Raw genomic sequence first — 288,358 nt, 5'->3', positions numbered from 1 at the left:
AAGAAGCTGCTAGACGCCATCAGGTTTTTTTCTACGAGTGAATCAGGGGGCTGTCAATATAAATCTCAAACTATAAAGAACGAATCTGGAAATCATTCCAAGTTGGTGCTTGAAGAAAGTGCCATCAGGTTGATCATAAGATCTATAAATAATCTGTTCAAATGCTGCCACCTCATCCATGTACAGATATCATAACAATAGGACGTGGGAGAACTTCTCCCCACCACAGTTATAATAATTTTTCCCCCCCACACACAATACTGCAATTATGAAACCCTTTTGAAGGGGTTCTAACTTAGTGGATTGTCATTATTTCAAAGTGCGAGAACAAAATGACCTCCTTTTGCCTACAAAGTCTTTATCACCATCTGGCATCAGAGAGCAGCAGCAATTGTCTGCCTGGGTCACAGACAATGTGACCAACCTCAGTGCCACAGAGAAGGCCCTGCTTCCAGCTGAAGATGACTTCCGCTCCCTTAATGAGAGAAAACGGAACAGCATGGATCTTCAGAATGAGGCCAACAAAATGCCAAGTGAGAAACTTGCCTTACCATGCTGTGCAAAAACAGTGCCTCATTCCACAGCCAGCAGGGCCCAGGACTCTGACACTGAAGTGTCTGGCTTTACTTTTAACCCAGCCAGATAATGAAAAGAGCTGCTTGAGACATTATCTCTTCCACCCAGGAAAGCCCTCCCTTTTCCTGGATCCCTAATTGCCATGTACTTTACCTGGCTTACTGGCTCTGCCTGGATCTTCTAATTACAAGAAACATCTTAATCACTGTGCAGCAGCAAAGCGAGTGTAATATTGTGACAACACCTACCAGTACAATGAATTGCAGATGAACAGCATCACTGTTACTCGGGAACAAACTTTGCTCCTTCTGCTCTCTCTCTCTCACACACACCCTCTTTCTCGCTCTCTCTCCTTTTAAAACATCACTCTCCCGCAGTCCCGTCTCGTCTGTTATAAAGCAATCCTATTGTGGGCCTTGAGGACATTCAAAGCACTCAAAGAGCTCATTAATTTCCGTCTGATGTGGTTTCAGGCCACATGCAAGGAGGAAGCGAGAGGTCTTGGTGGTATTGACACATGGTAATTTGGACCGGATTTCCTCTCTCCCAATGTGTGTGCAAATATCCTTACATAAATCCTTAGATAAATAAATCAAGGCATGGCCAGAAGGGCTTTCAGAAGAAATAAAGCAAAACAAACAATTTATAACGTGGAGGGTGAAATACTGCAGTCCAAGTGGGAGGAAGCGGATTGCCCTATATCTTGTGCTCAGTAAGTTCTGCCCTGTGATCTGGCCTCATAGACTAGAGCACCAAGCCCCCTAAAATTCATATTTGTAGTTCTCATTGTAGTTGTATATTTGGGGCTGATAGCAGGCATTGCCTGATGAGGCTGCTTTCCAGTCTGGGAGAGTTGTGTCCCTGCTGTAACTGCTGACCCTTACTTCAGCAGCTCAGTTTATATGTAATGCAAAGCCATGGTTTGGAACTATATGAGGTAGCCTCAGGCTCAGATGCTCTCCTCTTTCCTAGTGCACTGAGATCAGTTCCTTCCCAGTGAATTAGCTCCTTCCTGGTTTGTGGCAAGTCAATCTGAAGTTACATCCACACCAACAAACTATAGTATTCGCTAGAACCGTGAAGCGGATCTGGACAAATCTCAGATCTCAAATCACACTTTCCAGAACAATATGCAAACTGAAACAAAGCCATCCCTCAAAATTTGCATTTTTCTGAATTTTGCATTGCAGTTCTTCGCTCAGGTCAGCTCACAAGACTGAAGATGCAGTTCAGTTGTTCGCCACCTGGGGTTGCTGTGCACAGATGCAGAAACTCACGGCACATTTTCCACTTAGGAAGCATGCCAAACTCTAGCCCTGGTGGGCTCACCACAAGAAAGCCGGCTGCGGCTCTGTGGTTTCCTGGTTCTAGCCACAACAGCTTCTGCTGACAAGCCTTCTGCATCTATTATGGTGTGAAAGAGGCAGGCCCAGTTTGCCAAGCCGCAGTGAGGAAGGTGGCTCCACTCTAAGGAGTCAGAGCTGTCCAGCTGCAACTCTCTGAAGCTGTTTATGAGAAGGTCTGAGCTTGGAAACCAACAAAGCTGAGCAGATCCCCCTGTGTGTGGTCCCATGCATTACTCAAGCAATGCAGGGCACTTACCTAACTTCCAGCACTGTGCAGCAGCCTGCAGCCCAGTGCCGGAAGGCAATTAGGGGCACAGAAAGTTGCCTGACAGCCAGCTGACACTCTTTTGTATACTCTTGTCTATACTGACAGGCAGTTGTGTCTCTCCAGGGGTCTTTCCTGTCACTTGCCCCTTGGAATCCTTGAACCACCAGTACCGGAGATTGACCCTGCTGCCTTCTGCATCCAAACCACATGTTCTGCCATTGAGATACAGCTTTGTAGGATCTTGCAGAAACATAGGAAGCTGCCATAACTGACTCCTGTCTCTCTGGTAAACACCAAACGAGGGAGCAACATCAATGAAGACCAACCGAAGCTAACCCCGGGGTTCCTGTGGTCCTGGCATGGACCTAGCCCCTCAAGCGGACTTCGGATGAGATCCAGGACCCACAGATGCCTTTACCGGAATACCTTTATTCATGGAAGGGCAGGTGATGGCCGCACCTCCCCTCCCACACACTTCAATAAGCCAAACCTTACAAAGTTGTGATGATTGCTAAGGGGGTAGGCGAAAACCAAGTGACTACATCCAATCTGCAAAATGGAAAAAAATCCTACCCAGCCCCTGCTCCAAAGCAGGCGACCCAATGCAAAGCAAGGCCAAAGCAGCAGCACCTAAAATTAGGGAGGGAGGGCGGGTGTTCGGGAGCGTGATGCAAGTTCCCCCAGTTACATCATGCTGCCACTTTTATAGGCCCTAGGAATCGCGCCAACCGCCCTGATTGGCCAAAACAGCCTGGCGTGACCCTGGGGCCCAATGGTTAAGGCTTGGGCCACGCCCGGCAACAACTCTCCCAGCGGGGGTGCCTTACGGGCCCATGCGCAACCAGGACCCTCATTAAGGAGGATCCCATTTGTCATAGACTGGCAACCGCTGTCCAGGATTTCAGGCAGGGATCTCTCACAATTCTATGTGGAAATGGTGAAAATCAAACCTGGGACCTTCTTCATGCAAACAAATGCTCTGCCACTGAGCTGGAATGGTTAACTCAAAAGTCTTGCCGTTGCTGGAGTTTTCCTGCCTATGCATACTAGTTCATCACTGGAAACTTCCTGCACGATGCTATGTCATCCACTGACTTGCTTCTTCTGTGACTGCAGGTTTTGAGGAAGGCTTGGGGGCGTTTTGAGCCCCGCAACCCCTCAATTCATCATTGGCAGTCTCTCTCCCCCCCCCCCTTACAGGCACACAGAAATAGTTCTGGCCTCCACTAGATGGTGCTAACCTTGTGCAACGCTCCTTTTGCAGCAATCGCTATCAATAAAGCACAGCTTTGCTACACTGGAGATAATTATTTTTCAAATCTGGCAGAACTAGCCACTGCTCCATAATTCATGCTCTGCACACTGCATGACAGCATTAAAGGCATACTGGCTTAGATTCTCCCCACCCCTTAATTAGGGGCTCGGAGAATTTAGTCATAGATAATCTGCATTCCGTCAGTCACCCATGGGCACAACAACAGGGTAGTCCACGCATTTTATAGAACACTGATCTCTTAATTAGATACAAAGTGGGATGACTTCTTACAACCGGGGAATTGGAAGCGTTTGGTCTAATAAACGCTTCCTTCCAAATAGGAGATCCATACATGGATCTCTGGCTGTAAACAGAACGGCAGCGTTTACTGCAGGCAATCCAAATGCTGCTCTGCCTTCAGGTTGGTTCACCTTAGAGGGAATTGGCAGTGCAAAGTTGTTTGTGCGCTCATTTATTTTTATAAATACATCCGTGGCATTCAGTCATTAGCAGAACAAGTGCCTGAAGTGCAGCAGCAGCAGCAACAAAAGTGTAAAAACGGTGTTGCGACTTGGGTTGGGCCTTAAGGAAATAAGAAGAGCCTGCTGGGTCAGGCCAGGGGCCCACCTAGTCCAGCATCCAGTGTGGTGTAGTGGTTAAGAGCGGTGGACTCGTAATCTGGTGAACCGGGTTTGATTCCCCGCTCCTCCACATGCAGCTGCTGGGTGACCTTGGGCCAGTCACACTTCTCTGAAGTCTCTCAGCCCCACTCACCTCACAGAGTGTTTGCTGTGGGGGAGGAAGGGAAAGGAGAATGTTAGCCGCTTTGAGATAGTGATAAAGCGGGATATCGAATCCAAACTCCTCCTCCTCCTCCTCCTCCTCCTCCTCCTCCTCCTCCTCCTCCTCTTCTTCTTCTTCTTCTTCTCCTCCTCCTCCTCCTCCTCACAGTGACCATCAGTTGTCCATGGAAACCCACAAGCAGGACTCAAGCACAAGAGCATTCTGCACTCCTGTGGTTCCCAGCAACTGGAATTCTGCTGCATTCCTGCCTCTGACCATGGAGGCAAAGTTGCCATTGGCTAGTTGCTGCTGAGAGCCTTCTCCTCTGCGAATTTGCCCAAACCTCTTTTTAAACCACCCAAGTTGGTGGTCATCGCTGCCTGAAGAAATATTGCCCTTTGCCTCTCCTGAAGCTTCCAGCTTCACTGGATTTCCATGAGTTCTGGTGCCATGAGGGAGGGAGAAAAATATTTCCTCTATCTGCTCTCTCCATGGCATACATCATTTTAGAAACTTCTATCAGGTCACATCTTACTTTCTTTTTCTCTAAGCTAAAAGTCCCAAATGTTGCAACATTTCCTCATTTTTGGAAGGGGTTGCCGGATTTGTGTGTGTCAGTTCTTCACATGCCAACCAACATCAGTTTACATTTAAAAAAGAAGTCCTCATTAAAATTCACAATTATTTTTCATGAATTCCCCTTGATATACGTACATGTTTTTGTATGCTTTTTGGGGGGGAGGCAATGTACCAATTTTTGGTACATTTTTTGCAATTTCCCCTAATACAATGCAATTTTTTTTTTGTATGTTATTTTCACTAACAGGCATTTTTATGCTTACTTTTACCCTGATATATGCATTCTAATTAGTTGACTTGACCAGGGAACCGCATAGCAAAATTCAGAAAACTGCAAATTTCAAAGGATGTCTGTGTCTCATTTTGTGTTTTTGTTTTGGAATGCATGGATTAGGAAGCTTTAGATGTGAACTTGATCAAATTTCTCCCCATCCCTAGGCAGCAGCAAACAGGCTCCACGTCTGAATCTGAGCTGGTATCCCAGGGAGTTCTACGTCTGGTACGACTGCACCGGTCACGCTCCTCCAGATCTGCCTTTGAAGGAACTACGAGGGCCATCTTGTCCAACTCCCTGCAAAGCACAAAAAATTTGCCCAACATGGTCCTTGAACCCATGACTGTGATCTTAAGAGTCTTGTGCTCTATCGACTGAGCTATTCCAGCTCAGCTGTGCATCTTTTCTCTCTTCCTATTTTAAATTACATTTTATAGTCAGGGGGCAGCTGGCCAAGCATGAGCATGGCTACAGATATACATTTTATTATTTTTACTTTAAAATACATCTTATCCCTTTCTACAAGAGAATTGTGAATAAGATGTTGTGTTTTCCATCCAAGCAGCAGAAGTAAATTCCATTTGATTCCTGCAGTCCTGGTGGCAGTATGATTTTCAGGTGAGTTTAAAATTCAAAGCTATAGAAGCTGAGGATATTTTGTGTGTGTGTGTGTGTTCTGGGCTGGCAAACTACCTTTTGCTGCAAAGTATCTGGGAAGCAGAAGCGGCTATAAAGAATGGAATGGCAGTGTAAGGGGGAGAAGAGAAATGTTTACTGTGTGCTTCATTGCTGAAGCAAAACATAAGGATGGCTAACGGGGGGTGGGGATAGGATCAATGCCTAGCTGAACCGCTGCATGGAAATCACATAATAAATTATAACACAAATCATAAATATACCATCAAACATATCATAAAGTGGAGAGGGTATATTCTGAAATGACAAGCCCATTCCTAGACTCAGCAGCGGGGAAGTAGTAAAACATCAGCCAGAGAATGCTATTAAATATATATAAATATATATATTTTTACTTGCCAGCAAAATGAAAATGGGATAAATTGATGAGTGTCTTTTGAGAGGGCTCAGATTAATTGCAAATTCATTTTTCACTCAAACTTGCAACAGATTTTAAGCCATTTGAATGACACCTTCAAATGTGCTGCAACAGTCAGTGGCCCTTGACGTGTTTTCCACTAGCAATAACCTCACTTTGATTTAACCTTATAGGTTATGACGCTGTCACTATGCAGTGAAAGCGGAAAGTCGCTCTGCAGTGAAAGTAGAGGCATTAGTGGTGGAAACTAATTTTTTTTAAGAGACAATTCCTATCAGGGGTTTGCAGAGATGAGAGGGTTTCTCCCATTGGATTGCCCTTGTTTCTCCTGCCTTATGTTTTATTCTAGAACAGAGCCAAAATGCATTACCACCAACTTTACCATTCCACTCATATGTGGAGAAATTGGGGTTCGAGGAGGCATAGTGGCAAGAGTGTGGGTGTCAAGAGTGGCTTGAGTGAATCAACAACACTGTAAAAAAAGGCAGGACTTTGAACAATTAGTTATATATTTAGTTCCATAGCCCTGAAACAAGTGCACTATATGTGTTTTTCTCTCATTCTGTCTTCTAATTACACTGTAAAAATACCCCCCGCCCCGTACCATCCCTGTAGGCTGCTTCCTGCTGTGTTTACTTCTGAATCTGTTTACAGCTCTTTACAAGTCTTTAAAATAAGCTCCCATTAAGTCCTTTGCCAGTTTCCTTTCTTTGGCTTTTCAAGCAGTTTCATAAAACTTGTTTAAAAGCATCATCAAGCAAATTAATCAAACGGGAAGTAAAACTCCCTAGTAAACAAAGGACTGCAGAGTTGGAAGTACTGTTATTTTCGCCGCCAACACCACCTGCTTCAACACGTCACTGCTCTGCTGACCTGTGGAAGGAGCTCCCAGAGAATCCGACTGATTTGATATCAGATTCAGGTACACCAAGATTAGCCCAATCCGTGCTCTCAAACCCAGATAACAAACCCAGACTGGAGATCATAGCATTATAGAATTGTTCAGTTGGAAGGGACTCAGGTCACCTAGCCCAACTCCTTGCAATGCAGGAATTTCAACTAAAGCATCCATGATGGATGGCCATCCAAGTTCTACTTAAAAACCGCCAATGAAAGAGAGTCTACCAGCTCCCAAGGGAGTCTGCTCCAGTGTCAAACAACTCTTACCATCAGAAAGTTATTCTTGATGTTTAGTTGGAATCTCCACTCTTGTAACTTGAAACTATTGGTTCAGGGACTACCTTCTAGAACAGGAGAAAAGGAGCTTGTTCCATCTTACATGTGAGAGCCCTTAAGACATGGGTAGGCAAACTAAGGACTGAGAGCCGGATCCGGCCCAATCGCCTTCTCAATCCGGCCAGCGGATGGTCCGGGAATCAGCATGTTTTTAGATGAATAGAATGTGTCCTTTTATTTAAAATGCATCTCTGGGTCATTTGTGGGGCCTGCCTAGTGTTTTTACATGAGTAGAATGTGTCCTTTTATTTAAAATGCATCTCTGGGTTATTTGTGGGGCATAGGAAATCATTCTTTTTCTTCCCAAAAATATAGTCCGGCTCCCCACAAGGTCTGAGGGACAGTGGACCGGCCCCCTGCTGAAAACATTTGCTGACCCCTGTCTTAAGATGTTTGAAGATGCCTATCATATCTTCTCTCAGTCTTTTCTTCTCCAGACTAAACATAGTCTGCTCCCTCAACTAGTCCTCATAACATTTGGTTTCCAGTCCCTTGATCATCTTGGTTGCCCTCCTCAGCACACACTCTAGCTTGTCAATATCCTTCTTAAATTGTGCTCTGAGATTGATGCAGAAAAACCTGCTCATGAATCAGGTATGGCCCATGGGGCAGTGGTCTGAAACAGGGCTTTCTTGGTGGCAGCACCCCAGTTGTGGAACTCCTCCCCAGGTAAGTGCAGTTATGTACAACAATCTTAATATATAGATGCCAATTTAAAACCATATTTTATTGCTTTGGTATTTGGAGCAGAATCTGGTTCTAATATTCAACAGTTTTGTTATTATCCTGCTTTGTTACACAAGTGTTTGGTTTTTTTAGTGTTGCAAGTTTTAGATATTTTTACTCAAATTTTTGTGTTGTGCTCCTTTAAAGGGGAGAGCAGTATGAAAATGAAATAATCAATACATAAATATGGTGATGCTGCTACTACTAGCTAAGTATGCAGTTGGACAAATTAAAAAAATAGAGTCTGCAATCCAATGCTCTTGTTGTCAAGGAGAAAGTCCTGTTGAACTCAATATGAGCAGACACATATAGGACTAAGATGTAAGTTGTTACAATGCTAAAGGCTTTCTGCCTTTAGGTAGACTGCTTTAATCTCAACTAAATATCCATTTCATTAGGCCCAGCTGTATATCTAACTAACTTGGATTCAAATCTTGTGTTACTTGCTTAATTATCCTGCGCTGTCTTTGCTCATCAGTGCCTATTATGGGAACGCATTTACCTGTGTATAAATAGCTCCATGTTCCCCCTTTTAATCAGCACATCTCCTGATTAATCCATTGATGTCATCATAGTCCAGCGGGTGACATCACAGCTTATCATTATCGCCCCTGGTGCACTGATTCTTTCAGGAAGTAGGAGGGAGGTGATGAGAAAGGGAAGTGAGTTTTTGTCTTGCACAAATATCCTGCTAATGACAGGGAGGGGGAAAGCAGCTCTAAGGGAAGGCTGTACTTTAACTACCAGGTTGTTCTTTGGAAATGTGATGTACCACAAGAGCTTTGCTCTTTACTTGTGCAGATTGAAGTTTGGCTTTAAAAAGAACATCTAACTTCTAGAGGTGGAAAAAATTCCCATTGGAAGGAACTCAAAGATAATCTTCTCAGCTTCCTGCCCAAAGAAGGAGAGCAGCAGCAATGGAGAACAGTTTTAATCAGCACAGATGGGCCTCCTTCTCTAGGACAGAACCACCCAGTGAGGGAGACCAGTGGCCACTAATAGCCATGGCTTCATCTCTGCAAATTAGCCCCACACAGGGGTGGAAGGATTTATTTTTGTAAACCACTTAGAGGTTTGTTTGGTTATGTTTTGCAGCCAGGCAATATGCACAATTTGTTTAATAAAATAAGTAAGGAGTTGTCAGTTTTGCATTTCTCCATTTCTCATTTTTTCAGTCTTTCTTCTTCCTCTTCAAACTTCTATACCACCCTTCGTCCGAAGATCACAGGGCAGTTTGAAATATAACCCCGAAATACAAAAATTCTTAAATCAGCAACTGCATTTTTTTTAAAAAAAAAAATCCTCATGAAAATTCATCGGCAATTTAATGCAAATTTCTACTAATAGATTTTTTTGGATGCAGTTTGTACCATTCTTTTTTGCAAGCAGTTTCCCCTAATGCAATGCATTTTTGTATGTTATTTTCACTAATAAATACTCATTTTCACGCACACATTCCCCTGATATACACATTTTTGTAACCATTACTTCATTGGAGAACTGCATCACAAAATTTGAATAGCAGCAGCTTTTGAAGGATGGCTATGGTTTGAGTCACAACCCCATATGAATAAAAGAAGCTTCCATATCTTGAATTAAATTGTTTTTGAGCTAGATTGGTCAATCTGCTTTTGCTACCTAAGATCCTGGATATATCAAGGATTGAATCTGTGACTTCATGTATACAGAAGATGTGCTCTACCCATTGACCTATGGACCTTTTCCAGCTGTTTTGATTTCTAGGAAATGTACATAGATGTATTCAACATAGTTTTCATTACAACTCAAATTAATTTCACCCCAACAGTTCTTCTCTACAAATGTTGACTTTCCATATCCTTTGAATAGTCAAATATTTGCCAAGGATTCACCAAATATTCAATATCAGTATTTGTCATTAGTATTCATTTCATTTACTCAGTATTCATCATATCAGGATTTGTTATAATTTGTTCTTATAATTGATTTCAGTACTTGATAGTAGAGTAGGAACGGAGTTTCATATGTTGACATTATTGGATTGCATCTGTATAGGCGAAACAATTTCAAAATAATAGCAATTCAATAACAAATACAAGAAAGGTAGCCCCTCTAAAAATAATAAAACAAAAACTAGTGTTGCTGCTGCTACTCTAAATCTTACATTTGGTACACCACCATTGCATAGGTTCTCTCACTGGTCATCAACTCCCTGCCTTTAAAGACACTTTACAAGGAGATTCCAGCACAAAACTATTGAATTACAACATATCAAGTAATTCAGTTGTATTACTTGTTGCCTGAATTGAGATCATTCCACTTCAGTTGTTAATTAATTTAATGATCCCAGGATGTTTATGTTATTATCAACATTGCTTTGTGGGTGGTTGCTGTAATTATTTTACATATATTAAGCTTTAGTGCAATTTTCACAGTCTATACTATTTTCATGCCATTTCCCTATGAATTCACTCCAACAGTCTTCTCATGTGTAATATACTATATGTGTAACATGCAATATGCAGGATAACATTCCATGCATCTAATGAAGTAGATTCTGGTCCACGAAAGCTTATGCCATTGTAAATTTGTCAGTCTTTAAGATGCTACAATAATCTTTGTTGTTTTCTTTCTCATGACTCTGTATTGTTCTCCTCTATTCGTTGCTGTCTTAATAAAGTGACGGCCTTAGCTGTAGTTTTAAGGAGGCTACAGGAGGCATGATTTGGCTAATACTGGTGGTAGTGAGTTGGTGGGGCTTGGCAATTTCATATAGAGCCTCTTGATGTGTGCATGATACAAGATACTTCTCATTCCTGCTCCAGTGAAATGGAGAACTTTTTTCAGCCTGAGGGCCACATTCCATTGTGGGCAGCCATCTAGGGGCCACATGCAAAAGTGGACAGGGCCCAAGTTATCCTCCATCCAGGCAAGGAAGAGGCACATTCAAACCTCACAAAATGCAGGTGCACTGTAGGCCCAGTGAGCATATAGCCAGTAATAGAATCCCAAGGGGCAGACAGAGAGGCTTAGAGACTGCATTTGGCCCTCAGGCCTAAGGTTCCCTACCCTTGTACCTAAGGGTTTAACTGAAGTGTCCTCATAATATCCCTATATAACACAAATGGGATAAAACAAAGACATTTACTAGTGACAGGTAGTAAAAATGAGACTTCCTATGGTAGAGACATTCTGGGAATGGAGAGGAGGAGGAAGAAACCACAAAATTACTTAGGTCAGCAAGCATGTCTTATCATTATACTTTTCTAGGGTTCAAGGTATGCCATCTGACCTGCTTGAGCTTAGCTATGGCGAAGATGGTCTGATGGCACATGAAAACACTACCTTGCTGAAGCCAAGCAGGACTGGGTCTGTTCATTGCCTCGATAGGTGGTCTCCTGGGAGCCACATCCATCTCACCTTTAGTTCCGTGATGGAAGAAGTGTGGAAGATAAATGTAAGAGTATTAAATTTAACTGGTGATGTTCTACCTGTCTACCTGTCAGAGGTAGCATGCCTCCAAACACCAGTTGCTGTGAATTTCAGCAGTTAGACTTGGGTCCTGCTTGTGAGTTTCCCATGGGCATCTGATTGGTCAGTGTGAGAACAGCATGGTGGACTAGATGGGCCTTTGGTCTGATCCAGCAGGCTCTTCTTACATCAAATTAAATTAATTTAGGAAGACTGAATCCCCACCAGATGTGCTGAAGGTCACCTTAAGCTTGAGTTCTGGCTGATCACAACATGGGCTGCATTCAGATGGGAGGGGGGGTTCATCAAGGAGAGAAGGCGGACAAGTTTCAGAGGTGGACTTGGGAATGCCCTTAACACTGAGGGGATCAAGCCTCCCTGATCCGAACCTTCAAATGGGATACTTGAGATTAAATGAAGCTTTCACAGAACATCGAGTTTTCGTTTCCCTGGGCTACAGCACCGAGCAGCGCTAATCACCATAATATGCTAATTTGTTAATATGAATAAAATGTTATGAGCTTGGATGTTACGACATAAGTGATAAAAATAAGTTCTACAAAAGAAAGTGAGATTAATCTCTGAGCAATTGATGGTAATTCAGGCAGCCGGCAAAGGAAGGATGAGAATTCTCAATCGGCGTTGCCCTTGCTCTTCTCTAGGGTTCTTGGACTTTAACCAAGTGATTATGATATATAATTAATGGGGCTGGGGAAATGGGGGGGGGATTTCACTTACAGAATATCCAGGCTCCTTATTTTCACTGGAGATGCAATTGCTCCCCAGACAGAGAGAGAGAGAGGCAAAGAAGTAATTTCAAGTTTAACGTTTTCTTTTGATATGTATATCACTCCCCCCCCCCATCTCAACTTAATTGGCTTAAAGGGTAGTTCTTCCCAGAAAATTGAATCTGGCTTCACAGGGCACCATGTTTATTGTCTCTCCATGACTTCCGGAACAAATTGGATGCCTTTACAAGCTAGCAGAAGATTACAGATATTTCACACACACCCCTGCCCCTGTGTGTCAGCATCACAAACTCACCCTGGGATCATCAAATCAAGCTGTGTTCTTTCCTGCTAATTCTTCTCCTTGTCTTTCTTTCTTTCTTTCTTTCTTTCTTTCTTTCTTTCTTTCTTTCTTTCTTTCTTTTAGCTTTCTTTGTTGTTATTTTTGTTAAATGCCAACACTGCATGCAAGCTTAGTGTGGCAGACAAAGGGAAAGGCAGGGCACAATCTTCAAACTGCTTACTTTGAAAGACAGGCTTGGAAGTTAATTCTGCTTTTCAGTTCTGTTAATCACATTTCAGGATGGTAGACCTTGGCATCATAGCTGTTTGTCTCAAGGTTTGGGGGCTGATTCATGCAGTCATTTGCATGATTGATAACAGCACCGTCAGCTGATGGACTTGCATGTGTGAATGGTCAGCCACTAACACAGTTTGGTCCAGTGTTCCTCTTGAAGGGCTTGAGTGTTCATTTTGCATCTTGGTTTCCTTGAAGCTTGCATTGAGGTATAATCTTGATAGCCATCGTGGAAAATATTAGTCGATGATCTGTCCAGCAGTTGTTGGCACTCGTCATAGCTCTGGTAAGGAGCACATCACGGCGATCTTTAGCACAGACAATAACATAGTCTAAGAGGTGCCAGTGGTTTGACCGAGGATGCCTCCATGAAGTTTTAAATTTATTTTTCTGTCGAAAGAGTATGTTAGTAATAACAAGGTTGTGCGCTGCAGATATTGTCAAAAGTAACAGCCTTTACAAAAGGTGTCATGGACTTTGAAGAAACTCGAACTTAGGATGCAAGGGAGAAATGTGCTAAGAGAACAGCACACCTAGCAAATCCACACCGTGATCAACTTCCGCCGGGAAACCAATGTCCCCACTGTGGAAGGACATGTGGATCCAGAATTGGCCTCCACAGTCACTTACAGACTCATTGTTAAAACTGTGTTTATGGAAGACAATCTTACTTGGCCACGAGTGATCGCCAAAGAAGAAGAAGACTAACACAGTGATCTCCTTCAAGATCTCCTTCCAACACCTCAAAGCCAGTGGCTTTCAGTAGAGAGAAAGCCACAGCAAGGTGTTAGGAGTTGTGTACAGCACACAGGAGCCCTGCACTGCCTAAGCTAGCCTGATGGCATAAAGTGTGGTGGAAGATAGTTTTCCATCACCAGTCCCATTGTCTTCTGTACATGGAATGTAGAGAGGGCACCATTTAGCTTCCTCAGGCAGAAAAATGCCTGGGGTCAGTCCTGTATTACAAATATGTACCTTTCTGAACAGGAAACTTGCCTAAAGGCTTTGAACTCTTGATACAGTACCAAAGTGGATATAAATACTGTATGCTCATACTGGTGTTTTTTTTGGGGGGGGGCGGTTTGTGTAATGGACATGTAGAAGAGCATATTTAAAGCCAGAGTCAACATTTCAGCACAAATCAAAGCCTCTCACTAGTGACTTCATCAAGTGAATTGAATGGCCAAGAACTGAGAATTACTGGATTTTCAGGAGTGCAAGTCCTGTAATCTCCCAAGATGAAAGATGCATCAAACGATTCTACATACAGCAAGGTAGAAGCAAGCAAAGGCCCAGGAAGCTTTTAGATTGTGGCTGTGAACCTTTTTTTCAGTCACAGCTACCAAGAATTGATAGCCAGGTTTTTTTGATCTGGAATTCTTTTTGAACTGGAAGTTTGCAAAGAGCAGAATTTTCCCATCTTCATGTGCTTTAAGGGTAGGAAATAGAAAATGGAGCCAAGATGACAGGACCATTCAAAGCTAGGTCACTAGCTGTTGTTTGTCATCGTTACAACTACAGCAACATGCCCACCACAGGAACATCCTTCCTTAGGCCACATCCGTGCCATACATTTTAAAAACATGTAAAGCACATGCCTCCCCAGGACTCCTGGAAACTTCAATTTTATTAAGGGTGCTGGAAGTTGTAGCTCTATAAAATAGTTCCCATGATACTTTGGGGGAAGGCACGTGCTATAAATACGCTTACTCTCAGTATAACAATGCAGCATATAGCTATGAAATTCAAAGTATGTATATTGGGAAGGATGACTTCAAGTTTCTATGAAACATTTGCATTCCCATTTCTTTCACAGAAAGAGCTGAAAAGGTAGCAATTCTGAAGAACTTGACAAGACCAAAGACCCATCTAGGCCACATTCACACCATACATTTAAAGCACTATGATATGACTTTAAATAGTCATGGCTTCCCCCAAAGACTTATAGGAGCTGTAGTTTGTTGTTAGGAGACTCCCTTTCCCCCTTACAATTTTCAGAGTGGTCTACCAATTTCTTTCTCTTCACTGGGAACTCTGTGCAGGGAGGATGGGGCACAACCTTAGTTGTGGAAGCATATCCCAGTGCTGGCCAAGTTTTTTTCTCCACAATGTCTCAGAAGTTGAGTTGACTTCTTGGGCATTGTGTGGGTGGAAAAATATGGTTGCCACCATAAAAACATGACAGCTGCTATATTCCACTCACCCAATGCCTGACAAGTCAGCTCAGTTTTTGAGGAGTCATTGGAACGGGAAAGGGAAAGGGAAAGGGAAAGGGAAAGAGTGAGTGAACACATTTAGGGCAGGCATCCACAGTGAGTCTGTCTGATTCTTCAGCATGGTGGCTCCATATCTGTGCCCTTCTGCTTTCTTTTCCCACCAAACCCATCTTTCAATTTTGCTAAATGAGGAGTAATAGTCCTTGCACATGGGATGCTTAATACAACTCTGCTTGGCCTGCAAACACTTTCTCAGACTACATGAAACCAAGTCAAGTTGTCTTCCTAGAGTCCTCTAGCGAGACCAACCCTACAAAGTCTCACAGCAGCAGCACATTCTGACATCTATTTATTTTATTTATTTCTCAAATTTATATTCCGCCCTATACCCAGGGGGTCTCACAGAATAAAATGTAGGAATGTATTTAATGTAGGAATCTGATGGTGTAGTTCTCCTAGTAATACTTGATGGATATGAACTTATATACGGGGAAAAGTTACAAATTCAAATCTTGCTGCATATAGCCCAAAGACTAAAGCTATAAATGTTACTGGAAGTAGTGCTGTCCTGGAAAAGTGATCATGGAGATTAAACCTTGCATCCAAGACTAATTTCTAGACCATGTTGAAGCAAGTAGCCATTTATACCCCTTCCACAGGGCACCAACAGCTGGCATATGCCACTACAGCTTCACTGTCAATTGAGTTAAGCTGAAATTGCACCATTTAAGGATCTGGTCCTAAAAATCTCTCAGTGGGTAGGATATAAGGTTATTTTGCAATCTATAATAAAAGATTCTGATGTATTTTCCATAGATTTTTTTAAGCCTGGAAGGGACATTGAGCTCCTAAATCATGGAAAGTGGAAAGATCAGTATTTTAGAAGACTTCCCAACTCCACCAGCACCCAATGGCTAAAAAGGCATTAGACAGACTCCATCTGACCTACTAAACCGCACCAGAGAGTATGCCTGTAGCATAAACTATAAGGCTAGACCTTTCATTATTCTCATTAAAATTGCTCATGTTGCAGCCTGGTTATAGAAATAATAAGATTTATTGATGTGTGTTTATTTCCCACTGGTCCTGCATTATGATAGCTTTGCCGTCTCAATGCTCCAGTTATGGATGAAGAGACGATGCACTTTCATTATGAGCCCTCGTTTCAGAAAGGCTTATAACTTTCTGGAAGAAGTAATAATCCCTTGTTATATCACTTCTTTGGTTCATAATGGTCAAAAAGGTGTTGATTTTCCTTTGCACCATGTTCACAACTTGTTTTTTTATATATATAAAAAAATGGTTCAGGATTTCAAGCTTTCTTCAAAGGCAAATGCATTTGCCTCCTAACTTCTGGAGTTTAGAATTACATAACAGGTGGGGGGTAGGGGAGGAACATCGAACTTCTTCAGCAAATAAAATCTCCCTCTCCTCCTTCTGTCCTTCTGTTAAACACATCCAGTTTTAAAATTTACTGTTACAAAAAAGGGGCATAGCTCAGCACTAGAGCATCTCCTTTGCATGCATAAGGCCCCAGGTTCAAGCCTCAACATCTCCAGGTCTGGCTAGGATAGACCTCTGCCTAAAATCCCTGGAGAGCTGCTGCCAATCAATGTAAGCTGGGTGGATCAATGGCCTCAGTCAGTACAAGGCGGCTTCCTCTGTTTTGTTATTAAAATTATTTATCCCACCTTTTAACCATACACTGCTCAAGTAGTTCACATAAGTTAAAGCAATACAACGATCACAAAATTCAAGTGGGAAGTCCAATATCATAGAGTTGGAAGGGGCCTTGGAGGCTGCCAGTCTAACTTTCTGCTGACTCCAGAAAATTCATAGCAGGAGCACCCCTAGGAGATTAGCATCCAGCCTCTCCTCGGAAGATCTCTAAGAAGGGGTAAAAGGTAAAGGTAAAGGGACCCCTGACCATTAGGTCCAGTCGTGACCGACTCTGGGGTTGTGGCGCTCATCTTGCTTTATTGGCCGAGGGAGCTGGCGTACAGCTTCCAGGTCATGTGGCCAGCAGGACTAAGTCACTGCTGGCAAACCAGAGCAGCACACGGAAATGCTGTTTACCTTCTGCCGGAGTGGTACCTATTTATCTACTTGCACTTTGACATGCTTTCAAACTGCTAGGTTGGCAGGAGCAGGGACCGAGCAACTCCATCGTGGGGATTCGAATTGCTGACCCTCAAACCTTCCGGGCCATTGGTTCCATGGTCAAACTGCTCTTACCGCCAAGACAACTGACATGGCAAGTAAAGGATTATAGCCAACAAAGTCCTACTCAGAGTAAACCAACTAAATTAATAAAACTAAGTTAGCCTTGCCCTTTCGTTTCAAAGGTACATTGATAAGAAGGACTAGCATTAGCTACAACCCAATGGATTTGTCACCAAGATTGAAATTATGTTTATTCTTCTTTGCGGTATGATCTAGCCATTGTTTGAATCGTCAGATCCTCCATTGCCCGCTGTAAGATCATATCCAGACATCCAAATAAGGCCTTTTTTTTTTACTTTACTAGTCCTATTTTCAATACACATTACAGTGTGAAGAACTTCAAAGGAACTTACAATACCAGTGGACACAACATGTAATAAATAGCCGATTAAGGAGAAGCGGGTGAGAGAAGTCTGTTATCCTAAGCCATGACAAACTAATTCTTGCCAAGATGGCCTGTTGAACTGGATCTGTAGCAGAGTTGCAAGCAGAGTTTTTGACACCAAGCCAGTTGTCATTCCCCAGTCCCAGATGATTATCTAAGCACTCTAATGCCTTTCATATCCTCTTTTGGTCTGATGGCCGTAGAAGTTGCTCTACAATGCTTTGTGGTTTTGTTAATGCACTTATGCACTCTATAGTGGTGGGAAATGTAATCTGCTTATTGGGGCTTATACCCTACCCTATTCCAGGAGCCCTTGACGGGTAATGATTCAGTGAATTAAAAACAAAGCACATAGATGCCAGTGAGGTATAGTGATTGGACTGAGTATTGGACTGCAGAGATCTGGGTAGGAATCCTCACTTGATGCAGTACTCACTGGCTGGTTACTTTCTCTCCGTTTAACGTACCTCACAGGGGTTAAGTACAAGTCTGGAATACAAAATGAAAAAAGGGGGAGAAGCACCACACACTGGTGACCAAAATGGTATGTGTCTAGGATGCACACTTATAATTTATTTCTTGAACTCAGTTTGGCTCAAGAATTTTGGAAACCTATGGTCAAGGCATTCTTAAGGAAATCAGCTCTGAGTGCTCACTGGAAGGACAGATCCTGAAGCTGAGACTCCAATACTTTGGCCACCTCATGAGAAGAGAAGACTCCCTGGAAAAGACCCTGATGTTGGGAAAGATGGAGGGCACAAGGAGAAGGGGACGACAGAGGACGAGATGGTTGGATAGTGTGTTGGTGTTCTCGAAGCTACCAGCATGAGTCTGACCAAACTGCGGGAGGCAGTGGAAGACAGGAGTGCCTGGCGTGCTCTGGTCCATGGGGTCACGAAGAGTCGGACACGACTAAACAACTAAACAACAACAACAACAACAGTCAAGGCACCAGCAGATAGGCCTGTATAACCCAGAAAAGCCTAATCAAGAATATTAATGCACTAACTCTGACTTTCTCCAGAGCTTCATACAGTGTTAGAATGGTTGCGCGGTTGGAGAGGTGGGGCCTTTGCTGACTCCTGTCATATTCCTGTTCAAACCTGAATTTCTATACGCTGTACACAGTTTATTCTCACTGTTAGAGTCAGTTTTTCCAAGATGGAAATATCAGCACATAATGGTTCTGGGGTAAAAATTTTGATGGTTGTATTAGTTTTGCTATTGTTAAATGATTGCCCAAGTACGTATTGATTTCTGATCTTCTTGACTTACGTATCGAGACTGTGAGGCAAGGCTCAGTATAAATAAATTGATTTCTGTAGTGAGGCATGCACCTACCTTGTAATTGTATCCAATTACTACTGCTCTAGTCTGTCCATTCTTCATGCTTTAGTCTCATTCTGTGTTTTCCCTCTAAATTCTGTATTCTTTACAGTTAGCCCGCCATATTATACTTCTGTAACCTTCTGTAGCTGTTAATATGAACATAACAGATTAGATTTAATTGTAGAGAAGGCTCTAAACCAAGGGTGAGGAAACTGATGCACCAGGGCTGAATCCAGCCCTCTATGCCTCTCTAGGTGGCCCCTTTGCATGTTCCTGAGACCACACCCATTTTTTCCAGGCCACACCTCTCTCTGGCTCAGCTTTATAACCTACTATGGTCACCAGCCACCTCTGATGCCCTTTTCAGCTCAACAACAGGGCTGCCCATGTCCCTAAGCCTAGGATTGCATTTTACACTCTAGCATCCTGCAGTTCTAGCCAATCCATGGGATCAGGAAAGCAAAATAAATGGAAAAAACATATTGCTCTAGGTTGTCTCCAAAGAGACTTAACGTTATTTATGCACTAGTTTAACTTTAGGCAACAATCAGAATGCCAAACAGAATATTATACCAGCAATCCATCTGAGTGATAATTATCCTTTAATCTCATCCTCCCCTAATACTTTAAACCCACAATTTAGTTCTGAAGGCTTATTTAGAAGTTTGCCAGTCTTCTGAGGCTGAAATTGGACGAGGAGAAAATCAATATGTAGCTTTTCCACAATACGCTTGTTGCACTCCTTCTTTTTAAACAACTTGATGATAAGATCTCCATGTCTGAGAGATTGTGGTAGATGAAAATCTTACTGTAATCTAATAAACAGTTTAAGATTGTATTTCACCTGTAGCAACTTCCACACAGCAGCCTCTGGGCGAAAAAAGGAAGTGGTAGCCAAAACTGAACTGGAAGTTGAGGCCAGAGAAGGAGAGAGAAGACCAGCAGCTAGAGGAGCAAACCTTTGCATGACAGCACCACCTGTGCATTGGGAGTCAGATCTACTCCTCTGTGGATCAGGCAGATCCTGCTGCCCAAGGTGGTTGCTTAAAGTGGCCTCATGGGCAGGATGCCCTGATGCTAAGAAGGAGGAACCATCCCCTGCTTGTTCATGGTTGGACTCCAGCTCCCATTATGCCCAATAGGGCTGATGGGACCCATAGTCCAGTAACATCTGAGGGACACTTTCTGCAGACCTTCCCCTTGAAACCGAGCAGCCTTCAGTATCAATATATGACATCTCAACATTCTCCACCCTATATGTACACAATGAAATTTGGTATGCAAGCCAAATACTCTCCATAGTGGAGCGGAATTAATTCCCCAACAGTTCTCAGAGGGTCAAACAAAAACCCTCCGAAAAATTATTTGGAAAATGTGTTTTGAGAAATTTCAGCTCAGTTAATGCTGAACGAAACTGTATTGTAAGTTTATATTGGCATTGAAGGAAGCAATGGATTAAGAGAGGAAGATGGAAGGAGTAGAGGTCAAGCCATTGCCTCCTTCAGCACAGTTATACAATCCATATGAAACTGGACCCACAGTTCTAAAAATTCTCATCCTTTATGATGAGGAGGCCAATTTGATGAATATTCAGTAGTTCAAGCGGAGCTTGGAAAAAGAAAATTACTAGAAAATTTATCAAATTATTTTTGGGGGGGTGTGTGAGAGAGAAATGTCAGCCTAGCTCTGCTGAATGTATTGTCTGCCAAGTTGTTGTAGGCATTCGAAAAATCCATGGGAGTTTTCATTTCATTTAGAAACACTACCGATCTTGTCTTTTCCCAGCATCAAATGGCTCACAAAACTCCCAACACCTAATTAATTCAGACATGCAAAGACACTCTATTTTTAACCAAAATATTTAATCTTTCTGCTTCATGAAACGTCTACTACCATTTTGCCAGCATCATGATTAAACCTTGATTAAACTTCTTTCTACACAGAGGGAGAAAAATATTGTTGTAATGTGTCACTTGTATAAGTATGAGTACTGATGGCTATAATCTCAATGATGGCAGATGCTTCGCAGCATAACTAAATATTTGGGACAAGGTTGGAGTGCAACATGTGTCTAGAATAATGCTAGATTTGGAAAAAAGTGATTTGAAAACAAGAATGGAGAACCCGCAGCTCTCTAAAATGCGTTGGACATCCCTGTCAACAATAATGGAAGCTGTGGTCCAACAATGTTATGAGGGCCATGGGTTCATCAACCTTACTTTACAAGATGGAGGTACTACTAAAAGCAAAGGGTCTGGCTTCCCTCCTCACCTGGGACAGAAAAGGTATGGAGGGTGGAAGCCAGAGTCCAAATTGCATCCCTCTTTCCTGATGCTACCGTGTCTGTAGCCTCACAGGCAGAAATCTTTTTAAAATAAAAAAATTCCCTGCTATTACCTGTTGACTGTGTGCCCACTGCAAAGTCATGCCCTAACAGATTAGGGAACAGATTATATTTGCTCAGTTGCAATGGCTGGTTCATCATAGAGCATCACTGTTGAAAAAAGGGGTAATTGCCGGGAAGCACAGAGAAATGCTCTCAAATGCCCTTTCAAATGACTGTTCACTCAGGTAGTCACAGACAGATCAAAATATATTTACAGGAGGGCCTTGCATTCCTTTTGATCTCAGGGGGTCTTGATAGCAAAGAGAACCTCTGCAAAGACAGATTGTAGCATTTCTTCAATGGTGCTTATGTCCAAATACACCATTAAATATAATGGGAACATTCTTCTTACTGAAAGGCTTAATTGTGGACACCATTAAAGCACCACGCACCAAATTAAAGAGCTTTCCAGGTGCATTTGCTGAAAACCTTTAAGGTTATAAATTTGCCTTGAGCCATCACTGAATGACTGATATATCAATTAAATGGCAGAACACCTGAGCTTTCTGTCAGTATCTTTCCACCTCTTGCTGGTCAATTTGTTTATGAGGGGCTTCATAAAGCAACAGGATTTAGAGCCAAGCTGAGCATTCTGAAAAGATTTTTTTTCTGCAAAATTTCTAAGCATTTACCTTGATAAAGGAAGCAATTTTGCAAAATTGTCTCCTGATGTTTTCTAAGGATGGGGGAGAAATTCAGTTTTGTTGCATTTCAGTCACAAACTACCAAATTTGCACTTCTCTAGCCAATATGCAAAGTGAAACACAATCATCCTGCCAAATTCTCACTTCTGTGAATATTGTAATGCAGTTCTCCAACAAAATAATGTGTGGAAGAATACATCTGTTAGAGGAAAGTGTGCATATGTTAGTGAAAATAGCATTACACTGCTATTCACACAATATCATACAAAAATGTAAGCATAATGGGTTAGATTGCATGTAAAAATGTATCTGTTCAGAGAAATTAATACTAAAAGGCTGCTGAATTTTCCTGAGGATTTTAAAAAAATGCAAACTGCTTCAGAAATGTGGCAACATAATTTAAGATTGGAAAATGAGAAACTGAAATTGGCAGATTCATCCTTAACACCAACCAAGGAGTTTGTTATATTAACCAAAGGTCACAACAATTCCATCACCATCACCACAAACCATAATATACACCATACAGCAATTATATAATACAAGGCATCAATGACTTAAAGAAAGGAAGTCATCATTTATAAGTATCATTTGTGAGCTCATACCTAGCTTAACTTCTATTACACCTCCGAATCTTCAGCACAATTTGTTACAATATTGTCTGGCTCTCTCTTTCTAATTCTTCTTGCAGTCAGAGCATAAAGCACCTCTTTATGTGTCACAAATCTGTTAGCATCACACAAAAGAAAGCGAACTGTTTCTGTCATAGTAAGCCTGCTTCCGGGAGTTAGCAAAGGTTTCAGGAATCAATCTCTTGGCTCCCCGTATAAATAGCAGATTAACAAGTAATGTATGATGCCACCCACCTGAGGTTGGTCACATATGCAGAGTCTGTTATCATATGGAACCTTGTTGTAGTGGCCAGCCAAGAATGTTGTGGGCATCTGAGCTCCATAAAAGCATTTCTTAAGGCAGCAAGCATGAGTTTGGTCAAATAACATGCCCTGAAATGCTCTGTTTTTAGAAATGGGAACCATGGCAAGACTCTAGAAATTCCAATTAGAGGGTATAATCCCTTCTGGATTCTACCCTGAAGAGCCAATCCGAAAGTTATCTCTTATTCATGGGCAGAAAAGAATTCAGTTCTGAGAAGTAAGGACTATCTATAAGGTTCTGACATATAGTCCTCCAATGTTCCTCTCAGCTGGGGTGACAGTAAGTGTCACACTTTTTGACCAAAGAGAGAGAGGTGCTGGTACTCACCATGAAGTTGTCACATGTTTCCACACTTCTTAACAACAACAAAAAGAGATGTCAGTACTATTTACACTTGAGTAGCCCCTGGAAAAAATCCCTGGTCTGACTACATTTAGATTCATTGGATGGGCCTGAATTCTAGTTTTATAAGAGGGGCAGAGAAACCTCTCCCAATCCACTTTTTCCAACACTCCACACATAATTTTATTCACATCTACCATATCACCTTTTCACTTTCTTCTAAACACAAAAGCCCCCAAAGCCCCTAGCTGGACTACTTTGCATTACAGACCCCAGTATCCAGATTTAAAACAGGAGATCTATGAAACTGGTCATTCCCCTCCATGCCTGATGCAACAGCTCCTGGTCACTTTCCACCTTTCTTGCCTTCCAAGGCCTTCTCCTCTTGCTTAACGCATGACCTTGGGGAGGTCTATTAACTTCTCTGTTCCTTTTTAAAATGCAGACACAATCAAACTTGCTTTGTTTGCAGCGATGGCAGAGGCTTAATTAATGTCTGCACAGTACTTTCAGATGAGATCCAAGGATAAAAGGCACCATGCAAGTGTGGATCATTGCTATTATTTTTTATTATAGCTTACAGCTATATCGTTGATAAAATGTTCCCGGCTTAATCCCACACAGGCTCTCTCATGTGCTATAAAGCCATGGTCATCTTCATGTAAGAGCTGTGAATGCATTCAAACAACCCAGAAGACTATAGAGGAAGGAAATGCCCTGAGAGCTGGAATCAGCTCCTTCAATTGGTGGTTCTCTCCAAGCTTGAGAAACTGACCTTTGTGCCCATTATCTGGTTAGGCTTAGCGATTCCTTGGACGGTTTTGATGGAAGTAAAACATGAATCTGCTGGTTTGATTTAGGTGTAGGATACCCTGTTTTAAGGGAAGTTGCCCTATTGATCCTTCAGTGCATCTAGAATGTATCCCACCACAAATAAGGGACAAGCAGTCATTGGTTCAATGTGGCTTAGTGACAGTGACATGCCATTTGTGTGTCACTTGAAATATAGCTTGCTTTAATATCACCAAAGTTTGTCCTTAATGGCTGCCTCATTGTGCCTCAAGCCTAATGAATGCCAGCATTTGTTATTAAAAGTTAACTACTACAGCAAAGTGGTCAAATAATTGATGTCTGTTACTGTTACCAAATGTTGTTATACAAATGCACATGGGGTTTTTCAGCTCAATATTAAGTGAATATTCACAGATCTGGAGATTATCCATCATGCAAAATTCACAAACGTTTTGGGAGAAAACGTATTCTAAGAATTCTAATTATTGTTGTTACTGATTTATTTTTCTAGCCTTAACTTCAGTTCCCCACATCACTTTCTGATTGTTATTTTTTAAGGGTCCTCATGAAAATTCATCAGCATCTAATGACAAAGTCCTCCCAATATACACACTTCACATTGCACTTTTGTCCAACATACAATTTCCTCTAACATAATGCATTTGGGTGTGCTATTTTTAAAATGTTATTTCCATAATTATGCACACTTAACCCCAGCATATGCATTTTTGTACACATTGCCTGGCTGCAGAACTACATTGCAAACTTCAGAGAAGTGTGACTTTTGAAGGGTGGCTGTGTTTCAGTTCATGTATTGTTTCAGAAAAGGCAAATTAGCTTTAAATGTGAAATTGGTTTTAAATGCAAACTTATTTTAACACACACACCCAATCCCCCATTAAGACATCAGCACAACATAACACTATGATTCACCCTTAGAACATCAAACCCCAAAGGAGCAAATGAGAGAACCTCAACAATGAAATGTCTGGGAGTTAAAATATTATATAAAAAAATCTTTGTCTGGTGCTGAACTTCCTTGCACTCCCTTCTGGAGAGATTTACTGAACTAATAACAGAAATAGTGTGATTAATGTCTGAGTGGGGTCTGTAGAACAACCTGTACCATGTAAATATGCAGCGACATGGTTTCCTTTGTTGTGTGGCTCTTATTTTGCACAAGAAAATATAAATCTATAAAGTTCTGGTGCTTCTTTAAGTGCTATGTCTCATTACATAGCATCCTTCCCATTGGGACAACATTTCTTTATTTCTTTTTCCAATTTGTATTTATAGAGTAATAGTTTATAAGAACCTTCATGGGAATAATTACAATAATATCCTCATGACAAAAGTTGACATAAATGTATGTAATCACTTGTATGACCACCCTGTAACTTCACAGACTCTAAAAGAGAAAGGAAGAACAGCTAGCAGCACTCTAGATAATGGCTGGATGCAACCTCATTAAAATACTATGCCATTACACTGAAATAAAAGAACTGACTAGGGATCACGAGGAAATTAGTGGGACATAATTTCTAAGGAATGCTGTTGTTCTGCTGAGAGACTTCAAATCACCAGTAGAAGTGGCAGCAGGAAGAGATTCTTCCCCACCTCCAACTACCTCCTAGAGGCAAGGCTTGCCTCACATTTTAATGCAAGCTTACCTGATTTGCACACCCCCTGTGAAATGCAGCTATCCTTCAGAATTCATATTTCTATGAATCTTGCAGTGCAGTTCCTTCAACCAAGTCATGTGTAAAAAAGAAAAGAAAAAGTGAATATCAGGATGAAAAAAGACACTAAAATGCTGGTGAATTTTCACAGGGATGTTTTCCCCTAGAACTGATGCAGACTGGGAAACTGGGAACTGGAGAGAAACAGAAATGTATAGGTTTCTCCATTGCTACAATCCCCCTGGTAGTTTCAGCATTGGTTGAATGGTTCAGGAAAGCTTGGGAATATGCTCTAATGATCAAAATGAGCAATTAATCAAAAATTATACCCCCCTTTTTAATGCTTTATTAGCCATAATTACATCCATACATCCAAGACATATCATTATCTATGTATCAAAATTATCTAAATAAAATTCAAGCAGAAAAATAAAAGTCTTCAGATCATAGGTTTGGTACATAGTTTTGACTTTTCAACATCTTCTCACTCTAGTAAACCTATTGCTTTAAGTTATCAACTTATTGATAACAAACTAATAAAATACATCTCTATTTTTACCCTTATATCCTTAATTATTTACAGAGATTACTCAAACGCTGCAACTGAATTCAAATTGCAACATTATAATTTTTTAAAGAGCTCTTTAGAGGTTCCCAGTTATCAATAAACTCATGTTTTGGCTTATCTTTGATCTTTTCCGAGAGACTATCTAATTCAGCATATACTACCAATTTTAATAACCATTCAGATGTGGAGGTGATTTTGTCACTCTTCCAATGTTTTGCTATAAGTACTCTCATGGCAGTGGTGGCATACAGAAAGATTTTTCTTATATTCCTGGGTATATCTGGTCCTGTGATACGCAATAAAAAAAGATTCTGGGGTTTTTTGTTTTTTTGAAAAGAGGCATTTAGCATTATTTGAAGCTGGATATTAATGTCATTCCAAAAGGTTTTATTTTTTTTACATGCCCACCACATACTTACCTGACAGGTGAGATACCATGATCACAATATGGGTCCTTTTTATCGACCCATATTTTTGATTAATTGGTCCCCAATAACTTGTAGTCTTCACCCAAAAGCATGCTTATTGCTTCTGAGTCGAAAAGACTCATTGAATTTAGCAGAGCACCATCATATTTGAACATATAAGAACAGGTTATATTAATATATGTTCAAATATGATGGTGCTCTGCTAAATTCAATGAGTCTTTTCGACTCAGAAGCAATATATAGGTATCTAAATGATACTGTCAGTTGAAACGTTACTGGACCTGAATACCTCAGCCCAGCACTAGCTGGGAGATGGCATAAATATTCCATCCAGGCATTTCTTTCTAATGATTGTTTGATCATCACTTTTCTATTGCAGGAAGAAAAAGAAATTAGCAGAAAAGTTTAGAAAAGAGCCCCTTCTGGTATATTGTCCATTCAGATCAATTTTCCAGTGTTTGTGGGTTCATTTTTTTAAAGAAAGAAATTACCCACATTTCAAGAGAATACAACAAACATTAACTAAAGAATATACTGAGTCTGTACCTAGAAGGATACTTCTCCTTATATCTAAATATCTATATCTATATCTATCTATCTATCTATCTATCTATCTATCTATCTATCTATCATCTATCTATCTATCTATCTATTGGAAGGTCATGGGAGTAAGGGAGGGTAATGAACCATTGGTTTCCACAGCAACGTATTTGGAGATCTATATCTTGCCGACACCCTTGCTAAGAACAGTGCATTAATAAGGCAATACACCGAGTTTAAGGTAATGGCTCTTGAAGCAATCCAGGCTGAGGAGATTGTCTCCTCTTTCCCCACCCGCTCTGAGTCTCCTTTCTCGCTTTAGAAAGCGCTGATCCCCTGCCAATCTCACAGAGGCTCAATTATTTCAAAGTTAACAAGATGCTGGAAAGGCCACAAATGAGGACGGGATATCTTCCAGTCAGAAAGCGGGAGGCTTAAGTTGCTCATGATAAATCTTTTGGCACTCCGTATCCCCTTCCAGACAATGGGATTTAAAATGGGCTGTGCTGAGCTCCCCCTTTTGTTTCATGAGCATGGGGGGGGGGCAAACGCCTAATCTTCAGTACGTAATTATCTCAATATTGCCCCACCCACTCTCGCTCAAAGATATCTCGTTCCTCCGAATAGCTGGGGAATGCTTATGTTCCCCCAATATTCCTTTGTAGGATTTCATTTCAATGATTTATTAAAACATGTGAAGTCCCGCCTTTTCATCAGAGGCCTTCAGGGCAGTTTGCAATTTAAAAGTGAAGAATAGCTCTGGAGCAGAATGGGAATGCATAACCCCAGGACTTGTTTTCAGAGCAACACTTAACTACATCATGTGCTGGAGCACCAGGGGGACTCTAAAGGTAAAGGGACCCCTGGTCAAGTCGCGGACAACTCTGGGTGTGATGGCCTGGGAATCTGATTCAGAGGCTGAACCTGAGGAATCCCAGCCAGCACAGGAGTCCCCGCCTCCAGAGCCAGCTGAGCCAGGGCAGGGGCTTGAATCTAAAGGGCCCTCACCTATGCCGGATCCTCAGGAGCAGACACCAGATGAATCCACTCTGGCTCCGGAGGTGATTGAGGACCCATTGCCTGCAGGTGCTCCTCTCCCAGCCCTGTCAGGGGAAGATGAGGTTGCCTCTGGGTCCTCTAACCCTCCAGCCTCCCCTGAGCTGCAGAGGCTCAGGGCAGAGAGGCGGAAGGAACTAAGTTCTCTCAGGAGGAGTGCTTGCCTCCAGGCCAGGGGAGGCGAATCACCTGTGGACCGGGGCCGCCCTATGCCTCGGAGGAGATAAAGGCCAGCCTGCCCAGTCCCAGGTTGCGGGAGCAACATCGTTGGTAACCTGTTCCTGCCGGCACCCTGACCTGCTGTCCTGAGTTCCTGACCACGCCCGACTCCTCGCTTTGGACCTCGCTTCGCCCCTGACAGACAGCCTCCTTACCCTCGACCTAGGACCGGACTTAGACCATGCCGCACAGTAACCCCCCCCCCCCGGACCAGCACACTGGGGTTACGGCGCTCATCTTGCTTTATTGGCCGAGGGAGCTGGCATACAGCTTCTGGGTCATTTGGCCAGCATGACTAAGCCACTTCTGGCGAACCAGAGCAGCACATGGAAATGCTGTTTACCTTCTCACTGGAGTGGTACCTATTTATCTACTTGTACTTTGACGTGCTTTCAAACTGCTAGGTAGGAAGGAGCAGGGACCGAGCAACAGGAGCTCACCCCGTCACGGGGATTCGAACCGCCGACCTTCTGATCAGCAAGCCCTAGGCTCTGTGGTTTAACCCACAGCACCACCTGTGCAGGACTCTACTCGCAAGCAAATGAAGTGATACTGAGACTTTACCATGCAGGCTGGGCTGATAGGTGTTAATACTTTTATTATTTATACCCTGCCCATCTGGCTGGGTTCCCAGTTGTAGTCCAGAGTATCAGGAGACCAGATTGGAAAAAGCTAGCACAGAGTAAGTCAGAAGATGAGGGGAAAGAATCAACCAAAGGCTAGATTCATCTTTCCTTTCCTTTCCTTTCCTTTGATGGGGTGCCAATGCCACTCTAGCAGTTTTAACGCTAACACTTCTTTGCAAACTTGTTTGGATTTCAGATTAAGAGCTGAAGGTTGTGCTTCAGTCGGCTGAAGACCTTTGTTAAAGCTCAGTGTCTTTTGCATGCCATACTTATTCTGGAAATATTTCTTCTGTTACTGTCAGCCGATCCTCGTAAATTGGGTATTATGCTACATACTACAGCAATTGGTGGGCTGATGGTGTGTGCACAGGTATCTAGAAATAGATCAACACAGATGTCTGTGTTTTCAAACTCACCTTGAGGCTCACACACCCATCACTTGGCTACCACCCTCAGAAGCCACAAATTCTGGGGTAGTGCAAAGTGGGACCACATACATTCAAGTTCACAAACACAGGACTCCCAGATGTATGGCCACAGTGGGAAGTGTGAGAAGGTATGGTTAGTGGATGTGATCTTGAAGCTGCCCCCTGCCCCATGTTTGGTGTGAGTGGGCTGATGTCAGGCTTCAGGGAATCGACTTCCTCCCTCCATGACAGTAGAAGATTCAGGAACAGGAGGAGGGGGAGGGGTGGCTCCCACCATTCCTCCTCAGTGCATCTCTCTCCTCAGCATGATTCCTGACATCTGAGGAGAAGGCTATACCTTTTTCTGAACATGTGGAGGTCAGCAGTGAGACCACTAGTATAATTCTGGTCCCCCATCTAGCTCAGAGCTGGTGAACCTGTGGTGCTGTTGGACTCAAACTCTCATCAGCCCCAGTCCATATGGCCTATGGTCAGGGATGATGGCAGTTCTAGTCCATCAACATATGGAGGACCTGAGGTTTCCCAGCTCTGGGCTAGAATACTTTATGATAGCTACTTTTTTCTGGGCTGCAAATTTAACCCCACCTTTCCTTTTACCTGCCCTGCTCTTGTCATGTTGGGGAAATAGCAGGGCAGGTAAAAGGAAAGGTGGGGTTAAATTTGCAAATACATACATTCCATTTGTTTTTTGAACCACTCTGAGATCTTTGGATGAAGGGAGGTCTATACATTTTATTAATAATAATAATACTAAGGGCCAACTCTCCTAGAAAATAATAGGGGGTTTTTTGTGTGTTTTTTTTAAAAGGAACCAGTCTCAAGAATCGTTCTGTGCACTAATGAACACATAAAGCTTCCCCAGACGGGGAAAAATAAAATCAAGAAAAGAAACAAAAAGACCCATCAAATTACAAAGTGGCATATTAAAAGAAAACAAGATCAGAATATATTAGAGGATCAGTTTGACCGTAATAATTTCATTTCTGCTCCTGATTGCAAAGGTTTTCAGAGACTGGCAAGAGCTCCATCTCTAAAACTGGTACTCATAACCCTGTGTTTTTAAAAATCCAATAATACCTGAGGTTATAGTTTGATAACTGCTATCTAGTTCCCCCTTTAAAAAAAAGTCAATAAAGTGATGAAGCATGTGAACTATTGAATTCAGGAACATGAAGAAGAAGTTTGGGCTCCAGCAAACGGATAGAATCTTTAATGCATCTTCAAAACCAAAGCGCTGTACAAAAGCAGAATAAATAATAAATATGCCTTGTGGCTATGCAGAAGATCACTGCTTTCAAGCCTTGTTTGTTTGCATCAGAAACAGATTTCACACTATGTACTTAGGACATTAAAAGATTTTTAGACAGAGAGATGGCTCTGTTTGTACTTCAAAATGTGACGTCTCCCTTGTAAATAAGTCATAGAAGAATCATGCTCTTCACACCATCCGGGGAACATGAATTGTTCATTGGATTTTCCCCTCCCTCCTCAACACAAAGGCTTATTATTAGCATGAGTGTCATAGTCACATCTGATTTTTGACAGCTGTCATCTGAAACTGGCACTGTTCAAAGTCATCTCAAAAGAAAACCCACATCCAGAAGAGTTTAAGGGCTTTTAATATAGCCTTCCCCAACCAGGCTCTCTCCAGATGTTGCTGGTACTTCAACCCCCATCAGGTCCAACCAATGTGGCTAATCGTCAAAGATTATGGGAGCTGCAGTCCAGTAACATCAGGAGAGCACCAGTTTGTGGGGAGGGGTGTGTGTTAAAATACCTTGAAGCCAATCGCACAACTGCAATCACCTCCGAGGGTTTGAACGCATGCAGAGTTTGGCACCAAATCGCCATACCACTGTATTGGTGCATGTGTTGGTATGTGCCCAAATCACCTTGGATTTGCTAATCTCTTCTAGGACATGCTAGCTGTTGTCATTTACAAGCAACCTTATGCACAGAGACTAAGAGGTGATCATGTTTATTGTCCTGCTGTGAAAAGCTTTGGCCGCTGAGCTCTGTACAATGAACAGCTCTTAAAAGGAACATAAGCTTAGCTAATCCCACCCACCACCCGTCACTGGATGACAACATTCATGAGCCAACTCACATTTGTTAGCTCACCTTCCAAACTATAGGAAGGGACTACTAATGAGGGTTGCCAGGGTACGGGGTTGACCCAAAACTTCATGGCTTTATCTTTCATTTTTGGGTCTCCAGGGAGAGAAGTTAAGTCTCATATTAAAAGCAAGGGGGGAAGATATTTGCCACAGGATACATCCCCAGGCATCTCCTCAATCAGAGGTTTAAGCTACCTCACCCACTTTCCCACACGTTCTTTCAGTCTCAGAGTCCATCATGTTCTCGTCTGGTTCTGGAGCCCACAGGCAAGGCAGGATATGAGTTGAAGGACCACAGATAGCTCCAAGTGAACAACTTTCTCCAGCAAAGGTTGAGCACAGCCTGAATCTTTAGAAGCCTCTGTCCCCAAGACTACCTTTCCTAAGCTCCATCACTTCGTGGATAACTTAAAGAATTTTAAGGTGTCCTGTCTCTAGCCCTACAAGCCCTGGTGGTACAGGAAGTTCTTCTGGGAGCTGTTCTCTGTCAATCTCAGTGAATTCCTTTTCTACGGCAGTGGGGGCCAAGCCCGGAACCTAGTCTCTCTCCTTGTTCAGCTACATAAAGGGAGATCCTGTAGCCCCCACTCAAAGGCTTGGACCCCATCAGTATCATCTATTGAAAGCAGTGCCATGCCATTTTAAATAGTCCCAGTCCCCGTCCCCCCCGAATCATGGGGATTGTACTTCATTTAAAGGTGCTGAGAGTTGTTAGGAGATACTTGCCCCTCTCACAGAGCTACATTTCCAGAGTGGTTTAACAATCCAGCCCTCTGCCCAGGAAACTCTGAGAATTTTAATAGAGGTCCCCTCAAAACTCTCAGCATTCTTCACAAACTTCCCAGTATTCTCTGGGGGAGCCAAGGATATTTAAAGTAGTATGATACTGCTTTTAATGTGTAGTGTAGATGGGTCCTTGATTGCTGCTAGACTCAGGGGACATAGCAGTGTCCTACCCCCCACCCCAAAGCATCAGTTGGTAGGGCATGGAAAGGCATGTTTATCCATTCTAATCCTTTTGTTTTATTTTAAAGGCTCAACACTGAGAAAGCGCAACTGAGATCGCTAATGTGGTGAGTAGGGGTGTTCATCCTTTCCTTCACTGACTGTTTCCCATTTCTACACACCCAAGGACTCTTGGCCCTTCAACTCTCTAAGAAAAAATTGGATGCAGTCCCTTATGCCTCCTGAATGGGCAGGCCAGGCAGAAGGCCCACCAATGGTTTCTGTACCAGCAGAGCCCATCAGAAAGTCCCAAAATGTTGAAGGTGGGACTGAACTGACCTAAGATCCATTGGATCGTGAGTCAGTCTCACAGCCAGTATTGGGCCCAATCTATCTGCCCCTCCCTTTCCACCGTTGCCACCGTGAGTGGCCAGGCAGCAGGGATTTGGGGTGACTTTGTTAGATGTTAATCAACACATCCATCAGAAACTTTTCTGTGCTGTGTTGACAAAATACCTGTTGAAGTGCTGGCGCAGCAGCAGTTTATGTAAGCCACCCTAAGTCATCATCTGCTGGCAGGTTAGGAGCAGACCATAAACATGTTACCCAATGCAAGGGACAGTTATGAAAGCTGACTGTAATGGGGCAAGAGAGAGGGTGGAGGTGAGAGAAGGTTATTGTTTTTCCTCCCATCTCATCTAGATAGAAACTTTTCTTGCTAAATGTGAAGGGAGTAGGGAGAATTGATCTCCAAGAGGAATTCCAGCACAAAAATATACTGCTGTACTCTGGAGGTGTGCAGCAATATGTGCAACCATCCAGTATATGAAAACAGGGGGGTGTTGTATGCTTTTGGAGCTCAGGAAAGATCTATTAAACTGGGGGAAGCTGTGCTCTGCATAAATCAGTCCAATCTGCAAAGAGGCTTCATGCTTTATAAACAAGAGCAGCTCTTGGCAGTCACCCTAACTTTTTTTTCTTAAAACTGTCAGGATACACTGTTTTGTTTCATTCCCCCCCCCCCTGCAACTGTTCCAACATATACAGTCATTTAATTCTAAGATGCAAACATTCTTGAAGCCTGGGTGGTGTTAAAAGATGTGGTTGGAAGAAATAATAAGAAAATGTGGAGAGCCTTAAATGGGAAAAGGGAACATGACTCTCAAAACTTCATATATTCCAGTGGTGAAAGTGCCTTGGCCAACAAGTTAGCTGCTATTCATTTACAGTCCAATTAAGTTTTGGCTGAATGTAGGATATTCTCAGGAAGAGTTGTCTCCATCCTTTACTTCCTCACACAGAGCGTATGGGATTTGCTCCACTTGATGTTGTGATGGCTGACTTGGGTGACTTTAAAAGAGAATTAGACAAATCCAGGGAGAACAAGGTTTTCCATGGCTACTAGTAGCACCCTGCAGGATTGCACTCTCCACTCACCAGCTGGGGAGCAGAATATTCAGTCCTGCTCTCTACAGTGTGGTCAAAGGTGGGAGGATACACAATATCTCCTTCTCCCTCCCTTTCAACATATGAGGTTCAAACCCCTAATTATACACTAGACCTTCACCTATTAGGAAAGAAAGTTCATGGACAAATGATGAGCCTGCTGGATCAGGTCAATGACCTATCTAGTCTAGCATCCTGTTCTCACAGTGGCCTATGGGAAATCTGCAAGATTGTGACCCACCAAAACTGGTATTCAGAGGCATAATGCCTCTGACAGTGAAGGTAGAATATAGTCATTATAGCTAGAAGAAGAGGCGCCACCATGGTTTGAAACTCCCATTGTTCTAGAATAGGCATAGGCAAACTCGGCCCTCCAGATGTTTTGGGACTACAACTCCCATCATCCCTAGGACCAGTGGTCAGGGTTGACGGGAATTGTAGTCTCAAAACATCTGGAGGGCCGAGTTTGCCTATGCCTGTTCTAGGCACATTTTGCAACAGGGAATTTCATTAGTGCGAGCAGTTTCTGAGCTCTGGGCACAGTGCTACGCCTAAGATTTCAGATTAAAACTGCAGAATGGAAGGAAAGGACAAGCTTTTTTTCTGCCTCCCCACTTTCAGCTATTCTCTGAAGATCAGAGAAGAGACCCTCTTAAGAATATTAGGGGGGTGGGCAGGGGAAGGACTAGACAAAGTGAAAAATGAACATAATATTTTAGCTGCAGTTCATTCATTTTCAGCTTTGTATTCTTGTTATAAAAAAGTGTGCCTAGACATTCCCTGTTGCGCCCATAACCTAGGTGTAAGGTGCCATTTAGCTCCCAGCTTTCCTATCTGTTTCTAACACTGAGCACCACACTCTTCAGTTTTTTGTTCCTGTAAGAAGAACTTTCCATGTAAGCTCTCCTTTGTATTGATGCAACACAACTCAACTCATCATGGCAAATATAAAATTATTTCAAGCTGTCCTGGAAAACGCCTGTTATGTTTACCATCCATCAGTGTTCGTCATAATAGATAGCGCTGAAACTTCAAATGCACATTAACTCTCATGCAGACATTCTAATCGAAAGGGAATCAAATTGGTGTTAGGGAGACAAAGAGGAGATGTTGGCATAGAAGCTGCAGCTGGAATTTCTGACACTACACAGAAGCAGAAGCTTCTTCCCGGAAGGTGGTTTCCAGTAGCTCTGAAACTGAGTGGAGTCTGAATGGTTCTTTCCAGTCAATAACATTAAAAAGAAAATTATATCTGGGCATGTGTTTGTTTGTTTCCCCCCGTTAATGTGACACAGAATAAAACTTTGATCTTGTCCAGGGAGAATGGAGGAACGGAATGAGAGCCAGAATGGCTCCAATGTGGATGGAGGGAGCAGGGCAAATAAATATCTCATTCTTTTTTATGATTTGTTTTCAGCACTGTGTGAGCCCAGTTAAGGGTGGAGAAGAAAATCAATTTGCATTTAAAGGTGAATCTACTTAACTGGAGATTGTTTTGCAAAAATGTGCACGTTAAGCAAAATTGCATATAAAAATGCACACGGTAGGAGAAATTTGCACAAAAATGCTGACAAATTTCTGTAGGAACTGCTTTAAAAATTGCACACTGTTGAGGAAATGTGGAGAACTGAAGAATGGGAAAAAATGGGAAATGGAGAAAAAACCAAAATTGACATATTTACACATCCCTGGCCAGAATATAAAATAATTAATATAAACATGCATTAGTAGCTGCATGCTTAACTTTTCAGTTGAAATCCACGGCACTTAAAAATGCCTTAGCTGGATCCATGGTCTGTAAAGATATTTAGCACGACTGGGTTTATTGAATAAATCATTTTACCGTGGATTATTCTTTTAGATCTTAATAGTTACACACGATAACAGCAGCAACAAAAAGAAGGGCATAATCATAACGGGTTTTAAGAATGACAAAGAAAAGGAAAGGCTTTGTGGCTCTGTATTATCTGGAGTATTATCTCAAAGAAATGTAATAAGCTCATTAGGCAGCAAATTGCTGTGGTTTAAGGATACCATAATGAAAATATTAAAACACAGTAATCAGCCACAGCAATTAAACCTGAACATTTTGCTGCGGCTAACTCAGCAGATGCTTAGCTTTTGTGAGTCTCTGTGTCCTCTGTTTTTGCAGCCCAGTGAAGGTAATCCAGTGGCAATGATGTGCTATAATAGCTACTTGCTTTACTTGTGTTTCTGTCCTGTGGTTCTGATGTGCTCTAATGTGGCGTTTAAGACTGCAGGTGAATCCAGTGTATGCTTGCCTGGGACTCACTACCAAGTTAATATGCATGGGGTAGGGCGGTAAGGTTTGTATTCATAGAGAGGCTTTGGAGGGAAGGGACACAGATCATGGCAAAGCAGAAACTGCATACAGAAGGTCCCAGACTCCAGGATCTGAAGCCCTGGAGAGCCACTGCCTGTATGACTTGACATAGTGGCAGACCTGGTGGTCTCAAATTTCTGTGGTGCCCTGTGTGACACCAAAACCCAGCACCCCTGCCTCTCACCTTCCATTCTACAAAATAGCTACGGCGCCCCTGAGGCGCCACATCCAGCGCGACCAAACCAGTCACATTCCCCTAAATCCACCTCTGCTTGATGTATGGCAATTTGCTATATGTTTCCTAGCTTTGAGCAAAGTACAAAATTACTAGCTTGGCCTGCAAGTATCCAGAACATATGGCTGTGAATCAAAGTGGTAGTGATGAATTTTGAAGCTTGGGAGCTCAACATGACAACCCACCATGGGCACATCACCAATGACAGTCCACAGCTAAGCCCTCAAGGAAAGTCCAAACATGCAGGCAGCTTCTGTGATCCCTTATGCTGTGCCCTGAACACCCAAAGAGATCCATCCATCCATACCAGTTTTTAGGATCAACACCATAGCATCCCCATGCAGAGTTTGCCAGCTTTATCTTCAGCCAGCTGAATTGCAACCTTTAGCTTTCAATTAGAAATGCAGACAATCTTGTAAGGAAGTGTTAGTTGAATTGCCAGTGTGAAGAAGTGATCCCATTAAAGAAGGAGAAAGAATTACCTGCCTTCTGCTTCATTATTTTCTCTGAATTCCTCTATCCCAATCGGTCATGAGCAAACTTGAGAGCCTTGTTATTGCCTCATTCACTTGGCAGGGCATTCATCCATTATCTGGGAGAGAAGGATTCAAATTCCCACTAAGGCATGAAAGGCACCTTGGGCAAGTCACTGTCTCCCAGCCTCACCTACCTCACAAGATTGTTGTGATGATCCAATGTGGAGGAGGAGGGGGAGGACCATGTATGACAAACTGAGCTCCTTGGAAGAGAGATGTGAAATAAATTAAATAAATAAATCTAGCTGGTGACATCATCACTCCTGCTCTGAAAAAACACACAACAAAACATCCTGGAGCCACACTCCTCTGAGTTCCCCTAGTACACCACTGGTAGCAGTATAAGAAACTAGGCAAGGAAAGAAAGGAGAGGCGAGAGTAGGATCTATAGAAGCAGATCACTGACTGCATTGGTATTGTTGTAAGAAAGCCTCTCATTAAAACTCAGCATAGGCTAGAACTTTCTGGAGTAGAAAACCACATTCCTCTGACAAATCTCAGCTGCTCCTGCAGCAACAAATTTTGGAAATAACACGATTTTATAATTTACCTTGTTTCCCCCCTTCTTTTAATACAAAGGCCAATGTTCGAGGGTCACAATCATTATCACCCTCCCACTTGTAAAACTGTCAAGAAATGAAATATCCTGCATTAAAGGAGTAGCCTTCTTGGCCTGCATTTTTATTATGAAGCATGAATTTAAAAAGAAGTGATTTGGAGCATACTGGAAAGCCAAATCGATGGTGCCCATTATTTAATTTCACAACTGCTTGCTTGCATGGGGGATGTTGTTCGAAGCATTATGAAACAGGACGGCTTGCAATACTCTTAGAATTAAGTCCTTGCCGGGAAGGCTTCCTGTGAGGTATGCTGTAAGATAATCCTCTTATTAAATGGATGTAGGAGGACATTTTTACAGCCAAAACAAAAAAGTAAATTAAAACAGAACTCGGAGTCATTTGTTGAAACAGGGCTCTTTCAATAGCTCAGAATGGCCCGTTGCCATCCCATCTCCTAGTCACTTGCTGTCGTTCCCTTTTAACAAATGGGCTGTTTATAAGGGAACCACTTGCACATTACCAAAGTGGGCAGAGGAAGGCATAGATTTGCATAAAAATTGCACCTGCTCATTTACATGTATAGGTGCAAATATAAAGACGTTTACTATGATTTAAATACAAATGCAATACGTCTCACCACAATGGGGAAGAAGACTGCACAGTCGTACCTTGGTTTTCAAACAGCTTAGTTTCCGGACGTTTTGGCTCCCGAATGCCGAAAACCTGGAAGTGACTGTTCTGGTTTGCGAACTAGTTTTGGAAACCGAACGTCTGATGGGGCTTCCATGGCTTTCGATTGGCTGCAGGAGCTTCCTGCAGCTAATCAGAAGCCACGTTTTGGTTTCTGAACGTTTTGGAAGTCGAACGGACTTCCGGAACGGATTCCATTTGACTTCCAAGGTATGACTGTACTACAGTAAATTGTCCCAGGAGCATAGCATGGAGGGGAGCCAGGGGGTCAAAGCCCCAGATACATGATTTTTAGGGAGTAGAAGCCAAGCACCCCAATCTAGGGGTCCCCAGAGCTGGCCTGGTGCAGTGGGTTCTGTTGGCTCGCCCCACCCTGCCCCCACCCTTTGTGCTAGAAAAGGACACAATACCACTGACTTGTCCAGTGGTATATTCTCCTTAAGTTTCGCATGCAGTACATAGTACACAATCATTATGTTTATTTCTGTATTATCAATTCAAGTCGCTTTTCCATGGAGATTCTAGCATTGGGGATGGAACAAAAGGTATCATCCACCTCATTTATAAGGCAAAAGAAAGGAAGTCAAGTGTCTATCCTTGAAGTGCCTTTCATTGCCCTTCTGTGGCAAGTAAGGCATTCTGATGGAACCACATTCCAAATATTATTTGATCAGATTTCAATGGAGGGATCTTTGCCTTTAAACTGCCATTGTTCATGGGATGGAGAGAGCGGATGGAGAAAGGTTTCTCTCCCTCCCTCATAACACTAGATGGACCTCCAATGAAGCTGAAAGTTAAGAGATTCAGGACAAATAAAAGGAAGTGCTTCTTCATGCAGAACATAGTTCAACCATGGAATTGTCAGGAGCTCGTCCTACACTTGAGTAGGACCCTGGCAGAGACAAATGCCCAACTGGCATCTTCTCTTCCTCCTGGCTGATTGTTTGGGAGCTTCAAAAGCTTTCTTCAGCCCAAACATCACAGCGACCGATGCCAACAGACATCGGCACACTTAGGGATCCACAGAGTCTTCACACCTTGTGGAACAGACCTCAGCAACTCAGCATTTTGGCTAATCTACTTTATTTACATATAAACACACACGGAGCACTGCAACATGGCTCCCTCTCTCTAGCATCAGACAGCAAAGAGAAAGAACAAAGGGCAATTGTCCCACTTCACGGAACACAGTAACACAAACATCCTGTCTCCATCACTTCCCACTCTGTGCAGTCAAAACATACACCGACATGTGGAAGACAACAATCCCATGACTGCAATCATGGAGCAGGCATTCTAACAGGAATCCACTTCCATGGGAGGTAATGATGGCCAAAAGCTTGGAGGGTACCTGCATAGTTAAATGACGGAAGTTTTTTTCACAGGTTGGCCATCAACCTGGACGGGTATTGGGCAGATTCATGGAGGAGAAGGCTAGCAATGACTACTAGTCAGAATGGCTGCGTTCTACCTCCTCTGTCAGAAGTATTATGGGAAATTCAGGGGCAAAACTAGACTTTATTTCACCCAGGTCAAAGACCCAGTTTGACACACACCCCTCCACGTGCATTTGCATACAGACACACAGAGCCTGGGAGCCTCAATGGCACCCTTCTGGAGATGGCAAAAGAGCTGGCTAGCCCCCACCCGCCCAGCAGCTATGCCACTTTTGAGAATTGCAGGTGAACTAAGTGCTCTTATGCTCAGGTTCTGCTTGCGGACTTCCTGCAGGCATCTGGTCGGCCACTTTGAAAACAGGATGCTGGACTAGTCAGGACAGCCCTGTCTGCTCCAAAGCAGTAAATGTAAAGAAGAGGCTGCTGGATCAGACCAATACTCTACCACTGGATCAAGCCAATGCCCCGTCTAGTCCAGAATTCTGTTCTCACAGTGGCTGTGAGTGTGCTGTGGGTACAGTCTTCCTCTCCACTGTAATGAGCTGCATGGTGTAATTCATTTCTATTTAAATCCCAGTAATCATTTTTATATATGCATCTGTACATGTAATTGGAAGATGCAATTTTAACGGGTGTCTATGCTGCCATGATGGTGGAATAACTGGCCCACTTGATACCTCCATGTGTGCATGACAGGGTTGCCTCATTTATTTTTTATTTAACGATATTTTGTCACTACAAAACAAAGAAACAAAACAACAACAGCAACAACCACCACCACCCAGATTTTAAAAAGTTTAAAAAACAGCATTTGTGTTTTCACTGTGGCATTTTAGGGTATAAATGGTAGAGAATGACTGATTTAACCATTAAAAGAGATGTTGAAACCTGGAGTTGCAAACACTATACAGTGGTACCTTGGGTTACATACGCTTCAGGTTACATATGCTTCAGGTTACAGACTCTGCTAACCCAGAAATAGTACCTCGGGTTAAGAACTTTGCTTCAGGATGAGAACAGAAATCGTGCTCCAGCGGCACGGCAGCAGCAGGAGGCCCCATTAACTAAAGTGGTGCTTCAGGTTAAGAACAGTTTCAGGTTAAGAACGGACCTCCGGAACGAATTAAGCACTTAACCCAAGGTACCACTGTACATATTTTCCCCTTGTTCCTTTGTTTCAGCATCAGTTCTAAGGAGGGCTGTTGTCATGAGAGAATGCATGCTTTCTGGGGCTTTCATATATGTATATATGTATATGTATATGTGTATGTGTGTATGTGTATACTCTCTCTCTCTCTCTCTCTCTCTCTCTCTCTCTCTCTCTCTCTCTCTCTCTGCCTGCTGTGCTGGGACAGCTGTCTGTCCCTTACTTTTTCCCTCCTAGATGCTCTCCTATTTATTTATTGATTGATTGATTTAAAAAGGGACATGGTAACGCAACATAAGGCTTGGCATCATCAAAGGAAAAAAAGCCTTTCTCCCCTGGTTTGGACAAATCCACGAGCTCCCTGGCCATTTGATGGAGGATGCATCATTGTGAAAGGTTTTGCAAACATCCACTAATCCTTCCCCAATTCTAGGCCCACTGTAAGGTGGAATGAGAAGGCAGCGAAGCAAAGAGACACCATCTGCAGCTACATGACTGCATAGCAATAATCTCTACACATCAAACGTTCGCTAGGGGAAATTGGAAAGAAATCCAGTTCTCTGAATGAAGCTCTTGACAAAATCTCCATATTTGGCATGGCAATTGGCTCTTGCAGTTTCCCCACCCCCACCCCTTTGTTCCTGATGAGTGACAATAGCTTGTTCTCCATTCTGTGCAAACAATTGCAAGACTCATCCGCATGGTTAATGTCGCTCCCAACTTTTCACCTAACTATGTTCTTGGAGTTAATCCCAAGCCAAAAGAGATCCAAAAGATCTCTCAGGCCCACCGTTACATTTTGTCTGACTACTATTCATACCTCCTACTGCCCTCGCCAAGTAGAATATGTTTCTCTGACTGATGGCAACTTATTTTTTCTCTCCTGTTACTGCCTAGGAGCGTAACAAGAGGCTCCAGCAAATTCCACATCTCGGAAGGGTTTGTGACCCACAGCAGTGGTGCAATGGCTCCGAAGTCTAACAAGCTTTGCATGGGAACAGATGGTGCTGCAACTGAGGCTTGTCAAAGTGAGTGTGTCACCAGGAAAGGCAGGTTGTTGCAACATGGTAGTGCAGAGGAGCATAACTTCAGGGTTCAATAGGGCCAGCTTTGCCTGCTCTGTTGCACCTCCTTCAAGAGTGGTTTTTTGTCTGTGTAGAACTTCCACTTATGGGGAATACCCGAGGGGCAATGATATGTGGTACCCTGAAAGGGAAACACCCAATGCTGCAACATTTTGCTGCAGCTCCCACTTGCATTTGTTTGTTTGCTTGCTTGCTTATATGAAAACAAGAGGGTTTTTTGTTACTTCTTACGGAGTCAGAGAGCACCATAAAGACAAATTGCTTCATCCCATCTCCAATGATGTCTCCTCACTAAAGGAAACCTTGACTCAATTAAAGATAGCACAGTGACTCTCAAAAAGAAACAGGTATCCAGTTTGGTTATACTCGGAGCATACCCACTGAAATCAACAGACGCAAGGTAGTTATCTAAGTTCACTCATTTCCATGGGCCTACGCTGAGTATGTCTAACATTCTACATCACCCAGTCTGTTCTTGCATCCTTCTATGTAAATTTGCAGCCACAGGGAGGTTATGGAAGTACACAACACTGCTGAGCACAAATAAGGTGGAGGCAGTTTTATATCCCATAATAATCACTCCTAAGGAGGGTAAGATAAGGGTGATCGAGGCACAAGTCTCATGCTGCTCCCTGCAGGAGATTTTAAACATCACATGGCAAGAACTGCGGTTAAGAATTGAGGATGTGCACTTTATTTGTTTTCTTTCCTTTGCTTTCACTTGGAAGTTGAAGCACCACCCACAGCTAGAGCCATGACGCCCAGTTTTATCAAGCGGAGGCCTCACTCAGCACAGCAAAGGGTGGAATGTGCTGAGTTTGACCTTTGGAAATGTTTCAGGTGGTGTGATGAGACAATAAGAACATCAGCATCCCCAGAAAAGGAAGGCTACACAAATGACGACCATAAAACATTGCCTGTCCACCTTCTGAATTAGAGCCAATCTAGAGGTGATGTTCACAGAGGGCTGTTATCTTCTAATAAATATATAGCAGGAACCAGGAGCTGTGTGTACGCCAAACCAGATCATGAAGTATAATGTCAGGATCAAGGGAAGTCATAGTACCACTCTATTCTGCCCTGGTTAGACCCCACCTGGAGTACTGTGTCCAGTTCTGGGCACCACAGTTTAGAAAAGATATCGACAAGCTTGAACGTGTGCACGGGAGAGCAACCAAGATGATAAAGGGTCTGGAACCAAGCCTTGTGAAGAACAGTTGAGGGAGTTGGGTATGCTTAGCCTGGAGAAGAGGAGACTAAGAGGTGATGTGATAGAAATTGGATGGCCATCTGCCAGGGCTTCTTTAGCTGTGATTCCTGCATTGCAGGGATTGGACTAATTGACTCTTGTGGTCCCTTCCAACTTTGTGATTGTATAATTCCCTGAAATCAGGTTTATTTGAGGCTGCAGGCTTTAGCGTCTGTGGTTTAGAAAATGAGGATGCTTTTTCTGTGCTGTAAATATTGTTTTCTGTCACTAGGTGTCACTATAGTGCTGCTTGCATAGCAAACTGCACTGTAGCAGCAGCAGGTGGTGAATAAGATTAATAAAAACACATTTCCTTGAAAACAATTGCTCATTTATTCTCTGTGGTTTTAATGAGAATCCACTTTCATTCCATGTTCTCCTCCTCACAAATAACCTCCACAGGTTAAGCTACAGCCAATCAACAACATGTCAGAACTCTTACTAAAATGGAATATTTAGTGAGATGGGAAACATTTTAGTCACATATCTTACCTGTGGTATGCAGGTAAGCATACAGACCCTCAAACAGGCTTCCACACTTCTATCACATGTTGGATTGGAACTAGGGGTATAAGGAGGCAGATATTTCTAACCCATCCTGTGCTTGTTGCAACTGGAGCAGTTGTCAGAAGCAAGGCAACTTTTGTAGCTGGAGTCAGTCAGGGCCCTGCCCTCCCAGACCAGGTGGAAAAAGTCTGCAAGGCAGGGAACAGGTCTTCTAGGACCCACAGCCAAGATGTACCATGAATCTGCATTCAGGAATGGATGTTGTCTACCTAACACCACTTTTTCCAAGGAATGTCCATCCCTTTCCAAACTTTGACACAACGAGTCAAGTGTAACACACTGAACACATGATCAGAGCTGGACTGGGTTGCTCACAAGCAAATTCACAAAGGAACCTGTTCCAGGCTAGGAATGTGGTGAAGCTTGGCCAGAAGGTAAACCTAGATGCCAGAAATCAGGACCTTGGTCAGCTCTTTGAGATCAAGGATAGACCAACAGTCTGTGTTCAACTGAGTGCTTTAATGATTCCACAGGCTGGATGTTCTCGCTACCTTTGCCACCTCAAAGGGAAGCTGTTGGGTTTTCCCCAGATGTGGCTCCAGCAGGGCTGCTGCCTACTTCTGGTGGGTGGTAGTGATAGCAGGCCCTCCTAAACCACAGAAGATTTTGATGTTGATGAGTTCTCAAGATCGGATGCTGGTAGAGGTGGCTCAATGGTCTCCACTCACAGAGCTTCCAGCAAGACAGGTGTTTCTAGAGATTTCTGGCAAGTCTTCCCTGTCTTCTGAGTCAAGAGTAGCCAATATGGTGCCTCTAGATGCTGCTGGTTTCCAACTCCCATGAGCCCCAGCTGGCATGGTCAGTGATGATGGGAGCAATAGTCCTGGGGTGGGGAACCTATTAGCACCAGCAACCATGGCCAATGGTCAGGAATGATAGCAACTGGAGTCCAGCAACATCTGGAGGAGCCTGTTGTAGTTCAACAATTTCTGGAGGACACCATACTGGCTACCACTTCTCTGAATCATTATGGCCCAATTCCAGGTCCATAACATTTGGCCCTTGGCTATGTAAATTTTCCTTTACAAAGAACAGATGACAAGGCTTTAGCAACAAGAAAATTTGAATTAAATAAAGCCATAGAGGGAGTTGTTCTGAGCATGGTATTTTATCTTTGATCACACAGATCAGAGTGTTCCACTGAATATCTGCAAAGGGCCTGAAATATTTATCTGAAGGACTTTAAGCTTCTTTTAAAACACCCTCTTTTAACAGATATTTTTAACTACACTTCTTTTAAAACAACAGATATTTGCTAAACACTAATGCCAAGCAAATTCTTTAATTCAAACCTAGCCATTCCTTAGAAGAAGAAAATTAGACAAAGCTTCTAAATGGGTTTTTTTCAAAGTGGAATTTAAATAAGAAAGATTACTCATAGATCAGAACAGATATAGAGAGAATAATTAAATGGATCCAAGGTCTGTCTTCAACATCTAAAATGGATTTGCTTTTTGTGTGTCTATGTTGTGAGGGGATTCAGTATATGAATCCCATGTGGGTGAGTGTACAACAAAAGAACTGACTGGGTGCCTAGATTCAAAATGTGGAGCTACCACACAGAAAGACCCAACAGAGTTTAAATTCACAAAAGTCAAGTGTTAGGAATATATGTTGTTAGACCTTTCTTATCCTGTTTACAACACTCCCCTCTTTCTACCACTTTTGCAAGGAACAGACCACACACTTCTAAGTAAATTTAAAACGATTTACTTATAGGTTCAAAGGTCTGATACATGCATTGTCCCATACAGCTGCAAGGAGAACGCAGGCAAAATACACTTGGGTAGATAATACAGAATATAGTTCCAAGCACATGCTCTAAGCTTCGGAGGAAGCTTACACAAGTCCTCCTACGTCGGTTACATGGTGTATACAGAGTGTGTGAGTGAGGGAAAGGAAGAAAAGGTTTCACTTTCTCCCTCTTCAGATGAGAGAGGGCATGACCTAGCTCAACTTAGGAATCTAACCCTGTGCTCTTAACCCCTTCATGCACTAACTAGTCTAATAATAATAATAATAATAATAATTTATTTATACCCTGCCCATCTGGCTGGGCTTCCCCAATCACTCTGGGCAGCTACCAACAAAATATTAAAAACATGATAAAACATCATGTTATGCTTGATGCAATTTCCCACATATATAACATTATGCATAAGTTTGAATGTGCGTGGGGAGGATTGAGCAAAGAGATGAGGGGTCTGTGAGCATCCATTATCCACATAGTTAGGCATCCCTGCTTAAACTGAATGCTTGCCTTCTTCTTAGCACAGAGGTTGCAAGCAGAGCCAGTGGGTGTGATCCTGCTCCACTGCATGCACTCAATCTATTGAAGATCTATAATGGCTGCTTAGAGCTGTAGGATACTGATTTAAATGTATATAGTGCAGACAAGACCTCAGTTGCAAATCTTTTTTTGTTTTGTTATTTAAGTAGGTCGTTAATATTTCCTGCCCCCCACAGCATCTAAGAAGCATCCAGCTGTTTAAAGCCTTTAATTGATTAATCTGTACTTTGCGTACCTCCTGCGGTTGAAAAACAAATAATTGTGATGTTTTCAAAAGCAGAAGATGAGGTCTGAGGAAAGAATCCTCAAGGCAGGCTTTCCCAGCTACAGAGAGTGTTGCACATATGTTGAATGGTTCATCATCTGACTATTAGTCTGGGTTGGGGATAGAAATCTAATGGAGTTTCATGACCCAATGTTCAGATTGAGGTGGTATTATATTAGTAGGACATGACTAAGCTTTTATATGTATGTATTTTCAGCATTCCCATCCAGCGTTTCAATAAAAATGAACCCAACAAACAAAATTATATAGATAACCAAAATCAATCAAATTAAAAGTACAGTAATATAAATATTATAACACAGTCAAAACAAAAACATTATCAGTCAGAATTTAAGAGCCACATTATAATCACATTATAACACATTAAAATGTGTGGAACATCTTTCTATCAGATGAGATGTCAAAGAGATAAATAATTGTATGACCTTATGTAGACATCTGAAGACAGCCCTGTTTCAGGAAGCTTTTAATGTGTGATGTTTTGTTGTGTTTGTGTAAATTCTGTGTGAAGCTGCCCAGAGTGTCTGGGGCAACCCAGTCAGATGGTCAGGTTACAATTATTATTATTATTATTATTATTATTATTACTAAAACTACTACTACTCTACATTTCTATTATTCTATTATTATTATTTTGAGTAGGAGACCACATTGTCCTGCCCTTAAGTATGGATGGTAACCAACATGGTGCCCTCTAAATGCTGATGGACTACAAATCCCATCAGCCTCAGTCATCATGGCCAGTGGTCCATTATGGTTGGAGCTGTGGTCCATCAACATTTGGGCATCGCCTCTTGGCTATTCCTCATGTAGCAGAGCCCACAGTGTCCTTCTCCAAACAGCCAGGGGAAGAAGGGCAACTGGACGGTTCTCCATATGCCCTCCATTTCAGGGGCATCAGCTGGGTGCAGTAACAGGCAACAGAAGACTCTCCTGGGGATGATAGATGCTCTGTGAGGCTTCTCATTGCTTGCAGATGAAATGCAAGACTCATGAGGCATGAGGAAATTGACCAGAGAGAATCCAGAAAAGTTTTCTTAAGGAATGATCTTACTACCATCTTCTTTAGACTGAATCAGCCTGGGGGCCATCCTCCTGGCCTAGCCAGCCATCCCCAAGTCACCCATGCAGGTCAAGGGCCATAAACACAATTTCCACCATCCTCATCTGGGTCTGACAAGAGTTGTAGTCCAAAATATAAGGAAGGCATCCCATTAGCTACATCTTGTTTAGATTATTGTGAGTTCACCCCCTAAGGTATTGAAACCCTTGCCAGTGCAACAATGATTCCATGCCTGAGAGTTAGGGCGAAAGCTTGCATTCCATTCAATGAACTGAAAGCAATTTAGGCACATTAATGAATCTATCCTTCCCATAATCTTGTATGGTAGGATAAATGTCTGTTTTGTGGCCTTTTGAATTACAGAGGCAAACACTTAGGTTTTCAAAGCAGTATGGCGAATTTAGTTAGACATATCTTAAGCTCTTCTAACTAGCATATAGCCTCCAGCTTTGCATTTCCCAGATCTCCACATATCCAAAACACTTCAGCTGTCCTTATCTAGCTTCCATAGGCACTTTCCGCAGCACAGCTTCTGTTCATGCACAGATCAACAGCACATAATTTTAGACTGCACATCACAGAAGCTACAATATATTTTGTTATTCATTTTTATTTCCTGTGTTTACAGTCAGGTTCATTTTTAATCTTAGCAAGGGAATGGCCACTGCCAATCAATGCCAGCAATCCATCACCGGCAGTGGGTAGAACATAGAGACCACAAAACAGGCAGTGGTACATAGTGATGCAGGAAGCTGCCTTTGTCCTTCCAACTTAGTTTTGTCTACACTGACCGCCAGCGGCTCTCCAGGGTTCCAAGCAGAGGACACTCTCAGCTCTGCCTGGAGATACTGGGGATTAAACCTGGGATCTTCTGCAAGCAAGGCAAATGTTCTACCACTGATCCAAAGCCTTTCCTCGACAGTTTTAGGAGCTAGTGTGGTGTAGTGGTTAAGAGCGGTAGTCTCGTAATCTGGGGAACCGGGTTCGCGTCTCCGCTCCTCCACATGCAGCTGCTGGGTGACCTTGGGCTAGTCACGCTTCTCTGAAGTCTCTCAGCCCCACTCACCTCACAGAGTGTTTGTTGTGGGGGAGGAAGGGAAAGGAGAATGTTAGCTGCTTTGAGACTCCTTCGGGTAGTGATAAAGCGGGATATCAAATCCAAACTCTTCTATTCTTCTTCTTTTCGGCCCTCAAACTTCAATGCAAGAGTTCACAACAAATAACTTTTAGTGCCAATGTTCTCCATTCCCACATTTGACCCTAGTTGTGACTGATCAGCTGTGAGACATGGGTACTCTGCACAAGTTCTGAAACAATGTCTTTCAATTCCCACTTCACACATTCTTGGAGTGCAGATCACAGGCCCGAGCTCCTATTTCAAATAAAGAATGTAATAATTGTACACTGGTGGGTGTTTTGTTCTTTTTTTAAACAAACAAACCAAAATAGTAGCAAAATTATTGTTCACTTTGCATGTGTTCCTTTACGAAACACTGTTCAATTTGGAGCTGCCATTTCTGCAATTTTGCTTCTCCGACTTTGGAATATCAAGCTGCATTCTTTCTACATCAACTTTTCATCATGAAGATCCTGCGTTCAAAACTGGCCTGACAAATTAATTAGCGATGTGTGGAATAAAATCAAAGCCAGCTCAGTCATCCATAAATCTACTGATCCTGAAGTAGCATACGCACACTCTCTTTCACACACACAAGCACTTTCTCTCCAACTGACACTGTGTACATTTTGTAAGCATAGATATTATGCTCCTAAAGACTACTGGAATCCTTTCAAGGCTGATTCAAAGCTGTGAAGGGCAAGAGAGCCATCATAGCTCAATGTACTTTTCTGTGTGTGCTTTGCTCTTCCCTGTGTGTAGAATGCTACCTTATGCTGAGGGTATATGATTCTGAAATTCTCCACAAGCACCTTACAAATTTTCAGGGAGATTGTAACTATTGCTTACAGTTTGACACCAATGTGGACTGATTCAGCTTGGGCTTGGGCTATGTCTGGTGCACAGCTCTAGTAGACATTCATTATTACTATTTTCCATCCTATTTCCACCTTTGATGAATAACAAATCTTCCTTTCCAGTATCCACACCAGTCATGAAGTTAGGCATGGACTTTATTGTCTCTCTCCAACAGGAAGAGAACAGACAGAAGACACTTCTGACTCCACCCAGACACAACTAAGTCTACTGCCATCTAGTGATAAAAACAAGGTAATAACGCTGTCTGCACAGGCACAGAATTGGGGAAACAGTGATCTCAGCAATGACTATTCAGATACAAATGCTTAAAAATTCACCTATAGACTCCTGCACTCAGATTTGCCATGTGGTGAGAAGGGCAGAGGCTGTTAAATGGCTGGTTTTAATCTCAAAAAAAGCATGTAGCCACAAGGTAGTTCTGAGGTTCAATGGAAAAAAGAGATTTCTCCTGCAGTTGTTCTAAGTATGGAGTGGGCCTTTCAGGCTAGCATTAGGTGGCTGTTCATGCATTCCATTCCTCTCTGAAGAAAATGTGTGCAGTAAAAGAAATTGAAGTGCACGCTTTGATGACAGTGGGTCCCAACAGTTGGAAGATATCATTCGGAAAGGAACGGTTGTGAGATATGTGAACGGAATTTCACAAAGCTCATTTTGCAGATCCTTAATACTGACTTACCAAGATTTACACTACTCCATGTTCCCTCTATCAATGAAAAGATTCATCTGTAGCTTGTAAAATATGGAAAGTTTTGGGTATTTTTTGAATAGCAGCACACAGTATATTTCCTCTGTGGATACATGGGCTGAGAAATACACAGATTGTACCAAGGTTGCCTAGTTCACTCATTCTATAATTTATGCTTTAGTCCTGTGATTAAAAAACTCTCCAGGTGGGTTCTCATGATACCATAAAAATGTTACAAGTTCATACTTGTTGAATGCAGAAGTCGCTGGGAGAGATCATCAGGGGGTTTGGGCTGGGGGTTTGGGCAGTATGCAGATGACACCCAGCTCTACCTCTCTTTTAAATCAGAACCAGTGAAGGCGGTGAAAGTCCTGTGTGAGTGCCTGGAGGCGGTTGGAGGATGGATGGTGGCTAACAGATTGAGGGTGAATCCTGACAAGACAGAAGTACTGTTTTGGGGGGACAGGGTGCAGGCGGGTGTGGGGGACTCCCTGGTCCTGAATGGGGGAACTGTGCCCCTGAAGGACTAGGTGCGCATCCTGGGAGTCATTTTGGCTCACAGCTGTCCATGGAGGTGCAGGTTAATTCTGTGTCCAGGGCGGCTGTCAACCAGCTCCATCTGGTATGCAGGCTGAGACCCTACCTGCCTGCGGACTGTCTCGCCAGAGTGGTGCATGTTCTAGTTATCTCCCGCTTGGACTACTGCAATGCACTCTACGTGGGGCTACATTTGAAGGTGACCCAGAAACTGCAAATAATCCAGAAAGTGGCAGCTAGACTGGTGACTGGGAGTGGCCGCCGGGACCACATGACACCAGTCCTGAAAGATCTTCATTGGCTCCCAGTACGCTTCCGAGCACAATTCAAAGTGCTGGTGCTGACCTTTAAAGCCCTAAACGGCCTCGGTCCTGTATACCTGAAGGAGCGTCTCCACCCCCATTAGTCAGCCCGGAAACTGAGATCCAGTGCCGAGGGCCTTCTGGCGGTAGTGGTGTAGTGGTTAAGAGTGGTGGACTCGTAATCTGGTGAATCGGGTTCAATTCCCCGCTCCTCCACATGCAGCTGCTGGGTGACCTTGGGCCAGTCACACTTCTTTGAAGTCTCTCAGCCCCACTCACCTCACAGAGTGTTTGTTGTGGGGGAGGAAGGGAAAGGAGAATGTTAGCCACTTTGAGACTCCTTCGGGTAGTGATAAAGAGGGATATCAAATCCAAACTCTTCTTTTCATTGCGAGGAGTTTACAGGGAACCAGACAGAGGGCCTTCTTGGTAGTGGTGCCTGCCCTGTGGAACACCCTCCCATCAGATATCAAGGAAGTAAGCAGCTATCCTATTTTTAAAAAACATCTGAGGACAGCCCTGTTTAGGGAAGTTTTTAATATTTAATGCTGTATTGTTTTTAACACTCGATTGGGAGCCACCCAGAGTGGTTGGGGAAACTCAGCCAGATGGGTGGGGTATAAATAAATTATTATTATTATTATTATTGTTGTTGTTGTTGTTGTTATTTCTGTGTGAGAAAAAGCAGCATGTGAAGCAATTTCTTAGAGGAATAGAAATAGCTGTATTCAGGCATTTAGGGTTTGAAGCAGAAGTGGGGAACATTCACTCCAGATGTTGTTGAACTCCTGCTCCTATCATCCCAGCCATGGGCCATGCTTGCTCGAGTTGATTGGATCTGTAGCTATCATTTCTTATTACTATTTCTTAAATTACACTACAATGCAAACATTATTTGCTTGTTTGGCTGAAATCATTTCATTTTTTAAAAAAATTAAATTTGCTCATCACTTTATCTTGCCCAATGCAGCCCAAAACGACTTACAACCAACCAACCAAACCTTTGGTACCACTGCAATCTGGATCCTTTAGGCACTGCCTCGTAATCCTGGAAGTATGTGGTTATGTGGGAGGAGCATATGAGGGTATTTGAGTGAACCATTACCACTGCCTACCTTATCAGAAATCATGTGTCCGTGAGCCCACGTCACGAATCCAAGTCAACCCATGATGTGCCATTTTGTCCTACTCCTGGATGCAGATAGTTTGGCCTCCGTTGCTGAATTATTTCCCCACCAACAGCAACCCAAATGAAAGCTCTGTATTGCCTTTGATTGCTCCGTTGGCTCATCAATGCACTTGTCCCCGTTGTTCCAAAGAACAAAACATGAATAGCTGACTGGTTGCAGAGGGCTGATTATCCTCAGTGTGGTGGCTTAAAAATGCACCACTTGGGAGACCCTGCCAAGCCCCAAAGCATGAGTATGTCATGGAAACCATAGAGCAGGTTTGCTTTAAAATGCATTGCTAGTGAAGGGTGAAGGGGTCAGTCAATTTACCACTGTCCCTTCGAAGAACAAGAGACGTGCCAATCATGCGGTAAATACTTTCTCTGAGTTAACCTGCATTTCTAACCCTAAAGGATCCCTGCAGAAATCTCTCGCCACTGCTCTTATACTCCTGGCAGATGAACAAGGTGGCTGGCACAATCAGTAGGGCATAAACTCTGCAGATTTAAATTGGTTTAATGTTCAGCTAACCATGAGTGGTGGTTATGGGGAGGAGGGATCGAACAGAAAGCTCACAGTAATGTCACCAAAATACAACCCACAGGTTACTTTGTGGGAAGCCAAGGGAACTAAGTTAGTATAAAATTGATGCAAGCTTTTTTTTTTGGGGGGGAATCACTGTTCTGCACACTGAATTGAATGGAGCTCACTCTCATGTGTACATAGGGCCGGATTTAGGTTTGATGAGGCCCTAAGCTACTGAAGGTAATGGGGCCCTTTATATGTCCAGCTTTCCTTTGTCAACAACAAATTGTCACTGGTTTTTTTTGTGTGTGTTGAATATATAAAGGTAAAGGGACCCCTGACTGTTAGGTCCAGTTGTGGATGACTCTGGGGTTGCAGCGCTCATCTCGCTTTACTGGCCAAGGGAGCCGGCGTACAGCTTCCGGGTCATGTGGCCAGCATGACTAAGCCACTTCTGGCAAACCAGAGCAGCACACGGAAACACCATTTACCTTCCTGTCGGAGCGGTACCTATTTATCTACTTGCACTTTGATGTGCTTTCGAACTGCTAGGTGGGCAGGAGCAGGGACCGAGCAACGGGAGCTTACCCCGTCGCAGGGATTCAAACCACCGACTTTCTAATAGGTAAGCCATTTGCACATAACAAAATATGTATTTTATCAAAGTAATTGTTGAACTGAAATACGATTAAGAAGTATATTAATAATGAAATACTTTTTTAAAAAATTGGGCCACAAGAGAGTCGGGCCCTACGCTATAGCTTGTTTAGCTTATACGTAAATCCGGCATTGGGTATATAGCAGGAGTGGGGAATTTTTTCCAGCTCAAGGGGCACATTCCCTTCTGGAAAACTTTCTGGAGGCCACATGCAAGTGGCAGAGGGGGCCAGAGGCAAAAGTAAGCAGAACAATGAATGCAAATTTTACCTTTGTGCAATCACTAATTTCTATACACACATACACACATCCCTCTCCAGCCAATCAAGTGAGAGGCATTATCAGAGTTCAATGGCACATTCCAGCCAGACAAAAACACCCAAGGAGAGTGCAAAGGAAGGCTGGTGAGGGATGTGACCTGGGCAGAGTCTGGAGGGCCAGATAGACAGGCCTGGAGCCAAATTTGGTCCCCCAGCCCTAAGGCTTCTGACCTCCGCTGAATAGAATTGTGGTTTATACATTTGTATGGGAAGAGGTCCCATTCAACTCAAAGGTGATTATTTCTAAGAAGTCACATATCAAACTATTATTATGACTCTTGTTCATGGATACTAATGCTTGTACATGGCCGGTGATCATAATATATTGCCCTATTTCACTGCCATAAACAATTATGGCATGAAGATCGATGGCCACCTTCTACTGACTTCTACTGTTTGTCCAAAGCCTGACTTTGCTCGACAATATTCTTGCTCCAAATGTGATGGCTGTATATAGCGGATAGCTCTACACCAGTATTCGATGTAGGGACTCTCTAGCAAAATATTGCTAATACGAGAGGGGTTTGCATTATGGTTGTGAAAGGAACATGCTTTTGTAAGAAAATCAGGAATAGGACCTCTGAAAAGTGATTCTAGGATTTTACTTGTATAAATTCAATTAAAAAATAAAGTTACTTTGGACCCAGAGGTGGTTTGTGGCCCATTGCTTGGCCATTTATGGTCTGGATCTAGCCTGTGAAACCTGTCCCTCTTGGAGCCTTGGTTGATTTTAAGCAATAAGTGCTTGCTTTATTCCCTACCTCCCTGCTTCACTTTTAAGGAAAATAGCAGTGAGGCTATTTGATGCTTTAATACCTTTCAGATGCCTTTATAGTATGGATAGGAAACATGTGGCCCTCCAGAGGTTGCTGCAACTCCTATAAGCCCAGTCAAAGTCCCACAAAATCTTCAGGGAGTCATTTTGGGTATCCCTGTTTTAATGCATCATCCCCATCTGGATTTTGCATGCAATGGCCATAGTTAAGATAACCCAACTGAGCCCCAATGCACACCTTCTCTGATGGAAGCCAGTTATATCATCCTACTATTCTAACATGATGACATAAGTTGCAAAGTTGGGCTTTTGCAACGGCATTGCCCTTCATCCTAGTTATTGAAAACCCAGCCACTCATATCAGGCTATTGAGAAGGTACTGGTGCCTTGTAATAGAGTGCTCCACAGGATAATCCCAAAGGGGGGGAAAGCTATTTGTTTTGATCACACATGCATTATAGCTCCAAAAATGGCCACGAGAAGGGGATTAACTGTCTTCATCCTTTTATGTTAGCAAATGAGCTTTGAATGCATTTCTCTTGGATATATTGTGTGGTCTAACCATTTTAATACAGGCATTGTTTTGTTAATGCTCACTAATGCCTAAGGAAATGTGCAGTGATGCACAAGTGTCCCCTGTCATTCCCTCTGCACCCCTGGCTGCTCTCTGCTAGATTATCAGACAGCCTACCCAAAGTGATGATTACACCTTGAAAAAGTTTATTGCAGTGCTTGTCCTCAGGCCTATGAGATGCCCACCTTTACACATAAATATTTTGCCGCTTTCCTTGTGTCTTGGCATAAATACTTTTGCAAGCAGAGAATTGATAGTATGAAAACAGCAGGGTTTGTCACTGCTCTCCTAGTTTCAAATGCCTGGATTCAGCTGTGATCAAATCACAGAATTTTATCCTGTTGACACTGACTCTTCTCCAGCTTAAAGCAACTGATCACTGCCTATCTTTCCAGGAATCAAGGACTATCCTACTGAGTAAGGCAGAAGGGAAAAAAACCAATCACGGTGTGTGTGGTGGGGCAGAGCTGTGGAAGTGAACCAAATTAATCTACTCTCCCTGAAACAATATGAAACCAACAAAATGGCCACACTTCTCCAACTTATATGACGTGGTTCTCCAACTGTACAAAATGTGTACATTAGTGCAAAGCATGCATATGAGTTTACGAAAACAAAGTACAAAGTGTGTTATATCAAGGGAAATTGCTTGCAAAAATAAAAATGTGTCGATTAGGCAGAAATCAAAATTGATGGATTCATCAATCCCTGCCTTCAGCTCAGCAGAAAGGAGGCTGCAGCTCCTTCCTCCAGCAAGCTGCCATGATGGTGCAGTGAATAAGGCACCTCAGTTGTGGTGCCTGCCACAAAGGCCCTCCAGTTTAAGACTTTTGGTATGCAACTAGCTGGTGCACCTCAGCCCCTTCCAGTCTATGCCCTGACAATCTTCTGAATTCCAGAGAGAAACTAAATGCAGCCTTGAAGTTATGAGGCAGCAACAGGGGCCCAATCAACAATGGCATAATGCATTGGGCATGTCACTCCATGCGCCTCTTTATATATGCAAGAATCTATACAGCAAACAAGCTCCGATCTAATCGGGGACACAAAGATAACGGTATCGGACAGGGCTCTTAATCCAGTTTGTTTGCTGGCTGAGGCTTTGTCAACTTTTCCATTCAGGAATTGGATTAATGCCTGTTAAGCACTAGCCCACTGACACCTTCACTTTATTAAAACGCAAGGGCATTTTAGGAAAGATTTCCATTTGCAGCAAGGAACTCAGCTTTATGGGTTGCAGGAGGAGGCTCAGGATGTGACTATTGATTCCGTTAGAATAAAGAGCAGACTTTAGTCACTATTAGACTATCGAACCATTCTGTCCTTAAGGCTAAATGTTGTATGGTTGTTGGGAAGCTCTATATTTCCCTAGGAAAGAAAGACAATGTGGGGAACTTTTTCTGGAATCATTCCAGCACAGTTTTTTGAAGGAGCAAAAGATAAAAAGCGCATGTCCACAGATGGCATGAGATTAGCTGCACACAAAGAGCAGGACTGTGACAGACCTATGTCTGCCAGGTCCACAGACTAATCACCCACTTGCCAGATACCCCCTTGCTATCCATGTGTCAAGGACTGCTGGGTCTGTGTGCAGCTTTCCATTACAGTAGTGTAATTCTGAACTGCAAGTGACTAGTTCTGAAGTACCTTCAGACCCTGGATAGACTTTGTCCTCCTAGGCTGGACATTCTATCCTCTCAGGCAGGAAGGAGTAGCCTGTCAGGGTTCAGACTTGCCAAGACGTAGAATATGAGGTCTTCTTAGAGGAGGGGCATGGGGAACAGGGCCTTTGCAGTAGATCACCATGCTACCAGCAACCCTGATGAGCCAATGGCTTCAGATATCCTTGGTCTAGGATTGGAGGTCCCTACACAAGTTGCCTGGGTTGCAGGCTGGCTCATGGTTACTCCTCATATTCCCCAATGAGCAGAAGAGACAAAGAGCCGGACAAGAGCTTCAGAACACCCAGGAGCTTCAGAGAAGCCAGACAGGAGCACTGCAGCTGAAATACCCAGTTAGTGGAGCGGGAAGAACATGGAAGGCTGGATCAGGGCCTGGGTGAGAGCCAGGAAGGGGTGGAACCACCAGCTGCTACATAAGCTTCCAGTATGACCTGTCTCGTTGCTGAAGAAACAACTCTGTCCCAACTTCCAGCATTCCTGGCTGGGGAAATGGAACAGTTCCTTTTCCGATTTAGTTTCCAATTGCAGCACAATGTCTCCCTGAGATCTGGTGGGTTCCCCTATTCATGGTTTTTCTTGACTTCTGGCTTGCTCCACAGTTTTGCCTGCTGGTTTATCCGCTGGCTCTGACTTGCTCTTTGGCCCTTTCTGCCAGAACAAGATCAGCCCTGGAATGTAGCATTGATGACAAACCTCACATATTATGAAATAGATATTGAAGGACATGCATCAGACACATTTTTTTTTTCTTTTACTGAAGAAAAGGAGTCTGTTATTGGGCTTTAAAATTCCAAGATGAGGAGCAACCTTGTATTTTATTTTCACATTTGACATTCTATTTTAAATAGAATTGTAACCAAGGACACCCAATAAGTGGGTGCAATCTTCCTTAAGTCATAACTGACTTTTTGCATATAGATGCATGATATGAAATTATATTTATATTTCACAAGACTTTATGTATTGTACTATATAATTTAAAGCAGAGGTAAGTCCTAAGCATGCATATATTGTACAGTTGTACAACAAGAATGCTGGATGCAACACGATGGCAGGAGCGAATTCAACAATTCAGGATTCCCTTTTCTTTTTAGTAAATGCAGAGTTGCAGAATGTTTCTCTGAAAGGAAGGCAAGAGCATATCCGATGAGCAACTTTAGCACTGCTTTGAATTGGCAGTTGAGAAGTACTGATTTGATTCCAATAGAGAGTTTACATCATGAGTACATGATATGCAGAGTTGTTGAGCACAGGATGTCAAGTGGCTCTTCCCATTAGATAGGATGACACCAAGAGGTAAGGAAGGCAGTTTGTAGGATGAATATAATGATTAGGTACAGGCAGCTTCTGATTTAAGAGGAGTTTGAGGAGATAGAATATTGCTGAAGAAAGAGAAAGAAACCTATTAACATAATCTCAACCTTAAATGGAGAAGAAGGGGCTGTTGAGACCCTCATTTAATCAATGGTCGCAGACCATCCCAGGTCTCCAGTGGATCCCTGGGAAAGAATTTTGTGCATTTGTTAACAAGACGTCAGCTTCTAGTTCTTATTTTAGGGACAAATTTCTCAATATTTTTGAAGGGTTGTGTAGGACCATCACCGCCCCCAAGAAATGTTGCCAAACATCAAAAGGCTCTTGGCTTTCCCTGAAAGCCTCCAGTGTCTTCCTAAGGAGTAACATCAAAATCCGCTTGAAATTTCACACTGGCTCCATACCATCTGCAATCCCCTAGGTACTGCAAAATGCAGACACATGACAGACCAAACTGTCATGAAAATGGGTTATATTTCTTCACAATATAACAATAGACAGGATCTCCAAACCAACAAATCAAAAGAATTAACTGAATAAAAAACAAAGTACAATTGCTATGCATACATATATATATGGGGGGAGGGAATGCTGGAGATCCCAAATACTCTCTCATGACTTCATTCTGGTGGAAAGTGAGAATTCCTAACACATGATTTTCAACAGAAAGAAAATCAGGTAATTCTGAACTTCAGGATCTTGGAAGATATTTGAATGAGAATTTTGGAAGCACTCCTGAGAAAGAGGGCATGGAAGATGAGGCTATGAGTTAACCATCGTTCCTCCAACTTCTTGTATTAAATTTTTAATGAAAAATACTTCAGGTGCCTGGGATAAGGATTGTATATTGATGATGTGTCAACACTGCGGTGATGGTAATGATGGCGACAGCGCTGTAGGACTCATATTGATAAGACAGAAAGCCTAGTATTTCCCCAGGAAAGCGTTGGTCACAGAATGTAAGAAAAAGATAATGAAATGCTTCTGGTCGGAGCAGCTATCTTACCTGAGCTGAATGCTTGAAATAAAAAACCCTATCTATCTGCAGATGGAGATCTATTCACTGGAATGCGTTCCACCAATAATTATGAGGAACAAATTAATTCCGAGAAAGCCATAAGGTCTTGGGTAGAAAGAGAGAGAGAGAGAGAGAGAGAGAGAGAGAGAGAGAGAGAGACTCATACAATGTGTTATTTGCTGTGGCTTATTTGCTCAGCTTTACTTCATAAGCTTCAAACTGAACTCCGAATGCATGGCAGTGTTGACTCTTGCTTGCATCCATGGAACAGCAAAGCCCAAGTTCATTTTCTGAAAGGGCATGGGGATAATTATGATTTCACATGAGATAGTTGAAATGTTCTTTCACTGGGGGAGTTGGTGAACGAAGGGCTGGTTTGCTAAAACATGCTGGCCTGCTTGCTCAGTCCAGCTCCTCAGCGTGAAAAGTCTCTCACATCTCATCAAAGGAGAGGGTTCACACATTGCATCCCACAAGTGTACAGTCGGCGTACCTGCATGCCGTAGAAATGAACAAGTGTATTCTCCTGCGCACAAACACTTGTCCATGTGTAGAGACAGCATGTGTAATGTGTAGATGCGGCTAAAATGAAGAGGTCAGAGGAAAGGGCACTTTTGAAGACTAGGGTTGTGAAGGAATTCAAGGTATTGAAAGTGGGGGGGGGAATGAAAGGGATTCTGGGTTGTGGGTGATAGGAAGGGGACAGAGTGATGGCAGATGCGATGAAAAGTGAGTCAAGTTGGAGGCTGTGGGGTGATGTAAGCAAGACAGGTGGGAAGGCAGGAATCATTTCCTGAGGTGAGGAACTTTTTTCTTCCATCTCACACATTTCAGAAGATTTCCACTCGTTTTCTTTAACGACAAGTCTAATTCTGAACATATATTCAGGTAGGGTTCATTACATTGTGCCACACAGTAACCTTACACAGAATACCTATTTTTAAAAAGGAAATGTGAAACATGCAGACCAAGTCAGTGCCAATTACTTTTCCCCTATTAGCTTTTTTTTTAACAGTACGACTCAGCAAGTGAGAATTTGCTGAACACTATGCAGTGAATATTCACGAAATCAATAGACAATTCTTCTCATTGCTGAGTCCAAAAGGAAAATGACCCAGCAGAAAATAAAAGATGCTTGGCTAAATCCTTACTAAGTTGTTCTTGTCTTTGCTCAAGCATGACTCTAAATCAGCGATGTGCCACTGTGACTTTTATTTTCCTTTTCTAGCAGGCGCAGGTAGGTCTATTTTTCTTCCTGATTGCATTATATGATGAGCCACTCTGCTGAGAAAGTGCATTTGAGGATGGGGCTCTAAGGTCGCAGCGATCAGGATGGTTTATTAAATTCCTATTCTGCTGTTCCTCCCAAAAGAGTCCAGGAAGACAACGGAGCAGTAAAGGCAACACCATTAAAAATAAAATAAAAATAGATTCAAAACAATTAAAAATAACTAAGAATGTCTAAAGACATTTTAAAACTGGCACATACCTTCGCGACAAATAATTTCAACATTTCTAGGAACAGTATCTTCCAGCCATCAAATGCTTGGGTAAAAAGGAATGCTTTTAAAGTCTCCCTGAATGTTGATAATGAATGAGACCGATGCATCTCAGCAGGGAGGACATTCCACAAGTGGGAACCACCACTGAGAAGGCCCTGTCATGACCTGCGATGGCATAAAGGGGTGGGGAAGTTGCAGTCCATGGACTAATTTCAGGTGGGTGGCAAGGAGAGGGAAAGATGACAGAAATAGCAGAATATTGCTTCATCTAGCTCAATATTGTCTGCATTGACTGGCTATGGCCCTCCAGGATTTCATACAGGGGTTACCCATAGCCCTACTTGCAGATGCTTTTTAAGCTGAAACCTCTCAAAAGTTAAAAAAAGAAACCATACATAAAAGTATGAACAACAAATCATTTTAAGTTCTACCCCCAAATGAACTTAATTCACATTCAGGTAAGCTGGCAGTTATGGGATCTACTTGTCAGGAGCTTGTCCTACAATCAAGAAGGACCTTGGCAGAGACACATGACCAACTGGCATGTTCTCTCCCTCCTGGTCAATCGTTCAGGAGCTTCATTAGCTTTCTTCAGCCTGAACATCACAGCGACTGATGCCAACAGACATCAGCACACTCAGGGATTCGCAGAGCCTTCGCAGCTTGCGTAACAGAACCCCAGCAACTCAGCATTTTGGCTAATCTACTTTATTTACATATAAATACACACGGAGCACTGCAACATGGCTCCCTCTCTCTCTAGCATCAGATAGCAGAGAGAAAAAGAACAAAAGACAATAGTCCCACTTCATGGAACTCAGTAACCCAAACATCCTGTCTCCGTCACTTCCCACTCTGTGGAGTCAAAACATATACCGTCATGTGATAGACAACAATCCCATAACTGCAATCATGGAGCAGGAATTTTAACACTACTTTCATGTGTGGTTCAGAGATTTTTGAATAAATTCAGTGAACTTTGTTGAACTGAACTAATTCATTCCAAGTACTTACTGTAATACAGTTATTCTAACACTGCGGAAATGAGCTTTAGTATCCACTGAATTCCTTAAGAGCCCACCAAATCTGTTCTGGAAAAACACGAAAACTTCCTCAGCCAACAATATTTTGTTCTTTCCCCTTAAGACCAAAAAATGGAAATGAAACCATTTTTTGAATGCAGAGGATTTCCATCCTGATCAACCAGGGCTTGGGACAGAAGGGTCTAAACCCGCAGCCTCTTTCCCCCAAAATTATCAGCCTCTTAAAACCAGCTTTTGGGAGCTTTCCACTTGGTTTCTCTTAGGCTTAGGAAAGCTTTCTCACCAAAAGAAATGTCTAAAAACCTCTCTTGGCAGGGATTGAACTGGCAATGAGATCATTCCTTAAGTCCTCTTACCACAAGACTTTATCAGCAGAAAAAAATTAATCAAGACTTAGACATTTCATTGCACTGTTTTTAAGGGTTGGGGTGCTGCTGCTGTAAATATATAGGGGGGTTTCTCTAAGAGTTTTATTAAAACAGTCTGGAAACCTCAATTGAAGCTAGCTACTAGATGCACTACTTGCTATCTTTTCCTGCAGTGCCTTTCAAGAAGCCCTCGAAAATCTCAGGTCATTCACAGAAAACATCTTTTGCTTTGCTGTGATAGAAGAAGAATTCAGAACAGAGTGGCATGGAAGTAAAATATTGTCACAGTTCTTTCTTCCCTTGTTAGGTCTACTCTTAAGGTCTAAGCAGGACCATAGTTGTTTGAGGTGCTGCTCTGGCTCCCTTGGGAAAGTACAGCTAGCGAAAAAAGATCAATCCACAGCTTCAGGCTAAATAGTACGAGTCATATAGGACCTTGTGTTCCATAGAAATAAGGCCATAGCCTCATTTTCAGAGAAAACATGACCCACGCTGGCAGTACCACCCAGGAGAAGTACACAAACTCTGGGAAGGATCAGGCATCAATTTCTGCTCAGTGACAGCATCATTATATCTTAAATAACATGTTCTGTTGGCCACTGAAATAACTCAAAGAATGCTGTTTCCTCTCATGAATGCAAAAGACTGTACTTCAAGAGCCCTTCTGAGATATTTCAAAAAGCACAGGGCTCACCAAGCCTTTTTGACCCCTGGGCATATTTGTAAAGGGGAGAAACTGTCCTGGGCAACATATACCTCAATTAAGCACAACTACATGCTTCTCCTAAGCCCAGTTTCCCAGACACTGACCAGACCCAAATCTGCTTAGCTTCAGCATGGTTGTGGTTCCCATGTACTTCGACTGGGGCTTCCCATTGGACTTCCAATGCCCCTTTGAAACCAGAAGAAAAGGACAGATAGAACTGGATATTATCAGCCCACTGAAAGCCTCCCCCATCAGGCTTATATAGATCAGACATCAGGAACCTTTTTCAGCCTGAGGGCCACAATTCTTTCTGGGCAACCTTCTGAGGGCCACATGCCAGAGTTGGGCGTGGAGAGAGACAGAAGTGGGCGGAGCAGCTTTTGTACAGTAGGCCCACTTCTATTCATGCTCACGCACCCCTCTCTATCCTCCACCCTGATAAGGAAGAGTCATGAGCCTCGGCCCAGTATACCTGAAGGAGTGTCTCCACCCCCATCATTTAGCCTGGACACTGAGGTCCAGCTTCTGGCGGTTCCCTCCCTGTGAGAAGTGAGGTTACAGGGAACCAGGCAGAGGGCCTTCTTGGTAGTGGCACCCGCCCTGTGGAACACCCTCCCATCAGATGTCAAAGAGATAACAACTGTCTGACATTTAGAAGACATCTGAAGGCAGGGAAGTTTTTAATGTGTGACATTTTGGTGTATTTTTAAACTTTGTTGAAAGCTGCCCAGAGTGGCTGGGGAAACCCAGCCAGATGGGTGGGGTACAAATAAATAATAATAATAATAATAATAATAATAATAATAATAATAATAAATAAATAAATAAATAAATAAATAAATAAATAAAGCATACAGGCAAGTGGAAGCACTTGGATGTGAAGCCTAGCCAGGGAGGTTTGTGGCTTGGGGAGAGTTCCCAGGGCTATCTACAGAGGCTTCAAGAGCCACATTTGGCCCCAGTCCTGACATTCCCCACCCCTGATGCAGACAAGACAGGAACCCAACATCACCTTTGGCTCCTGTCCTCAAATAAGAGCAGAAACTACACACACAAACCTATTTCCCAGATGCATCCTAACCAGTCTCATTGAAACACTTCCCGCATCCCTTGAAATTCCTCAGATGTCTTATCTGAGCTGGAAGCTGTAAATGTGCCTCGAGATTTTGCTTTAGGCAACATGCAGTGGGAATTCTACCTGTTGTAAATGAAAAGACAGAGAGTTTATTTTGAGACAGGGATGCTGGCAGAGTTTTGACGAGGGTAAAGTGAGATAAAGTGATAGTGGTGACCTTACGTTGGGAGTGGGGAAGAAAGAGATCTAGAAATATTGTATAGCCAAGTCTAACAGTGCAATCTTGTGTGTGTTTGTTCAGAAGTAAACTCTCTTCAGCTGGGCTTCCTCCCGAGTAAATAGACCTAAGATTGCAGATTGACAGTGCAATCCTATGCACGCTGAAAGTAAACCCCACTGAACACAGTGTGCCTTGCTTCTGAGTAGACCTTGCATAGTCTTACAGCACAAGTCACCATCATGAATCTGCTGAAAGAATTTCACGGGCTTTCAATTAGCTACCCTTTTTTTTACCAGGATATCCCATCTGCATGATGTTAGGATCAGGCCTTTAGTGTGGCGCTTTGTCTCATTACCTATCAGACAGGTGCTTTTTGTTGCCTATTGAAACCTTTTAAGCTGACATCTTTATCCAAGTTTTAAAAATAATTTAATAATAATAATTTATTATTTGTACCCCATCCATCCGACTGTGTTGCCCCAGCCACTCTGTATCTATCTTGGATTCCAAATTGTGTTTTTTAAAAGGAATTATTTTGGTTGTTTATATATGAAATTGTTTTATAAATGTTTTCAGTTGTTGATGTTTTCATTGTTAAAGATATCTCATAGGAAGCAATTCATGAATGGAATCAAAGAAGCGACTCTTTTATTGGAAACATGCAAATCATGTTTTTTGTTTTTAAAGTCTGCTTTCGCATTTCTAGTTTGGCTCCAGCTCAGCTCTCTGACTCCTATTTTGAAATCTATATGGCTGATATTTTATCTCAGGACTGATTCACGTGACACTACCTTCCATCTGCCCAGCTTTGAAATTGTCCCCTAATGCCAAATAACATCTATCAACGTCAACAGGAGCTGACCTTTTCAGTAGATTTGCACATGTCACCCTGGTGTTTAGATCACTGCAGATAGCATTGTGGAAAGTCACTGGAAATTGAGTTGAACCAGGAAGATGTGCTGAGTTTCAGATGGGACATGCATTAAATCAACTGCTAGATTGCTTTGAGGTTTGACAGTACACTGCAAAAGGAACCCCCATGACGATTTCAGCACATTTAAAGGAGTATACTGTTTTCTCCCGTATGATTTTCACCTCTTTCCTGAGATTACTGCATCAATGGCATGCGTATTTTCTCTTCCTCTTTCAAAGAGGTGAGGTTTGCTTTAAATATTTAACTATGTAGGCATGCACACATGCACACATTTGGATGAGCTTGCACAGGAACACTATTTGGTGAATTAATACACACCAGATTACCTGAAAAATGTCCAAGCTTGCCTCAAACTCAATTAATCTGTAAGCCATTAAATAAACGAAAGAGAAAAATGTTTCCTTGTTGTGCCAAACTATCAATACATTAATGCTGTTTGCTCCAGCTCCAGGCCATTAAAATGACAAAGCTAGACTAGCTGTACACTCATCATTTTCAGGGAAACGAGACTCATGTCCTAATCTTCTCATTAGTCTGAAGGCACAGCACAGTTACCCTTTTGGGGTCCATCTTCTGGAAGTCTTTCCCCTACAGACAGTGCTTTCCATCTCTTCAGCTCTGAGACTGCCCTCTATCAGTTCACTTATGCTGGAATTAGAGAAGACACAGGACAAACTTTGCAAGGCCTAAGGTGCTGTTGTCACCTCCTTCTCCTCTGAAACTATAGAACAGTTCCCTAGTTAACAAACAGGACTGACATGAACTGCCCTCATGTGTTGAGGGAGGCGTGATGTTGTTTTCCTATTGGCCATGCATCCTATTGACCATACCCTCTTATGGCGGCGAGTATCAGAAGGGGCCCTACTCATGTACCCAGGAAGAGCTCATGAAGATGATCCTGCCCTGGCATAATTCCTCTTTCCCAGCATGTATAAAGGAGCTCTATGTCCATGAGAAGAGTCTCACACTCACTAAATGTGCAGCTGGTGGATAGGGATGGGTGAGTCTCCCAAATCTGCGTGCTCCTTTCTCCAAGCATAAGTTCAATTCTCCACATTTCCGCATTTAGTTTGCGGATTTGGCTGTGATTCCTGCATTGCAGGGGCCTGGAATAGATTAGGTCCCTTTCAACTCTGTGATTCTACTTTAAAAAATAATAATAATATTAATATTAATGGAGATTCATCAACATCTTGATGCAAATTTAACCTAATGTACTCATGCTTCTGTACATTTTTGCATAATGTACACATTTATTCAGAGCACTTTCCCCCAACATAGTCCATTTGTGTGTATTTTTATTTTGTGTGCTTATTAGTTTTCACTAATATGTGTATTTTATGATGTACCCCAGGATATGCATTTTTTGTGCACATAACTTGGCTGGAGAACTGCATTCTCAGACCCTCCAAATGTCCCTATTTTCCAGGGATCTCCCTGATTTAGAGTAGCTGTCCCAGTTCCTGATTTGATCCTGGAGTGTCCCACTTTTCCTTAGGATATGCCTATTTTCATTGGAGAAATGTTGGAGGGTATGGGGTTATCTGACCCCCGAGCTGTCTGAAGGCAAACCTATATAGAGAGGTTTTTTAAAAATGTTTGTTTTTTTATTATGTTTTTATATGTGTTGAAAGAGGCCCAGAGTGGGTGGGGCAACCCAGTGAGATGTGTGGGGTATAAATAGTAAAATTATCATTATGGAATGGGATGCCTCTATTATCATCGGAGAAATGTTGGAGGGTATTCAATTCATTCTAAAATTCAGAGGATTGCACGTTTCGAAGGATGGCTGCATTTTGGTCCTTGTATCGCTTTGGAAAGTGTGAATTAGGTCAGTTCACCTTTAAATGTGAACAGAAGTAAATTTATCTCCCCCCCGCCCCCAGTCCTTAACCACTACAGTGGTACCTCAGGTTACAGACACTTCAGGTTACAGACTCTGCTAACCCAGAAATACTACCTTGGGTTATGAACTTTGCTTCAGGATGAGAACAGAACAGAAATCGCACAGCAGCAGCAGCAATGGGAGGCCCCATTAGCTAAAGTAGTACCTCAGGTTAAGAACAGTTTCAGGTTAAGAACGGACCTCCAGAACAAATTAAGTTCTTAACCTGAGGTAACACTGTTTATGCAATGGACGTGTAGTGAAAGCAATGCTTGAGTAATTCCATATTGATCCTACTGGTTTAATGGGCATAATGTGTTTTGGCTGAATGGGTGAAAAAGGCTACGATCACACAGGAAACAGGAAGTCAGGTGCCCAAGCAGAACATAGGACACCACAGAGCCCTGTTTCAGCTCAGCTCTATTTATTTCCAATCTATCATAACACAAAAACACCTACATCTCTTTTTACTGGGTTTTATGTCATGACAGAGAGATAATCAGATAGAGAGAGATAGCGCCGAGCTATGTGGCTTTGTCCTTGATAAGCAGGAAGAAAAGGAGCTCTCAAGAGACAAGAAGGTGGGGTCAGATGTGCAATCTATTATCAATCCACAATGATCTTCCTTTTCCTTCCTTTGAAATTTGCCGAAGCAGGTATCACAGTGCAGGGTGCCAGCGAGCCCCTAAACAAAAGCTAATTCTTCTCTTTTCTCTTTTGAGGGAAACCTTAGAACCTATTGTTACGGCTCATTACAGCCCTGGGAAACCACCATGGCAATTTTCAGTTCCATTTACATACATATGTGTTGGGGGTGTTGGGTGGAATGAATGAATTGAACATTTAATCTGCTCTGCTGAGGGATTTCACCCCCCCTTCCCTTTAGTGCTTATGTTTAACTAGCTTTGTATTATAAGCCAATTGAGGATTTAATGGGTTCCTGTTTTGTCACTTGCCTTTCTCTCAGGATGACATGTTTGTATCATTGCCACACACAGACCTTGGGGATAGCAGTTAGCTCTGTTAAAAGTAGTTACCGTGCACTACTATTTCCACTATCTGGTAAATTTAGAGAGCTACAGAGGTAGCTCCAAAATAAGGCACCTGTGTATTAAGCATTCATCCTGATTTGCTTGCAGAAACATACAGAGGTGAGACTATGGGCTCTTCCAAACTACAGCTTGTCCCTTTCCTAGTCAGAGTGGTTTTCTACTTGACCCACATGTCTACGTATATTTGTGAATGGTTTCCCCCTTGTCCCACTCCTTTCTCAAGGAAAACACACTCTTTGGTGCTAAATCAGAGCAAACATCAATCCGGAGAAAACATGAATTCCTCTTTGTTTTGACTGAGTGCTAAAGAAAGGTTTCCCCTAGGGAAAGCAAGACAAGAGGAAATGTGGATAAGCCCTATGTCTAGCCTTTATTGAGCATTCATTTTGTTTGTGGGGTGGTTATGCCACCACAAGGATTTATCCTGATTTGCTTTCAGGATAATAATAATAATAATAATAATAATAATAATAATAATAATTTATTAATACCCCATCCACTCTGGGCAGCTTCCAACAAAATATTAAAATACAATAGTCTGTCAAACATTAACAGGGAAGCTGCCCCAACCCACCCTGTGGCCCTGATCCAGAGGGCATCAGGCTGATCTATCTTGGGTCAACCTGTGGAATACTAGCCCCCCCTGGATCTGGTCCCAAAAAATTCCAGGGACAGGGCTAATTTTGAATGACAATGATCTCCACCAACAATTCGTAGACCATCTGTTTCCCAACATGGAAACCAGAGACAGAGGTTATATGCTTCTTATTACAGGGGAGAGACCAGGAGCTCACCAAGACAGTAGCCAAGTTCCTCTATTTGATTTTCTGCCGCCGAAGTACGCTACAAGACCCTGCCCTTGCTGGAGTCCCACAGAGGTGAAATAGATTGCTTGCGTCTTCTTCCCTTTCGCAAATGACTGTACTGTTGAAATGGCGACGAGATCACATTGGCCTATTTATTCTGAATGTTTGTAAGTGATGCCAATAAAGGTTTGATGATGACGACGACAATGTGGAACCATCAGGATTCTGGTATATGCTACACCAGGTTTTGAGATTCTCTTCTCAGATTGCTAAGATCTGACGGATTTTGCTTATTCTTTTTTCCTTCAGTGCTTCCTGCATTTTCCTTGCTAAATGCAGCAGTGCGGAGAGCTGCGGGAGCCCATTGTGTATAACTATGATGAATGCTAAATAGGTAGCACTCAGGACTCCAAGTAAAATAGTAACAACAGGAAGCATGGGAGCTATTGTCCCTTGAGCCATGCTGTGTGCAGCCTCCATTCATTTCAATGAAGATCACACTGATTTCACTTCTATGTGTATTTTTAAAAAAACAACAACCCCACAAAGTGTTGGAATAAACCAAGAGGTCATTGATTCTAACCAAGCAGGAATAAATAATAATAATAATAATAATAATAATAATAATAATAATAATAATTCCCACCCATCTGACTGCATTGTCCCAGTCACTCTGGGCATATATAACATATATAAAAAAGATAATAAAGCAATAACTGCTTTGTAGTTAAGGGCATTAGCTATGAGCTGGCAGTACTTGCTTTGAATCCCCTCTACAGTCTCAGGAATTCAGGATGATTACATGGCTCCAGAATTGGAAGGAGAACAAGAAATTCGTGAAAAAAGAGAGAAGGTACTTCATAGGACCAATATTTTGCACCAGAGAGGGCATGTCATCTGTGTTGGGTGTAGCCCATTTTGCCTGGGAGTTAGCAAAGTTCCCATGTGGATTGTGACTATCAGGCACACTGATTCAGCATACTAGTACATGCAAATGCTTCTGCCTGGAAGGGCATTTTAACATGATGCATGGCATGGATGTGGGTAGAGATACGTTTTTATCCCTCTCTCACTAAAACTAGGAGATATCGATTGAAGCTGAATGTTGGAAGGTTTAGGACTTCTTCTCATAGGAGGCAGTGATGGCTACGAACTTGGGTGGCTTTAAAAGAAGATTAGACAAATTCATAGAATCAAACCTATTACCCGCAATTGTCATGACAGCTGAACAAGCTGCAGCCAGGATCATCTGTGTGGTGAAATGTCAATTCCTAATTTTCAGTCATAGATGGAGATCTTGTGACAACTCCAGTAGTGGTGAACCTTGGGGAAGTGGTGAAACTATGCTTTATTTCACCCAGGTTAAAAAAAAAACCTGGCTAGTTCCCCTGTAGCTGCGGCTCTGCTTTGGGGTCTCGAATTTCAGTGGTGCCCTGGCAATGCAACAGTTCAGTGGCCCCCTCACACACCATTCTAAATCATAGTTGCAGTGCCCCCAAGGCTCTGTGCCCAGTGGGACCACTCCCCTAAATCTGCCTCTGACTCCGGATGTTAAAAGGTAAAGGTAAAGGGACCCCTGACCATTAGGTCCAGTTGTGACCTACTCTGGGGTTGCAGCACTCATCTCGCTTTATTGGCTGAGGGAGCAGGCGTACAGCTTCCAGGTCATGTGGCCAGCATGACTAAGCTGCTTCTGGCGAACCAGAGCGGAGCGGTACCTATTTATCTACTAGCACTTTGACGTGCTTTCGAACTGCTAGGTTGGCAGGAGCAGGGACCGAGCAACGGGAGCTCACCCCGTCGCAGGGATTCGAACCGCCGACCTTCTGATCGGCAAGTCCTAGGCTCTGTGGTTTATCCCACAGCGCCACCTGCATCCCGACTCTGGGTATTGTTGGCTTACAATTCCCATCACCCCTGACCATTGATTGGCCATGCTGGCTGAGGGTCATGGGAATTAGAGTCCAGCAACATTTGGGGGTGGGCGGGCAGAGATTTTCTCCTCTTTTTAAATTATGCCTGCTTTTGCATTGTTGTTACCGAGAAGCATGGTGAGGGCTAAGTAACTTTTATTGTACCACCTGGCCCCTTAAATGTTCTGATACTTCAGGCATAAGTATTCAGAGCAAAAGCAAGTTTATTGGATGTTCTTATACTTTGTCATTTTACAGCTGTTCTGATCAAGCGCAAAATCATATAAAATTGTCAATTCCACCTCCAGCCCATCTTTGCTTCAAACCCTCATAACTTTTAAACAATCAGTGAGTCCAATAAAGAAGCATCGTTTCAGCTGTTCTGTTTCTCTGCTGATGTGGGCTGAATGCAGTGACTGGCAAATGAATACCCTGGTCTCCACAGTCCCTTTTCCTGGCAGATGTTGGATTCATGCAGGTAGCTTATACTCAGTCAGCAAGCTGACCCATTTACTTTGATTGGCACAGGCTTTCTGAGGTTCCAGTTAGAGGTCTTTTCCCCAATCAGCCCTGTAACCTGTCTGTGGTCCTTGTAAGCGGAGATGCTATGCAAACTCTGCACTCTAACCCTGACCTATGGCTCATCCCCGAAAATTACACGAACTTCCTTTTTTAAACAACAACAACACTTTTTGTGTAACATACAAAGTAAGATATGCAAGTTCTAGTCATGTGGTCAACACACACATTTTAGCATGGGGAAGAATACGTGAGTGGCCACTCCAGAAGCTCTACTGGAAGTTCAGAAAAATGGATGTAATTCATAGACCTTCTGTTGCTGCTTCCTCTTAACATTCAAAACTGTATACACTCGAACGGACTCCCCCAGAAGGTGGTAGAGATTTTTAAGCAGAGGTTGGATGGTCATTTGTCATGGATCCCTTCTAACTCTACAATTCCATGATTCTAGGAACGGAGGAGCCACAAAGAGTCTGTTGCCCCTTAAAAACCTGAAAACGACATTGTAGTATAAGCTTTCGTGGACTAGAGTCCACTGTTGTCACATATATGGTGTGGTTGGCTTGGTAGGTGGACTATGGTGGGTCTAATTTGGTGCTTGATGTCTTTATAATGGATCACAGGATATGGTTTGAAGGCTTGTGAGGTCACCACCTTGCTGAAGCTAAGCAGGTCTGGGTTTGATCAGTTCCTGGGTGGGAGACATTCTGGGTTCCATGATGGAAAAAAATTGGGGTGTATGAGGAATAACATAAAATAAAAGACTGTATCCAATTTGGTTAAGGTATACTCAGAGTAGACTCACTGGGCTGTATTCAACTAAGTCCTAATTAAAGGTAAGGTAAAGGGGCCCCTGACCATTAGGTCCAGTCGTGACGGACTCTGGGGTTGCGGCGCTCATCTCGCTTTATTGGCCGAGGGAGCTGGCGTACAGCTTCCGGGTCATGTGGCCAGCATGACTAAGCCGCTTCTGGCGAACCAGAGCAGCGCACGGAAATGCCATTTACCTTCCTGCTGGAGCGGTACCTATTTATCTACTTGCACTTTGACATGCTTTCAAACTGCTAGGTTGGCAGGAGCTGGGACCGAGCAACGGGAGCTCACCCCGTCACAGGGATTCGAACCACTGACCTTCTGATCAGCAAGCCCTAGGCTCTGTGGTTTAACCCACAGCGCCACCTGCGTCCCAAGTCCTAATTAGAGTAGAGCTATTGAAATCTATGTGCATAAGTTAGTTGTGTCCATTGACTTCAATGGGTTTACTGAGTAGGGCCAATGTTGAATACCACTGATTGAAATCAGTGAACCTAAGGTGGTCATATTTATTCATTTCAATGCCTCTGCTGAGGGTAGGATTAGCAATGGATACCCCCCAAATAGAATAGGTCAAGCAGGCTGCTGATCTTGGGTTCCCCATCCCCATTAGTTTCATCTGACTAGATCCTAAGCACCTTCAAATCTCTACTTCAGCTTCAGTCCTAATGCCTAGCTGTTCAAGTGATACCAAAAATAGAAGGACAGATCCTATGAGATATTTTGAAAAGGGCACATGTGACAATGCAATCTGTCTCCTGTTCTTAATAAGACAAAGAACTCATGCAGGGGCTTGGCTACTTTGAAAGCTGGTATTATTACTGGAGGCAAGACTACGCACATAGTGATCTACTTCCAGCCTTTAATATTGTATATAAGAGGGACTAGGTCTGAGAAACAAAGAAACATTGGCGATGATGTGAACAACACACACATCATGCAGTGATGATTAGAATAAACTGCAAGTGTGGGGTGCATTTGCTTAACATTACTAACTTGCATGTTTTACTGTGTTTCATGTGGGCTGCAGCATGGAGGGAAACATTGTGGTGAAGTTGAGCCTTCCATGAAAATGAGCTAAGGAAGGAAGCTGGAGCATTTTTGAAAGATTGAGAGTAGTTCTGTAGGGTGATTGTTAGGAATTTTATCTCACCAGCTGCTCAGCAAGTAGCACTATGGTTGTTTATATCATGTGAGTGTCTGAGAGCGTGAGACAGGAAGTCTCAATACTGTTGGAGTACTGTGAGAAGTTACTTTCACTTCTGATTGTGATGTTGTTCTGTACTGCTGCTGAGAGAGAGCAGACATGCTGGTGGATTCTCTGCATATAGACCGTTGAATAAAGTAGTTTTAAAGCTACTGATTGTCTTTTCCTCTGCAATGAGATGCCAGAAGACCAACATGCTCCTCTCAGGAGGGAGGGGTCACTTATCACAGGTCTCTCTGGACTGAGGAAGATTAACAGCCAGAGGGTGACCACCGGAGAGATGCCCCAGTGTCTTGGGAAGGTGACATCAGAATATATGAGGGACCTGCTGGAGCAGACCATTCGCTCATCTAGTCCAGCATCCTGTTTTCACAGTGCCCAACTAGATGCCTGTAGGAAACACGTAAGCATCACCTGAGCACAAGGACTGGCTGATCACTCAGCCTGTCCCAATAACACTGTGTGTGGTGCTTTGGAAATCATAGAAGCATAGAATTGTAGAGTTGGAAGGGACCCCAAGGGTCATTTCGTCCAACCCTCTGGAATGCAGGAGTTTGCAGATGAATCGAACCCACAACCTTGAAATTGTCAGCACCGCATTCTAGACAACTTAGCTAAGAAAGTGACTAAGTAAAACATCCGGCAAGCTCAGGTCAGCAACAAGCAACCAGTGGCCTGTCAGGTATATTTAGACTTCAGCTCTCATCAGACAAAGTCTAAATGGTCAATAGTCAGGGACGATGGGAGTTGTAGTCCAAAAACGCCTGGAAGGCATCAAGTTGAGGAGCTGAGGGAGAACTGTGTTCATACTCACTGGTCCTCCCCATATCGCTTGCTTGCGCTGACCTAATGTGCCTTGCCTCTTGGAGCTCAGCACAGACAGGCCACCTGCTTTCCATCACTGTCACTCAAGATGTTGCTTGCAGATTTTAGGGTGTTTGTGCCAGTAATTAAACTGTGCCAGCAAAGCACTATTAGATTTAGTTATTGCAGAAAGGAGCAAAAGTAATTGATTGGGTCTGACTGGCTCATCAATCCCCCCCCTCCACCTGAACACAATAAAACTGGGGAGGGGGGAAGGGAGGAGTTGGAAGGAAGGGGGCACATCAATTAAAAAGAACATGCCAGCGTCTCAGAAGACATTAACATTGATTTCATTCTAGGGGACTGGCTCTAGCAGCATGGCAAAAAGCTGGGGAGAGTCAATTAAAGAGGCACACACCCCAGTATATATGGTATTTCTAGTGGCAGAATACAAAAACACTGCAAGCCCACAAGGAGTGGAAATGAAAGGGAAGCACTCCAGAGAGCTATAAAGGCTGATGGGCAGCTGTTGTGCTGGTTGCTGTTGTTGTTTGTTGTGTCTTTGTCACAACCTCTAAGCTTTGGTCCTTCTGTTGAATATTTTGCTTTTTGTTGTTTTGGATCAGGACTGGCCTGACAGCCCAAATGACCTGAGCAGCAGATTGAACATGAGAACACATTCACCAGGTATGCCAGCTGTGGCTGAATCCGAATCAGGATAACCTGGCCACTGTAGTCCATGCATTGGCAACCTCAAGGCTGGATTACTGCAATGTGTTCTACATGGGGCTGCCCTTTGGCCTGGTCTGGAAGCTCTAGCTGGTGGAAGATGCAGTGGCGAGACTGCTGATTGACACCAGGCAGCTGCCATCGCTCTATTCTTTTTTATGCCAGCTTAAAACATTTTTGTTTAGGCAAGCCTATCCGGACAGGTTGACATTTTTTCTTTTTATCTGCTGTTGATGTTAATCACCTTTTGAATATTTTAAAATACCCGGGGTTTTTTACCAAGAATTTTAATGTTTTATTCATGATATGTTGTGAACCTCTTAGAGGTTGCCGCTTTTACAGTCAAGCGGTATATAAATGGAGTTATTCAATTAAATCATTAAACTTGTATTGTCCTTGCAGAGTTGTGGGCCACCAAGGAGACATGGGGAGGAAGGCCTCCCCCAGACTTGTGGGGGTTTGGAGAAGGTGAGACACAGCTACCCCTTACCTTTAGCAATGGGGTCAGCTTGCCCACATTATCAGGCTTAGATTACACCCACATTTAAAGCGCATGGCTTCTCCCAAGAATCCTGGGAACTGTGTTTATCCCTCACAGAGCTTCGATTACCAGCACCCTCAGCAAACTACAGTTCCCAAGATTCTTTGGGAGAATTCATGTGCTTTAAATGTATGGTGTGAATGTGACCTTAGGAGCTACTTACAGATTTGATTCACAAATATTTTCCTTACACACAGATCTGTTCTGTATTAATAAAAGGGGCCCTTTATGGCTATCTCCCATTGAAGCAATTACAATTAAGAGAGTTAATATGGGCAGACAATGGTCAACCTACAGGGAACTGCTGGATTTTGTGTGTGTGTGTGTGTGTGTGTGTGTGTGTGTGTGTGTGTCCCAAACTGAAATCAATGGAAAACTTAAGGAGCCATGTTACAGATGGTTTACACTATCACCAGTTATATGACTTGCTTAAATTAGATAGAAAGAATGGATTTCTAGACCAAAGCTCACAATTTGAAAAAAGAACTTTTACAAAATAAGGATAAACTTTTGTCAAAAATGTATAATTTTCTGCTAGAATGGGAAACAAAAGACAAACTTGTTAAATATTCAGTGACACACTTGGCAATAGATATAGGACACAATATAGATCTCAATCTCTGGGAGAAACTCTGGAAAAGCGACTTGAAATTTATTGCATGTTATTCATTGAAAGAGAACTATTTGAAAATGATTCATAGATGGTATTTAACTCTGAGTAGGTTGGCTAAGATTTATAAAACAGAATCAGATATTGGAAGTCTAAAGAAGCGGAGGGAATGATTTTTCATATGTGGTGGGCATATAAAAAGGTAAAAGTATATTGGGAAATGATTTATAATGAATTGGGAAAAAAAATGTTTAAAACTATTTTCCCTTAAAAAACCAGAGTCCTTTTTGTTGGAAATAACCCAGAAAGAAATTCCTAGGTGTCAGGAAAGCTTATTTATGTATGCAACAACTGTGGCCCGTGTTTTGTTAGCCCCAAAATGGAAAATGAGCAAGGTCGCAACCAAAGAAGATTAGCAACTTAAGTTGACAGAATATGCAGAACTTGCAGATTTAACATATAGAATAAGAGAGCAAGAAGAATATACATTTAAAGAAGTGTGGAAAACATTTATTGACTGTATGGAAAATAACTGTATACAGCTGAAAACGCTGGCAGCATTAAGATAAATTCAACAGAGTAAATTTATTTTTGATGGATGTAAAAGTGTAAAACTAGAATCATAGAATCATAGAATCATAGAATCATAGAATCATAGAGTTGGAAGAGACCACAAGGGCCATCGAGTCCAACCCCCTGCTAAGCAGGAAACACCATCAGAGCACTCCTTACATATGGTTGTCAAGCCTCTGCTTAAAGACCTCCAAAGAAGGAGACTCCACCACACTCCTTGGCAGCAAATTCCACTGTCGAACAGCTCTTACTGTCAGGAAGTTCTTCCTAATGTTTAGGTGGAATCTTCTTTCTTGTAGTTTGGAACCATTGCTCCGTGTCCGCTTCTCTGGAGCAGCAGAAAACAACCTTTCTCCCTCCTCTATGTGACATCCTTTTATATATTTGAACATGGCTATCATATCACCCCTTAACCTCTTCTTCTCCAGGCTAAACATGCCCAGCTCCCTTAGCCGTTCCTCATAAGGCATCGTTTCCAGGCCTTTGACCATTTTGGTTGCCCTCCTCTGGACACGTTCCAGTTTGTCAGTGTCCTTCTTGAACTGTGGTGCCCAGAACTGGACACAGTACTCCAGGTGAGGTCTGACCAGAGCAGAATACAGTGGCACTATTACTTCCCGTGATCTAGATGCTATACTCCTATTGATGCAGCCCAGAATTGCATTGGCTTTTTTAGCTGCCGCGTCACACTGTTGGCTCATGTCAATAGTTATATACTAATTTGAATAGTTATAGTAAAATATGCAGGGATGTGTGATAAGTAAAATGAACCATGGAAAGAGAAGAAGGGAAGTCGCTGGATATTTTAAAGTTTATTTGGAATTGCAAAATTGAGAATTTAATAAAAATTACCAACAAAAAGGGGAGGGTCCTAGTTCTCCCATGTTATTCTTGCCTTGCCACTTACTTCCATTCTTCCACTTGCAAAAACAAGTGCTCCAAGGGATCAAAAGCCTGAGAAACACAGACCTAATTGAAACACCAGTGCAAGTGGAAATCCATGTAACTCATTAGGTCAGTTAAAGGCAATTTGTGTTGATCTGACCAAATGACACTGACCTTTCTCAACCTGACAGTGGGAGGGAGGAATCTATCTAATCTATGCCACATCTGACTGTTGGGGAATGTAGGAAGTGACCTTATATTGGATCAGATTGATTTCCCATCAATCCCAGCATTATCTACTCCAGTCCCCCCCAAATAGGTACCCTACAGGTGTCTTGGTGGCCAAATAAATGTTTAAAAAGAGGACTAGAGGATTCCTGGAGGATCAGTAGCTTCTATGCTTTATCTCCAGTGCTGAAGGCAATGTGCTCCATGTTGCTGGGAATCTCAAGTAGGGAGAGTGCTGTTGTTGTCAGGTCCTGTTGGCAGGTTTCCCCATGGGCATCTGGTTGACCACTTTGAGAACAGGTGACCTGGTCTAGCAGGCTCTTCTTAAGTTCCTAGGAAGGGCATTTATAAGAAATGGAAGAAATGGGAAAGTAGGAAGGAAGAATATGCACTAGAAGTCAACAGGTGCAGGGAGAAGGTCAGGTGGGCCAAAGCTCAGAATATGCTCAGGCTTGCAAGAGATGTTACAAATTATTTTAAAAGGTTTCTTCAGCTGTGTTCAAAGCAAAAGGAAGAACAAGCAAATGGTAGGTGGAGAAGATGGAGAAATGCTATTGGGTGACAGAGAGAGGATGGAACTGCTCAACACCTACTTCATCTCTGTCTTCACCCAGAAGGAAAGCAATGCCCAACAGAATAAACGATGTAAGGAGGGAGCTGCAGCCCAAGACAGGAAGAGGTGGTAAGGGACCACCTAGCTACTCTAAATGAGTTCAAATCTCCAGGGCCTGATGAGCTGCACCCAAGGGTACTAAAAGAGCTTGCAGATGTAGGCTCAGAGCTTCTATAATCACTGAGAATTCTTGGAGAAGAGGAGAGGTCCCTGCAGACTGGGGGTGGCCAGTGTTGTCCCCCTCTTCAAAAGGAAGAAAAAAGAAGACCCAGGTAACTTCCTTCTGCCATAGGAAAACATTCCTTCACTCTTCAGCCCTCACCTCTTCATTTGACTCTTATTAGTTTTTGTTGGCTGCCTGAGCTTAATATATTCTCCATGCTGCGTTTGTGAGCCGCTTGACTCATTTTCCCCACCTTCCTGCAATTTACACCATCTAACATCAGCCAGCATGCATTGTTTAATTTTGCGAGGCATTTTGGGCTGCAGATGTGTATGAAAGGAGCTATGAAAATAAATATGTTTTGTATTCTTAATAGCCCGCTAAGCTGGGCTGGTTCTGGTACCCATCAGAGCTCCAAGAAATCCTTTCCCAGTGCACACTTAATCTATTTCTCTCTCTTTTTCTGGACTCTTACTTTACTGATAAAGACCTCCAGACCTGAAAATCAAATCCTCCAGCCCAGCCCAGCAACAGGCTTCTCCTCGATCTATTGTGGGGAAGGGCAGGGGGAGAAGGAAATGGAACGAAGAGACGTCACCCAAGTTCATCATTATCTGCTTTGGAATACAAATGTGTCTGGCTCAGAATGCTTCCCCCTTCCCCTGAATGTCTTCTATAGCTCAGGATGTAAAACGTGATTCCTTTCTGCACATGCACAGTGAACACTTGGGCTGATTTCTAGGTGTATGTCAGCAAATGTTCTAATGTCAACCCTTTGTTGTCAATTAAACTCTGGTTGATCTCTGTGAAAAACTACAAATCCAGTTGTGTAGTAGGGGGAGATATTTATTGTCTTTTTATCTCACCTTTCTTGCAAGGAGCTCAGGGTGGCATCCACAGTTCTCCTCCTCCCCGTTTTATCCTCACAACACCCCTGCGAGGTCAGTTAGTCTGAGAGAGAATGACACAGAAGGGGTTTTTGTTGTTATTAAGGTAAAATCTTTTATTGTTTGCTGTGGGTGGCACAACCAGACCACCCAACAAATCAGTCTTTTCATTGGTGAGTATGGGAGTAGCCAGTCACCCAATCAGGACAGAGTTCTTTGACCCTGGGTCCCCATGTGTTACTGCACTACAGTTCCCATCATCCCCAGCCATCTTAGCCAATGGTTGGGGATGATGGGAGTTGCAGTCCAAGAACATCTGGAAACTCAAGATTGAAGACATTCTGGGGGCTCTGCATTAGGAGACTGAGTAGAATTGGGAGTGGTATTTCCCATAATTTACAGAGGGAAATGTCTTTTCTAACCTGTTCCATACTGTCTCGAATCATGGATATGGTGGGTTCATTTGGTTGATTTACATTCTGATTGCAATGGCTAGGCAGTGTGGGCAGAGTTTGCTACCCTGATAGTCACCTTGAGGCACCAACATGGTGAAAAGATGCTGGCTACCCCATCTCTCTTTTTCTGTTGGCTAAAGGGGGTGAAAGGAGAGCATTCTTGTGGACCTGGAGGCTTCATCCTTCTGAACAGAGGGAAGGGAGATGAATCAGCTGCTTCTTCATGTTCCCTTTTGGTGAGCAGGCAAGAAAGGGCAAGAGTCAGCCCATCTTCTGATCCAGTGCTCAGAGAGGAGACAGAGCAAACTTCTCCCATCTGTCCAAGGAAAGGGCAACATTAAGGAAAGTGCTTTGCATTCAGAAGGTCCCTGATTCAATCCCTGGCATCTCCAGGTAGGGTTTGCTGGATTGGCCAATGACTTGACTCAGAAGAAGGCTCCAACATCCCTCCTAGGTAAGGATGTCCACATGGATTGAATTAATCAGTCCTGCCTCACTGCAGATCCTCGTGCAGGTTGTTAATAAAGTTGTCATCTTATGCCCTTATTTCAGATTGTGGGGGTCAATCCAAAGCATGGTTGTGTAGATGCAAGTCTACATAATGGTTTACTCCAGCCTTGCAATGCAATCCCATGAATGCCTATGTGGAGATAAGCCCCAGTGAGCTCAAGGAAGCTCTACAGGCGCAGCCCTAATTGTGTTTATTCAGAAGTAAGCCCCCCTGAATTCAGTGGTGCTTACTCACAGGTAAGTGGGGCTAGGATTACAGCCCAAGTCTGAAAGCCTTATATCGAGGAGAAAGAAGGCAGAGAAGGTCATTTGGTAACAAGCAGTTCTTTTGACCAGCCGAACAAAAGAAACAGGACCCATCAGTGAAGCAAACTAATTTTTGTCTCATCAGGTTAAGTGTGTCTTTGTGTGCATATGTGTTTAATCTTAAATATATGCCTTTCAATTCCCACCGTCCCTTGCCCCATGTCAATTCCTTATCCATGAATGCATAACTCTGAATAGAATTCATCAATTAAGACAGAAGATTCTTCAAAGTCTTTCATCAAATTCTCATTTAGCTCTCTCTTTTCGTCTCCGCTTTCTGTTTCACTCCTTTTCATTTCGCTTGCAATTACCAGCACGAACCTTATTTATATGTTTAATTCACTTTATGATTACAGGTACCTTCTTGCACTCTCTGGCAATTATCAGCAGGGTGGGATGTGATTGGCATGGGTAATGAGGGCCGCTCTCCATCTCAACAACCAGGTGTCTGATCCTCTGCTTCCCTGAATGAAAAGGCTGTTTTCTTTCTATGAAGGTGTAGTGAGTGTCTATGTGCTTAGGTCAACCCACATGAACAGGGGCTTTCAAATGCCACAGCCACCACCTGCTGCACCCATTGTGGGGGAGCAAGTTTCTGGAGAGGGCTGAAACATTTGAGCCAATTCTGAGGGTGCAGGAAAACAGATGGAACATATGAAAGAGCCTTCAATACAAAAATGGTTTATACTAACTTAAACCATTGGTCCATCTAAGACTGTGTACACACCATACATTTAAAGCACAATTTTTTGCCCCCAAAAATTCTGGGAACTGTGACTTATTAAGGGTGTTGGGAATTGTAGGTCTTTGTAGTGGAGAACTATAGAGCCCAGTAATCTTGCCTGTGTGTGTGCTTTAAAAGCATGAGGCGTACACAACCTAAACACCAGCTGTTAGTGGCTCTTCAGAGTTCGAGCCGAATCCTGACACCTCTCAGTCCTCCCTGGAGATGCCAGGATCTGATACAGAGACCTTTTGTTTGTAAGGCATGAACTCTACTACTGAGCTATGGCCCTTCCTCTAATTACAATCCCTTCTGAGATACAGTTCAGCTCAGCTACAAGTCTACATGGCCACTTTTTAGAAGTAGCTCCAGATCCAAGTACATAAAAGAGATCCTCCCCCGATATCAGCCATCTAAGGCCCTATGGTTGACAGAGATGACCCTCTGGCTGCTGCCCATTTGGTGATGACCCATTGCAGGGCCTTCTTGGTGGGGGTTCCCTGTTTGAGGAACAGCTTCTCTGATGAGCTGTGTCTGTTTCTGTCATCTGTCACCTCTGTTTCAGGAGGAATTTTTAAAAGTTACTCAGCCATTTGATGCCTGAGAGATAGCAGCCCTGACATTAATAACTGTGAGGATATGTGATTGCTTTTAAATGCTCATCTAAAAACTATTTGCCTTAAATGTTTTTAGATGGTGTTACATTGTTTTTAGAAGTGTTGGAAAATGTTTTTTGTTTTGTTTTAAATTGAACTGTTTTTATGTTTTGGTGTTTGCCACCCCGAGCTCCCTTGGGTGGATGGGAAGAGTACAAAATTCAACAAGTAAATAAGTAAGTAAAGCAGCATAGAATCACTCTGCAAAATGTTAATGTTACTACTTTTCACAAACTAAGGGAGCAGTCCCTGTAACAAACCCGTCCCCCACAGGACAAAATGGGCCAGTCCCTGCATAAAAGAATAAACACACACTAATCTGTCAGTATTCAGAAACCAGGAGTCAAACATTTCAGCCTAAAAGGCCACTCTGTGACTAATCTTGACCATGGCCATTTAAAGGAACTTCAGATGGAAACTCTACTGAGAAACTACTGGAGTGCAGATGGTCAAAGATTTCAGTTCTAATCATTTGGGTCTGAAGAGGGACAATGATTCCAGTCCTGCTGCAGGTATTAATTTACTCAGCAGCGCGAAGATTATTCTGCTATCACCTTTTCTCTTATCACCTGCTGAACCTGAGTGTCACTGGGCTCAGTTTGCATACATCCAAGCTCTAATTATATTGTCACTTTTCTTAGCAGTGCTATGATGACTGGGTCATAGCCAGTTCCTGCCGACATGAAAGGTAATTTTGCATACATGCAAGCTCTGGCTGAAATAAAGCAAATACTTGTTATGTTTGCTGCAACAGTCTAACAGGTTTTCCCTCTGGAAAGCATTAATTAGTATTGCTGTGATTATAAACGGCCTCAGCCCAGTATACCTAAAGGAGTGTCACTACCCCCATTGTTCTGCCCGGGCACTGAGGTCCAGCGCCAAGGGCCTTCTCAGTAGTGTTGCCCGCCCTGTGGAACGCCCTCCCATCAGATGTCAAAGAGATAAACAACTACCTGACATTTAGATGACATCTGAAGGCAGCCCTTTTTAGATAAGTTTTTAATGTGTGACATTTTAATGTATTTTTAATCTTTGTTGGAAGCCGCACAGAGTGGCTACGGAAGCCCAGCCAGATGGGCAGGGTACAAATAATAAATTATTATTATTATTATTATTATTATTATTATTATTATTATTAATTGACCGGTTTTAATTCAGCAGTATATGTGCATGTGTTTTGACTTAAAGGTAAAGGTAAAGGACCCCTGACATTTAAGTCCAGTTGCGGACAACTCTGGGGTTGCAGTGCTCATCTCGCTTTACAGGCCGAGTGAGCCGACGTTTGTCCGCAGACAGTTTTTCCGGGTCATGTGGCCTGCATAACTAAGCCACTTCTGGTGAAACCAGAGCAGCACACAGAAATGCCGTTTGCCTTCCCATCAGAGTGGTACCTATTTATCTGCTGCACTTTTTGCTGTTCTCTCGAACTGCTAGGCTGGCAGGAGCTGGGACTGAGAAACGGGAGCTCACCCCATTGCGGGGATTCAAAGTGCTGACCTTCTGATCGGTAAGCCCAAGAGGCTCAGTGATTTAGACCACAGGGCCACCCGCGTCCCTGGGTTTTGACTTAGATCTCATCAAATTTGGCAGCATTTTTATGGTGAAGGGTATCTCTCTCTCTCTCTTGAAGACATTTCAGTTTCAGTATTTGGTTGATGAATGGGTGAATATGTGTAAGTTCATATCTCCAAGATCCCACCTGGCATAATCTGTCCTTTCTTGGAATCACTTCCCTTTATAATGGCCAAGCCTGTGGCATCTCATTTCTGCAGAACAACTTGCATACATAAGTCTTACAGAATGCTTATTTTCTCCCTTATCTGATAGGTGCGTTCCTTGGGGACAAGCAGTCCGTCTTGTAGACGCAGGCAGGAGCAAAAATAAAAATATGGTTTATGTAAAATATGAATAGATACTATAGCAACTGGGGTGAAATACTTAAAGATCAAATCAAATGGCAATTCCTGTGTAAACATAGGCAGGGCCTGGGCATAATTGGTTAGTGATGATTGTTTTATTGCAAATGCGGTTACATACCAACCAGATGAAATAAAACTGGGTTTTAAATATATATATTTAATTGAAAAAGCTAAAAAAAGCCTCTTTTAATAAAGTTCCCACTGAATGTTACCTAAAGTGACATTTGAAGGTGAAATGTTGGAGCAATTTTGAGGGAAAGAAAAAGGGCTTCGCAGCATAAGTTCACAGAGTGGCTGAACATCTCTTATTGTTGGAGAGAACACAGAAATTCTAATGAATCTGTGAGATGACTGAGCCTGGTTTAAATGAATGGGGCAGACTTAAATTGGTCAGAATCAAGAACCTTTTGTCATTGCACAGAACCTTGTAAAAAAGAATGGGTATGATGCACGTGTACAATCCAGTATACACTATTAAACAGTAACAGGGAATGGTTATCAGTTACATGTTATTCATCAAGGAAATATTGTTGGAGGTATGTTTTTTGGGGGGGATATCATGTTAATCTTAGAACACTTTTGAGTGTTAAGAGGGTTGTCAAATGGAGGATGGAGCAAGCTTGCTTTCTCCTGCTCTGAGGCTAGGACCTGAGCCAATGGATTTGGGTTGCAGGATGGGAGATTCCAGCTGAACATCAGGAAGAATTTTCTGACACTGTTCAACAGTGGAATAGACTCCCATGAGAGATGGTGGACTTTCCTTCCTTGGAGGTTTTTAAGCAAAGCCTGGGTGGCCATCGGTCATGGATGATTCCATAGTTGAGATTCCTGCATTGCAGGAAGTTGGACTAGACGATTCTTAGGGTCACTTCCAACTCTACAATTCCACAATTCTATGATAAGCAAATGCTGCAGATTGTCACAATAAAGTGTAATCCTATACATTCCTATTAAGTTCAATGGGACTTTATCCCAAACAAGTGGCATTGTAGTCTTACTATTTAAATTACAGTTGTGTTTGAAATTCCTGTACAGTGGTACCTCGGGTTACAGACACTTCAGGTTACAGACTCTGCTAACCCAGAAATAGTGCCTCAGGTTAAGAACTTTGCTTCAGGATGAGAACAGAAATCGTGTGGCGGCAGAGGGAAGCCCCATTAGCTAAAGTGGTACCTCAGGTTAAGAACAGTTTCATGTTAAGAACGGACCTCCAGAACGAATTAAGTTCTTAACCTGAGGTACTACTGTAATATGAATTTTCCCCTGGAATTGGGATCTTCCAAATTATGAGAACTTGTTGCCAAAGTAGAATCAATAGGGAATATCCAATGTTAATCACATTCAGAGTAGACCCACTGAAATCAATGACATTAACTTTAGTTGATTGTGTACAACTAAATCCTACTCAGAGTAGACCCATTAAAATTAATGGTCCTAAATTAGTCGTGTTGATTGATTCCAAAGGCTCAGCTCTGAGTCTGACTAATATTAGATACAACCCAATGAGTCAGCTCTGAATATCGCTTAGCCAGATGTCACCCAAAGTTTGGAATCCTCTTCCTTGTTATTTCCAAACTTTGTACATGCAGAGTTTACCACAAATTTTGGTTCCTTCAGTTCACTGGTGCTGTTCTGCTCTCTCTCTCTCTCTCTCTCCCACACCCCCCCACACCCCCACACCTGTACATCTATGTGTACACTAAGGGTGGGAAAGCAGACTTGATATGATCATATTATCCAAGTGCATTTAGATTCTTTTTATGTAGTGTTTCACCAGTACTTATGTAGAAATGCTAATCATTAAGCGGTATATAAATGTATTGAATACATACATATAATGTGGATTGCTCAGAGTTTAGGAACATAGGAAACTACCTTAAGCTGAGTCAGACTATTGGTCCATCTAGCTCAGTATCATCTGATTGGCACCGGCTTTCCAGAGTTTTAGAAAGAGGGCCAGCTCCACCAGGAGATGCTCAGAATGGAACTTGGAACCCCTCTGCATGCAAAGCAGAGAATCTACCACTGAGCTTCTTTTTAGGGAAAACATGTTCCTGGCAGATGCAGAGAAGTGGACATTTTCAATCAATTACCATGTCCTAATTACTCATACCCAACCATGCCCTGAAATTGTTGCAGTCATCCATTACAGACTGGATGACTGCACTTCAGCATAATTTCCATTTGGGTGTTCAAAACAGAAGGACAATAGTCCAATGCTAACATTTGACCCAAACATTTTGATATCCCGCAAACTGTTTTGCTTCAACATTAGAGGAGATTTTTGCTCCACTTTCTAGTTAAGTGTCCGATGGGTGTCCTAATTCGCCTCCATCTTGTAAACATGCGCTACCATGAAATGCCACATTGCATGAGGGAGCATCAGAATGTAAGAGGAGCCTGCTGGATCAGGCCAGTGGCCCAACTTAGTCCAGCATCCTGTTCTCACAGTGGCCAACCAGATGCCCGTGGGAAACTGGCAAGCAGGACCCTCTTGTGGCTTCTGGTAAAATGTAGAGTGAAATACAGGCTGGTTGATAATGAAGGGCCAACCGCAAAAGAGAGGAAGCTCCCCCATGTTTCCCCCATGCCTCTCCTGCTGCCGGCATCTCCATTTATTACCTTGCAAAAATAACAATTCTCAGTTTTAATTATTTGCTCCTCTACATTCACCCTCCAACTCCGTTAGTCAAGGACCTGCATGTCAACTTCCCCGAGGCACGCATTTAATTGTTTGCAAACTTTTCTTCTATGGACTTCTTGGTGCTGTTTGTATGTCGGAGGAAAGCGTGGCATTATTAATCTGCCCTGTTTTCATAGAAAAAAGTTGTTTCTAAAACAAACAAACAAACAGAAGACGCAGACCTAACTCTGCAAATGCCTGCCGCCGTATATATTTATTTATTTGTTGTTGCCGTAGACACGCTGTCAGGTGCTTTCTAATATAGGAGAGTGCCTGGTTTTTAATTTTTTTTCCTTAAAAAAACTCAATTAATTCAGGCTGAAAATAAAACTGTGTGTGGAGCAAGAAACTGCAAGGCAGAGATAAGCCTGCCAGGATGTCGAGAAATAGCTAGCTACCAATACCTTAAGTGGAGAATGGGCAAGGGCCCTTCTGGATGTGAAATCCCACCTCCAACTACATGGTATCTGTATGTGGTGGATATGCTTCCACCCATACTGGGCTCATCAATATCTCCGTATAAAGTTAGGCAGAGTTTGAAATATGCCAGAGTCGAAAGCACTAATTGCTTGGAGGAATGGAAAAATAATGAAAAACCTCTCTATAATCAAACTCAGCCACATGAGAGATGCTCTCCCACAGTGCTGTCTTACAGAATTTCAAAAAGTGTGTGAACATAAGACAAACCTGATGAGTCAGACCAATGGCCCATCTAGTCTAGCATCCTCTTCTCAGTGTGGTGAGAAGAGAGCTGGTGTGGTGTGGTTAAGAGCGGTGGACTCTGGTGAACCAGGTTCGCGTCTCCACTCCTCTGCATGCAGCTCCTGGGTAACCTTGGGCTAGTCACACTTCTTTGAAGTCTCTCAGCCCCACTCACCTCACAGAGTGTTTGTTGTGGTGGAGGAATGGAAAGGAGATTGTTAGCCGCTTTGAGACTCCTTCGGGAAGTGATGAAGCAGGATATCAAATCCAAACACCACTACTACTACTTCTTCTTCTTCTTCTTCTTCTTCTTCTTCTTCTTCTTCTTCTTCTTCTTCTTCTTCTTCACAGTGGCCAACCAGATGCCTGTGGAAAACCTCCAAGCAGGATTTGAGCACAAGAGCACTCTCTTCTCCTGTGGTTCCCAGCAACTAGGAAAGAAGGTCTGGGTTTCCTTCTCTCTCTTTCTTTCTCTCTCCCCAGAGGAAATTGACCCATTAGGGAAAATGGGACACTGCTCCACCAACTTCAGCTTCTCCACAGCATGCTGTCACACATCTGCCCTCTGGTAAGTAGACCTGTTCATCAGTGACCTCCTCCTTCCTCCCAGTGTTACCCTTGTAGGGGGATTGGGACAAAGTTAGAATATGTTGGCTCTGCCTGTCGTTGGCTATGTCTCCACCTAGTCTTGGGTTCCCTGCCTTCTGCCCTACCAGTTCCAATGGGCCTTAGTCACCACTGTTTGTAGACCACAAGAATCTGAAGCAGAGGTGGGGCACTCATGGTCCTTCATACATCGGTGCACTAAAATTCCCTTCACATGTCTTCCACCATTTTAGGAGGGCAGATTGGGACACACACACCACACTATCCTGACCACCCAATCTCTTTTCTTGCTCCACACCCTTTCTCCCACCCACTTGCCTGATCTCAGCACTCTTTCTCTGGGCTCCTTCTCCCTTCTACCCACTCAATCTCCACACCCCTTTGGAAAGACTAGACCTTGTATCATTGCTCCTAATAATGTGTGTGCATTTACAAAAGCTTTAAAATATTTTTTTCAAATATGGAGTTGAAGGAAGAGAATTCTCAGATTAAAGCTGTGATCTGTTGCACACTTCCTGGGGAGTATGTCCCTTTAATCTCTCTTGAATTTGCTTCTGAATAATCATGCACAGTATCTGGCTGTAAAGGGTTGTAATAATAATAATAATAATAATAATAATAATAATAATAATAATACCTGTAATTCAAGCATTTTTCTTCTTCTTTTTTGAGCAGCATGTAATAGTTGGAAGTGTTTTATTCCTGGGAATGTACTCTGGTTCTCCAGAAAGATCTGAAAAAACATCCTGAACAAATACAGAATTTAAGGAACTATATGTGTGACACAGTTAAGAAAATCATTTCAGGCTTAATCCCATTACCTGGGGGAATATTTGCTATATTCCAAGCAGTGACAATTTCTGAAGTGAGCAATCAAGAGAATAATTATGTACTATTACTGAACAGCTCAGAAGGGGAATGGAAATTATTTGTTTTGAGGGTATGGAAACAACATGATTTATTTTTGCTCTGCTGCTGAGGATCATTTTCAAAATATTAGTAAAGCTACAAGCCCCCTTTACTCAGATTTCTCTCTCCCATTGCCATACTTCCTGACACCCCAGAGCACAGATGCTGACAATGCCATGTTGGCTATATCTGTGCTAGATGACAGGTAAATCACCATCTTTCGACCTTGTCCTTCACCACCTTACCTTTAAAACCCTTTATGGCTTAGTACCAAGCTGTCCAAAGGGGTTGTCCCCTCCCATGTGAATCTGACCATCCATTCAGATGAATTTACACAGTCCTCTGGCATATATTGTTGCCATTGGGTCGATGGTTGGTGGGAATGAGTGAAAGGGTTTAATCTATGGTCCACCCCATTTATGGAACTCGCTGCTCCAAGAGTTTAGAGCAGCCTCTTCACTTGTGTTCTTTCCCTCTCTTTTCCAACAATTGTTGGTTCTGTTGCAGTTTAAGATACAGCCTGCTCTGTGTTATTTTTGCTGCTTTCCGTTTATGTGGTTGTAATACTCGATGGCTTTAAAAGGGGGTTAGAACACATGAACCTGTAATTAAAGAGATTTCAAGATACCAGTATAAATAATTCTAGTCCTACATTGTGTGGACTTTCATTGCCGCGATTTCTATGTTCTGCAAATACCCTTACAATAAATAAATTACTCACGGGGGGAGGGGATGAATAAAACAGGAAACGAATCCTTTCAAATAATCTTTTCAAAGAGAGGTTCAGGAATATGTCTAAATAGCTGAATATAAACATTTTTTACAGTAATTACCCACCATTAATTATAATAATCTTTTGATCTAATAACAGAACACTCTAAACTTTTTTTTCTAATTCATTTTTTTTCCCAGTCCATAGAGCCGTTCTTGTGTAATGCTAAAGATGGGAAACTGGACCTTCTGCTTCTGAGTTTCTCAGAAGTTAATCCAATTAATGACAGTGTCTGCTTTTCATTTCAAGTTTTTGTTCTCAAGGCTAGACAGAAAATACTAAGCATCTTTCAAAGAGCTGCTAAATAGAGAACAGTGGTACAATTACGGCTGCAGTCCTAGGCTCACTTACTTGGGAGCAAGCCCTCTGAACTCAGTTGGGCTTCCAAAGAAACATGCATACGAATGGGCCACCCAGGTACGTTTCTTTTTTAACAAGCATGGGCATAATCCATCTGTCATGAGAATCCATTCAAGCGGTTCATTTCCCAGGTAGGAATCTTGAATAAAAGACAAGACCAAGGAATCTAAAGCAAAGCACCTGGCAAGCACCCTAATTTATTTTAGACTGCACAGTAAGACTGTAGCAAGTCTGAAGGGAACTGCACTGAGCAAAGGGTCTCCATAACTTTTATATATCTCTATACTTTTATATGTTAAAGCGATGGTGTTCCCTGTAGTGATGTATGGAAGTGAGAGCTGGACCATAAAGAAGGCTGATCGCCTTTTGAATTATGGTGCTGGAGGAGACTCTTGAGAGTCCCATGGACTGCAAGAAGATCAAACCTATCCTTTTTTAAGGAAATCAGACCTGAGTGCTCACTGGAAGGACAGATCCTGTAGCTGAGGCTCCAATACTTTGGCCACCTCATGAGAAGACCCTGATGTTGGGAAAGATTGAGGGCACAAGGAGAAGGGGACGACAGAGGACAAGATGGTTGGACAGTGTTCTCGAAGCTACCAGCATGAGTTTGACCAAACTGCGGGAGGCAGTGGAAGACAGGAGTGCCTGGCGTGCTCTGGTCCATGGGGTCACAAGGAGTTGGACACAACTAAACAACAACAACAACATACTTTTATGCATCTCTATAACTTGCCTGCATTGCAGGCAATTGGACTATATGACCCTTGAGATCCCTTCCAATTCTATGATCCTAACCAACAAACCAATCAAAATAAGGTACATGCGCCCCTCGATTCTCTTTGTATTTGACAACTGGCACCAACGGTACACGTGGCACAAAGTCCAATCTAACAATCTTTGTTCCAATGCAAGGTTTCCAACTGCACACATGGCACAATGCCCTTGATTGCTTGCAAGACAAGCTAGCAACCTTTACTCTGATGTTACATAGAAAGTTAAACTTTAAACAGACAATTACAAAGCACTCCCCCCCCATAATTTCCTTCGCACATTCAAAACTAAGCCCTTTAAAATCTCATCAGTTTCACTTAGAAAGTTAAGTATGTGCTCCCTTCCCCCCCCCATTTAATGGGCAACTGTGCAGCCTTAGGTGGAGCATATCCTATGTTGCTTTGATAAGATAAGACATCTAACCACCACTGATTTACAGCAGCTGGCCTGATGCCAGACTTTTGGTTGCCTTTGGGAGATTAAAGGGGCAGGTTTTAGATTGCTATGAATGGTATTGGGCTAGGGAGGAGTGGAGGTTTTGTTTATCTGCTAATTAGTGGGCAGGAGTGTTAATGCTGTGAGCCCTTCCATCTTATGCTCAGGTTGCATACATGTGTAAATAAAATCATATATCCTAAAGACATCACAGTCTCCAATGACATTTATTTCCATGAAACCGACCCTTGGATAAGTGCTGGCACCCCCGGGATCTCTCAGTGCATGGAGATTGGGGTGTGCGCAACACTATGAATTGCAGCCTAAACCAAGCACACTTTTTTAAATAAATAAATAAATAAATAAAATGGAAAATCTGACTTAATTTCTATGGAATTTTAATCCATTTCCTCTTTTAGAAAATATGAATTAGATCCTTGAGAACAAAGGTACACATTTCTTGTTTCTATTCGTGGATACGCTCACATCAGCACAATGAGACCCTCTTTGTCTCCAAAGCCTATATTTCACTTTAGCCCTGAGCCAACCTGAAAAAGATGACTTAGTAATTGTAGCATTTCTTCCTTTGCTTTTGTCTGTGGGAGCTGCATTGCCTTCAGATCCATAGATATGGCATAAAGAGAACGTTTTTAAGAGGAGTACAGGTTAAAGGAATCAAACAGGTTTCACTGAATCCCAAAGTTATATAGCAATTATGATACAAAGGGGAGGGGACCAAAACCTCTGCGCTTTCTTGCACCCAATCTGAGAGCTTCCGCAGTACGTGGAGAGACTTAAGAGTTGTTGTTTTTCGTGTCAGTTGAAGCAGATCTTGACATTTCATTCCTACAGACATCTTCTACACATGGATGGTCAACAACATCTGAAAATAATCCCTATAAACAAGACAGTATTTTGAATCTCTCATGCCTTCTGAAGTGCATTTGCTATTTCATAATGAATACATTGGAGGTGGGGCATGCAAGTAGGAATCAGCTGAGTGATAGGGAACCTGGGGCAATAAGACATTGTCTACTGAGACAGTGGTCTGCTTCAGTAGGGACAATATCAGTTTTTCAGAACATCCCTGGCTCTATCCACTACTTATTCTGACTCTTTATGAATGGCATTTTGAACACCTGACAACCCTTTACAGGATTTTGTCCCAAAGGTGCACAAGAAGCTTCCTTATCCTAGGTCAGACAATATGCCCCTCCAGCCCAGTATTGCCTGCTCTGACTGGCAGCTCTCCAGGTTGCCAGGATTCTAAGGACAATCTGAACTTCTTTGGCTTGCCATGGGAGATCCATATTCTTTGGAATCAATCTATATTGCCATGGTTCACCCAATTGAATACAGTGAACGGGAAAGACTATGGACAAAAATATAAATTTTACAGCATGTTACATAATAAGAGAGAACTATATGAAAATGTATCACAGGTGGTACCTGGCACCAGAAAGGCTTGCAAAAATGAATAAAACATATAATAATAAGTGCTGGAGATGCAAGATACAAAAAGGAACCTTCTACCATATGTGGTGGACATGCCCCGAAATGGGGGAATTTTGGAGCATGATCCATGAAGAAAGAAAGAAAGAAAATATTAAGAACATCATATAGTAAAAGGCCAGAGGCATTCCTTTTAGGAATTTTAAATGACGATATTCCAAAAGACAAAAATATTTTTTTCTTATACGCAACGTCTGCAGCAAGAATCCTGGTGGCTAAGTACTGGAAAGGGAATCAGTTACCCACTAGGGGAGAGTGAATTGTAAGCTCTCGGAATACTTAGAATTAGCCAAATTGACAGATATAATAAGACAAAAACCAAAAAGTGAAGTAAAAAAAGAATGGGAGTGCCTAAATGAATACCTCAAAAGTCAAGGTTTGAGGGCAGAAATCTGGCTGACTCTGGAATAACCTTGTGAAGTGAAAGGATACGAAAGAAGGATTTATATTTAGATGTTAGGATAGAGAGGATAAAGAAAACAGGAAGACAGAATGAGAGATAAAGGAGGTGCTGTGGGGTTGGTGGAAGTCAATGTTTTGTTGTTGTTTTAGTGTTTATAATATTAACTTGTAAGATATGGATTTGTTCGTTTTGTTTTTGTTGTCTTTTTTAGTTTTTGAATGTTGATTTTTGTGTGTTGTGTATTGTTATCTTTTGATATCTTTTGTGTTGTTGTGTGGAAAATACTAATAAAATTATATACGGTATATATATATATATATATATATATATATATATATATATATATATATTGCCATGGTTCAGCACAGAGCTGATGTGCTACAGTCTGGATTGGAGAACCCATTTCTCTCCTTTTGTACTTTTCTCCTACTAAGTTTCCCTAATGTGTCTGCAGCCCCCGATAAAGGCAACATTTCCGAGAACAGTCTAGCACGGCTTTTACAGGGCTTTAGATTTCTGTCGGCATTAGTTCTTTCAGCAGCTGTTGGCTAATATGATGTTGGATGGCCTTTCAGCTACCTGCCTGAGCAGCCAGTTGGTTGCCTAGTGGAACGACCCTTTAACTAAACATTAAACAGGAGTGTCACAGAAACCTTAGCAATCTGTTAGCGTGATCTGTTTAGGTGAAAGGTTTTCTGGTGGAAGAGGGCCTTTAATGGAGATTCAGCACTATGTGTAGCTAACTGTTATCTGGCAAGAAAATGGGGACTAATGTGCAAGTCAGGATGCCTTAGTTAACATATTTTATCTGTTTTCCCCTGTTATCTACAAAGTAGGATAAAATAAAGCATACCAGCTTGCTAAAGACTTTACTTAATCCCAATGAAAGATTAATTAGTAAATATTAGTACAGAGTTGTTTTTGTAAAAAGAAAAGAAGCTGATGCTTACAACTTTTAGAGTTGCAAACTGACTTGTTGCTGGAGGAGGCAGGAGCAAAGCTCCAAAGTAAATAGGGTTGCCAACTGATGAGAAAACTAACGAGTCTGTCCTGCTCTTGTGCTTTGAGCAGCAGTGTTTCCTGGCATAGAAACACTGTTAATGTCTGCAGATCAAACATACGTTAAAAGAACAGTTTCAGGTGCCAGTTCAAAAGCCAGCAATCCTAGAGGCAAATAGCATATAAGCCCTGTTCATGCATTACTCATGTGTAGAAGGCTGAACACTTAGCCCTGCCCCCAAAGTCACAAAGCTCCTCCTCCAGGCCTCATCTCTATGACCATGATGTTTTGGTTAATGCATTCAATGGGGAACCTTCTCTAAGCATGAATTAGAATTAGGATTCGGGCCCTGGACACTGCTGCAGGCATGGATAGCAGTGTCAGAAGTCATACTATTGCTCCAACCTCTCTCTTCTCCTCTGAACATTTAGGAAGGGGGTATAGCAGAGAGAGCTTTCAGTGGACAAAAGGCAAAGAGTGGCTTTTGGGTATAACAGCTGATGAGGTCATCAGCAGTACAACAAGACCTAGAGGACCTAACAAGTCAGAATGTGTTTGATTTCAGATTGGATTAACTCTGAATGGCCACTGACCATCACCAAATTTTCATTAGATCAACCCAAATTCACGTTTCCAACTTTAGTCTGGTCATCCCCCCCACACACATAATTTGAGATGCCTTTGGTTCAGGCACTGAAGGGTGAAATGTTTAAGGAAACACTCTAGTGGATTTGGATTTCATATCCCGCTTTATCACTACCTGAAGGAGCCCCAAAGCGGCTAACATTCTCCTTTCCCTTCCTCCCTCACAACAAACACTCTGAGGTGAGTGGGGCTGAGAGACTTCAAAGAAGTGTGACTGGCCCAAGGTCACCCAGCAGCTGCATGTGGAGGAGCGGAGACGCGAACCCAGTTCCCAAGATTACGGGTCTACTGCTCTTAACCACTACACCACACTGGCCACACCCACCACACTAGTGCTCTGAAGTCCTTGTCTATTGAGAGTCAGAGGGCCAGCATTCACATCTCTGGAAGCCTTACATACAGTATAGAATCAGCTCCTATAGGAAGTTGCCTTATCAGACCCACTGGTCCATCTAGCTCAGAACTGTCTACACTGACAGTTGCTCTCCAGGGTTTCAGGCAGGAAGTCTCTCCCAGCCCTACCTGGGCTACAACATAGTTGAGGGAGATCAGGTTTCAAATCCCCACTCAGCTGTGAAGCTCACTGTTCACCCTAGGCTATTCACTGCCTTTCAGCCTAACCTAGTTTACAGGGCTGCTATTCTGATAAATTTGGGGGAGAATCCTGTATACCACCTTGAGTTCATTGGAGGAAAGGTAAACGGCATAATAAATGCATAAAACCAAGTAAGTAATTCTGGGAACATCAGCTGTAGAAAACACCCACTTCAGATTTCTTCTGGACACTGGAGGAGTCTGGATATCATCCAATGTGGCTGGGGAGAATCTAATGGCTGAATGCCTCCACCCCATTTTCTGGATCCACTCGCCACCACCCAAACCAGATCCAGAACCAGATTCACTGATTTCTTTCTCCCGGTAATAAACATTACATAAATAGCAGTGATTCATCACTCTCCTTTTCTTGGCATGAATTGAGAGGAGCCTGGGAGTGATTAAACAAAGTTAGTGAGGTCTTATTCTGTGCTAATGGCTCTGAAATCTCTGTGTGGCCAATAAAGCACTCATGCAGCTGATGGCGCTGGAATGGTTTCCAGTGGCAAGGGAGAGTTGTTTTACAGTTAGAGCCCTAAAGCAAATGCAATTCAGTCAGCTGGCTCAGCTCACAGGGAGATTGGAGCAGGTAGGCATGGAGAAGTCTCCTTCTGTCGCAAGCTGGATTCTGATCTCCCCATCTACATTTGGAGCCATGAAATGCCTTGCTGCACCTGCGCATCCTCACACTCAAAGGGGCTTTATTAACTGGGCAATGGCACGGTAACCAGTGGGACCACTCTCAGCATAATCAAGGATGGTGATGATACAAACACCTTCATCAGGAAGAGCTGAAGGCTACTACTAATGAGAAAAAAACAACCCAAACCTCTCATTAATTTTCAAATGGAATACATTTTATGATGAATATTCACTGCCTCGTTTTAATGCGATGAATTCAATAGCTTCTTCACAAGCCATTTTTTGTGCCCATGTTCTTGTAGACCTATGCTATACATGTTTTTTGGGGGACAGATATGGATGCCTGTGTTAATCTGGCGAGCAACGTTAGTCCATGCCATGCTGAAAAACCTGCCCAATGTACCAGCACTTATCAGATTCCAGTGAAAGGTTTGATTTTGCTCAGTAGCAACCCGGTGGAACTTAGTGTAGGCGTTTTGTTTTTTCACTGTGTAAGCTTTACTCCTTATTCCACTGCCAGTCCATGTAGGCAATACTGAGAGAGATGGACCAATGATGTGACTCAGTATAAGGTAATTTCCTATGTTACTATTCAATGGGTATATGTCGCTATGCAATTGTGGGTGGGGAAACCTCTGTGATTCCAAGCAGCTTCTGGATCTGCTTCTTTGTTGTCTTCCTGTTGCCCTCCACATCTGCCTCCTGACTGATTTCCTGGCCCACTGTTTTTCCTTCCCACCCCCAAGAACTGTGGCTCTGAGGTGGCCTTTTCTCAGGGCTACAGATGTTAGTCCAACTAGTCTTTCCTATTTCCTGCAGCTTCTCTAGCTGCTAAGAACCTAACCCTGCCAGCATTCTAAACTGGGCTTCTGAGAGTCCTGTGCCTTCTCATCTGAGGCACACATGATCTCCTGATAGTTCTTACAGCTTCCTGCACCCTCAAAACAATCTGCTTATATCTTGTGTCTGGATATATGTCAGAACTGAAAAAAAGCCTGCTAGATCAGTTCAATGGCGTATCTAGTCCAGCATCCTGTTCTCCCTGTAACCAACCAGATGTATCCACACAGAGAAAGTAGCATGAGAACCATTCTGCCAAAGAACTAGGGCAGGCAGGTTTTGTTTCCATGTTTACAGTCTAATAAATCTTATATTTGTATGTAGGCACTGAAGTAACCCAGAGAACCCCTTGCTTGCATGGAGGTATTAGGACCTCATGTGTGGATGTAGAAGCCATTTGTTTTGGAACATCCTACAGCAGGAGGCTATGGTTTTCCCAGTAGTGATGTATGGAAGTGAGAGCTGGACCATAAAGAAGGCTGATCACCAAAGAATTGATGCTTTTGAATTATAGTGCTGGAGGAGACTCTTGAGAGTCCCATGGACTGCAAGAAGATCAAACCTTTCCATTCTGAAGGAAATCAGCCCTGAGTGCTCACTGGAAGGACAGATCCTGAAGCTGAGGCTCCAGTACTTTGGCCACCTCATGAGAAGAGAAGACTCCCTGGAAAAGACCCTGATGTTGGGAAAGATGGAGGGCACAAGGAGAAGGGGACGACAGAGGACGAGATGGTTGGATAGTGTTCTCGAAGCTACCAGCATGAGTTTGACCAAACTGCGGGAGGCAGTGGAGTACAGAAGTGCCTGGCGTGCTCTGGTCCACGGGGTCACGAAGAGTCGGACACGACTAAACGACTAAACAACAACACAGCAGGAGGCAACAGATTTAGGATGGCATTCAGCTAAGCTTCAACAGTTGAAATTAATGAAGAAAGCTAACTTAGGACTATTTATTTCTGAGTAAAACCTAGTTGAATAGCACCCTTAACCTTTTGCTCTGTCACACTGATGTTTCCCCCCACTGGCATGGTTATGAAAAAAGCTTGAAAAATTACCTGGGACTAGTAATTGGACTTCCTCTCCCCACCCCACCTCCAGGGATTACTTCTTATTGCTTAGGGCTTGTCAGAATCTTTTCAAATATCTTCCTTTAATGTCAATAAGAAGCTGAAGGGCCTGTCATCAATGAAGCCTTGAGTATAATATACAAAGTTTGGAAAGATGCTCAAGCTCAGGAACAAATTAATTGGAGTGAAAGATGTGTGTATAAAATATGTACAAAGGAAGCATTTCTGTGGGGGAAATACCCACTGACAAGAGTGGAACAAAGGCACCGGCTACACTTCTTGCTCAATTATCTATGTTCTCAGTTATTGCTTCAGTATTCTGAAGCTGAATAAAAAGTGTAGAGCCCAGCGCTGTGAAAAAGGCCAGCAAAGCAAAGCAAATTAAGAATGGTCCCAGGGCATGGTCTCAAGGCACATAATTCAGCAATCTCCCCTAAGCTAAGCAGGTCTGGGGCCGGTCAGTTCTTGGATGGGAGACCACCTGGGAATCCTGCCTTGAGTCTGATGGAACAAAGGTAAGGATATGAATATAATAAATAAAAAGAATTGGCTGTATAGAAGAACTCTGTGCCTGTAGAGTTGCTTTAAACATTGCTGCAACCAGATGTAAGCTTGAGAGAGGGGGGAGGGGGGTTACATAGCACATAATTAGACTTCAGTCTTGCCTCCCACAAAATGTAGTAATAGCCGCCAACTTATCCAAGGAGGATAAAGCCACCAACCATAAGAGCCATCTCTCTCTGGTGTCATGCCAGGTAGCATGCTAGGAATCTCAAGTGGGGGGAATGCAGTCAGGTCCTGTTAGACTGGCCTTTACTAGCTTGATCTCACCAACTGACCTGCAAGAGGTCCTTCTGCCATGGGATCTCTGTAAATACTAGTATAGGTATTGTTGCTAAAGCTAACATTGGAATTCTGTCTTTACATCTAGGCTACCTCCTTAAGACATTTGGTAACATTTATTCAATCAAGGGCCACATTATCTCCTGAGTAAGCTCAGGAAAATATTTAAAATGACCTTTTTGTATTGGTGTTAAACACAGGGCAGAAAGCTTCACATATTCAATATATGAAATATGGGTCAACAACCCAACAACACAAATTAAAAAGACAATAATTTTTCTAAAAGCCACTCATGACCTTTCCTTCTAACAATGAGCAAGGTTCCCGTCCCCTTATCATCAATAAATGCTGGCCTGCCCTAAATTTGAAGACCCCCCCAATACACTTACAAAGGAGGTTTACTAATATGCACAAATCTACATTTAATTAGTAAGCTTATTATCAAGTGATACCTAGTTAAAAGGTTTTTAACTGTAATTTTTTCTCACTTCCTCTGCAACGTCAAAAGGGAATTAGGATGAAACGATGCACAGGCTGTGGTTTCCAGATGTTGCTGGACAGCCCTGGCAGGATGGCAAATGGTCAGAAGTGATGGGGTTTGCATCCCCCCCACCCACTGGCCATTTTACATAGACACAAGTCCCTCTCTGAATTTTGCAGCAGCGTGGACAACGGAAACTTCCTTTCCCTCATTGGGAATGTCCAAATCCTATCTCTGGTTCATGGCATGTTGCACAGTATGACTTGTTCTGATAACTTGGCAGGATGGAGAAAGGCTTGACTGGGTCTATGTCTCAGGCTGCAGCCCTGTGCCTCCTTACCTTACCTGGGAGTGAGCTGAACGAAATCAATTAGGATTTATGCTACTGAAATCAGGTAGACATGTATAACAGTGTTTCTCAACCTGTGGGTCCCCGATGTTGTTGGACTACAACTCCCATCATTCCTAGCCAGCATGACCAGTGGTCAGGGATGATGGGAGTTGTAGTCCAACAACATCTGGGGACCCACAGGTTGAGAATGGCTGATGTATGGGGTTTCACTTTCATTATCTTTCTACAATATAATGAAAAATGTGCCATAAGCATGCTTGAGTCCGAATGGCTTTTCAGTGACAATCACTCAATATCCTGTCTGCACATAATTAGGCAACCCAGGGTCATTGTTATTGTCACGTTTCACATTATGCTTCAGTGATCTTCTGGTGGCGTTTATTTTACAGTATTTATATACAGATCGCCATGAGAACCCATTCCCAGGTTGAAATATAGAGTATAAACAAGGCTAGCTCTATGACTTTTTGTGAATGCTCAGGTCTGGCGTCAGAGGTTGATTGGGTTCTTTGTTTTGTATATTTGTATCCTGCCTCTTAATCATAATAATTAACAAAACAGCTAATAAATATATAATCATTTCAATAAAAGCCCCAAATTGCCTATAAATTAAAAAACAACAACAACCATTAAATACAGTAGACCATCACGACCACCACCCCATATTAAAGACTGGCACATGCATGTCCACCACATTGGCATATTCAAGCCATTTGGTGTTTAAGTGTTCCATAGCTTATTTCTGTTTACCAATTCCCTTCAGAGTTCCCTTACCCAATTTTGGAGCCTGTAAGCTGTTGCCAGCCTCTTCAAGGGAGGCCCTTCCTAGCTTTGTAAAGTAATTCAGGTGATGTATTGCTGGAGGGGGAGTTCAGAATTTAGGTAGCATTTTAGAGACAGTTTCATCAAGCAATACCAGAAAGGTTGCATATATCTTATGCCTGAAGGGTTACCTGCATCAGCAATGTACTTTTAATGCAACCTAATTACACAAAACTGTGGATAGCGAAAAGGAGATAGGGGGGAAATGAGTTGTGAAACTCCTGTTTGAGATAGATTTCTGCTCTTCTGGAAAGAAACAGGCTGGATTTCAATAAAGGTGGGGAATTTGCAAAGCCATTAGATCTCTTCAGGGCATTTCAAATCATTTCTGTAATAATCATATTAAAGAAGATTGATTTTTTTAAAAAAGAATGTGTGTGAAATGCTATTTTTCAAACTGAAAAGAAAAAAAATAGACTTGGATTCAGATGGAGACATAAAATTGCTCAAGATATGATAAGCTTCGTTCAAAGTAGTCCATGTGGGCTGTTCATTTTATTTAGAAAAATTTAGCAGTTGCTTAATTGCAAAACTTTCTAAGCAGTGTGTGTGTGTGTGTGTGTGTGTGTGTGCGCATGCTGTAATGAAAAATATGGATAAAACACAGTTTTATCAGCAATGCAAGCAATGCTTACAACCATATAAGGTAAGCTAATATCAACAGTAGCATTTATGGACTGGATGAAAAGGGGTTACAGATTGCATTTCCCAGATTGGTCTTTCTAGTTTTCCTCCTTTTGTCAGTGGAGAGGAGGGCAGGATTTATAGGTGAAACTTGGTCAGAAAAACAAGCAGCCCTACTTTTACTTCCAAGATATGGTCACTAAACAGATGAACAGGGAGCAGGGGAATTGTTATTTGCTGGATCTGCTCACTGAATCTGGATCTGTCCTGGTAGTCAATAGAAACAGTGAATGGCGCTGTATGCTTAGACAGCTATGAACTTCCCCGTGTTACTGTCCTCAGCTTCAAAAAGGTTGCCCACCCCTGATGCATAGGTTCCTCAATGAAACTGAGAAACCTGTACAATATGCCCTGTCCTTAATGATTCTCTCTGAGCTCTGCGGAGCAGAACATCCAGTGGATTAGCATAACTTCCCACCCCCCCCCCCAAAAGATGAATTTTATTGTTTTATGCAATTGAGCTCTCTTTTTAATTTTACAGTGATAGCTAGCCTGTTTCCCTAAATCATGTATTGCACTGACATTTTCCTTGACTGTCAAATGGTAGCTCCATAGCATTGTGGGGAATTAAAATGGCTGACGGGTGCCCAGAACCATTCACTGTGGTCAGAGGCTACAGTACACTTGATATCAGTCCTATTAGTGGCTCCATTGATCAGTACCATAGCTGCCTCCTCCTGTACACTACTGCATCTGCTGACTTCTGCTGGCTCTGACAGGTGAAATATAACAGAGCACCCCAGAGTGAGAGGAGGAGGCAGTAGTAGTAAACAATGGACCCAGCATGGATGGTAAAGACTTAGAGCTGCAACCATCTACTTACCTGGGATTAAGTCCCATGGAACTGAATGGGATTGGCTTCTAAGTAGCTATGTCTTGTATTGGACTGTGAATGTGTTTTCACTTCTCAGCTATCTCCAGCTACAGCTGTTATCTAAAACACACATCTGTCCACAGGCTATAGGATTCCTGTCCTGATACACTATTCCATGCATTTGAAAACAATATACACCATGTCCAAGGAGAGCTCTGTAAATTGATATGAAAGAAAGCAGACTGTTACACTGAAAAATGCTATCTTGAAAACATTCTAGAAAATGATACTCACCAGTTTAGACACTTTGTTGAAAACAGAAACAAATAAATTCTCTTGAACACTCTATTATACAGGAATCTCTCCATTATGAGAGCAGTTTATATAATGATCGTCACACTTCCCAGACATTTGTCTGAACAGTATTGACCTATATCAAACTTGATGATGTATTTTGTACTCTGTAGGGATCCTCTCCCTTTGGAGGGACAAAATAAATAAATAAAGGAGTATTGCTTGCTCATGATCAGCTATTAAACTGTCATGCTGCTTTGGGTTTGTTTGTTTTTTTACATTATGATTTCTACTTGATGAACATGAATTCTGTTCAGCATGTGTCTTGTTCTCATTTCCATAATGAATCTGATTTCTTTTGCAATGCCACCCCGTTCTATTCAGTCAAGGCTTTTGCCGGTACACACTTTGGTGTGGATGTCTCCCTACTTTACATTGGCCATTTCCCAGACTTTTTAAATAGTCTTGCTTTTCGTATGTAAGTTACCTTCATTTCCACAGCTGATGATAAAGTATCTGTCATTTTATCTCCACTCTAGTCATTTCCACCAGAAGTGACATTTCCCACATACTTGGGTACTCTGGAAAATCCATGCAATGTTGCTGCCAAAACAATGGCATTCTAGTGCTTTCTCTGGTATCCTTCCATCTATTTTGAAAGGCATATTTTATTCCATTTCTTTGGACTTTCAATGCAATTCCAGTGCCAGCCATTTAAATGAGAACTGGCAAAGCACTACTGATTCACCCAGCATGGTGGGGTGGTCTGTGATGCAATGGATGATAAGATGGGAGGAATGTGTTGCCGGTATGACATGTTTTACACCAGTGAAGATTCTTTTGCAGCAGAGTTGGTTGTGTCTGAGAGTAGGGATACATGGGGGGTGGGGTGATTATATTCAGTTTGCATTTCAAGGTGGATCTACCAAATTTGCACTTTTGGAAACAAAAATGCAAACAGTGAAATGAAACACAAGCACCGATCGAAATTTGCACTTCTTCAAATTTTGCCGTGCAGTTCTCCAGCCAATCAATGTGTACACAAATGCATATGTCAGGATAAATTGTGCATAAAATGCATTTATTGTTGAAAATAACATTCAAAAACACATTACAGTCATACCTCGGGTTACAGACACTTCAGGTTGTGCGTTTTCGGGTTGTGCACCACACCAAACCCGGAAGTACTGGAACAGGTTTCTTCTGGTTTTGGCGCTTTGCGTGTGCGCAGACGCAGCGCTGCGGGTTGCGAACGTGCCTCCCGCACAGATCATGTTCGCAACCTGAGCGTCCAGTGTATATTGGGGGGAATTGCTTGCATGAATGTGTAAATTAGGCAAAACTGCATACAAAAATGTGTTCATTCAGATAAAGTTGCACCAAAATGCTGGCAAATTTTCATGAGGAAAATTGCAAGCTGATTTGAAAATGTGGGCAACTGAATTAGGGACTGGGGAAAAATGAGAAACAGCAATTGACAGATTTGTCCATTCCTATCTGAGAATGCACTTGAAGAATGTATTAGGCTTGAGAAATTTATTTCTGTGCACCTAGAAGCTCCCCCATCTTATATCTGATATCTTCCCACCCCACTCCAGCACATGGTATACCCACTTACTAATAGGAGAGGTGAGTGACCAATATTCTGCTGACCAACATTCTACTATTCCACCAGACCCAGTGCAATTCATCTGTAATTAGCATCAACCTTCCACACTGGGCTTTCAGTAAGTCTGACATCTCCAAGTGATATAACCATAGAGTTGAAAGAGACCCTGAGGATCATCTAGTCCAACCCCCTGCAGTGCAGGAATATGCAGTTGTACTATACAAGGATCGAACCTGCAGCCTTGGCATTGTCAGCACCATGCTTCAACCAACTGAGCCATGCATGCTCTATAAATCAACATTGCCCCTTCCTTGAAAGGGATCAACAAGCATGGGCAGGTAAGCCTTTTTAATCCTTGCACTGTGCAAACAAACAGTATTCTAGGAGCAGAGCAGAGCCTTTATTTCAGTAAGAAGAAACATTTAAAAAGAAACAGTACTGATTTTTCATTAAAGGCTATATGCAGCTGTGTCCAAAGAGAAAAAGGCTAGAGGTATGAATGTAAAGGGAAATATTCATTGTTAGTGCTTCAAAGTTGTCAGTGGATCTTCCCATTTAAGTTATTATACACCCCCCCCAGCTGACCCGCAGGCTATATTTGGTTTATGAGGTGAGGTTTTGGAGGCTAAGTATCCTTGATACTTCCTCTTTCAGTCTTAACTATGTTTTCCCAGGTTATTAGGGTCTAGAACACACCTCTCCCCATGCAATAAGAGAGCATTCTTCTTCAACAACAACAAAAATCTGATTTAATAACCACCATAATTACTGCCCATTTAAGTGCTCTGCTTTGTGGAAAATAAAGGAGAAATTGTATATGGTAACAGAGATGGAAAGCAAAGAAAGAAATAAGAATAAAGGAAATGTAATGGTACTTCAAGAAAAAGAATAGCATTTCCAGTGAAAGTCCACAGTACCAATTTTCCAATCATGACTAATTGGTGTGTGTGTGTGTATGTATGTATGTACACACACACATACACAGCTATAAATATGCCGAGAGAGTGGAAGGGGAAAGGAATGCTAAGCATCACAATCATGATATTTGAAATTACTGGTTATCTCAAATTACTAGTGCACTCCTATAACCCTACAACCATCAAAGCAATTCTTAACTATTCTGGCACCCAGTGCCACACACCAAATGATCTGAGTATCCAGTATGAAGTTATCTAGATGAACTACCATCCTCTCTCCAGTTCTAATAAAACCATTAATGCAGAGTAGAATCCTCATTCCCTTTATGCCAACTCCCCTGTGAGTGTCTGAGGGCCCTGCTCTTGCCACTTACCATCTGGCCTGGGGCGGGGCCTGCAGCCTCAAAGGACTGCTCTGCTGCCCAGGAGGACTCCCCTGTGAGTGTCTGAGGGTCCTGCTCCTTCCTGCCACTTACCATCTGGCCTGGGGTGGGGCCTGAAGCCTCAAAGGACTGCCCTGCTGCCCAGGAGGACTCCCCTGTGAGTGTCTGAGGGTCCTGCTCCTTCCTGCCACTTACCATCTGGCCTGGGGTGGGGCCTGAAGCCTCAAAGGACTGCCCTGCTGCCCAGGAGGACTCCCCTGTGAGTGTCTGAGGGTCCTGCTCCTTCCTGCCACCTACCATCTGGCCTGGGGTGGGGCCTGAAGCCTCAAAGGACTGCTCTGCTGCCCAGGAGGACTCCCCTGTGAGTGTCTGAGGGTCCTGCTCCTTCCTGCCACCTACCATCTGGCCTGGGGTGGGGCCTGAAGCCTCAAAGGACTGCTCTGCTGCCCAGGAGGACTCCCCTGTGAGTGTCTGAGGGTCCTGCTCCTTCCTGCCACCTACCATCTGGCCTGGGGTGGGGCCTGAAGCCTCAAAGGACTGCTCTGCTGCCCAGGAGGACTCCCCTGTGAGTGTCTGAGGGTCCTGCTCTTGCCACTTACCATCTGGCCTGGGGTGGGGCCTGAAGCCTCAAAGGACTGCTCTGCTGCCCAGGAGGACTCCCCTGTGAGTGTCTGAGGGCCCTGCTCTTGCCACTTACCATCTGGCCTGGGGCGGGGCCTGCAGCCTCAAAGGACTGCTCTGCTGCCCAGGAGGACTCCCCTGTGAGTGTCTGAGGGTCCTGCTCCTTCCTGCCACTTACCATCTGGCCTGGGGCGGGGCCTGAAGCCTCAAAGGTCTGCTCTGCTGCCCAGGAGGACTCCCCTGTGAGTGTCTGAGGGTCCTGCTCCTTCCTGCCACTTACCATCTGGCCTGGGGTGGGGCCTGAAGCCTCAAAGGACTGCTCTGCTGCCCAGGAGGACTCCCCTGTGAGTGTCTGAGGGCCCTGCTCTTGCCACTTACCATCTGGCCTGGGGCGGGGCCTGAAGCCTCAAAAGGACTGCTCGGCTGCCCAGGAGGACTCCCCTGTGAGTGTCTGAGGGTCCTGCTCCTTCCTGCCTCTTACCATCTGGCCTGGGGTGGGGCCTGAAGCCTCAAAAGGACTGCTCTGCTGCCCAGGAGGATTCCCCTGTGAATGTCTGAGGGTCCTGCTCTTGCCACTTACCATCTGGCCTGGGCGGGGCCTAAAGCCTCACAAGGACTGCTCCTGCCACTATCTGGCCCAGGTGGGGCCTCACAGGGACGGTTGTTGCCACTGATGCTGCTACTGCCCAGGAGGACCCGGAGGGGCGCAGAGTTCTTTTTAACATGTTTTAAAATGTTCCTTTCCCTTTAGATTTTATATATGGGGGTGGGATGGATGTTTGGGTGGGCTTGGGAATGCGTTAGATTTTGATGAATTTGTAATTTTTGCAGTTTTTATTTGTATTGTTTTATTGTTTTCTGGGTTGTTTTGTTTTTTGTTTTTATTGTTTTAAGGTTTTATTGTTTTAGGCTGCGAAAGAATAACATTAATTGCCATCAATGGAGGCTACTATGAGGCTTGGGATTGCTACCGTGGAGGGGCGAGGGAGGTATGGCGGTGGGGGCAGATGTTATAGGCGAAGGGGATCGAGATATGGATATGCTCGTACCCCTTCCAATCTGCGCCTCATCCCGAGGGACGAGGGTAGGGCGAGCAAGGACTACTCACCTCCGTCACTGGTGCTGTGCAATGCCAGGTCTATAGGCAACAAAACCGCCACCCTGCGAGATTTCTTTATCTCGCAGGGGGTCGACCTGGCTTGTGTGACGGAGACCTGGGTGCGCGAAGGGGCAACAGCTACCTTAAGAGAGATGGCGCCCCCGGGTTTCTCCGTCCTCCACCAGTCACGGACTGTGGGCCGGGGGGGAGGGGTGGCATTATTAATCCGGGAAGATTGTTCTTTCAGGGCTCTACCATCACCATCGATCCCCGGCATTGAATGTGTTGGCCTAGTGTGGGGCTCCGAGGAGAGCTTGGCTGTCTGGCTGGTGTACCGGCCACCTAGCGCACCAGCAGCCACCCTGTCAGGCCTATTGGAGGCGGTGGCCGGCTGGGCCTTGGAGTTCCCTAACCTATTGGTATTGGGGGACTTCAACATCCATGCTGATGCCACTCCCTCCTCACAGGCTCTGGACCTGGTGTCTTCCATGGCGACACTAGGGCTCTCCCAGTTTGTTTCGGGCCCCACACATCAAGCAGGCCACACGCTGGATTTGATCTTTGGTGTAGGTATAGATGTGATCATGTCTCCTTCGATGAAGGTGCCATGGTCTGATCACTACGCTCTGAAAGCCAGGATTGACTTTCCACCCCCACCCTGCTTAGGTGCCGAGCCGATTTGGGCTCGCCCGCAGAGGCTGATGGACCCTGATAGATTCCGCCAAGCCTTGCGGGACCTTGCTCCCCCTGGCGACTCATTGACTGAGCTTGTTGAGGGCTGGAATATCCAGCTCCTGGCAGCCATCGATGAGATCGCACCGAAGCGCCCTCTGCGACCCCGCAGAAACCGGGCTCCCTGGTTTACCGAGGAGCTCCGGAAAATGAAGCGGGACCTCAGACGGCTAGAGCGAGTATGGCGGGGTGCCCGTGACGGAGCCTCAAGAACATCTTATAGGGCTTTTATGAAAACCTACGAGATGGCGGTGAAGGCTGCTAAGAAGTCTTACTTCTCGGCCTCCATTGCATCCGCTAGCTCTCGCCCGGCGCAATTATTTAGTATAATCAGGTCTTTAACGTCCCTTGAAGGACAGCCAAATTTAAATAACAATTTGACACTCGGCTGTGAGGCATTTGCGAGCTTTTTTGCGGAGAAGGTCTTGTTGCTCCGCCATGACCTCCCTGCCAATTTGGATACAATAAAGGAACTGGAGGCCCCTCGACTGTCCTCGGGTCCAGTATTGGACCACTTTGACCGGATATCCCCAGCCGATGTGGACAGACTCCTCCGAGCTGGAAAGCCCACCACCTGTCCTCTCGACCCGTGCCCGTCTTGGCTGATTAGAGCGTGTCCAGACGAGGTGCGGGCCCTCCTGGGGGATATCATCAATTTGTCCCTTGGCACGGGGACATTCCCAGGGGAACTGAAGGAGGCAGTGGTGCGCCCGCTCTTAAAGAAAACATCATTAGATCCTTTAGATCTATCCAATTACCGCCCGGTTTCGAATCTTCCGTTCCTGGGTAAGGTGATTGAGAGAGCGGTTGCTGAACAGCTTGGTGGGTTTCTGGATGAAACATCGGCTCTGGATCCATTCCAGTCTGGCTTCCGCGCTGGTCATGGGACCGAGACAGCTCTGGTTGCCCTAACAGATGATCTTCGTAGACAGCTGGATCGAGGCGGGTCGGGGCTGCTGATTCTTCTAGATCTGTCAGCAGCTTTCGACATGGTCGATCATGAACTTCTGGACCACCGCCTTGCCGACGTGGGGATCCAGGGCACAGTCCTTCAATGGCTGCGCTCGTTTCTCTCTGGTCGGGGACAGAGGGTGGCGCTTGGGGGGGAATTGTCATCGCGCCACTCCTTGGTGTGTGGAGTACCTCAGGGTGCGATACTCTCCCCAATGCTTTTCAACATCTTTATGCGCCCCCTCGCCCAGCTTGTCCGGAGTTTTGGGCTGGGTTGCCATCAGTATGCCGATGACACCCAACTCTATCTGTTGATGGATGGCCATCCTGACTCGGCCCCAGACACACTGACCAGATGTCTGGAAGCTGTGGCTGGATGGTTACGTGGGAGCCGGTTGAAGCTAAATCCTTCGAAGACAGAGGTCCTGTGGCTGGGACGGGACGATATGGGATTGGGGGGGCAACTCCCATCTCTTGCGGGGGCGCAGTTAGTGCCAGCACCGTCCGTTAAGAGTTTGGGTGTAATCTTCGACACCTCCCTTTCCATGGAGGCGCAGATTGCAGCTATAACAAAGGCGGCATTTTTCCATCTCCGCCAAGCTAAGCAGTTGGCTCCTTACCTCTCTCGCCCTGACCTAGCCACTGTGATCCACGCGACGGTCACCTCCAGACTGGATTATTGTAACTCGCTCTACGTGGGGCTGCCCTTAAGACTGACCCAGAAACTCCAGCGGGTGCAGAATGCTGCAGCGAGACTCCTTACGGGGTCTTCGCTGCGAGATCACATTCATCCGGTGCTATATCAACTGCACTGGCTCCCGGTGGAGTACAGGATCAGGTTTAAGGTGCTGGTTTTAACCTTTAAAGCCCTATACGGCCTTGGACCCTCGTACCTACGGGACCGCCTCTCCTGGTATGCCCCACAGAGAAACTTACGGTCTTCAAATAAAAATATCTTGAAGGTCCCAGGCCACAGAGAAGTTAGGCTGGCCTCAACTAGAGCCAGGGCTCTTTCGGCTGTGGCTCCGACCTGGTGGAACACTCTGTCACAAGAGACTAGGGCCCTGCGGGACTTGACATCTTTCCGCAGGGCCTGCAAGACAGAGCTGTTCCGCCAGGCCTTTGGCCAGGGCACAGCCTGACTCCCTCCCTCGGCAATCTTCGCGGAGCTCTGGCCCAATAGTGGCCAGTGGCTTGAATTTAATTAATTTTATAATGAATGATTTTAGAGTGTTGTTTGTGTTGTACTTTTGTATTGTTTATTGTTGTTAGCCGCCCTGAGCCCAGCTTCGGCTGGGGAGGGCGGGATATAAATAAAATTTATTATTATTATTATTATTATTATTATTAACATTGAAAGGATGGGAAATGGCTGCTCTGATTTTGAGCACAATGGGACAAAATTGGTGAGTAATTTCTCTTAAAGTATCTCAAGCATGTACACCAGGTACTTAGATGATTCCTGGGGATGCTGAAATGACTGTTCCTGTTGATTACCTCTCTCTCTCACTCTCTCTCCACACACACACACACACATGTCCTGAGAGGGTAAAGTGCAAACACTGCCTGATCCTTAATTCAGCATGTCTGACCAAATTAACTTATTTATCCTTTTCCCATAGACAAATATTTATAGATAGAGCTTCTGAAGTTAAGAAGGGTTTGGAGAATTTGAAAAGGAGTATGTTTTCCAGAACTAGTACTGATCTGATGAAGTGGCCTCTAAACGACAAATGCTTATGCTATAATAAAATTTGCTAGTCTTTAAGGCGCTACAAGACTCACAGTTTTGAGGATCACAAACTAATAGGACTACTCCCCCCACCTTTGGATATAGATGGTGCGAGGGAGGAGAAAAGGGAGATGGGATCCAAGTTTATCAACCCTAAAGAAAAAAAATAAGCTCATATTTATGTAGAAACAACTCACAGGGAAACCACAGTTTGTCCCCTATAAACAATAATGACGAGCAAGATAAAGACTTCGAAAGGTACATCCTGCTAAAAACCTTGAGGAACTGTCTTTTGGGGGCACCTTCCAAGCTAGAAGGTAAGGGAGAGAGGCATGGAGCTGTCCAGCGTGCTGAAATTGCTCCTTGAAAGTTGTCCCGATCCCGGGGGCGATAGGAAGACGTTTTACGTTCATTGCCTCTGACTTTGAGCCTTGGCATTCACATTCGCCGGAGTTTAGGTCATATGCGGCTGCGCTTCTACACGCAGTAACCTGCTCAATAAATCCGGTAATTATTACACTGTTAAACTGCTGGCCCCTTTCCAAAAGCAAGGCATTTAGGTGCAACTGGAGTTACAACAACCGCGGGAAACTGATTATGTATTAAACTCTTGCAAATGCATGTCGTAAATGTGTTCCTTGGCCACCCCCCCTTCCCCCAGCTGTATATTCATCGGAGGATTTTGGAGAGGGCATAGCCTCTTGCTAATAGAACTTCCAACCCCGCTCACAGTAAATCCATGGAAAATTCTGTTTATCGAAAGGGCTGTTATCTCAGCCTCTGTAAATATGCTTTGCGGCTAAATCGGTAAGGGTCCTCGGGGTCATTCTCAGCGTATGCGACCCTTCGCGCTCACTTAAGTCCCCGTGATGTTTGAGTATGTCATCAAATACCGAGTGTACCGAGGCAGCCGGCCACGATCTGTCAGGCTGCACAAACACCTTGCTTGCTCACAGAGCTATGTCTAACCAAAACCTTCACGCCCCACTCTCGAGTGACCTGTGAAGGGGAAACCTCTTCCCCTGGGATTCCAACCCACCTGCCTACTCCCCCCCATGCCTATTTTGCTTTGGGGGGGGGAGAACTGCATGCATGTTAATAACCAGATCCACAATTTAAGAGAACGTGTGCATGCATAACACGGAAATCAGACTCGCTTAGTCCATTTGGTCTAGTCACTCCTACCATGTAAATGGAGATGGGGTGGCAGTTGTGCAAAACCCCGTCTCGGGCACGTTTATTCGGAATCAAGTCCCCACTGCATTCCGCGGTGCTTACTCGTAGGTAAACGTGCATAGGATTGCAGCCTAGCGGACTTCCCCTATGGCCAGATCGCTTGACCACATTGGAATGGTCTCGTTTTACACTATGGGGCGATCTCACCCAGAGCTATTGTTTTTATGTCACCCCTGATCCGCGTGTGTGTGTTTGCTTATGTTTGGGTTCTGCAAAGCAAAAGATTTCCCAAAGAAATCCGAGACATTCGCGCAGTCTTCCTCACCGAAAGCTGTGACCGGCTTGTCACTTGCATCACTAACAATCTGGTTGCGATCGTTCTGCTGGCGCGTTGGGGGCTGCTAGGCACTCAAGGGTCTCGCCAACAGCCGTCATCGGGGTGGGGGTGGAGTAGGGGGTGTGGAGAAGAGCGCCTGGCTCTCGAGTACTAATGCCGCGTTGAACGCCTCTGGAAAGATTTGGAGGAAAACAACGCCGCGTCTCCACCAGCGAGGAGCAGGTTTGGGGGGCGCCCTGAGCGGCTCTCGGCTGGGCAGCGAAAGAGGCTGGTGGGGCGCTTTTCTGAACAGCGGCTTGACTGAACGCAGCCCCTGATTGAGCGCACCTCACTTCCCCCTCCGACGATGGTCTAGGGCCCCTTCCAGGTTGGAGGTCGGGCACTTTCTGCTTCTGCAACGGACAGCCCGATATGGACCCGCAGCTAGCCCAGCGCGCGCCTCTGTCTTTCCAAGGTAGGGCATTTCGCCGTTTCACCCGCTGCTTTTCAAGGAACGTCTGGCTCGCTCGTCTTTTGTTCCTATCCGCGTTAATGTAGATTATTTTCATTGCGCACATTGCACGACGAATCTCGTCTCTGCCCCGAACTTGACATTCGCTCACACTTCGGTAGTGCAGGCTCTGGATGGCCACGCATTGACCTGGGGTGGGAGAAGAGGACGGGGGTCCTACACCTTAAGTCGTCTCCTAGGGAAAGAGGGGAGTTCCCACGGATGGCTTGTCCCGCCGGTGAAAGACCCTCTTCTGCGACACGGCTACTGAAGGTGTAGAAGCTCTTCTGCATCTGCCTACCTTCCATGTAAATCGCTTAATTCCATTGTAGCTGGTTGCCAGTTTCCATCAGCCCAGAGAGCCAGCATGGCCAATGGTCAGGGAACATGGGAGGTATGCAACATCAAGGGGGCCACTCCTCTTGGGTCCCTAACCCTGACTTAATTTTCCAGTCAATTGATGCACTCAGTACTGGAGGCAGCCAGACGTGTGAGTTAGCTAGGCTGCAGGGACGCAAGGGGGGTTATTTTGTAGTATTTCTAATGGCTCTATTTTCTGATTAATTTACATTCTCTCTCTTTATCTTTCTGTCAGCCGTTTGGGACATATAGTGAAAAGCAGAGTACGCATTCTTTAAATAAGTAGGTAGATGCGGTAAATAAATGTGGAAAGTCTCTCCATCCAGATGTGTACTCTGAGAAGGCTCTTTCACACATGCTGAACTTGTTGAAGTGCATGTGTGGAGGAGCCCACAGAAGCATCTTTCCCAAGAAGGGTTGGTGCTGGGAGAGCGAGAGGCAGTGGAGGTACTGAGATGCATGAAGATTGGAAGGCGGTGAAGGTAGAGAGGAGAATGGATGGCAAAGAAGTTTGTCATTGCTGATGTTTATTCATGAAGGGGAGTACAATAAAATAGATGCAGAAGTTTAAATCAAAGTGGGAGTTTGGTGCTTCAAATGAGTTATGTATAGTAAAGGAAGGAAAAGGGAGTGCTAGATTCCAAAGCCAGTATCAAGGACTGGATCAAAATTTACAGGGCAACCTTAAACATTTCTACTCAGAAGTAATCCCTGTTGAATGCAATGATACTTACTCCCAAGTACATTGAAATCTTAGCTGTGTTTTAAATTGGTAATGTCTACACAGCCTAAGTCATTCTTTTTCTCCATTTGGATTGAAGCTGTCTACACAGCTTCAATGCATCAGAATGCAGTATTTCATAAGAAACAACAGGATAGGTGTAGCCACCATCCTGTCCTATGTGCACACACAACTTCCTAAACCATCGTTGGGAGTGTACTGGGTGTGCAGTAAACAGCAGTGTGTACATAGCCTTAGTTCTGTTTATAGTAGACCCATTGAAATCAATGGGACTTTAAGATAGTCATGAATAACCTAGGCTGCAATACCCATTTATCTGAGAGCAAATCCCATTGAATTCAGTGGGAATTCTGAAATTCTGGGGAAACAAGTCTGTTAAGTCCACACTGATTTTGATGGGTCTATTCTAAGCATTGAGTATGGATCCAGATGCAAAGCAAGTGCAACACAGGTGCAAAAAGCACCACAGTTGATGTAAGGAAGATGTTTATGGACAATGCAATCCTTTCCACATTTACTCGGAAGTAAATTTCACTGTGTTCAGTGAAGATTATTCCCAGTTAAGTGTGCATAGGATTGCAGCCTTCAATGCAGTGATAGAAAAAATGCAAAAAATAGCTTAGTTAACTTCTATATAGCTTTTTTTTTTCAGCCTTGCAGGAGGGGATTATTATGCATAGGAGGAGTGGAGTAAAGTGCAGCCAAAGCATGAAAGATGGAAACCGGCAGGGGCTGGAATTAGATGCAACAAATAAGTTAAAACCAATGCTGGGGTTCTGTGTACTGATGGGATCAGGCATTGAGATTTTGTTACAGCTATAAAGTAAAATTGGGAGGGTGGGACTGGACAGGGGAGACAGAAACGTGGCAGAGTTGATGTGGGCAGACAAAATATGAACCAACAAGCTCCAGCCCCCCCACCATAACATAGGAAAATGTTTTCTGAACAGCCTCCCTGGTGCAGCAATGCTCCAGAAACGCATCTCTGTGCCCCTGTGGGTGCCTATCAGGGATGCCTTCAGAACAGTTATTGCAGAGGTCTTGAGAAAACACTTCTGGGAAGGTCAGATGGGACAGCTCTTGGGGGGGAAGAGAGATGGTGACTGTCATTCCCTGGCTAAGCTCTAGTCAGAAACTCTATTAAATATCTCTCCCTCCAATAGATCGTGCTTACGTTCCGGTTAGATAGCCTTAATAGTGCTGCCTTGGCTGCTCTGGGGTTTTGCAGTCAAGAGCTCCAGGCATTCAGTTTGAGGGACCATTTCCAGAGTTTTATGGTCATTCGGATGCCCTTGAATCAGCTACATTTTTGCCCCTGCTGTGCTTCCCTTTTTATACATACCTCTAATTTTCTTTGGTAGCAAAGTTGTTGTTTTTTAAGGAAATCTCAGGTCGCATTTATAAACGGATTGGTTTGATTTCTAAGATGGGGGGAAATGGAATCAGCCAGCATTGCTAATTCAAAATCAGCAGCTATTTCTTTCCTTGGATAGACACAGAGGTTTATCAAGGCTATGCACACACATGAGCATATGAAGTTACCTTATACTGAGTCAGATCTTTGGTTGTGTCTAATTGAAGGGACGATGGCTCTCCCTCCAGGGTCTCCCAAGCCTGTAACCAAACCGGAGGAGCCAGTCTGACTATTGCTGCTTAAGTGGGTCAGAACCATTACGAATCTACTAGGCTCAAGTCCTGAACACATTTACCTGTGAGTAAGTCCCATTGAATTGGAACAGCTGGGTATTCCTGCATATGAAGCATGCTGTGGTATCATCCAAGTAGAAGTTTAGGGCAGATGCCCAGGTCCTGCTAAGCAGGAAGGTTCCCAGATGCAGTAAGGTTAGCTTTCAATATGTTCCTAGAATCATAGAATTGTAGAGTTGGAAGGGACCCTGAGGATCATCTGGTCCAACCCCTGCAATGCAGGAATCTCAGCTAAAGCACCCATGGCAGATGACCATCCAAACTCTGCTTAAAAACTTCCAAGGAAGCAGAGCCCACCATCAGAAAGATCTTCCTGATGTTTACTTGGGAGTCTCGTTTCTTGTAACTTGAAACCATTGGATCAGGTCCTACCATCCAGAGCAGGGGGAAACAAGCTTGCTCCATCTTACATTTGACAGCCCTTTAGATACTCGGCTATCACATCTCCCCTTAGTCTCCTCTTTACCAGGCTAAACATACCCATTCCCCCTCAACTGTTCCTCATAAACCTTGGTTTCCAGACCCTTTGTCATCTTGGTTGCCCTCCTCTGCACACATTCCACTCTGTCAATATCATTCTTAAATTGTGGCACCCAGATCTGGACACAGTACTCCAGGTGTGTTCTGATCAAGGAAGAATAGACCGGGACTATTACTTCCATTGATCAGAACACTATACTTCTCTTGATGCAGCCTAGAATAGCACCAGCTTTTTCTTTTGCTGCTGCATCAGAATGTTGACTCATGTTAAGCTTGTGGTCTGCTAAGACCCCTAGATCCTTTTCTGCACCAATGAAAGCATGCTATGTACTACTGACCTGCGATCCATGACAATAGCTCAGCAGTTCCACTTCTTTTACCCAGATCCACTTCCCAACAGCCCCGAGGCAAGTTGCAGTGTCATAGTTTCTGTGGTAGGTACTCCTACAACAAAGGCAAGACCCACTATGGAAGAGGATTTTTTTCAGTACCATCCTAGTCACGTTCCAAATCTCTCCAAATCCACCAGACCTTTTCACTGAACTCTCATGTTTTTCTAGGGAATATAGGAATGACATATCTGCACTTCAAAAGTGCACATACCACACACACATATATTAGCATCTCACTAAAGACTTTTTGGACTAGTCATTTGGTAAGAACATCCATAATTCTCTGCAGGAGAGCTCAGCTCCTTCTAAAACAGAGGAATAGGGACCAGTGGTCCTTCATATTTTACTGGATTTCATCAGCATCAACCGGATAACCAATGGAAGTTTTAGCTTAGCAAAATCTGGAGAGCTATAGGTTTCCTCTCCATGCCCTAACAGTATTACAGTTCACCAAGTTCCCTAGTCAAAAGGGGTAACTGTTAAATTAGTTTAAGTCCACACCATGGATAAGCCTTCAAATGCTGTGGCTACTACCTTTCAGGCGAGAAATTCGGTGGTCTGAAGCTCCTGATGTGTTTCTAAACGAGACTAAGTTGCTTTGCTGCTGTTGAAGATACTGCCACAAAATAGTGTTTAAATGGTAATACACTGCAGAAATTGCCCAGTTATCCAAACGTCTCTTGCCTGGAACTTTCAGGCCATTCCCACAAATGATGCTTACATTGGCTTTTTTCATTTCCTGCATCGGGGATTCAAATGAAAATCTTCAGGCAGCCTAGAATGTGCATTCAGTTTGAAATTGGCTTCTATACTGCATGAAAAGACATTCACGAGTTACAGTTGCCGGTCTAAAAACTGCTCTTATAATTGAACTAGCACTGTGCAAAAGTGTCCATAATTTTTTGGGTGCAGGGTTATTAAAATCCATCTTGAACTCTCCATGCTTTAGACTAAGGGCCAATGCATGTGTAAGGAAAAGAACCTTCCTCATTTAACTGAGCATTCAATTATCTGAGTGTCTTGGATGTCCCCTGGAGCATTCCGATGAATGGTGCTGTGCTATTATACTAATAATGATGATAACAGCACTGAAAACAATTCTGTAACGATGATCCTCACATGAATTAACGTCACCTACGGGCCCATCGTCTAACATTTTGTCACTGCTGTTTCTTTATTTGATCAGTTCCTTAACAGGGAACGGAGAGGCATCCTTTAAGGCTAGTCTTAAAATACACAATGCACAATTTGGTACCCAGCAAAGTCTGAACATCCACCAAATATTATGACCTGCCTGTCTGAGACAGCAGCCAAACAAATAGGCTTATTGTGCCCCTTATGTGTCACCATAAAAAAATGTCTCTTGGTGGGTGGCATCCTTATGTCTAATGGTCCACAAGCTGCGTATACCTGCAAAAGAACTTTCTTCTAAGTAAGGGGTTTAGGACTAGTAAGGGGTTTAGTCATGCTGCACGATCCAATACATTTTTTCTTGGGAGTGACTCCAATTGAGTTCTGTTGACAGGGAAACTAAAACCCCAGTAAGCATGTCTAGACAACAGTTCTGTGTTCTATTGGAGTCAGTGAAAATTACTCCTGAGCAGATATGCATAGGCTCAGCGGACAAGTGTTTCAGCATAATGCATTACTGCCCAACCATAACCATGTTTACTCAGAAGCAAATCCCACTTTGTTCATGACAGCTTATCTCCAAGCAAGTGTGCCCAAGATTGTGTGCTTCCATGCTCCATGTTCAAATGTGGGCTTTGCCTTCTGACTGTTTGTGTGCTGGTCATATATTTCTAAATCTGAGTTCTCACCCACATACCATAATACCCCATTCCCATTTCAGTGTTCTAGCACAAGCTCTGGATTTTTAAACTAGCAGAGTCAAGTGGTTTGAGCCAAAGGTATAAATAATAATAATAATAATAATAATAATAATAATAATAATAGTAATTCTGCTGCATGCAGAAGGCAGAGTGGTGTTGCTAGGTAATTCTAGACCCTGGACTTAAGAGTCTTACAAGGGATTTAGATTTCCATGTGTATTATTGCAATTGAAAAGCACACAACTGATATTTCTCTTCCCCTCATACCCCCTCATTCCATGCTGTACAGCTACTTCCGTAATCCTGATACGCAAGACAAAAACACAGCTTGCCAACCCTAATCATATACTGAACATGTGTGGTTTGGCATTTTAAGTTCACTTAAGTTTCGAAGAGGGGTGAAGAAGCTCAAGTCTTGGGGCTGAATGTGGCTCTCTAAGCCTCTCCGTCTGGCCCTTGGGATTCACCCCACAAACATTGATTTGGGCGGACAAATCAGGATAAATGCTGAGTAAACAGGATGTCTGGAAGCAGCGTAGGCTACAGAAGAATGAAACCAGATCCAGAAATGTTCTTCTACCTTGTGCAACTACCTGTGCCCACAGAAACATCAGATTCTAGATAATTTTATAGCAATGCTTGAAATTACTCTGGTGTAAGTTCTGGTGCAAGAACTTGTGGAACACCGCTGACAATTATTTTCCTTCCACTCATAGCTCCTTGGATCCAAACCATCCCTTTCCTTCACCTTCTTTGGCTTACATAACACAGAATCATTGACATTTATGCAGAAGAATGTCCTGCGGTGTATACACTCAATCAATTGTCTATAGCAGGCATCCCCAAACTCAGCCCTCCAGATGTTCCCATCACCCCTGACCACTGGAGTTGTAGTCCCAAAACATCTGGAGGGCTGAGTTTGGGGGTGCCTGGTCTATAGAAAGGTAACCTTACACCAGGAGCCACCAATCTTGTGGAACACATTTGGATATTTTGAGAGTGAGGTGGGCACCACAGATTATTTGCTTTCCCATAGGGTCTGGATAAAAGTGGGGTCCAGTGTAATTAAAACAGATCCTTTTGCATTTGAATAAATTTACTTAGCCCCCCCTCCCCCCCGGCAGAAGGTCATCAAATTAAACCTTACATTGCACCATAAAAAGTCCCAGATCTTATGCTTGCCAACATCTTGTAGTTTTTATGGTTCAGTAAATGGAGACCAATGTAATCTATAATTTGGTGGACTTTGTAAGAGTGGACAACCCTAGGGGGAAAAATATATGAAATTTCAAGAGGCTCCATTTTACTGGATCCAACCTGTGTTGGATCCATGAATGCATGTTCCTTCCACTCCACCTTCTCTCCCTATCCCTAAAGGTAAAGGTAAAGGGACCCCTGACCATTAGGTCCAGTCGTGACCAGTGACTCTGGGGTTGCGGCGCTCATCTCGCTTTATTGGCCGAGGGAGCCGGCGTACAGCTTCCAGGTCATGTGGCCAGCATGACTAAGCCGCTTCTGGCAAACCAGAGCAGCACACAGAAACGCCGTTTACCTTCCTGCTGGAGCGGTACCTATTTATCTACTTGTAGTTTTTTGGGGCGTGCTTTCAAAGTGCTAGGTTGGCAGGAGCAAGGACCGAGCAACGGGAGCTTACCCCGTTGCGGGGATTCGAACCGCTGAGCTTCTGATCGGCAAGTCCTAGGCTCTGTGGTTTAACCCACTCCATTTACCTCCCCCACTCTCCCAAATTGCTCCCTTTCCCCTCCCACCCCTACTTCCCTCTCAGTCATTTTGCTTTCTGCCCAGCTACTCAGGTGCCGAACTGAGTCTTCAAAAGGACATAGAGTTGAAAGATGTGAGAAAGCGTGTCACTCTTTCAACTTCCTTATTCTGCTCTATGTGCTTTCCAGAAGCAGAGGGGGGGGGCATAGCTAGTTTTGCCATCTCATGATAAAGGGAGCAGTGAGTGGAGATGAGGTTCAGAAGCTGTGAGGGCCCCAGGGAAAGCTCTCACGGGTGCCATTGGGCCCATGGTCCCAGGTGACCCTAGGGTTGCACTTTCCTGGGAATTTCTCCAGAACAAGCATCACCAGAATCTAGGAATGCTGTGCAAGGATAATATCACACATGCACTCTGTGCATGTGAACTACAGTTCCCAAAATTCATTGAGGGAAGGCATGTGCTTTAACTGCGATTTAAATGTATGGCGTGTATGCTGCGATTATCTCCTTATTGCAGATAGAAAACTGAGGTTAAGAAAGAGTAGCTTGCCTAAAGCCTCTTAATGCATGCAGGGGTGCACAAAAACCAGGCATTACCTGATCTATAGATCAGACTGTTGTAGTGCAATCCTCATGCCTGTATATTCAGAAGTGAGTTCAGTGGGATTTACTCCCAAATTAGCATACATAGGATTGCAGCTTTAGCTACTCCTTTGTATCAGCTCCAGAAGAGCTTTCAAGAATCCTGCGCACTTTCTGTTCTAAAAAAAATAAAATAGAGTTTGATGATGACAGATGTTATACCAGATTTAAAAGAACGTTGTTTACCAGAGAGCCACAGGATGCCAGAGAAAGAAAAAGAGGGAGAGAGAGAGATCTGCAGAAATGGCTTACTAATACAACATAATTCCTAATTGCTTCTGATATGAATGCTGCAGCAAAGAAGGCAGCAAAGGAGCTCATGTGTGTTCTAATTTAAAACAAACAAAAGTACTGCAAAGTCCAGAAATTGGACTATGAAGTCAAGAGTTAGATGGCTTTAAAAGTCTGTGGTCTCATATTTCTTCTTTTTAAAACTAGAATCTTTAAGGTCTATCAATATGTTTCAAGCTAGATGCAATGCTAAATGTAGCTCTAGGAAGCACATTAAGAATCCCCCCCCCCCAAAAAAATGGCAATTTCCTTAGGACTACAGCATGAATCTTTTTGCATGTCTCATTTTTCACTCCAGCCAGGACACCACAATTGTTTTCTTCCGATTTCAGCTCTGATGCTTCAGTTATACCAACCGTGTCTCTCCTCTCTCTCTCTCTCTCTCTCTCTCTCTCTCTCTCTCTCTCTCTATATATATATATATATAAACACATAAATACATGTCACAGTAGCAAACAAAATCAATACTCTGCCACACACACAATCTAGGGGCTAGCTTATTTAATTAACCAAAGACCTGGGAGTAGATATATCTTTAGGCACCAGGCAAAGGCATTTAACAAAGGTACCAGGCGAGCCTCCCTTGGGAAGGCATTCCACAAGTGGAGAGTCACTGCAGAAAAGGCCTTTTCTCATGTTGCCAACCTCTGGAGCTCTCACAGAAGAAGCCCATGAAGAGCCTCAGGTGATGAATGCAGGGTCCAGGTTGGTTCGAAGCTTTATAGGTCAAAACCAGCATATTGAATTGGGGCCAGAAACTAATTGGCAGTGCAGCTGGGCCAGGATTGGCATTATATGCTCAAACCAATTTGTACTGGTGAGCAACCTGGTTGCTGAATTCTGAACCAGCTGAAGTTTCCAAACTGTCTTCGGAGGCAGTCTCACATATAATGTTTAGCAGAATTCTAACCTCGCGGTTACCAAAACAGACAACAGGTTAGAATTCTGCTGCACTATCCCTGTCCAGATAGTGGCACAGCTGATGGAAGGCACTCCACACCAACAAGGCCACTCAAGCCTCAGCTGACAGCAATGGATCCAGATGCATCCCCACGACAGTTTTTCCAGGTCATGTGGCTGGCATGACTAAGAGCAGTGCACGGAAATGCCATTTACCTTCCCGCCGGAGTGGTACCTATTTATCTACTTCCACTTTGATGTGCTTTCGAACTGCTAGGTTGGCAGGAGCAGGGACTGAGCAACGGGAGCTCACCCTGTCGTGGGGATTCGAACCGCCAACCTTCTGATAGGCAAGCCCAAGAGGCTCTGTGGTTTAGATCACAGCACCACAGCACCAGTGGCGTAGCGTGGGGGGTGCAGGGGGGGCCGGCCGCACCGGGCGTGACATCTGGGGGTTAGGGGGCGCAAATCCACAGGTTAGGGGGCGCAAATCCACGGGTTAGGGGGGCGCAAATTACTTGCCTTGCCCCGGGTGCTGACAACCCACGCTACGCCACTGCACAGCACCACCCAGTCTTACCTGGATTGAACTTCAGATATTGGCTCTCATTACCAGGGCAAGACAATGGTTCAGCACATCCACTGCCTCACGTGCCAATGCGAAGGAGAAGTAGAGCTGTGTGTCATCAGCAAATTTCTGACAATGTACTCCAGACCTCCAGATGACCCCACTCAGCAGTTTCATGTAGATGTTAAACAGCATGGGGGGGGGATAAAATCAAAACTCCATGGGGCTGAAGAGAACACGCCAAACATCACCTTCTGTAAATGACCATCCAAGTAGGACAAAGTAGTGCCAGCCATCCCTAACAGCTGCTCCATAAGAATACCATGGCTCATTTGACCCACTTGCTAGCAAGGACTGTGGTTCTGTTAACTTCTAGATAGCTGAGAACCTATCCCTGAACGATTGCTAGAGTGGTGACTCTTCCAGGAGGAAGACTGCAGTCTATTGCTGGGAGATGGTAGCGGAACAAGAGCTGGACTGTCAGGTACAGAGACACCACAAAGTATCAACTCTGTGTCCGCAAGGTCTACTCCAGCCTTTGCCAACCTGGTGCCCTCCAGATGTTGCTGGATTGCAACTGCCATAAGATATGCTGGCTGTGCCTGATGGGAGTTGTAGTCCAACATCATCTGAGGGGCTTCACACTGGTGAAATGTGGTCTACTCTTTACTCACACTGACCGGCCAGTCTCTCCCAAAGGATGACAGAGCAGCAAACATTTATTCCTTCTCTGCTAAATTTCAAAATCTGAGACCTCAACTGCATGGGGAAGCAAAGCTTATGGAGGGTTTTGTTTCATTTTTATTATGTTACACATTCTGTGTTTTTATGTTGTAAACCTCCCTGTGTTCATTGGGTGAAGGGCAGTATATAAATTTGAGAAATCATCATCGCTATCATCATGGAGCACAGTGAGATTTCCTTCTAAATTAGCATGTATGGGATCCTACTCTAAAGCTGTTGTCTGTGAAGGTAACACACTTGTTAGTGAGTAAGCACCATTGAACACAGAGAAACTTGCTTCTAAGTAAACACACATAGGATTACAAGGCTAGAAAATGTTTACCTAGGAGTGAAACATGTGTAGGATTGCAGTATATGACTGACCATAAACAGATTTACTTGGGAGGATGAATGAGTACTCCTGTTACTTTCAGATTCTCATGTCCCCAGTCTTTAATCCAGTTCTCCACATCAGATTGCAATTTATTTATTTTTAAAACGAGTCTTAATGGAAATCTATCAGCATTTTGGTGCAGATTTCTCCTAATATACATAATGTATTTTTGCCTAATATACACTTTTTGCAATTCTATTTGCCCTATCATCATCCTTTTTTAAAAAAAGGTCATTTTCACAAATATATACATTTATATGCACACTTTGCCCCAAGAGGCAAATTTTTGGACACATTACTTAGCTGAAGAACTTCACTGCAACATCTGGAAAAATGCAAATTTTGAAGAAGGCTGTGTTTCAGTTCACATATTGTTTCAGACAGTGTGAATTAGTAAAAACATATTTTTTTTTAAAAAAATAAAGTGTGAATTTGGTTTGTGTTCCAATGCTAACTGAGTTGAATTTCTGCCCCATCCCTATTTGAGAGTAAACCCCATTTCATGATGTGGTCCAGCTCCGAGGGCCTTCTGGCAGTTCCCTCAATGCGAGGTTACAGGAAACCAGGCAGAGGGCCTTCTAGGCAGTGGCGCCTGCCCTGTGGAACGCCTTCCCACCAGATGTCAAGGAAATAAATAACTATCTGACTTTTAGAAGACATCTGAAAGCAGCCCTGAAGGCAACTTAGGGAAGTTTTTAATATTTGATGTTTTATTCTGTTTTTAATCCGTTGGGAGCCACCCAGAGTGGCTGGGGAAACCCAGCCGGATGGGCAGGGTATAAAATTTAATTGATTGATTTAGTATTTTAACTCTTGGGTGTTTTAAAGTAGGGTTGTAAATCTTTCTTAATTTCACTGTTTGCTTTTTCAAACTGCTTTGAGGAGTTTTTGTGTTTTTTTACAGTCAAGATATGTACTTTACTAAATAGGCGTGCTCTGGATTTTGCCACATTTTTTAAGGTGCTACCAGACTTTTGCTATGTTGTGCTTTCTCTATTTTGTATGGACAGGAGGACTTCTGCAGAGAGGTCAGTCCCCCTCAAGAAAAGACGCAGGGGCATCGGAGAGAAAGTGAAGCTGAGCACATAGACAGAGTAGGCCTGCTGTAGCTCTTAATCCACCTTGCAGTTGAAAACACTGATTTGCGCATCTGATTATTAAGGCATGATTAATTCTACAGGAATCAAGGTGCATAATCAAATATTCACAGTGCTCACCGGAGAGAGCAGAAGTGTGAGTGTGGTTTTCCCCACTGCTGCCCCCTTAGCAACTTAATGATGACCTTGAATAAAGAGCTTTGACAAGAGGAGGAACGATTGAAACATATATAAATCAACTTGTCGCCATCTAGCCTGTCCATCGGACCAGCTGTGATAGCACAAATGTATAGGTGTTTTCAGAGCTCTACCAGGAAAAGAAAATACTTAGAGCCTGATCCTCTCCTCTGTTTTAGATGGAGTCTTACATAACCAAACACAGCAACCTGTTTTTCATTGGCATATGGGGAAGAGCTACCCACGTCTACCCCTCTTTTCTCTCATATTTTGTCTCTGCAAAAGCTGCTTATTTTTTTGCAGCTTTTGGCCACTGGGGAAGGACTGTAGTTCAGCATTAAGACACATGCATTGCCTGTTGACCAGGGTCCAGTGTTGTTGGACCACAACTCCCATCAGCACCAAGCATCATGGCCAGAATTACTCCAACAAAATCTGGAGGGCACCACATCAGCTACCTCTGGTGTAAAAAGCACCAAGATAGATGGATCAGTGGTCTCAGACCTGGCTCAGAGCTCCCTCTGTTTCAATATAATTAGAACTGTTATAGCGGACATACTAAAATAAATGAACTGTCATTGCTTTCTTCCAAAAGGCCACCAGTATACAATGGCTCTCCCAATGGCCACTGGAATGCATTAAACACAAAGTACAGTAATTGATTGCTTCTAGTTACAGGTAGGTAGCCGTGTTGGTCTGCTGTAGTCGAAACAAAATAAAATATTTCCTTCCAGTAGCACCTTAGAGGCCAACTAAGTTATTCATTGGTATGAGCTTTCGTGTGCATGCACACTTCTTCAGATACTTGAAATTGCTTCTATCATGTTTCTTCAGGACTCTACAAAAGACAAGACACACACAGAGACATCTAAATGGCCATTGGAATGCATTGGTTTGGGGAGGAAGCCTGTGCACTCATTCATTCATTCATTCATTCAGTCAGTCATTCATATCCTATCCCCCCTTCTTTCCAAGGAGTTCAGTGTCGCATACATAGCTTTTCCCTTCACAACAATCTGGTGAGGGAGGTTAGGCTGAGAGTCATTGACCCACCCAAGTTAGTTTCATGGCTGAGTGGAGATTTGAACCCTGGTCTCCCATTTCCTAGTCCATCACTTTAACCACTACACCATACTGGCACCTAGTCTCAGGGTTGTAAAAGGGGAGTGTGGGATAAGAGTACACCAACCCTCTTGCAAGACCAGACCAATGTCTAGTTAAGTCCACCATTCCAGTCTCCAGCAAGGAGGTTTGCCTGAGAAGCTTACAAGCTGGAATAAATATGCCGATCATGGCCTCTTCACCCAGAGCTTCTTGACACAGCTAAAAGCATCACAGCCACTCCCCTCCACCTCCTCTCCATCCTCAACCTTTTATGCTACTCCAGAAGCACCACTGGCAACTGGTACCTAGCTATAGTTGGCTTCCAGTGCCAGAGTGAGTGGGAAGCTAGCAAGACATCTTAGGCAGTGTGCCTACGGCACAGTGGAGCATAAGATTGGGCTGTCTAGTCTTATTGATCACATCCTTGTGTCTCCTTACACAAAACACTACAGCTGCCAATGTACATTTGGAGTTGTCCTTCTCATTCTGCCTGCCTGCTACAGTTCTGGACGTCCCATCTAAAAAATAATAATATAAAGTGGGGGGGGAGGATATAATATCACAGATCTGGAAAAGATACAGGAAAGGGCAAGTCTTCCGCTATTTGGATGAATTGCAGTGCCGTTCTGAATGTTCTAAAGCATATATTTTTTTAAAAAAATATGTTTGAAGGTTCGAGAGGGAAATAGAGTTAGCTTCCATTGTGAACATATTGTGCTTTACATGTCACCTGTGAACAGATGTACTGTACTGAAAAGTGTGCTATTATTACCGTAGAACTTTTCCCGAAGCATCCCAGCTAGACAGGTGTGTGTGCTTTATTATGTATTTCTAATTGCGTTTATATCCTACTCCCCCCCCCAAGGAATTCAAAATGGCACAACTTTTTATTTTCCTCCAATTCGCAACAACCCTCTGAGGTAGGTTAGGTAGAGAGGCTGGGACTGGCCCAAGGGCACCCCTTTGCACATCATGGCTGAGTGAGAATTTGAACTGTGGCCTCACAGGTCCTAGTCTGATACTCTAACCATGATTACATTATGCTGGCTGTGTGGAGACAGCTTGAGTCAGGAAAAACTTGAGAACATTGGAAGCTGCCATATACTGCACCAGATCAGACTATTGGTCAATGTGGCTCAGTATTAACTACACCAGCAGTGAACAAAAGGTAGATAGGGATCCACAAAAGACATACAGTTCAAATTAAATAACAGGGTGGCTCTTCCGGCTTATTGAGCCTAGGAACTTTTGTGTACCAGAACTGAAATTTCACACAAATGTCTACTCCTGGTTAATCCAAGCTTTCTTCATTTCAGCAGCCCAACTAAAGGGGAGAAATGTCCTTTATTTTGATGTTGGCATTGGGAACCAGAATCCCTTACTAATCTATTGCCAGCCAGCCATACCCTGTTCTTTCATTTTAACTGTACCTGGTTCCAGCTGGTAGACCTCAGAGTTCTAGTGAAAAATCTAGCTAAATCCAACAAACCTGAAGTCAGCCCACCCCTGGTCTACACTGACTGCCCTTGGCTCTCCAGGGTTTCAGGCTGGTTCCCAGCTCTAACTGGTAATGCTGGATTTGCACCTCCGGCATGCAAAGCAGGTGCTTTGCCACTGAGCTACGGCAAACAAAAATACTGCAAGTAATCAAACTATTCCAGATCATCACTGAAGTGTTTTTATGATTCATGTGTGAAAATGCTCTGCAGCGATGAGCATAATTAAATTCAAAGTGGTTGTTGCTTTGTACCTACACAGTAACACGGCACAGGCAAAAGTCTGGAATTTGGTGCAGATGAGGGATGATGTGGCATTTTGGCAACGGATGGCAGCTCAGCAGTGCAGTACATCTTTTGCATGAGGAAGGCCCTGGGTCAGTCCCTGGCATCTCCAGTTAGGGCAAGGAAAGACCCCCATCTGAAAACCTAGAAAGGTGCTGCCACTCAGTGCAGGGAATGCTGAGCTAGATGGACCAGTGAGAGAAGGCAGTTTCCTATATTCCTGCATTGTTGGAAGGCTGTGCCTTAAAGATGACAGCATCTCAGTACTGCATCTCAGCCCTAGAAGAGTTTGTATCTGAGCCCATACAAAATATTCTTCCTCGAGTCCCAAGTTGTCCTGAACCCCTGGCCTATCTTGCAGCAAGTCAGTAGTATGCCAAGTCCAATGGTCAATGGTCAATGGTCAATCCACTCAAGCAAAGTCCAAAATCCAAAGGTCAGGAAACGCAGTCCAAGGTAAAGCCAAGTCTTAAGTCTAGCAGCCATGAAACACAGTCAAACCCATCTACAACCAGTAGAGGTCCTGGAGAATCCAAGCAGAGGTCCATCAACATGGGCTGTTGAGCAGACCGCACCTCAGCTCTGCTTCCCTTTTGTACTTTGCATGCTGATTGCCACATCTGGGCTTGATGAAGCATGTGATCCTCACCTGTTCCAAGCCTACTGCAGCTGAGGAATCACACACCTCCTCCCAGAGCTAGTGAGCTTCACCTGGCCATCTAGGGAGCTGGGCTATGGGCCCTTCCTTGCCTCAGTCTCCCGCTGCTCCCTATGCTTCAGAGCCCACCGTATTCAAGGATACCAGGACCCCTCAGCTCTGGTGATGGGTCCTGCTGCTCTGGTTCCTGTGCCCTGACCCCCATTCCTTTGCCACCCTCCGTCACCCTGTGAGTACTTCCTTCCCCACCCCTGCTTGACCCGGTGTGTCCCAGTCCCGGCTACACCCCTCGCCAGGATCCTCTTCCTCCTCCCCATCCTCCTGCCAGTTCATGATACAAGTTTCCACTGCTTGTATCTGGGTCAGGATAGCTTTCCAAAGGAATAAACTGTGCAGCTTCATGGGTTGGGAGAGGCAATGTCTTAGGACACCTCTCATTTGAGACATCTGCATTGCAATCTTATGTGTGGGTGCTCAGAAGTAAGCCTAACAAGTGAAACAAGCTTATCTCCCTGGAGGGAAAAAAGATCTATATAGCATTATTTCCAGGTACAATTAATTAACTAGATTAAAATAAATCTGCAGCTCCTCTAGCAAGTTTACTTGGGCTATTGCCATCCAGCTTGAGAAGACTTGCTTCAGGGAAGGTAAGTTTTGGGTGGGATTGTTGGTGTGCAATATGCTGATTCCCTTTTCAAAGATCTAAGATGAGGGTGGGTCACCATTTGCAGCTCAAGGGATGCCTTCCCTCTGAGGCAACCTTACAAGAGACGGGTGGGGCAAGAGACAAAAGAAGGCAGGGCAATGAATGTATTTTTTTTTAACCTTTGTACAGTAGGCTATTTTCCACACATAGTCACACACACCCCTTTATGCAGACAAGCAATAAGCATTATCAGAGTTTAAGGACATGGGGTGGGTAGGTGTGAAAGTGAGGGATGTGACCTGGGGACAGAGTGGAGGTGGTCTGGTGACAATTCTGAGGAAACTCAGAAGAGGACCACATTTGAGCCAGCATTTCGCCATCCCTGATCTAACACATTGGACAAACTAAATTCATTTTATCCCATCTGTGATATAGATATATTGCATTGCCACCATAGTGGTGGTCTACTCAAGAGTAGCATGTCCCACCACCACCAGGTACCCTTTCGCTGATGTAAGGTGGTGATTTCTGTCAAAAGACGGAGGCAAGAAGTTCACGGGCCACTTGCTGGCCATCTCCGATTCAAATAAAGGTTACTATTTCTTTATCTAGCTGCATGCCTCCTCATGTTTCCCCTTCAAACGGAGGCTTCATTCAAGCTGTGAAGCTATGCAGGGTCTCCACAGCCCCTGTGAGCTCTAAATAAATGCCATTCAATGGAGGGGATTCTTGGGAGTCAGTTTTATTTCAAATAACATGCCATAAAAAAGGGAGAGTAGACCAAACCAACACAACAAATGCTTTATGTTTATATCTAGCTCACTCCTCCGCCAAAATGGCCAATTCCCTAAAGCCAAGTAAAAGCTTCTTTCAGTCTAATGACTATTAATTAAAATGGAATGGTTTTCACCCAAGGAGAATTAACTGTTGTTTGCCAAAATGGATCTCCTCACCCTAATTCGTTTGTCGGGGTGCCAAGAAGGCAGGCTTCATGAATATTTCAGCACGAGGAAGAGTTTTCAGAAAAGCCTCTACTGGATTAAGGAGCAATAACATATTATTCCCCACACTTCTCTCTACCCAGAGGGGTCAAATATTCTATAGGAAAAACCCTGCTGAATCAGACCAAAGGTCTAGGTCCAAAACCCACATGGGGGGCACATCTGACCCCCCTCCATATCACTCTTTCTCCCATCACTGTGGTGATAGTAGTAAGTACATCAGTCGACTCATGATGGGGGGCTATTAAGGGCATCTAGCCCAATGTCCCCTCCCATGAAGCCATTGCTTATCTAGCAACCCATGGCCCTCCAGATGTTGTTGGACCCCATCATCCTTGACCATCCTTGGTCATGCTGGCTGCAGCTGATGGAACATGGTGTTCGATAGCAGCTAGAGGGCCACAGGGTCCTCAGTCCTGGTCTAGTTCTTGGCTTATTCACACATTGCAATGAACACACGTACAAGTGCTTGTGTGGAAAAGTGGACACTGATTGATTTAGACACCCCAGCTATTTGTGCATACAGGTTCACAGATTATATATGCATTGAAGGTAACATGGGAGCACCTTCAATGTTAAGTTCCCCTCTTCCATCACCACCACACTAGGTACTAATGAACTCAGAGTTACCTTTGAGCAAGCATTTTTAGGATTGGTTTCCAGGCAAAGCTAAGACCCATCATGTCTAAAAATGTCACTTGGCATCTGCTCTTTGAATTTGCATTTTTTAATCAAAACAGGTATTTCCTGTCAAATTAGGAAGATGTTCTTGTTTTTAGATTCATTTTTCTGCCTCAAATTCATCCTTATAGCTCACACTTTCCAAGGCCAAATGACTGGCAAGGGCAAAGGTTCACCAGACTTGTGGGCACTAGAGACACAGGCTCTTTTCAGTGGTGGCCCCATATCTCTGGCACTCATTCCAAAGTGAAATATGTAAGACCTCTCTTTTAGCTTTTAAAATAATATTACAAACTTTTGTGTGTGTTTCAGTCCATTGTTAAGTGTGTGTGCTGGGTTTTTAAACTGTAGCTGCTTTTGGTTTTGTAATTGGGTTTTTTAAGTGTTATATTGCTTTAATTATGCTTGCAAGCTGCTATGAGAAAGCATTGTTTAATAGAAATGTCTTAAGTAAATGAATAAAATTGATTGGGAGATGATTCAGGATAGACTGAAAAGAGAACGATTTTCCACATAATATACTCAGTGGAAACCACAGACACAAGAAAAAACTGCCTCGGCCCAGTATACCTGAAGGAGTGTCTCCACCCCCATCATTTAGCCTGGACACTGAGGTCCAGCTCCGAAGGCCTTCTGGCAGTTCCCTCCCTGTGAGAAGTGAGGTTACAGGGAACCAGGCAGAGGGCCTTCTCGGTAGTGGCGCCCACCCTGTGGAATGCCCTCCCATCAGATGTCAAAGAAATAAACAACTATCTGACTTTTAGAAGACATCAGAAGGCAGCCCTGTTTAGGGAAGTTTTTTATGTTTCATGTTTTATTGTGTTTTTAATATTCTGTTGGGAGTTGCCCAGAGTGGCTTGGGAAACCCAGCCAGATGTGTGAGGTATAAATAATATTTATTTATTTAAGCCACCAGCTTAGATGGCTTTGAAAGGGGACTAGACAAAGACTTAGAGGACAGGTGTGTCAGTGGAGCATGGTAGTGATAATGGTCAGCAATATATTTTTGGAGGTTTGTGCTTCTGAAGGGTAGGGGAGAAATTATGGGAGTGGGCTACTGTTAGAGGCAGAAGGGGTGTTCACATGTTACCCGTGTACACAAAGAGTTGAACTGTACACTCATACAGCCATTCACATGCACTGTTCAGCAAATGTACAATCTGTGTACAAAAACTGAGCTGTATAAATCAAGAAGTGTACCGTCTTTCACATGAATACTTATATATCTTGTACATCTCAATACACCCCCAGATATTTTGATCAGGGAGATAATAGCATGTCCCAAGGAGCTAATTACTCATGAGGACCAGTATCGCCACTCAAAATAATTCTGTGGAGGATCCTGCCCCTTTTGGAATTTCTAACTTGATGAACTCATTTTTTTTTCATGCTGCCTTCAACATGGTCTCCACTAAACTCAACCACTTATGCACAAGTTTGTGATGGACAATATGGAGAAGAAATTGACAATAGGTTTATTGAAAATACCAGCAGCAGCCCATTCATTTGGCTGGCCCTTTGTTGTTGTCGTTTAGTCGTGTCCGACTCTTCGTGACCCCATGCATCAGAGCACGCCAGGCACTCCTGTCTTCCACTGCCTCCTGCAGTTTGGTCAAACTCATGCTGGTAGCTTCGAGAACACTGTCCACACATCTCGTCCTCTGTCGTCCCCTTCTCCTCGTGCCCTCAGTCTTTCCCGACATCAGGGTCTTTTCCAGGGAGTCTTCTAGGTAAAGTGAACCACACACACATGGATAAGATCAGGCAACATAATTTCCCATGGGTAAATATAACAAATTGAGACGGAAGGATCTTTGAGTTTGAGTTCTCCCAGTTTCTCATTTTTTCCAATCTTAAACTCAGTTTTCCGCAGTTCTACAACAATTTGCGATTTGTTTATTTTTAATCTTTATGAAAATTCTCCAGCGTTTTAGTGCAAATTTCTTCCAACAAACACATTTTTGTATGCAGTTTTGACATACATTTTGCAAGCAGTGGTATATTTTGTATGTCATTTCCTCTAATATATTTATTTTACGCCCACTTTTACCTCATATATGATTATTATTTTTAGAACATTGGTTGGAGAACTGCATCATAAAATTCAGATAACTGCAAATTTTGAAGGATGGTTGTGTTGTAGTTTTCATATTATTTCAGAAAGTATGGATATGATAGACTTGCCTTTAAATATGAAGTGAAGTGAATTTCTCCCCCACCCCTAGTAACCAAGAGGGGGGCAAAGCATTACAAGCCCATGGAACATACTGTCATCCAAGAAAATATTTATCTCTGGCTTCACCTAAATTATTTGAGATTATGGAGGGGGCAGGATATCTTCAGCCCTATGAGAAAAGCAGGCATAGTAATATGGATTGCGTTTGTTCTGCTTAATGATCTTAAGTTAAATGCTGCTTCAAAACTAATTCTGTGCATGTTCAGGGCAGAGGAACCAGCAAAAATTATTTGGTCAATGACCTGTGGCTCTGGGTACCCACAAACAATGCATGATCTTTGATTGTTGGACATCACCAGCTACGATTCAAAGAAATGTTGACTCTGTACATATTCCTTGGAATTTAATTAATCATTGTTCAGAATCTCCACATTGTGCCATCCTGCAGCAACAAAATTCAAAGGATTCTGTATGTGAATAGATTTCCTGATTAAAAGAAACAAAAGAGAATTGCAAAGGGGCAGACCATCAGTTTCATTTGTATGTTGAAATGTGATTGTTATATATAATATGTAAAGAGGTGTTAAATTGCTTGGAACTGGAAAGTCCAACGCTTTCATTTCCCCAAAGCAGATTTACGCCTACAGTCTACCATGATTTTCTGGCAAAGTTTGCCAACTTGATCAATTAAATAAAGACATTACATTTGCCCACTATGTAAATATTCTAAGTTTAATATGCAAGGTTAAAAACTCATCATCAGAACCATCATAGGTTACGTGAGGGTAGTTCACCCATTACTACAAACTTTCCTGTTTTGGATGCATCATTGATTTCATTCTTAATCTCAAGATCTCTGAGCATTTAAGATTAGGGGAAAGATAGCACATCCATCTTGGGTCCTGGTATCACCACCCACAACAATTCTATGGAGAAGTCTACCCCTTTGGGGATTTCTAGCTTGCTGGGCTCAGTGTCCTCTGTGACATGCAGTGACACCACCTCCAGGACACCCTGCCCTGCCCCTCCTATAGAGTTTCTATCCAGAGATAACGCTGTTCCACTGGCTCTCTCTATTCCACCATTATTAGTATTTTTTGTTACCGTCTTTACTCAAATCTAATGCTGACCTTATTTGGCCAAATTATGTTGCGAAAATTAAGGTGTACATTAGATTCAATGGCACATTTACATTCTCCAGCAAATACTTTTTTGTTGTTTCATTGTACACAGGTTGTACAATGACAATAAAGGTATTATTATTTATTATGTTTCAAGGTTCTGAAAATCAAGGTGTGCATTAGATTTGGTGGTGCATTAAACTCGAATAAATATGGTATGCCCACTACCTCAATGCAATCCTCCGAGACCAAGAATTCCAGTTCACCTACCGTATTTTTCCATGTATAAGACTAGGTTCCCCCCTAAAAAATAATGTCCAAAATTTGGGGGCGTCTTATACACGGATAGATCTCTCCCCATTTTCTTAAACCAGAGTCCCCCCAAAATAGGGGGCGTCATACATGGAGGCATCTTATAGACAGAAAAATACGGTATATTGGCTCAGAGGCTTCTAGCATTAACATATGGACAAATATACAATGTCTCTTTCCAAGTGTTTCTGGAGCTTGTGTTTTGACCTGCAGTACTTTGGCCTCTCTAAGTTGCTGAACTCACAGTGCTTAGTTCTGTACCCACCTCCCGCATTTAATTCTTCACTCCACCCCCCCCCATCTTCATCCCAGGGGGAAGATTTGTTCTGAACCTTACTCAGCTCCTCTCAGCTCCCCCTTCCCCCCTGTAATCAGTTTAAAAGCTTCTCTGTCACTTAAAAGAAAAAAATAATAATTTTAAGCACCAGCAGTCTGGTTCTATCACAGTTCAACTAGAGCCTGCCCAGGTCCAGCTTGTTCCCAAATGTTCCTCAGTGCCAGCAAATCCAAATCCCTCCTGACACTGTCTTCTCATCCACCCACTAAGACCTCAAAGCTGCACTGTTTAGCTTGCCTTGTAGGTGGAACTGGTAGCATATCAGAGAAAGCTCCCTTGGAAGCCCTGGCTTTAAGCATCCTATGCAGCAACCTACATTTTGCTTCCAGGACATCACAACTATATTTCCCCATGACGTTGATGCCAACATGCATCATGACCACCGAGTCCTCCACTATCAGGCTATCTATTCACTGGACGACACAACATCCATAACTTTTGCACCAGATAGGCAATTCACCCTGCAGTCTGCATGGCCATCACGCACCCATCTATGTTCCTACTGATCAAATCTCCTGCCACCAGGATTCCTTCACACGCTGGAGAAGAATCCTCAGCACAAGATGATGGCTGCTCATCCCTCATGGAATGAGTCCCTTCTAAGGAACCATTTCCCTCTACCTGAGAGTGACACCCTCCTTCTCTGAGTCTCCTCTTCTCCCTGACAACAGGGAAGCCATCACTGTAGAAGTGGGACACTGCTATGTCTCTGAAGGTCTCACCCACCAACCTCTTCACCTCTCTCAGCTTCTACAGGTCTGCCCTCTGGCCCCCAGGGAACACATTTGTTCCTGTAGAGTCTTTGCGCTGAGGACAGACCTACAACTTCTGTCCAACATGCAGATAGTCACAGATGTGACGTATACTGCTGGCTTTCTACTTGCATAACTGTTGTGTGGGTTTTTTGTAGCTTATTGAATAACTTAGGTTTGGTTTAGGTCAAGGAACGGAGGGTTGCAATAGTGTGCCTTGGTCTCTTACGCTGCTGCTGCTGCTGCTGCTGCTGCTGCTGCTGCACTAGCTTGGTACTTAACTCACCCGGATACTTTGTAGGGTAGGGCAGAGACACTTTGGGCTCCCTGTAGCTGAAGGAGTTGAGGAAGGTACCAACCAGAGCATTTGTGTGAAAGGTACAGTAAGAATGTTTGTTGTGCACAGGGTTGCATCTATCTATCTATCATCTATCTATCTAATCTATCTATCTATCTATCATCTATCTATCTACCATCTATCTTTCTGAACGGCATAGGTGGCTGGGACACAATTCAAGCTCTCCTTTAATCCTCAAATAGTTTGGGACCCAAATACCTGATGGGAAAAGCAGCCTGTCCATGCCTTAAGAACCCCAGAGGGGGCCTTTTCCAAGTTTCCATCATCTAAGGCAGACTTCCCCAACCACACTGGCAGAGGCTGATGGGAGCTGAAGCCCCCCAAGTCAGTAGAACACCAGGCTGCAGAAGGTTTAATCTACTGGAGCGAGCCTTCTCTATAGCACTATTTGGGTTGTGGAATGCTCTATACCCACCTCACCACCCCAAATGACACTGTAGTCATTTTGGCACCAGGTTTGTTTGCCAGGATACTTTTTTTAGAGTTTTGGTGGTGAATTCTGAACCTCATCTGCTTGTTGTTTTCCTCTGCCTCAGTTTCTGCTTCTGTTGCTGCTGCATTAGTGTTTTATTTCTAACACCCCATCCTTGTATCTGCATGCATGAAGGGCCAGTTTATAAATATTTTTAAAGAAATGAATAAGAACACTGCACATGCCCCGAATGTAAGAACATAAGAAGAGCCCTGCTGGATCAGGCCCAAGGTCCATCTGGTCCAGCATCCTGTTCTCACTGATGCCTATGGGAAGCCCTCAAGGAGGACTTGAGTGAAACTGCCCCCCTCCATTCATTTCTCCAATCCTCTGTTTAAGCCACCCAAGTCCGTGGCCATCACTGCTCCTGCGGGAGTGAGTTCCATAGTTTAACTACCTTAGGGTGAATAATTCCTTTTCCCTGCTCTGAATCTTCCCACATTCAGCTACACGGGATGTCCAGGAGATCTGGCGTTCTGAGAGAGGGAGAACAACTTCTCTCTATCCACTTTCTCCCCAAACTCTACAAAATTTCATACACCTCTATCATGCACCCCTTGAAGCCAAGGTGTCTGGAAATCTGGAGAAGGAGCACTTTCTTGGGGAGGCGGTGAACAGGTCCAAAGAAACAAAGAGAAACAAAATGGATCTCCCATGTGAAAATCTGAGATTCTTCCCCACCCGCCCGCGCGCGCTTCCCCTGTTTTTGTTTGGGTGTTTAAATGGGGGTGGGGGTGCGGCTGGAAAGCCAACCTACCCCCCCCCTCTTCCCTTCGGAAGTGGCGCCGAATCAGCGAGCAGCGCCACGGCCATTGGAGGAGCCGCGTCTAATCCCGTCCGCGGGAGAGAAAAGCGCCCCGCACGCCAGCGCCTGCCGGCTGCTTGCTCGCTCCCCGTCTCCGTCCCCTTCCCCTTCGCACTCCGCCTCCGAGCGTCGCGACTGGCGCGCAGTCGAAAACAGCCAAGCCCGGGCGAAGCTGGCCAGCCGGCAGCCGCCGCTCCGGAGCTCCGCCCGCAACTCCCATGCCGAGGAGGCGAGATCCTCGACGGGGTCACCGCCTGGGCGCTCGCTCTCCTGCCAAGGTGGAAGCGCGTCTCCTGCTCGTGGGGAACTTTGGGGGGAGGGAAGGGGAGGAATCCGGGAGACAAGCATCATAATAGCCATTTATTATTTATTTGTCATTTGTCATTTGTCATCTTCATCATCATCATCATCATTTCTGCATAAGGGACTCCTGCTATTTGGGTTGATCATGCCTGAATTTTCTAAGTCTCTCCTAGCTAGGGGTGGTGGTGGTGTTTATGTGGCTTGTGTGCCTTTGGAAAGCGGTTTCAATTCGGAGTGGGGCTGCAACGAGCGGCGCCAATTCGAGAGCGGGGTGCGTGGGTAGCTGCTGCCCCGCGGCCGACGGGGTTTTTTTTTTGGCTGATGGCAAGGCGAGATGCCTCGGGTTTGAGGAAGACAGGACCTCGGGTGGCTTGCCTTGGCGCGCGCACACACAGCGCGATCCACAAGCCTGGTGTAAAGGCGAGGGCTTCTCTTGGAATCGATCGGGACTGGGAGCAGAGTCTTCGGGCGAAACTGGCGTGTGCATCGAGCTGTGAGTTCGAGTTCGTGAAGCCGGGTGGGAATCCGAGACCGCTGCTTAAACTAAGACGAGGGATCCGAGGGCGAGTCCTATATAGATGCTTATTGGAGACAGGCTTCCAGCGTTTGTGGGGGTTTAAATATTGGCTCAGGTAAGCTGAGGATCGAGCGGTGGTTGTTGTCTGTGGCATGGTGAGCTAGCGGCTTTCCTCGCTTTCTGGCTGTGCAGCAAGATCCTGTGCACGGCTTACTCTCAGGGAAAGAGCCACTGAGTTCATTTAGGTTTACTCACGCAAGCCGGCATGCCTAGGACTGCAGCCAGCGCTCGTCTCTCTCCACCTCCTCTCCAGCCCCAACTAATGTGTTTTTCATCCTCCTCCTCCCCCCACCCCACCTTTTTGGAAAGATATGGAAGAACAAGATACTGAGGCTACCGCTGGAGTCTGACTCTTCCGCCGTCGCCTTCCTTCACCATCTCGCTCCCAGCTTTCTGTGGACTTCCCGATTTGCTGAAAATCTGCAACAGTGTGGAAAAGGAATGAAACTTCTTGAAACTGGATTACAGGTACGTAGGAGGAGATTCCCACCCGAAAAAAAGTTCTCGCGATTTATCTACTGTTTATCTTGCATTTATCTCCTAAACCCTTTGCTCCCCACCCTCTTCCTGTTTCCAAATTCATGAGGACTGGAGGCTTGACTTTAGAAATCTTTCCAGGTTCAATCGTCTGGTGAACAGGGCTATTTCTACATGAAACAAGAGCAAATCTCCTCAAAATAATGCATTCCTACTCCAGGTAGGCTGGAGTAGCTCCAAAATAGGTAGGGTGGCGGTAAATAGTTGTAGCATTTTAAAGACCAGCAGATTTATTATGGTATAAGCTTTGCGGATTAGAGTTTGCGTCATCTCCGCCAAGTTCTTTTGGCTTGTGGGACCAACGTTGCAATCCTGTATCTACTTACTCAGGAGTCAGTGTCAGTTAACTCAAGGGGCTTGCTCCGTTGAGTCCTGTCTCACAGACGCAGGCAGGAAGGCCAAGGAATATGCTTTGCGTATTTTATTTCAAAAAATGGATTGCTGAAAGAGCAAAGTTTGGGATCAGGGTGGTCTGAAAAAAGGAGGGGTGATGCCTTATCAGGACTGGAGATGGGGAAGAACAGGATGATGGAATGGGGACAGTGCAGCCTGGCTGGTATTAAACACTTTTAAACTTCCTTGATCCCATTGCTAAGACTGTTCAGCCAGAACCAATTTGAGAATATTTGGAAGTAAATACAGGAGTTTGCTTCCTACTAGCAAGTTTAGTTCGTACATTTTAGGACCACTGCATTAAAAGCACTTCATGTCAGAAAAATTGTACTCATAGTTTGCTTGGCATTCTAAGCAAGGGCTCTTGAGTTCTAGATGAGCACAATTGAGGATGTATGAGAGACTAAGCCTCACCAAAGTCAGCTTCACTTGCTTCTGAGTAGACCTATTTAGGATTGTAGTATTTGTAGGAAAGGTCCATGCTAGAGTACATATTTTGCATGCAGAAGATCCCGGGTCCAGTTCTTAGTACCATCAATTACAGAAGGGCTGAAAAAGGCCTCAGTCCCAGTTCCCGAACAGCCACCTCCCGTTCAAGTAGACAGCACCAGGGTAGGTGAACCAATGGTTAGAGTCACTCTAAGGCAGCTTCAGATGTTCCCAGTAAGAAAATCAGGTGCAGAATTCAGTGGAGTGGAGGAAGAGTAGCCAACCACAGGAGATTGTGCTATCACTGCATTTTCAGAAAAATATAATTTGTGTAGTAGTGGGTTTCCCCCTTTCCCACCTTTGATCACTTTTTAAGCAAGCCAATTTTCCGTCCGGGTTGAATTTGCCCATGTAAGTAGTCTTGCTTGCGAAAGAAATAGGTAGAAGCCTAGGTTGAAGGGACCTCAGAGGTCATCTACTCCAACCCCTGCTCAATGCAGGATCTGCAATGCAGGGTGTTACTACAGCATCCCTGACAGATGACCACCCAGCCTTTGCTTAGATAAGCAAAGGAGAGACCCGCCACCTTTTAAGGCAGCTTTAGCGCTTCCTAATATTTAGCAGAAAGATTGTACAGGAAGAGATTCACATGCCACTAATGGAGTTTAAGAGAAGATACCTCTCTGCGGGGGGCGGTGTGTGACAGTCAATAGGACCAGAGATGTATCATTGGAAGGAAGGAAGGGGCAAAGTCTCTGGACCACTCTACAGGCTACAACCAAAATGTCCTCTTGTATGGATGACATTTATGTATGCCAAGTATACTTCTAAAGGGTGGATTGGCAAAGGCTTAGAGAAACATAAGGACAGCGGCATAGTGGTAAATTCTGAAGTGTAGCAATCCCCGTGACTGAGCTCCTGCACCCATGTCCCTTCTAAGATATTAGGACAAAAACAAACTTTTTCCTAAATGCTGACATGATGGTTTCAATGCTAAGGCAGTTTTTTTATTCTTCCCCTGCTCCCACTTTGCCTAACATTCAGCCTGACGAAGAGTTGCAAGAAGCTCAAAAGGTTGCTTACTATTTTGTGACACTTTTAGTTGGTCCTCATAAAGAGATCTTGGAATCTTTCAAAGCAACAGTGGTGGTTTAAACATGTAGCCATGCATGCTAGCGTAATCTACGTTTCCCTCTGTTTGGTGCATTTCACTTGGGGGGGGGCGACTTTCTTTGGCATACAGGGAGTTGGTGATTAGCAGCCCAAGAGACTTTGTCATTGTCTCTGCTCTTAAAGAAGTGGTGGCGCTTAGTCCCTGCCTGTCCGTAATCTACTGAACCCACTGTGTAGTTTGGTGGGGGGAGCTTCTCAGGTTCTAAGAACAGGTATCTGGGGAAATTGCAGGCGGGAGACTGGAAAGAGATGGAATTCTGTGTCTAGAGGAAACTTGACTCCTTTCTCCCATCCTACCTCATCTGCCTTTGTAATGCTCATTCCGTAGGATACTGCCCAGTATCCACTAAGACTGCTGGACCACCTAGCACAATATTATCTACACTGGCTGGCAGTGGTTTCCCAGGGGTCTTTCCCCAGACCTTTCTGGAGCTGCCAGGGTTTGGACCAGGGACCTTCTGCATGCAAAGCTGATATTCTGATACTGGGCTATGGCCCTTACCCACCCCAATATACAGTAGATCACCCGCCAGGGCTTCCTCAAGCATAAGGTGCATGTGTATTGCTCCGTTCAGGTGAACAGCACTAGCTTGCAAGCATCCCACTTGCATACCAATTTTAAAGGCGCTTGCTCTGGGATAATAGGCTTGAGGACTGTAATCATGTGCTTCCTCTTATGATGCACCATCAGCACAGAGCTGAGGAGAGGGGGCAAAGGACTAGAGTGTCTTCCAGAGCAATAAGGCATAGGCCAGGTCTCCCTCCTTGTGTTTGATTTCAGATTTAATTCAGCCAAGGAAATTATTTATATTTCTTTTTTGGTTCCTTGCCAGTGAAGCATTGGTTAATGTTGAGCAGCTATGTCATTTGCAGGTTTCTCCCATATTTCCTTAAGAATGATTTCTTAGAGAGAGTCTTCTTGCCTAGAGTACATTTCCTCTGCCCCAGTGTGCATGCAGTTTTGAAGGCATGTATCGTTTAAATGTGGTAGATGAAAATCCTTTAATCCTTTAATCCATGCCCATTCCGAGACCATGGGTGATCCAGTCCATTTCTCCTGATGCAAAGAGTTTTGTTTTTAAAAATTATCTTTGGTGAAATTTTGGGGTGTTGATGGAAAATGGCAAATGTTCCAACCAGGAGTGTACTGTTCTGCTTGTCCACTCATGAGTAGCAGTACAGAGCTCACAGAAAGTTCACTCCTGGTTTTCCGCATCACAAGATTCCTTAATCTCATCAGCCTAGTATAGGGGTGTGTGGGTGTGTGTGGGTGTGTTGTTGTTGTTGTTGTTGCATATCTACTGCAAACTAATCTTAGGTCCACCAATAGATCCCAATCTATCATCCTTGAAGCTCCCACTGCAAACCACTCAGAGATCTCCCAGTAGATCTCCTACTACCCCCTTGCAGATCTACTGCTGACCATTTGAAGACCTACCAATAGGTCCCAGTTTCTACCATTTGGCCACTCCCACACTTAGGGAATTCTGCTATGGGGCAGTGTGGCTGCCACCGGTTAGTATTTCATCCCCTGTCCCCTTTGTGTTAGAGAAATCCTCCCACTTTTTCCACGCTGCAGCTGCTGTTGCACAAACTGAAAACCTTCAGCACATTTGCAAGACGGGGGAGAAAAAAATAGTCCATTTGTTCCAAATGCCAAAGCAGCCCTCAGCCCAGGAAGCTGTTGTATGTGTTGGAAGAAGGAGTGGCTGGTTCCTAAAATAATAATGGGGGGGAATGCTGCTCATCGCTGCAAAGAAGTTTTATTTATCCTCTGTTCGTCATCAGAAAGCTGGTTCCCTCTGAAGATGTCTTGAGGTCTGGGGGTGGGGGTAGCCCTCAAATTAAATGTCGCTGTGGAGCTTCCATCCCCCTCTCCCTGCTTAATGGGGAACCTGGTTGCAGTAAATCAAAGATTCACTCATTTGGAGCCTAATTAATCAGCATCCCACTGTAGTGAAACAACGCTTTCTTCCTAATGGAACCTTTGAAACTAGCATGTGGATCACAGCGAGGTCTCCAAGAGACATCAGGAGGGGAAAGCTCTTCAGTGTGAAACACATATTATTTATGTTTGGCTACTGTGGCTTTCAGCTTTATTCTGAAATGTTTCTGTTTGTCTCTCCCTTGGTCGTCTTCTTCCTTTTTTGCTGCTGAAATGCACAAAACTCCAAGCCCGTGGTCACAGTTCCTTTAATGTGCACTCACAGTGCTGTTTTTTTAAATCTGCATTCATGTGGCAGTTATCCAAAATGCATATGGCTCCTGCGTTACATTATAAAATACCGTTTGATGCATTGTTTCTCAAACCAGTTTCACGCCAGCTGGAGTCCTCGAGCCACTCCTAATTCTTCACTAGCCAAGGTGTGGACACCTTAGTATAGGGTCAAGACATGCCACCCTGTCAATGTCCCTGGTCTGCACACCAACAGAAATGAATCTGACACTAATGAAGCTATGCTGATGTGAACTGCTAGGGGAGAAAGGGCTGTGAAATGCACCGAAAACAAAAACTTTGATGTCTCAAAAGCAGTAATGTGAACACACCCTAGGACACTGGGGTGTCTATGTATTTTGGGGCAGAATTCAATCACTTTCTGAGTCCCTCAATAATAAGCAGGTGGAAAAGAAAGAGAAGTTTGGTATGTGAGTGAGTATTTACTGGCCAATGTGACTGCAGATTTGCATCAGAAATAGTTTTTTTTGTTTGTTTACAGCTTGGCATGCCAAAACTGCAGGCAGCTTAAAATCCCCCTCTCTCTTTCTCTCTGCATGCATAGTAAAACTGTATCCAACCCCTCTCTCAAATAATAAGAGGCCTTTTAAGGGGGGAAAAATACAATTGGTTTCCTTTTTAATTTCACTCTTTGAGGAGATGCAACAGAAGCATCTGAGACTTTTGGAGACACTCGTCCTCATCTGGGTAAAGGAGGTTTTCCAAATAAAACTTGCTGCTGCTGTGCAACGCTCAATGTACCGAGGCAGCTCAAAGACACAGAATAAGACAGAAATCCAGATAGCAGATAAGAAGGGTGTCATTTTGGCTGCTAAACACACCTTGATGGTTGCATAGGGAGAAATGGGCAGCCGTTCTGTTTCTCCAGCTTTCCTACGGGATAACACTCAAAACTGCAAGTGAAACATGGCACCGCTGCAATGGACAGCCAGAGCCTCATGCTAGAGAAATATAACAAAGTGGGACCCGCAACAAAATGTGGCAGAAAATCTTTGCCCACTCATAGGAGTGGTCCTGTTCAGGGTTGTGACCAGCCACCAATGCCTTCAGTGTGGTGTGGTGGTTAGAGGGATGGACTAGGGCCTGGGAGACCAGGGTTCAAATACCCACATGGCCATAGTGAAGCTCACTGGGCCAGTCACTGCCTCTCAGTCTAACCAGCCTCGTAGGGTTGTTGCAGGGATTAAATGAGGAGGGACAGAACCATGTACACCATCTTGAGCTCTTTGGAGAAAAGGTGGGGGTATAAATGAAAGAAAGCAATCTTATAAGCAACCCCACCAACCTTAGTTTGCACCCACCTGCTTGACTTCTTGCTTTACTGCCAGTTGAGGTGGGAGATCTGTCTGCCGTTGGCTCTGGCTCCACCTACTGTGGGCCTGTCTGTTAAAGTTGCTGCAAGTGGATTCCTTGATTTGGACCTTGTGTAGAGTACAAAATGAATTTGCTTTCCACCACAATAAAGATTTTCAAAGCTTTACTGGAAACAGTCTCAAGATGGTTACAAATAAACTTTGCAAAATACAAAATAGCTCATTGCTCTTAAACAAGCAATGTGGTCCCATCTTCTTTTTAGTCCTTGGTGCAGTTCAATAAACTTTCCTCTTTCTGGTCCCAGAGGGAGACGCTATGCTTGTTCATCACTCTGGTTTCACTTTCCTGAAGAGAGATTGCAGCTCCGGTTTCCGGTGATGAGTCATCAATTAGTCTAAAGACTAAAATGGAAATATTCAGCCGCATTTGCCAGAGACAAACCTCTTGCCGGATGGACACCTCTCTGCATAGCATTTTAAATTCGAACATTGAAACAATTACATTTTATGCATATTAAACTAATACCTTTGGCACTCCCACCCTACCAGTCCCAAAAGGAACCAGCCAGCACTGATTATAAGCTGTTAAGGGTTCAGACAGGCCAAATCCTTTCCCGCCCCCACTCCCTCCTTCAGTTTTACATCATTCATTTGCAATGGACATAGCGTTCCATTGCTTCTGGACCAAATATGCTTAATCTTCACTGGGCTGCTCTGTGGTGAGTGGAGGATTCCTCCTTGTTTTTTGTTTGTTTGCTTTGTTTTTGTGTGTGTTTTTTACTGTACTGCTTCAAAAAAGCCAGCATTCCCTCAACATGCTGATTTCTCCTTATTAGTTCTCAGTGGCCCCGTTTAATCTCCAGTCCTGTCGGCACTGAGTCTGCTATCAGTGGGGAGAGTGATGTAACGATGCAGGTCCCTTGCTCTTCTTTTATGGAGCTACGTATCCCACGATCTCTTCCTCCTTAAGTACCTGAATGCCTCCATCTCATGGTTTATGGCGACATCGCTCCCCTTCCTTTCAATGACACATCTACAACCTTTGGGCTTGCTGTTCCGAGAACATCAGCTTCACTATCCTTTCGGTTACGATGACTGCATTCTGGCTTTTAGTGCTCTTGCTCCTAAGTGCCCCATGGGATTTAGCAGCCCGGTGAGATTGGATTACCTAGGCCACTCGGCAAGTGTCATTTCAGGGAAGCGACTTCTGTTCTGCAGTGTGGGCAGGGCTAATGGGAATGTCTGCTTTGCAGTCCCCGAGGGTACCGGATGCTCTACAAATGCCAGTTCTAGGTTCTGGGGTTCTCTTGTACAAGATGCTTTCTGCCCTCCCTATGTGTGCTCACATTCTCCTCCTTGCCACTCTTGTGACTTCCACTCCACTTGCCTTCCCTTTTGGACCCCATTCCAAGAGCGACCCAATGGGATGTTTATTGCTGTTAAGGGCCCCAAATCAAGGGTTGCTCACCTTTGCAGGCCCAGTGGCTCATCTGGATTTTTGAGAGAGTGCCATGGGTCACTTTTTACCATTGCCCCCTCTTTTCTTAGGGGCTGAAGGAAGGGACCAAAGCTCAGTGGAAGAGCACTTAGAATGCCCCATGGAGGACATTAAGGTCCATAAATAGCAACACCCTAGAGGTCCCAGGCCCAAAGGAAGTTAGATTAGCCTCAACCAGAGCCAGGGCTTTTTCAACACTGGCTCCAGCCTGGTGGAACGCTCTGCCTCATGAGACCAGGGCCCTGCAGGATCTGATTTCTTTCTGCAGGGCCTGTAAGACAGAGTTGTTCCGCCTGGCCTTTGGCTTGGAGTCAATTTGATTCCCTCCCCCTTTTTCTTTTTTCCTTTCTCCTCTGTGATGAGGCTGCATTTTAATGTTTTAATTTAATCTTGTTTTTAAGTTGTATTCATTCAACTTGTTTTTATTATTGGTTGTTAGCTGCCCTGAGCCCGGCCTTGGCTGGGGAGGGCGGGGTATAAATAAAATTTATTATTATTATTATTATTAATCATAGAATCATAGATTGTAGAGTTAGAGGGTCCCTGAGTATCATCTAGTCCAACCCCCTGCAATGCAGGAATATGCAGCTGACCCATACAGGGATCGAACCTGCAACCTTGGCTTTATCAGCATCACGCTCTAACCAACTGAGCTATTTTGCATGCGGAACACGTTCCAGGTTCAATCCCTGGCATCTCCAGATAGAGCTAGGACTGATCCCGGCCTGAAATCCTGGAGTCGATGATGGCAATAAATGCACTAGTGGTCTGACTCGGTATTACTGCCTGTGCTCCTCTGTTGACGCTGATTTTTTAGTCCTTGCTTGGATTTGGGAATCGATTTAACATTGGAATTGCTGTGATTTTCACAATTTCGTCTATATTTTTCAGCTGCTTTGAGTGAATCCTTTGGAGGGCATAATGCACACACACACACACACACTTGTACCACCTCTCCAAGGGTAGAGGACTAAGCTTGTGGGAGGCTACAGCTCCTCCCGTCGCTCACCTGGAGAGAGCAAGTGAACAGGCAGCAACAAGGAGGAGAAGCAGGAGGCTCTGGATGCTAGTATTGGACCTTCTACCAAGTAGCAGTTCTTGGCAGGGGCCCAACAATGCTGACTTCTGATGCCGGTTCCGATTCTTCCATTTAGAGATGTGCTGCTTTGCATCCGGTCCTTTGTCCAAGTGAGGTTGGTGAGGACAAGCACCGCCGCTTTCTCAGAGCTAGTGCCCACGTTACAGAATGTGAATCCTGGCCATATCTGCTTGGCTTCTTCCCTTGCTGTTTTCTCTTTGACAGGTGAAAAATGTCTCTTGGGATGACATGGGACCAGGCCATGTTTTTAGCTCATCACAGATGTATTTATGGTCGCTTTAGTCCAGCTGGATCTTTCTGCTTCTAGGATTGTTTATGTGTGGAGGTTTTTTAAATACGAATAAAATAAAATTATGCTGTTTAATGTTGCGTGCCTCTCCGGGTGCCATTTGGCAGAGAGATAGGTCTATAAATATCTGAAATAAATTAGTGGCTGGCGTGTAATTGCAAAGAGCATTGAGTTGCGAGTGATCCAGGAAGCCCATATTTCAAACTTCACCCAGTCCTTGAACTCCGTAGTCTGCCTTAGATAAGCCAACAGCTCAGAACTCTTTACTCATTAACTCCATTTGCAGGACATAAACACTGGCCTGCTGCACAAAGTTGTTGTAAGGAATCCTGAGATGTGGAACATTTTAACTATGAATCTAGCTATATATTTATAAATCACCTTTTGCTAACAATTACACACGCCAATGATACCCTGATATGGCAATAAGTAAAAACAACAACAAGGAACTGATGGGTTGTATCCACAGTTCTTCTAGACCAGGCTTCCTCAACCTCGGCCCTCCAGATCTTTTGAGACTACAATTCCCATCATCCCTGACCACTGGTCCTGCTAGCTAGGGATCATGGGAGTTGTAGGCCAAAAACATCTAGAGGGCCGAGGTTGAGGAAGCCTGTTCTAGACCCATTGAAGCTAGTGGATATGGCTCTAACTTAGTTTTATTAAATTAAATGAAGGTCTACTCTGAGTAAGGCCAGCATTGGAAACAATCCTATTTTTTTATGTAGTAAAAGGTAAAGGTACCCCTGCCCGTACGGGCCAGTCCTGACAGACTCTGGAGTTGTGCGCCCATCTCACTCAAGAGGCCGGGGGCCAGCGCTGTCCAGAGACACTTCCGGGTCACGTGGCCAGCGTGACAAAGCTGCATCTGGCAAGCCAGAGCTGCACACGGAAATGCCGTTTACCTTCCCGCCAGTAAGCGGTCCCTATTTATCTACTTGCGCCCGGGGGTGCTTTCGAACTGCTAGGTTGGCAGGCGCTGGGACCGAGCAGTGGGAGCGCACCCCGCCACAGGGATTCGACCTTTCGATCGGCAAGCCCTAGGCGCTGAGGCTTTTACCCACAGCGCCACCCGCGTCCCAGATTTTTTTATGTAGCAACACCCAAAGTTGTTATAGAATTTAAGGCTGTTGCCCACTGAATGACACTTCACACTATTGATTATATGACTTTTAGTTGATGGATTTAAACAGATAGTTCAATTGACATACATTACTATTTGGGTAAAAGCAATATTTCTGAAACAGGAAGTGTTCAAGGCTGCTGCCCTATTCATACTTATATAGGAATAAGTCCCATTGAACTCCATGATGCTTATTTCTGAGCATACATGTATAGGATAGGACTGTAAATGATATATTCATGAGTCAGGAAGGTATACTTTAGAAGAAATATTCCTCCTTCTTTGTCAGAAAAAGTGCTGGGGGAGATCACTATCTGCAGTTTTAAAAAGCACTTTCACCAAAAGTGTGTGTGTGTATTCAAACCTGCTGCCCAATTAGCAAGGGACACCACTGTCAATTAAAATTTTTGAAACTGATTGATCTGATCGATCAGTTGATCGAACATTGCAGCCCTAATGTAATTATTTAATACATAGATAACAAATTATACTCCAATTAGCAAGTGGATAAGGTTGCAGTTGGACTGTAAGACTGCAATCCTATATGCACTGACTAGAGAACAAAGGGGATTTACTCTCAAGTCAAATTGAGTAAAATCTCAGTTGGATTTTCTTCCGAGCAGATATGTGTAGGATTTATTTGTTTTTATTGACCTGTAGAAGTCTTTATATACTGTCCTCTCATAAAATATCGGGTAAGTGTCTAGCAACACAAAAACATTTTTCAAAAAACCATTAAAAACAGTACCAAAAAAATCATTAAAATGACTGGCTCCTCAAGAAAAAATTAAACAACTGCATAAGTCTGCCACCATAAAGTCTTCAAGAGACGCCTGGAAGTCTAAAGCAAGGATGCCTGCTGAATCTCTGACAGGAGAGTCGTCCACAGTATGGTACCAGTGACACTAAATAGCAGACTTCTGGTTGAGGCCAGTTGACTCGGCTGGGATATAAGGGTTCAGGCAGGTAATCTGGGCCCAAGTTGTTCAGGGTTTTGCATATCAATGCAAGGGCTTCAAATGTGGCCTAGTAGTCTATGGGCAGCCAGTGCAGATGTTTTAACAGGGCTGCTGAACATCTGTCCCCATCAACTAGCTACTGAATTCTGCTGGTGCCTCCAGGCCATGTCCAAGGGCAGCCTCACATAGAGTGCATTACAGTAATTCAGCCACAAGGTTAGCACTGTGTGGACTACAGAGCCCAGGTTCTCATGATTCCTATAAGGCCATTCCTAGCCACAGAGGTCACTTGGGCCTCTAATGACAGATGGGTCCAGGAGTACACACCAGCTATGTGCATGCTTTTTAGAGGGAGTGTAACCCCACTGAGAAAAGTCAACTGGCCTATCTTCTGGACACAACAACCACCTACCCAGAGAGCCCTCATCTTCCCAGGATTAAAGCTCAGTTTATTGGCCCTCACTCATTCCCCAGCATTAGAGCTTCGGCTCAACAGCCTCTGTTGATCATGCTTGTCGTGTTGCACTCAGAGCAGGAACACACTACTGCTGAAAAAGATAAGCCAATGCAAGACCATTTAAAAATCTGGGTCTAAATTGCCATAAGCACACCACTGATTTCAGTGTGTGTGTTTGTGTGAGTGTGTGAGAGAGATTTGCAAGGAAGTCAGTCATTTTTTGAGACAATAGGAGGGATAACCTACCCATTTTGCCAGACCATACATTTTGAGTGTCACTATTTCATAACCGGGACGCGGGTGGCGCTGTGGGTTAAAGCCTCAGCGCCTAGGACTTGCTGATCGAAAGGTCGGCGGTTCGAATCCCCGCGGCGGGGTGCGCTCCCGTTGCTTGGTCTCAGCGCCTGCCAACCTAGCAGTTCGAAAGCACCCCCGGGTGCAAGTAGATAAATAGGGACCGCTTACTAGCGGGAAGGTAAACGGCGTTCCGTGTGCTGCGCTGGCTCGCCAGATGCAGCTTGTCACGCTGGCCACGTGAACCGGAAGTGTCTGCGGACAGCGCTGGCCCCCCGGCCTATAGAGTGAGATGGGCGCACAACCCTAGAGTCTGGCAAGACTGGCCCGTACGGGCAGGGGTACCTTTACCTTTATTTCATAACCAGATAGCCACATTCTGTGCACATAGCACACATGGGTTGTTAAGCTGTCAAAAACAGGGAAGTCCAGATGTACTTTCCAAAATTTCTCTGGAACTGTAAGCATTAATCAGGTGTTGTGATTTTTGTACCTGATGTTTTCTGGGCAAATTTGTAACCACCCTAACCATAAATACCTATGCACATAACAGCTCATTCTATAGTGCACAGGGATAATGGGAATGACAGCTCAAAACATCTGGAGGCATCAGGTTGGGGAAGGCTTGCTTGATGACACCTAGGTTGTCCAGGTGTGCTGTATTGGTAGATCTCTTGCAACTAATTGGTTTCCTAGAATAAATGTACCTCAAACCCCTTTGATTGGTACAAGTAATAGAATCATAGAATTGCAGAGCTGGAAAGGTTCATTCTAGTCCAGTCCCCTGCAATGCAGGAATCTCAACTGAGGCATCCATGAAAGATGGCTGTCTAACATCTGTTTTAAAACCTCCAAAAAAGTAGAAATCTGCAAGCATAACTACTGCTCATCAGAATTTGTAATTATGGGAATGCATTTACTACCCTTGGATAAATCACCTTATATTCCATAAGAGCTTTTCAAGAACATCAACCTCCTTTGGCAACTGCTGTTCATTCTTGCACATCCGTTCTCTTTCAATGAACTTGACCACTGAGTTCTTTTTTTATCCCTCTGACTCATTTTTTTTCCAGCTTTGTGTTTCCTTTGCCTTTTTTCCCCCTTTAAAAATGCCTGATGGGAACCTCTTAATGCTATTGATTAATCCCAAGTACGTTAGCTTGACTGAAGTCACCCACCAAAACATTTTTATCTTCCTTTATATGATGACCTACATATGCAGTATTCATATGTGTGTGTGTGTGTGTGTGTGTGTGTGTGTGAGAGAGAGAGAGAGAGAGAGAGAGAGAGAGAGAGAGAGAGAGAGAGAACGCACACACATGTGCACTGTTACCAAAAAGCTCAGTTACAAAAGATATGAAAGCTGGGTCTTAAGATCCCCTCACTTCCCCCTGCATGTATACACCTGCTAGGAATGTTTACTTTTGATTGTGAGATGGAGAAAAAAGTAGACTCCAAATGGACAATGGTTTCCAGTAGGGGTGAGTGGCTTTTCTCAAAGAATTCTGGGAGCTGTAGTTTGTTAAGGCTGCTGAGAGTTGTTTGGCTGCCATATGTCTGGATTTTCCCAGATGTTACTGGGATTCCAAAGGCAGAAATGCTCAACAACTTTAGGGGTTTCCTTAAAAAAAAAGTTCAACAACTTTCGGGGCATCCTGATTTATACTTTCAGAAATATGGCAACCCTACCTTATTCTCCTCCCAGAGCTACAGTTCTCAGAGTTCCCTGTGAAGAAGGCTTGACTGTTAAACCGCTCAAAGTTCTGTAGCTCTGAGAGGGGATCTGAGGTGGTCTAACAACTCTCAGCGCCCTAACCACAGCTCCCATAATTCTTTGGGGTGAGCCATGACTGTTCAAAGTGGCATGACACTACTTTAAATGTATGGCTTGAATGTAGCCAGAGACAACCCTAATCTAGATAATCCTATGGTCTGACACAATGTAAATCAGATACTTACCTCCTTATGACATCCCTCGTCTGATATTTAATTGTTCTGTGGGTTTCCACTTCTTGAAATTCTACTCTTCCCCAATTTCAGTTTAACTACATAGGAAATGTTTTACCATTCAGTACCTCCTATCGGAAAACCACACAGAATACCTGACTATTCTCAAGCAGAAAATATCTCTGAAAGCACAGCATGAGATATAATGATATAATATCAATCCCACATTCCACATTTTCACAGATGGAATTATTATATCTCACTCCATATTTCCTTAGATTTATTTTGCTTGAGATTACTAAAATATCAGTTTTGCATCTGAAATGGTTTCCCACTTTGGCTTCTTTTTACATTCAATCCAGAATTACAGCATATACATTTTGTCCTTTTACTGATGCGCCCATGTCCTGCTTCCCATTGTGAGGTAAAATACCTCACGAAAGCAATCTCAGCATAAGTATATCAGAATCTCATTGAGATAATCTCTCTTTTTGGGGGGGGGCTGGCGGCAGGGGGGTGTATTATCAATGCACATAACTACAAATATATGTTTGTAATAGGAAAATACGTGAATTGAAATCTGTGGCAAACAGTGGGCCCAGCACTCTATATGCCATTATGTGTGACTCTATTTTTTAAAAAGAATTGGTTACTTTATAATTGGTTACTAGAAGCAATTTCAGCAAGTATCCCAATAAAGAAAAAATGAACACACACAACCAAGTAATTTGGAAACCCGTAATCCAGAGAGCAATTCATAGGAGGAGAATTCAGGAAGCATCCAGGAAGTCTGATCCAGCAACAAATCATCAAAGTATAGTGTTGTAAGGGACCCCAAGGGTCATCTATTCCACCCCCCTGTAATGCAGGAATCTGCACCCAAATGGGGTTCAAACCATAACCTTGGCATTGTTATAAGAAAAAAACCCTGCCCTTTTCCCCTTATGGGGTATTCAAGAGCCTGTATAGAGTGGGTCCCCTATTGGTAGGAGAAGATAACAGAGGCCAGCCAGAGTATATTGAGAAGCAAAGCGGCTAGTAAGCCTATCTTTATTAACTGTTGCAACAGGGTCCCCACATGCAGAAGGGAGGAGGAACCCAGAACCATGGTGTGCAAGCCCTTTATATAACTTTTTAAGTTGTCCACCCTGTAGCCCAAAACCACCACCCCCAAAAACATCATGCATACATCACAGAAGGAGATGGTCTGCATTAGAAGAGGCGGTCTACAGCAGAAATCCTGTTTGCCAGGATACCTGATAATGGTCACTGACTGCATTATCTGGGCAGCCTGGCCATTCTTTTGTGTTGGTTAATACTTTAGTTCCTGAATGCAGGTCACAGGCTCACCCTATTCATACACAAATATGCCCTTAAGAGAGGCTTTGTAAGCAAAAGGACAAAGGGAAGGCTTTCCCCATTTCCACCCTCCTTTCAGAGAAATATATTGAGGTCAATTTGGGAGAGTCAAAATGGCTTCAGGATTGCTCTCCTGTACTATTTCAGATATGTGGTTTATATACTTACATAGGTGTTTGCCTTGTACATTTATGAACATTTATTTTATATTTGAGACCTTAGAATTCTTATAACAGCATTATCAGTACCACACTATCCAACTGAGCTAACCGGTGCTATTCTTACATTCTTAGATGTGGCTTAGGAAAGGGTGTGGCCTGAGGAGATTTCTGAGGGCCGGAGATGGAGAGAGAGAGGTGTCTCTTGCTACAGAAGAATAAGTTGACTGAAGCAAAATGAATTGGGTAGCAGAACTGAGTAATGAGAAATGTGTTGGTTAATGTCTGCCTCACTTACCTCCCGGTCATGACTGAGAGAACTAGGAATCACCTGAGCTCTTTACTAATTCTGCAAGGAGTTCAAAGGGTGAGACCCTACCATGGAAACAAACATAAAAAGAGATTCCAAAAATTGCTGGCTGGTTGCTTCACAATTGGAGCCAGTGCAGGATCATTCTGCTTCTATTCACAACTGGGTTAGGCAAGAGCAGGATTAGTCGTTCTTAGGACTTCGAAACGTGTAAAAGGACAGTGTAAAACATTTAAAGAATCCCACAGAACAAGTTTATTGCCGTGTTATTTGCAGCACAATAACTCATTTTAATTACAAGACCTTCGGAGTATTAAAAAAAAAGTCAATATATTGGTATGCTTCCTGAATCTCAAGTTTTCCCACCATTGTTAGCTAGCATGAAATATTAGTTCTTCCTTCTTCTTTGTTATTCATTTGTTTTGACAGGTCTTAAGGGCCAATCTATTAAAGTCTGAATCACCAAAACATAGGGGTGGGGGGAATGAAATAGCTGTGATAACCCTGGCCCCCATATTTTGGGGGCCACCATGTCTAGCAATGACAGCCATAAGCAGCCATAAACAGCATCTCCCATCGACTTTGCAAGCAGGATCCCATCTCCTCCCTTCCTAGAAAATGTCAAGGAGCGAGGAGAAATCGGAGGGCTTCACACTGCCAGTATCACAGAGAGAGGAAGGAGATACAGGCTGCTGCCACTAAAATGACGGCAAAGCAACAACAGAAAGTAAATCACTGTCACCATCATCACCACAAAGAGGAGGAGGAGAGTCAGGGGAAACATCAAGGCAAAAGGCTGTGATTTGCCCCCAACCCCTCCTCCTAGGAAGGGTGCTGCCCATTCACACACTAATCCTGATTTTGGGGTGTATCACCTGTGACTTAGAATGGCATCTTCTTTTTTGGCGATCACTTATAGATGAATAAGATTGTCTTCCATAAACATGGTTTTAAAAGTGAGACTGTGAGTGATTGTGGAGGCTAATTCTGGATCCACACATCTTTCCACAGTGGGGACATAGGTTTCTGGGTGGGAGTTGAGCACGGTGTGGATTTGCCAAATGTGTCTTCCTCTTAGCGCATTTCTCCCTTTCATCTTGAGTTTGAGTGTCTTCAAAACCCATGATACCTTTGGGTTTCCCTGCGAATGGCCTGGTCCTCAAACACTCTGCACTTCAATCGGGAGAAAGCTGCACTCGCAGAGCTCAGGTGATGCTGGAGTTCGGCATCACTGTCGGCCCTTATGGAAAGATAACTGCCCAGGTAGGAGAAGTGATCAACATTTTCCAATGTTCAACCATTGATTGGATTTGTGGTGCTGCAGAGGGGTTGTTTTGTGCTTGAATGGCATCACAAGCTGGTCCATGGCATCATGTCGGTAGTGAGATGGCTGTCTGCAGATGCAGGGGAGCATCATTGTGCAAAGCTGTCTCACAGCACATAGTGCGGTCCAGAAGTTTCATGGCAAGACTGCATTGAGGGGCTGCTCATATCTGTTGAAACTTGAGAGACTGTTTGCTTCAGGAGGCTGGAGTCAGTCCTGTTATTTTGTTCTATCCCAGACCATGATTATTTCCTGGGAGCTATTATGACTCCCACCTGTTCACTGCTTCTACGGGCTGAACGTCTAATGTTGCAAACAATTAAGTAGACCTCTGTAGTAGTTTGCATCCCAAAGTCACTAATTCCATTGAAGTGTGTCTTTTTATAATGTTGCTGCAATTAATCTAGCAGTTTTGCTTTGTTGTCCCTGGGAGTTTAAGGTGAAGGGTGGACAATAAATAAATAATAGTTGCAATTCAACATAACTAGAATAAGTTAGCTCCTAAGGCACCACACAAACACTCCAAGGTGGCTTTAACTCTTGTCAAAATTCTTGTCACCATGCTGAAAACTGAGATGACACCCTTTCTGGTATCGGAAAGGTGATCCCTGAAGGGCCAATCTAAACCCATCCTTGCAGACTTTTCAAATAAAGTGTACAACTTTTATTTACCCAGACTTTTAATTAGTTCTCCTGCTTTAATATCTTTGTCCTTCCCATATTGCAAGTTTTATTGCTTCCCCATTGTGATAACAATTATCTTCTCCCCCTTTTGTTGGTGTTGCTGTAACGTCCTCTAATGTTGTTAATTGTTTTTTTTTATTGTGCGTTTAAAATTTTATGTGGTTATATTGGGCTATGTGCCTTTCGGCAGATGGGTAGAAGATACATGATTGAAAGAAATAGATAAGGCTGCAATGCCAATGTCACTCGCCTAGGAGTAAAACCCGCTGAATCTCAAGGCTGGGAAAATAAGAAACCGAGAGAATTAAAATTGACAGACTTGGCCATCCCTTGTATTGCTTTATTGGAGATTCTGCAACCCACAAGTCTGCTCACATTTTATTTCCATGAGGGTGCGTTCTCTTTCCCCTCCACATACCTTCAGTGCCTTTCATCTTTTTTGTCACACATTCTTGAACTATCCCCCCAATAATGTGACCATGTGGTCCCCAACTTTTTTGGCCCAGAGGTGCATTTGGGAATTTGAGAAATCCCTGTAGGCACCACAGAATACCCATCTCACACAAGAAAACCTGGTGATGCTCATCATGCCCCCCCCTAAAACAATAGACATAACACCAACCCCCCCCAAAAAAGTGAAGAATGGACAAAATTAGGCAATTCTCCCCCCAATGGGTAAAACACCCCCAATCAAAGACTAAATATGTAAATGGCCTCCAAAAGCTGCCCCCCCCAAAAGATTGGAAATGAAAATGAAAATAATGATTCCAAATGAATAATTCCAATGAATGGATAAAATGAATAATTCCAAATGAAAATAAACAAGCAAAAGACAATGCTTTTTAAAAATCCAAAATGTAGACAAGATACACACGCCAAACAAAGAAATAAAAAAAAGCTAGGAAAGCAGGCTCATGAGGGGCCCACAGGTATTCTGGGAGAGGCAAGAAGTTGGGGTATCTGGAAATGTCACTTTCCAGCCAGGTGAGCACCTTCCCTCAGCATTTTCCATGCTTCCTGGAGTTGACAGGATCTGGAACCCAACAACATCTAGAACACACATAGGGAAACTCCAGCCCTCCAGATGTTTGGGACTAAAATTCCCATCATCCCTAGCTAACAGGTCCAGTGGTCAGGGATGATGGGAATTGTAGTCCCAAACATCTGGAGGGCTGGAGTTTGCCTATGCCTGATCTAGAAGGCCAGAGGTGCCCTTACTCCTGAGAGAAGAGGATGCTTGAAAAGTTCCCGGTTGAGATCCTTCCTACTTCAGAACCTAATTATGGGACAACAACTGCTCAAATGGTTGTTTAAGGCTGTTATCCTAAACCTTGAGAGTAAGCTCCATTACATTTAGCAGGATTTAAGCAGACATAGTTAAGATTGTGCTGTAAAGTCTCCAGTTATTGGGGCAGAGGTAGGGACCACTTAATGAAACTCAGTAACCTTGCCTTCTGCTTGCACCCCCCGCCCCAATTTAGTCAAATCATAACTTCTAAATCAACCAGTATGAGGACCATCACAATAAGCGCAGGAGGAATCTCCCTCCTGCATATTTTACACCAAGTTCAGGTAAATCAAAGCCCCAAAATCAGAGAGATATTTGGAAGGTGAGAATTCCATAAGCACCTTTAGAAATGACAAGTGTACCAGTGCAATGAATAAACACATTAAATTGACTCTTCTCGCATTCTTCGCTATATCAGCCACTTTAGGTAGGCAGGTCTTCAACAATGATATTCTGTATTCTATGAGCTCTTTCTCTGTTTGCTGAGCTTTATGTAGTGGAAGTGACACCATTGATGCACAAGCAGAAGGTATAAGCTGGCTTCGGGGAAGCTCAACAATAGCAGAACAACAACAAAAATCCCACTTTGGTCTCCTGAAAGAATATGCGGCTGGTTGAACCCGTGAACCAGAGCATAGCTCAGTGGTAGAACAGCTGCTTTGCATGCAGAAGGTTCCAGGTGCAAACCTTAGCATCTCCAGATAGGGCTGGGAAAAGTCTCCTGCCCTGAATCCTGGACAGTTGCTGCTGGTCAGTGGGGGCTGTACTGACCTAGATGGACCAATTGATCTGGCTTTGTATAAGGCAGCTTCATTTATATTTTGATGCAGGTTCTGCCTGGCAATTCCTCAAGCTAAATAGCTGATGGCTTTTTCTTTTCTTTTTGAAAACTACCCGGTCTCTGCCATCCAAGTCTGTTCCAAATGATCTAGACAGCACAGCTTTCTTATCAGGACTGGCCACTTCATTTCTGAATTCCTTTGGCATTCTTGGCTGTCCCATCTAGGACTTGTGACATGGTTGCTTGTTTAGTTTCCCAGATTTTTCCATCACCTTCTCTTGAACACCTCAACAGCTATCAGTGAGTGTATTTTTAAAAGAAGGCAGAAGGGTATAGATAGCCCTTCCACATCCTCTGCTCTGTGCCAAGATGCAAATAATCCTTAGTTTTCTTTCTGTTTCTGTACCTCCTTAAGCATGCTCATCATTTTTTTATTTTGTTTTTTCCTTCCTTCCTTCTATGCATTATTACTATGGCCAATCAACCCTAGACAGCTTAGGCCCAGCCTATCTGAAAGATCATATTATCCCATGCAAACCTGCCCAGGCTCTGGGATCTTCAGGGAAGGAATTTCTCTCTCTCTCTGACCACCCTTAGAGGCAGGCTTGGTGGGGAAGCAGAGGAGAGGGCCTTCTTGGTGGCTGCTCCCAGACTTTGTTATTCTCTCCCTAGAGAAGCTAGATGGGCTGCTTCCTTGTCCTTCCACTGGCAGGTGAAGAGTCTTCTTTTCTGACAGGCCTTTTTTTTTTTTTTAAAGGAAAGTATAGTGCTGTGCTGCTTTTATTATCTGTATTTTAATAGATTTCTTTGTTATATTGTCTTAATTCTATTTGCTTTTTAACGATGACCTTCTGTATGCTACCAGCTTTTTGTATGTTATCTGCATTGCTTTAATTGGTGCAATCTGCTTTGAGTTCCAGTCTGGAGGGAAAGGCAGGATATAAATAATAGAATCATAGAATCTTAGAGTTGGAAGGAACCCAAGGGTCATCTAGCTTTAGCAGGAATCTCAGCTAAAGCATCCATGACAGATAGCAAAAACCTCCAAGGAAGGAGAGCCAGTGTGGTGTAGTGGTTAAGAGCGGTAGACTCATAATCTGGTGAACCGGGTTCGCGTCTCCGCTCCTCCACATGCAGCTGCTGGGTGACCTTGGGCCAGTCACACTTCTTTGAAGTCTCTCAGCCCCACTCACCTCACAGAGTATTTGTTGTGGGGGAGGGAAAGGAGAATGTTAGCCGCTTTGAGACTCCTTCGGGTAGTGATAAAGCGGGATATCAAATCCAAACTCTTCTTCACCACCTCTCGTGGGAGTCTGTTCCACTGCCAAACAGCTCTTACTGTCAGAAAGTGCCCCCCCCAAAAAAATGTTAAGTCGGAATCTCTTTTCTTGAAGCTTGAAGCCACTGCCTCAAGTCCTACCCTCAAGAACAGGAGAAATCAAGCATGCCCCTTCTTCCATGTGATAGCCCTTAAGATATTTGAAGATGGCTATCATATCTCCTCTCAGTCTCCTCTTTTCCAGGCTAAACATACCCAGTTCCTTCAAGCACTCCTCATAAAGCTCAGTTTCCAGACCCTTGATCATCTTGGTTGCCCTCCTCTGCACTAGTTCCAGCTTGTCAATATCCTTCTTATAAAAAAAAAAATAATAAAATAAAATAAAGAAGAAATGCAGCAACATATTGATGGTCTCAGTTGTCCTGGAAGTACTAATGTTATGCAATATGTTGAGGTGATGTCAGCGTAGGAACCTGGGCAGTTGCCTTAGGCATTGCCCAAGGCCAAGCTCATCATACCAGCTTAATTTATCACAGATCCACTTTTGATCCTGATTATCCACTCCATCTCCCCCCACCAGTTTAACCTTAGAACAACCCTGTGAGGTAAGGTAGGCTGACGAGAGAGTATGGCTGGCCCCAGTGGGTATGAATTTTGGGGCAGGCTTTTGAAAGAGAAAGGAAATAACAAACTGATGCAGAGACACCTAAGGTTGGGAAAATGAAAACCTGAAATGGACAGATTCCTTCACACCTATCTGACCCTCTCTTTCACCCTCTTAGAGAGATGTGGGTGATATAATAATGAATGAATTGTAGAACAGTTTACATCATTTGATAGGCTCGCCATCACCCTCCAAGATGTACATTCACATTTGCTTTGAATTGGAACTCTGTGTGTATGTTGTTGAACTCCCCTTCCTCAAAAGCAGCCATATGAACAACCTGAGCCTCTTATTCTGCTTTGACATCTTCTCTGGCTCCGTGAACTTAAATATAGAGTAGAAATCACCATCTCCCATTTATTAGACTTATGTTTGCTTTCCGTGAGCACAAGGTACTTGACATATCATGCTTCTCACTGGGTACCAGGGAATTAGAAGTATGTTCCCCCCCCCCCCATGATGTCTGCTAGCATCCTTTCCAAGCATCTACTTTTCATCCAAGGTTTCAGAGTTAATAAGAATAATGATTATATCCTGTGCTTTCTTAATGTCCTTGGGAGAAGGCAAGGCATATGGCAATTTGCTTTACAGCCTGTTAAACTGGAGGTCGAATAACTTTGTAATTCTGTGACTAGACCTCCAAAAGACTATTTTGTACAGACTTGAGCATCCTTGACATGACTATTTTGGCCCTGACAGCTAAATGGAACCTCCATATTCAGAGGCAGTATATAATGTGTGAGGTGGTGGGCGCACAACAGAGCTCATGCCTTCATTGCCTAGAAACTAGAGTGTTGGGCTAGCTAGATCTTTGGTCTGATTCCGTAGGGCTTCATCTTGTGTTATGAGACTCCCAGAGGTGTTTAAATCAACCACCACAAAATTTCTATTGCTTATGGTTGCAAACGTTTGCTTGAATCTATGTAGATAATGTCTGGTGAAATTTCCAAAGCTGGGGGAAACTGAGCTTAGTGGACCTGTGTGTGTGTGTGTGTGTGTGTGTGTGTGTGTGTGTGTGTGTGAGAGAGAGAGAGAGAGAGAGAGAGAGAATGCTCTCCATATCTACTTGCCCTTTGCTGTAGCTAGAAGGAGAATTAATAATGCACAATTAAGAGGGTATTTAGGGACGTGGGTGGCACTGTGGGTTAAACCACAGAGCCTAGGACTTGCCAATCAGAAAGTCGGCGGTTCGAATCCCTGCAACAGGGTGAGCTCCCGTTGCTCAGTCCCTGCTCCTGCCCACCTAGCAGTTTGAAAGGACATCAAAGTGCAAGTAGATAAATAGGTACCGCTCTGGCGGGAAGGTAAATGGCGTTTCCGTGTGCTGCTCTGGTTTGCCAGAAGCGGCTTAGTCATGCTGGCCCCATGACCCGGAAGCTGTACGCCGGCTCCCTTGGCCAATAAAGCGAGATGAGCGCCGCAACCCCAGAGTCGGTCACGAGTGGACCTAATGGTCAGGGGTCCCTTTACCTTTACCGTTAAAAGGTTATTTGCACATGGGTTCTATGTGTACAACTGATCAGACTGAAGAAGTATTCTTGGTTTATAATTTAGGGTGCAGAATTCAAAAGGGTTTTATCATAGAGTGGAAGCCCTGCCTTGCTTGTTTACCAGTCATGCTTGGAAACCTGTACTGCTTCTCCTCCAAAACAGACAAAGCCCAATTCAAAGCTGCATAAGACTCAGTTGCACGTCAGATGATGGATATTGGGGATGCAGCAGTGTCTAATCCTTCCCTCTACCAAGTTTCCGAACCTCTGTCTCCTCTCCCTCTCACCCACCTGCCTGCAAGGGCTCTCTCTCGCACTTCCTCATGTAGTCCTTGAGATTCTTATTTCAAATAAAAGCCCAAGATGGGAGGAGAGAGAAGCATCTCTTCTGCCTCCACACCATCCTGTTACTTCTCCAGCACTAAGGAAAGTAATTGAGATGGGGTGGGAAAGGTTTGGAGGCAGACTGGAGGGAGAACCAGTAGCGGCTGATGCTTGTTGGGAATGATGGGCTGGAAGGCAGGGAAGTCAGCAGTAGGTAGGGCTAACAGAGGTGGAGCCAATAGAATCTAATAGCAGGTGGAGCTGGAGTGAATCAAAGTGGAGCCAGGGCCAATGACAGGCAGAGGTACAGCCAATGACAGGTAGTGTCAGCTGATTCTAGTTTTGTCCCCACCTTTCTCCTCTACAAAGGCCAATCCTGAAACTATGGAGGAGGAAATTAGCAAGCAGTGCCACTCTCTATAATTTTAGGTAAATAAAAAGGCAGGCAATTGGGGGCTTGGTGAGGGAAGACAGAGGTTGCTGGGGCAGTGTCATATCTGCCATATTGGGCCAGCCTCCACTGGGGAGGAAATGACGTCTTCTTTGGGTTGGGTTGAAATCTAAGCCGGAGAAGAACTTCCAGGGTTGTGATGCTTGCCTTTTATTTGGGGCAAGCTTCATGAAGCCATCGAGACACCTTATTTCTGATCCAGGAAAGACAGCATTTGGTGACATCGCTAGCCTATACTTCAATCAAATGGGGCTGGGGGCAGGAAGTATTTGGGGGCAGGGATGCAAAAAAGGGGGTCTGAGGTTTTTTTTGCTCTCCCACTTCCCTTACTCATTGCCTGGCAATTCTCTGTCTCTGTCCCAGCGGCATCCTTTGCTACCAGTATGTCCGCTTTTATGGCTTTAATGATGCATTCAGAGCTGGCAAAAGCTGTCAGAGTGACATTAAAGGGGAGGCCGAAGTCAATCTGTGCGCTATATTTAACCTGACACTGTCAGCTGAGGGCCGGCACTTGAGCCTCTGTGGCAAGAAAATAAACCGGGCACCTCACTTGTGATCATCCTCCCTATCTTCACAAACACTTAGTAGTCCTTTTCTCTTCTTTTCACATGGGAACAGGGAAGACAGAGGGGAGAAGCTTATAGGTAACACCAGAGCTGGGCGTACAGTGTGCTTCTGACATTAATGATAACTGACCTGTTTAGCTGTCATTAGGGAGGGAGAGAACTGGAAGGGCTCTCCGTTCAGTTCTCATTAAAACAAACGTAATTTGCCAAGGCTCATCCACTGGGAGGGAACTTAGAGGACTCTAGCAGAGAAGTCATAGCATAAGAGAAGAAAGCTCCTTCAAGAAGAACGTCCAAATGTTTTATCTGCCCTGTGACCTCAAATCCATCAACATGCAGCAAGAGGTGGCGATGTCATATTGAAGCAACCAGGAGAAAAACAGAATAGAGAAATGATATATCACCACTTTTGAAAACAGAAAGGACATTTCTCATGGAGATAATTAATAGAACCATCGGTCTCTGGTTAATGTCATGTGTTTGTGCTTAAGCCTGTTCTGTCTCATTTCCATATTCATCTGTTTTTGAAAGAAACCTGTACAAGAAGCTGTGTCCAATCCCTTACATCTCTAGTTGGGATTGGGGAGACTCCTGTAGGAAATCCCAGAGAACTACAGTCAGTGTAGACAATACTGAACTAGATGGACCAATGGTCTGACTTGGGATAAGGCAGCTTCTGTGTTCAACACACACACACACACACACACACACACACACACACACAGGGCCATCTTACCCATAGAGACTAGTGGCACGGGGCGCCATGGCGCCAAGTTCTGGAGGGCACCAGGTGAGAGACCAGGGAACACCGAACGAGTGCGCTGATTGAGAGAGGGTGCGTGCGCTGCTCCCGCCGAACATCAGCTGGGTTTTTTCCCTTTTAGCCTGCAGGCGCCAAATTCTGTGGGATGCCAGAAGGCTAAAAGGGAAAAAACCAAGCCAACTCTCAGCGGGAGCGGCGCACGCACCATCGCTCACTGAGCACACTCATTCAGTGTTCCCAGGACTCTCGTCTGGTGCCCTCCAGAACTTGGCTGCCCGCCTCCTCCAGCCCTAAAAAAAGGTTGAAAACTCTGGGGGGGAGGGCACCGGAGGGATCTTTGCACCATGGCACTGGATATGCTTAAGACAGCCCTGCACACACACAATTGCTACGAGGCAGTGGGCCATTGTCACACAGCTCTGACCAAAAGGAAGTTCTCCTAATGTTTAAATGGAATCCGTTTTCTTACCATTTCCATCCATCAGCTTTAGTTCTGGCCTTTGGCCAAAGGCTTCACAGGGGAAAAAAGGATTTTCAGGAGGGTTTGGGAGGAAGAGAGAAGTGGTACTGTGTGGGTGTTGGGTTGGGAGTCTCAAGAAGAAGCTCAGCAGTAGAGCACCTGCTTTGTATGTCAATTCAATCCATGGAAAGTCCAGGTAGGACTGAGGGAAAACCTGCCTGAAACGCTGGAGAGCCTCTGCCAGTCAGTGTAAGTTATATTGAGCTAGATGGACCATTCGGTCTGATTTAGTGTAACCCAGTTTTTTATGTTCTCAGCAAGGAAAACTTGATTTTTTTAAGGTAGCAAGACGGTCTGCATCTCATGTGTAGGCTCCACATGAATCAGGTCTTGTATCCTAACCCTTGAATTTGACTGAGTTTGCATTGAAAGGCAATCTTCCTAATTCACACTTTACAAAAATAAAATAAAATACAGGAACCAAAACACAGTCATTCTTTGCAATGTTCGTTCCTGTGAATTATTGCAATGCAGTAGTCCAGCCAAGTAATGAGTGTGAAGATGTAGCCATTCTTTGAAGCATTGATTAAAATGCACACATGCAAATGTGCACCACAGCAAGGAAAACAGGTTTGCAAAGAGGTGCAGATTAGGGAAAACTACTTAGTAAATGATGAATGTTAGGCGAAAATTGCACTGAAATGCTGCTGAATTTGATGAACTGAATTTAAGACTAGGGAAATGAGAAAGGGAGGGTGAAATTCACTTATCCCTATTATTGGAACAACATGGCAGGGCTTGGACCTTAGAAACCTGGTGCCAGTCAGAATAGACAAGGAGACGATACTGAGCTAGACAGACCAATGTTCTGACTCAACAGAAGGCAGCCTCTTGTGTAGGAGACCTACAGGCAGCTGGTGGTGGCAGAGTTGCTAAGAGAGAGCAGATTTTGTGAAACTGATGAAGCTTCCCCCTACCCCCACCCCCCAAAATACCCCATAAATGTCCAGAAGAGGTGTGCATTGCACAATCACAGAGGGGAAATACAGCCTTTCAAATAAAATAATAGGAAAGAAAAATGGTTCACGGCATGATGGGGACATTGTCAGAAGAAGTAAGGACACATTTTTGTTGCTAATGCTCAATTTTCTTGCTATCAGTTGGAAGGTCAAGAGATCAGGGCAACCGCTGCCAAATGAACACAACAGGAGGATACTTGCAGGAAGAGGATGTAGTGTGAAATGCAGCTTCAGATTTTTATATACAGTGGTACCTCGGGTTACATACGCTTCAGGTTACATATGCTTCAGGTTACAGACTTCGCTAACCCAGAAATAGTGCTTCAGGTTAAGAACTTTGCTTCAGGATGAGAACAGAAATCGTGCTCCAGCGGCGCGGCAGTAGCAGGAGACCCAATTAGCTAAAGTGGTGCTTCAGGTTAAGAACAATTTCAGGTTATTTTTTTTTTTATAATATTTTTATTAAACAATTTTTATATTCATACAAACAAAACATACATAAACAAACAGAAGACAAAAAACAAAACAAGAAACAAGTACCGTTTCATGTCCTAATTTCTTAAACCTTTCTTCCTCGACTTCCTCATGCCTCCCGTTTCTGTATTCCAAATTCTAATCAATTGTTCAGCAAATCTTCCCTTATTTTACTATAAATTTAAGCTAATCATCCTTATTCTCCTTGTCTTAACCATTACTAATAGTAACCATTTACTTTAATCCAACATCATTCTAACTGTCATTAATTTTGTAATATTTCTTTAAGTAGTCCTTAAACTTTTTCCATTCTTCTTCCGCCGCTTCTTTTCCCTGGTTTCGGATTCTGCTCGTCATTTCTGCCAAGCCCATGTAGTCCATCACCTTCATCTGCCATTCTTCCAGTGTGGGTAGATCCTGTGTCTTCCAGTACTTTGCAATGAGTATTCTAGCTGCTGTTGTAGCATACATAAAAAAAGTTATATCTGTCTTTAACACCCCCTGGCCGACAATACCCAAGAGGAAGGCCTCTGGTTTCTTGGGGAAAGTATATTTAAATACCTTTTTCAGTTCATTATAGATCATTTCCCAGAATGCCTTAATCTTCGGGCACGTGCACCAGAGGTGAAAAATGTACCTTCCTTTTCCTTACATTTCCAACATTTATTGTCAGGCAAATGGTAAATCTTGGCAAGCTTGACTGGGGTTATGTACCACCTATAAATCATTTTCATTATATTTTCTCTTAAGGCATTACATGCCGTAAATTTCATCCCGGTGGTCCACAACTTTTCCCAGTCAGCGAACAAAATATTATGACCAATGTCCTGAGCCCATTTAATCATAGTTGATTTAACCGTTTCATCTTGTGTATTCCATTTCAGCAGCAAGTTATACATTTTTGACAAATTCTTAGTACTGGATTCTAACAGTTCAGTCTCTAATTTTGATTTTTCCACCTGGAAGCCAATTTTACTGTCCAATTTAAACACTTCATTTATTTGATGATAATGCAACCAATCTCTCACCTTCCCTTTTAATTTTTCAAAGCTCTGCAATCTCAATTTGTCCCCTTCCTTTTCCAGAATTTCCCAATATCTTGGCCATTTCGACTCCATATTTAACTTTTTAACTGCCTTAGCTTCCATTGGCGACAACCACCTTGGAGTTTTGTTTTCCAGCAAATCTTTATATCTGACCCAGACATTTAATAGTGCTTTTCTGACAATATGGTTTTTAAAACTTTTGTGCGCTTTAACCTTGTCATACCACAGATATGCATGCCACCCAAAAATATTGTTAAAACCTTCCAAATCCAAAATGTCTGTGTTTTCAAGAAGCAGCCAATCTTTTAGCCAGCAGAAAGCTGCCGCTTCATAGTACAGTTTAAAGTCTGGCAGGGCAAACCCCCCTCTTTCCTTTGAATCCGTTAATATCTTAAATTTTATTCTGGGCTTCTTGCCCTGCCAGACAAATTTAGATATATCTTTCTGCCACTTCTTGAAACAGTCCATTTTATCCATTATTTGTAATGCTTGAAACAAAAACAACATTATTGGCAATACATTCATTTTTATAACTGCAATTCGGCCTAACAAGGAAAGCTTCAAGTTTGTCCAAATCTCCAGATCTTTTTTCACTTCTGTCCAAGTTTTTTCATAATTGTCTTTAAATAAATTCACATTCTTAGCTGTCATATTCACACCCAGGTATTTCACTTTTTTAACCACAGTCAACCCCATCTCATTCTGAAACCTTTCTTTTTCAATCTGTGTTAAATTTTTCTCCAATACCTTAGTTTTTAACTTATTCAATTTAAATCCTGCCATTTGACCAAACTCTTGAATTATTTCCAAAACTCTTTTCGTACTAGCTTCTGGCTCTTGTAAAGTAAGTACTAGGTCATCTGCAAATGCTCTCAATTTGTATTGTTTAGCTCCGACCTGAACCCCTTTAACCAACTGGTCCTTCCTAATCATATTAAGCAAAACCTCCAGGACCGATATTAAAAAGTAATGGGGAGATAGGGCACCCCTGACGTGTCCCTTTTTCAATCTTGAACTCTTCTGTTACCACATTATTTACAATTAATTTTGCTTTCTGTTCAGAGTATATTGCACCTATACCATTTTCAAACCCTTGGCCTACCCCCATCCCCCGGAGGTTCTTCAACATGAAACTCCAAGATATATTGTCAAAGGCTTTCTCGGCGTCCACAAATATCAAAACAGCCTTAGTATTTATATTCACTTCCAGCTTCTCCAAAATGTCAATTATATTCCTTACATTATCCGACAAATGCCTTTTCGGGAGAAAGCCCGCTTGGTCCCCATGAATCTCCTCCATCAAAACTCTTTTCAGTCTCTTTGCTAAAACATCAGCAAAGATTTTGTAATCCACATTTAGTAACGAGATGGGTCGGTAGTTCTTAAGTTGAGTCTTTTCAGTCTCTGTCTTTGGTATAAGTGTAATGTAGGCCTCCCTCCACGTGTCTGGTGCCCTTCTCCCCTCAATGATTTCATTGCAGACTTCCTTCAAAGGTTGTATAAGCCCTTCCTTCAAAACTTTGTAATATTTGGAAGTCAATTCATCCGGTCCAGGTGATTTGCCCAACGTCGTGTTTTGAATGGCATCTTCTATTCAATTTCAGGTTAAGAACAGACCTCGGAACGAATTAAGTACTTAAAAAAAAAATTCTTTTTTTAATGTGTTTTTATGCACCTTTCCCACTACTATACACAGTTTAATGCATTTCTAGGGGGTTGAGAACTGCATCTCAAAATGTGGAGAAGTACAAATTTCTAAGGTTTGCTACACAGAATCAAATTTCTAACGTTTGCTACACAGAATCAGGTGGTATGCCTTGAGTCCCATTTAATCATCAGAGCTGATGAAGCAAATTTGTTTTCTATTGCTCTAGAGCAGCGGTTCTCAACCTGTGGGTCCCCAGATGCTGTTGGACTACAACTCCCATCACACCTAGCTAGCAAAGCCAGAGCTCAGGGATGATGGGAGTTGTAGTCCAACAACATCTGAGAACTGCTGCATTAGAAGCAACCGTCTGGAAAGACTCTTCATTGGTTCAACAGCAACATGCAGATTAGAAGGTTGCAATTCACCTTGGGAGATTTAATCCCTTCTCCTCCTTGTCCCCCTGCCTGTTTATGCTGCGTGTTTGAGTCAACAAATGTCTTTTCTTCTGCTGCCATGTGTCACCCCTTCATGCAGATTGTGGGAATGTGTACACCCAGCAATCCCATTTGTGTGGGAGAGACCGTGTGTTCCTCTGGAACAGTTTCTCGGTGTCATTTCTTTGCTTTTTGGCAGTTGCTCAGCTTTTTGTTCTCACCTTTGGATTGAAGGCCATGTAACTCAGCGCCTGAAGCCTGATTAACAGTGCATAATTAAAAAATGGGGTGGGGGGATGCCAAAGCCAATATATACAATCTGTATAGATGCTCTGTATTATGCTGTTTATTTGCCAGTATTTATAGTGGGGCAGTGCACTTTGCAGAATGGGAGAATGATGCTGACTTAAGTTATTTCTTCACAGAGCAGTCTTTATTTATTACTTTTATATCACACCTTTCTTCCAAGAAGCTCAGGGTGGCATACAGAGTTCTTCCCTCTCCCCTACCATTTTATCTTTATAAGAACCCTGTGAGGTAGGTTAGGCTAAGAGACAGCAAGATCACCATGTGAACATCATGGCTGAAAAGGGATTCAAACCCTGGGTTCCCAGATCCTAGTCCAATGTTCTAAGTGCTACACCACAATGGGAACCACCCCTGTTCAGTGTTCAATTGGCCCTAACAGATGGGAAATTTAGGAATCAATTTAAAATTACTGGGGGGTTGGGAATCAGAGCTTGTTTGGCAGTGGGAGGTTTATTTTTATTTTTTAATGTAAAAATATTCCTGAGCTGCTTCCAAATGAAACTGATGAGACTTTGCATATCCCTCCTTTTGGGGGGGGGTTAGCTCTGTTTCATCCTCAAAATGTGGAATATGGTCCAGGATCAGGGCCACCATGCTTAGGTCAATATAATATCCCCCCTTGTAATGGTTTGGGTGGGTTTCACGGACAAGTCAGAGATTTCCCAGAAGGTCGGCAAAAATGCCATCACAGGCCATTGCGAAGTAGAATAGAAACAAACTGTTCTTTTGGAAGGTCTTGGCAGTTTTCTCAAAACTATATTGAGAAGCTGAAATGGAGCGTTGGAGAGGGGACGAAAAGTTGAGCTGTGTGATTTATTCATTATTTCCTAAAACAAGTTTCTCCGTTTTCCATCTTGAGCAAATTGAAGAGCTGAACCCAGGAGTGAAAAATGGTGTGATTTTTCAAATCGCCCTGTGGAGACGAATGGATGTATAACTTACGGGACTGCACTTCAGCGGCTGGCAAAGGTTAACATCTTCCTCCTTAGGGGGTGGGGGAGGAAAGGAACAAGACCTTGTTTTACCATAACTTGGGTATGATTCATACAGCATTGGAATGAACAAAAGCGAATAGCAGTGCAGCCAAAGAGTCATGTTGCTGGCTTGTAAAAATGATATAATAGTTCTTCTCGGTGAATGTGAAATATTTTAATTGGGAAACTTGTCGAGCATTCTTTTGCCGGGTTTGGTAACCTTTGCCAGCTGAAGGGCCAGAGTTCCTCCTGGACAACTTTCTGGGGGCCACATGCCAGTGGTGAGTGGAATCAGAGGCAAAAGTGGGCAGATCAACATATGTAGATGTAACCTTTGCACGGTATGCTAGTTTCTACACTCTTCCCTCTTTATCTTTCGTCCAGGTGAGCAAGAGGCATTAACAGAGTTCACTAACATATTCCAGCCAGGCAAAAACTCTCTGAGGTGCTGCCAAGGGGCACCTGGGCAGAGGGTCTGTGGGTAGGGTGAGGGGAGAGCCCTATGGGTCAGACAGAGAGGCAAAAGTTGTGGAGTGGACATTCCCAGTTGGTGCATGAACCATAGCTACCTGTTGAATCTCTGTAATTTTTATATGACAAATATATGTGTGCATTGTCCCGGGGGTGGTCTAGTCCATGTTCAGGCAGGAATCTCAATTGAAGCATCCATGAACAGCTGGATAGTTCAGTCCGTAGAGCATGAGCCTCTTAGGTGGAATGTACACATATATAAAAAGCGCTATGAAAATATATATTTTTTTAAAAAGTTTTGAAAAATACATTGATTATTGCATAGCTCACTGTTGCCATCTAGTGTCACGTTTGCATATTGCACTTTGCAACACATTTAAAATATTTTATTTGCAGCTGTATAGCTGAGTCCTTAATCTCAGGGTCGTGGGTTTGAGCCCGACATTGGGCAAAAAGGTTCCTATTCTGCAGGGGGTTGGACTAAATTACCTTTGTGGATCATTTAGTCCTTTGCAGTTCTATGATTCTATGACAGGTGGCCATGCAACCTTTGCTTAAAAACCTCCAACTCTGTCCTCACTGATAATGGGCCTAACAGGAAATCCACGATGGTGGCCATCACTACCTTTTCTGAGAGCAAGTTCCATCGTTCGGCTATGCACTGTGTGAAGAAGTATTTTATTTTGTCTGTCCTGAATCTTCATCTATTTGGCTTCATTGGATGTCCCCAAATTCTTGTCTAATGAGAGAGGGAGGGGGAAAATATCTGCCCACTTTTTCCATGCCACACATAATTTAATAAACTTCTACTATGTCATCCATCTCTTCCTTGCCTTTTCTCTAAACTAAAAAGCCTCGAATTATTGCATCAATGGCATGTTGCAGAATACCCACACACAAACATAATCCATCTGGAGGGAATCTTAGATTCTACATTTCCCGCCTTTGCTACAGGTGATGGCATCAGGAGAACAGGCGATGCAGCATTGCAGGAGAGCAGCATTCCCTTCATGCCTCCGGTTGGCTTAGAAGAGGCCAATGATACGCCTGACAAGCGGCTAGAGCACTGAACATTGAACCCAAGTCTCCAAAGGTAAAGGAAGGTTTCAGTTCTTCTTTGATTCTAACTAGGCAAGTGGGATGAATAAAGATGAAACGCTTCCCCATTCGCTTGAATTCTTGCTGCCCTTCTTTGAGGGCTGGCTGGCTTGGTGTGTTGTTATGGGGGAGGGGTTAGTACAAGGTGGCAGCAAATGTAACTGGGATATCCCAGGAGTGCGTTCCTGGCTTTTAAAAGAACATTTCACTGCAGCAGTCTCGGGGACAGCATTTTCTCTCATTATGTCACATTTCTTTCCCATAGCCAAGGAAGGAAGGAAGGAGAATGGATGATTAAGTAGCAATGGAAGGTGATGAGAGTAAATAAGGCAAAAATCAATTACTTATTTTGATGGCTCATTTCCTCCCCCCCCCCCTCACAGGTTGCCCCATATATTTGTTTTTGGTTGTTTTGCTAATTAATGAGCTTTCTTCCTCCCACTGAGCACTGCTGCAAAGTGCCATCGCTGTGCTGCAATATTAAGAGATTACATTTTTAAAGAATCATCTAATGATTTAGCTAACTTCCTATACTGGACAACATAGATTTGGCCCTTGTGGGGAAACCCCACTTCCTCATCTCTTTTCAAGGCATCAGTTCTGCCACTCCAAGCATGGCTCTTTCCCCTCTCTGAGCTAGTGCTTCAAACCTGTTCCTTTCTCAACATCCATGTGCCTGAGAACATAGAATTCCAACATAGCGTTGGAAGGGACCACAAGGCTCATCTAGTCCAACGTTCTGGAAGTGCAAGAACGTGACAGGACTTGGTGCAGTCAGGCAGAGGCAAGGCTGAAAGAAGGTGAGATGGGGAACAGTAGCAGAGTCACCTTGTTGTTCAGATTAAGACAGCAGCTCTAACCCAGAAGTTTTGCTGTGGATTGCTTTAACGTACAATTAATCTACTCTGGCCTATTGATCAAGTTCAAGAGACTTTCTTTATTGCCGGGCTAGTTACCCTGTAGTACCCTTTTTTGGCCAGAGCTTGTGGTGGCGCTCTATGTAACATCCCATGCATAGGCCTTGTGGGTCTGAGTCCAGACCAATTGGTTAGCTTTCTTCTGGTAGAGTATCTTGGTTAAATTGCAAATGTAAATTGAGGAAGATAACTGTGTTTCGGGGGCTTTCTCCACCCCCAAAAAAATATGTTTAAGGTTATGGTCACTCCCTTGCTCTTCAGCCAAGTTGGCCATTCATTAAGCTTTATTCTCTCAAAATATTGGTGGGTATCTTCTGTAACCATTCATGTTTGTCTTCCATTTCTGTGTCGACTTCTTTGAAAAATTCAGTGACAAAGCAGCCTAGGTATTCCCTGCTCATTCTCAATGTGTGTGTACATCTAGGATACCACGCATTCTTTATACCTCACTTGTTCGCCCGCCATGAAGTGTTTCTAACACATCAAGGCAGTTTTCCCCAAGCTGGTGCCCTCCAAATATTATTGGACTACAAATTCCATCAGTCCAAGCATAACCAATGGTCAGGGATGATGGGAGTTGTAGTCCAAAGCATCTTGAGGGCATCAGGTTTGGGAAGGCCAGATAAAGGTTTCAGTCAGGACAGGATGTTATGCCATGCTGCAATGTAAACACAAATAAATGTCTATACCTAGTCTGAAAGCTGAGCAATTTGTCTATCTCATACTTCCCACTGCTACAGTACCTTAAAAGTTTTATGCTGAAGAAGTACAAAGTTTGATCAGAGTTACAAAGGAGGTCAACAGCAGAGATCTGATTAGCTCACCCATTCCCTGTCCTAAGTTACTATCCAGTTAATAACTCACAATATCTCCATATCTGTATGTCAGCCAGACTGACCTATAAGCCACCATTGGACTTTAATCTTTCCTTTATGGACTCAGAAATCAGAAGCTAATACTTCTCCCACCTAAAGAGAGAGAGGAAGGGATATTTAACAACAGAAAACTCAATGAAAGCCTCTGTGTTATGGAAAGCCTATGTAATGGCATTAGGGGTTGCTTGTGCGTAAGTTACCTCCGCTCTGGGCTAGGTTGCCTGGTTAAACCATTTCTCGCCGGACAACCATCCACTCCGTGGCTGTTCAGTCGCTGGCAGAATCCGTCAGTGGGTGTTTCTTGAACTTCTTCCAGCAAAGAAGTTCTTTGACGCCAAGTCTATGCCTACTTTCCCTGCGCGGAAGTCTTCTGCGCAGGGTGGGTGTGGGTAGCGGAGGACCTGTGCTCTCCCCGCTGGTCTCCAGCAAAGAGTCCTGGAGCCCTCTCTCTGATTCCCCCCTCCGCCCCCCTTTATCCCTGGTGTTACGCTGATTTCCTTCCCCAGCTGATGAGTCCCCTCTCTCCCTGCTTGGCCCTTCTCTGGCATCGCTTGGGAGACCTGCCTCCACTTCTGGCTCCGATGTCAGTTCCCTGACAGCCTATTAAGTAAAAAATGTATTTTAGCCAATTAGCAAGGGTCAATGAGTTATCCTCACAAATCTGGTAGTGGGGGAGTGGAGGTGGGGGGGGTGAGTTTAAAAGTAGTCAAAAAATTATTTAGCAATGTATTTTATATCCAGATCTGAGCAAATAATGGATCCTTGCAGCCAGATCATGTGACGTTAACTTCAGAGGTTGCCAACCTTTCTTAGCAGACAGACACATTTGCAAAGTGGAGAAACTTCTGTGGCTAGCAGACACCCACCCACACACCAAGTCAGACACACCAGAACCTTTTCTACTGGCTACAAAAGAATGAATGCTTCTTGCATGCCTAATTTCCGTGAGAGGAGCAGCAGAAGGGACTACAGCTGTGGGCACTGGCCAATACCCTTGTGGGTGCATGTGTACCTACAGGTTTGATGCTGCTGACTCCTTGACCTAATTTATGGCTTGGAGCTCCTTTCCTTCCGCATATTCTTCCATTCTTCCCTAGCAAACTGATCCATGGCTGGAGACATTAATGCATCTGGATACCAGTAGCAGCAAACCATGGGGTGGGGTGGGGGGCTGCTCTTGTGCTTGGGTTTCCTAAAGATATCTCCATCTCCTCAGAGTATTGCGAAAGAACAATGTCAATCAACATTTGATGATCTCCTTCTACCGGTCCACAATAGAAAGTGTCCTTTCATACTGCATCACAGTGCTGTATGCTGGTTTGACATCAACTGGTAGGAAGTGCCTACAGAGGGTGATGAATACAGCACAAGATATTATGGGCTGTCCCGTGAATCTGCTGGATGAACTAGCGGAAGAACTTTACCTCAGGAGAGTGAGGAAAATTCTCAGGGATGATTCACACCCTGGCGGGCACTTTCTTGATCTCCTGTCCTCAGGCAGAAGATATAGAAGCATGATTAGTTGCACCAACAGGGTAAAGAACAGCTTCTATCCATGGGCTGTTAGGCTGCTGAATGAAAAGATAACAACAGGGCAACTGACTTTCGGGTTTGGTGGGTGTGCGTCAGTAAACAAGGGGAATTAAGACCAAGAGAGCTGAGTGGGGGGTGCTTGTGTAATCTCACTGTATACATGTTGTACAAGTGACAATAAAGTATTTCAATGTATCTGGAAGGCCACTGTGAGATCAGGAATGCTAGCCTGGGTGGGCCTTTGTCCTGATCCAACAAGCTCCGATTATGTTCTTAACATACCCCACCTATTTTCTTAGGCTCCAACAGGATTCAGATACTCTGCATCATGTACAATCCTCTCTTGCTTTCTATCGCTTTTTGGTCTAGCAGGGGAGAATGCTTTTGTAAGCCCTCCATGCACATGTGATGGTGGGTGGGTGGGTGTTGCTGTTACCACTTCACATGGGTGGGCTGACTCACACAATTTATATAAAGAGAGGCTTCCTGAACTTTTGATTTGGAGGTTTGGGGAGTGGCTCTGATAGCCTTTGGGGGCTATCTCAGGGGCTTAATTACTTTCCCTGGAGACTTGGGAGCTTACAAAATTGTGACGCCACCCCTCCTTTGCAGTGCGTCGTGTCTAGGACAGAGGGTTTCACATAATAATTTTTCACATAATTTTCATACTTCTTGGACCTCTCATTGAAAATGAAAAATTCAACAGGAAAAACTTCAAACTCAGCCCGTGATTGCATGTATTAGTTTGTTTGGTACTTAATTATATGCAAAGTGCGGTGCCAGTAAACCTGCATGAAATAACATTACATTTTTCTGGTTGCCACTAGTTTTGATTTATGCTAGACCAGAAGTGGGGAAACCTCTGGACCAAAGGCTGATTGAAGCCCGCCAGGTGCCCTTATTTGACCCATGTAGTTGTTTTGGCTAAGCCACAGCCCTCATATAAAAGGTCAGGTGTGAAGCAGGTAAAGATGTAGCTTGGTCAAAAGAGACTTGCAAGTCCTGACAATCAGCTGATTGTGTGGGGAAAACCAAGTTGCCTGATGTTATTGTGAAGTCAGGCTGCTGACAAGGGACTTAATTTGTTCTGGACTTAAGTACTTAATTTGTTCTGGAGGTCTGTTCTTAACCCGAAACTGTTCTTAACCTGAAGCACCACTTTAGCTAATGGGGCCTCCCGCTGCCGTCGCGCGGCCAGAGCACAATTTCTGTTCTCATCCTGAAGCAAAGTTCTTAACCTGAGGTACTATTTCTGGGTTAGCGGAGTCTGTAACCTGAAGCATCTGTAACCTGAAGTGTATGTAACCCAAGGTACGACTGTAATATTGTAGGTGAACCAGTTGCACTGGAATGAGTAGGATTTCATTTCACTTTGCCTGACAAGCAGACCAGTGTGACTTTTCCCTGGGTGTCTACATTGTCGCTTAATAGGGGCTTGTAACTGGTTGTGAGTGCTGTGTTGAGGGCATCTAAACAGCTTTAGGTTGGCCACCACATGTGTGTGTGTGTGTGTGTGTGTGTGTGTGTGTGTAAGACAGTTAGATAGGGATGTGGTGATCACTCACAGGCACTTTTAAGGTGATGGGGAGGGCCTTAGGTTTGTTGCTCAGGGTGGTGGGACCTATAGGATTCCTTCCAAGGCCAACTATTCCATTTACCAGAATCTGGGGGCCTGGAGGTGGGCTCTCAAATGGTTAAACAGTCATGCCCTCTTCCCAAGGAATTGTATCTCTGCGAGGGGAATGGGGTTCTCTCAGTGTAACCTTGAGTTACAAATGCCTCAGTTTACAAACGCCTCAGGTTACAAACTCCGCTAACCTAGAAGAGTTTTTTCAAGTTGAGAACTTTGCCCCAGGATGAGAATGGAAATTGTGTGCTGGCGGCGCAGTGGCAGCAAGAGGCCCCATTAGCGAAAGCACACCTCTAGTTAAGAACAGTTTCAGGTTAAGAACGGACCTCCGGAATGAATTAAGTTCATAACTAGAGGTACCACTGTACTTTCAATAAACAACAGTTCCCAGGATTTTTTTGTGGGGAGCCATGACCGTCAATTGCAATCAACTGACTACGCTTGTAGGATTACAAGAAGTTTTGTAAGGAGAACTATATGAAATATTGCAGGGAAAATTTATGAGAATGGATTTTAAGTTATGGGCTGTTGAAAGTAATAGTGGAAATAATGAAATGCATGGCTAAGTGATGAAGGTTGAAAATCATTAGATGTGGTTGATGGAAGTCCTAGGCTTATAGCCAAAATGTTGTATAAGATGAGAGGAGATGTTATGTTTTGTTTGGAAAATATATATAAAAACTAATATATAGATAGATGATAGATGATAGATGATAGATGATAGATAGATAGATAGATAGATAGATAGAGGCACGATACTGCTTTTAAGGCATAGTGAAGATGAGGCCCATATTGTAAGCAAGCCATGGGAGACTATGGAACACGTTTACTGCTTATATCAGGGATGCGGAACCTGTGGACCTCCCTCCAAGCGTCTTTTCATCTCTGACCACTGACCATGCTAACTGGGTCTGATACGAGTTGCAGTCAAGCAACATCTGTTGTTTTTTAAAAAATAATATTTTATTAAGTTTAACAATAGAAAAATAGGACGATAAAAACACACACAAAAAATAAAACACAACAATACAAACTTTCACAATACATAAAATACAAACATTTAACAAGAGAAAAAAAGAACAATCAACACACAAAAAATAGAATAAGAAAAACACAAATCACTCTTTTCTAATTATTGATCTTCAATTAACTTATTTTCCTGACTTCCTCACGCCTCCCTTTTTTATATCCCTTTTTAACAATTAGTTCAGCAAATTCGTATCCTACTGCTTTATCCTTATATCTTTTACCTCCCAAATTTCAAATTTTTATCTCTTATTACTAGAACCCCTTCATTTTATTTCAATGTCATCAGCATTCATACATTTTACAATACTTCTGTAAATAAATTTTAAATTTCCTCCAATCTTCTTCCACCAACTCTTCTCCCTGGTCTCGGATTCTGCCAGTCATCTCAGCCATTTCCATATAGTCAATTACTTGCATCTGCCATTCTTCCAAGGTGGGTAATTCTTGTGTCTTCCAATACTTTGCAATGAGTATTCTTGCTGCTGCTGTAGCGTACATAAAAAAAGTTCTATCCTTCTTTAACACCAATTGGCCAACTATGCCCAGGAGAAAGGCCTCTGGTTTCTTCACGAAAGTATACTTAAATACCTTTTTCATTTCATTATAAATCATCTCCCAGAAAGCCTTAATCCTCGGGCATGTAGTCAAGCAACATCTGAAGCACCACCACTGGTCCACATACCTGGCTTACATTAAGACAGCCGTGTTAACTTGTGCTTTCCATTCTTTCTGGTGCATGAATAAATGTGTATGCACTTTCACTCTTCTGTCAAACAAAAGGCTTTTCTTTTAATCCTAAGGGGGAGGAATATAATAAACCCGGCTTCAATAAGCTCATATGCTTGATAGGCTTAATCCTGTGCAAGGTATTTGGTTATATCATTATCATTAATTTTATCCCTTGCTTACATTTACATAAGCTGAAATACTTAAAGCGTTATCAGTTTTGTTTCAGAGGTCTTTTAAAAATGATGTTTTGTAACGAACTATGTAGCTATGTAGTTAGTTTGAAGATTTGTAAATTTGATGGAATGTGTGTCTGTGTGTGTGTGTGTGTGTGTGTGTGTGTGTGTATATATATATATATATATATATATATATATATATATATATATAAATGTCTACTACAGATATAAAATGTAGAATATAGAACAGCATTATTATTCAACTCAAATATTCAAAATTAATATTTGTTCTAAGATCTATGAGCTTTCTGAGATCTGATAAGGTAGATGCTTGCCTCTGACACTTGATGTATTTTTTAAAAGTGCTGTAAGACTCTGTTGTCTGAGGGCTGCAGAATAACACATCTACTCTGCTAGAATAAAATAAGCAATGGTTATAGCTTTTTACCAGCCTAACTTAGTTGTTTGAAGTGTTGAAATACACAAAGCTTTCTCTGTGGCCCAGGTGTTTGGTACAGAAATCAGATAAAATCGATTTACCTTCCTGAACATCCAGACTTCTTGGCTTGTCAACTGATTGTTCTGAGAACAAAAAGAGGGTGTGTGATGTCCCCAAGTTGCAGTTTTCATTTGCTGTACCATTTCTGGGAATTAAAAAGAAAAAAGAAAAGTGCTGCACAGAAAGATTGTTTTCAAAATGTCTACCTGAAAACTGAACAATGGTGTGTTGAGAATCTTGGCATATCTCTGCCTGATTAATGAAAATACACATGGCTTTTTTTCTTTTTTCTTTTAAGAATCTCTTGTCCAAGCTATGATGGGAGGAGGGTGTCTTAGTGGATCATTTTCATGGGCGAGCGCAAAATCACATAGTCCACTGTTGCTTCTTCTAAGAGGTTTCAGAATAATACAATATTGCAATGTACATCAATATTGCCCCATTTCGAAGGTTCATGGGTTGATTCACACAAGTGTGCGCAAGACCCAGGGGGCACATTTTCAAGACTCATAATGCCAACTTGCGCATGCCTACTCAGAAGTCTCGTTCCGTTCAGTGAGACTTACTCCCATGTAAGTTTGGATATGGATTGCAACGTCAGTGGCTCATTCAGCTTACTGCGATGTGTCTGACCTATCTCTGTGGACAAAATATGCTTGAAGTCTTTGTGGGGGGCCGAAAAGAGGCCATTTTTGCAACTGGCACAAGTAACTTGTTGCTTTTGATGGCTGCTGCACCAAAGTCTGGCTGGTGTTTATTCCAAGGTGTCCTCCTTCTTTCAGGGTTGCCCATGTGTGAGTCAAAGCTTGACTTAGGTTGGCTGTGTGTCTTACTTTACGCAGGAGAGTCTTCTGTTTGAAGGAGTCCTCTATTTGAAGGGCTGTCCCATCCAAGTCAACTCTCATGTAGGGTTGCCATGTTTAGAAAAACGAAGTTTTTGAGCTATTTTTAAGGACATTTGTCAAAATATACACTTCTGACATTGGTTGCCATACGTCCAGATTTTCCCGGACATTTCAGTGATTTTCGCCCGGATGCTGTTTACAGCGGCCAAATCCTGGCTGTGTCTGGGAAATGGCAAACCTATCTAATGATGAGGTTCCCCTAGAAGGGAGAGCCAAAGGGAGACTTGAAATTGCCATGACTCACCTGATCACAGCCTTGGCCACTATGGGGAGATGTATTATATTTATTTTGAAAATTATAGTGATTCTACTAGAGCAAGGACTTTTGGCTGCGCAATGAACCTTCCCCACTCTCTCCTCTCTCCACATGCCTCCTAAATCTGCTCTGAGTGGCCCACCACCCCAGAGCAGATTTGGGAAAAGCAAGGGGGCATACATGGGGGGGAAAGGAGGGGACGTTATGGTGAACAAACAGAAATTCTTGCACTGGGGAAGCACTTTGCTGGATCCTGCCTGTAGTAATGATTCCTAAATTTGTCACTCTGTGTCTAAATTGTTGTGTGCACCTTTCCTGCAAATCAATGTCAGTTTTTGTCCTCTTTCCCCCCAACAATGCTTAAATGGCCACCCTGATTTGACTCCTCGTCTAGAAAACACACACACACAAAAGCTTCAGGAGCATAACTCCCTGCTCAGGAACAAGAGATCTACAATAGATTGGAAGTGTCAGTTTCTCAGAGAAGAGAAGAAAGACGTGAGACCACGAGAGATCTGAAGAGTGATTGTGGCTTCATTACAATGGCTGCTTTGCTGCTGAAACAGGTTATTGCCTGTCACAAGTTGTTTTTATTTTCTAGCTGCTGGCTGGTGCAGGTCTTGTCCTGAAAATAAAAGCAATCCATCCTTCCCCCCACCATCTTTTTAGGTTTTTTATTTAAAAAATCTCATCACTCTTCCTCTGCTCAGGGTTGATAGAGTCTTGTGCATTTCCCCACCCCAGTTCAGCTTCTCTCCCTGTCTCTCTGTTATACAAAAGAAGATGGGGTGAGCTAGAAGATTGTGACTGTTTCCTCCAGGTCTGCCTACTGTGCTGCATTAGCATTGTGTTCTAAGCTATGCAGACAGTATAAGGCAGTGGTCACCAACATGGTGCCCATGGGCACATGTGTACCCACTGTGGCCTTCCCGGGTGCCTGCAGGGTCCCTGCTGCCCACTCCTGCAATCCTTGCAAGAAATATTCTGTTTTGGCCCATGGAATAGGTTGTGGCATGCATATGGCTACAAGGTTTGCGTGGGGTCTGTGTCTGTTTATCCACTTTGCAAATGTGCTCATGGATCCAAAAAGGTGGGTGACTTCATGGGTACAGCACTGTACTCTTCAGCCAAAGCATGAGCAATCCTGAACAGATCAAATTCCAAAGTAGCAGGTACAAAAGCAATTTTAGATTAGCTGTTCATTAGATATGCTTATACCCTGTCTCTCCTCCCAGGGCAGGTAATGACTGTCTTTAAAATTCAATCTAAAAAAATAACTCAACTTCAAAAATGCAGCATCAAGCAAAGCAACATGTTTCCTTCGTAGCAGTATGCCACTAACAACTGGGTGCCTGATGAAATGAGAATGTTTTAAGGTGGTTGTGGGGACAATCTGATCTCGGCTGGGAGTTCCATAAAAGGGGAGCCAGCAATATGAAGTTCCTGCACCACCATTCCACTAGGAAAGTGTCTAACCTGCATTCTTGAATTGGTGTTCTCTTTCTCCTTCTTCCCCCTCTTTCAAGATGGGAGTGATTGCATCAAGGTTATTGTACCGTTTGCACATGTGCTTCTATTTGGTGGTAAAGCATCAAACACCAAGAGAAATTTGCTTTAGCTATATCACATCAACACTGGGGTGGCGGCGGCACATGTTTTATACATGCCCATTTGTGTGCCAGTAATGTGGAAGAGGGAGATAGGAAAGAACTGGGAACCAGAGAAGGGGGACTTGTGACCTTCAAGATGTAGTCGGGCTGAAATTCCTATTATCCTTGGCCATTGGCCATGCTGGATGGGGATGGTGGGAACTGGAGTCCAAAAACATACCCAGGGCCACAGGTTCCCCATCTTTGCTGTAAACTGCCTGCAGTTCCTGTGTACATACAAAATTCAGAAATTAAAAAAGAAAGAAAGAATAGAGGATTCCAAAAGCATCATTGTGCTCCGGAAGCAATTCATAACTCTGAATTCAGATGAGAAGAAGTTCAGAAGCAGCCATAATCTGAAGGAAGTCCCAGAGTGAGCGTGCCAGAGGCTTCTGGCTGTCCATTGTTTGAAACAGAATATTGGCTAAATGGGCCTACATTAGGTTCAGAAAAGGCAATTTCTTATGTTCTCATAATTATACTGGGATTTAGATTTGCTCTCCAGGCTATTGGCTTGGGGCCAATTCAGATGTTACATTATGAGCAAAAAGAGCAGAAATAAGAATTTTCTTCAGGGCTCTAGTGCCTTTTCCACTAATGAGCTAATATGTGAATCACAGAAATACAAAATTCACTCATGGTACTTCTGAGCTGTGAATATTCCGGTTCACACACCTAAATGCATACAGCCTTGATGACTTACCTAAGGATACATGAGCGGCTCTTCTTTCTCTGAAAGGGGTTGAGCCTTTGTGAGTTTGACTGGCCCTACCATTAGGGAGAGTGAGGTGACTGCCTGGGGCAACAGCAATCTATGGTGATTCCTCTTGAACCTCCCATCCATTTCCATCTGTTGCTACATGGCCTATAATGCCCCCTCCCCCATCCTGCCTCAGGGTCAGTGAGGGGTGGCAGTGTTAGCTTCAACTGCCAGTTCCACTGTGGTACCACCTTGTCCTTTGCATCCAACAGCAACATTTCTGGGGCCGGCCCAGTGGCTATTAGCAACACTGGCTATGTTCTCCCTCTACTGTTGAAGGCAATATGCCTCTGTAAACCAGTGGCTGGGTATCACTAATGGGGAGAATGTGCTAGGACTCAGGTCCTGCCCGTGGACTTCCTGTAGGCATCTGGTTGGCCACTGTGAAGACAGGGTGGTGGACTAGATGGCCCATTGGCCTGATCCACCTGGGTTCTGTTCTCAAGTGCCTGGTGAAGCCCCACCGGAAATGTACCTGGGGTCAAGTGGAAGGTGGAGGTGGAAACTCTGGATGCTCACTGCTGGAAAGAACTCAGTGCATTATTGCTTTCACCACTTAATATCTTGTATCCAAAAGGTGAACTGTTTCCACGGAAAGCCCATTGTGCTGGAGGAGCTATGACCATTCTATCCCTAGGTTAGATTTATGATGGCTCATTCACATGTACAAGCCACCATTGGGTACTGCACTTATCACAGGATAGACATGAAGTTTGCGATTCTGACCCCGGGGTAGCTCTGGTGGTAGGGGTTTCGTTCCCACATTCCCACTTCAGCCCCCACTGAGGACCAGAGGTCTGCTACTACACTCTGCCAACTCCCTGCTTTACCTCTGGTTCTTAGCATATCACTCGCCACCTTGTCTCTTTGAACCATAGTCATTTCTTGTGCACGGCATGGTGGGAGCATGGAGAGAGTGCCAGTAGTAGCAGAATGTATAACAGGCAGAGGACAGGCCTGTTCAATCATGCGGGATAACTTGTGAGGGCTACCGTGTAGAGGCACCAGAGCTTGTATGCAGACCCTTGTCCTTAATGTCCCCAGATGTACTGCCTCTCATTCTCTCCTACATATTTGTACATTGAGCATGAAGGTCTGCAGGGACAGTCTGACCTTGTTTAGCTGAATGTGACCACAATCTTTCCTTTGACTATTTTCAGGTGCATTGCACGATTTGAACCTCTACACATGTTTTTGAACACCTGAGTGGATTTTGTTTTTGGGGGGAGGGGGGAGAAGGATTGCATGGTTTCTCGAATCTGATTTGTGAAGGATCCAGGATTTAGATCTAAGATCCAAGTCATCCCAGTGTGGACTGATTCAGTTCTTACCGAAAGCCATCAAGATATCAGAAGCATATTTCTCCTCCCCACTTCTCCCTTATAGTAATGAGTAAGCTTTGTTTATTTCTTTTCCCACTTTCTCTGTAAAGTCAGGGCGCACCCATGATTGCATTCCCATTTAACAAATCAGGCAGTCTTCGTAAACAGTTGGTTTTCTTCAGGTCGTCGTCTAGAAATAATGAGTACAACCGTTTGTTCTTCAATCTGTCTTGCTGTTCTGTTGCTATCCTCCCAGCAGTCCCTAATTCTTTTATAACAGGGTGTGTGTGTGCCTGTATTTTATCACTTGCAAAGATCCTCTGGTTTCAATTTCAGGTGTGAGACAGAAGAGGGAGAGAGAGGCAAAGTCAACATAAACAAGGTTTATCAAGTGAGCAGAAGTGGTCCAACCCCCCCATATGTCCCACCTCATACCTCAAGACCCAGAAGCAATGATATCTGCATAAAATAAGAAAACAGACAGATAGTGGTATCTGTGCATGCATGATATCACTGCAGATACAGGTAGCTAGTCTCCATGGCTGCCGAGGGCTAGTGCCTTTGGGTGGATACTGGAGGGAAAAGGGCATTTTAGGGGGGGTCTTGTGCAGGATCTGGGTCAGAGTCCTGGAGCCTTGGACCTGCAGAGGATAGCAAGAGAAACAGCAACTCTTATTGCACTTCACATGTTTTGTATTGGATATGTAATACAGTGTTTTATATTGCAATCAGTATTTTATATAGCTGTTGTGTATTGGATTTTTGTTTTGTGCTGTAAGCCACATTGAGTCTTATTTTAATAGAAAAGTGAGCTCTCTCTCTCTCTCGATATAAAAAATCTAAATTGATACAATATATTTGCTTCCCTGTCAAAGGCCTCAATCTGCTTGACATTCTATAATGATGACTTATAGTCTAAAGAACATGATATAAAATGAAGAAAAGCATGTGTGAGAGGAGGAAGAAAAGAACAGAATCAAAGGAGCATACAACCGTAGAACTGTAGAGCTGAAAGGGACTCCAAGGGTCATCTAGTCTAACCCCCTTGCAATGCAGGAATCACAGCTAAGCAAATCAGTGACCAGCATTTTCATCATTCTTCATAATGGCTAGAGAATGATCAGGTGACATGACTGCTGATGGAGGCATTTCTGGCAGAGGAGAAGCCAAATATCAGTTGATTCTAGGTAGGAAGGGGAATCATTTTCTAAGGCATACACTAATTTAACGAGGGAGGAAGAAAAAATAACCAGAGAAGAAAGAACGCCACTTATTGATTTATTTGCATTCATATTTTGTGATGATCAGCCGGAGATTCTCTTAAATATGGATGTCATTTTTCACAGACCAGCAGTTGATGTGTTCAGTGAGTAGGAACAAATAGTATAATCTCCTACAGGTTGTGATTGTCTTTGCCAGGGTTGTACCACAGGTTGCAATGCAGCTAATGTTACTTAATGAGTGTCAGCTGGAGTGCACAAGCAGGATGAGATCAGCTAGGTCTCACACTTAAAAAATATATAGCAATGGTGAGCTTTTAGGATGTATATTGTACCATTTTAATTGCCTCTAAAATGGGGCCCCTCTGCCAAACTGTCGCAAATTTGGCCGTCCTGACCTTATGAAGGAATACTAGAATGCCTGGGAATGTCGTGCCATTTGGATGGCAACACTTATAGGCAGCAGAAGATGGTCTGAGTCTCACCTTGAAAGCCAAGGGAAATAATGAATGAATGGAAGTCATGAAAAAGGAACGACTGAATTCCAAATCTGTTTTGAAAACGAATGCGATGCAAAGCGAAGAAATGACTAACGAACCTTACAATGATGAAAATGAATGGCATAACTAAATGCGGGGAGGAGGTGGAATCTGGCACACCCCTACTAGAGGGGAGATAAAGTTCTGAGAAGAATGCCTTGCTTCTCAAAGCAGCAGCTTATTCTTGCAGTCTATTTTTCTGGGATCAGCTGAAGGGAAATCATTATAGGGTCTCTGGGAGGATGCATTACACACACACACACACACACACACCATGGCTTACACTCCTACACAAGCAATCTTCTTTACTCTGTTTTTCCTTTTGGGTTCAGGCCAGCTCAATATGCCTGCCAAAAACCCACTCGGTGATACAAAGAGCAGCCACGAGCCTCTTGATTGTTGCCCTTTTCCTGTAATTTTAAAACATCTCCAGCTATCCTCTCACTGTACCACCTTGGCCGTAGCGAAGAGAACAACGGGCATGATTGGAAAAGAGAGATCTAAATGAGACATACCACCTGTGAAGCTCCTCTTGCCCTACTGCCCATGCATAGGAGGGAGCTGAGGAATTGGCACCCAACACTGGGAGTACAAAAGGAGGATATCAGGATGTGCCAAGAGACTTGATCACCCCCCAGTGTTTCCACAGTTATAACCTTTCCCACAATCTCCTACCTTGAGTTGCAGGAAGTACTTAGGTGGCATTTTATGGCTAAAAAGGTAAAGGTACCCCTGCCCGTACGGGCCAGTCGTGTCCGACTCTAGGGTTGTGCGCCCATCTCACTTAAGAGGCCAGGGGCCAGTGCTGTCCGGAGACACTTCCGGGTCACGTGGCCAGCGTGACAAAGCTGCTCTGGCGAGCCAGCACCAGCGCAGCACACGGAAACGCCATCTACCTTCCCGCTATAAAGCGGTACCTATTTATCTACTTGCACTTAGGGGTGCTTTCGAACTGCTAGGTGGGCAGGAGCTGGGACCGAAAGACGGGAGCTCACCCCGCCGCGGGGATTCGAACCGCCGACCATGTGATCGGCAAGCCCTAGGCGCTGAGGTTTTACCCACAGTGCCACATGGACAAATCTGTCAATCTGGTTTCTCAGTTCTTTCTAATCTTCAATATAAAGGTAAAGGACCCCTGACCATTAGGTCCAGTCGTGGACGACTCTGGGGTTGCGGCGCTCTTCTCGCTTTGTTGGCCGAGGGAGCCAGCGTACAGCTTCCGGGTCATGTGGCCAGCATGACCAAGCCGCTTCTGGCGAACCAGAGCAGCTCACAGAAACGCCGTTTACCTTCCCGCCGGAGCGGTACCTATTTATCTACTTGCACTTTGACGTGCTTTCGAACTGCTAGGTTGGCAGGAGGCTCTTCAATATAGTTCTCTACATTTTGTCAACGATTTGCATTTAAAAAATATATCAAAAAATAATCAGTATTTCCTCCTAATGTATACATTTTGTAATGCAGTTTTATGCCATTTTGATTAATTTTGCAAGCAATTCTCATTACCACAATGCATTTTTGTACCTTATTGTTATACATGCATGCCTTTTTATGCACAATCTTCTCTAATATATCCATTTTTGATTGGACAACTGCATTACAAAATTTGGGGAAGCGGGAATTTCGAAGAATGGCTGCATTTAGGTTCACATATTGCTATTAGTTACATTTGCCTTTAATTGTGAACTGAATCAAATTTCTTCCCTACCTTTAAAAATAAATAAATCTTAAAAATGACTTAATTTTGTGTTGGGAAAATTACAGACAAGAACAAAAATCTGGCAGCTCACTCAAGATGGACTGGTGCTGTATTGAGCAGTCATTTTTATATTTATACATGTCGTTTAGTTGGAGGTCTCTTTCACAAAAGTGTGGGCTTTGAAGCATAATCATTTTTTTTGCTTTGTGTGTTAGAGAAGTGTGGATTATGTAGTTTCTCATTAAAATGTAAAGAAAAACAGATTTCTCCCACTGATTTCTCCCTGACCACTGATCTTGCTAGCTAGGGATGATGGGAACTGTAGTCCAAAAACAGCTGGATACTCAAGTTTGAGAAACACTGGCTAGATGGATCAATGTTCTGGCTTGGTATAGAAAAGCTTCTTTGCTCCACTGAACTGTTGCACAGAATGATTGCGCCAAATGAGGAGACCCACTGTTCTGGCTGCCACCGAGGAGTACAGTCATACCTTGGAAGTTGAACGGAATCCATTCCAGAAGTCCTTTCGACTTCCAAAACATTCGGAAACCAAAGCGTGGCTTCTGATTGGCTGCAGGAAGCTCCTGCAGCCAATTGGAAGCCACAGAAGCCCCGTCGGACATTCGGGTTCCAAAACAGTTTGCAAACCGGAACACTCACTTCCAGGTTTGTGATGTTCAGGAGCCAAAATGTCCGAGTACCAAGGTGTTTGGGATCCAAGGTATGACTGTATGTTGAAAGGGAAGTGAAAATGGACTGAGGGGTTGGATGAGTGATCGAAGAGGCTCTGTTCGGCTCAGAAAATGAGCCAAATTATTTCCCCGTGGTTTCTTTTTTAATACTTTCTCTTTTCTGAGTTAATCTGAGAAAATGGAGTACAGTGGTACCTCAGGTTACATACGCTTCAGGTTACAGGCTTCGCTAACCCAGAAATAGTGCTTCTGGTTAAGAACTTTGCTTCAGGATGAGAACAGAAATCATGCTCCAGCAGCACAGCAGCAGCAGGAGGCCCCATTAGCTAAAGTGGTGCTTCAGCTTAAGAACAGTTTCAGGTTAAGAACGGACCTCCGGAACGAATTAAGTACTTAACCCGAGGTACCACTGTACTGGATTTGTGGACACTACAAACAGCTTAGTGTCAGGAGACAGGAGTCCAGATCCACAAACCATATTCACACCAGCATTTCAATTGGAGTGGACCCAGAAGCCCCTGTTAGGTCCTGGGTCCATTCTGGAAATGGCCCAGGACTAGAGTTCCCTGGGATGTCCATGCTCTGCAGTTGCCACTTCCATAACATTTCAGAAGCCACAAATCATAAGATGGTGGAGGTCTTGTCAAGCTGCTTTGGGCTGTATACTGAGTCTAGGCCCCTCAACATACATGAGGATGCTATTCTGAATGCCAGCATTGTCTTTGGAGTTTTAGTGGAGCAGACTCATTTATTTCCCTCTCTATCAAAACTTTTTTTGTGGGAGTGGAATATGGCTCTTGGGCTCATCCACCCACCCTCTCCACCAAAGAAGGCCACTGTCCTCCTGTTCACTGCTTGTTTCCATCTCTGTGATTTCATGCCTCTCGGATCATGTCTCTCTCTCTCTCTGTACTTCTTTGAGCAGTCCCTATAAAGGCTAGAGGTTATCTTTGTTCTCCTGTTTGCTACAATTGACTAATCTTTACCATGTAAATGTTGACAGTTCCCTTCGTTCCCTTTTTTTGTTCACCAGAAGCCGTGGCTTTTTGCATGCACACTTTCCTCTTTCTTCTGCTTCCCCTTTCCATTTTTGGTGCTGTCATTTGAGCTTTTTGCAACCTGATCACCAGGGACATATTGACACTGATCGCTATTTAAAAGAGTGTAGGCACTACTATTTCAATGCTCAGGTCTTCAGTGCCTATCCTTGGAAAATAAGACCTCTATTTACAGTGGGTGCTACCTTCCCAGTTAAGATATTGAGCATCAGGAGGACCCAAAGCTTTTTTTCTTTATTTTTTTTACTTCTCCACTGTTCAAATCCTCAGAGGTCTAAACACCCCTGAGCAAAACCCTGAGCCTAAGGCAAGCCTAGAGCCAGCTCTGTCAATGTTTATTTTGTTTTCCTCTCCATTACAGATTTGTCTGTCCCTATATTTAGAAAACAAGACTCGGTTCCAATTGTATTCATTGTCAAGCATTCCTTCCACCTCGCTTCTCTTCTCCCGGGCTTAGTTTTGCCTCCTGCACAGAGAGAATTCATCATCATCATCATCAGTCTATTTGTTTGCCACTTTCCCACAAAATTGAGCCGAAAGTGGCTCACAAGTAGGGATGGTCAAATATGTCATTTTTCGGTTCTCCAGATTTTAATATCAGTTTGTGTGTGGGGTTTTAAGAACGAGTTCTCATGAAATTTCACCAGCATTTTGGTATCAAATTCTCCTACTATATATATATATATTTCAATGCAATTTCTTCCAATATACACATTTTCGCAAAACTATTCTCCCTAATAGAATGCATTTGGTATGCTGTTTCCACTAAGCTATGCGTTTTATGCAAACTCACCCCCCCAATAGATTTTTGAGGTTTTTTGTATGCATTATTTGGCTAGGTAAAGGTAAAGGTACCCCTGCCCATACGGGCCAGTCTTGACAGACTCTGGGATTGTGCGCCCATCTCACTTAAGAGGCCAGGGGCCAGCGCTGTCCAGAGACACTTCCGAGTCACGTGGCCAGCGTGACAAAGCTGCATCTGGCGAGCCAGCGCAGCACACAGAACGCCGTTTACCTTCCCGCCAGTAAGCGGTTCCTATTTATCTACTTGCACCTGGGGGTGCTTTCGAACTGCTAGGTTGGCAGGCGCTGGGACCGAGCAACGGGAGCGCACCCCGCCGCGGGGATTCGAACCGCCAACCTTTCAATCAGCAAGCCCTAGGCGCTGAGGCTTTTACCCACAGCGCCACCCGCGTCCTGCATTATTTGGCTAGAGATCTGCATTATGCAAGTGTGAATTTTGAAGGATGGCTGTATTTCACATCTGGTTTCAGAAAGTGCAAATTAAAGTAGGTTCTCTTTTGCCCAGGCAGACACATTATGTGACTCATGAGAGCAGCAAAATAGCCAGACTGTACAATGGTGATGGGAAAAATCAGGCCAAATCTTTATTGACAGCAGCAGTCAGGGCCAGGGTTGGCATGGCATTGGGTCCCAGGATCAGTCCATTATTCCACAAGCCCCATGTTGATGGAATGGATCCCCTGGGTTTGGATTGCTCCAAACCTATTCGACAGGAGTCAGCAGTGTTGAACCTTGCTGTGGTGCAAGCCAGATTCCAACAAGGCAGATACTGAACCCACGCTTGAGTTTGCCATAGTCAATCCTCCCCTCAGGCCCCTTATAGGGGCCCTCTGTACTGTGTGGATCCTGACCAATGCCATTTCCGCCCTCATACAAACAATGTTCTTCCACCTAACAGAGGAAAGCCATAATTTCACTGAGGGAAAGGCAGGGAAAAAACCCCAACCTAGTGTCAATCATTTTTGAGAGAGAGAAAAAAATCCTTTCTGGCTCTGTCAACCAATGATCCAAAATTGCTCAGTGAAGGCTCTAACCTAAGTATGGATGGGTGGGCAGCTCTCAAAGCAAAATGGCTGTGAGTTCCAGGGGATGCAGTCTTGTATAGGCTTTCCCCTCCCCTCTTCAGCAAGGGCTCATGGGACAGCTTTTTCCCATGAGCCCATCACACAGAGAAGATACTGGGCAAAACCTTGCCCAGTATTTTGCTGCAATCTATGGGCTACAGCACCACCAGGCAAAGGCGTCCTGTGCTTATTGGGCACAGAATGGGTCTTAGATGCAAACTGAATTGAATCTCTTCCCCCATCCCTACTCATAATATACCAATTGAACAGTGATAAATGTAACAATTTGGGGTTGGGAACCACACTGAGAACAATTAAAATAATCATAATTCCAATAAATGCAGACAATAAATCCATACAAGGTTATAGGGAACATTATACTAAACAATACAAACAAGGCAACTGAATTTAACACATGGTAGAGAGAGCAATGTCCATCACAGAAATAAAACAGTACTATACAAAACTAAGGGGGAGAGGAAAGCACCCAACTTATTTTTGCTCAGTGTAGACCTAGTTAACTTAATGGAATGAAGTTCTCCAGGGCCATTAATTTCAACGAGTCTACTCTGAGTAGGGCTAGCTTTGAATGCAACCCATTGTTCCCAAAGGACATCCCACTGAAGCTTGCCACAATTAATTAATTCCTGGACAGAGCGAAATGGAGCTGCCTGGAAAGATTCATGTCTAGTAATCAAGCTGGGCTATTCTTGCGCTGTAGAAATTTACAACTGCCCAGCCAGCCCAAGAGTTATCAATACTACAGCTAATAACTCATAGGTATTAATCTCCTGACTAGGGGCCTACAGCCAAAGGCTTGCTAGTTAATTCAGATCAATATGTGAACTTCACTTCTTCTCTCTTCTGCAGCTCCTGGCAATTTGCCTCTCTTTCCTCTGCTCATTCTCACTACCAGTTTTTTTGATAGCTGACAGATGTCTCTTCTGGCCTTCTGTTTCCTACGTTCTGGTCCAGCAGGGAGCCTCTGCCCTTTGATATCTTTCCAGGTACCAGTGTAGTTCCAACCACCCAGATTCCCCTTATTGGATGATAAATGGGGATCAAGTCAAGAAACCTCAGAAACTGCCTTGAACTGAATCAGACCATTTGTCCATCCAACTCAAACTGGCAGCAGTTCTCCAGGCTTCCAGGCAGGATCATTCTCAAGCCCTATATAGAGATGCCAGTGTGGGATGCTGCCACAACAGGGTCAGGCATCAAGGTCAGAAAGGGAGGTACCACTTATTTATGAGAGATAAGGCTAACAGTGGCTATCTGCCCTGGTGACTGCACCAGACCCTCCAAGTCTTCCTATTTTCCAGGGACGTCCCTGATCTAGAGAAGCTGTTCTGGTTTCAATCCTGGAATATCCCACTTGTCCTTAGGATGTCCCTATTTTCATTGGAGAAATGTTGGACGGTATGGTGAAGCATATGTGTTGCATGCAAAAGGCCCCAAGTAATATCCTTGGCATTTACAGTTAAGTCTGGAATATATTCCCACCTGAAATTCTGGAGAGCAGCTGCTAGTTAGTATCCACTGACGATGCTAATGTGTCCCCAGGTTTTTTTGAATACCAAATCTTAGTGTGACCAGCGTAATTTTTTTGCAGTCTGGTAATAGTTCCATATTTTGTGACACTGACCTTTTTAGTATGTGACTACATCTGAAAATACACTGCTATTAAACTAGCTTTCCCCAGCCTGGTGGTTGTTCTTTTTATTTTGATTATGTATTTTGTGGTTTTAAATTTTGATTTTATTCTGTGAGCTGCCCTGAGACCCCCGGGAATAGGGCCGGTATATATATTCAAGCAGGGAATGATATGGAGTTATCCAACCCCCGAGCCATCTGAAGGCAATTCTGTATAGGGGTTTTTAAAAATGTTTAATGTTTTATTGTGTTTTTATATACATTGGAAGCTGCCCACAGTGACTGGGGCCACCCAGTCAGATGTGTGGGGTATAAATAATAAAATTATCATTACAGAATGGGACATTCCTATTTTTATTGGAGAAATGTTGGAGGGCATGCTGTGCTGATGGAGACAGCATACTTCAGAAGAGAATCCACAAGAGTGGAGGGGAAATACCTTCCAACATGACACGGTCCAAATCTGGGACACCGTTTTCTGGGTCCGCACTCCCACATGAGTCACATGACCCACACAAAATAATGCCCTCCCTCCCCCAAACTCACTTTTTCATTTTTTCTTCTTTTTTTGCATGCCAAGCTCAGGGGAAAAAATGCAGCCTGAAATCACACAAGATCATGGCAGCCATTTTCTCTCACAAGAGAAAACGGGATGTCCTTTGTTTTCCAGGGTGGCTGGGTGTGAGAGTGCTGTTGTGCGCTTTCTCATAGGTATCTCCTTGGCAAATGTGAGAGCAAGGTGCTGGACTAGATGGGCCTTTGGCCTGATCCATCACACACACAGCACATATATTAGGCATAGCTGAATAGAACCAGACAGCTGGACAAGACCTCAGAGGTCACCTAATCCAAGCACCTACTGATGCAGGAAATCTGCTGCTATAGCATCCCTGATGGGTGGTCATTATATTAAAAAAGCATCCTCTCTAGCTCTACCAGACCCCGTGGGATCTAATTCTGTGTAAGCATGGACCAGATGGCACTGTTAGCTACCTTTCCTTCAGGCCCCACCTGTTTTGCAGAAGAGCAGCCCGAGGACAGTAAATCACTTTGCAAACTAATCCACATTTGGCATTCATTACAATTGCTGATGGTGGATGGCAGCAATAAATTGCAGGGGAGTTTCTGCAAGTCAGTACTGACGCCATCAGCTGTGCGTGGGCAAGAAAAGCCTCTCCACGTTAACAGTAGTAAGAACTGCTATTCTGCATTCTCAAGCTGTCCCCCCTCCTTCTTTTCTTTTTAGAGCAGGGAAATGAAAGCTGAGAAACGCAGCCCAGATCCAAAATATATATGTTTCAGTCCGATAAGTTATTGCAGTTGCCACCTATAAAAAATGCTATTCTTTTCCCCGATGTGAAATGCACAAAACCTTCTCTCTGTATCTTTTCTTTCCCTGCCTCCTTTCACGTCTTCTTCCCCTCTCAAATGAATATGCAAAGTTTCATTGAGATGTCGCTAAATAAGCTGCTGGAATCAGGGCAACATCCATCCACCCCTCTAGGGTTAGTGTTTGATTAGTTTTCAAAATAGCTCAACGCTTCTCCAGAAGCAGTCTTTCCCCCAGGAAATTTGAAGTCACAATCCTGCATGCTTACCTGGGAGTATTTAGTTATATTTTATACTTAACTGAATGGCCCCGAGGTGAGATACAAAAATGTTACAATCAAACCAAACACAATTTACATTCAAATTGTGAAATAAAACCTTGGGGGTGGGGTGGGCAAATTAACACACACACACACACACACACACACAAAGGCAATAAAGAACAGCATTGCAGGAGGAGGGAAGACAACTCATTCAACCTAAGGCAAAGCAATGAGAACCATACAGTGGTGATGGAAGACACACCTCAGAGGGGTGGTCATTCCACAACCTGGGAGCCACCACAAATAAAGCTCTGAGTGAGATTTACTTCTGTGCAGAGGTGCATAGGCATCAAACTTCTGAGCAGAAATGCATTGCATTGCAATCTGCGTTACAGGTTTACCTCTTTCACTAATTAGGTAGAGAAAGGGTAATGTCAGTTGCCCACGCTGATTGGTTTGTTATAATTGCACTTTTTCAATCTAAAGAATGTCCAAACTGGCTCACAACATCAGAATGATGTATGAGAAGAAAACAATGCTTAATAAAATGTAACAGTGTTCCAAGGCAGTTCATTAACAAGGCAGTTCAGGTCAGCAAAACTTAAATCAAGGAGGAATCATTATTTTCATTGTCCCATCAACACATCCCATATTAACACATTTGGTCAAGTCAAGACTACACTAAGGTGATAATTCCCTGCATGCACTTAACTGGAAGTGTGTTCATTAAATTTGGTGAGACTTACTTCTGAGTAGACATCATCAGACCGGACAATCCATCATATTAAAGCATAGCAACAGAAATAACATGACAAAATCTAAATTACTAGTAAAGTTAGATATCACCGAAGAGAGGGGTAGGCAAAATGTAAATCTGGATATACTGATAGTCCTCTAGCTGATTTCTGACTTTTGACTGTTTAACAACAGCAACAACAGAATGAAAATGTGGAAGGAGAATGGATAACAAGGAATGGATTTGTGCATGGAGCGGATGCAAATTCAGTTCAGTTCTGACACTCAAGAAATATTCCTGGGTTCAGAATTTTTTATTTCTATGTCTCTGATACCATTATCTGGTTGGTGGATCGTTGGGCTCCAGTAAAAACCAAAGTGGAACGCGGGTGACACTGTGGTCTAAACCACTGAGCCTCTTGGGCTTGTTGATCAGAAGGTCGGCAGTTCAAATCCCTGCGACGGGGTGAGCTCCCGTTGCTCGGTCCCTTCTCCTGCCAACCTAGCAGTTCAAAAGCATGCCAAAAAAGTGCAAGTAGATAAATAGGTACCACTCTGGTGGGAAGGTAAACTACATTTCTGTCTGCAGCTCTGGTTTTGCCAGAAGTGGCTTAGTCATGCTGGCCACATGACCCGGAAAAACTGTCTGGACAAACACTGGCTCCCTCGGCCTGTAAAGCGAGATGAGTGCCCCAACCCCAGAGATGTCTGCAACTGGATTTAACTGTTTTTTTACCTTTAAAAACCAAAGTAGATCCCACAAGCTTGAAATCTGTACACACTCTTGAACTAAGGATTCATTAATCAGTCTGTTGATGTTCTTGATAATTTTGAATATGTATGCTAAGGCCATTCTGCTCTGCTTCCACATTAATTTGTGTTTTGTTCTGTTGTTTAAAGAATAGCGCTGTACAGATTTTCATACCAATTTCTAAAAGTATTTTATTTCAAAATACACATTTTCCCATCATTTCCAACATTTCTGAATAGTCAAGCACTGCATCACAGCATTCAAAGGAGTGTAACATCCAGGGAACAGCTAAATCCCAATCCACAGACTAAATTGAGAGGTGCAGATCAGGTCCACAAGCATATTTAATATTGACCCAGACTCAACAACAAGGTAATAAATGGCATGAAGCACAATGTAAGATCTCTTTTATAACCATTCATTTCAACACAAATCAAGAAAACCCAAGTAAGCTTACAATCAATGCACCAGCCAATGAATCAAAATCAACTTGTACATATATATCCAAGGCAGGGACGCAGAAGCTGTTTGCTAAGCCTCTTCGGGTACATCATTAAGATGTGACGTTAATTTCCCACTGAGCCTAGTGATTTGGGAAGACAAATGTGATAAAGCGAAAGAGACTTGCAATCCAATAAATCCATTGGGGACACACCAGAAAATGCCTAATTTGTTAAGGGTTCTGAGAGTGGTTAGGAGACCCTTATTCCCCTAACAGCGCTACAATTCCCAGAGTGGTTTAACAGTCAATCCTTCCCCCCCCCCCAGGGAACTATAAATTGTAGCTCTGGGAGCAGAAAAGGGCTCTCCTAACAAACTCTCAGCACCCTTTACAAACTGCAGTCCCCCTGACTCTTTAGGGGAAGCTGTGACTGTTGTGATAGTGCTTCAAATGAGTAATGCAAGTGGATAATATTCTACATCATGTAGAATGTATATTGAGTTTCTCTTTAACATTCTGTCTCACATGAACAATATTCATACATGGTACAAGTACCAGAAGAGCAGCTCAATTCTATGTTGTTGTTTTTTCATCTACACCTCTGAAAAAAAGGCCCCAAATATATCTTTTGCAAACCTTTTCTGCAAAACGTGGGGTTCCCCTAAGCCTGCTGATATTTTCCTTTTGTGTGCAGTACTTTTAAATAGCAGTAACCGCCAGACTTTAAAAGCCTTTGAAGAAACGTCTTCCAACCATCGGTGGCCACTGAGGAAACATCTTTAGCTGTTTGCTTGTAAAAAGATGAGAGAAAAGGTCATCTCTTCCCTTGGTGAGCAAGGGTGGGGGGAGCAATGTGAAATCGAGTTGCATCTGAATCCCATCCAAAGCTAATTTGGAAGGAATTGCTCCAGTGAAACATCAGTGAGAGCTTCGGAGGAAGTTAATAAAATAATTTCAGTGTGATTGGCAAAATTTCTCAGGGGTATAGATGCGTTTCTAACTTGCTCTTGGATTTTTGCCCAGGATGAAATTCCAAGGGAATTTGAAGGACCAGGTAAAACATCTGGAGGGGTGTTAAGGGAAGGATTTTCAATAAAACTTCTTCTGAGGAAGTGTTGTACATCTATGTTCTGAGAGGTGCACATGTTCATGACTGTCTCACGGTGGCAAGAGTAATTTTGGATAATTTCCGAGCTCAGTGCACATATTTATACTGGCAGAGGGGACTAATGGGAAGAAGTACAGAGAAATAACAACAGTTCCAACTACAGACCAAGCAATTATGTTTTAATGAAAACACATAGTGGCCTGGTTTGCACATAATGCTAAATCGTGGTTTAGCATTACGTTTGAACCCATGGTTTAGTATTATGTAGGATTTATTAACTTTAGTTAAAGGTTGCTCATAAGCCAAGGTTTCCAGTTGGTTTCCAAACATTAGTTAATATTAACCATCGCTTAGTATACACGCAGGTCAAACCTACTTCTTAAGCGGGGTTAAAGAGCTGTCACTGCTGCAGAGCTACAGAGCCATGAGGGGAGAGCAGCAACAATCCCAGCTGCTCTCAATGTTCTGTTGCTTTGAGTGCTGCTTTTAATTATTTGTGACATCATAAACCAAGGTTCAGGTGATCATTTGCCAGATGCTACAGTTTAAACTATGGTATATTAAGCTCCATTGAAAAGAATGGAGTTTATTTCCAAGTCAATGTCTGTGTAGAAGCAGCTAGATGATGTCATCATAGAGGAAGCCAATGCTGTATCTTGATGCTACAAGAAGTATCCAGTGTGACATAATAATAATATTTCATTTATATGCCTCAGCTAACAACAGTAAAAATACAGTGGTACCTCGGGTTACATACGCTTCAGGTTACAGACTCCGCTAACCCATAAATAGTACCTCAGGTTAAGAACTTTGCTTCAGGATGAGAACAGAAATCGTGCAGCGGCAGCAGGAGGCCCCCATTAGCTAAAGTGGTGCTTCAGGTTAAGAACAGTTTCAGGTTAAGAAAGGACCTCTGGAACGAATTAAGTACTTAATCCGAGGTACCATTATAGCACAGTTTACATAAAATCACAGTCAATTAATTGAAATACATTCTAAAACCAGTTCAAAATCAAATTAATGGCAACCATTGGGCTAGAGTTCTATGAAAATTACAGAAGGAAAGAGGGGGTCAGACTGTGCCTTGGCCAGAGGCCTGGTGGAACAGCTCTGTCTTGCAGGCCCTGCAGAAAGATGTCAAGTCCTGCCGAGCCCTAGTCTCTTGTGACAGACCATTACACCAGATCGGGGCCACGGCCGAAGCTTCCTCATGCTATGTCAGATCGTTGGTCCATCTAGTTGAATATTGTCTGCATTGACAAGCGGGGTTTCACAGAGAGGTGTTTCCTAGTCCTACTTGGAGATGCCAGGGTGGTTCCAGGGGAACCCTCTGCATGCAATGCATGTCTCTGCCACTGACCTATAGCCTCCCCCCTGACATATTATGGGAATCGTGACTGCATTTCATTGGGAAGTAAAGCATGGAGAGTATGACATGTGCAGTATCTTGGCTCCTCCATGGTAGACCCCTTGCTGAACATGTTCCATGTACTGAGGTTCCTGCTAAGTTTCTCATTCCACTGGAATCTCTGCAATGCAGCACTCCAAGAGAACACAGTATTAGACTAACACTAGCTGAGGCTGATATGATGCTTTTGGAATTATGCGGCTGTGAGGTTGGTACGGTTGTCTTTCTGGTAACTTGACGCAGTGCTCAGTTGCGGATCGTGATTAAGGAAGCCTATGCAAATCTGTTTCCTTGCATCTGCCTTCAGATAAATCTTTTCATGTGACTTGTCCTCTGAACATCTTCCAGGCGCGCCAAAATATGTTGCAGAAGATTCTGTGGAACATTCTCCAGGCAGTAGTGGCTGCTGCCCATTGGGGTGGGTGAGGCAGAAAGGCAGAGAAGCCAATCATAAGTGGAGCCTGAGGCAATGAAAAGCAGAGCCAACTGATTCTAGATCGGTCTCCAACTTCCCCTCTGCTGAGTTCCAGATGTGAAACACTGGGACCAGTGCTATTTTTCTAGAAAAAGAGGTGCTGGAACTCACCATGAACACCTCCCTCATTCTCTTAGAATGGCAATGGCGCCCACCTGAGAGGTGCCAGAACTGAGTTCCTGTGAGTTTCCTCTGAAAAGAAGCCTTTACTGAGACAGAGGAATAAGCTGAGTACCAACTGAGGTTGATGGGGCAATGACCTCTTTCTTCTAATGGACCAGCCCCCACTTGTTCTTCAGCACTTACTCAGCTCTGTAGGACACTGACTAAGCCTATTGGGATTCACTCTCACTTTCACCTCCCCACTGCCTCCTACAAGACATCCCACATTCCACTGCAAGTGTAGCCTGAGATGGGGGCAGAGGATGCTTCTGGAACTCCTGAGAAGTTTGCAAGGGTTAGTTAGAAAACCCACGACTTAGGGTTAGCTATTCCATATAGCATACCACTGCAGCCGTCTTGTGAATTTGCTTGCTGCTCTACTGTCTTCAGCGTCTTTACAGCTACATTTTTTTCTCAGCATATGATACAGCCAAGTGTGAAGATAAGCTAGCATTAACACCTGCTTAAAATAGAAAAAAAAACACTCCTTCATAAAATATGAACTGGGGAGTGCATAATAATTTATGTGTGACACTACAGATAGTAAGCTATTTCTGTAGGTTTGCAGAGGTGTTGAAGAAAGATACGCAATCCAATCCTAACCACATTTTTTTAAAAATAGAAGTGCATCCCATTGATATCATTGCCATTTGTATTCATATAAATGTGCTTAAGTCTGCAGTCTCTTTAGGTTGCTTAGGTTTTTAATATAGCTTGAGAATGGTAATTGCACAGCACAGATTAAAAAATGAGAGTATTTTTTCAACACTTTCCATAGCGATGTATATCTTCAATTATATATGTTGCAGCGTATAAAATTAGGTGCATGTCGATTTCCAACACCATCACCACCAGTGTGAAATGACAATCCCAAATGAATTTTGTAAATGTCCCCAAACAGATAGATAGATAGATGGTAGAGATAGATGATAAATAGATAGATAGACAGATAGATAGATGATAGATAGATAGATAGATGATTAGACAGACAGACAGATAGATAGATAGATGATAGATAGATATAGATAGATGATGATAGATGATGATAGATGATAGATGATAGATGATAGATAGATAGATGATAGATAGATAGATAGATAGATAGATAGATAGATAGATGATAGATATTATTCCCATTTTGGGGGCACACAAACACAGCTAGATGCTGACATTCACAGTTAGATGACTACCAGCACTTGCAGGTATAGCTCTGATTTATTTATTTATTTTTGAACATTTACAACATTTCTCTGTGATTGTTAACAATACTTAAATGTTTCTTTCTGTTCGTTGTTCTCCCTTCATTCTGTTGGCATCACATACAATATTATTAAAGACGGGAAGAGTTTGAGAAGAGAGGAGGAACATTTTTCAGCCCGAGGGCCACATTCCCTTCTGGGAAACCTTTGGAGGGCCACATTCAAGTGGAGCGTAGGGCCAGAGACATTGGAAGCAGGAATGTGAATTGGACCTTAGTATAATTCACAGGAAGCTTTGAGTTCCTTGACTCATTCCAGCCAGGATGGTGTGGATGGGAAGGGGACGTGGCCTGGAAGGAGTCCTGAACACTGGGTAGGGAAGCATGGAGGTTCACGTTTAGATCGCTGGCCTCAGATGCCCCACTCCTGCCTTACAGCCCTCCTCCATGTGGTACAGTTATTCCAAGACCATACCATATTAGGGTTCAGATGCACATAGTGGGAGAAGCAAACATTTTAAATGCTCACCTACATAAAAACTAATCTGTGCTCCCTTCTGGGAATCACATACCTCATATTAATAGAACGACAGGTGTGGGGGGCTGTGTTCTTTCTGTGCACAGACCTCTCTGTGATGTGTGTCTTTCATTTAGAGAGGCTTCTCCCCATTTCCATGTTACAAGCAGTGCTTGAGATGCACTCTGTGTCCTGCTGCCCAAGCAATCTGACATCTTGTAATAAGGGTAAGGAGCAGATGGAGAGGGAAGAGCTACAGGCTTCATGGAAAAAAATAAAAATAAAATAAAGCATTTTCCTATAAAGATACTGAGGGCACATGGATCTTCCCCCTCGATCGACACTAAACAGGCTGTACCTGTTAGAGGGTCATGTTGCCACAGGAGAATTCCACCCACCCCCTCACCATATGATCACACCTAGATATATTCAGGTCTCTCAATGCCCACCTCATTGCACAAGGGGCTGATGGCTTTCAACTAGATCCTGACTCAGAACAGGAGGAACAGTGGGGGGGGGGGGAGAATGATGATGTTCCAAGCTCCGCCTCCCAAACCAGCTTTGCCCATCTGAGTCACCAGAGTAGGATGCCATGCAGTGACAGATGGTGCGCAGAGAAGAAAAATGCAAATGAGCTCCACGGTAGATTGCAAGACCTATGAGCAAGGACCGTGCCATTGCTATGCCGTGCAACATGTTTATCTCACCACAGGCACTAAATAAGACTCCAACTGTGGCAATGCTGCTGTGACCTTTTGGCATGCATTTCCGTTGAGCAGATCTGAGCAGCGTGCCTGCTGGCTCAACAAAGCTATAACTGTATCTCTCTGTGTGCAGTGTTGGCTGCTGCAAGCTGGCACTGGTAGGGCAGAAGGCAGAGAGGGCAACAGGGAGCGAACCCAGAGCCAATGGCAGGCAGAGATGACTAATCCTGCTCCATGCTGAGTTATAGACTGGCGACCCTGACTAAGGGTGCTGTCAAGGGTGCTCCCCAGCCAAAGGAATGCTTTGTTGTTGGTACAGGGGCCCCACCACCACCACTGCCCCTCTCCCCCGAGTCAAACACCAGCCCCAATTCCCTCAGTGCACACTCATCAGCGTCCTGCCAGTCCACGACAGGGGCATTCAGGACATGTGGAGTATTGCATTCGTTTTCCTGGTGTTTTCTGAAATTCCTTTCAAACTACAGTACCTGCTGTGTTATGGAACTGTGGATGTTAAACCAATACACTGGCTTGTCATGCTAAATTTCATCCACACTAGTGAGTATGATGTGATACAATGAGTGTCATTGGATAACATTGCTACTCCCCTCCCATGCTTTCTATACGCATGTGCTTCTGTTCATGAAAATGGCAGGAAAGAACTACATGCTAGTATGCCACCCCAAACTTTGTCATTTCACCCCCACTATTTTGGAGGTTCAAGGGGCTACAAGTGGATTTTTCTGGGATCAAATAACAAAGGATCAGATAACACAGAAACGAGCAGTAAACCTGCATGATATTCCATGAGTTTTCCAGAAATGGTTTTAACATTATTTGAAAGCTCAAATGCAAGGCAAATAACAGCAGTTAGCGAAACACTGGAGAAATTGAATAAGCTGATGTGTGAATGCAGCCCAAGAAGAAGTAAACTGACACCTAATGCCTGGACTAGATGTAAGAAGGCAAACAGGAAGCTGGGGGCAGATTGATAGAGCAGTGAGCTATTTACACCAATGGATCAGCCGTCTGTCTGTATCATCTATTATATATCTATCACTCCTACCTTTCCACTTTTCCCACCCCTTCTCAATAATGAAAACAAAACAATCAGAGTAAAGTCTCTATTTATAATAAGCAGCATAAGCAGTCAAGGAGGGCCAGTCCCTTTGCAGGAGTGGAAGGACCATAGCCAAGTGGTAGAGAAGAAGTCGATCCTTGCAGGTTCAGCCCAGGTAGGACTGGCAAAGATCTCCTCCCAGTCAGGGGAGCCCTTCAGTCGGTCAGCAGAAACATTCGTGAGCTGGATGGACCAATTGGTCTGACTTGCTGTAAGGCAATTTTCTGAGATCACCTAGCAAAAACTGTACAGGGATGGAATAATGCCATTCTGCATTAGTGCTGGGCTGTGTTTGCCCAGTTTTGTGGATTTTACAAACTGTGACATTCATTTCAGCCGAAGAAGAAGAAGAAGAAGAAGAAGAAGAAGAAGAAGAAGAAGAAGAAGAAGAAGAAGAAGGGAGGGTGTGTGTGTGTTTTGAGACGGAGGCCAAAATGTTGCAAATTGTTTCTTGGTGAAGGGAGTGCTTACCATAGCAGCTGACTGTGTCCTCCCACCCACCCACCCCCTCCTGTTTCTTTTTTACAGTTTTAAAAATAGTGCCTCTTCCAGTCTTGGCAGCAGCAATTTCTCTCTCTCTTTATGGTGTTAAAGCTGCCATATCCCCCAGCACTGGGAGCTGGATCAGAGTTCCAAGCACCACCTGGTTTCTCCTCCAAGTGTCCCTAGAATGACATTATCCATCCCAGAGGATGGATATGAGGAGGCCACCACTTTGCTGAAGCTAAACAGGTCTGGGCCAGGATGGGATGGTAGACCCCTTGAGAACCACACGTGGTCTGCATTGGGTTGAAAGGCTGAAGAAAGGTGGGCTGTAGATGCCAGAAAATAAAATTATTGTTGTTATTTACTATTAATTACATTTGTATCCCTCTTCCAAGGAGCTCAAGGTGGCTCACATAGTTCTCCTCCCCATTTTATCCTGACAACAACCCTGCGAAGTAGGTTGGCCTGAGGTCAAGGTCACCCAGCAAGCTTCATGGCTGAGTGGGGACTTGAACCCTGGTCTCCCAGGTCACAGTCTGACACTCTCATTACTGTGCCACACTAGCATTGTTCCAGAGGCATTTGGAGAGGCACATATGACAGCAGCTGGGATCTGCCTCTGGTCACTAGTCATGGCTTGTGCAGTAGCTTTTAAAATGTACAAAAGAAAGCTGAAGAAGAAAAAAGGGGTTGCCCCTATTATTTTTAATTGCACAACAGGAAAGACAGGAAGCCACCAGTTGTCATATTAAGCAGCCTCTCCCTAAAATTGTTTCAACCCATTTTTCTAGAAAAATACATATTGGAACTCACCATGAACTGCTCCCTCATTTTCTTATAATGGCAATGGCACCCACCTGAGAGGTGCCAGAACTGAGTTCCAGTGAGTTCCGGCTGAAAAACAGCCCTGATTTCAATCTCTATTGCCCTCCTTCCCCAAACAAAATGGCATATTCAATATCCCACATGTGACTGTAGATAGCAAATTGGGGAGGGCGGATATCCATTCTGCCTGAGAGAGGGTCGGTGGCTTTGCCTAAAGGGTAGAGAATAAGTAAATAAAATAAAATATAGAACAAACCACCAGAAACTGGGAGCCTTTGACCTGAAACTGGAAGCTCAAGTGGTGTATGGCCCTGTTCTCGATCTACAAGTAAATAATAAACTTCTTCAGGTAGCCTAGCAGAACAGGCAGGTGTTCACCAGATTCCCAATTGTCAGTAAACGTGGAACAAGGTGGATCCATAAAGGGAGACCATTTGACATTGCTGGGCAGAATGCAAAGGCAGTAGGTAACTTCTCAGCCTTTACAAGTCATCACTCAATTGCTGCTGCATCATTTGCAAAATAGCCATCACATCCTGGTCACAACAGACTGAGCTTTTGTCTCCTCACTTTTCAACAGAGGCCATTCGCTTGCACAGGTGCAATTCATTGAGTGATGAGCACCAATGCTGTCAATAGCCAAAAATAATAGCTTGGAATAAGGTGGGTTTTCCCCCCTCTCCCCGGCTCAAAATAGTTGCAGCCATTGTGAGTCGAACTCCCTTGATTTGAAATCCTTACACATTCATCCCATTTAAGAAAAGAGCCGAAAAGAGAGCTTGCACATCTTTAATGAGGCATCCAGCAATGTCACTACAGGTGTGAATCAGCTGTGTGAGGCTCAGACAAATCGAGAACAAGGTGCCTACTGTTTTCTATTACTAATGATCTTGTGGCTCGATTCCACACGTCCTTTCTCAGAAGTCCCAATATAGTCAATGGGACTTACTGCCTTGTAAGTGCATACAGAGTTACGGCTAAACACAAAACCTAAAGAGCAGGGGTGCAGAACCTTTTACTCTTTAAGGGGCCATTGATCAAGGGGGGTGGAACTCATCTGGTGGTGGTCAGACCCAGATCGAAGGTGGGCAACGACAAAAGTGGGCACAGCTTGCAACAACTGGAGAATTGCTGTCTTCTTCTCTCTCTCTGCCATTCTGCTCCCACAATTTCTTGCTCTCCCCCACATTATTTTCTTCCATGATCATAGGACTGAACTCCTTCCTCACACATCAGATCACCTGCAGCACAGTTCCATCACATCTGCATAACAGCATCCTTGAGCTGTATGCCATGCACATTGTGTAACATGTGGCTAGAATTCCCTCTCTGTATTCAACCCATTTTTCAACACACTTAGAGCTTTTCTATAGCATTATTGCCAGGCATGTAACCATATATTTTTCCATTGGAAGTTCTTTAGTGATTGCACATGAATCATCCCATGATTTCTTGATGCTAGCAACAAAACGCCACATTCGGTGCGAAGAGTGAAATAGTTAAATAGAGCAGCATCTGAATTGTCATCTTGCAACACCTGAGCCTAGCTCTTGCTGAGATGATTGGAACAAGTAAGAAAATGTTCCAGCTATTGTCTACATCTCTCCTCAACACCCCCCCAAAGAAGTCAGTTTTTAGTAGCGGCTAACACAGTTCATATAGTCAAAGGATCCTTTGCCACCCTAACAGCCAGAGATCTTGTTTACTCTAGAAAACTGGTATTTTGCAGGGAACAAGCAAATTGCTCCAGAGAGCTAGAGATAGTGAACTGCTGTGTGCCCAGTGGCTAACAAGCACTTATTCCTTCAACAACCTATTCATACATTGCATCATCTGCTGATTCCCTGTGGTCAGTGTGTATTTGCAATGTCCTAACCATGGAATGTAGGATGTGATGTATTGATTGAGTTCCTTTGCATCATCTTGTGTATCGTGGGTCATAGGATTAAACTTCCAGCACAGGTATCTTGCAGCTGTCAGATTCATAAGAATCCTCTGTGTGTGCGTGTGCGCGTGCACGTGCGCGCGTGTGCATGTTTTTAAATTTTAATCCCCAAGAGTCTTCAGGAGGTGGGAGTGCAAAATGAAAACCTCCCCATTCAAATAAACCAGCCCCAATTTAAGTCGCATCCAGTTCTCTGCAAGCTGAGACCATGTCAAATTGGGGCTCACTCCCTGCTTCCGCAATGCCACCTGTTATGACCTCCCCCAAAGCCAAGCAACCTTAGTTTTGAAGAAGCCAAGGCAGGTGGAAGGGTTCCCTTGAAGGCAAAATAGCTCCTGGGTGTCGCTTCATTTGCAGCTAAGGGAATTTAAGGAAGGAGCTTGGGCAAAATTTTCATCAGGACCACAGTGCACGTAGAAAGTGGTAATTACACCCTTGCACATCTCATTGCCAATATCAATCAGATCTCTTGACTATTTAAAAAAAATAAATCCCTACTATAACCACCATCAGATATATGAAATGGAATCACACACAGTGATGGTCAAATCCCTCAGTTTTGGTTTGTCTCAGTTTCTCATTTTCCAAATCTTAAGCTTAGTTTGCGACATCTCAACATCAGTTTGCATTTTTTTTAAAAAGTTCTCTTGAAAATTATCAGCATTTTCCCTCATTTTGTATGTAATTTTGCCTAATATAATTACATTTAAAATGTTCTTTCCATTAATATATGCATTCTGATGCTCCCATTCCCCTAATAAACACATTTAATTTGTGCAGCTTTTTGATGGAGAACTGCATCATGAAAATGAATTTTGAAGGATAGCTGCATTGCAGTCAGTTTAGTGCTTCAGGAATTTCAAATTCATTACATTTGCATTTCAATGTGGACCATACTGAATTTCTCTCCCCCCCCCCACATCCCCATCACACATTTGATATACCACCTACGATTGCTCAAAGTGTGAGCGAGAGCTGATGGGGCTACCCTGGAAGAGGCACTGAGTATCACAGCATTTTGGGACCACAGTGGCTGATTTGACTGTTTCCTACTAGTTGGTTTGGACTGGCATCAGTGAGCAAGGAGACTGGCAGAGGCCTCACATAGCCAGAAGCTCTGATATATTCTGATTCAGCATATTTGACACTTCCAAAACTCTCCATCTGGAAGTGCCCAAATATTCTCAGAGGCTCTTGGATTAAAGTCTTTTTGCAATGTTAGCATGTGCAAATGATCATCAACCTTTGCATCCGCCCTCCCTGCTAGCATTTTGTTCCTATCACAATCCTATCTACCTGCCTGCATTGAGAAAAGACTATACAGACCAGTGATCAGTGCCAAGTAATATTCCATCACAATGTACTTTGAATAATAGCATTTGACACAGATTTTGTAAAATGACAAGGTAGCCAGTTGGGCAGTGCTTAAAATGAACAGTACTATCTGCTATCTCCTTTAGGACATGGAGCAGCTCTGTCTCTTGCTGGCCTTCAAAACCAAGGCTCGCCCTTAGAGAAATCGTCACAGGTTTTGACAGGAGGAGACAATGAAGGCGACTCAGCACAACGAAAAGCCCTTCAAGTCACAGTGACTTCTCATTAGTTCAATATTCCTCAGAAACAAAGAGCTGGAATACAATTTGAGTTGGCTTGGCCTTCAGCAGACATAAGAACCTAAAGCTGAGACATAGATACTGCAAACTTTTGAAAATAAAACAAGTAAACAGATTCTTAAAGTTCAAAAATGTGTGGGTCCATTGGTTTTCTATGACCAGTTGGGTGGGGATAGGCACATAGGAAGTGTTCTAAATATTGGATTGTTTATTGGATTGTGTATTGGACACTGACAAACTGGAACGTGTCCAGAGGAGGGCAACCAAAATGGTCAAAGGCCTGGAAACGATGCCTTATGAGGAACGGCTAAGGGAGCTGGGCATGTTTAGCCTGGAGAAGAGGAGGCTAAGGGGTGATGTGATAGCCATGTTCAAATATATAAAAGGATGTCACATAGAGGAGGGAGAAAGGTTGTTTTCTGCTGCTCCAGAGAAGCGGACACGGAGCAATGGATCCAAACTACAAGAAAGAAGATCCCACCTAAACATTAGGAAGAACTTCCTGACAGTAAGAGCTGTTCAACAGTGGAATTTGCTGCCAAGGAGTGTGGTGGAGTCTCCTTCTTTGGAGGTCTTTAAGCAGAGGCTTGACAACCATATGTCAGGAGTGCTCTGATGGTGTTTCCTGCTTGGCAGGGGGTTGGACTCGATGGCCCTTGTGGTCTCTTCCAACTCTATGATTCTATGATTCTATGTTTTGTGCTTCTCTTGCTGTCCTCACCTTCCTGAGTGAAAGGATGAACTCTGCAATCCCACTTCAGTGTTACTGGTGCTCAATCACAGGTCAATTATGTCCCATTTTGTGCAGCTTTCCCAAAGAAATTTAAATTGTATGAATTTTCTCAGCATTCTTGATGCAAAACAAGAGTTTGTGTGTGTGTGTGTGCGCGCGCACACACACACACACTTTTTGCACATCAAAACTGCACCAGGAAATAGTTCATAGTCTGCCTTGAAGGTTTGGGGGCGGGGTTGGACCAGCCTTTTATAGGGTGGCTTTCCTTGTGACAATTAGTGACTGATACAAACATAAAGAGAAGAAGTCAATTGTGTCTGTTGTCGTCACCAGCCATATTCAGTCACCAGTGCTATTTTCTAGCTATTACTGTTGATCAAATAAACACCTATAGTTGTTCTACAGAAGCCTACATCACATATGTGATCCCCTGGGTTACTACGATATTTCCATTTCTTTTTGAGAACGAAGTCACGGAGCATTGGGCAAGATACACCTGATGGCTATCCAAACAAGCTGAAGTGAACAATTCAGTTAAACCATTATTTATTATTAAACCAAATCTGTTAAGCTATTATGCTGCTGCATAAACTTCAGTTGGCTACCATGGAATTGTGTGGCTTTCTATGTAAAGTTGTCTCTGTATGTGTCTGTGTGTGCGTGTGCATGCGTGCACACATGTACACATATGTACACATATGTGGGGGAGGGGAGAAGTGAGGAGACACCCCAGCCACAGTCTTGTAGTTATTTAATACCACTGGAACCAAGGAAAAGAAACACTGATACAAGTTCCATTGGCAAAGGAAGCAAGCTCTGTGGTTTTTTAGTGGCGAGCCTCTCTTTCTCTCTCTCTGTTTTGCTGTGTCATCCCTAGGCAGGGAATTCTGAGCAATATGCCTCAGCTGGTGCATTTGAGGCTAATATACTATTACAGTGACAAGATCTAAGTGAAAGTGACTGAAAGTAGCACAAATTACCTTTCTTCTGCGATAGGGAATCTTGTTGCAGCAATATTTGAAGTGCTCGCTTGCAGCTCCTCTAAGGGTAGGAAGGGAGATAGGGGAGTCCAAGGGAAATAAAAAGGGATGCGGATGAAGGGAACAGCACATGAATTTCAGCCTTAAAAAGTAAAATAAAATCTTTCAGCTGCTATCTGATAGTAGGAACTCCACTTCCAAATGTGCTGGCATTGAACTCTGACAGCCTTTCCCAGATGCTGTTTTGCCTCTTGGAAATGGATGGAAGGCAATCAATCCATTCTGCTGCGATTCAATAAATCCATCAGGTTCTTGCTGATGCTTCATGGGGGAAAAAATGTTAAAAACCGCTCACTTTAGGTACAATTTAGCTGATGGATTGGACACTGCTTTATTATTTATTCTTCATTTCTCCCACGGGTCTGCTTCGGCTACTCTTGTCACCGTTCATTAGGCAACTGTTCACTGGGCACTCTTCAAAATAGCTCCATTATTTCAGCCAAGATGACTTGGATATAAATACCTCTGATAGCCAGAAGCTGGCAGTTAGTGGCGGAGAATCGATTGTGCCATCATGATTGGTTTGCGGATCTTCCTGAAGCATCTCTCTGCCTGCTCCTGGGAGGCAGGATGACAGAGCAAGACGGATCAGTTCATCTGATCCAATACGGCAATTCTTGCATCCTTAGAGCTTTCGAAAACCATTTCCATATCTAGGATATGCATTTCCTTCTCCCAGTGTACATGACCTTCTTTACACCGAGGAGGTCTTTACAGACTCCAGAGTGGTGTACAACTTCAACAACAAAATGCAAAAATATCATCCTTTGCCATGAAACGGGGCACCACCACAGAAAAGGCCCTCTTCTTTAGAAACATAGGAAGCTGCTTTATGCTGAGTTAGACCATTGCTCTGTCTGTATTGCCTACAAAGACTGGCAGTGGCTCTCCAGCATTATGGTCTGGTTTTTCTCCCAGACCTGCTTAAGAAATGCTAGGGATTGAACCTGGGACCTTCTGCACGCAAACCAGATGCTCCTCCACTGAGCCCTTTGTGCAAACATAAAGCAATTCCAGGAAGTGACTGTTAGTTTCTGTGTGTTGCCACTGTGCAGTGCTCTTGGAGTCACAGGACTCTGTTTACATTCCAGAGACCTTCCAGGCTGTTGGAAGTCTCACGGGAGATGGGAGACGGATGTGACATTAGTGTTTTCCTGTTCCTTTGTTGTTTCAGTTGCTCTTTGCTCTCACAGGGAGAGGATGTATTTTTCTTTGCTCTCTGCGTAGCTTAGTAATAGAGCATAGCATGTAGCCATAAATCTCATCACTTCCGCGTGCTGTTTTGGATTATCTGCTGAATGGGATGTGCCTGGAGCCTTATTAGAGGCTCAGGTCATCAATCACGTCAGAGGGGGAATTCCGGAAGATGAGCTTTATCAGCTCGGTCGAACAGAGATCCCAACAGTGACAACACTCCTATAAGGGTCTCAGTTGAAGATCTTCATGCACAGACCGGACATTGGGTTCACCAGATATCCATGTTGCTGAATTTGAGAGGGTCTTCACATGTTACAAAATCCCATGCAGAATTTTTGGCATGCCTATTTCTTTTTCTCAGGTGAAATCTAGGTTGGGCTGCCTGCATGCTTCTTCTGAGTTTATCATCAGACCCTTAGACTGGAGTTTCAAAGGTGCTCCCTTTTAATAGAGATTGTAGGGAAGTGATGTAATGCCAAAGGCTACTTGTCTTCTGCTTATGATTTTCCATGTACTGAAATCCCAGATGCTGTTGGACTCCCACTCCCATCATCCATAACCAGCCTGGCCAAGGGTCATGAAGGATGGTGTCAGGGATTGGAATGCAGAGGCTGATGAGTGAGTGAGAACATCTCCCCCTTCTCCTGCCGCTAACAGGGAAGAGGGAGGGAGTGTTGGTTTACAGCCAAGCCAGGAGCAAGATAAACTGGCGAACAGCCTAGTTATGAGGATTTAACATAAGCAGGAACAGAATTGGGGCAGGTTGCGGACACTTCATTAGAAAGAATAGGCGATACGCCTTCCCCTCAAATGCAAAGGTCTTGTAAGGATACAAGAGCAGCGTGTGCAGAGGAATTTGTCCAAGGGAAGACTCCGTAGAAGCAGGTGTTGCTGGCAAAGAGGGAAGGAGGAAGAGTCAGAGTGAGCAACATCATTACGGCGGCAAGACATGAATTCTTGTCTGTTATCATAAGAGACTGAATACATCATAATTAAAGCCATCTTGTTTTCTGCTGGCTCCTTGAAACCATCGGCAGGGGAGTGGGGGAATTCTTCAGTCCTGACAGATGGGAACTACAGTCCATCAACATCTGGAAGCCACGGGTTCCCCATCTCTGCCCTACAGAGATGCCACCAGTGTCATCTAAACCTGAGGCAGGCACTCGTGGCTTATTCTTATTCATTTGATGGGGGGGGGCGATGAGAGGTGGAGAGCACAGGGACATGGAAGGTGCTGCAAAACAAGAGATGAAAAAACAAAGAAGTCAAACTCACCTTTGCCTTCTGCCCTGCCCACTACTGGTCTTAACCCCTCCTAGCCCTGGCTCCAGCCCCACCCACTGCCACCAGTATGCAGCCTCCAACAGGCTAACCCCCAAAGGGATGTGGCACTTGGCAGAAAAAAAGAGGTGTAGAGACTCAGGTGTAGGGTTCAGTGATACAGAAATGAAGCAAGACTCCTATTGTAAGCCATAAAGCTTCAGAGAAGCTAAGGGTTTATTCAAAGAGGCTGTACAATGGATTTTTCACTAGAGTTGAGCCAAACATTAATATGTTTTGATTTTTGTGTCAAAATATACATGTTTGATGGGGGGCAGCTTTTTGTGATAAACCTACATAAGTTGCAAGGAAATCAATAGCATTTCTCTTCTCCTAGACATTATTCAGCATTTGAACCCAGTTTTGGAACACACAGTTATAAACCATTTGCCTGTCTAGTCCAATATTGACCACTCTGATGTGGCTGTGGTTGGCAAATGTTGAGACTTTCAGTGCCAGCAGGTAATGTCTGGCATTTACTGATAAAGAGAGTGTTGGCCAATGCAGAAAAGGAGATTATGTTTGAATGTACTTATGTTGTTTGAGTGAAGCATGTGCTTCACATCTGGATGGCTTTGTGGCAACGGGCAAGCAAATCAATCAATGCTCCTTTTGGCAGCTGATGAATTACTTAGTGTGTGCTGGGAGCAGCCATGCAGTAGATCTAAAGAAGCCATTACATGCCCCGGTTTTATGATTACAGAGGATCATAACAGGATCAAGGAATCATTTCTCACAGGTATGGCCCAAGACATTTTTGTAACATTGAACACATTGAACTGCCGCACTAGCCATCCTCTCCTGCCACACCAGTCTGGCATGCTACATCCTATGAGAACCACTGACTTAGAGGCTACAAGGTACACACTGGTCCCAGGCAAAGTGAAATGGCCAGAGGGCTTGGGAAGGATTGGTTGGAAGGAAGCTGCCACTACCGCTGAATGTCTGAGATGGTAGCCTCACTCTGCCTAATGATAGGACCGGTGCTGATTTCTCAAATATCCCTAATGGACAGCATGAGAAGTGTGAGAGACCAAGAGTAGCCCCAACCCCAGGGTTTTCTGGAGATCACTGTGGAGTGGGAGAGATAGCAGCTTTACGTTAAGAGAGATGGGTCCAGGAGAGGAGAAGCCCCACGCCTCCTGTAACTGCAATCTTCATGGTCAAGTTAGCTAACTTTTGTGAGCTACCTTTGGAGATCTGTATTGGTGGAAAGGTGAGAAACAATTGTGTGATTGACAGATGGATAGATAGAGGTTCCCAGATAGGGTGCGGTTGTGTTGTGCTTTATAGAGGACATTTCTCTTTTTGAGTACATCCTCTGTTGAAGGGCTGTCCAAATCCAGATTGAAAGAAAGAAAGAGAGAGAGAAAGAAGAGTAGCAGGCACCTTGTAATTGCCCACCAACACTTGGCACCTAGACAGCAGACTGAGCAAGCACACAGGTCACCTGGTCATGGTCTTCTTCTGCTAAGATGCATTTCTATCTAAATTATAGTAATTATTTCTAAATTTGTACCAATACATGCAAATTCTATGCAAATCCATTTCATCTTTTGTCCTCCCCCCCCCAGTGATGGTTTTCCTCTTTTTTGTCACCCTAAGCTGAATGCAACAGGCACTGTCAATGTTTTTTTTAAACCAATGATGTGCAACACATAGGCATCTGTCTCCAAACATGGGTGCCTTTCCACAAGTGGATAATTTAAAAGGAATGCAGTGTTGTGTTCATTTAACTGTTGCATAATATCCCCCAGAGAAGGCATTTTGAGGGGGGAAAAGCACTTGGAATCATCTGATAAATGTACCAAAGAGTCATGTGACCCTATAAATGCTAACAAAATTTATTGTGGTATAAGCTTTTGTGGGCTGGAGTCTGATTCATCAGATGAATAGAGTGTCATCCTGATCCTGCTCCATTTATTTGTGTTATTAGCACGATCCTCCTTTTGGTGTTTCCAGCTTTGAGCGTGTGCAGATCAGTCCCCAAATCTCAACTGGATCAGGCTGCTCTATTCAGTGCCATCTTTGTGACCCAAACAATCATATAAGAAATGATCAGATCATTGGTCCACCTAACTCAGCATTGTCCACACTAACTGGCCATGGCTCCTCAGGGGGCATTCCCAGTCCTTCTAGGAGATCCCAGGGATAAAACCAAGGTTGTTCTGCATGCAAAGCAGATGCTATACCCACTGATCAGTCACGAGGATCCTAATAAGGTATTCACATATGGATGCCTTATACCCCCAAACTTCAACCCATAAGCTGCCTTTGAGCAAATGTCCGTAGCAATACAATACCAAGGGAGAGAAGTTATCTAAAAATATCTGATAAGAGGAGCAGAATTTCCCTTTAGGAAATGAAATATTTTTAGCATTTTCTGTGAGGCATCATCGGTCTTCCTCTAAAATGCAGTGACATTCATTTAATGGGTGGATTAAGAAGCAAACTGTAACTGCCTAATCCTGGAGCAAGGAGGAAGCAAGGAGAAATGTATGCCTCCAGGAGACCATTGCAATGAACCATGTCTCTAGGGGTTGTTTCCGGTGAATTAAATGCAATTCCGCTGTTCTTGAGGCCTCACCTAAAAGAAGAATCCAATTCTTCTCATGAGCGCTGTACCCTGAAGGTTAAACAGAACTGTTCCACGGGGTAAATGTGTTCACCTGGGGATAATGCCCATTCACAGAAATACATTCTGTCATCAAGGATCCCACTCCAAAGGCAACCACCAAGATCCCATTACATTGCATCGTTTCATCTGAGTGCTTATAAGCATGTAGAGATATAATGTGACGTTAAGCTTTTTGTGTGTGTCGTGGCATAATCTTCTGTGAGATGGATAAAACGACTGCGCTGTGCATTTTGGTGCTGTAAAGGAAAAGTGGTTTCAGTCATTGCGTATTCAAGGGACATGGCCACAAAATGGAAGGTGTTCAACTAAGCCATATTCTCTTGAATGATTTCTCATTAAAAACATTGTATCTCTTGCACTGACCTTTATATTTGTAAGTCGAAGCTCAAGTACAAAATATCCATTTAGGATGCCGACGTTTTCCTAGCGCACAAACTCTGAGGCCCAGTTTGCATGTTATCTGCAGGTGTTCCTATGTTGTTGAGGGTACCATGTATAGCATCGATGACAAGGATGGAATGAAAATGTGTGGTTGCATAGCACAGTGTTGGTGGCCACATCACACACACGAACAGCCACAAGCTTACTGTAGGAATAGGGAAACCTATCTCATTGAGAAAAATACCATATCAGAAGAATGTATTGTGTGCAAATAGCCAGACTAAATGGAGGGTAACAGTTGGAAGTAACCAGCCTTCCTTGTAATAATAATAATAATAATAATAATAATAATAATAATAATAATAATTTATACCCTGCCCATCTGGCTGGGTTTCCCCAGCCACTTGGGTGGCTCCCAACAGAATATTAAAAACACAATAAAAGATCAAACATTAAAAACTTCAAATAGTTATTTATTTCCTTGACATCTGATGGGAGGGTGTTCCATAGGGCGGGCGCCACTACCGAGAAGGCCCTCTGCCTGGTTCCCTGTAACCTCACTTCTCGCAGTGAGGGAACCACCAGAAGGCCCTCGGAGCTGGACATCAGTGTTGGGTGGTGCAGCCATATTTCTAGATGGGATATTTGCAGGGTAGGGGAGGTTCATAGTGCCAGCCAATCCCCCACCCACTCACAGTCCTCTTTGACCTGCAGTCTGTCCGTTCAAGTCCATACTACAAGTTTAGGGTAAGGCATATTTTAGGGTGTGTTTCTCATTGAGGGCCCCTCCTTTTAGTCTTGTTCCTGGTCATGTTTTGGTGTGTGTTCAATGTAACAGAGCCTGAGTCAGTGCAAACAGGAATTGCGGAGGAAGAGCAAGCAGTCTCTCGTGAACTGTGGGTTTTAAAGGGAATATTTACTGAGATCTTTCATAGGTGCCACATTGTCAACTGCTGTACTGGGCATAATTATGAAAATAATTAACAGGCAGATGCAAATAAAAGAAAATGGGAAATATAAATATACCCCCCCAAAAGGCCAGTAAGGGTCATTTCTTTGGCGTCATTTTGAAGCTAACCACCCACCCAACTACAGTGTTTATTTTTAAAGGTATAATCTATATCATATCATATGTTTCTAGACATATTTAAATAACTGGTGTGCTCCACAACCCTGATTAGGACTCCTCTTGTTGAGTTTCTTTCAGCCTAATCTTAGCCATGTTTACACTGAAGTAGATCCCACGTAGTTCAATGGGACCTACTCTCAGGTAAGTGTGCATAAGATTGCAGTGTTTGTGTGAAAGCCAGCGTGGATTCAGAAGACTGGTAGTCAAACTGTCAAATCTTCATTTCTTTGGTGAGAAGAGGAACTCAACAGTCCCAGGTCGCCTTGGAAGTCAACACTGGTGTGATACGTTCATGACTCGACACCATGGATCTCCAGGTGGGTCAAGATTATAGAGAAACACCAACCTGGAGGACTCCATGCTGTTGAGCTGTTCACGAGCAGCAGAAACCAAATGGGCCATCTGCACCTGCCTACCTCCAGGTAATTTCTCTGCTGTGTACTGAAGCTATTGGGATTCTATTCTTTCTGTCCACGTTGCTGAGAGTCAAAGGAGCAAAACAAGTCTTCAGACTGTCATTGTGCAAAGCATCCATATTCTCTCAACTAGAAGAGGACAACAGAAGGACAAGGACTGTCACTGTAGCATGTGATGTTCCTTCATGATATTTGCTATTACCAGAATGTTGGTCTGTAAATCAGTGGCCTAGTTCTCACTGGTGGAGGAAAGTGTGTATGGGTACCACCACATCAGAATTCAATGATGAGGCTCATGCAATCTTAAACATTACATAAATAAACTATTGCATGTAGAAAACTATCGGGAGAAAGACTAAACTAGAACCCTTCTCTCTAACACAGTCTTCTCCAACTTGCAACTCCCATCAGCCCCCGCCAACATGGTCAATGGTAAGGGTTAATGGGGGTTGAAATCCAAACAGCTGGAGGACTACAGATTGGGGAATGCTGCCCAGACATCTAGTTTTCTGTGTAGATGGGTTGGTTTCTTTGTTTTTTATGGTATGGAAGAGCATTTAATTAGCTCTGCCCACCCTGCAGTTGAAAGTAGTAAGGCCCAGGACAGCTTTAGCATGTCAATAAGAACTAGACCATTGAGTTTGTCTACTTAGGTGACAGTTTCCTCTCCCAGTTCCCCACAATAATTACAATGCTTTGATACTATTACCTGTTTAACTGAAATGTGGGATATAGATAGAGCTGAAATGACTTGTTGGTTATCTTCTTATCCAGATGTGGGGGCTTTTAATCTCCTGATTGCCATTTTCCAGTTGGGGATTTACACTTGAATTTGCTGACTTTGTTAATTTGTTACTAAAGACATATAAATACGTTGAATTTGGACTTTTAAAAATGCAAATTGATGCAGATAAGTGGTGAACTGGACTTAAGATTGGAAAAAAATGAGAGAGTGAAATTGGCAGATTCATCCACTTCTACTGTTACCAGTCATTAGCATGTCCAAATCATGGTGATGACAACACAGCCAATGTTGTTTGGGTTCATGGTGATGTCATTTTGACAGAGGTGACATCCATGAAATCACATGGGTTATTACAAAAATCACCAGGTTGTATCCAATGTTAGCTTTGTTCTTGTTTTATTGTGTATTTTAGATTCTTACTTTGTATTTTTCTCTTACAAACCGCCCCAGGATCTTCGGATGAAGGGTGGGATAATTTTTTTATAAATAATATTAATAGTCATACTCAGAGTATACCCATTGAAACTAGCTTAGGGTCAGTGGGTCTACCCTGAGCAGAACTTACCTGGATGCATATTGATCAGCAGTGAGGGAAAATGAAAACAACAAGGCCAAAAATGGAAGAAAAATGGTATTGAGAAGGACAGCAGTTAAACAACTGAAATGTATTTGCAACTTGTGTATCAGATTGTTCCGAATAAGAGCAATGAAGATGAAAATGAGAGAGGGTGATATATTCTGTATGTATTTTCCATCATTTCCCACTTGTAATTAATTAATGTATTTTGTTGTGTAAAATATATGTTATTAGCTGCTATGTGAGATATAATATTTATTTATTTATTTATTTATACATACATACATACATACATACATACATACATACATACATACCCTGCCCACCTGGCTGGGTTTCCTCAGCCACTCTGGGTGGCTCCCAACAGAGTTACAAGCACAATAAAACATCAAACATTAAAAACTTCCCTAAACAGGGCTGCCTTCAGATGTCTTTTAAAAGTAGGATAGTTGTTTATTTCCTTGACATCTGGTGGGAGGGCGTTCCACAGGGTGGGTGCCCCTACCGAGAAGCCTCTCTGCCTGGTTCCCTGTAGCTTTGCTTCTCGCATTGAGGGAACCGCCAGAAGGCCCTTGGAGCTGGACCTCATCAGTGTCCAGGCAGAATGATGGGGGTGGGGACGCTCCTTCGGGTATACTGGGCCAAGGCCATTTTGTTTGGTCAGAGTGGGATGATGTTTGTAAATAAGTTGGTACCAAAGGGTTTCAATACTCTCTAACTCAGTGTTGGACTGTAGCCACTGTGAGCCATGGGCATTTGGGGAGGACAGTGATGGAGCGACCTGCTTACTAGCTGGCATCTTAGAATCATAGAATTGTAGAGTTGGAAGGGATCATGCGGGTCATCTAGTCCAACCCGCTGCATTCTGTACCTGCATTCTGTTTCATCCTGGATAAGAAACTGAGTTTTCTCAGAGCTGCTGCCCATGACAAAACAGAGGCAGTAAGAAACGCTGAATTGTCTATGGCATGAGTTCCATTTTTTGGAAATTGCTTGATTTTGGTAACAACATTTGTTTAAATACGTAGTTTATCACAAAACACATAATAATTATGGTTTTTTTTTTAATCTCAATCTTTGAATGCATTTTATCTTGTACTATTTTTTTTCCTTTTTAACCCAGCACCGTGTCACAAAATTTGGAGAAGTACAAAATCCAAAGGGTAATTTTGTTCTGACCCATGTATTCCCTCCCCCAGGAGGTGCAAATTAGGTTGGAGTGAACAAAATTTGCACTGATTGAAACCCTCCTCTAGCCCTAGGAAAAAGCTGTTGTTTCATTCTTGCAGCTATTAAGTGTGCAGGATGAATCCTCGGGTAGAACGTTTGGTTAGCTTTTTCTTTGGGGTCTGATACCTGTTTGTTTGTTTGTTTGTTTCTGGGAAGAAGGATAAATGTGAGGAAGAGCCATTTGAAATTAAAAGACACATGTCCCATCTCTGTGCACTAAACTGTTGTCCTCCTAGGACCAGCCTGACACCAGCATTCCATTTAAGATGGAGGATCTTCTGCGTCTTTTTCCTTCCCCAAGATTTTCATTTCTTTCTTTCTTTTTTATCCCTTGAAGAACGGGCAGGATAGGGAATGGATGGGGTTAGACTCTGACTCCTGTAGACAATATGTTTGTATTCTCCTGTATTCATTGTGACAGGATTGTGCAATTACTTAGAATTACATGGTCGCTGGCTCAATATTTTGTGAGTGACATTCCATGCACTGCGAAAATCCATAAAGGACGGGCAGCTGAGTGGCCATTTGTTTCTCTGAGCTCTTCAAATTGCCTGTAATGACTGGGAAAGGAGAGAGGGTGCTAACCACACAGAGTGGTGTTAGTGTATTAGTCACTCTGGAGTCCTTTATTAGCATACTGCGGAGCTGATTCTTGCAGTGGTAAGAGCCCATGCTGAAGCAATTGGCACTTCACAAATATTCAGGGAGTGGGCATACCAGGAGTCCTCTTTGCCTTGTGCCACCTCAAAATTGCTTGGCGTTCAATGGGGCCCAGAATGAGTAAAGTATGTGTGCCCCCTTACTCATGCACAATAATAGATGATGGGTCTGGTTGAATTATATTCTCTCCTGCTCTGTTAAAAGCAACAACACGTGTTTGCTTAAATGTGTGTGTGTCCTTTTATTATTTTTAATTGTAAGCTGGATAGTCATCTGCCCAGAAAAGGAACCTAAAAAACCCCAACCCATTATAAATAAATACATTTAAAAATTAGCTTTGATGGGGGCAGGGATTTGCAAATAATTTCCTTCATGTTATTCAGTGATTACAAAGTGATGACATAAAAGCTACTGCTTTCATGGAACAGACACACCAGTTATGTTGTAGGAACTAACCTGGGATGGGGATGGCACATTTGAAACCAGATAACAATAGATTAATAGCATTGGGGTGTGTGTGTGTGTTCATAGAACAATAAAGCAGAATGATATATGGGCAGTCCAATATAAATCCACCACTCATACACTATTATTCCCTCAATTACATGTTGCAGAATATACTAGGTGCACACATGAAAGTCTAGAGGGGCCAAAAGTTTCTTCTTTAAAACCTAGAAATCCTCCTTCTGATTAGCATCAAATAACTCCTGCAAGTGCTTGTGGAATATTGTGGGGGCTGTTCTGATTGGGCTGTTTTTTAACATGTTGCAGAATATACCGTATACACCACAAAACAAAACAAAACCAAAAACCCTCAGTCTGGAAGGGCAACTTTAAATATTTTATTTTTTTCTTATTTCCCCCCCTTCTCCATTTGGATTAGGCTTAGTACTAAAATAACAATTTGTATAGGTTCCTATATCTCCCTTCTGTCTGCCAGTTAAGCTAACAGTGTGTGTGTACACACACACACACGAACATTGTTTATAGCATTTTGCAGCATATGGATCTTGCTTTGCAGGGTAATTCATTGCAGCTGGTGCCTGATGAGTTGTGATATAAACATTATGTGCCATAATGGACTGATCAAATGGCTCCTTTCAACATTCTACTGCTTTGTGGCCACGAGGGCTTAGCAAACAGCATGGCATATATATTATGGTGACTTTCTTTATTCCTTGAAGGAGCCCAGGACAGCATATAGTCAAGAACAAACCTGTTCCGTGCAAAATGCCGGATTGTTGAGAGACCTTGTGCCTTTCAGAGAAGCTCCTCCTCAATACATAGTCTTAGGATCCCTTGTATCGTGTTCAGCCGAGCCATCAGGGTGGGACTTTGGGGCCCCAGTCGTAAGGATGAGCAGGAGGGTTCACAAATGCAGCAGGACTGCACAGAAAAGGGGGTCCCTCGTGAGACCATTAAGCCCAGAGTCTAAAATGGCCTAACTGCTCTTAGGTAATTCTGTTGGGAATATCAGAAGTGGTTGTAGGAGAAAGGAACTGCTGGATGTAAGGCAACCTTGTTGTCTAAGGCTAAGGGCATTCCTAGATTCTAAAACTCACAGATCACAAGATCATAGGCCTGGGATATCATCCGGATTGGCTCCCTAAATCTAGCCCAGTCCTGCCTCTGGTCTCTCTACATAGAGGTCCCACTCCTATTTGAGTTTCACCCAGCACTTCCTCTTCCTTATAGACCTTAGCCAGTCTTCTCTGCATCTCCAGGGGTGGATCTACACACAGGGGGGGGGCATGCTATAAATAAGTCTGAAATTAGATCATTATAACAAAAGAGAGAGAAAAGAATCCTATGGGAAATGGTGTTAAAATATTTCCTGCTCTCTGGCACCATTTGGTGTTGCATGTTTATAGCCCATTCAAATCGTTGTTTCTTTACTAGTGTAGCTGAGTCCCAGATCTCCCATGAGAAACTATCCATCAGCTTCCCATCCTGGGTGGTTGGGCACTATGCTTTGCATGCTCAGTATATTTGCTAAACATCCCTACAAATGTGAAACAACGCATTGCTGTGTTCTTCTGTCTCTTTGTTGCTTTCCCTTCCTTCCTCTCACAAACATTCCAGCAGTGAAGAGTAGATTGTAAGCTACTAAGCCAGAGTTGGCACGATGGTAGTAACTCATGTAATGTAACCTCTGGTGCCATTCATCCTTGTCATTCCGTCCCTTTCTGGGCCCATTCACATGGGCAGCAGAAGCAGCATTTAGCAAGTGATAAGCTTAACCCATGCGCTTAACAGCTGATGAGTTCAGTTCCTTTTAGGGGCACTTCATCCATATGACTAGAAGGCTCTGTCCATGCTAGATGATAAGAGGGTAAAGCTATCAATGGCTACCTGTCATCCTGGCTTTTATTACTTCTAGTATTGGATGCAGAATGCCTCTGATTACCATGGGGGACACGGGTTGGAGAGTGCTGGTGGCTCCATGTCCTGCTATTGGACTACCCATAGGGACATCTGGCTAGCCACTTTGGGAGCAGAATGCTGGGCTGGATTGGCCTTGGCCCTGATCCAGGAGAGCTCTTTTTGTGTTCTGGACCCTAGCATCACTGCTGTTGCTTCTCATCCCATTATGAAACGCAATTGCTCATCTTAATGAAACAATGCAACAAAACTAGAGAGAAATTACTAGCAGGAGAAAAGTGGAAAATATGAAAAGGTACCAAATTTGTTATTATTTAGTCGTTTAGTCATGTCCGACTCTTCATGACCCCATGGACCAGAGCACGCCAGGCACTCCACTGCCTCCCGCAGTTTGGTCAAACTCATGCTGGTAGCTTCAAGAACACTGTCCAACCATCTCATCCTCTGTCGTCCCCTTCTCCTTGTGCCCTCAATCTTTCCCAACATCAGGGTCTTTTCCAGGGAGTCTTCTCTTCTCATGAGGTGGCCAAAGTATTGGAGCTTCAACTTCACGATCTGTCCTTCCAGTGAGCACTCAGGGCTGATTTCCTTAAGAATGGATAGGTTTGATCTTCTTGCAGTCCATGGGACTCTCAAGAGTCTCCTCCAGCACCATAATTCAAAAGCATCCATTCTTCGGTGATCAGCCTTCTTTATGGTCCAGCTCTCACTTCCATACATCACTACTGGGAAAACCATAGCTTTAACTATACTGACCTTTGTTGGCAAGGTGATGTCTCTGCTTTAAGGTACCAAATAGGCATGCATATTTCCATCCAAATGAGCTCCTGCTGCTCTCTCTTCTTATTGCTGCTTTATCTTCAAACCAAACTTGGACCACACAGTCCTTCAAGCAGAGAATTGCCCTTTGTAAAGTAGGACGCATGGCATAGGATTGCTTCCAAGCACTTTGATAGGAGGTGACACTCCTATCAAATTCTGAAAAACATCTAGACTAGGAAAGGCCTACCATGCTTCCGTTGTCTCCTGTGAGTCCTCCGTGCTGGTGGTTGTGTTTCACAAGCGTAAGCTTGCTGTGGAATTGGCAGGGAGAGCAGGCTAGCAGAAGCAGCAGGAACAGTATCAATAGCTGAACCCAAATGCAGAGGCATCTGCAGTCAAGTTCATAATGCTGTACGAGATTTCAAACTGGGGGAGGGGAAATCCCGATTATTTGTCAGTCCTTTCCCAATCATTAGAGAAAATGGGTTGGGAGAAGCCACAGTTTGCCTCATCTGCCAATTTAGCAAAAGAATAAGGGCAAGGTCAGCGGAGAGGGAACCCCAGTCAGTAGCCTTTGGGAGAGGCGTGTAGCATTCTCAGAGTGGTATTCCCACCATCCCGCTCTGAACCAAGGGATTCCAAGAGCTCTGCCAATTATGGTTAAGAGCCTCTCATAATCTTAAATAGAGCCAATTTGACAACCCTTCTTGTCCTCAAATATTAGCTTCTGGTTGAAAATCAGAGCCAAGCACAAAAAGAGGGGGGTATAAAGAGGGGGACGGAGCCAGTTTTTTCTTACTACACAGGCTCTGTATGTCCTTGACAGATTTTCACTCCATTGACTGACCAAACCCAATTTTTTTACTATTGTTAGCAATGCAGAGCTATTATACTCTCCAAAAGAATGAGCTGGGTATTATTCTGATGCCATCAGCGCAATTGCTAGCTAAATTCTAATCACTGGGGCTTTATTGTTTGTGTTGACGAACGGAGAGGGAAAGCCAAAAGCTTCTGTTTTCAGCCACCCGGCTGGGCTTGCAAAGATGGGCAGGTAAAGAGAGAGAGAAAGAGAGCTTTAACATTTTGCTGCAATCATCACAATGGTGGTGGTGATGGAGGAAGCTGCGGTGACATTGGGCCAGAAACATGCTGCATCGCCACATTTTGCTCTGAGACACGGAGAGCCTCTTCGCACCCTCCTTTGCTCAGTTCAGTCTCCCAGCCATCCTGCCATGAGCTGCTGCAATTATGCAAGATTCAGGCTTGGCGCTGGCAGTACTTTGAGATCACAGTGGGTACCTCTAGTCTGGTTTTGTGTGGGTGTCTTCTGTGACATACCACTGACGCAATGATAGCATGTTAGTGGTGGATTTATAATGGACATAGAGTTGTAGAGTTGGAAGGGACCATGTGGGTCATCTAGTGAACACCCCCCCCCCATGCAGGAATCCTTTGCCCACCCCACGTTACTAGTTGCTGCATGATGCTTTTCACATTTTTGCCCTCTTGCCCTGTAGTGTCGCAAAATATAGACAGAAACAGCAATGCCAGAACATCAGTGGTATGAAATGTTGCAGGACTTCACTGGGAAGTTACAAGGCGTGCGCTGCTTGGGAAGGAAGCAGTATGACCACCGAAAACCTTTTGCAGATGCACATAGTTTTGAAAGCAGGATCTGCACCCCTATAAGCACCCCTATACCAACATCAGCACAAATCATCATCACTACACAAGTAAAAGCATATCTGGCAGGGCTTGACTGGTTCTCTTTTCTGTGAGTCACATGCCTGGCTTTGCAGACTCTGCCCTCTCACAGAGGCCAACCAGATGCCTGTGGGAAAGCCTCGAGTGGGACACAGGGGAGCAGTGTCCCCTCCTGCACTTTGGAGCAAGTGGTATTCAGAAGCATTAATACCTCCAGCTGTGGAGGCAGAGCAGAGCCATCATGGCTGGCAGCTATTGAAAGCCTTATCCTCCATGATTTTGCCTAATCCTCTTTTAAAGCCACCCCAGATGTTGTCCTTCATTGCTTCCTGAAGGAGCAAGCTCCATGGTTTAGCTGTGCACTGCATGAAGAAGTACTTCCTTTTATCTGTCCTTAATTTTCCAAATTTGGTTGGTGCCGTTGGCTTTTCCCTAATGAAAATAGGGAGATCATCCTAGCCGTGTTGTCTTGTTCTCCTAACTCAACCCACTAACGTAATTAATGTTTGTTTTTCTCGAAAGTGACACATCCTGATAATGCTTGATATCATTTTTATGATGAGATATGAAGGAAGGTAGTGGTGGCAAGACCATTTTAGCGACAGAAGAGCTATTAATGCATTGCAGCTGCAAAGACAGATGTTATTAATAACCCAGCTATGCTGCCAACTACCCAGGCCAGAAAATCCATCATGATCTTGTAGCTGACAGTTGCTGTGGTGGGGAAAATGGGGAGAGAGCCATCTTGATTGAGCTACACAAATTTCTAGGCCTCCTCTAAGCCCTCAGAAGTTTGTGGTGTATATAGCAGCTTGGTAGCCCCTTGTGTTCTGAGATTATTGGTCTGCTTGCCTGGGGCATCTTGATGTGGACATGAAAAATCGCAAGCCTGGGAGAGGAGAAAATAATTGTACGCTTCCATACATCATCCCCAGGATGCCGCTGTCTAACAGATTTTCCCCACAAGCTCCACCAGGTCCCCACACTTCAAATAAAGAAAGTGATGGATATCATTAGCAGTTTAAAAGCAGGAGAGCAAACCCTCAGTGTGTTTCATCAGGGCCTACCCCACCATATTACAAAGCAAGGCGATTGTCTCAGGTGGCAGGTGCCAGCAGGGAGAAATAGCAGCAGGAGTCCCAGTTTCTGCAAAACCCAGTGACCATTTCCTTCAGGAGGAAGATAAAGCTGTGTGTGCTATATGCAGAAGGCCCCAGGTTCAATTGCATGCCAAGACACCCGAGCCACAAAGTTCCCAGGAGAACAGTAAATCACACTGACATGGAGTATTTTGGTTTATGGGTTCAAATAGACCACAACTTTATTGGTTACAGATGTGAGTGGTTTGGCTTAGACATTGGGGTGAAGCCAGGCTATATCTTGACTCCTGCCTGTCTGCAGGGAGTCGACGGAAGGGTAAACCACCAATAGCGTGTGCCCTATAACTTACATCAGATAGTGGCGCCACCCCGAGGGGTCCCCGTAGGGGCTGTGACATGGCCCTAGCCTGTGCCCTGGCTTCAGACAGTATTCACACCCCAGATCCCTTTAACAGGATACCCTTACTGAGGAGGGGCAGGAGAAGACAACAGCCTCCCCTCCAACCAAACAAAGGCTTACTCAGTGCCTAACCTCACAAAAGTTGTGATGATTGCTACTAGGTAGGCAAGGAAGAGGGAGCTGGCCAGCCGTGCTGAGATTAAATGGCCCATGGCCACACCCACCCTGGCAGCCGATTGGCTAGGACTGTCCCCAGTACAGATGACATGGCCGGCCGTGGCGTAGGTGGTGGGGAGGCAGTATACTTCCCCCTATGCTGAAAAACTGTTGAGGCTCAGCTGACTGGCTGCAATGCTGTACACCAGATAAAAGGTGAACAGACTTCCTGGCATCTCCAGGTACGGCTGGGAGAGACCCCAGCCTGAAAGCAAAGAGAACCATTGCTGGTCAGCATAGACAATACTGAGCTATATGGTCCAGTGGTCTGACTCAGTATAAGTTAGGTTCCTGTTCTCCTACATGGCTGGTCCTCTGGACTTTGTAAACTAGCCTGCTGCTTCAATGCAGTGGAAAATACTACCTTGCTACCGTTTGTTGAAATTAGTCTCAACTGCTAGCCCTGGGGAAGATGCATCACCTGGTCCTTCATCTCAGGCACGTCCTGTGCTCAGCTATGGGTGGAATTCACTTGGTTTCCTGGTCCTTGTGGATCCAGCAGACTCCTCCACTGATGAAAGAGAAGAGGAAGCAATTTCTGCCAGCACACCATTCTCTCTGCAGCACCCCTCCTTCCACCTTGTGCTGGGAGGCATGGGAGTCAATTCCCAGAGGGCACTGGGGATTGCAAAGTAGAGGGAGAAATCAGGAAACATTGCCTCCCCTTTTTCCATTAGAAGAGCTGCATTCTGCTTGCAGACTTCCCATGGGTATCTCATTGACCACTGTGAAAACAGGATGCCAGACTGGATGGGCTTTTGGCTTAATCCAGCAGGGCTTTTCTTATGTCTTGGAAATATGATATTTAGCCGAATACATTTTGACTCTGCCATTGGTTCAACAGAGCAGTTATCTGAGATAGTACAGATTGAATATACTTGTTTGCTTAATCGAAGACGAGTTGCAGCTTTGCATTGGGCAGTGGGCCAAATCAAATCCAGCAGAGGATGGTCTATCAGGCCTCCACCTGCCTCCCTTTTTACATAGTTCCTGCCACCCTGACCTGGTTATCAGCTTCCTCCTTCTTAGGCTCAGTGTTGCATTTTTGGAATTCAGCAGTGAGAAGACCAGGGATGAAACTAGAATTAGTTGGTTCAGCCTGTTGTTGACGCCACCTAGCGTTGCCTCCTGCCTTATGTTTTACCAGTCCCAAAGGACACCAACCACCACTGGTCAAATCCAGTTAACCTTTCAGTGCATCCTTTCATTGCATTGGTTCTGCAGTGATGCACACCTTCCTCTCATTCTAAGGATGGAGATGCACACTGCACATTGCCAAGCATAACTAAAATCCCACCTGGACATTGGTGTGAGCAACATGCATGGTCATTGAATTTATTACTACATATCCTCCCTTTTATAGGGACTGAAGCTGCTGTTTGTTTTTTTCTTTCCGAACAAAGTTCCGCTGTTTTGTTGTTGTGTTGATGTGCCTGTAACTGCAGTACCTTATTCAAAAATTAGCAAGCATTACAAATACCATCTCTGTTGGTAGAATGAAATGTAAGCAAAAATCACCAGGGTGATTTGGGTCCTTGTTGAAGTAATTGGAAGTTTTGATGTTTCATTCATGATTGATAACTTGGATTGCTTTTGCAACAGTCTTTGCAATCTCCATCATGTCAAAATAGACCAAGCTCCTTCCTTCCTTTCTAGCAAACATTACAATCCTCTAAAACCCAGTTTCTTCTTATTCTTATCTGTATTATAGTAGTGTTCCAAAAAGCCACAATCAGTGCTCCATTGTGTTGAAAGCTGCACAAAGAGACAAGCCATTGTAACCTCTGCCCCCACAGTTTAACTCAAGATTTTAAATCTCCAGAAAGAAATTGCTTTTGCAATAAGCGTGAAGCCTGGTGTTCAATCTGTAGGGCTAATGTACAATGGGCTTCATATCATACCACTGCATTTTATAGTGACTCTGATTATGTTTCAATAGCCAAGATGCGCACAGGAAGGGTATATATGATCTTTCTTTCAATTGCTAATAATTTTTTTCAAGAGAGCCCTTTAAAGTATCTGCTTACCATCCTAAGATTTCCTGCTTCCACATATACACACACCTCTTACAGCAGCAAAGTGGAGTGGTTTCAAAATGGGGAGTAAAATGAGTTGAACCTCCTCTTTGCTTTTCATTCTCTTTATATGATCCCCTCCCCCCGAAAAAAAAGACATATAGCCAAAGCAATCCTATGGGTAGGGAGGGATAAGAACACAAAACCTAAATCAGACCAGCCTGATTCACGCTGGTCCATTAGGGCAAATGGGATGCTGCCCCACTGACCTCAAGCACCCCATGCTCTCTGACTTCTTACTTACAACTAATCCTGGGAGTAGCACTCTGTCAGTTTTCTCCCCCTTAATCTTGGTGTTTCACTTTTGGGAACTAAGCAGGAAGAAAGATGGGGACAAAACTGGAACCAGCTGGCTCAGCCTTTCAATTGGCTCTGGTGCCACTAAACATTACAGGTGGAACCTCAGAAGTCGAACGTAATCCGTTCTGGAAGGACGTTCGACTTCCGAAACATTCAAATTCCGAGGCATGGCTTCCAATTGGCTGACAGCTAGGCTTTTTGCAGATCGGAAGCCATGTCAGATGTTCAGGTTCCAAGGAACGCTAGAAAACCATAATACTTCCAGGTTTTTGGCATTCAGGAGCCGAAATGTTCAGGAACAGAGCAGTTCGAGAATTGAGGTTCTACTGTACCCTTGCCTTCCAGCTTACCACTTCTAAGGGGCACCAGCGGCCACTGTTATATATTTCGAGTGCCCGAACACGACTGTTTTGTTTATTATTTGTTAGTTATAGAAGAGAACAAGAACATTTCAAGCGTGACACGAAATAGCACACAGATACCAAAGTCACCTAAAATCCAAAGTTAAAACAAAGTAAAGCAATTTGGTCATTTGAAAAGAGGATTTGAGAAATTCATAGAGGATAAGGCTATGAATAGCTACTAGCCATCATGGTTCTATTCTACCTCCGGTGTTAAAGGCAGCATATCTCTGGATTCCAGTCTCTGGGAATCACAGGTGGGGAGATCACTCAGGTCCTGCTTATGGGCTTTGCATAGGCATCCAATTGTCTACTGAGAATGGGATGCTGAACTAGAAGTTTTGCTAGGTGGGGCTTAAATGGACCACGTTTACAGTACCCAAACTTGGTCCATAAGAACCCTAAAATTGGAAGCGGGTGGGAAAGCAAAGCAAACTTTCTGCTTGCTTCTTTGTTTGTTTGTAGCGAGTCCATGCAATGGCTTGTTTCTTTTAAAAGGGGGACTTTCTGAATCTGAGGAGTTGGAAATCACAGCATGGAAGAGGACAGCAGTAAACTGGGAAGTGCCAGCAATTTTTCTTTTGACATTTTGCACTCCCTAATAATTTTGCACCCGGCGCCACTGCCCCTCTGCCTCCCCCATGCTAAACCACTGCTTAGTATGGCCCACATTGACTAGCAGCAGATCTCCATGGTTTCAGGCAGGAAGATGACAGAGATTGAACCTGTGACCTTCTGCATGCAAAGGTGTGTTCTCTACCACTGCTCTGCCTCCCATCCCCTACTTGAGCTTGGGTTTGCTCAAATCCTTCAAGCATCTTTGGTGGGGGAGGCAGAGACGCAGAATCAAAAAGTGCCCATCTCTTTCTTCCAGAAATACCCAAGCACAAAGTCGTCCTTTTTTACTTTTGTCAGCAACTGTGAGCAAATATGTCAAAGTGAATTTTTAAACTTGAACCAGCTGTAAGGTTAAATCTATTTTAAAATAAATCCATCCTGAACTGATTTCCTCACACTGAATGTCTGTCTTAACACTCCTTTCTTTTCTAGTGTTAAATCAGGAAATGGGATAAAAGATAAGAGGCAGAGGAGGTGAACGTGAGGGGTGGGGAGGAAGGGAGAGAGGCAGATGGCAAACTAGGCTCTGGCTGAGAGAAAAGAACTTTTTCTCAAAGGGGACTGGGGAAAAGAGCTTGGCAACACAAGGAAACTGGGCCTTTGCAGCCATGGTGAATCTCACCTACCGCAGTCTATCAGGTCATAGTAATACTGTTACTATTAGCACCACCTAATCCCTTATATCCCTGCTCAATCACAGGTCTTTTGGGGAGTCGTTGTTTATGGTCTCCCAGGGCTCAGATGCATAACTTGTATATGCCAGCAGCACTCTGTTAAGTATTATGGGCCCAGTTTTATGGAATTCCCTTTCAGCTGAGGGTCAGGCAGACCTTGCTCCATACAGAACTTCCAGCGCCTACTGAACGCTTCTTTTATTATTCCAACAAGCGTTTTAAATTGATGTTGATTTTATAGTTTAAAGTGTTTTTTTATATTTTGTATATTGTATCTTTGCAACCACTTGTGGAGGCTATTGTAGTTAACTGGTATATTAATTGTTCAAATAAATCAACAAATAACATCCTAGACTTGGAAGAAGATGCTGCCATCCATCTTGTACTGTGCTGGGAACATAGGAAGCTGCCTTATACTGGATCAGAGCACTTGTCCATCCAACACAGCACGGTCAACACTTGCTAGCAGCAGCTCCCCAAAGGTTCAGGCAGGGGTATCTCCCATCCTTACTTGATGCCAGGGAATGAGCCTAGGACCTTGTGCATGCCAAGAAGATGCTCTGTTGCTGAGCTGCTGAGTTGCTATTGTGGTGTTACAATTCAGGATTCTTTGGGTAAGAAATAAGTTGTTATGAGCTAAGCTTTAGATAAGGAGTAAACTGGTGCTTTATCTGAGTTGTTTATTATAAGTGTTGGCACATGCTTGATTTACCAATAAATAAGCAAATCGTTTATTTTAAACATTTACATTCCACTCTCTGTTTTTTTTAAATAAAAAAAAAATTGCAGAGCAGATTACAGCAACACCCTAAAACCAAAAGCAACGGACCATCTACATCACAATAACAAGACATTTTCCTTTCTGAAATTATTCTCTTTGTCGCTGTGGTATTAGGCTTTTGAGAACTCCCATTAAGAGAGGGTTCTGTCTATCCCTTGGCTGCCACCCTGCATGTGCGAGCGCATGTGTCTGGGAGAGTCCAGGGCACTCAGATTTCAAGCAAAGCTGTTAAGACTTGAACAGGGTAGACCAAATAAGAGTCTAGGAGCCCAGGTCCCAGAGAGCTCCTTGTGACTCAGGGCCTGCAAAGCCTCTCTCAGACGGTGCTGTTGCTTCAGCAGCCTGCACCCAATGTAACCTTAATGGCATTGCAAGCAGGGTGCTGAGGCCTTCTGAGGTTTTATAAAGCATGGCCAACCTGATACTTCCTGTTATTCCCACCGCCTTTAAGGAGCTATTTGTTCTTTCAAGGCCTATCCTATTCTGCACCTGCTGGCTCCTATAGCATGAGGGTGGTGAAAGCTGTCTAGGCGAGGCAGAGCTTTCCAAACCGTGTGTCGCAACATGTTAGCGTGTCAACTGCAGTGTGTGGGTGTGTCACATGCAGTCTCCCCGCTCTCCTCCCAGGGTTGGAAAAAGGTTAGTTCAACCTCCAGTTTGCTAGTAAAACTGAATTACTGTGTCATGAAATGATGCATGTCTAAAATGGGAGTCACCAATATGAAAAGTTTGGAAAACTCTGACGTGAGTTGGGCATGGACACACCCTCTGGCCTGGATGGTCTAGGACTGGGAAGTGATGGTTTCAAGGGCACTGCCTCCTCTTTTTCTGAGCTGGATTGAAGATCATGGCCTAAGAATATGACAGAATGTTTCATGATATATATGTGTGTTTAAGTATGTTATTTCTATAATAACGTAAGTGTTTAAGTGTGTGTTTGTGTGTGTGTGAAGAGAGAGAATAATCTGCATAGCTCATCCTCCCATATTGAAGTAAGATACTGAACCCTTAAAACTGAGCCACCACTTGGCACAAATTCTCATCCAAAACCAGGGGCGAGGAGTGTGCTGTGGCTCTCCCGATGTTTTTGGACTCCAATTCCCATCAACCCCAGCCAGCCTTGGTCAGAGATGATGGGAGTTGCAGTCCAACACTGTCTGTAAGGTCACAGGGTTGCTGTCCCTGTCCAATTCTCCTTACAATATATTCATAGAATCATAGAATCATAGAGTTGGAAGAGACCACAAGGGCCATCGAGTCCAACCCCCTGCCAAGCAGGAAACACCATCAGAGCACTCCTGACATATGGTTGTCAAGCCTCTGCTTAAAGACCTCCAAAGAAGGAGACTCCACCACACTCCTTGGCAGCAAATTCCACTGTCGAACAGCTCTTACTGTCAGGAAGAAGAAGAAGAAGAAGAAGAAGAAGAGAAGTCCTAAACAGTAGACTCCACAACTGATTTATACCAAGTCAGATCACTGGTCCATCTATCTCAGTATTGTTTACACTGACTGCCAGTGGCTCTCCAGGATCTGAGGCAGGGAATCCATCTTCTCTTCCTGGGGACTGAACCAGGGAGTTTCTGCCTGCTTAAAAGATGCACAACCACTAAGCTGCTTTTGAGCACCAAGTAAATAGATATTCTTGAATTACAGGGAGTAGAGAACCCTCAACTATGATTCTATGAAAGTGCTGTAAAATTCACTATGAGGATCATAATGACGAAAAGGCAGGGAGACACTTATTAGACTATGACTCTCTTTGCACATTTCTCCCCCCTCAATTCATTCCTTTATAAACTCTGGTTCTAAATGTCTGTGGGAAGTGGAGTTCCCTCCCTTCCCTTGGAGAAAAATACCTTCGCTATTACTACAGCTGCAAGTAGGCACTCAAGCTACATTTCCCCATCTTAATTTCATCTCATTTGTATGCCCTTTTAGCCAGGCAAAAGCAAATCCTCCTGCTTCCTTAATATTGCCACATTTGGTAATTGCAGATGGTGCACCATGTCGCTTTGGCTCCATCATCCAGCCATCCATTTATCTTATCCCCCACTTCTCTTTTAAATGCCCTATCTTTGTCTACACCTTTGTGTGAGGCACCTCGAAATGAATGTGCTTCTCTCTATGCTGCCTCATCAGTGTGATTATGGCAAGATGTGCGATCGCCTTTCTTCTCCATGACAAAATGTTTCTCTGCATTGTAGTTGACAATTGCGCCATTCTTCCGATGCCACTCTAGCACACAGAAAAACCTGTATCCAATTAATGTCCACTATTGCTCGCAGGTCTCCTTTCTGCCTCGCCTCTTTTCAAGCTTCCTGTTGAGTAATGCTTGCTTCCGATTATATTTCTCAGAGGTCTTAATCTTGCAAATGGAATCATATTTGGTTAGCTCCAAATCTCCTCTCCTCATGCACAAGCTAACTTGTGGAAACGTGAACTGGAAAGAGTTTAGATCAAGTTTCTTTATAATTTAAAATCATTTCAGAGAACATTCAGAATGTAGATGAGTTTTAAGTCTTCCCCACTCCATATTACACAAATCATCATTGTTCAGGCGGGACAGACAAATCTGTCAGTTCTCTCCATTTCTCCTCTCCCCGCTTCCAAATCTTCAGTTCAGTCTATTTCATTTCTACATCAGTTTGCATCTTTTTGCAGTTAAAAAGTCCTCATGGAAATTCATCACCATTTTAGTGTAATTTCTTCTAATATACACAGTTTTGAGAGTCATTATTCCAGAATAAACTGCATTTTGTATGCTGTTTTTCATTTAAATATGCATTTTATGCACACATTTGTATCTATATTTGAGTTGGAGAACTGCATTGCAAAAGTCAGACAAAAGCGAATTTGGAATGATAGCTGCATTTTGTTTTGGAAAGTGCAGTTTAGGTAGGATCTGATTAAATTAGGAACAAAAACAGAACTTCTCCATTACTATTGCTGGACCAGAATTCAAATTGTGCTGCCAAATTGTGGCCAATATTACTTTCCATCTTTTTTTGTATATATGAGCAAGACCTGGAGGGCAGGGGTAGGATGCACACATATCTTAGCTACTATTGTTCTTTTTATTTAGTATTTGTGTGGAAGAGATACTGTTGATTCTTGGGAAAGATTTATTTCAGTGTAGCACACTCCCCTTTTCATGATGGCCCAGTGGGAACAGAATTGTTTATTTATCTATTTATCACTCCCCCCCCACACCTTTTTTCAAGGACTTCAAGGTGTCATGCATGTTTCTCCCCTTCTCTATATAATCCTCACAAGGTGTAGGCTAGGCTGAGAGTTGGTGACTGGCACAAAGCCAAGAGGGGATTTGAACTCAGGTCTCCCAGGTCCTAGTCCAATGCTCTAACCACTACACCACACTGGCTCTCAGAATTAGGTGAAGAACAGAATGAGATTATTCCAACTTCTATTCCATTTCACTGGGTCCTCTTTAGTATCCAATGTCTTGCTTTTATACTTTCATCAGCTTTAAATGAACAATGAAAATGTGGTGTTTTTTAAAAGTTATTTGGGGTGAATAATTAGTGATTCTCTGCTCACACATTCAGTGCAAAACAACTTCAGTCTTTCTTCCTGAATATGAAAAAAAGCAAAGAGCCACAGTGCTTCTGGCTAGAGTGTAATCAAAAAGTGAATCGAAACTTCAGAAGTTTTAAAGATTTGATATTTTGCCAGTTATAATCACTAGAGCAGCTCTTCAGGGAAAAGCTTTATTGTGTCATTTGCCAAGGGTACTGCTGGTGGACGTACATTTTTCTCAATCCCTTCTGTTTCTTTTGCTCCCTTCCCCTATTCCTCCTCATTTTTTGTATCCACCTCCCATGGCTGCTTCTTCTAGCCTCCTGCTACCTATATTTTCAGATGATTCTTGTAGATTATGATGGCTGTGATGGTGTCTGCTGAGGTCTGTCAGAACATCTGCAGGTCACATGAATGATGCAGGGATTTGGGACAATGACAGTATTAAAGAGAAAATTGTTTCCTTTACATGCATTTTGGCTATAGTTTTATGTCATTGTTCTGCAACCTTGGTCCCAAAGTGTTATTATATATACTACAACTCCCACCATCCCTCACCATTGGTTCAGCTGGTTGGGGATGATGGAACCTGTAGCCCAACAACATATGGGGAACCAAGGTTGAAGAGCACTGTTTTATGCCATCTGCAGACAAACCTGGGATTGAATACCTGAGCAGCAACAGCATAGAGGGTCAGGCAGGAACTGATCAGCCTCATCCCCGAGCCATTAACTGTTTCTAAGTGGTTGTGAGCATTAGAGTAATCTGCTTATGCTGATACAAAATGTAATAGTTGGATGAAAATTGCATTTCGTAAATTGCAACGAATATTCCTTCCATCATAAAATGAAATAAAATAAATATTTTAATGAAGCTTTTGCTTAGTGTTTATGTATGGTACTTTGCAAACCTCAAGGATGCCGCCACCACCCTGCCTTGTTCATTGTCTCAGCTGCCTCTGTCTCGGCCCTTATCTAATTCTTTTTCCTTTTGTAGCAGTGGCACCAGCAAAGGCCTTTCACTCTCCAAGAAGTCTGGAGATGAAGAGTCATGCTGGTGGAATAGGAGATATCAGGGCTGGCCAGGCAGCAAGAATGCTGACTGTGGTTGCCTAGGGCTGTGCACAGCTCCTCCTCTCACAGCACAGGGCTCAATTCATGCACCACCACTACCCCACGATGGCCCTGTCTGTACGTTCAAGTGAACCCATAATGCACTGGTTGGCATTCAGCATACTTGAGTGTGCTTGTTGCCGTGTATTTGCTAACAGAACATTGCTGTTCATCTTTTGTATTATTTTGTTATGGGGAAATTATTATTTTTTAAAAAACAAACAAACAAACCCAACAGCACTTCATTGGACCTTATGCATGGGCGAATCCATCTCTGTTGAAGAAGTCCCTCCCCCTCCCCAAATGAGATGTCATTAAAGGAGAGGCTTTTAAGCTGTGTCTTTCTGGTTGGCAAAAGATTCAGAGATGTGTCTGGAATACAAAGTGTTCCAATAAAAACGCAGCTGCAAGGACTCACAGTGATGCAGATTTCTCGCTTGTCTGCAGGGCTAGTTAACTTATTCACTAACCTATGCATGCTGAGCTTTGCTCTTCCCCCTCTCGCTTTACACACACACTTTTCTAGATCTGGTTATGTTTCTCTTTTTACATCCTTTGCTTAATCAAGTAAGCAAAATGTTGGAGAACCGGAAGATGTCTTACACCAGATCAGACCATAGCAGTGTTGATTGCACTGCCTGGCAGCACCTGTCCAGCATTTCAGACAGGAGTATTTTCACATAAATACCTGGAGGTGCTGGGGACTGAACCTGGGACCTTCTATGTACAAGGCGAATGCTCTGCCACTAAGCTATGGCCCATCACTGGCAGGGATTTACAGAAATCCTGGGGAATAGCAGCTGTGTCTAACTCTACATTACCTGGACAGCAATCACATTAGCTGGAGGCCACTTTTGGGAAGGGGATGGATGACCCCACTTCTTCCCAGCCCATGCACATATTAACCACAACTCCTATTCCTTTCACGATACAGTTTTCCAATTGGCAAATGAGACAGGAGTGCATCTGAACACAAGGAGGACACCAGTGGATTAAGCCAACGGTCCATCACTTCAACAGTCTGTTTTCACAGTGACCAACCTGTGGGGAGCAAGCAAGCAGGACATCAGTGCAACAGCACTCTTCCTACTTGTGTTGAATGGCAACTGGTGTTCAGAGGCACACTGTCTCTGACAGCAACACCAGAATGAGGGCAGTGCAGGTGGTTCCCCCGCACAGGGCACTGAGCCAAGGGGGCACAGAACAGAAGGTGAGAGGGGAGAGGGCATGAAAATAAGAAATATTGGAGGGGGTGCCAAATTTTGCCCTTATCAGGGTGCCATATTACCAAAGTTTGCCCTGCCAACAATGAGGGTGCAACATAGCCATCATGGGTTTGTTGTTGTTGTTGTTTAGTCGTTTAGTCATGTCCGACTCTTCGTGACCCCATGGACCAGAGCACGCCAGGCACTCTTGTCTTCCACTGCCTCCCGCAGCTTGGTCAAACTCATGCTGGTAGCTTCAAGAACACTGTCCAACCACCTCGTCCTCTGTTGTCCCCTTCTCCTTGTGCCCTCAATCCTTCCCAACATCAGGGTCTTTTCCAGGGAGTCTTCTCTTCTCATGAGGTGGCCAAAGTATTGGAGCCTCGGCTTCAGGTTCTGTCCTTCCAGTGAGCACTCAGGGCTGATTTCCTTAAGAATGAAGAGGTTTGATCTTCTTGCAGTCCATGGGACTCTCAAGAGTCTTCTTCAGCACCATAATTCAAAAGCATCCATTCTTCGGTGATCAGCCTTCTTTATGGTCTAGCTCTCACTTCCATACATCACCACTGGGTAGCAGTCACTAATAAGTTTATCTGCCATGAATTTGCCTAACTCTCTTTTAATGCTATCCAGGTTGGTGGCCATCACCAAATCTTGCGGGAACAAATTCCACAATTTATGCACTGAGCTTCCTTTTGGCCAGGGGTTGCTAGTTCTTGACCTCCTGCTTGCACATTTGGCTGATACTTCCATTTACTCAAAGACCTGTGCCAGAATATTGTACTTGGCTGCTCAATGAAATGCTGCCTAGGAAGATATAGCCTGAGCTACCTGTAAATATATAGCAGCTGCAGAAAAGGAGTGGTACTATTATGCAGAGAACAATCAGGTTATGGGTTTTGGACATCCCCCAGTCTCTCAAAGGTTTCCCAAGGAGAATGTTATCACAGTATAAACTGATTTGTATTCATCGGTTAGCAAGTAGGACCATTGGTCTGCCATAATAAGGCGTGTGATGAATGAGGTCAAGCCGTGTAAGAATGCCTGGCTGGGCTGCACTGTTTGTCTCTCTGAAAGATGACAACTTCAGCTGACAGACATTGATTGCCTCTTAACAGGTATGGGAGGAAATGAAAACATCGTGGGTGGTTTTTTGTATTTAAAAAGATTATGTCTTTTTAGAAAGCATAAAGGCCACCAGTTTCAAAATGCAGAACTGTCTACAGAACTGTCTGCATAACTTTTGAAAATGATGTCATGAGGTCAGGACTCCAGCCCACAGCAGGTCCTGGGGATGTCAGGTGGTGATTCAGCTTGTTTTGCATCATCCCACTTTGACCAAATCAGGAAGCCACAGGAGGAGCCATTGTATGAGATCAGAAAACAGAAACAAAACAAAAAACCAAATCAGGTGGTATGCCTTGAATCCCATTTAATCATCAAGGGTGATGAAGCGAATTTGTTTTCTATTGCTCTAGAGCAGCAGTTCTCAACCTGTGGGTCCCCAGATGTTGTTGAACTACAATTCCCATCACCCCTAGCTAGCAAGGCCAGAGCTCAGGAATGATGGGAGTTGAAGTCCAACAACATCTGGGGACCCACAGGTTGAGAACCGCTGCTCTAGAGGGTAGAACCCAAGGCAACAAATTGTGAGATAATTGTGAGATAATTTGAGCTCAACTCTAGAAGGAACTTCCTGAGGGACTGAGCTGCTTCACAATGGAGCAGACTGCCTTGGAAGGTTGGTGGACTCTCTCTCATTAGCAGGTTTTGAACAGAGGCTAGATAGCCCGCTAACTTTGAGGTTGCTTCCAACTCCCAGCTCTGCAAGCCTGATTCTCCACTCCCCTTCCCTCCCTGCTTTTTAGCCCTCTTTCAGATCTCTTTACAAAGGAGAAGAGACAAGACATTCATTAGCTATGCTGTGTGTCCTCCCCATCAATATCCAGACAACGTCTCTTTTAGTGCAGCCTGAAGGACGGCTTTCCCAACGAGCCCTAATCACATGTACATTTATCAAGGGAAGAGGATTTTAATTGAGTTGCCTGTCTAGATTAGAAATATCCTCTGTTGTATCCTTGTTAGTGGGCAGGGGGGCCGAGGAGCAAGGTTTTCAACAGTGACCTTTGATTTTGGAGGGGTGCTGTATAGCCACTCTGGGATGTGATTCCAATGTTGTCCTCAAAAGCACAGGTCGCTGGTGAATTGTTCTTGTCATTGACTTTGTTATTTCTGTTCTTGAAGGAGTGGATGGAATTTTAAGGCAAGAAAGAAGAACCAGGAGGTATGTGATGTGTGTAAGCATGGCCGGCTCTACCCATAGGCAGAGTGAGGCGACAGCCGCAGGTGAAAGCTGCTCGGTGTGGACAGTGATTGGAGCCCCCCCCCCCAGCTATGCTTCTTGAGTCTCCTAGTCATGCCCTTCAGTTGGGAAGACAGAGGGATGTTTCCTATGCATTCCCCATAACCACTCTGCTGCCCTCAGGTGTGGCAAGGGACTCTATTCCACTGGTAGTATTGATGCAAGATTTAATTTCTAATTCATTTGGCTTCTGTACATGGAATGGAGAGCAGTGGGGAAGCAGACTGCCTTTCATGTGGGCTGTCAAAATGCCCTGCTTAAGGCTTGGAAAGTCTAGCAGCTTCTGCCTTGTGTGAAGTATTCAGTAATCATCATGAGGCTCTTAATCTCAGGGTTGTGGCTTCAAGTCCCACATTGGGTGAATGATTCCTGCATTGTAGGGGGCTGGACTAGGTCATCATTGTGGTTCCTTCCAGCTCTACAATTATTTGATTCTATGACAAGTTTTGCATTCTGTGTTGCTATGATGCAACAATTTTCAAATTGTTTTGAAAATCCAGGAAGTAAAACTATCAACAACTGGATGACAAAGAACAGGAGTGAACCAGATCCCTATAATATGGATTTAATGCAAAAGCACATCTGATCTCTGAAATAAACATCACTTCCTTCTGATCCAGAGGTCTCTTGTTAATGTGGAGAGCTCCACTGTTGGCTGGAGCTGATGGTAATTGTAGAACAAAACATCACAGGGGAGCCAGGTTGGTGAGGGCACATGTAGATTGAGATAAAATTAGATAAGACAATGTAGACCCAAAGGTTTAGCCTCATTCTTGCCTCTGGTTCAGTTCTCCACACTGTCACTCAAGTCACATCACACCCACCAGCCTCCAACGAGAAGACAACACTACAGATCTCCTCAAAAGGGTACCCATTTTTTAAAAACCACCACCACAACAAAACCATTTCACGATCTTTCTCAAATATGAATTAGCTGGAACAGCCATCTCTAGCTTTTAGAAACAAATTAGAGTTCTGTTATCAGGTTAGAGCAAATATTCCAAGAGAAAGAGAGTATAATTAGATCTTCAAACACACAACCTTGCCTGTGAAAGCAGGCTGTGACCTAGAACATTAAACTAAGTCGTGGATACAGTGCAATGCTTATTGCTTCTTGGAGCGTGGCTGGCAGCTGCCTTGTTTCAAACAGTTAGGATGTTCTTCGTCACTGCCTCAGGAGGGAGCAGCTCACTGTACCCAAAGCCAGCTTAGTTGTTTCTTTGAAGTTGCATGAGAATACACAGAGGACCGAAGTGATACTCTGTCATTTCCTTAAGAAGCAACCTTCCCTGATTAGGTTGCTCCCGTGGAGATGCCGTGTAAATCAGATGCAGCATAGTGTGCATATTCTACTGATTTCTTGTCACTAGGAGGGTGGTTTGGGAGTCAGTACATAATAAAAGCCAGTCTCCATAGATTGCACACATTAATTCTCAGGGCCGTCTTAAGCATATGTGGTGCCTGTGTGCAAAGATCCATCCTGTGTCCCCCCTCCAGGTTGTCCAGAGTTGTTGACCGTTTTTCAGGGAGCTGACACCACGCTTATCTCTGCTCGGGAAAAGAAAACAGGAAACATAAGGAGCCCAGCACAACAAACCAGCCCGAGGCGTTGGTGTCAATGACTGAGTGAAGCCAGGCACCTCGTGATGTAAGCAGCGTGCACTGGACAGGCCTTTCCATGGCCCTACACCAATCCCAGGCACACAAGAGGTCGGAGCCAGCTGGCCGCCTCAGCGCCTCGCTGGCTCGCTTGCCCCCAAACTCATGGCACAGAGGTGCCCACAGTAGAAGAGCCCGCCACAGCACTCCAACCGACGGGCGGGCTCTTCCCCAGACTCCAACTCAGGCCCCGGACTCTCAGCCTGGCGCCCTTGAGAGCCCAGTGCCTGGGTGCCCCACACCCCTGGCGCCTATGGTTAAGGCAGCCCTTTTAATTCTTCATCTAGCCCTTCCTCCAAAGACATCAGGCTGGGTTTTCCCCAAAATTCTACCACCACCACCAGAGGTTGCTTCTTATTTTAATACAAAGCTCCCTGACTTGCACCTCCTGAAACATTACTGTAACGAAACCACACTTTGAAATTGGCACATCTCCAGTTTTGCAATGCAAAACTCTCCAACAAAACCATGTGTGCAGAATATGTATATTAGGGGGAAATTTGCATACAAATGCATATATTCTCAAAAAATAACATAATGCATTATATTAGGGGAACATCAGGAAACATATCAGGAAATATTTGCACTAAAATGCTGGTGTATTTTCATGATGACTATTTTTTTTTTTTGCGAGAACTAAATTTATTATTGGGAAAATGAGAAACTGAGAATAATGGAAATTGACAGGTTCATCCATCGCTACCCAGAGATATAAGTACATAAGAATCCTGTTCTCACAGTGACTAACCAGATGCCTATGGTAAGCCCATAAGCAGGCCCTGAGCACAACAGCACCCGCCCTACCTATGATTCCCAACTAGTATTCAGAGTCATACTGCCTCTGCTGGTGGAGGTGCAACATAGCCATCACGGCCAGTAGCAATGGATAATCTTGCCCTCCATGAATTTGTCCAATCCTCTTTTAAAGCCATCCAGATCAGTGGCCATCACTGCCTCCTATTTATCCATGTTCTGCATAAATAAGTACTTTCTTTTATCTCTCCTGAATCTTCTAGCATTCAAATTCATTGAAATATCCATGAGTTCTCATGCTACGAGGGAGGGAGAAAAACTTTTCTCTTTCAACTTTAACCATGCAATGTTGACTTTATAAACTCGGTTTCGACAGCACTTGTCCATCTATATGCTTTTTATCTCTAACATTGTTTTCTACAACTTTTCCCAGGCCAGGGGAATCCCCAGGTATGGAGGCTAATCTTAAGGACAGGTCACATACTGTTGCTAGAAGGTCAGCAATTTCACATCTGAGTTCTTTGAGAGCTCTCAGGTGGATGCCCTCCAGACCTGGCAATTTGTCCATTTTTATTTTGTCTATTATGTCCAAAACTTCTTCTTTCATCCCCAATATCTGCCTCAGTTCCTCAGACTCCCTTCCTGTAAAGGTTAGCTCACATACCGAGATCTTCCCTATATCATTTGGCTTCTCAAGGACTCTTAGAATCCTTGTCAAAATGTAAGTACACTTCCCCCTGCCCCAGAGTACCCCCAAATAATACAATATTTGGGGAGGGCTACAACCTTCTACAACCTCGAAAGAACCCCCCCCCTAAAGCTAGGTCAAATACTTTGACTTAGCACTAGGCGTGAAAATCCTGCATTCCTTTTCCTCTCTCCTGATCATTGATATGAAAAGCAGAACAGAACAGGATGACAAAACTAGGCAGTTTGGGGAAATCACTGTGATAGATTCAGAGAGGCAGGATGACTCTTCATATCTCCACACATTGTCTGCTCAGTGCTGTCCAGGTTTATGATGTGTTTAATATTGTCTTCCTCAATCATTTGGCATGTCCTCACCTTGTTGCTTCCTATCAGATGGTGAAAAGTTAATAGCCTTCCTGAGACAGTCAGGTGGCTTATAGGTGAAACCATCACCTGTCTTTCTCCATTCACCTGTTTGACTTTCTGCAGAAATTTGCTATGAGAGCCACCCGTGATTTTCTAGCTCAAGGTTAAAAACTTTCCATTTAAAGCTGTTGAGAGGTCACAAACTGAGTTACTGGAAAGTAATTGAAACTCTCAGGACCCTGAACTCATTCTGTTTTGGGGTGGAATGCTAATGAAATTTGGTTCATTTCCCCAACAAAATTTAGAAGCACTTAATAGGGGAACCTTCCAAAGCAAAGGTTTTATTTTCCTATTTGTCGGAAGCCATGTAAGGGAGCAACCTACCACGAGAAGCAAGATTAATATTCACCTGGATTTTAAACAATATCTCTCCATAGAGTTTTAGTTAGCTTGTAACTCCCCCCCCCCCAACTTACCATATTTACTCGAATCTAATGCTCACCCTTTTTGGCCAAATAACGTTGCAAACCTCTTCCGCAAACTTGCCTCTCTTGGGGTTCCTTGGAAGAACTCATGCAACAAATCAGCCCTGGGGATGTATTCAAAGAAGCATTGTGTGACACTCTGTTTCTCCTCCTCCTAGATACAGTGGTGCCTCGGGTTACATATGCTTCAGGTTACATACGCTTCAGGTTACAGACTCCGCTAACCCAGAAATAGTGCTTGAGGTTAAGAACTTTGCTTCAGGATAAGAACAGAAATCGTGCTCTGGCGGTGCGGCGGCAGCAGGAGGCCCCATTAGCTAAAGTGGTGCTTCAGGTTAAGAACAGTTTCAGGTTAAGAACGGACCTTCGGAACGAATTAAGTTCTTAACCCGAGGTACCACTGTAATGATAATAATAGTAACAGCAACAATAATGCATCTATATTCCATCTGTCCTGAGAGCAGCACCAAATTTGCCCTTAGCGGAAGTAATGGTGTCCTGTGCCTAGTTAAAGATCTGTTAGTGCATTCTAATTGAAACAGTGATGTGAAAAAATTCCAGCAGCCTAAACACCTGACTATATGCCAGTATCTATCAGTGTAACATGTTTGTAGTGCAGGGCTGGGCCATCAGACTAGTCATAGCAACACCCACCTACACTATCTGATTTATTTATTTTTTGAAAAAACAAACAAACCTGACTGCGAAATATAGCTGAGAGAGTCAGACAACACCTAGCTCTTTTTTAAAAAATGTCATTTAACTATTTGCTTGACATTATTTAACTTTCCACTGCCCACTCCTCAGGGGAAGATTTTTGTCAGGGTTGTTTTTGTTTTTTAAAAAACTAAAGCTGGCATTCCCAGTGTTTCCCCAGGTGCAACAGGAGCTTTCAAATGGAATGAACAGCACCTGAAATTCTCACCCCTGTAATGATTACGGTGAATATATATAGATATGTAATTGGGTTTGACTTAAAATAAAGCAAATTTTGTAACACCAGCAGTGAATAAACGTATGTGGCTGAACTGTATCGGTGTGTGTGTCAAGAGCGATAGAGATTTACAGTGCAATCCTACATATTAATCAGAAGTAATTATCACCCAGAAATAAGTACCAGTGAGAACCATAGCTCAGTGGCGGAACATCTGGTTCATTGCAAAAGGTCCCAGGGTCAATTCCTGGTGTCTGGGGAAAATTCTTGTCTGGAGAATGGGTGATAGGATTGAAGTGAGATGAAGTATAGCAACCAGGCTTCTCTAATTTGATTTTTAGCAATTCAATTAGGAGGCTGTACGGGTTTTATTGTATACCACTCAGATTGTTTGTTTGTTTCATGTGAAGCCATCTATAACTTTTTATAAACGAACAAGAAATGCCTAACTATTCCACTAGTTACAGAAATGTTCTGCAAGGATCCACAGTAAAAATTTTACGCTCTCGTATAACCTTGGTTTTTCTATTCTGATCTCCCACCTGTTACGCTTAAAAGAAATTAATCCCCCCCTTTTAAATTTTAGGTTGTGCGATAACCTAGCATTACAATTAACTAGCCTGAGTGGTTAACAAAAAAAACAAACAAAGAAAGTCCCTTCCCTTTTATTTCCAGAAAAATAGAAGAGCTTTATGGGGGGGGGGGAGTGTTATTGCATGTTCCTTTACTGCTTAGTATGTATTTGGTTGCTCAGAAGCTAAGCTGTGGGTGTTTGGGGGTTTTTTTTTTAATCAAACTTACTTTGTTGATTTTCAGTCTAATGCAAATAACTGCTCAAGAGAAACCATGTTAATAGGGTCAGAGATTAGAAGTGCGTCTGCGAAAATGAAAACACTTCACCAAAAAAGATCAACAACATAGAGAACGGGTAGTAGGGTTGAAGTGAGATGAAGTATATCGACTAGGCCTCCCTAATTTGATTTTTAGCAATTCAATTAGGAGGCGGTATAGGTTTAATGACTCTTTGTTGACAGCCCACCTCCCTCAGCCATTAGTTTGGGAAGTGGTGCAGAACGTCGGCATCTGAATGAATTAGGGCATCTGGGCAGCTCAGAGGGCAAAGGAGCTCAAGACTGTGGCATACCCTGGACATTGACGACAGTCTTTTCTGTGCCCTTTGAGCTGCTGAAATTTAGGGCAAATTGAGCGGTGACTCGATGTTGCCTACAGTGATGTTTTGATGGAGGCGAAACCAGTTCTGAATCTGGCCAGCAATGTTTCTCAGAGGCAAAAGGCGTCTGCATGAGTATTGAATCCTGCTGTTATGCTCGGGAAAGCTTGCTTATGTTGAGTCCTCTTATACATATCCTCTGATGCTTAGAGTTTGAGGGACAGCTGCCAGAGCTAAGCCGTAGGCTGACATCCGGTGCGAGCTGGGGGGGAATGTGGGGAACCAGTAGCCGGGAAGGCTATTGCATAATCTCCAACCGCCCTGAAAATGCCAGGACCATCACAGAAACCCTTAAGCCTTCACAGCTTCTCACTTTGTCACAGAGAGTCCTGAATTCCCATCTTTGTTGAAACAAGCTAACTTGAAATGGTTTCATGTTGGGAGAAGTGGGGGGACAAGAGAGCTGCTGACTGAGGCATCTTCCTCCTCCTCCTCCTCCTCCTCACTGGGTGACTTTCAGCCACTCCCTCCCACACCTCTCTTTTATCCTAACCTACCTTTCAGGGTTGTTGTGAAAATAAACTGGACAGGGGACTCATGTGTGCCACCCTGAGTGCCTTTGAAGAAGGGTGGGATAAAAACACCACACATAAATAAATAAATAAAGTCTTTCCCCCTCTTTTTTTGCCTGTGACACTCAAGGCATCTACCTGTAACTGTACAACAACAACAACAACAACAACAACAACAGCAACACAGCAACATTAAAATGTAAGCATAAAAGAGAATATTTTTAAAAACAATCAAAAGCCCTGGGCATTTTTTTTTCCAAAATGCAGGAAATGGTTATAATAGCATGAGTAGTTAAATATAAATAAATCAGCCTTCAATCCTATACATGATCACCAGGAAACAAGACTCATTATTGATCATTTCAGCAATCTTCAGATTTGGGTCCCCAGATGTTGTTGAATTACATCTGGCTAAACTGGCTAGAGATGATGGGAGTCGTAGTTCAACCTCATCTGGGGAAGAAGAACATGGGAATATTTCATTATTTAGAATATGTTTAGACCACCTTTCAGAACAAAAGCCCTCTCAGGGCAGCTTGCATGGTCAAAGTGTAATGTAATCACAATAAATGCTCCTAGTAAAAGCTAGTCGATTTAAAAGAATGTTCAGCTGAGCCCAAATAAAATTGCTCAAATGCAGACAAAAAATTATCCACAGTCCTACAAAGCAAAGAGCAATTTCATGCAGTGAGAAAGGTGGGTTTTTATGACTCTCTTGATAACCTGAATTCTTATCTGAATGAAAATGTCTTTGCCTTGCACCAGAAGGGCAACAAAGAGAGGGCCAAATGAATCTCAGGCAACATACATACTACTTTGTCTGATTTAAAAATGACAATTTTGGTGCTACAACCAGGACTCATTCGTGCTGATCTTCAACATACAGCTTCCTGTCTAGATTGATTCTAGATTCTGCTGGTCACAAAAGTGGGTGTGGTTACTTAATACACAGTTCAAAATCATACCCAGGATTAGGTTAGCCACATCTTTGCCTCCCTTCATATGCCCCAGGTGAGTGTAGGAGGAAGCGGGGATTGCGATCTTGATATATGCCCACCCACAATGTCATAGGGCAGGTGTAGGTTCCACCAGGACCACTTGCCATAGAACTATAGAACTGTAAAGTTGGAATATTCAGCTGTCCCATGCGGGGATCAAACCTGCAACCTTGGCGATATCAGCAGCACATTCTAACTAAGTGAGCTATGCAAGCTACAGATGATACATCTGTTTTCAAATGGGCATACTGTGGAGTAATGCAGAATTAATGAGCTTCTATGTTCAGGATGAATTCCATTTCTCAAGAAGTGCTTTTCAGAGGCAAGAGAGAGACAGAGAGAAAGCAATAGATCTAGATAGTGTAGAAAAATTAAGACCTCATTCTGCATTGTTTCTAGACTAAAATGTTGTGTCTATACAGAGAGGAGAGTTCCAGTGCACAAGCACCACAAAGGCTCTTTCTCATTCCCACTCTTCCCAACAATGCTGACCCCTGATTCCTTTTGCAGCTCCCCAGTAAGCTACATAGCTGAGCAACAAGTTGCCCCTGGGATTCACACATCAAAGTCCACCTTCTGGCATTGCACCAAACTGGCTTGCAGCGGCTAATACACTAGACTGATGCTCGGGGTCATATTGCTGATTGCAAGGTCAATTCCAATTTAGAAAAGAAGATGTCTCTGTGTGGTTATTTCTCCATGTGCCTCGATAACATCAGGAAAGTATGTCGGCTGAAAGCCTAAGCAAAAAATAAATCTTGGAGTACAGTTCATTGTGCTCTCCAGACAGGTGGTTCCGGCACTTGCAGCCTGATTGACCCAGCCTTGACATCTTAATGTTGCATTTGGAAAACCAAATCAAATAAAAATCCCTTTCCCATCTCCTCCGATGCCTTAGCGGCAGGACACCTGTGTGCAACCAGCCCAGTGACTCTGCTTATAATTGTCGCAGTATTAGCAATCAGCATAAATAGGCCAGCTTTCTTGATAAGTGTGAAAGCCCTCAGCAGATTGAAACACCCAAGACAAAAGTGATTTTTGGAGATGATAAAGAAAGAACCAACTAGAATGTATTTTTCCTTTTTAAATTTTATGTTGGGCTACCTTTATTTTATTAATTGGTTAAGACCCCTTTAAATTAACTAAGTATCCCCACACAGGGTAACCTCTTTTTAAAAAAAAATTAAAGAGCTTATAAATACTGCAGATGGTAAACACCATCTTAGAAGAGTCATCTCTGCTTCACTTTCTCACATAAGGGAATGCCTCTTTTAAAATGCTGCATGCTATGAAAGCAGATCCAGACCATAGATTGAAAAGCACACCCAGCACACCTTTAAAGTACATGACGTGCCCCAAAGAATCCTGGGAACTGTTTCTCCCTCAGAGAGCTACAATAACCAACCAGAGATCCCATGATTCGTTGGGGAAAGTCAGGTGCTTTTAACTTGTGCATTGAATATGCTTTAAATCTGTGGTGTGAATTTGCCCATACTAACACCATTCCAAAACAAGCCCTTTTCAAAACAGTTGAGTTGGATACACACACTGCAGTGGGAATTAATTTATGACGAATGCCCAAATTATTTTCAGTGAGACCTAATTTCAAGTTCCTTAACCTAGATGCAGTCCATTGTTTCCATCACAACTGTATCTGATAGACTTAATGCATTTATTAAAACTCTTTTGATTAATCTACAAAAATGTTCTGCCATGGTGTGGAAGCCGTTTTCTAGATTAGTTTGCAACTAATATGCCTGCTCCCTATCTTGGAGAGTAAGCACTTAGTCTATGCTTTTGCGACCTCTTGGATCAATAACCATTTGAGATAACATGGGGCTAATGCTGAATGCACTTCAGACCTTGTGGATGGATTCTTGCTGCAGGTGTATCTGTTGTTTTGTTTGATAACCCTGCTGATTCCATGATGATCTTCTGGTTAAGGTACCCCTGCCCATCAGGGCCAGTCGTGTCCGACTCTAGGGTTGCGCACTCATCTTGCTCAAGAGGCCAGGAGCCAGCGCTGTCCAAAGACACTTCTGGGTCACGTGGCCAGCGTGACTAAGCTGCATCTGGCGAGCCGGCACCAGCGCAGCACACGGAAACGCCGTTTACCTTCCTGCTAGAAAGCGGTCCCTATTTATCTACTTGCACTTAGGGTGCTTTCGAACTGCTAGGTAGGCAGGAGCTGGGACCGAACGGCGGGAGCTCACCCCGCCGCGGGGATTCGAACCGTCGACCTTTCGATCGGCAGGTCCTAGGCTCCGTGGTATAACCCACAGCGCCACCCGCATCCCTGATCTTCTGGTTAGCTGCCTTAGATTATGCCTTGAGATTATGCTGCCATAACCTAACAGCTATCAAACTAAGCAGCCAGGGCATTAAAAAAAAAAAAAGGCTATTGTGTTATCTGTGTTGGGATTTGTCAAACCAGACTTATGAGAACATTTCTGTGGAATGCATTTTAATCCTTTTATTTCTTAAGACTTGAACAATGTTTATTTTGGTGGGTGGGTGACCCCCTCCATGTTTCCATAGGCATTCCCTGGGGTTCTTCTCACTCTCTAAAATAAAAGTAAAACCCACAGGAAAATGTTGATGCACTTGTGATTCCCAGCAACTGGTATTCAGAGGCACACTGCCTCCAACAGTGGTGAGAGAGCATAGTCTTCATGGGTGGGGACCTAATGATAGCTTCCTCTTCCATGCAATCCTCTTCTGAAAGCCATACAGGTTGTGATGAAATATTTGTGCAGACCAGGTGTCATGCTGTGTCTGGCTGAACATTCTGTTTTTAGCAGTGATCATCAGGAAGCTCATGCATGGGCCAAGAAGCATTGGTGTGCATGGATTTTAAAAAGTAAATAGCAGGCGCAGGGGACCTGATCTACAAAGAGATCAAGGAACAGGGCGACTTCCTCATTTCCTCCCCGCTGCCCCTGTGGTTCCAATCCAGATGGAGGCCCTCGCATCTGCTATTTACATTAGAAGTAAAACTTCCATGGGCACCAATGGAGACCTTTTCTTCAGGTGCAAATAGCAGGTGCAGGAACCCTAATCCATACTGAAACTAAAGGAGGGATAAGTGTTTAAAGTCCACAAGGTTCCCGTCTGGATGAGCACACATGCACACACTACATCTGCAATTGGCTTTCTAAATGCCGCCCTCACCATTTCATGAATTGGACAAATAGCATCTTGTCTGGTTTGGTGTTTGAATATATACTTGGACGATCACTCTTTATGCTGACACCTGGACAGCTGACATTTAGGCACACCCTGTCTCTAATCATTTTATCCAGCAAAAGAAGAAATGCTTTTTGTTTTTGTTCATCACCTGTGCCATCTCCCAGATTAAGTATATAATTAAAGCATTTTCATGGTGGCTGGCTTGTTCCTTCTGCCCATCATGGGATCTGAAGTATAATTGACTGTTCCACCCACCCGCTTTCCCCTTTGTGTTGGAAGGATTTTGCGCTGTGGGCTTTAATGCTAGCAAATGATCTGGAACTCCTTGGGGAGAAAACATCAGTTATGATCCATGGGCAAAGCAATCCTATACATATGTGATACTGGGGTTGTGTGTGTGGGAGGGAGAGATATGCCACCCCTATGCCTAGGGAAGGAGCCAAAACTCATAAAGTCTCTATCTCATTAGGAGAGCATTTGCTTTGCATACAGAACATCCAGAAACCTCCTGTCTGAAAGCCTCAGGCACTGCTGCCAGTCAGTGTAGACGATACTGAGCGAGATGGACTACAAAGGTTCTTTGGCTCACTACAAAGGTTCTTATTTAAGACAGTAGAATGGTCTCCATAACTAGGACTGTGCCCAGATTTTGCCAAAATCTAAATCCTGAACTGAATCAGGTCAATTCATGGACAGCCAGGCTTAGCCTGAGTTGGGTGGAGTTAGCTGCAGACTGACCCAGAGTTGTTAGGGGCATGGCATTGGGCAGGAAGGAGAGGCAGGAAGAAGAAGCACCAAGAAGTCTTAAGAGAGTAAGAAGGATCTACTGAATCAGCCATGTCCTCTTTAAGCAGGCCTTTGGCTGATTGACATCTGATGCCCCTTTAAAATGTGTTGTGAAAGGGGGGGTGTTATTGAATTTGTCTTTTTATTTTTATTATGTATTTTGCATTTTTTATGTTGTGATTTTATGTTGTGAACCACCCTGAGTGCCTGGGTACATGGAGCTGGACCTCACTGGGCTTCTTGCACCAAGTTAGAAAGTGCCAGGCAGCTGCGTTCTCCCCAACAAGTGACCCTCGGGATGATTCATCACTCTTCTTTCCCGACACGCTTCTGCGACATATATCTGAAGATATATGCACACAATACAAAAACAGAGTCCGAGCAGAAGCTAGGCATTGGAGGTGTACATTTCTAAGCTATTTTATTATGTACAAAACAGAACAAAGGAAATCATGGCTCCTCTCTCCTTCTTCATCTCTGAGAGAGCAGAAAAGCAATGGTACAACATAACGGAACAGGGTTACTGAACTTCCGTTTTCATGACTCCAACAGTATGGAATGGAGCTGGGCATGTTTAGCCTGGAGAAGAGGAGGTTAAGGGGTGATATGATAGCCATGTTCAAATATATAAAAGGATCTCATATAGAGGAGGGAGAAAGGTTGTTTTCTGCTGCTCCAGAGAAGCGGACACGGAGCAATGGATCCAAACTACAAGAAAGAAGATTCCACCTAAACATTAGGAAGAACTTCCTGACAGTAAGAGCTGTTCGACAGTGGAATTTGCTGCCAAGGAGTGTGGTGGAGTCTCCTTCTTTGGAGGTGTTTAAGCAGAGGCTTGACAACCATATGTCAGGAGTGCTCTGATGGTGTTTCCTGCTTGGCAGGGGGTTGGACTCGATGGCCCTTGTGGTCTCTTCCAACTCTATGATTCTATTATTCTATGAATGTCAACACAGACATGTGATGAAAACAATCACATATCCAGCAACGGGAGGAATGAAATTCCAGCACTGAGATCTACAGGTATAGGGCATTATAGAATAAGAATAAGAATTATTATTATTATTATTATTATTATTATTATTATTATTTTATTTATTTATTTATTTATTTATTTATTTACTTCTAGCACACTGACACTAGAAATTGCAGTGACACTGAGAGCCAGTGTGGTATAGTGGTTAAGAGCGGTGGACTCATAATCTGGTGAACCAGGTTCGCATCTCCGCTTCTCCACATGCAGCTGCTGGGTGACCTTGGGCTAGTCACACTTCTCTGAAGTCTCTCAGCCTCACTCACCTCACAGAGTGTTTGTTGTAGGGGAGGAAGGGAAAGGAGAATGTTAGCTGCTTTGAGACTCCAGGTAGTGATAAATTGGGATATCAAATCCAAACTCTTCTTCTTTAGCACCAACCTTGCATTGTGAGACATCCCTGTGACCAAAACCCTAACCATCCACATTCCTCAGAGTTAGAGTGGGCTGGCTCAATTTGCTTATTTTTCCTTCTCTACTTGCTCACCCCAAAGTGGAGCACTCAGCTTTCTGCTGAAAGGAAGCCTTGTCTAGTGGCACACAGTGGGATCTCCAAAGACTGGCATCTTTCCCGCAGGTACATTTAGGAGAAGCAAGCCGAAACCACACAAACACTGAATGGAGCTAAGCAAGCAGTGGAGATGAAGGATGCATTATTGCAGCTGCCTGCTGTCCACCGCAGCCCTGGAGAACAACAGGACAAAAGCCAGGAGAGTAAATTGCAAAGGAGCCCATGCAGTTTTATGACACACTTCATTTGCAAGTAGCTGGGCCACCTCCGTGCCTCTTTACCGAGGAGAGGAGAGCAGGTGAATATAGATTAGAATTGTAACCCAGCGCAAGATGTATGGGCAGCATTAGGGAAATGACACTTGGAGCTGAACATAATAAAAAGCATCTCACCAGGGGAGCTGGCTGGCTGGGCAGCTTTATGAAATGCTATTACCATGCAGTTTATTCCACTCATTTCTGTATATACGTATGTGTAAGATTTGCTAGATTGTCATTTCTCTCTCTCTCTTCCTTCCTAGTTCTACATAATGAGCAATGGAAGTGGACAAAGGGCAGCCCTTAAGATGAGTAGAATGGAAAGGGAATTTGTTCTCAGGGATTAGGGGACTGAATAACTTTGCATGAGCCCCTTGCTTAAATCGTTCTCAGTGGTTCCAGGTTGGAGGAGGTCCTTGGGAAAGCGCGTTCTGGTAGATCTTAGGAACACAAAGAACTGCCTTCTAGGGGAGTCAGACTAGATTGGTGTTACTGACACTGACTGACAACAGTTCTCCCAGGTTTCAGAATGGCTGCTCAATAAACAGCCAGCATCATCTAACTGCATCACCTGCAAACCTGGTGCAAACCTATCAGGATGAATGCTCAATAAACAGGTCATCTAGAAGTAGCCTTACTTAAGTAGCTTCCTCTTTCATCTGGGATAATACAGTTCAGAGCCACCACACTTAAACTGTTTAAAACTAAAAGGAAAAAGAGTAGATTATATTTTCCTTTTCAAAGAAATCTGTTTGTTTGATGCTTTGATTATTCACAGTGGATCCTATAAAACCTTGTGGAGAACTAGAAAGTTATTTTCTGATTGCAGTATATTTTAAAATATGAGGAAAGTTGGAGTGAAGGTCGGTATTGGTACTAAACTACTTCAGCAAGGAAGGTCCAACAGCAAAAGTTCAATTGCTCCCTAATGTAAAGTGTAATGGCAATATCTGGAGATATTATTTATGTATGTACATATGTGGAAGATTTATGACTTGCCTTTCACGCCAATGATTCTCAAAGCAGCAGCTTACAGGTTGTAATGATAAAATGCCACTGGCATAGCAGTAAATTCTGGAGTGTGGGAATGCTTCAAATAGAACCCATTGGTGCAGCCCAATAGAGGCGGTGCCTTTATTTTTTAATAATATAATATAATAAGAATACACACAAATGCAGCAGTGAAAAGCATTGCATAATACCCAGTTGGCAATCCTAAAATAGTGAAATGTCAAAAGTTGGTGCAGCTATTAGCAAGCTGGGGAGATGTTGATTCACATCCCTGCATGGCCAGTTCACTAAATGACCTTGATTGGGACCGGCTTAATGTTTAGATCACTTTCCATCAATTAGTATGAGAGAGAAAACTATCAAAGGGAAGAGAAAAATTCAGTGCTCTACCATTCATCTGAAGCCTTTCCCCTTTCTGGACAGTCGCAATCACAGGCTTAATGGCTACCCAAAGCTGCTTTCCAAGGCAGTGCTTAAAGACCCGAACCTGGAAGCCAGGACCGGTACCATTTTCATGAGACCCACACAAAGAATGACCATTTAGATCTTTGCAAGAAATAATAAAAAAGCAAATCGTTCTTGATTTTGTTTGTTTGTTTGTTTTAAAGCAAAAAGCCAGCGCTGGCTTGTTAAATTCTTGCCAGCTTTTGTTATTACAGCTGGAGTTTAGCTCCTGCTTATTTACAGTTTCATTGAACAAAGATACAGGGAATAAAGAGTCTCTTACTGTTCGGCTCATAAAGATGAAAGACAGGAGGGATGCTAGGAATGAATCACCTTTTATTTAATGCCATCCTTGGCCCCGTACCATGAGACTCACGCCGACATTACTGTATAGCTTGAAGACTTTGATCCGGGTTTTAGACCAGTGCTGCTGTATTAAATGAATCCTCTTATCTTTCCTTATGCCTTTCTCAGCGCCTGTTTTCTCCTTTATCTTTTGGAATGGCCCTAATGCATTTTAAGAAATGGTATCTCCCTGTGTGCTTCGAAACGCCGATTGCCGTTGCAGAATTGCTGCACATTTCTAAATATAGAGGTGGGGCCTGGGAGCGGGTTTGTTCTGGAGCACCATTTAAAAATAAAGGACATGCACTTCTAATTTAGAAGCCTAGGTATTTCCCTTAAATATTTGTCTACCTGGGAGACACTTGCAGAAGGTGGCAAGGTCGGGCATTTGCCAGCACCCCAAAACCAGCAGAGGGCCTATTGCCCTGACAGTGCTACCATATCCGCTTTGCAGAGAGAATCCAAGAAGATCGTCTGCAATCTAAGACAATTCTCTTTCTCTGTCCTGCCTCTTCCATGTAACCAGGTTGGGCAGGCGAATGCAGGCTGAGGGTGCCAGGCCTGATGACCCCCCCCCAAAAAAAAAAATCCTGGAGTTGTCATATTATGTGAGGTGGAAATTCTGTCTTTCCTGAAATCTCTTTTCAGCTACACACTCATGTGGGAGTTGTGTCTGCTGTGTCCAATGGGACGCATTTACAATGAAGCTTGCATAGGATTGCACCTTTAATGTGTGGAAGTGCATTTTCACAAGGACCAGGTTCCGATGCCACAAGTTTGGCCACTGGGCCATTTCTCAGGCTTGTGTTCTTCCTCCTCGACCTCCTTCCTCTGTAATGTGTGTTGATCTCCTGCTTGCTGGTTTCCCAAGGCCATCTGCTTGGCTGCAATGAGAACAGGAGCTGGACTAAATGGACCTTTGGCCTGATCCTGCAAGGCTCTCCTTACGTTCTTATGTCATGTTCAGGAGTGGTCAGTGGGAAGGGGGTGGCAGTGAAGCGGCTGCTGCTTACCCAAGAGGGAGAGGGACCAAGAGGGATGCTGAGGTTGGCACAATACAGGTGCTGGTCATTATCTTCATGGCCCATCTTGGATTGGTTTCATTGACCATGTTGAATGCAGAGATGGGGAACCTCTGCTCTAGGGGACAGATGCATCTCCCTATTTGGCCCAGACTATGCCCCCTCACCAGGCCACCCCACTCAACAGCCCTGTTCTGCACCCTCCTTGAGTGCTTTTGCCTGTCCTTGAAAAGAGATAGAGCCTCTGGCTTACTGGAGGGAAGATGAAGGTGTGTATATATTTACCTCTGGCTTTTATATGGCTGGAATATAGCCATATACTGAGATAAGATCACATCCATTGCCACACCCATTTTTGCCTCTGGCCATACCTAGTATTAGTGTGCATCCCCCAGAAGGTTGCCCATAAAGGACTGAAAACGCTCCCCAGATGCATGGCCAAAAGCAAAAGCGGGTAGAGAAACAAATGCAAATCTTACCTTTCGTAGAATCATAGCATTGAAAGAGACCTCAAGGGTCTTCTGGTTCTGCAATGCAGGAATCTGAAAACATGGTCCCCCCTCCAATTTGAAACTATACCACAACCTGCTTGGCATTGCAAATGTGCTGGCGGTTTATTGTTGAACCACTTGGAGGGGTTTTGTATAGTTTCTACATGTGCCCCTCTTTATCCTCCGTCCAGAAAAGGAAGAGGAATTATCAGAATTCCAGGACACTCTGAGCCAGGCAAAACCACCCAGCTTGTGATTCTGGACCAGTGAGGGGGGGTGGCCTGGGGGAGAGTCCCAGGGGCCAGAGGCTTGGAGGGCTGCATTCCCCACCCCTGCGTAAGATAGTTGGGCAGGCTTCAGCAAAGTTTTGATAGGAACGCAGGGATTTTTTGTATTAGTTCTTTCCTGCTGCACAGCTCTTAAGGAGAGACTCATAACGCTGGCGTGCTATAGAGACGCTGCAGGGCTTCATTGATTTTGGAGCGACAAATTTGCATGTATATTCCAGGATCTTTTATATGGCACTGCTTTGGAACACAGCATGTTTAATTAGTGACCTTTGTATTATACTCAAAAGTTGCACCCACCTTGAGATCCTTCTGGTGGTATTCAAAATAAAATGTTTTTAAAATTAGCTAAACAACACCAAGAGATTAGTCTAGACTCATTGGAGTCTCTAAAGTCCCAAGTCACGCTGCAGACTTAAATGCTAAAAAAAACTGGTATTTTTGGTAAGCAGTCACTGATGGGTTTTTTTAAAAAAGTGAAACCTAGCTGACTAGGGAAAAACCCTGAGCTGTAGTGGAGGTGTGTGTGCATGTGTGTGTCTTCGTGTGCAGGGGAGAATATTTTATTTTGACAGACAATTCTAGATACAAAAAAAGAGGTACAAAGTTAGCTGAGAAGCAGTATGCTAAGAATTGAAAGTTAGTGTTTAGAGGAAGATATATTTGGAACGTGGGTGGCGCTGTGGGTTAAACCACAAAGCCTAGGACTTGCCAATCAGAAGGTCGGCGGTTCGAATCCCCGCAACGGGGTGAGCTCCCGTTGCTTGGTCCCTGCTCCTGCCAACCTAGCAGTTCAAAAGCACGTCAAAGTGCAAGTAGATAAATAGGTACTGCTCCTGCGGGAAGGTAAACGGCGTTTCTGTGTGCTGCTCTGGTTCGCCAGAAGCGGCTTAGTCATACTGGCCACATGACCCGGAAACTGTACGCCAGCTCCCTCGGCCAATAAAGCGAGATGAGCGCCGCAACCCCAGAGTCGGTCATGACTGGACCTAATGGTCAGGGGTTCCTTTACCTTTACCTATATTTGGTATTATTGTGTTTTATAGATTATTACACTATATGGTAATATTAGAATTGTATTTAAAGATACCCTGCATGAAAACCCGACTGTATCTGCCCAAAATTTGGCAGGCTTAAGCCATACTATGCCTGCAAATTTCACCCACTTCTGCACAAAGGGGAAAGTTAGTGCTGTTTTAAGGTTCCCCCTTATAGTGAACAAGGATGGCACAGAGTCTTGTTTTAACAGATCTAATACCTTCCCAAATAATGAGTCAATTTGGAAAGACAGAACATTTCAGAAACTGCTGATGCAGTGGAACTTTTTCCTGTGCATTCCCTGTTACCCCACCCCAAAAGGAAGAAGAAAAATCTGCTCTAGAGGGCTGTGAGGGGACCCAGAGCAGATTTGGGGGGTGAAGGAAAAGAGGAAGGGGAAGTTCCTTTGCACAAGCAGACGTCTTTGTGCAAATGGGGCAGCTTCATTTTATGCAATCCTTTTATTGCAAGGTTCCCAGAGCAGTTGGCAAAGACAAGATCAGATTATGCTACCTGGCTGAAGATATGCATCACTTTAAGACCAGTTCATTCATATTCTTACGGCCTCTGAGTTATTAAGCAACTGGTATAACAGCTCACCCCCAAGAGGCATCTAATGGGTGAAGTGAAGCCTTTGGATATAATTGGTGCCAATCTGAACTGGGAACTTTCTGGCTTGCTGTGATTGTACTATGCTAGTTCATAATATTAGGCAAATTAAAATGTCTGAGTATTAATCCTTGGCTCCGTCTCTTCCTCGTGCGTGTGTGAATAATAATATTGTTTACAGTCTAATTATCCGGTTCTTTATTATTTACAAAGATACTCATTTAGTGCCTTTCTTCACTGAGAACGGCAAATGACTTTGCAAATGTAAAATGTGCTGCCCCAATTACATACAGAGACATTGCCTCATCCATTACTGGAATGTGGGTGCCTCTTGGGGGTGGGTTATTATACCCCTTGCTTAATATAACTCAGCCTAAGAAGGAAGGCAGCACATGAGAGACCCAGTCATGAAGCATAATATTATGGGAGAACACCCGCTTGGCATGCAGAAGGTCCCAGATTCAGTTCTCAGCCTCTGCAGGTACAGCTGGGAGAGCCACTGTCTGAAAACCTGGATAGCCACTGCCAGTCATTGCAGAGAAGACTGAGGCAGAAGGATTCAGTAGGAGATAGCTTCTGATGTTGCTAACACGCTCATTTCCTCCTCTATGTTGACATGGTCCACTCATCTGACAGAGCTGCGCTGAATTCTATGGCCTCTATTTGGCAATGCTAAAGAAACATTTTCAGGACCTTTTATTATTCTTGTTATCATTATTAATTAAATTTCTATACCACTCTTCAACTTTGGATCACAGGGCAGTTTACAATATGCAAAGACAAAAGTGCATACCATTTTCTTGTTGGCACCCGTCTGTCTTGAGAGACAATGGAGTGTGCCTCTGGGGTGAAGTCAGACTGCTGAAGAATCACAGCACGTGCTGTGGCTGCAGAAAAGGGTAACTCATAACTGCTGCCTCCTGTGTTGTTTTTACTGGGTTAGCAGCACCAAAGTGACCTCCTTGGGGTGCAAACCTGGGCAGTGTGCATGGAGGTCCCAGGCCGCCCAGATGACAAGACACCATTCTCAGCCTTGCTGATGTGATCCAAAGGAAACCAGAGCAATACGTTTAACACCAGCTTCGCTGCAGGAGTTGCCAGAAGGAGTCCTATAAGAATCCAGTCATCTTCCACTCCTCCTCAGATCCGCCTCTCCTCATACGAAGCAACCCAGACCCTGCAATCATCTTCTGAGGCCCTATGAGAGGTCTAGAGGATGGCAACATGAGAACAGGTTGCTGTCAGTGAGTTTTGATAGTACTAACCTAGACAGACCAATTATCTGACTCGCTTCCCATGTTCCTGTGATAGAACTGGACATCCAATCACTATTCCGTAATAGAAGTTATGGACATTTCAGCCATGATAGACACTAATATGGGAATAGCGTTTAGCATGAGTAGCATCAGGCCTTGTTAGGTGTTATATATAATCTTCACACAGAAGATAAAAATATTGCTTCCCACTTGATTTGGATGTAGCTGTCACATCCCTGCTGCGTTGAATTCGGCACTAACAGCAGCTTGGAAAACTTTTCTGGTTATAAACCTAGCAAGAACAGTGAGTTCTTTCTTGACTGCAGTCTTACATATTCTCGCACCTCTCTCAGTCTGCATTCTTTCCATTTCATTCAAAAAACCCAGATGGGCTATTGAAAACCCCCAATCCCAAATTTGTAGTGCTGTCATAGAACAGAACTCCCCTTCTGATACTTCATTGAGTATCTAGCCTCAAACAATGGAGTCGGCAATCAAAACACAGCTGGTCAATTTGAATTTTATGCCTACAAACACTTGCAGAGTTTCTGGATCATTGTAATGGAGCTCTGTGGGAATCATCATTCAGAAATCCTAGTAGTTAGGGGAAGGAAGGTATAGGCCACACTGCTTTTCTCAACCTTCAAAAAGTAATTGCGTGCCAAGGCCCTCCTGCCCCAAAGTTCCCAGGAGAACAATAAACACCCAGGCACGAAGTATTTTGGCTTATGGGTTCAAATAGACCACAACTTTATTGGTTACAGATGTGAGCAGTTTCGCATAGGCATTGGGGTGAAGCCAGGCTGTATCTTGACTCCTGCCCATCTGCAGGAAGTCCACTTAAGGGTAAACCCCCAATAGGGGGTGCCCTATGACTTACATCAAATAGGGGCTGTGACATGGTCCTAGCCCATGACCAGTCCCCCAGCCAAGATGATGCAGATGGCCTGACACAGGGGGGAGGCAGCAACCCTCCGCCCCTGACTTGGAATGCTATTGGGACCCTGCTGCCCAGCCGCATTGCCACCCACTGGGAAAAGGTGAGCGGACTTCCATTACATACGGGTGTGAAACATCATCTCTCAGTTGGTTCAGGTGCCTTGTGAAGATGTCCAGGCCATAATAGGACCCTGTTATCTCTAATTTCCTCTTTTTGCCTCTTCCTTTTCCCCCCTCTTTTTTTTTTTTAGCTGTTCGAAAGCATGTCAAAGTGCAAGTAGATAAATAGGTACCACTCCAGCGGGAAGGTAAATGGCATTTCCGTGTGCTGCTCTGGTTCACCAGAAGCAGCTTAGTCATGCTGGCCACATGACCCGGAAGCTGTACTCCAGCTCCCTCGGCCAGTAAAGCGAGATGAGCACCACAACCCCAGAGTTGTCCACAACTGGACCTAACGGTCAGGGGTCCCTTTACCTTTACCTTTTTATTATACCATTCTAATTTTTTATGTTATTTTGCTATATTGTTTAGGGATATATATATTTTTAAAGTACAGTAATGCATGGTGGCGTAGGGTGATGGTACTCACCTGACCTTTGGCGGAGCCACTCTGGTCAGGCAAGCACCGCCACCCACTGATTTATTTATAGAAATGCTTTTCAATAAATAATGTGAGGAAACTATCGGGGGGAGACCCTAAAAGTGATGTTAGCAAGCAACCGCTCATGTTCAGCTTGTCATTTCAGTGTTTCTAGGAAACAGAGGGGGTCTTTGGAGGAGGGTGGAGTGGAATGGCTCTGGAGATGAGGCCAAATGAGGCTGAAATGAGTCTCAACATGGAGCTACTGACTAAAGCTTTGTGGGCAACCTGGTGCCTATGCTCTGTAGCACTGCTCCCCCATGAAAACTAATAAAAGGAGGAACTCAAAAGTGGGAATAAGTTTATTTATTTATTTATTTAGTTAGTTAGTTAGTTAGTTAGTTAGTTAGTTAAAAAGCAGAAGAAATTCTTGCTGGATTAGGCCGAAGGACCATCTGGTCAACTGCATGCCTGTGTGATGCCCATAAGCAGAACCTGAGTCCAACAGCACCAGCTCCTTCCAGCTCCCCTAAGACCCTGAGCTTAGGATACATTCCACCATTTTGGGCACAAGATTCACCTTGTATCAGCATCTGTCCTGTCTTAGCTTGGATCCTGTCAGCAGCCCCCACCTTAGATCTCTAGTAGAAGTTACTTGCTAGGAAACGATCTCCCATATTTACACTAGCTTTAGTTTGCATCTGGCTTAGGGGTAAGGATTGGACTTGGACAGCCTTTGGTCGCTTTCTAGCATTTTGGTTTTGTGTCACTTTGTACCAGAAGCCAAAGAGGCCCCACAAAATTCTCAATCAAAGCAAGAGCTGCTATAACAATTCTATAACATCTGTGATGTGTTGGCACTGCCAGGAGCAGACACAAAATCAACTAAGTTGGTATATTCATTTCCCTGCGGGAACACCGGCTCTGTCTTCTTTGTGCTTTGACAATGACAAATTGTAAAGCAAGCGGAATTAAATTGTTCATTTAATCATATTCTCATTTTCCTTATGGCTCGTTCACACAATCCGTTTTCTCTCTAATGTTCCTCAGACTTGGGAGAAATGTACCATGTGAAAAATTCTGGATCTTGTGAGCAGCAATTTGCATGCCAACATTCTCCATTGATTCCGCCTCTGAAATTGTGAGAATGGCAGCTCACTGTGAGTCACAAGATCACTCATGCTGTCCCTTCACATATTGGGTATATAACCAGGGAAAGATTTATCAAAGGGGAAATGATCAGCCAAACTTCACAGTACAGTGGTTACAGACATTTCAGGTTACAGACACTTCAGGTTACAGACACTGCTAACCCAGAAGTTATTGGGTTAAGAACTTTGCTTCAGGATGAGAACAGAAATCACGCGGCGGCGGGAGGCCCCATTAGCTAAAGTGGTACCTCAGGTTAAGAACAGTTTCAGGTTAAGAACGAATTAAGTTCTTAACCCGAGGCACCACTGTATCTATATAGCAGTGCATTGATTTTCAGTTGGTGAGATAGGACCTACAACCAAATCTTTGTTGCTATTTGTGGCATCCATCTGTCTCGGGAGACAATGGAAGAGTGTGCCTTTGGGGGTAAAATCAAACCATTGGAGGGTTAGAGTGCCTGCTATGGCCATGGAGAGACATGTCTTATTGCAGGTGGGGCAGATAAAAGAGTTAGGTTTTGCCGCTGCAGATGCACCAAATCACAGCCCAGTCTAAGGTATCATGAAAAAAAGGAACAGGTCCTCCTCAAATGTTTAGGTTAAAGGTGGATCGCGGCCTGAAAATGTTGAAGACTACTGTGTCAGTGAGTCAATAGAGTAGCAAAGGGATGTCTGCACGTTCGGATTGAGAGCTCTTTGTAAAATACATCATTTTAAGATGTCTGAAAGTGGTTTCTCTCATCCCCCCCCCAATTCTTTTTCACTTTCTTCCAATGGCAAGTCTCTTATATCAATGTTTTGGAAGCTGATTTTATCATGAGAGGAAGGGAAAAAATGGAGCACACGTGCTATCTTTTTGCAAATATTTTCTTTTCAAGCGCTTCTTTGAAGTCCTTGGCGCAGGGCAAGAGTGCTTGAAAGCAGGGAGCAGCAAAATCAGACACAAGCTTCATCAATGGCATTGCACCCCTTGCCGAGATCCATGACAGCTTGCAAATGGATGCCGCATCGCCAAGGCTTTGTTCAGTTTCAGATGCAGAGGGTTGTGAGATCGCAGTAAACATGCCCATGTTCTTCTCTTGGGTGGTGGTGCAACTTTGGACATGAAAAAGGGGCACTGCCTCTTCTCGGAGCAAAGGAAGCTGCCATAAACCAAGTTGAGCCATTGATCCACATAGCTCAGTGTTGCTGATGGACAGCACCTGTCCAAGGTTTTAGGTAACTTAGCCAGGGATTGAAGTTGGGACCTTTTGCATGCAAAGTAGGTGTCTACCACTGAGCTAAGGTCCCTCCACCCCAAGGGCTAACTACCTGGAGCATACAGATGTTCTACATGTACAGAATGAGATGTAGAAAGAGGTGTCAAAATTCTGGACCGAACCATAGCAGATGGAGCACTACACAACTAATTGGTTTTCCTAGGTAATTATAAATACATGAAACAAAATGAATACTGGTAGCATTTGTCATCAGCTCAGTAGCTTCAGCCATCGTTCCATCATGACTGTTTGCTGTTGATTGGTGCTTTATGCTTTTGCAAAGGCAAAAGAGTCAGGTTTGTGCCTCATAAAACTTACACCCTTAAGATAATCTCTCCTGAGGAAACTATGGTCAGATGGGCTCAGGACATCGGGCATACGATATATCTGGAACAGTGGGAAAAACTCTGGCGGGTAGACATAAAGTTTACCGCCTGTTATACGATTAAAGAGCTAAAATTTACAAGTTAAAATCCAACCTATGTTGGAAGTGTCAAGAATTGGAAGGGACAATGTTCCATGTCTAGTGGGGCTGCAAAAAGGTAAAACGGTTCTGGAATATGAATGAATTTTTAAAAAGAAGTAATTTTAAAAATATATGCTTAGGAGCCCCATAGAAAAGAAACCCAAGGCTTACCTACTGATTCTATTGGGGAAAGATATTCCACAAGAAAAGGAAGTCATTTTTCTATACTCTACAGCAGCTGCCAGAACAGTATTAGCCAGTAAATGGAAAAATGAAATAATTCCCTCCAAAGAGGAGCAGATATGTAAAATAAGTGATTATATACAATTGGCAAAACTAACAGACAAACCAAAAGTTAAGACTACAATGGAAATGCTTGATATGTTGATATGTATAGATTAAGACTGTAGAGTTTATAAGAAGAATGATGTCTAAAATGTGATACGAAGATAATTAAGATAAGGAATGCAATGTTAAGATTTAATATAATAGGTAACAGAAATCGGGATATGGTAGGGGGCAGTCAAAGGCAGGTGGTGGGATTATATATGTAATCTTATTTATATTCTCTCTTTTTTGTTTCTCTTTTGTCCTTTGTCTTTTTTGGTATTCTTTTGTTTTATTGTATTATTTGCATTATTTAAAATAAATTTAATAATAATAGTAATAGTAATAATAATAATAATAATAATAATAATAATAATAATAATAATAGATAATCTCTCCTGGTGGAAATAAATTAGCAGTTCAGCAAATGACTCCTTCTAGAAATCAAGAATTAGTTCAGCAGTCTCGTTCGGAAGTCACCGAAAGGTCAGAGAAAACGGGAGAAAACGGGAGAGTACGGTGCATACACACCATACATAAAAAGCACATCTCAAGTGCATTTCTCCCCCCAGAGAATCCTGGGATCTTTATTTTACCTCACACAGAGCTATAATTCCCAGCACCCTTAACAAGCTACAGTTCCCAGGGTTCTTTGGAAGGGATCACGTGCTTTAAATGTAAAGAGTGTACTCAGCCACAGACAGAGAGCTTTCCAACCCACGTGAATCTCCAAAGCCATTTCTTCTTATTTTAAGCAATTCACATCTTTCCCAAACTAAGCAAAGCTTTGCCTAACTACTTGGCATGCTTCCAGTTTAAGGAATCGCACAGCTTTCCAACACATTTTGAAAAGAGAATTGCAGTGGTTAAATATGAATGAGGAGCAACCGTTGTTCTTTCGAGCCAGAGCTTTTCTCTCTCTCTCTTTTTAACAAGATGTAGCTGTGGAGGATGTTATCTCAGCAGGCCTACAGTTACATATAATGAATGGGTCTTTTTACATTATAAAAGTAAAAGTAGTTCAAAGAGACCATTTAAGGACATGCCCAGACCTAGGCTTCGAGCAAGCCCAAATTCAGTGTCACGTACACAGCAACATCCAGGTTATCTGTGTAAATAAAATCCAAGTTCAGGGATAACTTGGATTGGGACCGTAGCATGCAGGGAGGGGTGCCAGAGTGGTGCATGCTCTGGTTATCTCTCGCTTGGACTACTGCAATGCGCTCTATGTGGGGTTACCTTTGAAGGTGACCGGGAACCTGCAGATAATCCAGAATGTGGCAGCTAGACTGGTGACTTGGAGTGGCCGCTGAGAGCACATAACACCGGTCTTGAAAGACCTACATTGGCTCCCAGTATGTTTCCAGGCACAATTCAAAATGATGGTGCTGACCTTTAAAGCCCTAAACAGCCTCGGTCCAGTATACCTGAAGGAGTATCTCCACCCCCATCTTTCTGCCCGGACACTGAGGTCCAGCGTCGAGGGCCTTCTGGCAGTTCCCTTGCTGCAAGAAGCCAAGTTACACAGAACCAGGCAGAGGGCCTTCTCAGAAGTGGCACCCGCCCTGTGTAACGCCCTCCCACCAGATGCCAAAGAGAAAAACAACTACCAGACTTTTAGAAGACATCTGAAGGCAGCCCTGTTTAGGGAAGCTTTTAATGTTTGACACACTACAGTGGTACCTCGGGTTAATGACTTAATTCGTTCTCGAGGTCCGTTCTTAACCTGAAATTGTTCTTAACCTGAGGTACCACTTTAGCTAATGGGGCCTCCCACTGCCACCGTGCTGCCACCACGCTACCTGAAGCATCTGTAACCCGAGGTACCACTGTATTGTTTTTTTAATATTTTGTTGGAAGCCACGCCAGATGGGTGGGGTATAAATAATAAATTATCATTATCATTATCACTCCCCTCCCCCCATGCAAATAGTGATGTGGTGGATTGCCCTGGGGGAGATTTTTTAAATTATTATTCTTATTCTTTTGGATCACACTGGAGTGGAAATATTGAACCCCCCATTCCTGCATGTTGAGCTCCCAATCCATTTTTTCTCTGGGGGATGGGGAAACACATAATTTTATCTTTCTCCACTTTAGTCTTTCCACATTGAGCATCTTGAACTGCTGCAGTTCACCAGCATTTGGTACTGAGCCCAGGGGGACACCGCAACAATAATTTAGGGGGGAAGGCAAGAAGTGGGGGGCGGGGCGGGGAGGGCACAAAAATTGAGCATCACACAGGGCACTGCTGAAATTAGAAAGCCCAAAGTCCACCACTGACCAGGTTAACATCCTGCAAAAATGACGACGTGGAAGGTTGTCCATTACCTCTAAGACCATAATGCACAGCAGGTGTGCTTTCAGGTGTGGGTGGGAGGTATTGTGGGAGCATTCTGGATTATAGTGCTAGCACTTCTGTCTCATTTTCTGACATTCCTTCAAGCTGCGGTAACAGCTTACATTATGGATCTTTGGCTTTTTGTTCAATATACCATCGGGTCACGCTAGATTTCATTCACTGTGTGGTGGGGCACAACAGTGAATGTCATTGGAAAGGTCCTTACTCCCCCCACACATACACCTGCACATGTGTACTTCTGTTCTCCCTTGATACACCTGTGAAAATGGTAAGAAAGAACTGTATGCTGGTATACTGCCCCCAAATTCTGTCATTTTATTTCCACAATTTTCTGGGTTGATGGGGTTGCAAACAGGTTATTTCTGGAACAAATTAACACAGAATTGGGCACTTCTACTACATTCTGCTTGGTTTCCAGAAGCAGATTTTTTTATCATGTAAAAGCTCAAATATAATATGGAAATTAACAGTTATGGAAATGTTGGGGAAGTGGAACAAACTGCCATGTGAATGCAGCCCTGGTGACTGGTGATGCTTTTCGTAGGGTGCCTATTTTCCAACTCTGTCCTGTCTTGTGCTTTGCCTTTCAGATTGCATATGTTAAACCAGGACATCTGAAATATGCTATTAAACAAAACAAAGAATTTAAAAAATAATAATGCAGACATGTCCTAAATATTGGAGGGGGGAGGGATCTGTCAAAAGGGAAATGAATGGCTGGCCTATTTTGATGGAACAGATAGGAGAAAAAAATCAGATTTCGTTTTGGCAGCAATTCTCAAGTGAGCCATTGCTAGCCCGTTCCTCGGTGCTAATAAGTACATACAAGTTATTACTGCAGACAAACAAGATACAAGGTGGGCCAGCCAATTATTGATTTTACTAACCCCTGAAACGCCTCTCTTAAATATACACAACTGTAGCAGGAAGTGCCTGAGGCTAGCTGCTCATGGGGAGAAATGTCTCGCTTTTTTATACCTGTGCACGCCGCCATCTACATCCTCTATAGCTACTTCATTCAGAAGGCTGTGACTGTCTGGTTCATAGAGAAAACATATTGAATGAGTCACCAGCAGACCACTAGTATCGTTAGGCTTGCTAGCCCAAATCCAAAGGCTAATGATCCCATGCTTGTGTCGTGCTCAGCATTAGTCCTGCTGGGATGTTTTAAATATGTGGTGAAGTTAAAATTCAATTTGATTGCAGCCGCAGCCTCTGTAATTAAAACAGGTACAGATTGCTTATGAAATGTGACATACCCATGGTGTTTTAGGGATTTATTAATAATGGAGTCACTGTTGTGAATTTTAAAAGCTATATGCACAGATACATTGTGATATGAATATTCATGTGTCTCTGTGGGCCTGTGGTGTTTCAGTCTATAGTGATCCCAGGAAAATGTAGATTTATGGCAGAAGATGAGTATAGGGCCTCAGTAAGGTCCATTACCGGTCATAGGCCAGGCTGCTTGGGACTCATGAGAACTGGGAGTCCAACAAAATCTGGGAGGACACAGGTTCCCTATTCCTGGTCCAATGGGCAGGTACTAAGTTTCATTCTGGAAGATCTGTAGTTATGGACATTTCTCAGATTTTGGAGGAAAGATAGAGAGGCCCTTTAATGAAACTCAGAAACCCCGTTGAGTGTCTTTCTTAAAAATTGGCAAAGCCATGCTTCCAATAGCCTTCTAGTCTAAGGTGTCATGAGAAAAATTAAGACTGAATTCACTCATATATGCTCTCTTACTCAATGAATACAGGCAACATCAACCAAAGATTTGTGTGTGAAATTCATGGGTATTACAGATCAACCACCCCAAGGACTTCATATCAACCCAATAGTTATTGATAGGGACGGAGAAGTATTTTCTTGGGTCTGCATTTCTAAGCACCTCTTCAAATAATAACATGGATTGAAATGTAATTATCCTTTTGGGTTTTTGTATTTATCTGAATTTTGCAATGAATTTCTTGGATCAAAACAATCTACCAAATGCATAAAAATGTGTGTTTTGGGGGGGAATACATCTAGAAGTGTGTGCATTGAGATAAAATACATATGTTAATAGTCTCCAAATATGAATATTTCTGGTTTGGGATTTAAAAAAAATAGTATAAGTAACTCACAACATACATGGGGATTATGTTCCTGGTCACTGCACATATAAGCAAAATCATGTAAAGCCAGAAATCCCATGAAAACCATAAAAAATGGCACTTACTGGTGTAACCACCTCTCCTATGCTCCAACCTCCTTTGATGTCTCTCCAAACTATTCTGCACATCCCTTCTTCTTCTTCTTCTTCTTCTTCTTCTTCTTCTTCTTCTTCCTCCTCCTCCTCCTCCTCTTCCTCTTCCTCTTCCTCTTCTTCTTCTTCGATCACTCGTAGCTGAGTAGATTGTCTTCCATGAATACTGTCTTAACAGTGAGTCCGTAAGCGACTGTGGAGGCCACTTCTGGCTCCATACATCCTTCCACAGTTGGGACATAGGTTTCTGGGCGGGAGTTGATCACGGTGAGGATTTGCCAAACATGCCTTCCTCTTAGCTTGTTTCTCCCTTTTGTCTGGAGTTAGTGCTTCTTCAAAGTCCACAACACCTTTGCTATTCTCCAATTGGAGTGCTCACAGCCCAGTGTTTCCCAGTTGTTGGTGTTTATGCTACTTTTTTTTAGATATGCCCATTCTCCAGTCAACCTCTCCAACTGCCTCTTCTGTACCAAAGCACTCTCATGAAGGTTGCTGGCTGTTCCCCTCCTCCCCAATCTCCCCTATTCTCCCACCTCCACCTTTTAAAATGCCATTTTTTGGCCACTGCCCCTCTATACATCATTTTTGCATCATTTTAAATTTAACAATTATTATTTTTTTGCAACATGCATAAAGCTGTGACCGCATATGTTAAATAAGCATAAGTTGTGAGTTAACTGTATATTAATGTGGAAACAGAACATAACGGAGTTACAAATTCACACATGTAAAACTGACATGGAGCAAAGATAGACTAATGCCGAGTTTTTTGATGGAGTCATTTCACACAACCAGCTGAGCAAAGCTGAGTGATAAGTCTTCCAATGATGAGATGTCAGTAATGAAAATTCATGGTAAAATTAAAACAGTTGTTAGCTATTTCTACTCTCAGGCACATTTATTCCAATGACTGCTGCTTTGTAGAGCACTCAAAAATCACACAGTCCTAGCCTAGATTATTTGTAATGGGTAGGGTGTCTCGTATATTCACTTACTGAGTGTTGCGCTGGGGAATGATTTGCATGTGCGAATCAGCCTTCACAGCTAGAGCTTTCATTTCATCCAGTGACAACTCAGGTACAATATTTATGCAATAGAGGAAGCTTGCATATATTATTTCCCTGTAAGCTATCAAGTAATAAGACATCGTGTAGGTGTGAATTAGTCCTGCATTTCATAATCAAGACAGGGGAGATAGGGGCGGGGTGGAGTGGAGTGTCAGGGATACCTAATGAAGATTGTGTAGGGCAGCGCTAGGGTGTCAATGGAGATGGGAGTGAGGCAAATTTGACTGATAAAAGGTTTGCTAGAGGCAGTGCTTTTTTCTGGGGGAACGAAGGAGGACTCATACCCCTAAACATTTTGTGAATCTAAGTTTGGCCTCATTGAGGGGGAGGTATTTCAATATGAGTAGGAAAATGAGAGTACCCCTAAACATATTTTTAGGGGGGAAAGCACTGGCTAGAGGAAGTTTCAGTTGTAATGGCCATGAGGTTCCAATTAGGACTAGGCTGACATGCGATCTCCAGTTTCTTGAAAGTTTTCTTCCTCTGCAAAAGAGACTTCTGCTTTTCTGTCTTGTTTACAGGAGAGACTATAGAATTTCTGTGGGCATGGGGTTGAGTTGACCTTATGATTGAGGGTGATGGGTGTATTTTTCCTCCTATTCACCACTATGCAACTTCTGCAGGTGTCTTCTTTTCCTGATCTCAAAAAGACCCCTAGGAGGAATTACTTCATACCCTCCAATATTTCTCTGATGAAAATAGGGATGTCCTAAGGAAAAGGGGAACATTCTGGTATCAAATGAGAAACTGGGACAGCTTCTGTAAATCCAGAACTGTCCCTGGAAAATAGGGACACTCAGATGGTCTTTAGGTCTTCTCCTAAGCTTTAACTGAAATGGAGGAAGCTGAATGCTAAGCCCCTGAGATTGGTGCAGTTGCTGATTTTGTTGTTAAAGGAGATTCTTCAAATATTCCCACTTTGATTTAGGTAAAAGTAAAATAAGACTTCACTTTTAAAAAAACCTAACAGCTGTCAAGAGCATGAGAGATAGCCTTCCCTGCTTCCTAAACTTACAGAAAAGTGTGTGATTCAGGAAGTGTGGTCATCCAGGAAGGCTATAAAGTGCAGATCACCAGAAATAGGACTTGCAGGGTGAAAGAAAGGGCACTCACAAAATCTCCCAGCCATCTTGAAGGTAGGGTGAACTCAGTCTATAGGCCAACCATGAGAATTTCACTGGAATTTTATCTCTCATTTGATAAAGGCAGTTTCATTCATCGTCAGAGGGGTTGGGGAAACGTGAGACACATTTGCAGGATGAAAAATCATAAAGGAGGGGTGTATGGAAAGGAAAATTCTGGAAGAGGGATGGAAGGATCTGTTAATTTCATTTATCTCAGTTTCTCATGTATCCTACCTTCAGTTCAGTTCTCCTCATTCCTGCAGCAATTTGTGATTAAACAAAAAATCCTCATGAAAATTTTTCACCATTTTAGTGCAAATTTCTCCTAATAAACACATATTTTGCATGCACTTTTTACTAAAGTACTCATTTTGTGGGCATGTCTTGCAAGCATATGATGCATTTTTGAATGCTACTTTCACTAATATATTTCTTTTTATGCACCTTTCCACCTAATATATGCATTCTTGTAAGCACAGCTTAGCTGGAGAACTGCATCACAAAATTCAGATGAGTGTGAAGTTTGAAGACTGTCCGTGTTTTGCTTCTTACATTGTTTCAGAAAGTGTGAATTTGATAAAGTCAGCTTTAAATGAACTGAATCAAATTTCTCTCAAATTTCTGGAAGAGGGTACAGCCAAACAGGGGCACTCTGCAATGCAGCATTTAGTTGTAGCTCCTACTTGCCTTCGTTTGTCATTCCTTGGAACAGCTATTTCTTGCAAAACAGCCTTGAAGCCATTGAAAGGTTGTGCTTTAAAAGAAAATCAAGGAAAATAACCGGGGATCTATAGCTCCTTCAGCTGTTAAATATACCTTCCATTGTGTGAATGAGGCATGCATTGAAAACTGAAATAGCTATCAGCTTGAGTCAGCGATCCAAATTTGCTTTTGCTTTTTTTTTTTTTTTTTTGCTTTTTCAGCCTGTCCCTGGGAGTTTGTGGGTAGCTTAAATAATTCCCCTATTCCTTAAATCATAGGAATAAATCGCTCAGAGGTAATGGGGTATTTGGGATCAATTTCCTATTTGGCAGCAAAAGAATGTTGACTATGAAGAGAGTGATTATTCAGGCATGCTATCCTTGGAATCTGGAATTGTTCCATCTGAATGCTTACAGAGAACCTTCTTTTAACCACACATATGCATGGTAAGGCTGCTTAAGGAAAGTTTGCCGTTGGTGATGGATTTCAGAGCCTAAGTCTGGAACTCTGAAACACCCATCAACACACACAAACATGCACACACACACAAGCAGATAGTGCCTTGAAGCATAGCAAGAAACAGCCCATCATGTGCACCCACCAGCAGCACATGGGGGCTGACAGTAGCCATTGCAATCTGGTGACCCTGTCAGCACATTTTCAGTGTCCTGTCCTCACCACTATTCTGCCCCTCCTGTTTGAAGTCCTGACATTGACTGCAGTGACTCAGAGGTCAGGTGGACAGAGGTCAAGTGAGCACTGCAGCCTCACCAGGCCATCTGCTGCTGCTTGGGGTGTGGACTGTTGACATTGCACTTTGGCAGGGAGGGAGTTCCTTAATCATCTGATTTGCCTCACCATTTTCCCCCTGCAGAGAGCCGATCCACACCTGTCTGGCAATCAAATATGATTTTGCCTCTTTCATTTGTAAGACTCTATGGCAAGGAATGGGTGTGTGTGCATTTTTCAGTCTGAGGGTTGCATTTCCTTCTATGGGGGCCTCATGCCAATGAGGAGTGGGGTCACAGGCAAAAATGTGCAATTGATGTGATGATCTTTGCTCAATACCCTGTGCTCCTGCTACACACAAGCCAGAGGTTTCTACTCAACCACCCATCTTTCCATCTAGGCAGGCAAGAGGCTCAAAGGCACTTTCCAGCCAGGCAAAAGCATTCCATGAGTTTATGCAGTAGGATGATGATAGAGGGTGTGGCCTAGAGAGAGTTCCAAACGGCAGATAAAGAGGCCTGGAGGGCCTGAAGTGACCCCTGGGTGCTTCCTCTCCTCTATGATTTTTTTCTGGTCCACTTTCCTCCAAACTGCTGCCCAGAACTTTACGTTCTTCCACTCTGGTGTTTTAAAAAGCTGTTAATAGTTTGATTCAGAAGAGCAGCCCAATCCAGTGGATGGTTTATCAGAAATAAGTCCAGTTGTGTCCCAGCCTTAAAGTTGGGAATAACAAACTAAACCAAACCCCAAGTTCTCCAGGCTCACCATCCCTTCTGCCTTCCCAACAAGTCTAGTGACAGAATGCCTTGATTGTTGTTATACTTAAAATATATGTAAACCATGTTTCCAAGTTCAAGCTAGCTTGGACTTACAATAACTGTGGACTTTCTGATCCAGGATTTATCCTCAAATGATCCCAGCGGGTACAATAGCATTTTCTGCTTCTTGGTTGTTCTTATCATTTGTTCTTGAGCATTTCCCTGTCACTCTTCTCTTTGAGATGCAAATGGGAAAATGGACAGAGCTTCTCTTGGAAGGCAGTTAACTTGCCCTTTCCTTTCTTCCTTCTCCCTTCTGTTTTAAGTGACAGCTCCACAGCTCCAGTTGCTTCCAGATCTATAATCACAAATCTACAATTGCACAGCCTCTTCCTGTTTCAGAATTCTGATCCTCCTGGAATATTTTTTTCTGAATTATCATTCATTTAACATAAGAACAGCCCTGTTGGATCAGGCCAAGAGTCAATCCAGTCCAGCATCCTGATTTCACAGTGGCCAAACAGATGACCATGGGAAGACTACAAGCAGGACCTGAGTGTAATAGCTTTTCCCCACTTGTGTTTTCCAGCTACTTGCATTCAGAGGCATACTGCCTCCAACAGTAGAGACAGAACATAGCCCCCGTGGCTAGCATCCATTGATAAACTTATCTCCCCTGTATTGTTTCCTATATATTGTCAAGGCCACCCAAGTCGGTGGCCATCTTGGGAAAGCAAATTTCATTGTTTAACCATGTGCCGTGGGAAGGAGCTCTCCTGAATCTTCTGGCATTTAGTCACTTCCAGCAGCATATGTCGCTTGCCTCTTTCCCACTTGCCAACCGCTGAACTGTTTTACACATGCAGACTGACATAGACTATAGCCACATTCACACCATGCATTGAAAGTGCTATGATACCACATTAAATAGGCATGGCTTCCTCCCAAAGAATTCTGGGAGCTGAAGTTTGTTAAGGGTGCTGAGAGTTGTTAGGAGATTCCTATACTTCCCACACAGCTTCAGTTCTCACGCTGGTTTAACATTTGATCCCTCTTCCCAGGAAACTCAATGAATTGCACCTCTGCAAAGCAAATGGGGGTCTCCTAATCAGTGCCTTTTTTCTAGGAGGGACTCAGGGGTACGCACACCCCTAAACATTTTGTGAATCTAAGTCTACCCTCATTGAGGGGCAGTATTTCAATATGAGTAGGAAAATGAGAGTACCCCAAACATTTTTTTAAAAAAAGCATTGCTCCTATCAACTCTCACCCCCCTTAACAAACTATAGCTCCCAGGGTCCTTTTGGGCAAGCCATGACTGTTTAAAGTCGTCTCTTAGTGTTTTAAATGTATTGTGTGAATGTGGCCTGTATCACGTCAGACTGCAGGAGAGGCAACAGTATTGAATTGCTCCATTAAAACAAACAGCTGGTGCCCTCCAGGTAGGAAATTGGTACTACCAGAAAGACAGAATTCTCTCTCTCCCTAATGTGCTTGTTTATAAGATGTAACAATCAGAAATGGCTCACCAGGTACAGCAGAGTCACTGGGATACCCTGCTGGCAGGTGAGTTACTATGGTGCACTGGGAGAGGCGGCATGGCCCAAAGTCCAGATGGAGAGGCTCTGATGGCTACATTTAACTCCTGGGCTTGATGCACCCTTTCTCTACACAGTGTTCCCCAAGCTTGTGTCTCCAGCTGTTTTTGGACTATAGTTCCCATCATCCCTGACCACTGGTCCTGCTAGCTAAGGATGATGGGAGTTGCAGTCCAACAACAGCCATATACCCAAGTTTGGAAAACACTGCCCTAGCATACACTGTGAGGTGTTGTGAGCATCTAGTCCCACAACCCTTAACAAACACCAGAGCAGCCTCAATCCCTGTTTCAAAGCACATTTCCCACCACTATATGGATAAATAGCTGATTGTCAGGCTAGTGATGTTGAAATTGCTCAGAAAGGCAGCTTTGATCTAGAGTAATTTGTGCTTAAGTCATTCTTTTAACCAGTTCCAGACAATTAGAACAGCGGTGAGCCAGCAGTAACTAAGTGCCGTGCAACTCCTCAGGCTGGAGTAAAGGCAGGTAATAGAGAGGCAGACCACAGCCTTCCATTAATAAACTAGCTTCTGTTGCTCTCAGGGGAATATTTTTATTTGGCATTATTTCCATTCTCACCAGAGGCATAATGTACATTTGTTCAGCTAATGTTACACAACTGTGAATCATCATTTGCTGCTTCAAAGCATGCACAAAAGTTTCTTTGCTGTGTTCTTAAAAAATCCTATCATTAGGGTAGTCAGAAAATGCCAGGGTTGTAAATGCCATCAGTGTTATGGATCCTGCAGGAAATTATAGGTGACAGGAAGCTAGGAAAATGGGGTAGGAATCTGAAGGAGCACAAAGGGCAGCTACGGCTATACACCCGTCCATAGATATACAGAATGTTGGAGACAGCCATGTTTCTGAAAATGCTGTAGTGCTTTCATCCTGCTTGCAGGCCTTAGAGGAGATCAGAGTGATCACTCCATTTCGATCCCAGATTAGGGTCTTTCCCTCCCTACCATGTTCTTAGCAGCTGACTCTTGCAGGAGCCCAGTGTTAACCCCATTGACTTAAAAATAAGCACCAGAATTGTTATCTGTCTTTCTTTGAAATTCCTCAAATGTTTCTCCTGTGGAGAACCTTCAAGTCCTTGTTAAATTTTGTGACAGTTGAGATTTCAGTGAACTTATTCTGGGAAACCCATTGAGACATGTAGAATGCATTCTTAGCAAAGCTCGAAAAGAATTATGAATACACATTACTGGGATTGTATTGTAACCCAATCCTTGTCATGTATACTCAGAATGATGTCCTATTGAGATCAGTGGGCTTTCTCCTTGGTAAGTAGATATGGGTTGCTGCCTCAATGTCAAAATTTTGCATCTAATATAGATATTTTCCTAGCAATATTCTTTAATACAATGCATTTTTTGTATTTTCATTACTACATGCATTTATTTACCAACTTTTTCTTAATACATGTATTTTGGTACAATTTGGTTGGAGAACTGCATTGCAAAAGTCAGAGAAGTGTGGATTTTGAAAGGTACCTGTGTTTCAGTTTAGCGTATTGATTTGAGAAGTACAAATTAAACTTGTTACTTATTAAAAGGCAAACAGAGCCAAATTTCTCCCCAATCCCTACTATGGACTTAACGAGCTTACACTCCCTTATCTTTATATGGTAATGGATAAGCCAACCCTGCTGCATTTGTAAGCCCTCCTGCTCATTCTGCTTAGTGGACATCTGCCCCCAAGTCTTGCCCTGGTAGCATCACTAAATATGCATTTTGAATATCACACTTTCCATGCAATTCACAGGGCGATAGAGTACATTTCCCCACACCCTGTATGCTGAATAATCTGCACAGGTATTTCCCCTTCATAACACTGGAACTTTGAGGGATCCAATGAAGCTGGATGCTGGAGGGTTCTGGACAATCAAAAGAAAGGACTTCTTCACATAGTGCAAAATTAAGCTATGGAATTTGCTGCCATGAGTAGTGATGGCCACCAACTTGGATGGGCTTAAAGGAGGATGAGACAAATTCAGGGAGGAGAAGGCTTTCAATGGCTACTAGTCATGATGGCTATGTTCTACCTCCACTTTCACAGGCAAGTGTGCCTTTGAATACTAGCTTCTGGAAACAGCAAGGCAGGAGAGTGCTGTTGCGCTCAGGTCCTGCTTTTGGGTTCCCCAGAGGCATCTGGTTGGTCACTGTAAAAGCAGGATGCTGGACTAGATAGACCATTAGCCTGATCCATCTACTTCCTTGAGAATCACACATTATTTTCCCCTTGCCCCCCCCTCTCTCTCTGTGTGTGTCATTTTGTCTTTCTCCTTTGTTACCACTATCTCAAAAAGGCAAAATAGGCAGTGAAAATGTATGATTCATGTGGTGCGAGATGGAATGTGCTTGTCATCAGGTTAGGAGCACAAGACAATTTTCTCACTCCCGTGGTATGCAAAATGAAGACACTTTGCTGTGCTTACGCCCAGACAGATGAGTTTTTCCTTTCCTTTTGTCATGTACTAGTCAGGAATGGGAGTGTGGTTGGCGAGAAATCAGGTCAGAAGCAAAGGATGGCTACTTCATGAAAATATTCCTGTGAGACATTCTTATTGCTTGCATTCTCCAGCGCCATTCCTATCATTAGGCACAGTGAGGTGGCCACCTCAGGCAGTTGATTTTGAGTGTTGCGGAAAGGGCAGCAATTGTTGGGTCAGCTGGGGGCTAGGACGACCCCCAGGCACACGACAGGAATGATTCCAGTCTGTCTCTCCCATCAGTGTGCAGCTTGCAGCTCTAGGGAGTTCTGAATCACCTTCCCCGACGATTTATAATGACTCATGTCTTGGAGACCCTGAGCACATATTCAGAGTCCAGCAGAGATAAACGCAGACAGAGCTAGGCTGGGGTTGTAAGCACTAAAGCTACTTTATTAAGCATAAGGCAGAACAAAAGAAAACATGTCTCCTCTCTCTGGTCTTCCGGAAGTGAAAGCAAAAACGAACGGAAACAGAGTACAGTAAACATCCACTCCCATGATTCCAACAGTCAGTGCTGGAATGCACAACACAGACATGTGATGAACCAATCCTACATATCTGCACAGTGAGAGGAATAGAAACCCAACAGCAGCTGGCTATGTGATTTATTATTACTATATGTTTTCTGCCAGGGAGTGGGAGAGGTACTTGCTAGATTTTCTACTACAGGTATTAAAATAATTTAGCTACTCTTGGGTACTATGCTTGATGGGGTGGGGTGAGTGATCATTAGCAACATGTCTTGGGCCAGCCTGTCCCCTAAGGTGCTATATTGGATTTGTTTTTTTAGATGTAGACGAGGATCTCTACCTTCTGCAAGGCAGGCAGAAGTCAGCAAGTATAGAACAGAAGAAGAGTTCTCATCAGGTCCAGCTTACCCTGCAGGGTGGAGTCACAGCAACAGCCTTTTGGCAGCAGTGTCACTAGAAGGTTTGAGACAGTGTAGGGCTGCCAGATGTGCTGATTTCCTTGGACATTGCCAGGGATTTCTGAAAGGTGGTGCTTTGTCCCGGATCTTAGGCAAGTCAATTGAAAAATTGCATTTATTTGGTGTTTTTGTAAAAAACAAAACAAAACCCTAAGACATTGGGGAGACCGGCTGCACAGATGCACTGGCAGAGTAGTGCTTCTACATTTTGGTCAGACAGGCTACTGTCTGTCTGCATGTACAAGGCAGAAGTGATATCTTCCAAAGCATGTAGGAAACACCATCCCAATGGAAGGAGAGCCTGCCAGCAACGGTAAAACAAGGCAGGGTTAAGGGACAGTTCAGGGTATTTCAATGAAAATTTGCAGAGGGATAAAAGGATTTTGCTCCAAAATGTCCCTCAAGAGTTTTGCACATCTCCAGAAGGAGTCTCACCTGATACACAAAACGAGGGCAGCAGGTGTCTTAAATTTGGTCTTTAACTGAGCCACCTTCCTCCACATGTCATTATCAAACTTCCCCTACAGCTACACCATTACAAGGAAGAGGCCACACTTCAGAGTTTTGAATTAAACATGTACGTCCTTTTAATAATAAATAATACGTTTCCGTGTGTACGTGTGTGTTTCATTTTAACATTATCCCTTTTGTTCTTTCCCCTAAATAACTTAATTCATATTTAGCATCTTGAGGCATAATCCAGGGGAAACTAAACAGGCCAAAGTCCCATTATAATCAATGTAAGATGAAACGTTTTAACTTGAGCGTTGATTGATGAAACTCCTGAATTTTCCTTGGGATTTTCATTCCTTTGCACCTCACCTTTCCTTGAGCTCCATTTGCCAGAAATTGCATAAACTGAAATGCCTCACCATCTTTGTTTTCTTTTTCTTTCCTCTGCAGGCTTAAGTGATATTTACCTACCAGTTTGCTAGACGCAGACATGAATAACTCGACGAACATAAGCTATTTGGAAGATGTGATGCCTCTGGGGAGTCCTTATAAAACGGTTGAGGTAGTATTCATCGTCCTGGTGGCTGGCTCCCTCAGTCTCGTGACCATCATTGGGAACATCCTGGTGATGGTGTCCATTAAAGTCAACAGGCACCTGCAGACTGTCAACAATTACTTTCTTTTCAGCTTGGCATGTGCGGACTTGATAATCGGTGTCTTTTCCATGAACCTGTACACACTTTACACTGTGATTGGCTATTGGCCGCTTGGACCTGTGGTTTGTGACTTGTGGTTGGCGCTCGACTATGTGGTCAGCAATGCCTCCGTCATGAACCTTCTCATTATCAGTTTTGACCGATATTTTTGTGTCACCAAGCCTCTGACCTACCCTGTCAAGCGGACCACTAAGATGGCAGGTATGATGATCGCCGCGGCCTGGGTGCTGTCGTTCATCTTGTGGGCACCCGCAATTCTTTTTTGGCAGTTCATTGTAGGGGAGAGGACTGTCCCCGATGGGGAATGCTACATTCAGTTCCTGTCCAATGCAGCCGTCACCTTTGGCACAGCGATTGCCGCTTTCTACCTGCCTGTTATCATCATGACTATTCTTTACTGGCAAATATCTCGTGCCAGTAAGAGCAGGATTAAAAAAGACAAAAAGGGGAGTGGGCAAAACCAGGATCCAGTTTCTCCAAGCTTGGTCCAAGGTAAAATAGTAAAACCAAACAATAACAATGTTCCAACTAATGAAGATGGGATAGAACATGGTAAAATTCAGAATGGTAAAGCTACAGGGGAATCAGTGATGGAAAATTGTGTTGCAGCAGAGGAGAAGGAAAGTTCTAATGACTCCACCTCTGTCAGCGCTGTGGCTTCCAATGTGAAAGATGATGAACCCATCAAAGAGGACACCAGGGCTTCTGCCTCCCAAGTCAATGCCAAAGTGGAGAACTCCAAATTGACATGTATTAGGATACTCACAAAGTCCCCGAAAGGTGACTGTTCTGGTTCTACCAACACAACCGTGGAGATTGTAGGTCCCGATGGGCAAAATGGAGATGAGAAGCAGAACATTGTAGCACGTAAGATTGTCAAGATGACCAAGCAGCCTGCCAAAAAGAAGGCACCTCCTTCCAGGGAGAAAAAGGTGACCAGGACTATATTGGCTATTCTCCTGGCCTTCATCATTACCTGGACACCATACAATGTCATGGTCCTCATCAACAGCTTCTGTGCGTCTTGCATCCCCAACACAGTATGGACCATTGGTTACTGGCTGTGCTATATCAATAGCACCATCAATCCTGCCTGCTATGCGCTCTGCAATGCTACCTTCAAGAAAACCTTTAAGCACCTCCTTATGTGTCATTACAAGAACATAGGAGCTACAAGGTAAAACAGTAATAAGCGGGGTGTGGGGAAGGGAGAAGGAAGTTCAAAGTTTTATAAAACTATGCCACAGCACTTTATGCTCTAGAATGAAACCAAGAAGGCTATAGGACACATACTGATAGGGTGGAGGGGGGGACGACATGTGCTCCATCTCCAACAACTACACTTCAGAGATCACCACTTTTCTGTCAGTGAATCACTAGGAGACAGGAAAGGGTGGGCAGGCCAGCTGAGGATATGAACTTGATGCAACATGCCCAGATCTCTGGTAGTCTCATGCAGAAGGGCTTTTGAATCCATTCTTCTTTGGGGAAGCGTTCTCTTGTGTGAAGCCCGTTTAGGTTTGCTTCATCTGAAAGGGATCTGCACAAAAGCACTGGCATTTCAGTGAGAAGGACAACCCCACTGAGGGTTGCGTCTTTGTCAGTTCTTCTAGCCTGGCAGTTGCCAGTTTTGTTTGTCTGTGTGTATGTTCATTTGAAAGCAGTGGTGGTGGGGGAATCGTTCAACAATATCCTTCCTATATGGAATGCTTCAATGACTGGAAGAGAGAGACATGGAACAATCCAATCAGCTCAACAGATTCCATAATTTTAAAAAGTGGTGGGATTTGATGGATGTTACTATTAATTATTTACCTCTCTCCTGCTGCTTGAATCTGCATCAGAAAAAAAAGTATATTACCTCATAACGGGCATGGTTTCAGCCAGGCTTTTAAGCACATGCTACACTTGCTCCATCTTAAGTCAAGAAGACTTAAAAGTGCTGGGATTTGGCTAGGTTGCAACCACTGGAAGCCGTGATTGGCTAACGGGTGCCACATGGTAATTGATTCTTCCTCTTTAACTGGGTCAGACTTTGCATAGCACTGATGGGCAGTCAAATGGAGTGGGAAAATGGAACCAAGTGGCCCCTTTATTATTTGGCAAGCCACAGTGACTAGCCAAAGGCTTTTGAAAATGAAGCATTGGGGGCATTTGCTGCCCAGTCAGTTTGGTCTGTGAAATGGCAAAACATCCCAATGAGTCTCTTTAGGCTGTGCACTTCAGAAAGAAAAATGGTCCCCACTGAATTTTACCCATCCATCTCACCTCTTAATTTTATGTTTCCTGCTCATTAAGCAAATAAATCTTCATAAGTTTTTTGTTTCCAATAACTACCTTTGTGCAGGTTCTTCTCCCTGCCCACCCCCAAACTTGGGAGATACGAAACACCAACTGTTTGAAGTTCACTAAACAAATAAATTGATTAGTTATCTCAGTATGTAGTCTTCCAAAGTAAGATTTCAAAATAGTAGCTTTTTCATTGAGGCACCACACCTTGTAGGCTTTGTTTACAAGCCCACGTTCTCAGTAACAGATGTGGTATACCTGTCACTGTGCTGTATCACTTTAGATCCCAAGTTGTGGGGTGGGTAGGTCATCCATTCGGGGGGGGGGGGGAATCCCTACACATAGGTTGTGTTCAGATGAAACATTCACTGATTCTCCAAACCATGGTTTGGAGCCATGTACCCAGCCATCATGGTGTCCTCCAGATATTGCTGGACTACAACCCCCATCATTCCTGACCATTGATCATACTGGCTGGGGATGATGGAGTCCAGCAACATCTGGAGGTACCACATTGACTACATCTAGTTAGGACACTTAGAAATTAGCCACTTATGTTCATACTCCCACCTGTTCCCCTTGCATTCACCGCTTAATAAATTTTGTGAAACAAACATTGCCTGTGACATCTGAAACAGCAAACTGTAGTATGAAAGATTTTTCCATACCAGGACTGCAAACAATATTCAAAATATTGTATGCAAAGCCTGATTTGGAAGAATCATTCAAACCACATCTTATCACTTCAGATATCCTGTGACTTGACAAAGGTGGGCATACAAGGAGGCAGGAGGGAACACATGAAGACAAGGCTTGCTCCTCTTCCTGCAAACAATTATTTGGATGTGACTTCTGAATGCAGTTGTAGAAAACTGACATGTCGAAAAGGATTCTAGCATCGTCTTCCATCTAATGTTATAAGTAGAAGGAATTCAGTTTTATACAGAGGAGTATTCAATCACATAAACCCCAAACATCTAAAACAGTACAGCCTGAATTAACATTTACCACCTCAGCCCAAACTAGGCCTTTGTTGCATTGCAATAAGACTTGTAGAATGCTCAGTAGGCAAGAGAAAACAGAACACAAAAAATCCATATTCACTGGGTGTTATTTGGGGACCAGATCAGGTTAAAGCTATGATAGGTTTGTTCTGCAAGCACTCAGCAGTGGTTCAGATTTTTTTTTCCAAGCCAGAGAGAGAGAGAGAGAATTTTGATTTATCTTATAAAATGTGCTGTGAAATTCACAAAAGTTCCATTTGCATCAATTGCTGCAGGATCACAAAAAGGGAGAGCAGCAAAGGCCACTAGGTAGCCACTGGGGCAGCAGACTGAGCAGGCACACAAGTCACATGTTTATAGTCTTCCCTGCTATGGTGAGATGTAGTATATTTCTATTTAAATTATAGTGATTCTTTCTACATTTATGCCTATGCATATAAATTACCACATGCAAATTTTATGTAGATTAGAGTCCTCCTTTGTATTCTTTTTCGATGATGCATCCCCAGAAGGTGGGTTGCTATTGCCTACCATCAGGGAGAGGAGCAAGGCAGCAGTGAGGTAGGTGTGGTGCAAATGTATTGGCAGGAGCATCAGATTGGCTCTGCCAGTGTGTTTGCACCGCACCAACTTCCCTACTGCCTTATCCCTCCTCCTTCTGGCAATTGCTGAAATAGCAATCAAAACAACAGAGTAAATGCCTCAGTACTTCAATTCTCCCCAATCCTGCTTTGAAGTACAAACAATGCAGATGCCTGGGAGAACCAAAATGCTTGGAAGCTGATGCCTAAAAGATAAGAAACTAAGGGCTGTGAGGTCCATCTTTACAAGGAAAATTTTTGAATTAAAGTTCTAACAGCATCTTACTTTGCCTTATTTTTCTCTTCCCTTGCTTTGTTCTCATCATACCTATGCTCTATCTATCTATCTATCTATCTATCTATCTATCTATCATCATCATCATCATCATCATCTATCTATATATCAGAGGGAGGTTATTTTCTGTGATTCAGAAAACAAATTATATTTTCATACGTGTCCCATCATATCCGTGTCAGTTATAGGTTTGTCTCCAACTTTAGTCATAGTGAGAGTAGACCCACTGAAATCAATGGATTTACTTAAGACTATTGAGTTGTTTCTAACTAAATCATACTCAGAGTAGACCCATTGAAAATCAATGGTCCTAAGTTAGTCATATTACCTTTTACATTTTGAGCATGTAGAAACTGCAGAAGGATCTGAAAGTGTTATCACTTCATTCACTTACCAGAGCAAGGAAGGTCTGTCAATTTCACTTTGATAAATGACACCATCACTCCTGTTCTGAAAACAATCTCAAGCTATGCTCTTCTGTATTCCCCCTCCATTACACACTGCTCACACGAGACAGAATAACTGCAGATATACACAATGAATAGATGTATCATATATTTGTACAATACTAATTCAACTCTCTTCCCTTGTCTGACAATCAAAACTATTCACCCTTTAAGGATTCATGCTTCTCTCCCTCCGTCTTTGAAAACTGATAGATTTTTAATTTATTCTGGTGGGTGGGGCTGGGAATCAATAAGAGCAGAACCATTGAAACAAATCCCTCCTGGCTACTTAATGATTTCACCTTTCAAGTAAAGATTAAGTCATTGGGAATCTCTAAGGGGATTGCTCAATTTCTCATGGCTTGTTGTCTCAGGCCTACATGGCCCCTTGGCATTCACATCATGACATCTCCCCTTTTGAAGTCTGCTTCTGTTGGATTTTAATGCAATTTCTTCTCTCTTTTTTTTAAAAAATGGTGCCTTTGAGCTTCCCAATTGTCACTTGACTCCTGACTGCTTAGCAGGTTGACAAAGCCAATTACGTGTTCCCAACTTGCTGCAGCTTTTGACTGGGCACTGCAGTGAAAGAGACGATAGAATCATTGACAGCAATGATAAACCCTACCTCTGTCTGCAGAATATACACACACTGAGAAGGGATTCTGCACCCCTTTACTTGAGATCCTTTTCCTTGCATGCAAACAAGGCAAAATCGGAAGGTTAAGCTATCAATTATCCTTACTCATTGAAGGAAGGATGACCAGGCCTATGATTTTCCCAAATGAGATTTGTATGGAGAAAACAAGTAGGTTATTTCTAGGCTATGTTGCCAAGAGAGGATGCACTATTGATGTTCTCTACCAATCATTCTTGAATGGTGACTGATCACTAACCAGCTGTGGTCAGTGGGAAGGTGGAATTTACCTGACCTCCCATCATCAAGAGGGGTAGGGGTGAGGTCAGTGTGCTGCTGATACACTGATACAGCCAACTTGACATTCCTGCTGATGTGCTTGCATTGCACTAACCTCACCACTATCTCTTGCCTCTCCCTCCTAGTACAGTGCAGTGACACTGATGATGGGAGGTCAAATAAGTGCTCCCACTGCACCTATTGCTGCTGTCACCAAGAAGACCATATCATATCAGGAATAATTTGTGAGCATCTAAATCACTCTAAAGGGTCACTTGCAAGAATGCTTCCCATCCAGTACTTCCCATTGGCCACAACCTTGGGTCCTCAGATGTTGTTGGACTATAGGTCCCATCATGCTTGACTATTGGCTGAGCTGGCTGGAAGTGATGGGAGTTGTAGTCCAACAACACCTGGGGCTCAGTGTTGAAGAACACCAATCTATAGCATATGCCTCCCACCCATCTGTTTCTCTGATGATTCTATTTGTAAATCAAAAGTGTTTCATGGGATAAAGTAACGGCATTAATGAGACAAGGTGGCCACATAAGACATATACCAGAAATCAAGCTGAAGCTTTTCATTGGATGGAGATAAATGAGGTCACCTGTAAACTTCTACAGATCAAACTGATGTTTAATTAATGGCAACAGGCAAATTCAAAAGTCGGCAGCTCCTAGTCCCATTTTTCTTCTTTTTAACTCCCAGGCAATAGCTATATAAATCTGTGAGGAGCTGCAAAAACAATGCATCTTTCCCCTGAGGGATATATGTGCAAGTTTCTGATTCAGATGCTATAAAGGGAGAGAGAGAAAAGTAGAAATGTGACACAATTGTGCTTCCTGTCCTCAGCCCCGTTGCCTACTTCAGTGTCACATCCAAAGCCATCAACACAACCCCTACAATTGCTTCCCTCTTTGAAACATTCTCATCAGACGTTTTGAGGGAAGAGGAAGCAATTGAAATAGATTCCCCAGCCTGCTTCTTCTAGCAATAGCCTTCTTTCCAGTTTCCATATATTGTTTCAATGTGTCTGAACAGTATCATGTGAAAACCCTATTTCTGGCAAGTGGACATTTTACCAAACATTGCAGATTGAGTCCTGAAAGGTTTTGCAGCATGGAATGGCAAAACATCTACCTGCATTGAAACAAATCTGGACTTCGGTGTGGATGGAAGCAATCTTATGGCAGCTTACCAAATTTAGGCCTCTCTCGTGTGAGGCATCCTTTAGGCATTTCATTCTTGCAATGTTTGACGGTCTCGGTCGAGTGGGAGCTGGAGTGTACACCTCTGAACTTAGCTGGGACATTACTATGTGGCAAGGTTGGCCCCATTCAAGAAGCCAAGAGCTTTCAACTGTAACTGAAGTCAGTCTCATATTTATATATGTAGCAAGATAGTAAAATCCATTTCAGGTTGAGTGTTCACATAGCTGCCATTTCAAAAACAGAAAGCATATTGCAGAAATGTGGAGAAACACTTGTCTCGAGGACAGGGCTGGCATTGGCACATAACATGTTTGGGCAAGGCCTGGGGCCACTGCAGCTGAGGGCTATAGTAGCAGCCATTTTCTTCCTTTCATTGGCTTTGGATCTAGACCCTGACACAGCATTCCTCTAGGCTTGTTCAGACAATACAATGAACACAAGTATAAGCTGTCTCTACCCATGCACAAGTGTTTGTGTGAGAGTGTACACTTTTTGATTTGTACAGCTCAGCGGTTGTGTACACGGGCTGCACACTCATGAACCATCACAAGTGAAGAGCGTTGTGACAGCCAAACTGTTTGTGTACACATCTGTGTACAGACTGTACGCTTGTTGAATGTAATGTGTGAACACACTTGCAACAGGGCCCAGAGGCACTGTGGGGGCATTAAGAGGGCAACATTGCAGCCACACAGCCCAGTCTTCTCAGCACCCCTACAAACTTTCTGTGGTGGTGGGTGGGTGACCAGCCACTAGGGTGGTGCTTGGGTGGGTATGAATTGGGAGAAGGAGGCTCTTGAAGGCTCTACTTCTTCAAGAAAAGAAATTGTCTCCAATACTGGGCCTATTCAGAATAGCCCCGTTGAAATTAATGAACATGTCTAACTTAGGCCCAGTTATTTCAGTGGATCTACTCTAGATACACAACTCCAAACCCCACTGGGTGTGCCCAACATCTTGCATGGCCCCCAAGTTGCTAAAAGAATCAGCATTTTGTACAAAATGATTCACTTCTACCTAAAGCAGTTTAATTCTACTGGATTCAATGCGAAAAAGGCCCAGTTTTTGTGTCATCCTGTTGGTGGGATGGGCATTGGGAAGACAGAACATCTGGGCAGCTAGAAGCTGCACGATTCACATGAAGGGATACTCGCATGGTACTCCCTATAGTAAAAGGCTTCTCTGGCCTGATTATGGCTCAGCTGGACAATGCGAGATGCTCTCCTAATCATGGAGACAGCCTTCCAAATCACATGGGAGGGGGACCCCTCCTGGCAGTCAATATCCTGGTGGAATAATGAAGCAAGCATGAACAGAGTTAACACATGGTTTCCTATTGTTGATTATGGAAAGAACCATGCTCCAGAGTGGGTTCTTCCCTCCCTACCCTTCGCCATAGCCAGCAATAAGTAACTGCAGGTGCTCACCATCCTCAAGACAAAAAAAGGGATGTTGTGTCATATGATCACAGGCAAGAATGTGGTATGAAAAACCTTACATGTTGGAAAAGTTCTGGTCCCAGTATCCATTGTGGAGAAATGTATCCTATCATGTGTTTGATGTACTCACACTTTGACCAAATGATGTTTAATTACTGGAAATAGAAAGCTGAGAAATGGGGGATCCAACTGTGTTTCCCCAGCCCTGCCAAAGGGACAAACTCGAGAGTGACTGCAGACAAACTCCTTTATGCCCTCCTATCGTATCTTCTGGGAGGATACAGGATGTCTGGATGCCACAGGTGATTCCATGTCATCTTTACAGTTGCACCCCAAAGATTGGCCATCCTGTACCTAACTGCATAATAGTGTTAGTAAGGGGCTGCCAAGGGTCATTAATAAATGGACTTTCAACAATTTATCTGTAACTACTGGTGCCATATTGAGGAGGACAGTGTTGAGCTAGAGGCTAAATACCATCTGTAAATACCTACCAGTGACGTGTTTTGACATGACCCAACCATCACTTGGCTATGTACAGATATAATACAACACTTGTAATATTGTTGAACTTTTGAGTTACAATGTAAATAAAGCTACAATGAATGTCTGATTACTCTTCAAACTATATGTACGAGGAAGGGTGCAATCCTTCCTGAGATCTTTTGGGTTGTGTTTTGGGTTTTCACTTTTCCTTTCCTTTTCTTTTTTAAGAATCCTGTTGTTCCTTTACAAAGGCTAGAATTCTTGTCTTAAAAACTACTGTAAGAATGAGAGAGTGCATTACTCATAAAGGACGTGTGGACACTGACGGCAAGGAAGATAATGAGCTGATAATGATCATTATTGGCAAGGCTGCTGGGTCCGGGCTGCATTCTTGATGATGCCGTATCTTTGATCTCATAGAAATAAGATAAGCACAAATGTTATGGTTGACTTTGCAAAGCCCAACCATTGTAATATACATATATACATATATATATTATAGATATATATTTATATAATCTGTATAGATATACATATAATTTACACAGTATTCATGCAGAGAAAGTGAAGCATGATGGAGAGAGATACCTCTGAGAATCTGTACATAATGTTGCCATCCATCCAAGGTGGAGGGTATGGGAGGAAAGATCACAGGATTCAGCATTAGTGACATTACAATGCATTATGCAGGACATGTGGAGCTGTAACCCATTCAGAGGCCAGGGCTTCAACATAAGAAACCTCATGTAGGGCTGAATTGAAGAGAATCTGAAATATTTTGGAGACACACACACAAAAATCTACATGCAATATATGTGTATGTACTTCTGCCAAGTTGTATTCCTAGTTTGAGCATTGCATTAAGAAGCAAAATATACTAATAAAAATGTTTTTGTATGTGGTACCTCTGCTTATTTGTCCACTGTATTCTGAGATGTGAAATTAGTATACTCTGCAAATTAAAAGAGAGCGAGAGAGGGAGCACAGGTTGTCTTTGCACCAACTCAATGGTCCCGGGAGAAAGTATTTCTGCTGCATGAGATCCATAGTCTCAACTCAAATGATAACAAACCTTATCTGGAGAAGAGAGCTCACAAGCCATTGCTATAATTTAGCACTGGACTCAGTTCTCCATGTGTGCAAACAATTTTAGAGATAAGTCACTGCAGAAGAGGCCGAGTTTCCTTCAGTGAGCGCTACAGGGAGGCCACAGAATCACAGAGCTGGAAAGTGGTCAGCAAAAAGCTACCTAGTCTAACTTATTCGTTAAGAGACTTGGTTATAAATCAGTTCCCCAGCCTCCCACAGTAACCTACAAAAACCAGACCACAGTGAGCCACACCACATAAGGAACTGAACGCAACCTCACTCTCCCCATTAGTGATTCCCACCAGCACCTGGTAGTTAGAGGCATACTGCCCTGGACAATGGAGGTATAACATAATCACCACAGCCACTAGACATTTATACCCTCTATGGATTTGTCTAAACTTCTTTCCACTTCATCCACATTGGTGGCTATAACTACATATCTGACTGTATTTTCCCCCCTCTGGTATTTTTTCATTAGCCCTCTTCAAGCAATGACTTAACGTATGTCATACTCAAGGATAGGGATGGATAAAGGTAGAGGTAAAGGGACCCCTGACCATTAGGTCCAGTCATGACCGACTCTGGGGTTGCGGTGCTCATCTCGCTTTATTGGCCGAGGGAGCCGGCGTACAGCTTCCGGGTCATGTGGCCAGCATGACTAAGCCACTTCTGGCGAACCAGA

At 43.6% G+C, this 288,358-nt stretch overlaps 1 protein-coding gene across 2 annotated transcripts; it reads left to right on the top strand.

Annotated features, from left to right (window-relative positions):
• The first annotated feature begins 111,723 nt into the window (after positions 1 to 111,723).
• On the top strand, positions 111,724 to 281,415 carry CHRM2 (cholinergic receptor muscarinic 2). 2 transcript variants are annotated; one of them, XM_053405918.1, is made up of 4 exons: positions 111,724 to 112,051; positions 137,508 to 137,666; positions 170,176 to 170,314; positions 277,655 to 281,415. In XM_053405918.1, exon 4 carries the CDS (start codon positions 277,695 to 277,697, stop codon positions 279,099 to 279,101), a length of 1,407 nt encoding a protein of 468 aa, XP_053261893.1. In that variant the 5' UTR covers positions 111,724 to 112,051; positions 137,508 to 137,666; positions 170,176 to 170,314; positions 277,655 to 277,694; the 3' UTR covers positions 279,102 to 281,415. The 2 variants fall into 2 exon arrangements, with proteins under 2 accessions (XP_053261893.1, XP_053261892.1); XM_053405917.1 differs by lacking the exon at positions 111,724 to 112,051 and adding an exon at positions 136,380 to 136,596.
• Positions 281,416 to 288,358: the final 6,943 nt, after the last annotated feature.

This window comes from Podarcis raffonei, chromosome 10, assembly GCF_027172205.1.
Source record: "Podarcis raffonei isolate rPodRaf1 chromosome 10, rPodRaf1.pri, whole genome shotgun sequence".
NCBI lineage: Eukaryota > Metazoa > Chordata > Lepidosauria > Squamata > Lacertidae > Podarcis > Podarcis raffonei.
Note: the sequence above shows the minus strand (reverse complement) of the source record. Positions and strands in the feature narration are given on the sequence as shown.

What these genes read in the sequence shown, in the direction of transcription:
- CHRM2 (XM_053405918.1), top strand. Translation starts at nt 277,695, where the DNA reads ATGAATAACTCGACGAACATAAGCTATTTGGAAGATGTGATGCCTCTG.